Here is a 278,695-nt window from a genome sequence, read left to right on the forward strand (position 1 = left end):
GCTGAGACAAGAGGATGGCAGGTTCCAGGCCAGCCTCAGCAATTTAGTGAGGCCCTGTTTCCAAATTTAAAAAAAAAAAAAAAAAAAGCTGGGCATAGTGGCACAGGCTTGTAATCCCAGCATTCAGGAGGGTGAGACAGGAGGATCGCGGTTCGGGGACAGCCTCAGCTACTTAGTGAGGCCCTCTGCAACTCAGTGAGACCCTGTTTTCCATTCTTTGTTTTTTGGTGGTACTGGGGGTGGAACCCAGGGGCTTTCTACCTCCGGGCTATACTCCCAGACCTTTTTTATATTTTATTTGGAAACAGGGTCTCACTAAGTTGCTGAGAGCCTCACTAAGTAGCTGAGGCTGGCTTTGAACCTGTGCAATCCTCCTGTCTCAGCCTCCCAAGTGCTGGGATTACAAGCATGCACCACCACACCTGGCTTGAGACCCTGTTTCAAAATAAAGAATTAAAAATAGGCTGGGGGGTATAGATTGGAGGTAGAATGCCCCTGGGTTCCATCCCCAGTACCACAAAAATAATTAATTAGTTGTTAATTAATTAATCAATTTAAAAAAATAGCCAGGTGTGGTGGTGCACACTTGTAATCCCAGCATTTGGGAGGCTGAGACAGTAGGATCTCAGTTCAAGGACAGCCTCAGCTACTACTTGGTGAGGCCCTCTGCAACTCAGTGAGACCCTGTTTCAAAAGAAAGAATAAAAAGTAGGGATGGGGGTGTAGCTCGGAGGTAGAATGTCCCTGGGTTCCATCCCCAGTACCACAAATAAATTAATACATAAATAAATTAATTAATTAAATAGAGCTGAGGGTGTAACTCAGACGTATAATGTCTCTGGTTTCAATCCCCTATGCCACAAAAAATAGAATTGAATAAATACATAAAAAGTAAATAGGGCTGGGAGTGTAGCTTAGGGATAGAATGCCCTTGGGTTCAATCCCCTGTGCCACAAAAATCCAAACAAAACAACAACAACAAAATTCTCAGCCGCTATTTTCCATTCTTCCAGCAAACATTTGCTGGCTGCCAGCGCGACTCTCTGAGCTCAGGGAGCCCCCGGTGCTGCGGGAGAGGGTGGTGTGAATGACATGCTGGCGGTGGTCTTGAGAGCCCGGCCCTCCGTGCCCGCCCGCTGTCCCTGCGGGATTTACCTGGAGAAAGAGTGGGTGCAACCTGGAGCCTTCCAGGGAGGGAGGACCCTGTGTGGGGCTGGGGGTAGCACAGCCTCGTGAGAGGGGGAGGAGAGTGTGGCCGGTGCGGGCGGGCCCAGGGGCCTCCAGCAGGTTGGTATGAGAACCCGTCCGTGTCGCTCTGCAGAGGGAACGCTTGGCCAGGGTGCGGGAGGATTGGCAGCCGGGCCTGACACTTTGTGTTTACAAATGAAGATCCGATCCTGCAGCAGCTTGAAGGACCCAGAGGGTTGTTTTAATATGCTTTTATTGATGGGCGTGGTGACACACGCTCCTGTAATCACAGGTTCACCGCCAGCCTCAGCCACTTAGAAAGGCCGTCTACAACTTAGACCCTGTTTCATAATAAAAAGTAAAATAGGGCTGGGGGTGCAGTTTAGAAGTAGGACGCCCCTGGGTTCGGTCCCTAGTACCCCCCATATACATATATACTGTTATTGGCGCCTGTAGCCTCAGCGTAACGCAGTTCTGAGCGGTGGGGCGTACACGCACACAGCGCTCGGTGAGCTCAACCCCGGCCTCCCCTCGCTCCCCCGTTCCCAGGACTTGGTATTGAGGTTGGACTGACGATTTGGGATATGTGCCTAGCATCAACGAAAATGTTTCTCTCATTAATTCTCCCTCCCGACCCCTTTCCCTGGACCACTGCACTGGCGTTCTCCTCCATCTAAAGCCCCTCTCCATCCCGATGACTCCTTTGTCTCCACGTATGAGAGAAAACGCCGGCCCTTCGCTCTGTCACTGGCTAATCACACTTAGCATACGTTCTCCAGGCCCTTCCATTTTCCTGCAAATGACCTAGGCTTGTTCTTTACTGCTAGGTAGAATTCCACTGTGTGTATCTCACAGTCTCGTGATCCATCCATCCGGGGATGGACACCTAGGCTGGTTCCACGACTCGGCTACTGTGAACTGTGCTGCTGTAAACATGGGTATGCGTGTATCCCTAATACCCTACTTCAATTCCTTTGGGAAGATCCCCAGGAGTGGTATAGCTGGATCATACGGTGGTTCCAGTCCCAGTTCTATGAGGAGCCTCCACACTGATCTTTCTAGGAGGATTAATAAGCTCATACCGTCTTTGCCTTTGTGTGTGTGTAGTACCGGGGATGGAACCCAGGGACATTTCGCCTCTGAGTTACGCCACACCCATACACACACCTGATTTTATTTTTTACTTTGAAATAGGGTCTCACTAAATTGTGGAGGGGCTCACAAAGTTGCTAAGGCGGGCTGCGAACCAGCGACCCTTCTGTCTCAGCCTCCCAAGCACTGGGGTAACACTGCCCGGCTTGTTGTCTTTGTGCGTGCGTGTGCGTGTGCGTGTGCGTGTGCGTGTGCGTGTGCGTGTGCGTGTGCGCGCGTGTGTGTGTGTGAAGGATCTTCCCAGGAGGGTGGTGTAGGGTGAGCTGGAGAGAGGAGACGGAGGCGAGCGGGCAGCTTCTGAGTTATCCCAGCGTTTAGATGAGGCGTGAGACCCTGGGGAGTGCGCCAGGGCTGGACATCAGGTGGATGCAATGTGGGGTGAGTGGGGGGAGGCGTCTAGGGACCCCAGCCTCCATTCCACCTGTGTCTCTATCCCCAGTTCGCAGGCGGACACCCTGAGCCGGGACGTGTGGCTGTACAGGGCGGGCGGGGAGCCCGGGAGGTGGAGCCTGAGGAGCTGAGCTGCAGGTGCCGCGGCTCCGCCAGGTGCACAGGCCGGGGGAGCGCTGGGCCTCCACGTGCAGCCCTTCCAAGAAGGTGAGGATTTAGGCGTCCCCAGCAAGCAAGCAAGACTTGGGCCCGCAGGTGTGCTGAGAGTAACAGTGACCGAGGGAATTAGACGATGTGGCTGAGTCCAGACGCCAAGTATGGTGAGTTCTAAACCTCCCTCCCCTTTTTTTCGTGTGTGTGTGTGTGTGTGTGTGTGTGTGTGTGTTACTGGAGTTTGAACCCAGGGGCATTCTACCTCTGAGCCACACTCCCAGCCCTCCTGTATGTTTTATTTTGAAACAAAGTCTTGCTAGGTTGCTGAGAGGCCCTCAAGTTTCTGAGGCTGGTAACAAATCTGCAATCCTCCTGTCTCAGCCTCCCAAGCACAGGGATTCCAGGTGTGCACCTTTTTTTTTTTTTTTTTTTTGGTGGTACTGGGGATGGAACCCAGGGGTCTTCTACCTCCGGGCTACACTCCCAGACCTATTTTATATTTTATTTGGAAACAGGGTATCATAAGCCAGCTTGGCTGGCTTCGAACCTGTGCAATCCTCCTGTCTCAGCCTCCCAAGTGGGGATTACAAGCGTGTGCCACCACGCCTGGCATCACCTTTCCCTTCTTATATCAAAGTTTTGTTTTGATCAAAGTTATACAGAGAGAGAGAGAGAGAGAGAGAGAGAGAGAGAGAGAGAGTCATGAAGTTCCATACATTCTATAAGACATTACAAAAAAAAGATATTCCCTACCCACACCCCCCACTTTTAACTCTGAGCTGACTTAGGGCTCGTTTATCCTCCCTATCTCTAAAGGAGTGCTTATGTTCCTGTTCTTAGCTCCCAGATTAGAAACCTTTTCTACCCTGGAAGATGAGCAACGTTGCCCTTTTACCCGTGTCCTCCGCCACACTTCCTCTGTCCTTATCTTCCAGCGACACTTTCGTATCAACATTTGGGTTTCCTTTCCAGGCTGTGGAGGCCCTTCCATCCTGGCAGCCAGGAGGATGCTGTGATTTCTTTGTCTTTCCTAACCAACATTTTGTTTTCCAGGAAGTCCTTCAAAATCTGGGCATTTTGTTTTACTTCTCTCCAAATGTTTAAACTGGTTTATGTCAAAGGACCCCCCCGGGGCCCTCCGTCTTCTCTCCTTGCCTTTGAGGCCGCTGTGCACCCGCCTCCCTGGAGTTCTCCAGTGACCCCGGTGACCCTGAGGTGTGGGCAGGGTCCCAGGTGTGACGCGACGTCCTGTGACTACGCTCCATACACCGCAAAACGGCCGCTGCCGCTGTGATTAAGGTTACCAGCCAATTGACCTGTATTTATTTTGTGGCACTGGGGATTGATCCCAGGTGATTCTACCTCTGAGCTATACCCCCAGCCCTATTTTATTTTTTATTTTGAAACAAGGCCTGACTAAGTATCCAAGGCTGACCCTCGAACCTAGATCCTCCTGTCTCAGCCTCCCAAGTACTGGGATTCCAGGCGTGCGTCACGGTGCCGGCTTGGTTGGTCTCGAGGTAAAGTTTTTCCACAGGAGCTCCTTCTGAGTTGCGAGTTTTTCTCTGAGCAGTGATAGAAGTCAGTGATTCGGAGCGTGATTCGGAGAGTGAGGGGTGGGCATGAGGCGGGGCGGAAGTGGCCTTAGGAGAGGGGTTTGAGGAAGGCCCCTCGAGCTGTTGTCCATCTTGCCTCCATCTTGGCCATCAAAGACCCCAGGCAGGGACCCAGCCACACCTGACCCCCGGCTTCTGGCTCAGATAAATGGACGATGGTTTCTTTGGTGGGTGAGAAGAGGTTGTTTTCAGTTTTTCTATGTGGTACTGGGGGTTGAACCCAGGAGCATTCTACCTTCCAGCTACATACACAACCTAACCTTATTTTTTCAATTATTTTTAATTTGGAAACAGGGTCTTGCTAAAATTGCTGAGAGCCTTGTTAAGTTGCTGGGGCTGGCTCTGAACCTGTGCTCCTCCTGTCTCAGTCTCTCAAGTACTGGGATTACACGCCTGGCATGTTTTAGCTTTTGACCTTCAGGTTTTATGTGTGTATGCATGGTATCAGGAATTAAATCCAGGGCACGGTACTCTACCACTGAGTTGCCTCCCCAGCCCTTTTTATTTCATTTATTTGTGTGTGTGTGTGATGGGGTACTGGGGATTGAGTTCAGAGGCATTCTATCTCCAATCTAAACCCCTGTGCGTTCTTAGAATCTCCTCTTAGTCCCAGTGTTCTGGAATTTCACCGTGAGGAAATGGACCCCTTGGGGTGGGCCTCTCCACCCTGGCGTGACCTAGGTACACACCTGGACCTGGGCTCCCTGCCAGGGCACTGCCAGGACTCGCGCAGCCCCTTGCCCAGGTCTGTCCCCTGAGGGCGGGGCAGGCCCCCAGTGGCGTTCCCTATGCTCACGGGGCAGCTCTGAAGGGCTCTTTGTGGGAGAAGGAGGTGGAGCGGTGTGTGGTGGGCGCCTCCTGCATGCACAGGTCAGGATCCCTCATGACGTGGGGCTGGGGAGCGGGTGCGGGGCCGCAGCTCTCACCCCCCCCCCGTTCTGCAGTGGAACCCCAGGAGCGCGGGCCTTCTGGGTGAGAGCCCGGCCTTCGGGTGACTATGAAAGCCCATTTGTGGAGGCAGGAGGCTGGAACTCATTGCATTTGATCGTTTGTTAGATTCATTAATAACTTGAAAAACATTAGGACGCAACGCATTGGCCACTATTTCTACTCCCACCCCATCCTCTGATATCACTGGGTGCTTGTCCTCTGCTCTGAAGTGCAGCCCCGGCTGCACTGTGCTTTTTTTTTTTTTTTTTTTTTTTTTTTTCCGGTACTGGGGATGGAACCCAGGGGCCTTCTACCTCTGGGCTACACTCCCAGACCTATTTTATATTTTATTTGGAAACAGGGTCTCCTAAGCCAGAGAGGCTGGCTTTGAACCTATGCAATCCTCCTGTCTCCGCCTCCCAAGCGCGGGGCTTACAAGCGTGCCCACCACGCCTGACTATTCTTTATTTTGAAACAGGGACTCACTGAATTGCAAAGGGCCTCACTAAGTAACTGAGGCTGTCCTGGAACCCGGATCCTCCTGTCTCACAAGCGTGCACCCCAAAGCCAGGCTTGGTGCTGACTTCTCTGCTGCACCCTCCTCTGTCCTTTCCTGGGGGGCTCTGGTGGATTAGTTACAAGTTTGGCTTCCTACTGAGTCCTCCATCTTCTTAGCATCCTCTTCCTATTGTTTTGTTGTTGTTTGTTTTAACTACAAACTTTCCATTTGGAATTATCCACTTCTGCTATTATAGCTTTGTGTGTGTGTGTGTGTGGTAGCAGGGTTTGAACCCAGGGATGTTCTACCACTAAACTGTACTCCCAGCATTTTTTTTTTTTTGAAACAGGACTTTGATAAGTTGCAGAGCTTCACCTCGAATTTATAACTGTCTTGTCTCATCCTCCCAAGTACTGGGATTAGAGGTGCACACCACCATGCCTCCATCCACTGTTCTTTTTTTTTTTGTTCTTTTTTTTTTTTTTTCAGTACTGGGGTTGAAACCCTGGGGCATTCTACCTTTGAGCTACACCCCAGCCCTACTGTCTATTCTTTTTTTTTTTTTTTTGTCTATTCTTTATTTTGAAACAGAGTCTCACTGAATTGCAAAGAGCCTCACTAAGTAGCTGCGGCCGGCCATGAACCGTGATCCTCCTGTCTCAGCCTCCTGAATGCTGGGATTACAAGCGTGCGCCACCACGCCTGGCTCGCCACTGTATCTTCAATTTCCAATAGTACTTTCAAGAGCCAGACGTGGTGGCGCACGCTTGTAATCCCAGTACTTGGGAGGCTGAGACAGGAGGATTGCACAGGTTCAAAGACAGCCTCAGCTACTTAGTGAGGCTCTCAGCAACTTAGTTTCCAAATAAATATAAAATAGGTCTGGGAGCATAGCCCAGAGGCAGAAAGCCCCTGGGATCCATCCCCAGTGCCAGTAAAAGTACTTTCAAGCTGGGTGTGGCACACACCTGTAATCTCACTACTTGGGAGGCTGAGACAGAAGGATAAGAGGTTCAAGGACAGCCTCAGCAAGTAGTGAGACTCTCTGGAAAACAAAAATAAAATAGGGCTGGGGGTGTAGTTTATAGGTTGAATGCTTCTGTGTTCAATCCCCCGTAACACACACACGCACACATGCACACATGCACACATGCACACACACACACACACACACACACACACACACACACACGAGACTGAGCAGATCAAGAGTTTGAGGTCAGCCTTAGTAACTTTGCAAAACCTTGTCTCAAAAGGGTGGAAGAGGGCTAGAGATGTAACTCAGTGGTAGCCCTCCCCTCGGTGCCTCCAGAAAGAAAAAACAAAGCAATATCTTGTTCTTATTTAACAAGCTATTTTATCTTCTCAAGCATGGTCTGTATTCCATGTTACTTTTTTTATTTTCTTGTTTGCTCGATGCAAGAATATAATGAGATCTTTTCTGTCAAAGGAATAGCTTGACTTCAGCTCCACTTTGTAAAACCGCCATGTTATAAAGTTAGCATTTCAAATCACAAGTGCCAACCCCTCCCTGGCACCCCTCTAGCCAATCACGGGAAGACCACCCACCAATGGGAGCGCAGCACGGGAGCCGCGTGCAAAATAAAGGGCCTCGCAGTCGTCCCTGCATGCCTGTCTTACTGGTGATAGGATCCCTTTTTGCAAAAAGTTAAAATCACTGCGCTGAGCCACTTTCAAACATGTGTCTCTCCTACAACACCATGGAAATTTATTTCCAACAATTTGGTGGACCATATGGTAATCAAAGCATGACCAGAGAGCCATAGGGACCTCTCTCTGGGGGTCAGAGTTTGAGTAACCCCCCAAGAAAAAGGGGGGGTTCAGATGCTGATGAAAACATACAAAACCAAGGAACCAAGATGGTGAGGGCACAAAACACATCCAGACAGAAGGGAGGTTAAGTCTCTCCTGGAAACAGACATGCAAGGTACCTACAATAATAAGGTTAAGGGCAAAATTCCTTCCGATAGTCCTTTGATCCTAATCTTACAATATTGGGGAGATAATCTGCAGATTCAGGGAAAAAAGGAAGGATGATTAAATGTTGATTCATCTGGACCCAGGAACCCATATTAGAACCAGCCATCTTTAGTTTGGGCCAGATGAAGATTGCGTATTTATCAATTCTAGATAAATTTATTTTTATCAGTTATAGATAAATGAGCACTCATAATTTAAAAGCAACAAAATGGATCCAGATACCTTTTAGTTCATGTGACTCATAAATCTTTAACACATCGAGGCTAGGTATTTAGGATGGTGTCGCCTGCTCCTGTGTGGCGTTGAAGGTGTAGTGTCCATCGCGGGATCCGTGTGGGATTGATGACTTAAAGGCTGTTATAAGCCGGGCGCTCGGGAGGCTGAGACAGGAGGATCACACAGGTTTGAAGCCAGCCTCAGCTACTTAGGCTTTGAGCAACTTAGTGAGACCCTGTTTCCAAATAAATTATAAAAATAGGGCTGGGGGTGTAGCCGGGAGGTAGAACACCCCTGGGTTCCATCCCCAGCACTGCCAAAAAAAAAAAAAAAAAAAAGCATTATAAATGGATTTTAGGGAAGCCAAAAAAGTCCTTAAATGGCCGGGCGTGATGGCACACGCTTGTAATCCCCGCGCTTGGGAGGCTGAGACAGGAGGATCGCACGGGTTCAAAGCCAGCCTCAGCTACTTAGTGAGGCTCTCAGCAACTTAGTGAGACCCTGTTTCAAAATAAAGTATAAAATAGGGATAGGAGTATAGTTTGGAGGTAGAAAAGCCCCTGGTTCCACTCTCAGTACCAAAAAAAAAAAAAAAAAAAAACCTCCTGAAATCAAAAGTAACTCAGCAAGGCAGTTTACTTCTTTACAGAAGGAGGCAAGGGCTACATTAAAACCAGGACGACCACGCACTGGGCGGCGGTCGCTCAGCCTCATTCCCTGATCAAAGGCCCCTGTGCGGTTTCCCGTCGGCTGGAGTATGATTTTTACAATCTAATATGGTTGGCTAGTTTTCACTGCGTAGATTTTACAAAAAGGAAAACGTGAGACCAATACATATAACACGTGTACAAAAGTTACCGAAAGGAGTCCCTAAGCTGCAGTTATAGGACGGAAGCCTGCCAGCTTCTGTATGCTCTCATAACTTCCATACAAAAGACTGCTTTTCAGCTGGGCGTGTGGCGCACACTTGTAATCCCCGCGCTTGGGAGGCTGAGACAGGAGGATCGCACGGGTTCGAAGCCAGCCTCAGCTACTTAGTGAGGCTCTCAGCAACTTAGTGAGGCCCTGTTTCCAAATATAAAATAGGTCGGGGGTGTAGCCTGGAGGTAGAGGCCCCTGAGTTCCATCCCCAGGACCACCCCCCCCTAAAAAAAAGAAAGAAAAGATTGCTTTGCTTTCTTACAATTTTACAATTTCCCTCCTTTATTTATTTATTTATTTATTTATTTATTTTATTTTGATGGTACTGGGGGTGGAAGGCAGCAGCTTTCTACCTCCAGGCTACACTCCCAGACCTATTTTTAATATTTTATATGGAAACAGGGTCTCACTAAGTTGCTGAGAGCCTCACTCAGTAGCTGAGGCTGGCTTCGAACCTGCGCCATCCTCCTGTCTCAGCCTCCCAAGCGCGGGGATTCCAAGCGTGGCCACCACGCCCGGCCTCTATACACTTCTTTTCTTTGAATTTTGTCAACATGAACTGACTTTCATGACCTGAGTCTGTAAGTAGAAGGAGGTTACATTGTAGAGGGCGGAAGCAGTTTGACAATGGCTGTTTCTTTAAGTCTTTGTTCACTGGTATTGAAAAATTGCTCTGGTATTACCTTTCAATAAAATGTGAAAGGCAAGCCGGGCGTGGTGGTGCACGCTTGTAATCCCAGCATCAGGAGGCAGAGTCCAGAGGATCATGGGTCGCGGACAGCCTCAGCTACTTAGTCCCTTTGCAACTCAGTGAGACCCTGTTTCAAAACTAAAAAGACTAAAAACTAGGGCCGGGGGTGTAGCTCAGAGGTGCAATGCCCCTGAGTTCCATCCCCGGTACTGGGGGGAAAAAAAGTAAAACAGGCAGTCAGAGTCTGGGTGCTGCGCAGGCACTCAGGCGGGGAGAGGTGAGGGCTTAACTATTCTATTCCAGACCCTCTCTCTCCGCCCTTTGTCCTAATATTAACCCACAGTACGAATGGAAAGGCAGTTCAAGCCTTTAGTCTTAGAAGTGCAAAGAGACAAAGCCCTCAGATCACAGTGACTACCTGGAGAGGGCAAGGGCCTTCTGCCTTGCGCTCAGAGCTGACACACAGCCACACTGGCTGTGATTGGTGCCTCTGTTTCCCCCCTCGTCTTTGGGACCTAGTCTTGCTATGGGAAGGGCAAGCTCTGTGTGTTATTTCAAAGCACCCATAGCTGATGAGCGACCCATACAACCCAATACGACAGAGGTAGAAAGGAGGTGGGTTAACATCCCTGCACTTAGTAAGTGTGCTGCCCAGAGACACGGAGGTACCACCTGCCTGGGAAATCAGTTACTAGCCTGTTGCCTTGGCAATGCTGGTAAGGACATAGCAATAAGAAAAGTGTTTTAGAGCTGGGGTTGGAGAGGGGAGCAGAGTTCCAGTGGGGTCTCCAGTGTGTCTTCCAGCCACACTGCTTCCCTTCTCTATTTGCCGCTGACTGTACCGAAGATTGTTGAACTGCAACCAAGCCGTCTTAGTTTTAATTTCCCGATTCAATTTATCTATTTGAATGGAGGAAAAGAGCCCTGAGCACGGTTTCAGTTGTAACATTTGGACCAATCCTGTGTAGAGGGGGCTGTACAGCACCCCACCAACGCCATCGCTCCAATGACAGAAGGGGGATCAGGGCAGATGGCACGTTTTCCTTTCATTTACTGAATTTGTTCCATTAGATTAGTGAAGGGATCATCTATTCTAGTTTTGTTTTCTTTCTTTTTTTTTTTTTTTTTTTTGCAGTACTAGGGATGGAACCCAGGGGCATTCTACCTCTGAGCTACACCCCCAGCCCTATTTTTTATTTTTTATTTTGAAACAGGGTCTCACTGAGTTGCAGAGGGTCTCACTAAGTAGCTGAGGCTGTCCGCGAACCGCGATCCTCCCGTCTCAGCCTCCCGAATGCTGGGATGATGAGCGTGCCCACCACGCCCAGGTTATTCCTGAATTTTGAGCAGGTTGATTCCCAGTGTTGTTAATCCTTATAGAACTAATCTATTTCCCCATGTCATCTGGCTGATAGCATCTAACTGTTTAGTATTTCTCTTATAGCATCCCAAGTATAGTTCACAAATTTCTACTGATGGTAATATAATTAATCCACTTTACATTTTAGAAACAACACAACATATAATTTAGCATATTGACTCCTATAGCCTTGTGCATTTCCACTAATAATTTTCTTATTGTAAGGGCCATCCACAACCTTCTGTCTTTTGTTTTTACATGTCTGGCAGGGCCATCTGTAAATCAAGTATCTTATTTTCCCTTCAGGTGTCCGGTGGTCCTGGACCTGCAAAGCCTCAAAAGGACAAGTTCAGCTGTATAGCATCTGATAAGAATGCTGTTGGAGAGAGGTTTGAGCATCAGTGACATATATTTTTGTGAGTCTAAGTACAAATGTACAATTTTAAATTATAATGTAATTATGTGAGGGTCTTTTTTCTTTTTCTTTTTTTTTTTTTTGGTGATACTGGGGTTCCTGGAAACCCTTCTACCACCGGGCTACACTCCCAGACCTATTTTTAAAATATTTTTTTATTTGGAAACAGGGTCTCCTAAGCCAGCACGGCTGGCTTCGAACCTGCGCGATCCTCCTGTCTCCGCCTCCCAAGTGCGGGGATGACAAGCGTGTGCCACCACGCCCGACATATGTGAGGGTCTTTTAAATGACTCCATGAGTATGGCTCTTTCTTTATATCCCAGAATAGCACACTTGTGTTTGGTTATACTTTCCTGTTGGATGTTTAAAACCAACTAAGAACCACTATGTGTTTTTTTGTTTTTGTTTTTGTTTTTGTTTTTGTTTTTTTTTGTGGTACTGGGGTGGAACCCGAGGCTTTCTACCTCCGGGCTATACTCCCAGACCTATTTTATATTTTATTTGGAAACAGGGTCTCACTAAGTTGCTGAGAGCCTCACTAAGTAGCTGAGGCTGGCTTTGAACCTGCGCGATCCTCCTGTCTCAGCCTCCCAAGCGCGGGGATTACAAGCGTGCGCCACCACGCCCGGCCTAAGAACCACTATGTTAAGCTAACATTTTTATAAAATTATTTTGCTGTTTAGGTCAGTCAAGATGCCTTGGGGTGACCGGGCGTGGTGGCGCACGCTTGTAACCCTAGCATTTGGGAGGCTGAGACAGGACGATCCAGCTTCGATGACAGCCTCAGCTACTTAGTGAGGCCCTTTGCAACTCAGTGAGACCCTGTTTCAAAACAAAAAATAAAAATAGGGCTGGGGGTGTAGCTCGGAGATAGAATGGCCCTGGGTTCCATCCCCAGTACTGCAAAAAAAAAAAAAAATAACTTGGGCTTTGGGAGTTACTTTCTTAGGAACTTGATGAGGCTTTTCCTCTCCTAGTTGTGCCATCGGCCAGGACGAGTCATAGTCGTGCTGACCCATTAGCTTCCCTTGAAGCAGAGGGGACATTCCCTCTCTAATGGTCTGCATTTTTGCACAGTACGTGCTTGGGGCTCCCAGTCACCGGGGCTTTTGTGATCTCTCTGTTTCAAGAAGTCAGATGACGTACCAGAGTTGCAAAGCCCCTTTCTGAGTTCCCCTCTTCCACGGGGTCCTATATGATCTTGGAGGGCAGGGGCCAAAATATTGGCTGTTCATTCTGAGCTGTTTTATTTCCTGATTGGTCTGTAAGACTCAGCTGTTGAGTGCCCAGCAGGCTAGTTTCACCAGTCCCTTTTAGTGGGTAGGAGTCAACATTATAGCCTCTCCGTTTTCCAGGTAATGGCTATTGTGACCTTGCAGAGAAAGCTGAGTGTGGTGGTGCACACTTGTAATCCCAACATTTGGGAGGCCGAGACAGACAGCTCCGGCTACTTAGTGAGACCCTACTCATCTCAGCAAGAACCTGTTTGAAAATAAAGAATAAAAAACAGGGCAGGGGGTGTGTCTCAGAGGTAGAATGCCCCTGGGTTCCTCCCCAGTACTGCAAAAAAAAAAAAAAAATGTTTAGAATACTCTGTTAGAAGTTATATATCTGTAATGTTAACGGACAACAATTACAAAGTTAAACAAGGAAAATACAAAAGTATTAGGGACAAAACAAATACAGTTTTATAATAGTTCTAATAATATTTGATGATTAAAATCTCCATTTAAGTTTGACTTGTTTATATATGCATATATATTAAAACCCAATTTTATTATTACATTTTTAATAGTAAAACCAATTTTTTGCAGTACTGGGATAGAACCCAGGGGCAGTCTATCTCCAAGCTACACCCCTTCCCTATTTTTTATTCTTTATTTTGAAACAGGGTCTCACTGAGTTGCAGAGGGCCTCACTAAGCAGCTGAGGCTGGCTGCGAACCGTGATCTTCTTTTCTTATCCACCCAAATATTGGGATTATAAGAATGCACCACCATGCCTGGCTCAAAACCAACTTTTAATCTGAGTGGCATGGTTTGGAATGCCAAATGTTTGCACAACTCTAATTATCTTTGCTTAAATAAAATGGTCATAATATAATTTAGGGGCACACAATTATAAACCTTAAAAAGTTTATCAATATTAATAATTTTTTGTTTAGAGTATATCAAATTGGTAAACTGTCCTCTTAAGCTTTACATTTCAGAATACTCTTCCCCCCCCACCAGGGGCATTCTACCTCCAAGCAACACCCCCAGCCCTATTTTTTGTTCTTTTTCTTTGTTTGTTTTGAAACCAAGTCTCACTGAGTTGCGAAGGGCCTCGCTAAGTAGCTGAGGATGGTTGCAAACCGTGATCCTCCTGTCTCAGCCTCCCAAATGCTGGGATTTTAAGTGTGTGTTACGATGCCCGGCTAGAATACGCTTAAGAAACACAAAATGCTTAACTTACAAAGAAGTCAGTAACAACATCACAGCCACATAGAGTTAACGTTACATATATCTTAACCTTTATTATTGTAGTGAAATTTAGAATCTACTGCTCAGTAAGATAATTATAATTATAGCTCCATGTAGGCTAACAGCATTGACAAAAAAATCAAAGATTGTTCTAGACATTTATAAATTTAAAGAACACTATTAATGATCAGAAATAGGCTTATAATTTTGTGGACAGTTGTATCTCTCTTATATAATAGTGAAACATTTATTAAGTCAGACAGATGTAAACCACATCTTAAGTGGCCGATTTTTTTAAATGGCACTAAACATATAGATGACAAAGTTTCAATAACTTCATTAACCATTTTATATGATTGAGGTTTAGATATAATCCACATTGCATAAAGAGACCACTTATTGGTTAACTTACATGTATATAAAACCCACATATCTAACTTTTTTTTTTTTTTTGCGGGTCTGGGAATGGAACCCAGGGGTATTGAAACTCTGAGCAACACCCCCTGCCCCATTTTTTATTCTTTATTTTGAAACAGGGTCTCACTAAATTGCGGAGGGCCTCACTCAGTAGCTGAGGCTGTCCGTGAACCATGATCCTCCTGTCTCAGCCTCCCAAATGCTGGGATTACAAGCCTGCACCACCACACCCAGCTAATAAATCTAACTTTATAAGTGCTTATGAAACATTTAGATAAACCTCAGATACACAGCATATTTAGCCGTCAGATGCATATATATCTGTAGTCATAGTTAGTTAGGGTGCCAAATAGACTATTGCAACCCAGAGTAATAGTAGTTCATTTAGCCTGGGTTACATTTAACAAGCTGTAAAATATAGAAACCTAAACACTGATTATGCAAAGATGCAGCTTGCTAAGTAATCAAAGGTCTAACGATGACAGTAGACACATGCAATTACCTTGATAAGCATGAAAAATCTTTGTTTAAGCTAGTTCTTAGTAAATTGCTACCTAAAGGGTAAAAAAAAAAAAACCCTACTGCCTTAAAGAAAACACAGGAAATTGCCTTAATAAAATGCCTAAAAAATTGTTTTTGCTTTCTAGGCTAGTTTTTGTAAAAATTTACCAAGGACAGATCCATATCTTAAGAAAACCTAGATTCAGTGCATTAAATGTGACTCTTAGAAAGCTCTTCAAATAATATCTCTTAATTATAACCAATCTTATTACATATACAAAATTTCTTTTATAAGTCTTATAGTTTATAAATCATTTGCAACTTCCTCAAACCTTCTGCAACTTGCTTAAGCCTCTGATTTTTGTTCTCACCTTTCTTTCCCACTACGGGATAATTCAGTCATTTAGAACAAAAAATTGCTGTACAAAATCCTTTCCCACTTAAAAGCATTTTTTTCTTCCTCTTGACCCTTTTTCATTAAAATACTTTCTTATGCTAGTAAATATCTCACTTTATACTTTATATGTTGGGTTTCATTTTTATTTAACTTTTTAATGCATTTAAAACAATCCTCATAGAAATATTTTTTATTTGGATTAAGTACTTTGTGTTCTTCATAGGTATTTTATTAGAACACAGCTTAATCTAAACCATCAGGAAAGGTAGTCATCACACACATTCCCCTTTTTACACACTTTGGGCCCTTGACTTTCATTTTAACTATGACTGAGCCTGTGGAATGTAGCAGACTCAGTACAGTTGTGGGATTGCCCCAAGCCAGTAGGCATTGCCACTGTGCCTCCTTATAGCATCTTGGAGCCCCAACACGTGTGTGTGTGTGTGTGTGTGTGTGTGTGTGTGTGTGTGTGACTGTTTTTGAAGCCAGAGTCATTTTACCATTGAGCTAAACCACCAGCCTGGTTTTCTGTTTTGGAAACAGGATCTCACTAAGATGAGGAGGGCCCCATTAAGTCGTCAAGGCTGGCTTTGAACCTGCAGTCCTCCTGTCCCAGCCTCCCAAATACTGGGATTACAAGCGTGCGCCACCACACCCAGATTCCCAGCACCTTCTTGGTCTCTGCTTTATCCTCCATATTTTGGTAGCCCATGCATATCATAGTGACCGTAGAGTCCTTGCGGGGCCCGGTGCCTGGCGGCCTGTGTGGACGCACCCAGTTGTGCCTGAACTCTAGTGATCGCCCTCTGGGAGGATGTGGCCCAGCTGGCCTCCTCCACAGCCCCCTGGGTCCCTGCGGCCCCAGAGTGGGCTCCACTTCACCCAGTGACCTCCTCCTCCTTGGAGGGCTCAGCAGGTGGGTCTGATTCTCAGCTGCACCATCCACAGCATCAACCATGGCCTTTGTCTCTATTATTGGACTTCCATTCAGCCACTGTATTACGTTTAACAATATCGTTGCTCTGGGCCCCAGTTTTACACATGCCTTCCTGGCCAAACTGCAAATCTAGAAAGTGTCTCTGCTTTATTTTTTGCTCCTGAAATTCAGTGTAAAGTCCACTGAATGTGGACATCAGTGTCCAGCGTGCAGTTTGAATCCTTCGCTGTCTTGAATCCTTCTGCCCAGTTAATCAGACCATCCTTATAAACCAATACGGTCTTAACTGGCTAACCTGGAAAAAATAACTCTAATAACATTTTTTATTTTTGCTTTACCAAACTTAGATAAGCTTATTTGTTAAAGATGTATAAGTCATGTGAATTAAAGGTATTGGATTTTTTTATTTTATAAGTACTAATTTATCTATAATATAATCCTCATCTGGCCTGAATTACTGTGTGTGTGTGTGTGTGTGTGTGTGTGTGTGTGTGTGTGTGGTATTGGGGATTGAATCCAGAGGTATTCTCCCTCTGAGGTACACTCCCAGCCCGATTTTATTTTTTATTTGCAAACAAGAGATCCACGAGGTTGCTGAGAGCCTCAGTAAGTTGCCAAGGCTGGCTTTGAACCTGCAATCCTCCTGCATCCATCTCCCAAGTACTGGGATTACAAGCCTGTGCCACCATGCCTGGCTCTGGTCTGAACTCCTGCCAAAAGACAGCAAGTAGAAATATGGGCTCATGGGTCCAGATGAAACAATGATATTTAATCATACTTTGTTTCTTTTTGCCCTGAATCCATGGATTACTCCCCCCCCCCCCCGATATTTAAGCCTTAGCCCAGGGGCTCTCTGAGGGAATCTTATCCTCAATTTTCTTTTTCGATCAGAACTTTGCCTACTTTGCTTCTTCTGCTTTCCGGGTACCTGGCTGACTGTGTAAGGGTCCGCCCTCTTATCGGAGGTCTCTCACCCTCTCCTGACACACCTCATTCGTCACTGGCCATCTCATTCACGCTCACACAGCCTCTGGCATGGCCAGAGAAATACTTTGCCACCTCCAGGGTCTTTCTTACCTCGGCGTACACATGACGTTACGTTGTGGCTGCCGCGCGGTGTGCTCAGGCCTGTAGCTGTGTTGCCGAGAGTCTCGTAGGGCCAGGTCTTAGCCAGTTGGGGACCTGCCAAGTTGCCCCAGCACTCGGGCTACAACAAGCAGTAGCATGTGTCTCCCCTGGATGGGGGGCTCACGGTGCTAACCCAACCGGCAGGGATCCCAGATGAGCCCCCAATTGTTAGAAACGGATTTAGGGGAGCCACAAATAAGCATGAACTCAAAAGGAACTTGACAAGGACATTTACTTCTGTACAGGAAGAGCCACCCTAAAGCGGTGCGGCCAGCACACTGGGCAGGCAGTCCACCCAGCCTCTTCTCCCTGACACAAGGCCATCGCTCCGGTCCCCACTGACTCTGATAGGAAAGACTGCTTTCTTTTCTTACACATGCTAGCCAGTTCGGATTGTATTATTGTTTCTGCTTAATGTTAAAGGCGCAGTGTCCCTTGTTAGGCTCCGTGTGAAAATAATGACTTAAAGGATTAACTATGCTTGTTTGATACCTTGGCTTATAAGGATAATCTGGTTAAATGGGCACAGAAAATCTCACAACAGCAAAGTATCCAAACTGCATTAGGAATATAAATGGCTGCATTCAGCAAATTGTACACTGAATTATGAGAGCAAAGAGCAAAGCAGAGGGACTTTACACATTTATATTTTGGCCAGAAAAGTATCTATACCTGGGGCCAGAGAGAGGTGGTGTGTGAAATAAAGGGAGACGGACGAAGGAAGGTTGAATATCTTGATTAGGAACAAAGAAAGAATTGCAATTAGGGCAGTTAAATATTTTTCCATAAAATAGATAGTGATTTTAAAGGAAGGCACCAGGTTCTTTCCTCGTGGCGATGGGCTAAGCAACGGTCAAAGCGGAATCGGGCCCAGCAGCAGCTAATGGGGGCATTTCTACGTCTCCCGCTGCTTTAGGGTGTTCACGCAGCTTAATACTTGGCGAACATTCAGTACCGAGTGAGAATTCCAATATGGTAGACTGTGTTAAGTCCACCATATTGAAATTTTCAACATGAGATCATTTTAAAGTCAGGCTTTTGGTAAAAATTTACAAAAACTAGCCTAGAGAACAACACTTGGGCATTTTTGTTAAGATAATTTCCTGCCGGGTGTGGTGTGCACACTTGTAATCCAACATTGGGAAGCTGAGACAGGAAGATAACGGTTTATGGTCAGCCTCAGCTACTTAGTGAGGCCCTTTGCAACTCAGTGAGACCCTGTTTCAGTATAAAGAATAAAAAAATAGGGCGAGGGGTGTAGCTCAGAGGTACAATGCCCCTGGGTTCCATTCCCGCTACTACAAAAAATAAAGAATAAAAAATAGGGCTGGGGGTGAAGCTCGGAGATAGGATGCCCTGGATTTAATCCCCAGTACTGTAAAATTTTTTCTATGTTTTATTTATTTATTTATTTATTTATTTTTGTGGTACTGGGGTTCCTGGAAGCCCTTCTACCTCCAGGCTACACTCCCAGACCTATTTTAACATTTTTATTTGGAAACAGGGTCTCCTAAGCCAGCGCACGCGGCTGGCTTCGAACCTGCGCGATCCTCCTGTCTCTGCCTCCCAAGCGCAGGGATTACAAGCATGCGCCACCACGCCCGGCAAAAGACAAAATCTTTTAAGCTAGCTCTTCGTAAACGGCTCTCCAGTCTCTTGTCTGCTGTCATGGCTAGGCCTTTGGTTACCTAGCAAATTGCATCTTAGCAGAGTCAGGATTGAATGTCTGTCATTTTCATGCAGTTAAATGATCACTTTATAGCTCAAGAAGTTACAGGGTGGGGGATCTTACAACATTGGCCTTCTTTCTTGTTTTCTTTTTCTTTTTTTTTGAGACTGGGGATTGAGCCCAGGGCATTCTATTTTTGAGCCGTGTGTGTGTGTGTGTGTGTGTGTGTGTGTGTGTGTGTGTACACGCACTAGTGTGCATGTGGTACTGGGGATTGAACTCAGGGACATTCTACCTCTGAGCTATACCCCTAGACCTATTTTTTTTTAACTTGGAAATAGAGTCTCACTAAGTTGCAGAGGGCCTCACTAAGTAGCTGAGGCTGGCCATGAACCCGTGATCCTTCCATCTCAGCCTCCCAAATATGGCATCACCACACCCAGCTTCCCCCAACACTATTTATTTATTTATTTATTTATTTATTTATTTATTTATTGGTGTAACTGGGGTTCCTGGAAGCCCTTGTACCTCTGGGCTACACTCCCAGACCTATTTTATACTTTTTTTATTTTTGGAAACAGGGTCTCTTAAACCAGCACGGCTGGCTTTGAACATGCGCGATATTCCAGTCTCCGCCTCCCAAGCGCAGGGATTACAAGCGTGCGCCACCACGCCCGGCCTCCCAACCCTTTTTAATTTTTTATTTTGAAAACAGGATCTCACTAAGTTACTGAGGGTCTCACTAAATTGCTGCCGCTGGCCTCAAACAGTGAGCCTCCTATCTCAGCCTCTTGAGTACAGAGATTACAAGCCTGTACCATCACACTCAGCTAGTGGACACGTTTCCATTTCTCTGGGGTATGTGGCTAGGAGAACTTGGGGTCACACTGTTTAGCTGTTCGAGGAGCTGCTAGACTGTTCTCCACAGCAGCAGCAGCGCCGTCCTAGACCCCGCCGGCAGTGCGCAAGGCTCTCAGTTTCTCCAGGTCCCCGCACCTGTTCTTACCTCTGTTTTACCGTAGCTGCCTTGGGGCGTGGAGGGGCGCCTTCCTGTAGTGCCGACCCGCATTTCCCTGATGGCTCTGAGCATTCGCTGCCTGGTGCATACCCTCTTGGAGAAAGGTCTATTTAGAGCCTTTGCTCAGTTTTTAAATATTATTATTATTATTATTATTATTACTATTATTATTATTATTATTTGGTGGTACTGGGGTTCCTGGAAGCCCTTCTACCTGCGGGCTACACTCCCAGACCTATTTTATATTTTTATTTGGAAACAGGGTCTCTTAAGCCAGCGCGGCTGGCTTCGAACCTGCGCGCTCCTCCTGTCTGCGCCTCCTGAGCGCGGGGATGACACTCACCGCGCCCGGCTCAGTTTTTAAGTTTTGAATATACACATGTGTGTATATTTTTCCGTGTGCATGTGTTGGACTCAGGGCCTCGTGCCGTTAGACAGCTGCTCTACCGCTGAGCAATGCCCGAGCCTCAAAATTAAGTTGATTTATAAAAATATGTGAAAGTACATATTGTTATGTCGATATTTATTTATTGTGTGTGTGTGTGTGGTGCTGGTTCTGGGGGTTACACTCAATGGCATTCTACCTCACAGCTCCATCCTCAGCCCCCCCTTTTTTGCAGTACAAGAGCATTCTACCTCCGAGCTACACCCCCAGCCCTATTTTTTAGTCTTACTTATTTATTTACTTATTTACTTACTTTCTTATTTGGCGGTACTGGGGATGGAACCCAGGGGCATTGCACCTCCAAGCTACACTGCCAGCCCTATTTTTTAGTCTCTATATTTTTTTGAAACAGGGTCTCACTGGGTTGCAGAGGGCCTCGCTAACTAGCTGAGGCTGTCCATGAACCACGATCCTCGAGTCTCCGCCTCCCAAATGCTGGAATTGTAAGCATGCACCGCCACCTCTGCCCCCCCTTTTGAAACAGGGTCTCACTTGGTTGCTGAGAACCTCACTAAGTTGCTGAGGCTGGCCTTGAACCTGCAATCCTCCTGTCTCAGCCTCCCAAGTACTGGGACTTGGTGGCGGACGCTTGTAATTCGAGTACTCTGGAGGCTGAGACAGGAGGATCAGGGTTCATGGCTAGCCTCAGCTACTTAGTGAGGCCCTCAATAATAAAGAATAAAATAGGGCTGGGGTGTAGCTTGGAGGTAGAATTCCCTGGGTTCCATCCCCAGTACCACAAGAAAGAAAGAAAGAAAGAAAGAAAGAAAGAAAGAAAGAAAGAAAGAAAGAAAGAAAGAAAGAAAGAAAGAAAGAAAGAGAGAAAGGAGAGAGTGGAAGGAAAGAAGGAAGGAAGGAGAGAGAAAAAGAAAAGGAGGAAGATCGTGGATGCAGTGGCCGCACCTGTCACCCCAGTACTTAGAAAGCGGGGTCAGGAGAATCTCGGATTCGAGGACGGCCTCCACAGTTTGGCCTCAGGAACTTGGGTGAAACCCTGTTTCAAAATAAAAAATAAAATAAGGTTGGAGATTCCGTTGGTGGAATGCCCCGAACTCAATTCCTGGTGCCAAGAAAAGGGAGGGAAGGAGGGAGGAAGAGAGAGGATGGAGGCGCCTCTCAGTCCCATCTATTTGAGGCTGAGGTAAGAGAGTCACAAGTTCAAAGCCAGCCTGGGCACACAGTGAGAGCCTGGCATAAAGAGTCATGCTCAGACCAAGTCAATTACGGAGAGAAAACCCATCAAAACGCAGTTAATGTATGCGAAGGCACACGAAAAGTGTCGTAGAGAGCGTAGAATACTTGTTTTTGTTTTGCTTATAATCTAGGAGAAAAGGGAAACAGACATTAAAAATTATTTTTTTCAGCTGGGCAAAGTGATACCCATAATCCCAGTACCTGGGAGGCTGAGACAAGAGGACTGGAGGCTAGAGGCCACCCTGGGCGACTTAACGAGACCCTGTCTCAAAATAAAAAATAAAGCCGGGCATGGTGGTGCACGCTTGTATTCCCAGCATTTGGGAGGCTGAGACAGGAGGATCGTGGTTCGCGGACAGCCTCAACTATTTACTAATGCCCTTTGCAACTCAGTGAGACCCTGTTTCAAAACAAAGAATAAAAAGTAAAGCCGGGCATGGTGCCCCACACTTGTAATCCCTGCGCTTGGGAGGCTGAGACAGGAGGATTGCACAGGTTCGAAGCCAGCCTCAGCTATGTAGTGAGGCTCTCAGCAACTTAGTGAGACCCTGTTTCCAAATAAAATATAAAATAGGTCTGGGAGTATAGCCCGGAGGTAGAAAGCCTCTGGGTTCCACCCCCAGTACCACCAAAAAAATAATAATAATAAAAAAATTTTAAATTAAAAAATTAAAAAATAGGGCAGGGGGTGAAGCTCAGAGGTAGAATGCCCCTGGGTTCCATCCCCAGTACCGCAAAATTAATTAATTAACTAATTAATTAATAAAAAATAAAAAGGGTTGAGGCTTCAGCTCAGTAATAGAATGCCCCTGGGTTTACTCCCAGTACCACTGAACAAACAAAGAAACAAAGAAACAAATATGTAAATAAATAAAAATCCGTTGCAGTGATGACACCGGCCTCTCCTCGCTCTCATCTAGAGCCGTCCTTCCCTCCCGGCCTCCCCAGGCCTTTGGTCTTCTACGCGGGCTCAGCGGGTCGGACCCAGGCGGCCCACCCGCCCGGCACCGTATCAACAACCGGCTGGACTGCCCGGGCCGGGCCAGGAGAAGCTCCTGGACGGCGCCCCCGGCTTTCCTGAGCCCCCGCCAGCTCCCTGGGTTGGGCCTTCCCTAGAGGGGGCCCTCCATTCCTCCATCCCTCGGGGCCTGGGCCAGCTTGACCAGCTTGTCCGCAGGGAGCCTCCGACCCCAACACACCTGGGGAATCAAAACCAGGGGCTTTCTGCCTCCGAGTTATACCCTTTTTATTTTAATATTTTTTATTTTGAAACAGGGTCTCACTGTGTAGCTGAGGCTGGCCTCAAATCTGCGATCGTCCTGTCTCAGCCTCCCAGGGACCCGCCACGCCTGCTCATCATCCGAAGCCTCATCAGGTGTACACTTGAGAGGCCGGAGAGCGCTCACAGCGTGGTGCCGCTGCCCCCACTGGCCCTCGGAGCGTCTTTCTCATTCTGAACTGAAACTGTCATTTCCTGGTCCCAGGTAACCACTCTTGCACTGGGTGTCTGCGAACCGGGCTGCTTGGCGGCTCCGGGGGCCTTGTTTCCGCGGGCCGTCCACCCTCCATCCTTCCTCCTGGTCATTCCCCTGAGCCCCCATGCCGTGCGGGTTGCACTTCTTGTCTGGCCTGCGTGCTGTTCTCTGGCGAGGCATCCCACCGGCCGAGCGGTGCTGGTGGGCGCCTCTGGCCGGGGCGGCTGCCCGGCCTTCCCGAGTCTCCCACCGGCTCCCCCTCTTACTCCCGTTTGCTCGATACACACTGTCTAAGGGTGTGAAGGGGCATCTCGTGGATACGATGTACAGTTCCCTCGTGATAAGGGATATTAAGCATCTTTTCATGTACTTAAAGCCTATTTGTGTGTCTTCCTTAGATAAATAAACATACAAGTCCTTTGGTGATTTTTTTCTGCTTGGGATTGAGTCCAGAGCACTGTACCATTGAGTCACATCTCCAGCTCCCCCCTTTTGGTACCTGGGGATTGAACCCAGAAACATTCTGCCTCTGAGCTGTACCCCCAGCCCATTTTGTGTTTCATTTTGAAGCAGGGCCTACGTGGCTGAGGCTGCCTGTGAACCTGCAATTTTCTTGTCACAGCCGCCCATATACTAGGATTACAGGCATGCGCCACCACACCAGCCTTTTTTTCTTTTTTCTTTTAAAGCAAGGTCTCACTAAGCTGCTCAGGCTGGCCTCAAACCTGTGAGCCTCCACTCTCAGCCTCCAAGTAGTGGAATTTCAAGCTGGGCCACCATTCCTGACAAGTTTTGCTTTTTCATTGGAGTGTTTCATTCACTGATGCATGTGTATGTGTGAGTATAAACCCAGGGGCATTCTAACTTCAAGTCCCATCTCCAGCCCTATTTTCTTTTCTTTATTTGGAAACAGGGTCTCGCTAAATTGCAGAGGGCCTCACTAAGTAGCTGGGGCTGGCCGCGAACCTCCATCCTCCCGTCTCAGCCTCCCGGGCGCTGGGATGACCAGCTCGTGCCACCACGCCCGGCTTGACATCATCGTTTCTGTGGTTTGATTTGGCTTTACCCCGCACCCTGCTTTCTGTTGTGGGCTCTTTTTGTTCGAGCGTTCCTTCTCTCCTGCCCTCTTTTGAATGAATCGCATATTTTTAGCTAGACCTCTATGCAAAATGTCTTTAGCCATCTCTAGGAGGGACTCCGATGTCCGTCCTCAATTCTCCCCGGTCCACTCACGTTGGTGTTCGCCGCCCCTGAGACCCAGGGGCCCTGGGACCACGCGGGCCGTCTCCCGCCCGCCCTCCCCGCCGCGCCTGCCACGCCGCGACACCCACGTGCGCGGTGACCTCGCGGTGCAGCGCCCCAACTTGTGTTTTGACCCGTTTTGTCCCATTGTCCCACATGTGGAATGTCTATAAAAACGTAAATATAATACACAACCAGTGGGCAAGAATAAGAATATAATTGGTGGGCAGGTAGCACATGCCTCTAATCACAGACTTCGGAGGCTGAGACAAGAGCTCTGCGGGTGGAGGCCAGCCTCGCCCTCAGCAACTTAGTGACACCTGTTTCAAAATAAAAAATAAAAAGGGCTGGGGGGCCAGGGATGCTGGTGCACACTTTTTTCTTTTTTTCTTCTTCTCTTTTTTGGTGGTGCTGAGGGTGGAACCCAGGGGCTTTCTACCTCCGGGCTATACTCCCAGACCTACTTTATATTTTATTTGGAAACGGTCTCACTAAGTTGCTGAGAGCCTCACTAAGTAGCTGAGGCTGACCTCCAACCTGTGATCCTCCTGTCTCAGCCTCCAGGTATTGGGGGTACAAATATGAATCACCACACCCAGATCCTTTAGCCTTTCTTTCTTTCCTTCTTTCTTTCTTTCTTTCTTTTTTCTTTTTTCTTTTATTCGGTACTGGGAATGGAACCCAGGGGCATTCTACCTCTGAGCTACCCCCAGCCCTATTTTTAATTCTCTATTTTGAAACGGTCTCTCTAAGTTGCAGAGGGCCTCACCAAGTAGCTGATGCTGGCTGCGAATCTGCGATCCTCCTGTCTCAGACTCCCGAGTACTGGGATGACAAGCATGTGCACCCATTTCTGTAACAAAGGTTTGCTGGCAATGGCATCTCTTAATTTTCTCTGAAAATGTCCATGTTTCACCTTAAGTGTTCTCTGGACATAGCGTTTGGGGTGGACGTCCGAGCTGGACCAGCCCCGTCTTGGCCTCGGCCTCCGCCCTTCCTCCGAGTCCACATTAGTCAGCCCCTGGCGCCTGCTTCCTGCCGCCTGCATTTCTTCATTTGCTTTCAGTCTCTTCCTCCAGTTTGGGGTTGTCCGAGCTCCTTAAATCCATAAGTAATGGCACCAAATTCGGAGAAACTCCATCTCCTATTTCTCCAAGCACCATTTCTCCCGCTGCCCACCCCTGCTCTCCATCAGGAACGGCCACCGCGCCAGCCCCTGGACATCGCCTGCCACCCTGCCGGCTCTCCTGCCCTCGGAGCCTCGGACATGTTGTCCTGTGTTCAGGCCAACTGACCTTTCCTTCTGCAGTGTCAATCTGCAGTCACACCCTGCCAATGAGCATTGTATTGGAGACGATATGATTTTATTTTTTTGGTGGTCCTGGGGTGGAACCCAGAGGCTTTCTACCTCCGGGCTATACTCCCAGACCTGTTTTATATTTTATTTGGAAACAGGGTCTCACTCAGTTGCTGAGAGCCTCACTAAGTAGCTGAGGCTGGCTTCGAACCCATGCGATCCTCCTGTCTCAGCCTCCCAAGCGCGGGGATGACAAGCGTGCCCACCACGCCCGGCTTGGGGCCAGAGGTCCTAAATCCAGGTGTCAGCAGGCCAGGCTGCCTCTGAACCTGGAGGGAGAGTGTCCCTCTCCCAGCCCTGCGCCGCTGCCCGGCTCCTCCATCTCTCCTGTCTCCAGCATCCTTCCCCCTTTCTCTTGTCCTTGGATTCAAGGACCACCTGGGTAACTCCAGGTTCTCTCATCTGAAGATCCTTAATCACATCTGGACAGGTGGGCATTCCAAATGCAGTGTCCTCTGCCAGAGGCCTGATGTGGCCGTCTCGCCGGGCGCTGTCTTGGGCCTTGCTCAGACGGCAAATGCAGCCGTCGTCCTGATGGACTTGCCCGTCATGGCCGACCCGGCCTCCTGCCCTTTCTGTGTTGGTGTTCCTGAGGAATACCGCTTCGTAGGCTTCTCGTCGTATCTGTGGTTTTGGTGTGGAGTGATGCGGCCCTCACAAAACGGCACAGTGGTGCTCCCCGCACAGTGGTGCTCCCCGCTCTTCTGTCCTCTGGGAAACCGTGTGAACAAATCCTCTTACTAATTTCTCCTTAAATGTTTGGCTGAATTCATAAGTGGGACCACCTGGCCTGAAGCTTGTGTGCTCGGCGGTTTTAAATTACAAATGTAATGTCTTTTTAGAATAGATACAGAAAGAGCCCGGCGTGGTGGCGCACGCTTGTAATCCCAGTACTTGGGAGGCTGAGACGGGAGGATCGCGGGTTCGCGGCCAGCCTCAGCTACTTAGTGAGGCCCTCTGCAACTCAGTGAGACCCGGTTTCAAAATAAGGGGTAAATATAAGGCTGAAAATGTAGCTCGGGGTAGAATGCCCCTGGGTTCCTTCCCCAGTACCACACAAAAAATAAATAAATAAATAAATAAAATAAAATGAGAAGAAGAGGCATAGAAATTAAATCAGTTTCCTTTTGTATGAGTTTGATGGTTGATATCAAAGAATTTCTCTATTTCATCTAAGTTTTTGGATTTGTTAGCAGGAGGTAGTTCTCAATACTCTCTTCTTATCTCTCCCAGGGAGCTATGTGTGGTGTTCCCTGTTCAATTCCTGATATTGGAAAATGTTATCTCTTTTCCTAGAAGTTTATCAATTTTATTGACATTTGCCAAGGACCCGCTTTGTCATCATTGATTTTTTTCTGTTGCTTTCCCCTTTTTTCCTCCATTGACTTCTACTCTCAGGCTTATTTTATTTTCTCCCTTCTGTTTATTTTACTATCAATTTGTTCTTTTCTTTCTAGCTTCTAAACTTACACCACTGACTTGAGACTTTTTTTCCTTTTTAAAATATAATCGCTTCATGCTAAAAATGTGTTGTGAGTGCTGCTGTAGGTGCAGCCCACACATCTGGATATAACATGGAATTGTTTTCATTCAGTACAAAGTATTTCCAACATCACTTGTTGTTTCTTTGAGTAATAGGTTTTTTAGAATTGTATAATTGAATTTCCAAACATTTGGATGTTTCCAGATACCTTTCTATATATTTCTAGTTTCTATTATAGTCAAATATATATATATATATATATATATTTATACATATTTATACATATAATTATATATACTCCTTTACTCTCATGTATGTGTGTGTGTGTGTGTGTGTGTGTGTGTATATATATATATATATATATATATATATATATATAATTTTGACTTTTTTTTTGTGGTACTGGGGTTCCTGGAAGCCCTTCTACCTCCGGGCTACACTCTCAGACCTATTTTTACATTTTTATTTGGAAACGGGGTCTCCTAAGCCAGCGTGCGCGGCTGGCTTCGAACCTGCGCGATCCTCCTGTCTCTGCCTCCCAAGCGCGGGGATTACAAGCGTGCGCCACCACGCCCGGCTATAATTTTGACTTTTTAAATGTGGTACTGAGGATTTAATCCAGGGACATTATTTCTCTGAGCTACACCCCCAGACCTTTTTATTTTATACTTTAAAAAAGGGTCCTTGAAGCTGGGCATGGTGGCGCAGGCTCGTAATCCGAGCATTTGGGAGACTGAGACCGGAGGCCCGGGGTTCGCAGTCGGCCCGGTGTTTTTCATTTCGGGTTCATTGATACTTTTTCTCCTGTGTACTCATGCATGCTAAGCAAGCGCTCCACCCCTCTGCTACATCCCTGCCCATTTTTGCTTCACATGTTTTTGAAGGTTTTTTTGGGGGGAGGGTTGTTGTTGTTCCTGGGGATTGAGCACAGGGCCATTCTACCTCTGAGCTACACCCCCAGCCCTAGTTTTTATTCTTTATTTTGAAACAGGGTCTCACTGAGTTGCAAAGGGCCTAAGTAGCTGAGGCTGTCCTTGAACTGCGATCCTCCTGTTTCAGCCTCCCAAATGCTGGGGTTACAAGCCTGTGCCACCACACCTGGCTGTATATTATTATTATTGTTGTGGTTGTAGTAGTGGTAGTACTGGGGATTGAATCCAGGGGCATTCTACCTCTGAGCTACACCCCCAGCCCTATTTTTTTATTCTTTATTTTGAAACCGGGTCTCACTGAGTTGCAAAGGGCCTCACTAAGTAGCTGAGGCTGTCTGCAAACCGCGATCCTCCTGTCTCAGCCTCCCGAATGCTGGGATGACAAGTGTGCGCCACCACACCTGGCTAAATTAGGCAATTTTTTAAAATGACTTAATATATACTTTAACTTATGACCTTAGAAACATCTGATTCAGGAGTTAAAAATTCTATCCCATAAGAGAAAAAAATCAAATAGAGTAAGAACAGAGAAACAGAATGCTTGTCTTCGAGGTGAGCTCTGCTGAATAGTCAAGGGACAATTATACTTTATCTAATACAAACCACTCCCACAAATGAAAAAAAACACGGAGAGCAACTCACATAGTTTTATGAGACAAGCATAATTTCAGCAGAGGAAATTACAAAGCCAATCTCATTTATGAAGCTAGAGGCAAAATTCCTAAATAAATATTATCAAATCAACTCTAGCAATATATTAAAACCGATAGCAACAGAAAAACAAACTCACAATCAAATTAAGATCAGGTCAGGTTTATCCTGGGAATGAACATTTAACACTAGAAGCCTCCCAGGATGCTTCACGGCATTGACAGCCAAGGAAAAAACAGATAACTTGTTTCAAGTTCGGGAAAACTGTTTCAGCAAGTTCAAACTTTCTCAGTCAATTAAAAAAAAAAAACTCAGTAAACAAAAACCAGGACACTTCTTAGCCTGAGAAAGTGTGTCCAGATGAAGACCTGGGTTAGTATGTTGCAGTCTGACCCCTAAGCTTTCCTCTCCAGCTTCACTGTATGCTGTGTGCAGGTGTGGTGCCTGTCTGGGTACTCCAGCCTTGCTGGGGATGGAACCCAACTCTGGGCCTTTGGAGCAAGCCTCGACCCCCGAGCTGTACCCCAGCCCTTACCTCGCCTTTCCCCCTTCAGTCTGCTGCAACTCCAACCTTCCAGTTGCTCAAACTAAAATTTGGGATGATCCCGCTCTGTTTCACTAGCTCCACTTTGGGTTCATCAGGAAATCTGATTGGCCCTAATGTCAAAGCACAGCCAGAAGCCAGCCAGATGCGGTGGGTGGCGCAGATCTGTAATCCCAGTACTTGGGAGGCAGAGACAGGAGGATTGCAGGTTGGAGGCCAGCCTCAGGAATTTACTGAGTCTCTTAGCAACCTAGAGAGAACCTGTTTTAAAACAAAAAAAAAATAAATAAATAAAAAGGCTGGGTTGCAGCTCAGAATCCAACCGCATCTCCCCATCTGCTCTGTCCCCTGGTCCAGGCCACTACCACCTGGATATTGTGGAATTCCTGGAATTCGTGCAGGTCTCCCATTAGGAAGGTCCAGTAGCCTCTAGTGCATCCACAGAGCTGTGCGTTTATTTCAAAACCAAGCTTAGAGCATTTTCATCACTCAGAAAGGAACCCTGCCCGCGAACACTTACACTCGGTCCACCCATGCTGCTACCACGGAGCCGCTACTAATGCACTTCCTCTGTCTCTCCGTCTGGTACTGGGGTTCCTGGAAGCCCTTCTGCCTCCGGGCTACATTCTCAGACCTATTTTATTTTTTTATTTGGAAACAGGGTCTCTTAAGCCAGCATGGCTGGCTTCGAACCTGCGCGATCCTCCTGTCTCCACCTGCCAAGCGGAGGGATTACAAGCGTGCCCACCACGCCCGGCTGTATTCCTTTTTCTTATTGAATAATATTCCATTGTCTGGATACATCACATTGTATTCGTTGTCACCAGTTGGTGAACATTTGTGGGTTGTTACACACACACACACACACATACACACACACACACACACACACACACACACACACACACACACACACTTTTTAGCTCCCACAAATGCTACTATAACGTTCAGGAACACATTCTGTGAGACACGCGTCTTCATTTACCGCAGGTCTCTATGAGCCGCAGCCGTGCCGCGTAGAGCAGGGCTAGCCTCCTGAATGGCCGCCAGGCTGTCCTCACCGGCCGGCGGCCTCACGTTCCCAGGCAGCCACATTAGGGGCGCCACATCCCCGCCGCATGGCATCATCTGCCCCTGAGTACGCCCAAGCCTGCGGCTGATCCGCGACATCCGGCATCTTTTCACGCACCTATTGGACAGCGTTCGTGCTCTTTGGAGAACCATCTGTTCAGACTCTGTCCATTTTTAATTAGGCGATTGGTCTTTTTTTTTTTTTTCCGGTACTGAGGATTGAACCCGGGGGTGTTCTACCTCTGAGCTACACCCCAGACCTATTGTCTATTCTTTATTTTGAAACAGGGTCTCACTGAGTTGCAAAGGGCCTCACTAAGTAGCTGAGGCTGTCCTCGCACCATGATCCTCCTTTCTCAGCCTCCTGAATGCTGGGATGACAAGCGTGGCTGCCGCCCGGCTCCTCAGACTCTAAGAGACTCACACATGAATATTAATTGCAGCCTTTCTTGTCATAGGAAAGAAAAGGAACCTAACTGTCCCTTAGAAGGAAAATAGACACAATGTAGTTTGTTCCTGGGATAGAATACTATCTAGTAGTTAAAAGGATTAAGTAGACGGCACCATTACCCACTGGGAAGCATAATATCAAAAACACAAGCCTGGAGCCCGGCGTGGTGGCGTCGTACGCTTGTCATCCCAGCATTTGGGAGCCTGAGACAGGAGGACTGAAGGTTCGCAGACAGCCTCAGTAAGTGAGGCCCTTTGCAACTCAGTGAGACACTGTTTCAAAATAGAGAATTAAAAAATAGGGCTGGGGGTGGAGCTCGGAGGTAGAATGCCCCTGGGTTCCAACCCAAGTACTGAAAATAAATAAATAAAAATTAAAAATAAATAAATAAATAAATAAATAAAACCACAGCACAGGAGAAGTTATGTGGAGAGATCGGGACCCTTGCGCACTGTGGGTGGGAAGGTGAAATGGTGTGCTGTTCTGGAGAACAGTATGGTAGCTCCTCGAAGACTTGAAAATAGAATCCCCCGAGGCAGAAACGATTCCACTGGTGGGTATGGACCCACCTGGAAGAGGTGTATCTGGACAGCCGTGTTTATCACAGCATCCTTCACAACCCCGTGTCCTTGGCGGGCAGGTGGGTCAGCCAATTGTGGCGCACCTTACAGCGGCTCTTCTCCAGCCTTACGGAGGAGCTGCCCACCGTGCTGCCTGGAGGGGAGTGTGGTTTCCAGAAGCTGGCATGGGGGACGTGGGATTGTTGTTTGAACACTTCTGGAAGAGGCTGGGGTGCAACTGGGTAGCAGAGCACGTGCCTGGTACACGCAAGGCCTGGGCTCCGTCCCCAGCACCGCACGCAGAAAGTTCTGGGGATGGGTGGTGGTGAGCACTGCACAACACGGAGTGTGCTTAACGCCACAGAACTGTACACCTAAGAATGGGCGCTTTCAGAAGCCCCAGTTCTTGGGAGGCTGAAAGGAGGATTGCAGGTTTGCGACCCACCTCAGAGATCTAATGAGGCCCTCTGCAACTTAGTGAGACCCTGTTTCTGAAGAAATAGCCAGGTGTGGTGGCTCACATCTGTAACCACAGTACTTGGGAGGCTGAGAACAGAAAGATTGCAGGTTCAAGGCCAGCCTCAGCAACTTAGGGAGACCCTGTTTCAAAGTAAAAATAGATATATAAAGGCTGAGGGTCAAGTTCAGAGATAGAATTTCCTGGGTTCACTCTCCAGTAAACAAACAAACAAAAAACCTGAGCCAGGTGTGGGGCACATGCTTATAATCCCAGTACCTGGGAGGCTGAGACAGAAGAACTGCGGGTTCAAAGCCAGCCTCAACAGTTTAGTGAGACCTGTAGCAACTTGGAGAGACCCTGTTTTAAAATAAAAAAAGACTGGTGTTTTAGTTCAGAGGTAGGATATAGAATGCCCCTGGACTCCCAAGACCACAGTGGGGGAAAAACAGGAAAGAAATCTGAAGCTGAGTTGGCAAAACGTTAATATTATTTAACCCTAGTAATGTATACATGAACATCTGTGTATTATTATTTTGTGTGGGGGTACTGAGGATTGAGCTCAGAAGCATTCTACCTCTGAACTACAACCCTACCCCCCTTTTTTTTCTTTTGAAAAAAGAGGATCTCACTAAGTTGCAGAGGGCCTCACTGAGTGTTGAGGCTGGCCGGGAACCCGCGAGCCTCCTATCTCAGCCTCCCACATACTGGGATTACAGGCGTGTGCCGCCACGCCCAGCTTTGTGTCGTATTTTTGTAAGTTGCTTGACTTTTTCATGAATAAAAAATGAAAATAAAAGCAGTGTTGCGGAGCTGGGAAAGTGCATCAGGAGATAGAGGGCCAGACCTGGAGGCTGGGCTGGTGTGGAAGAGGACGGGGCCAGGTTAGAGCTACAGCTGGACGCACCCAGGGGAAGGGGCTGAGGAAGACCAACTGGGGAGAGGTGATGGGCGGCTGCAGTGAGTGCCCCCTGCCCGGAGAGGCAGGGGAAGTAAGGAGAGCTGTGCTCCACCCGTGGGGAGCACTCTTCCCCACCCCCTCCCCCCACACACACACCAGGGAGCTCCTGGGATGTGGGCCTCCCAGGACGCTCAGCCCCTCCTGGCTCACCAGGACTCCATGTTTGGGGAGTCATTATTTTGTACCGTTCTTTTTTCTTGCCTCGTTCGGGTGTGGCCGGCGTGTTCCTCTCTCCCACTGTTCTGCACTGCTTGAAGGCAAAGTCCAAATGTATTGTTATCTTTTAATCTAAGCCTAGAAAGGGACAATAAAGACCAAACTGCACAAAGTCCCAGGTCTTTTTTTTTCTTTTCTTCCTTCTTTTTTTATTCTTTTTTTCTTTTTTCTATATAATACTAGGCATTGGACCCAGGGGCATTCTATCACTGAGTTATACCCCCAGCCCTACTTATTTTTTAAAATTTATTTATTTATTTTGTGGTACTGGGGATGGAACCCAGGGGCATTCTACCTCCGAGCTACGCTCCCCCTAATTTGTTATCCTTTATTTTGAAACAGGGTCTCACTGAGTTGCAGAGGGCCTCACTAAGTAGCTGAGGCTGTTCTCAAACTGCAGTCCTCTGTCTCAACCTCCCAAATGCTGGGATTACAAGCGTGCGCCACCACGCCCGGCTATTCTTGTTTTTTTTTTTTTTTAATTCTGAGACAAGATCTCACTGAATTTCCCAGGCTGGCTTCCAGCTTGAGGCCCTCCTGCTTCGGCCTCCTTAGTCATTGGGACTGGAGGCATGCGCCACTGGGATCAGCAAAACTCCAGGTCTTTTTTATATTTATGTGTTTGTACTGGGATTGAACCCAGTGGCATTCTACCTCTGACCCACACACATCCCCTTTTAATTTTTGTTTTGAAACAGGATCTTGCTAGTTTGCTAAAAGTCTAGGTTGTTGAGGCTGATCTCAAACCTGTGATTCTCTTTTCTCAGCCTCCCAAGTCCTGGGATTACAGGTGTGCGCCACCACGCCTGGCAAAATTCCATGTCTTAAAAAGGTTTCCAAGGCCCCTGATGGCCTGCACTCCACTTCAGAACTAACCCCACCCTTTCTGATGGAGGTTTTAGGTCCAGACCTCATACAACCATCTTCCTGAGGAGGGAGAAAGGGCATGATTTGGCAACATGGAGAAAGTATCACCAAGAAACAGCAATGCCGGGCATGGTGGGCTTCATAGGCGTGTGACCCGCGAAGTGGCACAGCGTCCAGAACTCGGAAGACCCTCTTGTGTGGCATTCAGTCTGATATTGCTGTCTTGAAACTCCTAATTCATTCATTCACCCCCACCTCTCTTTGTGGTACTGGGGATTGAACCCCCAGTAGCATTCTACCTCTAAGCTACACCCCCCTCAGCCCTGTTTTTTATTATTTATTTAGAAAAAGGGTCTCACTAAGTTGTGGAGGCCTGACAAGTTGCTGAGGCTGGGCGGCAAACCTGCGATCCTTCTGTCTCAGCCTCCCAAGTACTGAGATTACAAGCATGCACCACCACGCCCGGCTCATACTTTTTCTTTTTTAGTGGTACTGAGGAAAAATGAGCCCAGGGGTATTCTACCTCTGAGCCACACATCTAGCCCTTTTTATTTTATTTTATTTTGCAGTACTGGAGTTTAAACCTGGAGTCATTTTACATCTTAGCTATACCCCCAGCCCTATTTTTATTCTTTATTTTAACTTTTTTTGTGTGGTACTGGAGGTAGAACTCAGGGGCTTTTTTTCTACCTCCAGGCTATACTCCCAGACCTATTTATTTATTTATTTATTTATTTATTTATTTATTTATTTATTTTGGTGGTACTGGTGTTCCTGGAAGCCCTTCTATCTCCGGGCTACACTCCCAGACCTATTTTATATTTTATTTGGAAACAGGGTCTCTTAAACCAGTGAGGCTGGCTCCGAACTAGCACGATCCTCCTGTCTCCGCCTCCCAAGTGCGGGGATTACAAGCATGCGCCACCACGCCCGGCCCCAGACCTATTTTATACTTTATTTGGAAACACGATCTCACTAAGTTGCTGAGAGCCTCACTAAGTAGCTGAGGCTGGCTTCGAACTTGTGCAATCCTCCTGTCTCAGCCTCCCAAATTCTGGGATTACAAGTGTATGCCACCACGCACGGCTTTAATTATTTTCAAACAGGGACTCACTAAGTTGCAGAGGGCCTCACTAAGAAGCGGCGGCTGGCTGTAAATCTGTGATTCTGTCTCAGCTTCCCAAGTACTGGGATTACAAGTATGCACTACCATGCCCAGCTCTAGCCCTATTTTATTTTTAATTTGAAACGGTCTCATTAAGTTGTGGAGGGCCTCGCTATGTTGCTGAGGCTGAACCTGCAATCCTCCTGTCCCAGTGTCCCAAATACGGGGATGATAGGTATGTGTGTCTATGTCCCGCTCAAATTCCTAATACTTTCTGATAAGAGTCTGCGCATTTTCAATTGCAATGCCCCCCCAGCATGTAGCTGGTGCTGCGTCCAGGTGTCCAGCTCAGACAACTGATGGAAACCAGGAACATTCCCTGGGATGAGACAAATGAGAAAAGAGCTATGGGGGTGTGTGTGGCCTCTGTAGGGTTGGGGTCTGGGGCCAGAAGCTGCCGGATAGGTAGCTGGTGCTCAGAAGAAAAGTCCCTCCCTTCCTCGTTGCCTTTCTTTGCAGCTCAACCTGCGTGTGAATCTCTCTCCATTTTCTTTCTGTCAGTCGTTCCCAGCCCAGAGCCAGGACGTCCCAATGATATCAGCTCCACTCCCTGACCCCTCCTCCAGGCTCCCGCAGGCAGATCTTGTTACTCAAAAGAATCCTCGCCCTTCTCTGCTCTGCTCTAGTGCTCGCTTCCGTCTTTCCAGACTGACTTTGAGCTTTATTGAGATATAATTTGCAGCCCATGCACTTCACCCATTGACGTGTAGATGTCAATGGCTTTTAGTGTATCCAGAGTTGCACCACCACCACCACAGTGATCTCGGAACATTCTGATCGCCACCATCTTCATCACAGAGAAGCCACCTCCTATAGCCATCATCTACCGTCACCCCAACCCTTGTACCACTAAGCCACGCTGTCTAAGTAAGGTCGCCCGTTTTAGGCATTTCAGGTGAATGGAATCCTACAATAGGCGGCCTTTGTGTCTGGCTTCGTTCTCTGAGTATGACGACTCGGAGTCCATCGTGGTGTAGCATGGATATTCTTGTTCATGATAATACTATTGCACTGTGTGCATAGACATTAGGCTTGCCCACTCACTGGCTGTGACTGGTGGATTCAAATAGGCTTTTCTCAGGAAATCTTTTCTGATCTATTTCTTCTTCTCTCTTCTATGGGCCCCTCCCCACCGCCTTCTCTTAGCTTCTGAGCCTTCTGTGAACGGATTCCTTGGTCTTTCTTTCTTTCTTTCTTTCTTTCTTTCTTTCTTTCTTTCTTTCTTTCTTTGTGGTACCGGGGATGAAACCTGCTATACCCCCTGCCCTATTTTTTATACTTTATTTTGAAACAGGGTCTCACTAAGTTGCAGAGGGCCTCGCTAAGTAGCTGAGGCTGTCTGTGAACCGCGATCCTCCCATCTCGGCCTCCCAAATGCTGGATGACAAGCGTGCGCCACCATGCCCGGCTTCCTTGGTCATTTCCTACTGGAGAGGGTGAGATTGGTGGAGGAGCAGGGGCCTTAGTGTGTACCCCACCGAAGCCTGTTGGTGGCTGGCGACTTGTCGTCCTCTGGGCCTTATTTCCTCATCCTGCAGGCCCATGGGAAGAGCTCTCATGTGGAGGTGTGGCCACGGCCTGGGGCATCCATGGGGGTGCGCAGCTCAGACAGGCAGCACCACATCTCCTTCTTCCCTGTCCCCTCATACTGTCTAAGTGCCAGTTTCTCTGATGAGACTCAGACTGGAGCCAGAAGAAACAGTAAGAAAGAAAAAGCAGGTATCAGGAAGGCCCAGAGGAACTGATCCAAAAGACAGGGTGAGAACACTGAGCAGAAGAACAGCTGAGGAGCAGGTTGTGTTTTGGGGCCGCGCAGGGAGAAACCAGCGGGAGGCTGAAGATCCGCGACTCCGGCCGGGCCCTGCCAAGTCCACTCCGAGTCACGGGGATCGGGTCTCCCGGTTCCCTCCTGTGTACGAGGCTGTGCGAGTCTGCACCACAGCTGCCCACCAGTCTGGGAGTCAGAACTCCCCTGCACCCTGCTGTGGAGCGGAGGGCCAGGAGCTGGGGGGCTTCTCCCCCGCCCTCAAGGCAGGCCCTGGCTAAGGCCTCGGTGGCAGGACACCACCTCCACTCCATGGGGCGTGGCCTGGCCTCTGCTGGAAGCCCCCACGCTGCTCCTCACTCATTCACCCAACGTACACACCTACTTGCTCCTGGACACTGAGACTGAGCCTTCAGTGGACGCCGCAGGCACACTGGGATGCAGCCCGCTGCCGCCCCGGGTGGCCGTGTGACTCCGTCCACTCCCCGCCTTCCCTACGCCATGCACTGTGGCTCTTCTGCTTGCTGCTTGAAGTCCTTGAACACTGTGCATAGGGATTTCTTTATGCTCCGCCCTGGGGGTTAGCACAGAGGCGATGCCCTCAGGAGATTCTCAAGAGAGCGTTGATGAATAAATAAAATCATGAACGGACAGGGAGGAAAAGTGGTGTCAGATGCCGTCTTGGGGAGCTTGCCCAGAAGTGATGTTGGGGCCCCCAAATGGAGACGGCGACATCTGAACCGGGAGGATGAGTGCGAGCTGACCAGGACATGTTGTCAGCACAGGGAATCACATTTGCAAAAGCAGCCCAGCTACCTGGTGATGGAGTGGGCTGGGAGGCTGCTGTGACCTTGGCCCTGAACCGTGCCAGGGCCAGGCCCAGGGGCACGGGCAGCAAGTTCTGAGCAGTGTGAACAGACCACAGCAGAAACATCACTGCATCTTGAGAGTCGCTGTACACAGGCTTCTCAGTGTGTATATTCACGTATAAAGTGTTCTAACAGACTCCATATATGTTCTTAGCGTTTTCCTCTTCTGTAGAGGAGCCCTTTGTTTTAAAATAGCCCCCTCTTTTTTCAGGAAGTTAGCTCCGGTGCTTCGTGGGGAGGGACAGAAGCTCAAGGAACACTTAAGTGGCCACCCTAGCCTCGCGGCAGGACGATGTGGCAGGACGATGTGGGAGGGCACCGGGGCGTCGGGTGGAGACAGGAGCCATTTCTCCAGGTAAAGGGCCTGGGGAGGCCTGGCTGCCTGGTGGGCGAAGAGACACGAAGGCGCCTGCCCACATCACGGTTTTCTGCATTGGAAAACAGGGTGCTGGTGAAACCTTTAAAGGACTTGGGGTGAGTCTGGCAAGTGTTGAGGGGCAGATGCCACTGAGACGGGAACACCTTAGCGTGTATGCCCATGCCCTTGGCAGGGGCAAGGCTGCGGGTTTCTGGAGCCCCCCACGAGTGAGGGCACCTGCGGCGGGACAGGCGGTGGCTCGCCACGCGGAGCCGCCCGGGAGGTCGTGGCCTCGGCCCTTAGGCGAGGGTCCTTCTGGCGGGGGGGGGGGGGGGACAGAGCTCCGTTTCCTCCTCCTAGGCATCGGTGTGGGCCCCGGGCCCGCCGCCAGGACCCCCGTGTCCCCCTCACTTTACTGTGTGCGGGGAGAGAGCTCGGGCCCGCCCTGTCACTTCCTCGGCCGGTGACCTCGGAGAGGTGGCTCTGCCCCCTCTTGCCTCAGTTTCCCCATCCCTGACAGGGGGCTGGGGTCTTCCGGGGCCGCCCCGAGGGTCGCGGGCGGGGCCTCGCCGCGCGCCGGCCCCCGCCGGCCCGCCCGCCCGGCCCGCCCCGCTCGGCCGCCCGAGCGCGCTCGGCTCCTTCCGGCGGCGGCGCAGGTGGAGGGGGCGGGGCGTGCGTGGTGACGCCGCGGGGGGTGACGCACGGCGTGCCCCGCCCCCTCCCCCTCCCCGCCCGGGCTCTGGAAAGAGAAGAAAAAAAACTTTCTTTTTTTTTTAATTGAGGAATCAACAGCCGCCATCTTGTCGCGGACCCGACCGGGGCTTCGAGCGCGATCCCCTCGGCCGCGCCGCTCCCGGGGCCCGCGCCGCCCGCGCAGCCCGCTCCGCCGGCCTCGGCGCCCGCCCGGCCTCGGCGCCCGCCCGCCCGCGGCCTCGCCCGGCCTCGGGGCCCGCGGCGGCGGCGGGGGCGGCGGCCCGGCGCGCATTGTTGTGCCTCCCGGCGGCCCGGCGGCGGCGGCCCGGCGCGGCGGCGGCGGCGCGGCGGCTCGGCATGGCGGCGGGCGCCGCCTGAGCGGCCCGGGCGCCTCGCGGCCTGCGGGCGGGCGGCGGCGGCGGGCCGCAGGCGGCGGCGGCGGGCATGCGGGGCCCGCGGCGCGGGGCCGGGGCGGGCGCGGAGCCGGGGGCGCTGTAGCCGCGGCCGGGCCGCCTCCCCCACCGCCGGCCGCCCCCGCCCGGCCGGGCCGCGGCGAAGATGGCCGAGAACTTGCTGGACGGACCGCCCAACCCCAAGCGGGCCAAACTCAGCTCGCCCGGCTTCTCGGCGAATGACAGCACAGGTGAGGCGGCTGTCAGCGCGCCGGCGCCGGGAAGTTTCTTGGGAGGCGCGGGCGGGGGGCGGCGGGCCGCGGGGCGCCCCCGCTCCGAGCGTCTCCCCGACCCCAAACTTCCCCGGCGAGGTGTCACCGGAGGACGGAGGCGCGCTTCGTGTGCCTACGTAACTTTAAAAGAAAGTTAAGGTGGCAGGTCTTTGCAGAAGTCCATCTGGACGCCAGGCTCCCCGTGAGCTCGCGGGAACTTTTACGGCGTCGGAGTACAAAAAAAAAAAAAAAAAAAAAAAAAAAAAAAGATGTGGAGGAATGCGGGGATTCCAATTTTCCCCGAAACGTAGCCGGATACAGACCGAGTCGTCTTTTTCTTCCTCCTTCTTAGATAGCTTCCCGGCAAACTTTCTAAGGTAATCCTATCGAGTGCCCCCAAGTTTTCTGTTCATTCAGTGATTGTGAGTCCTTCTGGACCGGGCGCCGATGACGTTACTAAGTAGTTGTATTTCCTCTTTTAAGCTCTCCTTTCCAGTAGAAACTTGTGTGGCTCCGCGAACATCGCCATCCCTGTGTAGCTAGCGTCTCTCCGCCACAGCTTCGTAGTAGCGGCATCCGAAAATCAATTTCTGATGAATGGGTCCAAATTGAATTACATCGCTGCCTTCAGATTCCTGCTAGACACAGACACAGCTGTTCAACTCGTGGAACTATTTCTGTGACTGACCACTAGTGTACTCAAAAATCTATTTCCACTGTTGAAACAAAACTTGAATTTTGTGGCTTCGGTTTGAATACAGATTCCCGGAGCCAGTTAGGAAAAGCTGCATCTGCATGCTATAGTAGCTAATATAGATGTGCGAGAAATGATTTTTCTATAAAAAGTTAGTTTAAAGCTGGGTGTGGTGGCACACGCCAGTAATCCCAGGACTTCGGAGGCTGAGACAGGAGGATGGCAGGTTTCAGGCCAGCCTCAGAAATATAGTGAGACCCTGTTTCAAAATTAAAAAAAAAAAAAAAAAAATAGGGCTGGGAATATAGCTCAGAGGTAGGACACCCCTGAGGTCAATCCCCAGTGCCATCTCTCAAAGAAATTTAGTTCTAAAGAAATGGTTGTCTAGTTGAATTAAAATTTGCTCAGCCGTGGGAAGGAGTAAATGGTTATCAGGTATATAAAAAGTCACTAATAATGCTTTTTAACTGATTAAAAAGCCTCACATTCATTTTGTAAAATAAACTTTTTGAGGTGAGAAATGTGGAGATAACAGTAGGCTAAATATCTTTCTGCAAAACAGACCTCCTTCGCTTCATTTGTCTTGTCTTGGAGTGAAAGGTCTTAATCATGACGGGCATACCAGGCAAGTTCGGCTTTGAGGCTTGTTCTCTGGAAATGGTAACTTTAAAATATTTAACAAAGAGGCTTATCTTCTGTATATGTATATACATCCAGCTGTTTCCAAGATGGCCCAAAGATGACCTTTTGTTAGTGTCTATAACTCGATGGTTTGATATTCACTTAACATACGCCACATCAGAGCTGATCAGAAAGGACTTTCCGCCCTTAACCGTTTTCTCCCCTTCTCCCGGTTTGACCCTCAGAAGGCACTTGGGGGCACTTTTTCTTTTCCAGATATGGAGGGGGAAAAAAAGTGTTTAACGGAGCTCATTTAAATAATCCAAAGACTAAAATGACGATCATATTTGAGCCCTTGGTTACACGTGAACCACTGCACATCATGGAAGGGCGTGTGAGTGGGGGCCACTGTGGAAGGGGTCATTATCAAGCACATTAAACAAGGTGAAGCCCTGTCTGGGGTAACTACTAGTGTAAGCCGTCAGGTAATGAGATGGACAGAGATCTTAGCATGTATATCAAGTAAATAAATGGCTGAAGTCTTTATATTAAATACTTTCAAAGGAGTGAAGGCATCCGCTTAGTTAGGACAGAGACCTAAGAGTGATAACGTTCTTGAGGGTCCCGACCTGATTTTTAGTGCGAGGACGTGTCTCAGGTTTCTGGGAGAAAATGAAGCCAGGTAGAGCAAGGATGTGTCTTGCGCTCCCATCGCGTTTTTTAGAGCAGAGAGCTGAAGGGTCGGAAGGCGAGGGAGGCGGCACCCTTGGACGCGCCGCCCTGAGGGGGCATGACTGGGGCCAGGCCTCTGAAGCCATGGGTGTCCCCTGCGTGCGTCTGTGGGGTGCCAGTGGGCCGAGGAGAGGCGCCCCGACGTTGGGGAGCCTCCCAGGGAGAGTTCTGCCCTGAGGTTCTCTAAAGACCACGCAGCATCGGAGTGGCAAATGTCATTGCCACTGGTGACAGACCGTAGTCACCACCGAAGGCTGGGAGGACACGCAGAGGCTGGGGAGAGGGAATGAGCCCGAGGGGGCGAGGCGGCCCGCAGTGTGAGCCACTAAGGCAGCTCTTGAGTGGGGCAGGGTTTGGTTATCAGGTGTTGATGAAGTAGCGTTTTCTTGTTTGAGTCTTGTTTGAGTCGAAGCCTTACTTTCCCACATGTAGTCTTCCTTTTCTTGGCACCTTTATAAAAAGTGGGAACTTTGTTGCCAGTGTATAGCTAGTTGTATGTTTTGGAAACTTCTTTAATAGATCCAGATTAAAATGCATACTAGTGTCTTTCAGAAGCAGGGTCCATGATGGAGTAGTGTGGGAGAAATAAATATCGAGGCAAGTAGTAGAATTTTTTGGTCAACTTTATTGTGGCAAAATTTGTTCATGACAATAGACTATTTTAAAAGTTTTGAAATTTGTTTTTTGAAAATTGAACATAGGTATATTTTATTCTGTGCTATATATAGGCCACCCTAAGAAGTTATGACTATGTCTTATAATGTGAATGCCTTTAAAAATTATTTTACTTTATTTTATTTATTTATTTATTTGTGTGGTACTGAGGGTGGAAGCCAGGGCCATTGATGGAACCCAGGGGCATTCTACCTATGAGCCACACCCCCAGCCCTAGTTTTTATTCTTTATTTTGAAACAGGGTCTCACTGAGTTGCAGAGGACCTCACTAAGTACCCGAGGCTGGCCGCGAAACTGCGATCCTCCTGTCTCAGCCTCCCGAATGCTGGTATTACAAACTTGTGCTACCACGCCCAGCTAATGTAATTTTTTAAGAGACAGGATCTCATTATGTTGCCTGGACCTGGGCTCAAGCTCAGCCTCCTAAGTAGCCGGGACTGCACTATTCCCAAGCATGAATATCTTAAGTGCAAAAGACAAGTGTATTTTTTTTTTTTTTTTTATTGGTGGTACTGGGGTTTCTGGAAGCCCTTCTACCTCTGGGCTACACTCCCAGACCTATTTTATATTTTTATTTGGAAACAGGGTCTCCTAAACCAACGCACGCGGCTGGCTTCGAACCTGCGCGATCCTCCTGTCTCTGCCTCCCAAGCACGGGGATTACAAGTGTGCGCCACCACGCCCGGCTGACAAGTGTATTTTTTAATTTGTTTTTTGTGGTAAACGGGGATTGAACCCAGAGACATTCTACCTCTGAGCTGCACCCCCAGGCTGATTTTTTTTTAATTTCTCAGAAACAAGGTCTTGCTAGGTTGCTGAGAGCCTCACTAAGTTGCTGAGGTTGGCTTTGAACCTGCCATTTCCCCTGTTTTATCCTCTCAAGTACCTGCAACAAGTGTATTTAAAGAAAGTTTGTAGCAGGGTGTGGTGGTCCTGGCTTGTAATCTCAGTACTTAGGAGGCTGAGACAGGAGGATCACAGTTTTCCTGGCCAGCCTCAGCTACTTAGTGAGGCTCTTCACAACTTAGACCTTGTTTCAAAATAAAGAATAAATCCGGGCGTGGTGGTGCACACTTGTAATCCCAGCATTTGGGAGGCTGAGACCGGAGGATCGCGGTTCGCGGACAGCCTCAGCTACTTAGGGAGGCCCTTTGCAACTCAGTGAGACCCCGTTTCAAAATAAAGAATAAAAAAAAAAAAAATAGGGCAGGGGGTGTAGCTCGGAGGTCGAATGCCCCTGGGTTCCATTCCCAGACCCGCAAAAATAAAATAAAGAAAGAATAAAAATTAGGGCTAGGGGTGTAGCTTGGAGATAGAATGCCCCTGGTTTTAATCCTCAGTACAGCAGAAGATAAATAAATAATAACATCTATGCTGTATATGTTTGCCAACCAGTATATCTTTTGTTTTTTGGTCCTGGGGATTAGATCCAGGGGTATTTTACCTCAGAGTTACACACTCAGACCTTCTTATTTTTTATTTTTGAAACAGGGTCTTGTTGTGTTGCTGAGGCTGGCCTTGAACCTACGATCCTCCCACCTCAGTCTTATAAGTACTGGGGTTCCAGATGTGTGCTGCCCCACCCTGCTCTAACAAAATATCTTTTTGTGTGTGTGTGTGTCTGTGGTGGTACTAGGGATTAAGCGTATGGACATTTTGCCTCTGAGCTATACCTCTAGCCCTATTTTATTTCTAGTTTTGAAACAGGGTCTCACTAAATTGTTGAGGGCCTCACTAAGTTGCTGAGGTTGGCTGCAAACCTGTGATCTGATCATCTGTCTCAGCCTCCCAAGTCCTGGGACAAGAGGTGTGCATCGCTGCACCCAGCTGACCATGTATCTCTTAAAACCAAATGGCAGTCTTGGTCTCCTGGAGCACTAGGTATGCGAATGCTTTCCTCAGTGTTACCGCAGGTCATCCCCACATCCTTGGGGAGGAAAGAGAAGGCACTGTTCCTGCTGTTCCCACCTGACTTGAGCGAGGTGATCTGCCTAGGGTAACGGAACGGGAACCAGAGCCTGGACGGTTAGTATAAGGGATATGCATAGTTAGTTGTTTTGTAACTCTTCATCTGTAAGCATTGAATTTGCTTGAATCACAGACCCAAGAGACTGTGATACTCGACCAATTTCAGTAGCTGTCACTCCAGCCATTAATTAAAGCCCAGGTGTGGTGCCCATTCCCATGGTCCCAGTTCAGGGGAGGCTGAGACAGGAGGATTGTAGCTTTGAGTCTAGCACACAGTCACTTAGACCCTGTTTCAAATAAAATAGAGCTGGGGGTGTAGTTTAGAGGTAGACTGCCCCTGGGTTTGTGTGTGTGTGTGTGTGTGTGTGTGTGTGTGTGTGTGGTAGTGGGGGTGGAACCCGGGGCTTTTCTACCTCTGGGCTATACTCCCACACCTATTTTATACTTTATTTTGAAACAGGGTCTCACTGAGTTGCGGAGGGTCTCACTAAATAGCTGAGGCTGGCTTCAAACCTGTGCAATCCTCCTGTCTCAGCCTTCCAAGCGCGGGGATTACAAGTGTGCGTCACCACGCCCGGCTGCTCCTGGGTTTAATTTGCAGTTTCTCTCTCCCCCTCATACACACAGACACACACCTGCAATCCTGGCCACTAAGGAGGTTGAGGCGGGAAGGGCTGCCGAGCGTGGTGGCGCACGCTTGTAATCCTTGTGCTTGGGAGGTGGAGACAGGAGGATCGAGTGGATTCGTAGCCAGCTTCAGCTGGCTTAAGAGACCCTGTTTCTAAATAAAAATATAGAATAGGTCTGGGAGTGTAGCCTGGAGATAGAAGGCACCTTGGTTCCATCCCCAGTACCACCAAAAAAAAAAAAGAAAAGTAAGTACAGGGCCGGCTGGGTGTGGTGGTTTACACTTGTGATGGTAGAACGTGGGAGGCTGAGACGGGGAGCCAGTTCGTGGACAGCCTGGACTATCTAGTGAGGCCTTCTGCAACTCAGTGAAACCTTGTTTCAAAGTAATAAAAAAAATGGGCCAGGTGTGGTGGTGGTGTACGCTTGTAATCCCAGCATTTGGCAGGCTGAGACAGGAGGATTGCGTAGACAGCTACATTTTTTTTTTTTTTGGTAGTACTGGGGATGGAACCCAGGGGCCTTCTACCTCCGGGCTACACTCCCAGACCTATTTTATATTTTATTTGGAAACAGGGTCTCTTAAGGCAGCTGAGGCTGGCTTCGAACCTGCACGATCCTACTGTCTCAGCCTCCCAAGCGCGGGGATTACAAGTTTGTGCTACCACGCCCGGCAGCCTCAGCTACTTAGTGAGGCCCTTTGCAACTCAGTGAGACCCTGTTTCTAAAGAATAAAAAATAATAGGGCTGGGGGTATAGCTTGGAGATAGAATGCTCCTGGGTTTCATCTCCAGTACTGCAAAAAAAAAAAAAAAAAAAAGGAAAGTTCAGGATCAGCTTGGGCAGCTTCTGGAAACCTAAAGGTCGAGTCTCAATTAACAAGGGCTGGGAATGTCACTCTGTGATAGAGCGCTTGACCCGTGTGTGAGGCACTGGGTTCAATCCCAGCATTGCAAAGTAAAAGGAATAAGGCACTGTGGCGAAAGTTTATAAGTGAGCGGTTAGGGGGAAGCAGGGCGTGTTCTTTCTACCTGGGGCGGGGTAGGACGCCCTCTTCCCTTGGGTTTGGGGTTATCCTCAGTTAAGCCGTGTAGTCTCATTCCTCTTTACTACAGCGGATGACTGAGAATGGCTGGGTTACTTTTACCTCCTCACTAAGTCCTGGATAAATAAGAAGTTAGGATTTTCGTAGACTTTTAGGGCCAGGACTTTCTGTGACGTTGCTTTGCATAAATGAAGGGACATTGAATAACCAGGTGAGGAGGAGACTGCGCCCCCCCTGGGAGCTCCTCTGGGGTGACAGGCTCGCAGGAGCCGTGCTGAGGGTGTACCAGAAGCACCTCAGGAGTTTAACATTGGGGTGGGTCTGCAGCGCCTAAACGTGACTGGCAGGACTGACAGAGGGAGCAAGGCTCGATCCTGCACAGCAGTTCAGATTGCTCGCTCGGGTTTTTACCCCTAAGATCCTCAGTTGGAATGGTGTCTCACAGCACACCTACTTGGGGGCTCCCCAAGTGCTGACTTTGTATTTTTACTCTATGTTTTGAGAACAACAGAGTTGAAAATGGTTTGGCCAAAGCCAGGGGTGGTGGCGCACGCTTGTAATCTCAGCATTTGGGATGTTGAGACAGGAGGATCACGGTTCGCGGCCATCCTTAGCTACTTAGTGAGGCCCTCTGCAACTCAGCAACCCTGTTTTACAAAGTAAAGAATAAAAAAAAAAAAAAAATTTGGGCTGGGGTATAGCTCAGAGGTAGAATGCCCCTGGGTTCCATCCCCAGTACCGCAAAAAGAAAATGGTTTGGCCAAAAGATGCCTTACTTTGTTAAAATGGAGCGTACCTTATTGTGAGTTAACCTTGCCAGTTTAGTTTTTGGGGTTACATTAGCAAACGCACCACCTCTTCACTTTACTCAAACCAGTATTTGGAGTGTATTTTAAGAAACTAGAGGGCATGCTAAGAGGGGTTTCTCTAAGAAAGGCCTCTGCCCCAGTGAGGCTGGTCCGAGCCAAGGTGTCACGGAGCCTCCGGGAGCCCTGAGAGGGGCTGGGGTCTGCACCCTTCTCAAGCCTCGTTAGCACCAGAACCCCTTTCTATGAAACACGTGGGTCAGCATGCTTGTTTTCTAAAGGGCCAGAGAGTATACATTTTCAGCCTTGCGGGCCACCTGGTTTATTCTTGCGACTATTTTGCACTGCCATTTTGGCGAGAAAGCAGCCGTAGACAGTGTGTAAATGGAGGGCACGGCCATGTCCCTGTCAACCTACAAACTGGCATCTGGAGCATTTGGCCCACAAGCCACAGTTAGTGAACCTGATGTGAAGTGGGGCTTACCTCTGCCTACTGGGTGGGAGCCCCATCGGCACGGGCGCAGCGTGAGTTTCCTCAGCCCCTCCTGGGTCTTCCTGGACAGTGTCCAGGAGAGTCAGCCCCAGCGGCAGGGCAAGAGGAGCCTCACCTTCAGTCTTTTGTTTCTCTGTAACAGATCTGTGGACTTTATTTATTTATTTTTATTTTTTATTTTTATTTTTTGTGGTACTGGGGATGGAACCCAGGGGCTTTTCTATCTTCAGGCTGTACTCCCAGACCTATTTTATACTTTATTTTGAAACAGGGTCTCACTAAGTAGCTGAGGCTGGCTTCGAACCTGTGTGATCCTCCTGTCTCAGCCTCCCTAGCTCTGGAGTTCAAGCGTGCGCCACCACGCCCGGTGCTGGACTTTAACATCAGATAAGTCACAAAAACCATTCGACTTGCTGGGTTCTTTTTTTCTGCCGGCCATCTTTTGCTGACCCGGTGGCCCCCACAGAATCCTCAGCCCCTTCCCTGTGCAGCCGGGCGCCCTGTCAGAGCTGGTAAAGCCTTTGCACGCGTCGGCCCCAGCATGTCTGTGGGATGGCGCTCTCTGTCCTCAGGATGCTCGCGGCTCTCTCTAAGCTTGAGCTGCTTACCGGTGCTCTTGGGTCTCTTTCCCTCTCATCCTGAGCCCCCTGTGCAGTGCCGTCACCCAGGGACCAGCCTGGCTGGCCTGGAATGCGCAGGCCTGAGTGTAATTGGGGCAGTTTACATCAGCTCCCGAGCCTCAGTTTCCTCATCAGAAACGCAGGCACTGACAGTTCTCATATCAGAGCAGCTGAGGGTAGGCTGGGTGGCGCCTGCACGGGTCTGATCTGGAGAAACTCCCAGAGAACGGGAGATGGATCTGGAGTTCCAGGCAGAGTGGATGTGCCTTGCCATCGCAGGACCTCCTGAGGTCCAGTCTTACGGGCCGAGACCTGTTTGTCAGAAGTTGTGGAAACCTTGAGTGCGTCCGCAGAGGTGCATGTGTGGTGCAGACCCTTACAGATACACAGCCAGAAACTCTGAAATCAGGGCTATTGATTTTGCCTCCATTTTCAATTGTATTTTTAAAAATGGGAACATGGTGGCCATGGAATTTTAAAATTACAAAAACTTAAGTTGTGTATATATCCTGGAAATTCCTGATAATTTTGAAGCATATTTTATGGGCTATTTAAGCACCAAATGAATATGCAAGTCTGTTCCTTACTGTGCACTTCAGCTTGAGATGCCTGATAGGCGGTAGTATCCAGAGGATTCTGGTAGGTGCCTTTCAGCAGCTTAGGACTGCATTAAAGACTAAGAGGCACAACTTGAGAAAAAATGGAACGGGCAGCCGGAGTAGGGCTGCGTCTGTTCCTGCTCCTTCCTGGATGCCCGTGTGCAGACGCCTGGGGCCTGGAGTAGCTTGGTGCAGCCTCGCGGTTGGGTGAGCTGGCCTGTCTCCTGGGGTGGAACCAGCACCCTGGCCACCCTTTCCCATTCAGTCTTTTTATTGGGGGGGGCACTGGAGCTCGAACCCAGAGGCTTCCAACCTCTGACTCGGCCTCCCAGTTTTGGGGATTACAGGCAAGCAAGCGCCATCACGCCTTAAACTTAGTTTTCAGAAAAGTTCTCACATTGATTCAGAAATGTAAGCCATGGTACCAGTGCCCCCAGGCACTGGCTTCCGCCTAGTCCGCTTCTCTGGGGCGTCCTGAAAGAGGGCCGCGGGCCCTGCAGGAGCTCTGGGGACGGAGGGGTGTGTAGAACACCTGGAAGCAAGCGAAGTGCCCGCCCTTCACAGTTCTACACAACATAGAGAATGACTGTTGAAAAGCCACCGTCAGGGTGTTTTCTGGTTCTGAACTTAGGAAGCAAGGCTATGTTTTGAGCTCTGTGTCCAAAAGTTGAATTTCTTTTAAACTTACCCTAAGAAAGACTTGGCTATCAATCCCATGTGACGCCGTCCCCTGTGTTTCACTCCATTAATCAAAAGAATGTTCAGTTGAACATCTCTAAGAACAGTGAAACCTCCTGGTGAAAGAACTTGCTCTTGAGTCTGACTCTCCCTCCCAGCTCTAGTGTGCTGCCTGCTCTTCTTTGGGACTCTCTTAACTTGCCAGTCTTCATGATATACCTGCACCTTATTGTGTACAGTAGGAATCTCTTCTCTTCTCTTCTCTTCTCTTCTCTTCTCTTCTCTTCTCTTGGTACTGGGAATTGAACCCAGAGGTATTCTACCTTAGAGCTACACCCCCAGCCTGATTTTACTTGGAAACAGGGTCTTGCTAGGTTGATGAGAGTCTCACTACTTGCTGAGGCTGTCTTTGAACCTGCCATCCTCCTGTTTCAACCTCCCAAGTACAGGCATACACCACCACGCTCAGCCTTAGTTAAAATTTCTTGAAACTGCCCTTCATTTTTTGAGCAGTTGCAGAAAATGAACTGCTCAATGGGCTGTACAGTTCTGTTGCAATGCAGATTCTCTTTGGGGGTGTGGACCCAGGGGCATGCACATCCAGACCGCACTCTGCCCCTTTTGTTATCTTTGACACTAGATCTTAAGTTGCTAAGGCTGACTTCAAACCTGCAGTCCTCCTGTCTCAACTTCCCAAGTGTTGGGATTACAGGCATGTGCCCACAGGTTCGTGTGTGTGTATGTGTGTGTGTGTGTGTGTGTGTGTGTGTGTGTGTGAGAGAGAGAGAGAGAGCGAGAGCGAGAGAGAGAGCGAGAGAGAGAGAGGAAGAAAGAAACAGAGGATTGAACCCAGGGGCATTCTACTTCAGAGCTATACACCCAGCGCTATTTTTTATACTTTATTTTGAATCAGTCTTACTAATTTGCAGAGGGCTCACTAAGTAGCTGAGGCTGGCCGTGAACCATGAGCCACTATCCTCCTGTCTCAGCCTCCCAAGTACTGGGATTACAAGTGTGTCACCTCGCCTGGCTCAGCAGGTTCCTTTTGGAATACAAAGCTTCTCCTTAGCTAGGCATGGTGGTGCACACTTGTAATCCCAGCATTTGGGAGGCTGAGACAGGAAGATTGTGGTTTGCGGACAACCTCCGCTACTTAGTGAGGCCCTTTGCAACTCAGTGAGACCCTGTTTAAAAATAAATAATAAATAAATAAATAAATAAATGAAAGAATGGGGCTGGAGGCTCAGAGGTAGAATGCCCCTGGGTTCCATCCCCAGTACTGCAAGGGGGAGCTTTTCCTCCTCCTAACTAGTTTGGATCTTTTTTTTTTTTTTTTTTTTTTTTTTAATCAAAACTGCACCGCCAGCCCAGTGTGCCACACAGTTATACTCCCAATACTTGGGAGACCGATACAGGAGGTTCACAAGTTTGCTGCCAGCCTCAGTTACTTAGGCCCCGTGCAACTTAGTAAGACGCTGTTTCAAAATTAAAAATAAAATAGGCTCAGGGTGTATTTTTGTAGAATGCCCCTGGGTTCAATCCTCAGTACCGGGGGGAAAAACCAAAACACCCTGCCCCACCTATACGTATTTTAACTTTATGGTTAAATGCCCAGTGAAATATCAATAAAGATAAGCTTCCTCTTTATAATAACCTGTGAAAAAGGTATGTAAAACATTTGGATAAGCTGGGCGTGGTGGCGCACACTTATAATCCCAGTGCTCAGGAGGCTGAGACAGGAGGGTCGCACAGGTTTGCAGCCAGCCTCAGCTACTTAGTGAGGCCCTGTTTCCAAATAAAGTATGAAATAGGTCTGGGAGTATAGCCCGGAGGTAGAAAAGCCCCTGGGTTCCACCCCAGTACTACCAAAATAAATAAATAAGTAAGTAAGTAAGTAAGTAAGTAAGTAAATAAAACATTTGGATTAGAGTAAGTTTTGGCTTTTTTTTTTTTAAACAAATTGTATGGTGTGTATAGAAATCTAATAATTAGGGTTTGCTTTGACAATTATGGACTGTAAGCACTTGACCCAATTCCTTTGGATTAAAATATTTTGAGTATTTGTCACCTGATTAAAAGTAGAACCTTCTAAACATGACTCAGAGTTGAAGGAAATGTCAGAGCTTTTTATACTGGAAGCCAGCAGCGTGGTACTCTGGAGGGAGCCCTGGCTTCGCTCAGAATGGACACAGAAACCCAGCTTCCAGCTCCGTTGCTCTGTGACTGGGGCCAGAGGCTGCACATTTTAGCTTGGGGACAAAGAGTGCATGCGTGTGTGCGTGTGCGTGTGTGTGTGTGTGTGTGTGTGTGTGTGTGAGAGAGAGAGAGAGAGGGAGGGAGAGAGGGAGGGAAAGGGAGAGAGATCTAAATCTAGATCTAAAAGGGACTTTTATTCTTTCCACTTCTCACCGATGGTTGTGTGCATGTGGGGCTACTGTGGTGCCTGCCAGCCAGTTGAAGCAGCCATTATTATTGTTTACTTACCTGGGAAAATACCAGACATCACCTGCTTCTTAGCCAGTGAGGACTGGGATGATGTAGACCAGGACCTGACCCAGAATCAGACTCGTGGGAGCTTCTCCCTGAAGCAGCGAACGGGAAGCTGCTGCCCTGCCTGTGTAGCTGTTAGCTTCCCGCAGCAGGTCTAGAACAGTTCCAGTTTCCAGTTTGCAGAAGAATGGAAAGCTGAGATTCTGCAGGGTTAGTGCCGCGAGCCTGGAGTCCTTGGGATGCTGAGACAGGAGGATCATAGATTGATTCATGGCAGGCTTCGGCAATTTAGTGAGACCCCATTTTAAAATAAAAAATAAGCCAGGTGCGGTGGCGCACGCTTATAATCCCAGCATGGGGGGCTGGGACAGGAGGATGGCGGGTCGCGGCCGGCCTCAGTTACTTAGCGAGGCCCTCCGCAACTCAGTGAGACCCTGTGTGTGGCATGGCCCGGCAGTCCCCAGCGCTCACCCATTCTGTGTCCTTCAGACTGCGCCGTTGTCTGGCCTGGAGGGCTGGGTGCTTCAGGGTAGCTGGGCAGGGAGATGTGGTGAGGAAGGGCCGGCGGCTCACTGCAGGGTGAGCGGGAGGCAGGCTGGCCATCTGGAGCTGAGCTGAGGTGCCGCGAGCTGTGAGTGTCAGACGAGGGGGTGCAGAATCTCCTGGAAGAACAGAAAAGCTTTAAAATATTGATCGTGCCCACAGTAATTGGGGGGAGTGTGTGTGATTTGTTTTCCAGAAGTCTAGATCGGATTTTGCCAATGTGTGTTTTCTCCATCCCAGCTCAGATCTGCAGAGTTGACGACTACCTTCCCTTCCCCCAGCCTCACTTTTGGAAAGGAAAGGACCCTGTGAAAACAGTGTAAGAATCAGAACTAGTGTTCTGACGCTTGTCATCCCAGCACTCCGGAGGCTGAGACAGAAGGCTGGTTCGCGGACAGCCTCGGCTACTTAGGCCCTTTGCAACGCAGTGAGACCTGTTTCAAATGCCCCTGGGTTCTAAATCCCCCCAGAAAAAGAATTAGTGTTCTTATTGAAGATGTGAAAATTTTGTACAAATAGGGAGAATTCTCTTTAAAAAGTTATTTAACAGATACTCTATTCATATGGTTCAAAATTCCAAAAAGTGAAAAATAATTGTTTAAGAGCCTTCCCTCCTGCGTGTTTCTGGAGCCGCCCAGCACTTCCCACAGCAGCTGGCTCCAGCTACTTCCCGGGTCTTGCTCTGGACGTGAGCTGCGGCTGCTCAAGCAGCGCCTGCGCGTTCTCTTTCCCAAAGCTGCTCGCTTCGTGTGATGTCCACGCTAAGTGCAACTTGGGCTGGTACTAATGCTAGAAAAGTAGGCTTCATTCCGAGTCTTCTTATTTTAGTGGTAAAGTGTTTTGGTGTTATACTTTGATAAATAAAGATTTTTGTGTTTTCACTATACTGTATAGGTTATAAATAGAAAGAATTAAATTGTGAGGGGAGCACTGGGATTGAACCCAAAAGTATTCTGAGCTACATCCCTCAGACTTTTTTATTTTTTTATTTTTTGTTTTGAAACAGGGTGTCACTAAGTAGTTGAGTGCTTACATAAATAGTTGAGGCTTGTCCTCGAACCTGTAAAACTCCAGCCTCAGCCTCCCAAGTACTGGGATTGCAGGCATGTGCCACTATGCCTGGCAAGACTTGAATTTTATTTTATTTTTTTTGCAGTACTGGGGATGGAACCCAGGGACATTCTACCTCTGAGTAACATCCCCAGCTTTAATTTTTTATTTTTTATTTTTGAAACAGGGTCTCACTGAGTTACAAAGGGTCTCACTAAGTAGCTAAAGCTGTCCGCAAACCATGGTCCTCTGGTCACCGCTTCCTGAATGCTGGGATTATAAGCGTGCGCCACCATGCCTACCGAGAATTGAAAATTTAAAAAAAATCAGTTTCATGTCATTTTAAGTATTAGGGATTTTGTTATTGATAACAAGATGGATGTCTTGCAACCAATTCACGCCAAGGGTGTGTTTATAGTTTCTCAATTCCTAAAAGATTCCTAAAATTCCTGGCTTTTATTACTTATTAGCTATTATACAAATATCTTAGAGCTTAACGATGACACCAAGCAGATAGAGTAAAAATCACTTTCTTGCTTGGTAGACTTTGTAAAAACATTCACATTTACTTTAGAACTTTACATTCATGTAGTTTAACTTTGAGACTGTTAGATGCTGAAGGTGAACCCAGATGTCCTGCAAAAAAAAGAAAGGGTTAAGTTAGCGAGGCTCTGCCTGAAGAGTAGTTGTGGGGCGAGAGAGGCGTGGGCACTGCAGAGGGCAGGGATGTTTGACAGTCATTAAATAAAAAGTTAGGTGGAACGCTGGGCCTGGTGGCGCACGCTGGGAATCCCCGGGCTTGGGAGGCTGAGACAGGAGGATCGCACGGGTTCGAGGCCAGCCTCAGCTACTTAGTGAGGCTTTCAGCAACTTAGTGAGACCCTGTTTCCAAATAAAATATTAAATAGGTCTGGGAGTATAGCCCGGAGGTAGAAAGCCTCTGGGTTCCACCCCCAGGACCACCAAGAAAAAAAAAGGTAGAGAACAGAGATGGTAATTAGACTCTTTTTAGGGGTAAAAAGGAAATCAAATCTCTGGAAATTGCTCTAAGGGAATTGAAGAACTGGGGCCAGGCGGTAGTGCGCACCTGTGCAATCCTGCTTCAGCCTTGGGGTTACGGTTGTGCTCCACCATACCTGGCTTGGCGTTGGATTTCAAAAGAATAAAACATGTAGAAGAACATAGAATGAAAGGTAAAGAGGCCAGGATCCCCAGCGCCTCAGTTTAGCTGTGATGTGTGTGTGTGTGTGGCTGGCATTGAACCCAGGAGCATTTTGAAACTGAGCTAAACCCCAGCCCGTTTTGCCTGTTTGTTTTCAGACAGTCTTGCTGAGTTGCCGGGGCTCTCCTGGAGCCGGGGCTCCTCCGCGGTCGGCCTGCCGAGTGCCGGGGTTACAGATGGACATGTTAAAAGAGAGCGCTCTGAGCGGCACCGGCACGTCTGTGAGGGTTTGTGGCTAGAGGAACCTGTGGCCCGGTGACGGCAGAGTTCAGCTAATCGCTGCGGCAAAGCTCTCGCATCACACGCAGGAATTACCAGAACAAAGTGTGGCTTACCAAGAGATGCCGCTGGAGACACGGGGATGTGCTCCGCCTACCCTGGCGTCTGCTCTTCACTTCTGTCATCTGCTCTAGGATTCTCTCTTTTCCTTGGTTTCCGAAGGGTACTGGGAATTGAACCCAGGGGTGCTCCACCACTAGATACATCCGCAGCCCTTTTTTTTATTTTGACAGGATATGGTCAAATTAACTCAGACTTGGGATCCTCCCACTGTAGCCACCTGGGCAATTCCTTACAGCTAATTAAGATTTCTTTGAGTATTATTTCTGGGAGTGAGAAGCATTGTGCTACGACTTTGGGTATAAAATTTTACATGTATATTTTCATATTATTTTAGGAACGAAGAAACCCCATCTTTAAAATGCTTTTTTGTCCTAGCTGGGCATGGTGGGGCACGCTTGTAATCCCAGTACTTGGGAGGCTGAGACAGGAGGATCGCAGGTTTGAGAAGCGCCTCAGCAAGTAGTGAGCGACTCCAATATAGTGAAGCCCTGTTTCAAAATAAGAATAAAATAGGGTTGGGGTATAGCTCAGAGGTAGAATGCCCCTGGGTTCATCCCCAGTACCAAAACAAAAGCTTTCTTTTTCAGCCTTTTAAGTACATGTTAATGTCAAAAATATTTTGAGCTTAGATCGAACACATTTCAGATTTTATCCTCAAACTGCAAACACTCCAGCTGTAAAGGGGAGTGCCTGGAACTACTCCAGATGTTATCACGGGGTGCTGAAGCCAGTCACCTGGGCCTGGATACCCCAGTCTCATTTACTGTTTACTGGCTGACTAGTGACACAGGTTGTGGGAAGCCCCCGGCCCCTCACCTGTCTCACCAGGTCACACGGGGTAGTCAGTGGGTAGTCTCTTGCAGGGCCGATCTGTGTGGAGTAGACACTGTTGTCACCTCTTCAGTCCCGCAACCCTTGCTGCCTTTCCCTTTGCACGGAGCTGGCACATCGCACATCGTACACATGGCTGGGCTCCCAGGTGCAGCGAGGGGAGCGCCTCCGGCATCCTTTAGGCTGTCTAGGACCCACCGTAGGAGCTGTGCCGTTGTCGACTAGTCTTCTCAAGCTGCCAGGCGTCTGGGTTATTTCCAGTCTTGTCCTTGCAGTAATGAATAGCCCCGTGTAGAGACTTGCAGGTCTGTAGAAGAGATTCCTGGAAATGAGATTACTGGTGAAAGGCATGTGCATTTATAATTTTAGTTCCATCACATTTTCCTCCAAAGGCTTGCATGTTGGTTAAGTCTTAAAATCCTAAAAGTTGCTCCGCTTAAACATTCCTGAATGTTTTATGTATTTTCTTCATTAACACAGTCTAATAATTCACATTCAGGTTTTCTACAGCTAGTGATTCTTCGTCATTTTGCTCCTCTCAATCTGATTTATCTATCCTTTTCCCCCTGTGGTGCTAGGGATTGAACTCCCTCCCCGGGTATTCTACCTCTGAGCCACACCCCCAGTCTTTTTATTTTTTATGTTGAAACAGGGTCTTGCTAGGTTGCTGAGAATCTGGCTGGGCTGCCGAGGCTGGCCTTGAACCTGTGTTCTCCTTTCTAGCATCCCAGTACTGGGAGACTTCTCTTTAGTGGGGTACTCTTGGACTTACTGCATTGATGTCTGTTTTGGGCTCTCACTTATCCCACCCGTGTCCGTACAGTAGCACCCAAGTTTGCGTTCGTGTTGAGTGCGCTCTTTGCCTCTTCTCCTGACTTCAGCTGGGTAGCCTGCATGGACTGCTGTGCGGCCAGGGAGCCTGGAGGCCGGCACCTGGGGTCTGGGGCTGGTGTCTGCAGGGTTGGGTCCTGGGTCGGCCCCACTGTCCTTCCTCCAGCACCCTTCTTGCCAAGACAGTCCGCAGGGTGGCCAGGCAGCATGCAGCGCCTCCGTGGGGTCCCAGCACACAGCAGTGAGCCCCACGCTGCCCCAGACAATTGCGGTAGTGTGCGGGGCTTCTAGGTCGCTCACTGATCTGGTGGTGGCTGCCGCTGCGACAGCCGCCTTCCCTTTCACCCTGTACTGCGAAGGCTTCTGCTCCAGCCTTCAGGGCTGAGGGCGCCGTGTGCTGAGGAAATTGGCCATCCTCAGGCTCGACTGTCGACCGCACTTCCCTTGTGACTTCTGCAGGTGCACAGCGAAGCAGGGGGCTGGCTGCGTTTCCACGACCGGATGGCTTAGGGTCCAGACAGAACTGTTAGGCAGCTCTGTCTTGGGGCCTTTAAGTGGAAGGTCAGTGGTAAACTTTGAGCAAAGCACGATTTCCTGATACCCCATGCCAAGTAGCCCTGCCATGCGTGTGAGAATGGACAAATCGATCGCTAAGACTTTGACAGTAAGTTATCACATGGAGTACCTTTTCCAAGACAGATTATTCTTCAGAATTGTTTCCAATTTTGGTAAGCTTTGTAGGTATTTTCCCTGACTTACATTAAAGTTCCTAAAGTTCTGTAGTTTTATTTCAGTGAGTTCATCTTAATACCATAGCTTGGTTTCCTTCTACTCAACTTCAATCTAGTTCATGCAGTTTAAATATATGTTTATTTATTTTCTAGGCAGATTTCTATGTAAGAGTCCCTCTGAGCTGGGCTCGGTGCTGGATGTCTGTAATCCCAGTTCTTGGGAGGCTGAGACAGGTTCATGGCCAGCCTCAACAACCTAGTAAGACCCTGTTTCAGAACAGAAATTAAGTGGGGATGGTGGTATAGCCTGGAGGTACAGTTCCCTGAGTTCAGTCCCTACCACCAAAAAAAGAGGCCTCCTAGATGGATCCTTCCATAAAATGAATATATGTCCCATAACAGTACATGGGCTTAATAAATTAAATTAGCTTATAGCCCTTCTATTTATACTATAAACAGAGCCCTTCTATTTATACTCTACCAGGTGCTAGGATTTGGGCTTTATTATTTTTCTGTCATATGCTGTGCTTTGATGAACTCACACACTGTGTGTGTGTGTGTGTGTGTGTGTGTGTGTGTGTGTGTGTATTGGGAATTGAACCTTGGGAATTTTACCTTTGAGCTACATCCTCAGGTGTATTTACTCACTTTTGAAACAGGATCTCACTAAGTTTGCTGAGGGCCTCGCTAAGTTGCTAAGGCTGGCCTTGAACCGACTGTCCTCCTTCCTCAGTCTCAAGTACTGGGGATTACAGGCGTGTGCCATGCTGAACAGTGTTTGAATGGACCTTAACAGTGATCTTCCCCAAGAAGCCCATTCCTTATTAGAGCACTTAGTGTGTCCAGTCCACATGTCTGCGTAGTGGGGTCCTTCCCGCGGTTACATTCGCACCGTCTGGAGGAATGCTGAGATCTTGGAGGGCTTTGGCCTGGCAGGCCGCGCTGGTGAAACGGCCAGTTTGTGTGTGGCTGCTTGGTTTGCTGTCTCCCACCCCTGCCTGTTCAGGGTCTTCTTTCCTCTTTTCTCAGCGTCCTTTACTTCAAAGTCTGCTCTGGGCTGCCTGTTACTTGATGTCTTCTGCTTGGCTGTGAAATACATGTGTATGTTACTAAATTAGGTTTGTGACTTGGTATCAATGGGTTGTTTTCCTCAGACTGTAATTCTTTGGAGAGACAGATTGTGTGTGTGTGTGTGTGTTACTGGGGAGTACATTCTGGGGGTGTTCTACCTCTGAGCCACACCTGTAGCTCTTGATATTTTTTACTTTGAAGTGGAATCTTGTGCCGGGCATGGTGGCGCACAATTGTAATCCCAGCATTTGGGAGGCTGAGGCTGGAGGATCGAGGTTCGTGGACCTCCGCAACTTAGTGAGACCCGGTTTCAAAATTCAAAATAAAGAATAAAAAATAGGGCAGGGGGTGCAGCTCAGAGGTCAAATGCCCCTGGGTTCCATCCCCAGACCCGCAGGTAAAAAAGATAAAAAAGAAAAAAGAAATGGAATCTTGCTAAGCTGCTGGTGTGCTGACCTCAAACTTGTCAGCCTCCAGTCTCCGCCTCCCAAGTACTGAGAACATAGGTGTGCATCCCTGCACCCAGCCTGGGGAGGCTGGCTTAAATAAGCCCAGTCAGACCTTCACAGAGGGGATGGCCTTGCTTCCCTGCAGGGAGGGGTGGCGAGGAGGCCACCGCCCCGCCCCGCCGAATCTCCATTGGATGAGGGATTCAATGGGAGGAGGGGCAAGACTTCTGCTCATATCAGATCCCGGTACAGGATGCAGTAAAACCTCATTATTCTATACTAATTAGAGGGTGGAGTGTGCATAAAAGAAGCCTGAATTACAAGACTTTAGAGTTTGCTTTAATTATTTCTTAATAGTCATTATAAAAGAAGTTAGATGTCTTGGGAACTTGTTTAATTGCCTGCATACAACTTATTTATAATGGCATACATGCTAATCAGACAGTTCTCTCTCTTGTATTTTCACTTTCCATTTTTGGAGCGTTAGTCTATTATATATTTGTATATAATCCCTAAGAATTTTCAAGGCCAGGTTAGCTTTAATTCTACCAAAGTTGCACAGGTCGTCAGGTGTACCATGGAGATGGGTGGCTGCTAAGCACCGTCCCCGACTGGGCGTGGGAGCCAGGCCCTTGCCGGCGTGGCGCCGCCTGCTCGCTCAGGTCTCCGCTGCCTTGGGGGTGACGGTGACCGCCGTCACCGAGCCCTTCTCCACCGCCGCGAGCCCTGCACACCTGCAGGCGGGTGCTGTCCCGCTGGCTTTCTGCTTTCTGGTGGGGAAGTGCGTGCAATCGGCGGGTGGTGGTAGTTGGCAGTTCCGATCTGAACCTGACCTGTGGTGCTCATGGCCCAGAGGCACTTCCTGTGTGGTGTCCGATTGGTATTGCCCCAGTGAGCGCACCGGCAGAGCCAGAATGGTCTCCAGGTTTTCTAAGAATACTTGCCTGTGGAGTATCTACCCTCTGTCTTCAGCGTGCCTTGCCCTTGTTAGAGCCAGCTTTTTTTTTTAATCTCAGCTTTTATTGTCAAGCTTTTCTTTTATTTATTTATTTATTTATTTATTTATTTATTTATTTATTTATTTATTTTGCGGGTCTGGGGATGGAACCCGGGAGCGTTTGACCTCTGAGCTACACTCCCTGCCCTGTTTTTTATTCTTTATTTGAAACAGAGTCTCACTGAGTTGCAGAGAGCCTCACTAAATAGCTGAGGCTGTCCGCGAACCGCGATCCTCTGGTCTCAGCCTCCCGAATGCTGAGATTACAAGCATGCGCCACCACGCCCGGCTTATTGTCAAGCTTTTAAATTGACAAGTAAAAATTTTTAATTTTATTATATACAGCAGAATGGCATGAAATATATGTATATATTTTAAATATATGTATTTCAAACCATATATATTTCAAATCATTCTATCTATCTATCTATCCTAGAGCCAGGCATGGTGGCACACACCTATAATCCCCAGTACCTGGGAGGCTAAGACAGGAGTATCACGGGTTTGTGGCCAGTCTTAGTGACATAGCATGATTCTCAGCAACGTAGCAAGACCCTGTTTTCAAACAAAAAAATTAAAAAAGGGCTGGGGAAGCTGGATGTGGTAGCGCATACTTGTAATCCCAGCACTAGGGAGGCTGAGACCTGGAGGATCGCAGTTCGCAGACAGCCTCAGCTACTTAGTGAGGCCCTCTGCAACTCAGTGAGACCCGGTTTCAAAATAAAAGAATAAAAATTAGGGCAGGGGGTGTAGCTCGGAGGTCGAATGCCCTTGAGTTCCATCTCCAGACCTGTTAAAAAAAGGGGGGGGGCTGGGGATGTATGGTAGATGCCCAGAGTTCCATCCACAGTACCATGGGGGGAGGGCAGGGGGGAGAGAAAAGAAATATGTATTCTCTAGAGAGTGGCTAAGTCTAGCTAATGAATGTGTATGTTATTTCACATATGTCCAGTTGTGACTTAGGAATTAAATTCTTTTTGTAATTTTTCCCAAGGTGGCTAAATAAAAGTGTTCAGTTTTGAAAGACTTTAGAGCAGCAAACCAAAGCCCTCTGCAAAGCTCTAGAGAAGGCAGACCTATTCTCACAAGGAACAGGGATGCTAGAGAGAAGTAAGTAGCGGTGGGGAGAGAAGCTGCTCATGGGAAGGGCTCACATGCTTGGAACTAGAGAAGTGTGAACGTGTAACAACAGCATCCATACTAACCCACAGCCAGGAGTGATGGCGGCGCACGCTTGTGATCCCAGAACTCGGGGCTCACACAGGAGGACTGCAGGTTCCAGACCAGCCTCTGCAGTTTAGCAAGACTGTTTCAAAATGAAAAGAAAAAGCTTGGCGTAGTGGCACACACTTGTGATCTCAGGACTAGGAAGACTGAGACAGGAAGGATCGCAGGTTTGTGGCCAGCCTCGGCTACTTAGTGAGGCCCTCTGCAACTGAGTGAGACCCTGTTTCAGAATAATAAAAAATAGGGCTGGGGGTGTAGCTCAGAGGTAGAAAGCCCCTGGGTTCCACTCCCAGTGCCACAAAGGAATGAAAGAAAGAAAAAAGCAAGCACGCACGCAAGCAAAGCCTGGCCTGGTGGCACAGGCCTGTGATTCTAGTACTTAGGAGGCTAAGGGAGGAGGACAGCAGGTTCGAGGATGGCTGTAGCAACTGGTGAGACTCTCTCATCTACAGTTTATTTCTCACACTCGGGTTTTTTCCTTTTGACCCAGGGGTGCTCTACCACTGAGCTGCACCCCTGGCCCTTGTTTATTTTATTTTGTGACAGGATCTGGCTGGGTCATTGGGATCCTCCTGTCTTAGCCTCCCAAGTACTGGGATCACAGGCGCGCATCACCGTGCCTGCCCTCCACTACCATTTCTTACCCAGGTTCAGTGTCTGTCACCCTTAGGATCAAGGTTCATTGATGCTGAGGTGTAGCCAGAGAGTGAACTATCCTAGCTAGACCAGTCCCTAGAAGAGAAAGAGTGTAAAGAGAACACTGTACTATTTCAAGAGAAGTCCTTGTTTTGTTTTCAGAAGGTAGTAATGTTAAGATTACCACTGTGTATCATTGACTAGCCAGGCCCCTTGTTAAAGCTGACATTGTGTGTCTCCTCTGCAAACTGGGATTTCACAGGTGTTTGCTGAGTGTCCGATACATACTGAGCACTTTATGCCAGGTGCTGGGCAGCAGTGGCGAGCCAGGCACAGGACCCTGCGTTCATGAGCCTGTGCGAGCTGTCACGTGAAGTAGACACTATGATTTTAATTCACACAGTATGTCTGTAGAGTACAAGAGTTCATACTTCTGGCCAGCAGAAAATAGGAAATGGTTTGTGCATGTTTTAATAGAAAAGCCAGCTCTATCAATATAGAAAATTGGGTGTTCCAAATGTAATTCAAAGGAAAGAATAAGGTCTTAAGACAGACTTTGAGAAAACCTGAAGCAAGGTGTGTTTTGTGGATGATTTGCTTGGCTGATGCATTTAAAACTTTACAAACATAATTTTTTAAAATACTATTGGCTGGATGGGCATGGTGGCACACACTTGTAACCCAGTACTTTGGAGGCTGAGACAGGAGGATCGCAAGTTTGTGGCCACTTCAGCTACTTGGTGAGGCCCTCTGCAATGTAGTGAGACCCTGTTTCAATATAAAGAATAAAAAATAGGGCTGAGGTGTAGCTCGGAGATCAAATGCCCTAGGGCTCCATCTCTAGTACTGCAAAAAAAAAAAAAAAAAAGAAAGTTATTGGCTGGACAGAATGATCGAGCCACTTCCCTGTGGTCTTGTTGCTTTGAGACGGAGTTTCATGATGTGGCCCAGGCTGACCTCGAGCTCCTGGACTCCAGCGAACCCCCCTCTCGCTTGAGCCTCTGAAGGCGTGTGCCACCGCGCCCGGCTCATCCTGGTGTTCCCTTCTGTAAGATGAGGAGCGTTTTCTCCAAGGAACTTGTTTAAGGTGAACACCGCAATCTGACCATGGTACATAAGAGTGGGCGCAGCTCCTGCAGGGTCGGTCTGGCTTGCCCTCTCAGCATGGTCACCACCTGAGCGGGGCCTCTGTATGGGCTGCTGGTGTGGGTTTCTCGACTAGTAGCAAAATGTCCATCAGTAGCCTTGCTTGGTCATGACTTTCTGTCCTGAATAAAGCCTTACGTTTCCCTTCTTTCTCATTGAGCTTCCCCAGACTGGCACGTGTGCGACAGAGCGCGGAGAGCTGCTGCCTCTGTTTTCTTTCGTATCAGCTTATGGGAGGGTGGGCTCCAGGTTGGTGGCCAGAAAGCCCCAGAAGAGAGTATTCTTGTACCAAGTCATGGGGTGTGCCAGGCAGTGCTCGGTACTTAGTGTGGGGCTGGGAAGCCTCCTGCTAGGGCAGGGGCCCTGATCTCGCGCAGCCTTCCCTTTGAGTCCACAGGGCCTGGTGATTGGCAGAGGGGGCTGCCTGGAGTTGGAAGTGGAAGCTCTCATGGAATCTCAGCGTCGCCGTCTCAGCCTGTGTTGGGGCGCTGGTGTGCCAAAGTGCAGCCAGGCTCTGTCACCGCGTCCTGCCTGCCTTCTTCACTCTCCTTTGTCAGGTTGTTGGCTTTTTGCAGTACTGGGGACGGAACGCAGGGGGCGTTCTACCTCCGAGCTACACCCCTGGCCCTAGTTTTCTTCTTACTTTGAAACGGGGTCTTGCTGAGTTGCAGAAGACCTCACTGAGTAGCTGAGACTGGCCTCCTGTCTCAGCCTCCCAAGCACTGGGATTACAAGTGTGCGCCACCACGCCCGGCTTCCTTTGTCGGTTTTTTTGAACTAGAGAATAGGGAAAGTGCTAAAAAGGATCATACACAGCCTGTCTCTGTCTACCTGCATGCATGCGTGTCTCTGCCTCTCTGTACTGGAAATTGAGTCTAGGGGCAGTTCTGCCTCTGTGATACACCCTACTTTTTAGTTTTTATTTTGAAGTGGGATCTCACTAATTTACCACCACTGACCTCAAACCTGCAATCTTTCTCAGCCTCCCAAGAACAGGGATTATAGGCGTGGCCATTAGGTTTGGTCTTGTCCTGTCTTTAGAAAAAAAAAAGAAAAGAAAAGAAAAAGGAAAAAACTACACCTAGTATATTTGGTATATGTGTTTGAATTGCTGAATAAGGATGTAAGAATTAACTTTCATTGTGCCTAAACATCTATTAGTTATCTTTGGACTGAAATAGTGACCAAGATGGACAAAATGCGACAGACCAATCAAAACCAAGCACTCACCTGGAAAAGAGCCCCGCCCCCAACTATAAACACTGCCTGTCAGTTTGTCCGGGCCTAGAATAGCACAAATGAAAATGGCAGCTCTGACAATGGGGTGGGGGTGGAGGGAGTACTTTTTTTTTTTTTTCTGTACTGGGGATGGAACCCAGGGCATCCTACCTCCGAGCTGCACCCCAGCCCTATTTCTTATTCTTTTTTTTTTTTTTTTTTTTTTTGGTGGTACTGGGGTTCCTGGAAGCCCTTCTACCTCTGGGCTACACTCCCAGACCTATTATTTTAACATTTTTATTTGGAAACAGGGTCTCCTAAGCCAGCGCGCGGCTGGCTTCGAACCTGCGTGATCCTCCTGTCTCTGCCTCCCAAGCGCGGGGATTACAAGCGTGCGCCACCACGCCCGGCACTTATTCATTATTTTTGAAACAGAGTCTCCCTAAGTTGCAGAGGGGCTCACTAAGTAGCTGAGGCTGGCTGTGAATCTGCAGTCCTCCTGTCTCAGCCTCCCAAGCACTGGGATTAGAAATGTGAGCCACCACGCCTGGCAGGAGGGGGACCTTTGAAGTAAGGACTTAGGTTTTAGTGAAAAGGTTCTGTAGGATATTATGAAATAACCAGCATAGATGGCGCAGGATGCCTTAGTCGTGTGACACTGGAATATTCCATTTGCTTCACAGATGAAGAGATTAGGCAGTTAGCCGGGGACACGGCCAGTTGTGAAGCTAGCATCTGAGCTCCTGTGCTGAGCTTTTGTACTGCTCACTGAGCCAGGGACCCTGGCATGACCCCGTGAATCTGTCTGCTGTTCTCTCGCCCTGCTCCTGGGAGGAGAACTCGGGACACGAAAGAGCCTGTCACGAAACTTTAGGTTTAAAATGATTGGCGTGTATTTGCTGCTTGTGGTTTACACAGTCTTGGCATGGTCTCTTCATCCCCACCCTACGCAGATAGGAAGGAAAGTGGTCTTTATCACAGTGTTCTGCTTTCTCAGTTGCTAAGGCTGACTTCAAACCTGTGATCCTCCTGCCTCCGCCTCCCAACTCCCAGGATTATAGATGTGTACCCCCGTGCCTGGCTGGAGAGGGGTTTTGTGTTTGTTTTTGTGGTACTGAGGATTGAATCCAGGAGCATTCTACCTCTGAGCCATACCATTAGTCCTATTTTCTATTCTTTATTGTGAAACCGGATGTCACTAAGTTGCTGAGGCTGGCCACGAATCTGTGATCTTCCTGTCTCAGCCTCCCAAGTACTGGGATGACAAGCCTGCCCCACTGCACCTGGCACTGAAGAAGTTTTTTTTTTTTTAAACTTTGTTTTATGTCATTTGTATAGGGAGACCTTAGTTAATTTTCAAACTAAGAACAACGTAGCAACGTAAAGGCTGTGGGTTGACCGCAGAAGTGGGGCAGTCTTTCTGTGCTCTCTCATGGCTCTCTGCTCCACCCAGGATCGTTCAGAATGACAGGTCCTGTGATCCTGAAGAGGCACCCAGACGAGGCACCAACAACTGGCTCCTGTTCTTAAGAAATGTCGGTTATGGAACACAGAGTCTGAGGAGCCTTCCTGGATTGAATGGGATGACGGACCTGACAGCTGAAACGCTTGGCAATCCAGAGTTGGGCTTCGAATGGAAGATGAGTGGGACAGAGGGCAGTGTTGGGACCTCCATGGGGTTTTAGTAAGGGCAGTACGTGCAGTATACACTCAGTGCTCTACCTCCTGAGCTTGACCGGTGCGCTGCGATTGTGTGAAGGAGGGTGAATACGCAGTTCAGAGGAGGCAAGCGTTCTGCTCTTGCAGCTTGTTCTTAGGGGCTCTGCAGAACCTGTGTGTGTGTCTGCGTGGCAAGCAGTACCTCATTCCTTGTAATAAGGCGGGTAGAAAGAGGTGTGTTAGAGGTGGCTTCCTAGGCAGATAGTACAGAGAGCTTTGGGGGCTGCAAAGAGGGACGTCAGTTCTGCAAGGATGGCCTGAAGAAAGCCTGCACTGTCCCTGTGTTTATCTGCCCAGGGCTGGGGTGGGATTTTCTAGACCAGTAAAACACCCAGAAGAAAGGTTACCGATGTGAGCACGTAACGGCTCGCTGTGCTGGTGGCTGGACAGTAGGTGCCCGCTAGGCCCCGTTCGGATGGTGCGCCGTCTGCTCAGGACTCTGAACTTCATCTCCAGCCATGCTGATATATCAGGATGCGTTCAGCTGCGATTATTTTAAACTCCAGCGAAAATGATTTCAACCATACGAGTATTTAAAAATGCTCATGTAATAGGAAGGGTCCAGGGCTGGATAACTCAGGAGCTCAGATGTCACTAACTTGAGTGTTGGCCTTTTGTGGTGCGTCCAGTCCTTAGTGTGAGAGTGGTGGCAGATTCTTCCTGGTTACAGGATTGTCAACACAGGCCTTTGAGGAAATATGGGGAGAAAAGGGAGATTTCTTTCTGAGCCTCTCTTCCTCTTAGGAAAGAAAACATTTTGTTTATGGTTTTATCTTCCTTTGGGATGATTGTCTGTTTCTGTGCTGTGTCTGTTTATACTCAGGAATTGATGTCCTTATCATTTTGTATGATTGATATTTTGTAGATAATACAGATAACTTTTGTTATCTGTATTATCTCTTTTGTTTTTGTGTATGTGGTACTACGGATTGAACCTGGGAGCATTCTACCTCTGAGCTACACCTCCAGCTCTATTTTTATTTTTTATTTTGAAATAGGGCCTCGCTAAATTGCCAAGGCTGGTCTTGGACCTGTGATCCTCCTGTACTTAGCCTCTTGAATACTAGGATTACAGGTAGTGTGCCACCATGCTCAACATCTTATGTTATTTTTAACTTTTTAGTGTCTGTAAGTGTCTTTATTATATTTGGTAGCTTCATCACTAATTGAGAAATCACTTTTTGGGGGGGGTCTGGGGTTGGAACCCAGGGGCATTCTATCTTTGAGCTACAACCCTAGCCCTATTTTTTATTCTTTATTATTTTTTTTCTTTTCTTTTGTTTTTTTTTTTTTTTACATTGCTGGAGATTGAACCTGGGTTTCATGTATGCAAAGCAAGAATGCTACCACTTAGTTTTACCTTCAGTCACCAGAATTGAGGTTTTTGAGGTTTTTTTTTGTAACGGTACAGGAAATTGAATCCAGGGACATTCTACGTCTGAGCTACAATCCCAGCCCTTTTTAAATTTTATTATTTGGAAACAGGTTGCGGACAGACTTACTAAACTACTGAGGCTGGCTTCAAGCCTGAGATCCTCCTGTCTCAGCTTCCCAAGTACTGGGATTACAAGTGTTGTGCCACCATGCCTGGCTCCAGAATTTAGTTCTGATGTAGAGGGAGAAGCAGAATTTCTGAAGTAAGATAAACTATGAGGGAAGGAACTGGACGTGGTGGTGCACGCTTGTAATCTCAGTACTTGGGAGGCTGAGAAACATGTTTCTTTCGGGGCGTACTGAGGCTTGGACACAGGAATAGTCTATCTCTGAAATAGACACCGCAGCCCTTTTTAGTTTTTATTTGGGAAGAAGGTATTGATAAGGTGCTGTATCCAAGCTTTATTCTTTATTTTAAAACAGGGTCTCACTGCGTTGCAAAGGGCACACTTGTAATCCCAGTACTTGGGAGGCTGAGACAAGAGGATTGCAGTTCACAGACAGCCTCAGCTACTTAGTGAGGCCCTCTGCAACTTAGTGAGACCTTGTTTCAAAATAAAGAATACAAAATAGGCTTGGGGGTGTAGCTCAGAGGTAGAACACCGCTGGGTTCTAGTCCTAGTACCACACACACAAAGTTGAGCTTTCATTTCCTGAAATTGCTGTTAATCCGACATAATATCCATTTACTTTTTTTGTACACACACATTCTTTTCGGGGGACTAGAAATTGAACCCAGGGGCATTCTACCTTTGAGCTATACTGCCAGCCCTTTATATGTTTTGTTTTGAAACAGGATCATGCTAGGTTGCTGAGGCTGTCCTCAAACCTGCAGTCCTCCTGTCTAAGCTTCTCAAATACTGGAATTACAGGTATACACAACCATGAATGGCCTTCTACCTATTTCTTCTTCTTCTGGTTAAACCGAGGAACATTTTATCTTCCAGCCCTTTTTTGAACAGGGTCTCACTAATTTGCTGGGGGTATTGATAAGTTGCTGAGGCTGGGTTCAAACCTATGATCTTCCTGTCTCAGCCTCCCAAGTATTGGGATTACGGGTGTGCACCACCATTCTTCATGTACATTCTCTGTGTGTGTGTGTGTGTGTGTGTGTGTGTGTGTGTGTTACTGGAGATTGAACCCAGGGGAATTCTACCATTCTACCTCTGAGCTATACCCCAGCCCTATATTTTATTCTTTTTTTTTTTTTTTTTTGGTGCTACTGGGAGTGGAACCCAGAGGCTTTCTACCTCTGGGCTATACTCCCGGACCTATTTTATATTTTATTTGGAAACAGGGTCTCACTAAGTTGCTGAGGCTGGCTTCAAACCTGTGCAATCCTCCTGTCTCAGCCTCCCAAGCACTGGGATTACAAGCGTGTGTCACCACGCCCAACTTATTCTTTATTTTGAAACAGGGTCTCACTAAATTGCAGAGGGCCTCACAAGTAGCCGAGGCTGTTCTTGAACCTGCACGCCTCCTGTCTCAGCAGCCAAATACTGGTATTACAAGCAAGTGCCAGGATGCCCAGCTTCATGTTAAAAGCTTTTTTTGTGTGTGTGGGGGGACACTTGATATTGAACTCAGGGCCGTTCTACCTCTGAGCTACATTCCCAGCCCCATTTTATTTTGAAGCAGGGGTCTCACTAAGTTCAGGAGGTCTTCACTAAATTGCAGAGGCTGGCTGCAAACCTGCCATCTTCCTGTCTTAGAATCCCAAGTACTAGCCGGGCGTGGTGGCGCACGCTTGTAATCCCCACGCTTGGTAGGCGGAGACAGGAGGATTGTGCTGGTTCGGAGCCAGCCTTGCTGGCTTAAGAGACTCTGTTTCCACATAAAAATGTTAAAAAATAGGTCTGAGAGTGTAGCCCGTGGGAGTGTAGCCTGGAGGTAGAAGGGCTTCCAGGAACCCCAGTACCACCAAAAAAAAAAAAAAAAAAAGAATCCCAAGTACTAGGATTGCAAGCGTGTGCCACCACACTCAGCTCTTAAAAGTGTTTTAACAGCCAGGCATGGTGGTGCACGCTTGCAGTCCCAGTACTTGGGAGGCTGAGACTGGAGGATCACAGTTCAAGGACAGCCTCAGCTACTTGTGAGGCCCTCTGCAACTTAGTGAGACCCTGTTTCAAAATAAAGAATAAAAAATAGGGCTGGGGGTGTAGCTCGGATGTCAAATGCCCCTGGGTCCCATCCCCAGACCCTCAAAAAAAAAAAAAAGCGCGTTTTAACATTTTAATCTCGTGAGTCTGGACCTCCTGTTGCTGCCCTTTAATTTGTGTGTCTGCGTTCTCTCTCACACCACACTGTTGCAGAATGTGATGAAATCTAGGAAGACTGGCCCTTTCATCTTTAACATTTCTTATTTCAAAACCTGGAAAATTTTTTTCTGGTTTAGTTTTCCCGAATGAAGTTTCAAGTCATTTTGACATTAGTCTTAAGACGTGCTAGTGTTCTGTGCATAGTAACAGATGACAGTTGGAGAGATATTATGGCTTCTTCTTTTCTCATTTCCATTTCTGTTTAATTTCTAGATTTTGGATCATTGTTTGACTTGGAAAATGATCTTCCTGACGAGTTGATCCCCAATGGAGGAGAATTAGGCCTTTTAAACAGTGGGAACCTTGTTCCAGATGCTGCTTCCAAACATAAACAACTGTCGGAGCTTCTTCGAGGAGGCAGCGGCTCTAGCATCAACCCAGGAATAGGAAATGTGGGCGCCAGCAGCCCTGTGCAGCAGGGCCTGGGCCAGGCGCAGGGGCAGCCGAACAGCACGAACCTGGCCAGCCTGGGTGCCATGGGCAAGAGCCCTCTGCACCAGGGAGACTCGTCAGCCCCCACGCTGCCCAAACAGGCAGCCAGCACCTCTGGGCCCGCCCCCGCGGCTTCCCAAGCTCTGAATCCTCAAGCACAAAAGCAAGTAGGGCTGGTGACCAGCAGCCCGGCCACGTCGCAGACCGGACCTGGGATCTGCATGAATGCGAGCTTCACCCAGACCCACCCAGGCCTCCTCAACAGCAGCTCCGGCCACGGCTTGATGAGCCAGGCCCAGCCAGGGCAGGCGCAGGTCATGAACGGGTCTCTCGGGGCCGCTGGCAGAGGAAGGGGAGCTGGAATGCCGTACCCTGCTCCGGCCATGCAGGGAGCCGCAGGCAGCGTGCTGGCCGAGACCCTAACGCAGGTTTCCCCGCAAATGGCTGGCCACACCGGGCTGAACACGGCGCAGGCAGGAGGCATGACCAAGGTAAGTGCGCTCAGGTGCTTAAGTGCTCCCTGCCTAACCGGGGCTCTTCCCTCCACGCACCGTCGTACCGTGGGACACGCAGCCCTTCCTGACCCGCCTGTCAGGCTTTGCCTTTGCCGCTTATACGTGGAAGAGATACCTTTGTCATCTGGAGCCCTTCCTTGCGAGATAAAGATCTGCCCCATGTCTTTAAAATGAGAACTCTTAAAGAAGCCACCAGAGTAGCCTGCAGGTCAGGCAGTTGGCAAATACCAGGGAATGCCTTTGAGCCAGTTGCCAGTTTTCAACCTCTGAGGAAAATGTGTAGAAACAGCTGCAGATTGAAAGAGGCAGCTTCTGTTGAGAATCAGCTTGTTTTGCATCAGCGGATCTGGTAAAAGATGCTTTTCTACCTCACTGTACCTAAACGATGAAGGCCTTTATACCGCCTGGGAATGGTTTACTCTCATGGTCTCTGCTTCATTCCTGAAGAAGCTGTGTTCCAGGGCCTTAGCTACTTGCCATTGTTGCCAGAGAAGAGGTCGGGCAGAGCCGGGCAAGCACGCGTGGGCCTGCGGGTCCAGTGGAAGCACACAGCAGTGGTTCTCAAAGTGGTTCCTAGACCAGTAGCATCAGCCTTACCTGGGGCTTGTTGGAAAGGTAAACCGACTGACTTGGAAACTGGGAATGGGGCCCAGCACTCTGAGCTTTGAGAAGTCTCCAAGTAGCCGTGTGTGGTGGTGCACACCTGTGATCCCAATACTTGGGAGGCTGTGACAGACAGGAGAATCACAGGTTCAAGGCCAGCCATAGCAACTTAGACCCTGTTTCGAAGTAAAAAATAAAATAATGTCTGGGGATGTAGCTCAGAGGAAGAACGCCTCTGGGTTCAACCCCCAATGCAACCAAAGAAAAAAACGAAGCCTCCAAGTGTTTCTGAGGCCCGGCAAGGCAGAGAGTTCTGCCCGGGAAAGGCCAGGGCTGGGGTTGCCTCGCAGCTGCTGTCTAGAGCAGGATCTGAACTTGCAGAAGAGGGAAGGCAAGTGCCAAGCTAGATGCGAGACGTCTGGGAAGATGGAGGCTGGCAGGGGGAGCAGTGCAGAGGAGGAGACGCGGGCTGATTGCCACCGGAGTGACGAGCCCCGCAGAAGCCCTGGCCAGAGGCTTCGAAGGGGCACCACAGGCACCTGTTTTCAGTGCAGGCCGGCAAATTCCAGAACAGAACAGAGTTTGTGCTATTCTTGGATTTTATTAGTCCTAAAAAGGGGAAGGGAGAAATGAGAGTAGGACTCGGTTTCCTCACACGGCTGGGTCCGAGGCTGTGACTTGGGTAAGGAGGTGATGCCCACGTTCAGATGGCATTGGTTTCTTTTGAAACGTTAGTAGAGGGGAATGTAAACTTAAATGTTAGTTGTACCTGACATTTGAAGAAGGTCTGGGTGTGACTGTGCCTTTTGGAGTTGGATTGAGATTTCTCACTATTGTGTAGATTGGTATCTGTGCCCTCCCGATTCACTCTACTCCACACTACCTGGTTAAAAAAACCTTTTATTTTGGAGGATTTAAATCACATACAGAAGAAGACATAATAGCATAATGCAGTGATTCTTTTTTTTTTTTTTTTTTTTGTCCCAGGATTCCTGAATGGTCTTATAAATTACTGAGGATCCCAAAGAGGTTTCTTTATAATCAGTATTCGTGGAGAATTTTAAAATACAAGCCCATATTCTTGTGTGTGTGTGTGGGGGGGGTATTGGGGATTGAATTCAGGGCCATTCTATCTCAACTATACCCCCAGCCCTGTTTTTTAATTTTGAAACAAGATCTTGCTAAGTTGCTGAGGCTGGCCTCGAACCTGTGATCCTCCTGTCTCAGACCCACAGTTACGGGAATACAGACATGCACCACCATGCCCGGCTAATATATTCCTTTTTAAAATACAAAATGGAACCAAACTGCCCTTGTTATTTTTCAGTGTGTATATTTGATTTCGTTTTGGTTTTTTGATACTGGAAATTGGACCCAGGGGCATTCTCTCTCTGAATTACACCCCCAGTCTTTTATTTTTAATTTTGAAACAAGGCCTCACTAAATTGCTGAAGCTGGCCTTAAACCTGTGATCCTCGTGTCTCAGCCTCCCAAGTACTGAGATCACCTTGTTTTACTTGACAGTACACCTTAGATGCCTTTCCAGGTTGGGGCACACAGATTTTTCTTTTCTTTGCCACTGATAGCAAAGTATTCCATTATATGACGAACCGTAATTTATTTGCCTAGCCCTCTGATGCCGTGCAGTTGAACTGTCCTCAGCGCTGCATGAGCACATCTTTCCATAGGCATGTCCACATGTGTCATGGGATAGATCCTGAGGACTGAAATGATTGGGTTAAAGACTTGGCTAAAAGTTTTGTTTTTAGCAAGTAAGCCTGCACTGGGCATGGTGGCACATGCCTGTAATCCCAGTACTTGGGAGGCTGAGACAGGTGGATTGCAAGCTCAAAACCAGCCTCAGCAACTAAGCGAGGCCCTCCGAAATTCATTGAGGCCCCGTTTCAAACTTACAAAAAAAAATAAATAAAGTAACAGTGCATATGATTTAATAGCACTTTCTCCAAAACAGCACTAAGAGAATTGAAAAAGTGAATCTCTCTTAATAATAGCTTGGTTCTCCCAAGCTATTTATTTCCTATCTATCCTGTCAGAGAGGATATCCTGTCTGTACACGTGCGTGTACCTCCCCTGAACATAAAGAGTAGTACTATAGCATGACATCTGTCTGTGAGTCCACTCACCACTTAACAAGCTGGAAGCCTTTCAGGTTTCAGACAGCTGTCAGTCATTCCTAGGTCATTCTTAGCTCCTGATTGGGTATATTTTAACTTATTGGCCACGTACCCAGTGGGCTAGACATTTAGACTTTCCCAGTGTTTTACTGTTCTCACAGTGTTGTTTCACATGTGTACATACATCCTTGTACTGCTGAGTCACTACTGGATACATTCTTGGAAATAGAATTTTTGTATTAAAGGATACTGGTATTTTAAATAAAAACAGCCATTAAGAAATACTCTCCAAAAATATTGTGCACATCATACCGAGAGTGAGTAGTCCCTGTCTGAACCCTGCCAGCACTGGGTGTTGCTGGGTGTCAGTATTTTTACATCTGTTTGGTAAGTTGTCTTTATTAGAATGCCGTTTCATAAGCTCATGGATATTTGGGTTTTGCTAATCGCTCACATTCTTTGCCCATTTTTCTATTGGATTGTTTCCCATTGTATTCTTATTGGTTTATATTCTTAATATTATTTGCATGTTAAAGGTTTAAATATCTTTTTTTTTTTTTTGCATTTGCCAAGTCTGTTTACCAGGAAAATTAGTCACATAGGTTTACAATATGATAATACTGCTTTTATTAATTATATGTTTTATTTTTATGGAAACAAATGTATCCATTTTTTTCTCTTTTGATTTTTAGGTTTTATATTATGTTCAAAAATCCTTTCCCAATTCTAAAATTACAGATGTTCTCTTGGGCTAGGTGCGTGGACTGTGCCTGCAGTCCCAGCCACAGCCACTGAGGCAAGAGGATTGTTTGAGCCCAGAAGTCCAACACTGGCCTGGTTAACATAGCAGGACACTGCCGAAGAGCGGGGTATAACTCGGTGGCAGAGTGTGTTCTTAGCAAATGTGAGGCCCTGGATTCAATAACAAGCACCAAAGAAGAAAATTCTAAAAAAGACAAATATTCTCTTGTATTCTTCTCCTGAGTCCTTGAATCGTTTTAGTGGTACTGAGGATTGAACCCAGGGGCATTCTACCTCCAAACTACAACCTACATCCCCAGCCCTACTTTTTATTTTTATTTATTTATTTATTTTATTATTTTTTCGGTACTGTCGATGGAACCCAGGGACATTGTACCTCCAAGCTGCACCCCCAGCCCTATTATTTTAGTCTTTATACTTTTGAAACCGGCTCACTGAGTTGCAAAGTGCCCCGCTAAGTAGCTGAGGCTGTGTGCAAACCAAGATCCTTTGGTCTCTGCTTCCCGAATGTGTGCCACCACGCCAGCATCTTTATTATTATTATTTATTTATTTTTGGCAGGTCTGGGGATGGAATCCAGGGGCATTTGACATCCGAGCTACACTCCCTGTCCTATTTTTTATTCTTTATTTTGAAACAGGCTTTCACTAAGTTGCGGAGGGCCTCAGTAAGTAGCTGAGGTTGTCCGCGAACTGCGACCCTCTGGTCTCAGCCTCCTGAATGCTGGAATTACGAGTGTGTGCCACCATGCCCGGCTATTATTGTTATTATTATTATTACTATTTTTTTTTTAAATTTTGGAACCCTGGGGCATTCTACCTCTGATCTATACCTCTAGCCCTATTTTATATTCTTTGATTTGAAACAGGGTCTCTTAAGTTGCAGAAGACGTGACTGAGACGCTGAGGCTGTCCTTGAACCATGATCCTTCTGTCTCAGCCTCAATGGGATTACAAGCATGCACCACCGTGCCTGGCTTTATTCTTTATTTTGAAATAAGGTCTCGCTAAGTTATAGAGGGCCTCACTAAGTAGCTGAGGCTGGCTGGAAACCTGGGATCTTCCTGTCTCAGCCTCCCAAGTACTGGGATTACAAGTGTGCGCCACCACATTCTTGAATCTTTAACTTGATTAATTTTGATGATAGCAATTCAGCTATTTTCCCCAAGTCATAGTCACCCCTGTACAGTTTATTTGGATTTTGATAACCTGTCTTGGAATATGCCATTTTTTATATAATTTATTCACTTTTCAGATACACAGGGTTTGGGTTTAATTCTGGACTCTTTTTAATTTTATAATGTTTGCTTGTTCTGTGCCAGAAGCTTACTGTCTTCTCTGTACAGTGAATTTTAGTACCTGATGGGGTGCTAGTTATTTCAGATGTGTGGTTCTCATCCCTGCCTCAGCCACTTAGGCCCTTTGCAATGACTGTGTTTCAAAAATCAAAAATCAATGCCGGGCGTGGTGGCGCACGCTTGTAATCCCCGCGCTTGGGAGGCAGAAACAGGAGGATCGCGCAGGTTTGAAGCCAGCCCCGCGCGCTGGCTTAGGAGACCCTGTTTCCAAATAAAAATGTAAAAATAGGTCTGGGAGTGTAGCCCGGAGGTAGAAGGGCTTCCAGGAACCCCAGTACCACCAAAAAAAAAAAAAAAAAAAAAAAAAATCAAAAATCAAATAGTACTTGGAGGTGTTGCTCAGAGGTAGGATGTTCCTGGGTTCAACCTCCAGTACCACACACACACACACACACACACACACACACACAAGAATTACCTGATGAGTTTTTAAAAATGTGTTACCTGAATCCCACTGCAGACCATTGAAGTTAGAATCTCTTGGTATGGCAAGTACATTAATAATTTATAGTTTCTCACATGATTTTCATAGCATGCAGGGATTAGAGCCGCTATTTTAGATATACTTTCCGACTTTTAAAAATCTTAAAAGCAGACTCCCCCCAAATAAAAGTAAATATTTAAGAAAAAAACCTTGAGATTTGGTTGGGATTGTGTTGAGTCTTTTTATAAATCATTTTAGGAGAAACGTGACATTTTAATGGTTCCGTGGCTTCCTCAGTCTTTTAATCCTGTACACAGAAGTTATGTCCCTCCCTTTATGGAATCTGATGTTGCTGAGAAGCATAGTAGGTTTTCTTGGACTAGGGCATGATTTCCCGAGCCTGTTGGTTTACCGTGCCATCCTTTTCTGGGAGAAATTACTTGGTGTTCCCCTGAGTGTGTCCACTGCTCCCTTGTTTTTATTTTGTGTCCCCAGTTGCAGCTAAGGCTGCGTCCCTCCTGGCGGGCTGTCCCTGCTTTGAGAATCTCTGGTCTAGGTGTATACCTTTCTAGTTTATATCTGGATGCAGTAAGGGTTGCTCTTGTTATTGGAATGAATTGTATTTTTTACTGTTTTGATGTTGTGTGAAAGATGTCGATGTGTCTGTGTCACTGGTAGTCTGGCTGTATGGATTCTCTTACTCATGCTAATACTTTCTTGGGTGCTTCTCTTGGGTTTTTGAACTAGACTACTGATATTTTGTCTTTTCCTTGCCAATATTTTTACCAGTGTTTATGCTTCTAGGCACTCTGTCTTGTTTCTGGCTTACTTGGAGATGTAGCTAGAGTTTTATTAAGTATAATGTGAATTTTAGTTTGCAGTCAGTGGTAGATATCTTTTTTAACTACGGGCATAGTCTATTTCACATTTATTAGATATTAGATTTTTTATTACATTTCTTTCTGACACGTGTGACAGTTACCTTGGAATTTTTGTTTTTATTGTATTACTCCAGGTTTCCTCGTGTCAAATTGAAAGTTAATGCATTATTGGATTTTGTGTTTCATTTAAAAATGTTGTTTCTCACTAATCAGCAGTGAGATGGGCCTACTTGTGCTGTTATTTTTCCACCATGTTGTGGGGCCTGGTCCAGCAGTTTAGAAATCTTTCACATTTGTTCTCTGGAGAGTTACGGATGTCCCTGGATTCCATCCCCAGTACGGCAGGCAGGCAGGCAGGCAGGCAGGCAGGACAGGTCTGGGGGTAGCTCAGAGATAGAATGCCCAGATGCTACCAGACACTACCTAGCATTGGCATCATCTTCTTGAAGAATCACGAAGCGTCATCTGTACAGCTGCGTGTGCCTGAGCTCTTTGTGTGTGTGTGGCACTGGGAATTGAGCCCCAGGCCTTCTACCTCTGAGCGTCACCCCCAGCTGGATTGTTTTATTCTTTATTTTGAAATAAGGTCTTACTGCTTCAGAGGGCCTCCCAAGTTGCTGGGGTTGGCCACAAACCTGCGGTCCTCCTGTCTCAGCCTCCCAGTACCGGGAACACCAGTGTGTGCCCCCACTCCGGGCCTGAAGCTTTTTTGTTTTGTTTCATTGCCCTTCTTATCTGAGGAAATTGAGCCTTACCCACCTCCTCTGAGGGCAGTGCATTAAGTTTCCTTGACTTCTGGATCTCTTGAGTTATCTTATAAATATCTATTGATCTGCCCCTTCCTGTAGGGGGGGTACTAGGGATTGAATCTGAACATTCCACCTCTGAGCTACACCCCCAGCCCTATTTTATTTTTATTTTGAAAGAGGGTCTCACTGAGTTGCGGAGGGCCTCACTGAGTAGCGGAGGCTGGCTGTGGACCCATGAACCTCCTGTTTCAGCCTCCTGAGTACTAGGATTACAGGTGTGCATCACCATGCCTGGCTTGACTATAAGTATTTAGAAAATCTAAATTTACTTTGGTTTTGAGAAAAGCTAAAAAATGTATCTTGTTTAGTCTCGATTTTTTTTTTTTTTAAACAGGGGAAGTAGGGACATTGTGCTTTTGCAGCCCGTGTTGCAGGTTAAGAAGTGGATGCTGAATAACTTGGTGATCACACGGGCGTGAGAGGCAGCACTCCCTTTCAGCCGCACAGTCAGCTGCAGGGCCTCTCGGTCGCTAACCTTGCAGCCTACTCTTGGGGTGGTTTCACAGTTTATTTTGTGGTGCTAGATATTGAACCAAGGGGCGTTCTACCTCGCAGCAATTCCCAGACCTATTTTATTTTGAAACAGGGTCTCTGCCAGGATGAGTAGCACAGCCCTTGTAATCTCAGTACTTGGGAGGCTGAAATAGGAGGATTGTAGGTTCAAGGCCAGCCACAGCAACCTAGCAAGACCCTGTTTCAAAACAAAATTTTTTTTTAAATGGAGGAAGGAGAGGGACTTAGCTCAGAGGTAGAATACCCCTGGATTCAGTCCCAAATACCAAAACAAACAAACAAACAAACAAATAAATAAGGAAAGGGGCAATAAGTAACAAACCGAAACCTGAGATCATGCTGTTTCAGCTTCCCAAGTGCTGGAATTACAAGTGTGTGCCAGCATTCCCTGCTTGGTGTGTGTGTTTTAAGGTAGCATGTTCTAATTTTCTACTAAAAATAACCCTAATACTTAGCCTGCAGACGGAAAGCAAAAAAGATTTCTTAAGGAAGGATGCCAGGTATGGAGGTACACACCTTTAATCTCAGTACTTGGGAGGCTGAGATATGAGGATCACAGGTTTGAGGTCAGCCTCAGCAATTTAGCAATATCCTGTTTCAAAATGAATATTCAGAAAGGGCTGAAGGTATAGCCTGAATATAAAATGCTCTGGATTCAATCCCCAGGAGAAAAAAATAAAAAATAGTAGAGTCAAGTTAGCTGTTAAAGGAGTGACTAGTCTTTCTTCCCCCCCTTCTTTTTTTTTTGAGTGTGTGTGTGTGTGCGCGCACACGTGTTACTGGAGATTGGTTCTTCTATCATTTTTTTTTTTCTGGGGATGGGGATGGAACCCAGAGGCATTCAAGCTCTGAGCTACACCCCCTGTCCTATTTTTTTATTTTTATTTTTATTTTTTTGGTACTGGGGTTCCTGGAAGCCCTTCTACCTCTGGGTTACACTCCCAGACCTATCTTTACATTTTTATTTGGAAACAGGGTCTCCTAAGCCAGCGCGCGGCTGGCTTCGAACCTGCGCGGTCCTCCTGTCTCCACCTCCCAGGCGCCGGGATGACAAGCGTGCCCACCACGCCCGGCCTTGGATCCTCTACCATTGAACTACACCCACAATCCTTTTTTATATTTATTTATTGATTGATTGATTCTGGAAATTGATCCCAGGGGCATTCTACCTCTGAGCTACTCCCCCAGCCCTATTTTATTTTTATTTTTAAGACAGGGTCTCACTGAGTTGGTGAGTCTCACTACTTGCTGAGGCTGTCCTCAGACCTGCTCTTCTCCTGTCTCTGCCTCCCAGATTCTGGGATTACAGGCGTGCGCCACCATACCTGGCATCTTTTTTATTTCTTATTTTGAAATAGGGTTTTACTAAGTGCCTACACCGGCTTAAAACCTATGATCTTCCTGTCATAGCCTCTGAAGCACTAGGCAGGGGTGTACCTTAGAGCCTGTCTCCACCTTCTCTATTTTGGACAATTGAGAATTTCTAATATCTCCTATTAGAAAAAAATGATACTGTTTATCATTTTAAAGTAAATAAGTAAATAAGTAAAATAAATAAGTAAAATAAAGTAAAATAAATAAGTAAATAAGTAAAAATAGGCCTGGGGGTGTAGCTCGGAGATCAAATGCCCCTGGGTTAAATCCCTAGTACCCCAAAAAAAAGTTCACAATAAGTCCAAAATGTTTTTTTAAGGGTCCTGGAGTACAGCTGAGGTATAGAATGCCCCCGGGTTCAATCCATAGTACCCCCCCCCCCACAAAAACAAAGCAAGTTCACAATGGGAATGGTCTACAGCATTAAACTACACAATGTAGTGAATAATGTGGAGGTATACAGGTCTGCAAGCAGCTTTCTGGTTGACATGTTGCACGGTCTCATACTGTCTTGGTAACCTTAGCATGACAGCAATGGGAATGACCCTAGCCGTCCTTTACACAATGGTTCCTGATGTGCCACGCTGCCTATAATCACCCATGAATTGTCTTTTTTTCTTTTTGCTGCATTGCAGTTACACGCCATAGAGTCAGACTGCTAAAACATACACGCACACAAACATTTGTTGTGTGCTTTCCTCCCTGCTCCCAGGTTTACTTATTTTTAAAACCTTTTAATTAAATGAGATTGTGTTTGCACCCTCAGTGCACTGACTCTCAGCTAGTGCTCCATACACTGAGCGGCGGTGGCGGCGGCGGCGGCGGCCCGCATGGCCTTGCCACAGGCTCGGTGACAGCCCAGGCCCTGGGTCAGCCGCCTCTGTTCCTGTGCAGGCTCTACCAATTATTACCTGTGGGAAATTACTTAGCCTGTCGGAGTCGTGATTTTTGCATTTTAGATGAGGATAATAATAGTGCCTATCTTTGAGAATTGTCATGTCAATTACAAGGGAATTATAGTACTATCGCTCTTAAGAACTGCCGTGCTGGTCAAGTTTATGTAAAGTTCGGCCCCGGGCCTAGTTTTTATGAAGCCTTTGGAAGAGGGTGAGCAGTGCTGCTGTGCGGGGAAAGGATCTTGAGAGCCACAAATGTGTGAAGTGAACATGAGGCTGCTGTTTTTTTTTCTTTTTTCTTCCAGAGAACATTTTCTAATCATAAAAATAGTTGATGTTTATTTTGCAAAATTTGAAAGCACAAGCCGTGCATGGTGGTGCACGCTTGTGATCCCGGTACTTGGGAGGCTGAGAGGATCATGAGTTCGCGGCCTAAAAAATAGGGCTGGGAGTGTAGCTCAGAGGTAGAAAGGCCCGGGGTTCAATCTTCAGTACTGGGGGGAAAAAACGAACACAGGCACTTCTAGGAAAGGAAACATTGGTGACAGTTCCATCACTATTTGATCTTTTCCCTGCCAGTCTTTTATCTATAATTATGTATCTTTTCAAAGTATAAGTTGCAGTCAGTACTAGTTTTCAGTTAACTTTGTAGCAGATTATTTTCTCTAACACAACCTGAATGGATATTTTGCATAATACCAACAGTGACTTGCTTGATAACTCTCCCTTGACTACCTTAAAAACTAATACTTGAGCCAGGCCTGGTGGCGCACACTTGTAATCCCTCTTTCCAAATAAAATATGATAGGTCTGGGAGTGTACCCTGGAGGTAGAGAGTGACCTGTGTTCCATCCCCAGTAAACACACACACACACACACACACACACACACACACACACACACACACGTTGCTGTGCACACACTTGTAATCCCAGTACTTAAGCCTAGACAGGAAAATAGCTGTCTGCAACGTAGATCCTTATTTCAAAAATTAAAAAATAAAAATAAGGCTGGGTGTGGTGGCGCATGCTTATAATCCCTGTGCTTGGGAGACAGGAGGATCCCACAGGTTCGAAGCCAGCCTCTCCTCAGCTACTTAGATTCTCAGCAACTTAGAGAGAACCTGTTTCCAAATAAAATATAAAACAGGTCTGGGAGTATAGCCCGGGGGTAGAAAGCCTCTGGGTTCTACCCCCAGTACTGCCAAAAAAAAGAATAAGGCCGGAATATAGCTCAGAGGTAGAATGCCTCTGGGTTCAATCCCCAGTACTGTTACAGAGCCGCGAGTATTCTTTCAGTTCTTGTTTGCTGAAAGAATGGTTTCATCCAGAGGACGCCGTTAGGAATCCACGAGAAACTTTATTGGGTAAATCCCACAGGGGGATCCAGGACTGAATAAAGGCACCAAGAAGAAAGAGGAAGAGGAGCATCCCAGGGGGCAGAGAGTGAGCCTCTGCCGTATGGTGGGCTTTTAAAACTCCCAGAAAGCCTCGCCTTTTTACATCTGTTAATTTTGGGTTTCACACCGCAGCCTAGCGCAGCTGTGCAGGATTGTATGTGTGGAAACCCTAAAGCTGCGATGGATAGGCGGAGGGTGACCACAGCTGGGCGGGGCCTGGCTGTCCTTTGGGGCAGGCTTTCCTTTGTCCCTTTTTCTCTCTCTACCCTGTCCTGTTTTCCATCTACCTACCTAACATTGCACCCCTTGAGAACGAGAGGCCCTGAAATCACTTAGGGGACATAGGTGAAGGTCCATCTTCTGTAGACACTTGGCTTCCGGCTCTTGCTGTCTGCCAGGGCAGGGCATGTTGGGACGGGAGAAGCTCTCCCGGGAGGCAGGTTGGCCCCAGAGTCCCCGAGAGTGGTCAGTGTTCACCATAGAGAAAGGGCTGACAGTCTAGCCTAAGTTTTGTTTGAAATTTGATAGCTTGGAGCAGGGAAGAAACAAACTTAGCAGGTCTAGGAGATGAGACGAAAGGTGAGAGTGTTGTGGCTAATGGCCCCCATGAGGAAGAGCTGAGAGCCAGGACTGTGTTTTTGACATCATCCTGGGAAGCTTGCACCCTCAGGTTGGATGACCTTTTTGTTTAGTGTCAAATCGTTTTTGCACATGACCTGGTTTATTAACATAAAAGCAGCATTTGTCTGAAGTGTAGTGTGTATTTTCCCTTTGGCCACTGTAATCAAGTCTAATGTTCATAGCCAACAGGCATGGGCCTCGGAGGAGTTAGCAGCTTATAGTATCTTTTGAGCTACTTGTGTTATAGATAGAGGCATGTTTAGTTAAAGAGGATCTGCTTGTCTGTTTGTCTTTTGGAAAGGAACCAGAGGTCTTCTGTGGTGTACAGGTATGGTGTGAGTCATTTGGGGGAATATAATTCCAGAGCTAGATCCTGAGTGGTGGATCCAGCTGGCATTTCCAGGCACATCGATGGCTGTAGGAATGGACAAAAGAACAGGAAAGTGGGGCCAGTTGGTTACCTGACTGGTTGTTAGGAGAGGTTTTAATTAGCCCCATGGACCCTGGCTGGTAGAGAGGTTTGGTTGAGCCCCTAGGGGAAGAGAGAACCACTTGCCCAAACTTTTAGAGAGCTTGTTGGTATTGACCAATGGCCATTACATACTGGGTAAGTGTAACCTGTTCCTCATCTAGGAAGAGAGATCTCACCAGAGAAAAGGTTAATCACATAAAGATTCATAAGGGCTGTTTTTTGTTTTGTTTTGTGGTATTGGGGATTGAACCCAGGAACATTCTATCTCCGAGCTACACTCCCAGCCCTATTTTTTATTCTTTATTGTGAAATAGGGTCTCACTAAGTTGTAGAGGGCCTCACTAAGCATTGGAGGATGTCTGTGAACCTTCAGTCCTCCTGTCTGTCTCCCCAAGTATTGGGATTACAAGGGTGTGCTGTTAGTGGAGCTTTTACCTGCAAGAGTGCCAGAGGAAGTACCTTTTTCCATGGTAAGTCTGTTTTCCTGACAGAACTATTTGAGATGTAGTTTTTCTGAGGATTGAGGCCTCCTGGAAAAGTGTAGATAATATTTTATTTCCCCAGGGCATTAGCTATTTCTTGGGACAAATGGATAAGAGACGAAAGATGGCCCATTTCGCCGGGCGTGGTGGCGCACGCTTGTAATCCCCGCGCTTGGGAGGCGGAGACAGGAGGATTGCGCAGGTTCGAAGCCAGCCGCGCTGGCGTAAGAGACCCTGTTTCAAAAATATAAAATAGGTCTGGGAGTGTAGCCCGGAGGTAGAAGGGCTTCCAGGAACCCCAGTACCACACACACACACACAAAAAAAAGATGGCCCATTTCACTTTGAAGGAAGACGGGAAGTCCAAATCTGGGGATGATTTCTTAGAGAAAAGCCTTAGCCACTTTAGTGGCCTTTTCTGTCCTTGTAGGGAATGCTTCTAGCCAGCTTTTGAAACTATCCACAGATATTTGAATCCCGGACAGGGGGATAGTTGAGTGATATCTACCTGCCAATCTTCCCCTGGGTATGTTCCATGTCTGTGCCAGTGCTATCAAGGGAGGTGGCCTTACTCCTTGTGAATCATTATGGCACAGGTCTCAAGCCTGAGTGACTCTCTCTAAAGTCTTATATAGCCCCTTTCCAGTAAATAGCCTTTTGCTAAGGAGAGAAAATCTCTCCAAGGTGACAGGAGTCAAGTAGGCTCCTTAGAACTTTCCACTATATTGCATGTGGGAGATGGATGGTGGCACCCAGTCAGAGCCATTTCAGCTGCCTCTCAGACATATTCCTGTTCTTGGACCAAGATATTTCCTCAGGGGTTGTAGGTGAGGAAATATGTGCCAGGGGGTATGGAAGAAATTAAGGACAGTTCCTTGCTGACCTGGTCACTCTGACCTCACTGGCTCCTTTCTGATGCCCTTTGCTGTGAGCTGCAACTTGGGCGGTATTGCCTTAAGAAGTCCTAGGATCTGAGGGCCATACTTGATTGGGCTATTTTGGGAGGTCAGATAGCTTCTTTCTCTCCAGACAGCAGCATGGATATGAAGTACCAAGGTGTACTTGGAGTCTGTGAAAATGGTTGCACACTTGTCTTTACTTTAAGGGCCTGGGTTAAAGCTGTTATCTCTACCAGTTGTGCAGGGGTTCCTGGTGGGAGAGGTGTAGCTGCAGTGATTTCTGATATAGGTACTATCACATAGCCAGCTTTTCTGACTCCTCCATCCACAAAAGAACTGCCATTTGTAAACCAGACAAGGTCAAGATCCTCTAAAGGCTGACCTCTGAGGTCCTCTCTACTGGCATGAGAGAGGCTTAGGACTTTCTCACAGGGTGTTGAGAGTGTGTGAAGTCCCCGTCTCGAGGAGGGAGCAGGCTGGCTAGATTTAAGAGGTTTACCTGTGCAAGGTTACACCTGGGTTTTCTAACAATAGGGACGGTATGTTAAGTGATCTGCTTTTGGTCAGTCAGGAAGTTCAAGTTCCAGAAGAGAAGCCACCTTTGGGGGTATGTACCTCAAGGGATGTTCCTCATTTCACCTTAAGGCCTCTTCCACTAAGAGTGCCATTGCTGCTACAGCACGTAGGCAGCTAGGCCCTCCCTGAGTCAAGGGATCTAGTCTTTTGGGTAAGTACCCTTTAGGATATTTGGTTGGTCCTGGGCATTGGGTCAGTACTTCCAGGGAAGTTCCTTTTTGTTTTGTTGCGTGTAGTTGAAAGGGCTTATCCATCTGAGATAGGCCAAGGGCTAGGACTTGGAGGAATGGTTGAGTATAATAAAGGCCTTTTCCTGTTCTTTTCCCCTTGTTACGGATCCCATTTTATCTCCTCCATAAAGGTTTAGCTATTTTTTCCTATCCTGATACTCATAGTGTACAGTAGCCTGTGCGCCCAAACAAGAGCTGTTGGCATGTGGTTGGTGGGGTAGCTGTTGGATGGCTATACTCGGCCCTTCTTCCAGGTATTGTTATTATTCCCAGAAAAGTGACCTTTTGTTGTATGAGTTGGGCCTTGAATTTTGAGGCTTTATATCTTCTCTTTCTGCCAGAAAATGTAAGGTTTGTATGGCATGCTTTTCTGCCGGTTCTTGGGTTGGGGAGCAGATGAGGTCATTTACAAACTGTAGGAGTAAACTTTTATCCAGAGGAAGTTTGTCTTAAGTCCCTAGCTAAGGCTTGTCCAAACAAATGGGGTCTGTCTCAAAATCCCTGGGGGTAATCCTGGGACAGTCTTCTGTTCAGGTCAATTGTTTTGTCTTTCCTCCATTTTCTGCCCACTGAAAAGCAAACATTCGGTGATTAGGGGGTTAAGGAAATGCAGGGGGGAAAAAAGATCTTTGCCATCTAGAACTGAAAACCATTGAGGATTAGGCAGAATTTTTCCCAGAAGCACACAGGATTTGGCATAACTGGGTGGATGGGAACCACTGCCTCATTAATTGTCCTCAATTCTGAACCGGCCTGTTTCTCCATTTGCCTTTTTAACTGCCAAAATTTGATGTCACATGAGGAGTTATAGGGCCCTAGGAGCCCATGTTTTAGGAACTTTGAGATCAGTGGCAGGAGGCAGACGAGGACCTCTGCCTTTAGAGGGTACTGTTTGTGGCAGGGGAAGTGTGAGCCTAACTTCCATAGGATAGCTGTTTTTGTATACCCCAGGATCCCCACATCCCAGACTCAGGAATCTATAGGGACTTCTTTTTGATATTTTGAGTTTAGGTCCTGGGATATGTCAGCTGTTAAGGCCAGGACAAGTTAGGGGGCTTCTTCGGAAACAGTAGAGGGTCAGATATGCCCTCATCTTTTAAGCAAGTCCCTTAGTAAAAGGATTGAACGCTTGACCATAACCAGGAAGGAATGGTCGAATAAGTATCCTTCCCAAAGGCAGCAAAGGGGAGGTGTAAAGCACTTGGTCGTGGGCATTTCAGCAGCTCCCATCACCTGTCAAGAACTGAGAATAAGTCTCCCAGCATAAGAGGTCAGGCCTGGATAGGAGGCTCCTGTGTCAGGAGAAAACAAACGGTCCTGCCTGCCACATCTGGTGTGACCCCGGCTCTCTTCCACGTGTGCAGTGACTTGGCCTGGACTCGACTGGAGCTGAGAGCCCCTCAATCTGTGGCCACCATCCAGGGGGCATCACCCAGGGCCCTTCAGCCCTCAGGGCAGTCCATCCTCCAGTGGCCCTTTGACACATTGTAGACATGACTTAGAGGAGGCTCTTCCCGATGGAGACAGGCTCACTTCTAGTGCCCTGGCTCTGCACAGACGGCATTTGCCCTCAGGGAATCTGCGGGGGGCATTGCTGGAATGTAGCAGTCAACCTTGCAAGGCTGCCAGTCATGGGATTGCCTTTCTTTTTTCTCTCTCTCTTTTTTTTTTTTTTTTGGTGGTACTGGGGTTCCTGGAAGCCCTTCTATCTCCGGGCTACACTCCCAGACCTATTTTTACATTATTTGGAAACAGGGTCTCCTAAGCCAGCGCGCGCGGCTAGCTTCGCGATCCTCCTGTCTCTGCCTCCCAAGCGCGGGGATTACAAGCGTGCGCCACCACGCCCGGCCTTTTTTCTCCTTTTTAAGGGCCTTTTCTTCTTCTTCTTGATCTCTGTTATAGTAAACAGAGGAAGCTGTTAGTGAAAGTCCCAGACCCCAGAGCTAGCTTTTGTACTTTTCCCTAATGTCTGGAGCTAAGTGATGCGCTTATCCTTGAGAATGAGCTCTCCTTCCAAAGATCCTGGGTCCACGGAATGTGTTGGATAGGAGCCTCTCAGAGCCGCTCAGTGGAAGCAGGGGCTTCTCATTAGGTTCCCGATCTATGTTGGCTAACAGCAGAATCAATGGACTTGACCCCGCTGTCCCTTAATCCTTCTGAAAGGCAAGCAAGAAAGTGATCTCTTGCCCATATTCTAAGGCTTTCATTATAATCCCATTTAGGCTCTATGGTGGGCACAGCTTTTGCTCTGATAGGATGTTTGGAGTTTGTTTATTTAATTTTGTTTTTGTGGTACTGGAGATGGAACCCATAGGCATTCTACTGCTGAGCTATATCTCCAGCCCTATTTTTTTATTCTTTATTTTGAAACAGGTCCTAACAAAGTTGTGGAGGGCCTCACTAACTAGCTGAAGCTGGCTATGAACCTGAGATTCCCCAGTCTCAGCCTCCCAAGTGCTGGGAGCACAACTGTGCACCACCACACCCGGTCTATTTGGAGTTTATTAAGTGCATATCATCCCAGATTCCTTTGCAGCCTCGGTAACCTTTTGTTTTTCCGACTCTGATAGGGTCTTTCCTAGAATGATGTTTATGTCTTTCCAGGTTAAATCAGAAGCCTGGACTAGGGGCTGGAAGGCTTCTATATGTCATTCTGGGCCATCAGAAATTTTTCTGAGATCTTACTAATTTGCTTTAGATCTTTTAAAGAGAAGGGAGCTCGCATCTGTGTGGGTTCGAATTCTCCACCCAATTCTTGTAAGAGACATACCCTAGATGGCAGTGGGGGTGACCCTGGATATGGGGGGCCAGGTCTTGGAGTGGTACTGAAGGGTAGGGTGCTCTAGAGGCTTCTGGGTAGTTTGAACCTTTGGAGGGTGCTGAGGAATGGGCCAGTTTCTCTGAGGGAGCCTCCAGACCAGAGAGATCCTCCCATTTGGGGACAGCCTTTTCCCATAAGATCATAAGTTTGCATCCTCAACAAAGGTCTTGCTGTTGCCGGGCGTGGTGGCGCACGCTTGTAATCCCTGCGCTTGGGAGGCAGAGACAGGAGGATCGCGCAGGTTCGAAGCCAGCCGCGTGCGCTGGCTTAGGAGACCCTGTTTCCAAATAAAAATGTAAAAATAGGTCTGAGAGTGTAGCCTGGAGGTAGAAGGGCTTCCAGGAACCCCAGTACCACACACACACACAAAAAAGTCTTGCTGTTTTCTTAAAGCAAAGAAGGGTTGGATATAAGTGACGTCTCCCCACTTTCCTTCCCTTTGGCAGAAGAGATCTAGCCATAATAACATGTGGAAGTTTAGGTTCTCACTTAGGGATCATGCTTTTTGGTTATCTAATGGATATTGGGCCAAACAGTATTACAGGCAATCCTTTTTAAAGTTTCAGAATTAAACCTCTCCCAGTTCGGCAGGTATCGATATCCAATTTCCCTTCTAAAAGAAGACAGACACTTAAGGGGGGAATCCCCCTCTTCCCAAGTTAACCCTTTTGTCCCTAAGACTCTCAGGGCATCCCCTTTGGAGTCCAACCCCAGGGCTGGTGGTTACAGCCTTGCCGTATCCTGAAGACCTGCTTTCTGTGTCTTAAGTTTTCCCTTGCCCTAGGAGGAGGCAAACATTTGTTAAACCTTTTAATTTTTTCAAGAAGTGTTTATTTTAATTGAACTTATCTAATTTAGATAAATTATTTATAGGTTACCTCTGAAATCCAAGATACCAGATGAGCAATACTAACATTTAAGCAATTTTCCTATCAAAGAATATCAAAGAATACTCCCCAAAGAAACGAGTATTGCAGTTTAAGATACCTGACAGCGGCCAAGGGAGCCTGAGCCACCTAGGCGAGAGTGTGCATATGTTAGTGGCTTAGGATGGCTTCTTTGTGTGCGTGTGCTTCTAGGGTGACCCCAGGGGCACTCTGCTTCCCAGGCTGCACCTCAGCCCTGTACAAACAGGGTCTCCCTGTGTTGCGGAGAGTAGCTGAGGTGGCTGTGAACCTGCAGCCCTCCTGTCTCCGCCTCCCAAGTGCTGGGATTACAAGTGTGCGCCACCATGCCTGGCTATGTTTATAATTTAAAGCCACTTATTTGTTATGAGTCTAAATGACATGATTCCTTGATTTATGAGCACTCATGTATAAGCCAGTTTGGTATCCTGTAGACAATATAGAGAACATAGTAAGCAGTACCCCTGTACACAGATATATGTAAAAATAAATAGAAAACTAAATTTTATAGCTTTTATCTTCCAGGTATTGGACCCTACAGGCGGGAGATAAATGCTCTCAGTAGAGTAGCTGCCAAATGTAGAGCTTCCAGACACCAAAGCACACCTGTTACAGATTTGACCATATGGTACAGACCTGGGGAAAACCCGTGCAGTTGGGGTGCTTGGGGCAGAGTCAGCAGTCACGGCGCCAGCCAGTTGACTTTAAGTGGCCACTTTGTCTCCCACGGCAGGCGAGTCCACACCAAACACTCTCGTTATCTCCCCTTTGAGGTTTCCAAAAAGGGGCGATCTGTTTCTGAATCCAGGATAAAGCGGGGAAGTAACCTCAGTAAGGACAACAGAAGAGGGGAAAACCCACAAGAGGACAGAAAGCCTCTGAGTGGATAAAACAAGATAAATCAGACTTAACCAAGCACACAAGACCAGGTGAATGGTTAGAAGAAATTGCCATGAGCTCAGAAGCAAAAGGCAGATCTACTCTAGGGCCGGGGTTAAGGCAGGATGGCAGGTCCAAGCCCATCACATGTGTGTGAGAGCGTGGAGGGCTGCTAGGGGTGGAAGGACCCCTCCACGTGATGGTGGATGGCTGCAAACAGCTGCCTCGCAGCTCTGCAAGTAAGCCCTTACCAGTGCTCCTCCAGCGAGGCTGGACTGCAAGTCCCTAAGGGGTAAAGCACACACCCCGGCAAGCCCGCCTGCCTTTGTCTAAGAGCCAGAGCACAGTTTTAAGGCTGGTTATTAGTTTTCTCTTAGATCTGGGTTTAGCCTGGATAAAAGTACCCCTTTCCGGATAAGAACAACATACTTCATGATTTTTGATAGTTTTCCTATAACAGCATTGCACAACTTTGTATATAAAATTGTACATTGATTAGAAACCCAATTTTTGACAACTTGTTTCGCCTTTAGCAAAGATCCCTGAGCAAACCCATCCTGTCTATATTATCTTAGATTTTAGGAAGCCAAGAGTATTTTAAATCACTTACTGTATCTTACATTACCCAATTTAATTTTAACAGCTATAAGTTACCCCTGAGAGCAAAACATTAGACAAAAACATCATATTTTAAATCACTTTTTCCTGTAAAAGGCAATTTGAAAACTAAGGACCTTATTGGTTAGTTATCTAGGGTGAAAAACATTTTATTAGACATTTAAAGACCATGTGGCCCAAAATCATTTAAAAATGGCGCTGCTGTCCTTGTGGAGATAGGTTTAAAATGGCATCAAGGGGGCAGGGAAAGGACGCTTCCCTTCCATTCGGATCGCTTCCCTGGATACCAAAAAGGCAGTGGGCCATGCTCAGTGGACTCGGCCTGGAACTCCATAATAGCATGGGGGCGCTGAACTCTGCCCTGCGTTCCGCCTGGTGCAGTGGGTGTGAGAGCAGGGAGCAGCCGAGAAGTGTGAGGGGTATGGGGACAAGGAGCCTTTGCCACATGGTGGGCTTTTGACCCACCGCCCAGAAAGCCACCCCTTGTCATATCTATTAATTTTGCAGTGTGCACCGCAGCCCTCCCAGCTGCGCAGGATTGTGTTCTGTGGGAAACCTAAAGCTGGGCTGGAGTAGGCTGAAGGTCTGACCTTGCTGGGCGGGGCCTGCCTTTCCTTTTGGGAAGGCTTTCCTTTGTCCCTTTTTCTCTCGGCCCTGTCTTACTTTCTGTCTTAGGACCTCACCCCCCCCCCCCACACACACACAAACACACATAAGACTAGTAAGAAAAAGCAGTCAACCATCTTTCTTATTTTATCACCTAACGGTCAACTCTGAGGATCTGGAATTAAAGACATACCTATATTAATTTTTAAAATATTTTATTGTAACTGAGTGTGATGGTGCGTGCTTAGTAATCACAGTTCTTGGGAGGCTGAGACAGGAGGATTGCAGATTCAAAGCCAGCCTCAGCAACTGAGTGAAACCCTGTTTCCAAATAAACTATAAAATAGGCCAGGGAGTGTAGTTCAGAGATAGAAAGCCCTGGGTTCCATCACCAGTACCATAAAAAATATATATATAATACTTTTGGAGTTTGTTTATTTATTTATTTATTTATTTATTTATTTATTTATTTATTTATTTATTTTCAGTACTGGGGATGAAACCCAGGGGCATTCTACCTCCGAGCTACACCCCAGCCCTATTTTTTATTCTTTATTTTGAAACCAGGTCTCACTGAGTTGACAGCTGAGGCTCTCTGCGAACTGTAATCCTCTAGTTTCAGCCTCCCGAATGCTAGGATTACAAGCATGTGCCACCATGCCTGGCTGGAGTTATAATTTTATAATTTACATAGAGTGAAATGAACAGATCTTGCGTTTGTCAAACCCGTATGACCATGTAATCTCTTCTGTTGGGATGGGTGTTGTCCACCTGTAATCCTAGTATTTGACAGGCTGAGACCGGAGGATCGCAGAGTCCAGCCAGCTCAGCAATTTAGCAAGGCTCTCAGTGAGACCCTGTTTCCAAGTAAGAAAATAAAATTAGGCAGGGAGTGTATTTTGGAGGTAGAATGCCTCTGGATTCAAATTCAGTCCTTCATCACACACACACACACACACACACACACACACACACACACACACACACGATGCAGGGCATTTCTCTTACTTAGAAACTTCCTCTGTACCTTCCCTTTCCCTGTCCTCCCATGCCAACCCCAGTCAGTCATGGAGGGCTTTCACGGGATTAGTTTTGCCTGTGCTTAAGGTGTATGTTGTTGTTGTTGTTGTTGTTGTTTGTTTGTTTTGGTGGTACTGGGAGTGGAACCCAGAGGCTTCCTACCTCTGGGCTATACTCCTAGACCTATTTTTTATATTTTATTTGGAAACAGGGCCTCACTAAGTATCTGAGGCTGGCTTCAAACCTGTGTGATCCTCCTGTCTCAGCCTCCCAAGCGCGGGGATTACGAGTGTGCGCCACCACGCCTGGTAAGCGGCATGATTTTAGGACTCCTTTTGTCCATATACTTTTTAAAATGTATTCATGCTGTTGCATAAATTAGTGGGTTTTTTTGTTGCTTTCTGTTTTTTGCTGGATAGTATTTTATTGTATGACTATACCACAGTTTGCTTATTATTGATAGAATTGAGGATGATTTCCAGTTCAGAGCTGTTATAAATAAAGCCTTTTAGTCTACAAGCATTTTGTAGAAGTTTTTGTGTGGATGCACACGTTTTCATTTCCTTTGTGTGATAACTGGGAATGGAATTGACTGGGAAGGTCCACCCTTCACTCATGGCTGCAGCCTACGAATGGCAGAATGGCATCATACTTCTGAGCTTCGCCCACAGGCCTTTTTTTTTTTTTTTTTTTTAATTCATTCTTTAGCCAGGCGTGGGGCTCACGCTTGTCATCCCTGCGCTTGGGAGGTGGAGACAGGAGGATCACACAGGTTCGAAGCCAGCCGCGCTGGCTTAAAAGACCCTGTTTCCAAATAAAATAGAAAAAATAGGTCTGGGAGTGTAGCCAGAGGTAGAAGGGTTCCATTCCCAGTACCACCCCCCTCCAAAAAAAGATTCTTTATTTTGAAACAGGTTCTCACTAAGTTGTGGAGGTGCTGGCCGTGAACTGTGATCCTCCTGTCTTAGCCTCCCAAGTATTGGGATTATAAGCGTGGACCACCACGCCCAGCTAGGGTTTTGTATTTCTAAAGGGCTGTTTATTTTATTTATTATTTATTTATTTATTTATTTATTTATTTATTTAAGGTACTGGGGATGGAACCCATGGGTGTTGTACCTCTGAGTGACACCCTCAGCCCTATTTCTTATTCTTTATTTTGTTTCAAAAGAGCTTCACTAAGTAGCTGAGGCTGGCTTCAAACCTGTGCGATCCTCCTGTTTCAGCCTCCCAAATGCTGGGATTACAAGCATGCACCACCATGCTTGGCTCTCTAAAGGATTGTTTAAAGGAAGAAAAATCTGGAATTGAAACAATTGGTTGCCTGTAAAAACTGAAATAATTTACTAATGGCCCTTTCTTGAAAAAATAAATCTGCTTGTTTCTATTCTAGTCTGTTCCATTGATCTACCTATGTAGTTTAGTGTTTTTTTTAAACACTTGTAAAGGTTTTATTTTTTATTTAATTTGTATTGTCTTTGTGCTGGGGTTAAGCCCCTGGCATCGCCCTGAGCCGCACCCCAGCCCTTTTCATTCTCTGCATTGCCTAGGCTCTCCTCCAGCCTGCGGTCCTCTCGCCTCAGCCTCCCAAGTGCAAAACTACAGGTGTGTCACTGCACCTGGCTAAAAATTTTATTTATTTAATTTTGTGGTAGTGGGTACTGAACGAGACAAGTTCTACCTCTGAGCTACACCCCCAGCCCTTTTGATTATTATTATTTTTTTAAACAGGGTCTCGCTAGGATGCCAAGAGTCTCTAAATTGCTGAGGCTGGGCTAGAATCTGTGATCTTTCTGTCTCAGCCTCCCAAGCCTTGGGATGACAGGTGTGTGTCACTATGCCTGGTTTAAAGATTTTATTCTCCTCCCCGGCCCCCAGGGGTTTCAGCTTTATAGTAAAGTTAAGCGGAAAGCGTAGTGATTTCAGATATACTTCCTCCCCCTCCCCTGCATGTCTTCCCTTCATTGGCAACACTGTCCACCGAGAATTATTCGTTACAATTGGTGAGTCCACTTTGACATCAGAATCATCCAAAGTCCATAGTTACTTGTAGAGTTCACTCTTGAGCGGTGTCACATGTCCACCATTGCAGTAGCCTACAGAATGACTTGGCTGCCCCACAGAGCCTGTTTCACCTGTTCATCCCACCTCCCCCCAGACCTCTGGTCAGCCCACGACCATTTACGGTCACTTGCTGTCTTCACAGTTGCTGGGTCCCACCATGTGCGAGGCATCATTTCTGTCCTTTTCTGATTTCTCATACTTAGTAACATGTGTTGGAGGCCTCCTGACTCCATGGCATTTATCCTGTACCTACTCAGACATCCCAGTGTTGGCAGTTGTAAGAAAGTTGCTATAAATATCCTTGTGCAGTCTTTTGCGTGGACAGAAGTTTTGGGTTCCTTTGTACAGATACCAGTGAGCACAGTTGCTGGATCATATGGTAAGAGTGTGTTTAGTCTTACACGAAGCTGCAAAACTTCTTCCAAAAGATCTGCAGCAGTTCACATTCCCAGCAGCAGTGGCCGAGAGTCCCGTTGCTCTCCAGTCTTGCCAGCGTTTGGCGTGCCAGCTCAGGTTCTGACTGGGCATCTGTGGTGTAGCCGTTGACGACGTGCCGCTTGTTTCGTAAACTTACTTGCCATCTGGATGTATCTTTGGCTGGCTGCCTGTTTAGGTCACTGACCCATTACGAATCAGATTACTTGCTTTCTTATTGTTGAGTTTTAGGAGTGTGTGTGTGTGTGCGCGCGCACGTGTGTGTGTGTGTGTGTGTGTGTGTGTGTGTGTGTGTGTGTGTGTTACAGTACTAGGGATTGAATCCGGGGAGTTCTACCTTCCAGTTGCATTTCCAGTCTTTTTTTTTTTTTAACAGGGTCTGCTTAGGTTGACCAGTCTCCCTGCTTGCTGGGCTGTCCGCACACCTGCCGTCCTGCTGTCTCAGCCTCCCCAGTACTGGGATTGCAGGCATATGTCACCATGCCCAGCTTGTTTGTGTATTTTAGATAACAGATCTTTATCAGATATATTTCTTGTTTCACATTTTCTCCTAGTCTCTGGCTTGTCTTATTCTCTTGAAGTAGTTTTTCAAAGGGCAGAAGTATTTAACTGTAATAAAGTCAGCTCCAGAGCCCGCCACAGTGGCGCACACTTGTAATTCCAGCATTTTGGAGGCTGAGACAGAATTGTAAATAATGCTGTTCGTGGACAGCATTATTATTATTATTATTATTATTATTATTATTAGTAGTAGTAGTAGTAGTAGTACTGGGGATGAAACCCAAGGGCAACCTACTCTGAGCTACACCTACAGCCCTATTTTTTATTTTTTATTATTATTTATTTATTTATTGTGCAGATCTGGGGATGGAACCCAGGGGCATTCTACCCCCCGACCTATACTCCCAGCCCTATTTTTTACTCTTTATTTTGAAACAGGTCTCACTGAGTTGCAAAGGGCCTCACTAAGTAGCCGAGGCTGGCCGAGAACTGCAATCCTCCCATCTCAGCCTCCCAAATGCTGGGATCAGAAGCATGCGCCACCACGCCAACTAAGTCCAGCTTAATTATCCATGTACTTTACCTTTTCTTCTCACTTCCTTCTCTGCTGAATTTCTGGGTTGTTTGTTTGTTTTTGTTTTTGTTTTTGTGGTGGTACTGAGATTCCTGGAAACCCTTCTACCTCCGGGCTACACTCCCAGACCTATTTTTATATTTTTATTTGGAAACAGGGTCTCTTAAGCCAGCGCGGCTGGCTTCGAAGCTGTGCGATCCTCCTGTCTCCGCCTCCCAAGCGCCACGCCCGGCTCAATTTCTGTATTTTTGGATCATTACTTGATTTGTTAGTGGCTAGTGTAGTGAAATGTAATTGATTTTTCTGTGGGTGTTTCCCCCTTCCCCAGACTGCAGATTGAACCTGGGGTGCAGAACACTGAGCTACATCCCCAGTCCTTTTTATTCTTTATTTTGAAATGGTCTGAGTTGCTGAGGCAGGCCTAGAACCGTCTCGGCCTCCTCCTATCCAGGATTACAGACATGTGCCACCACTGCCTGGTGGGTTTTCTGTGTTAATACTGTACCCTGTGACCGTGTTAATAAGCTCCCTTATTAGTTCTTTGAATCTGTATGCACTTTACTTAATTTTCTCTCTTTATTGCCCAGCTGAGAGCCTCCAGTACTATATTTAATAAAAACAGTGTATTTTCATGTGTGTGTGTGCGCGCGTGTGTGTATGTGTGTGTAGGGGGTACTGAGGATTGAACCCAGGGTCATTCTACACCTGAGCCACACCCCCTTGTTATTTTTGGTTTTGAAACGGGGTCTTGCTACATTGCTGAGGCTGGCCGCAAACCTCTGGTCTTCCTGGGCCTGGCGTCACAGGTGTGCGCCGCATATTCAGCTCCTGTGCTAAACCATTCAGTCTTTTACTTTCAAGTCTAGCGTTAGCTGTGGGCTTAGATGCCCTTCATTAAGTTGAGCACATCCCCTTCTGTTCCTAGTCTGCCGTCTTGATCATAAATTGTTACTTTGTCATGGTTTTCCTTCATGAGATACTAGTAAGGGCCTTCGTTTTTTCTCCTTTATGTTAATGTTTTCCTCATTTCTTTTTATTAGTGTTCTTTATTTCTTAATGTTGAAGTGGCAAATGAGGTCTTTCTGAATGCTGAACCAACCTTGCATTCTTGGCATAATCCTCCTGGACTTGGAATCATTCTCATATATTTCTAGATCTGGTTTATTAACATATTTAGGATTTGTTGTCTCTCCGTCTGTATTCAGTGGGGATATCAGTCTCTAATTTTCTTTTCTTGTAATGCTCTTGTTTGGTGTTGGTAATAAGATATACTAGCTTTGTCAATTACTTGGAGATCATTCCCTCTCCCTTTTCTGAGTTTATCTAAATTACTATTCTTTATGTCTTAATATTTGGTAAAATTCACTGATAAAGCCCTCTGCGTTTGAAGTTTTCCTCTTTAATAGATATTAAGCCAATTAAATTTTGTACTCTTGTGTTACTTTTGGTAATTCATATTTTTACAAAGTTTATCATTTTATCTAAGTTCTTGTATTGATTTGGCATGAAGGTACTCTTTGTGTGTGTGTGTGTGTGTGTGTGTGTGTGTGTGTTAGTGGGGATGGAACCCAGGGACATTCTCCCTCCGAGCAACACCCCCAGCCCTATTTTTTTTTTTTTAGTCTTTTTAGTTTTGAAACAGGGTCTCACTGAGTTACTAAAGACCTTGCTAAGTAGCTGAGGCTGTCCTTGATCCTCGGGTCTCTGCTTCCCGGATGCTGGGATGACAAGCGTGCGCCACCATGCCTGGAGCCTATGCCCGGCTTTTTGTTTGTTTTCTGTCTTCCTTCCTTCCTTCCTTCCTTCCTTCCTTCCTTCCTTCCTTCCTTCCTTCCTTCCTTCCTTCTTTCCTCTTTGTGGTAGTAGGGACTGAACCCAGGAGCATTCTACCTCAGCCACACCTCAGCCCTGCCTTATTTTTTTTTTTTGGAACATGATATCACTAAGTTGCTGAGGGGCCGGCTGAGTTGTCGGGGCCGGCTGCAAACCCGTGATCCTCCTGTCTCCGCCTCCCTGGGACTAGGACTACAGTTCTGTGTCACCACGTCCAGCTCTGGCTTTCTTCTGCTTATTTTGGGTTTTCTGTGCTCTTTGTAGCTTCTTAGGGTAAAGGTGTGGATATTGATTTTGGGCTTTTACCAGCATTAACATTTGAACAATAGCTAGAGCTATTTAATCCATTTTGTTGTCCATACTTAAGTTCCTTATGATCTCATCGACATTAAAAAAGATTTTCCCTAAATACTGCTACAGCTGCATCTCGTAAGCGCTTATGTATTTTGTTTATATTATCGCTTAGTTCAGAATACCATTTCACTCCTAATTTCTTTGATCCTGGTTTATGTTGAAGTATGTTGTTTTAATTTTTAGTCATTTGGCAATTTTGCTTGTTTGTTTGGTGGTACTGGGGTTCTGGGGTTCCTGGAAGCCCTTCTACCTCCGGGTTACACTCCCAGACCTATTTTTTATTTGCAAACAGGGTCTCCTAGCCAGCGCGGCTGGCTTCGAACCTGCGCGCTCCTCCCGTCTCCTCCTCCCAAGCGCGGGGATCACAAGCGTGCCCACCACGCCCGGCGTCATTTGGCAATTTTGCAAACATTAGTCTGTCACTGATTTGTAATTCCGTTCTGTCCAGAGGACATGTTCTGTATGATTTTTGCCTTTCATGTTTGTTGTGATTTGTTTTCTGGCCCAGCAAATGGCTTTCTTGGTGAGTAGACAGAGCTTGATGAACACGCTCAGTGTGTGTTTAAAAGACCATTTATCCTATGGTTGTGGGCCCAGCGTTTTGTGAATGTTAGAGTAACTTGGCTGGTTGTGTTCAAATCCTTACCTTTTTTTCCTATTTTGTTGGTTTCTGAGAGAGAAGTATTCAAATTTCCTATTAGAGATTTCTCAATTTTTTTCCTTTTAGTAAAAAACGAAGTCCCTCTTTGGTGTGTTGGAAGCTCTTTTTTATAGACGCGTGCTGGGTGGCTGTATTTGCCTGGTGAGTCGAGCCTGTTATCATTGCGAATGTGCCTTGTTGGTTGCTAGTACTCCTGGTCCCGAGGTCTCCTTCCCATATGAACGTAGCCACTCCTACCGTCTGTGATCAGCGCTCAGCGTGTATGTGTTTACTCTTCTGATTTGCGTCTTTGTGTCTGAGGTATAGCATTGCAGATAGGTCTTGCTTTTAGTTTATTCTGACAATCTGAGCCTTTAATTGGAGTGGTTATTTATATGTGTGTGTGCTGGGGGTGGGGGTACTGGGGATTACACCCAGGAGCATTACTACCTCCGAGCTGCGCTCCCAGCCTTTTTTTTTTTTTTTTTGCGGGTCTGGGGATAGAACTCAGGGGCATTTGACCTCCAAGCTACACCCCCTGCCCTATTTTTTATTCTTTATTTTGAAACCGGGTCTCATTGAGTTGCAGAGGGCCTCACTAAGTAGCTGAGGCTGTCCGCGAACCGTGATCCTCCAGGTCTCAGCCTCCCGAATGCTGGGATTACAAGCGTGCGCCACCATGCCCGGCTCACTCCCAGCCTTCCCCCCCCCCCAGGAATTTTTATTTTTATTTATTTATTTATTTTTATTTTTATATTTTTTAAACAATTTTTTATTGAACATAAATAGTATACATTTACACTATATTTGGTGCCCTCTCCCCCCCACCCCCGTTTTCTCTTCCCCCCTCCCACCAATGGTTGTCCAGGTTAACCATGTCTTATTCATAATTTTACACATGTTCAGGTATAGACCCTCATTAATCAAGATCAGCCTTTCTCCTCTCCTATCTTTCCATTAAAACTTAGCTAGTATTTCCCTTCTAATATCTGGAGTCCCACTGGTATCCTTTGTGTTTTCTAGTTTGGGCATATTAGAGGAAACATGTGTATCTTCTCCTTCTGTGCTTGGCTGATCTCACTTAACATGATGCTCTCCAGGGCTTTCCATCTTCTTGCAAATGATATAATTTTGTTCTTCTTTATGGCTGAATAGAATTTCATTGTGTGTATTTCCCACAGTTTTGCTATCCATTCATCTGTTGATGGTGATCTGGGTTGGTTCCATATTTTGGCTATTACAAATTGTGCTGCTATGAACATAGGTATGCATATGTTGCTGTATTTCTCTGAATTCAACCCCTTTGGAAAGATACCCAGGAGTGGTAGAGCTGGATCATATGGTGGATCTATTCCCACCTTTCTTAGGAATCTCCACACAGATCTCCATAGTGGCTGAACTAGTTTGCATTCCCACCAACAGTGTAAAAGAGTTCCTCTTTCCCCACATCCTCGCCAGCATTTGTTGTTGTTTGATTTCTTTATGCTTGCTACTCTGACTGGGGTTAGATGGAATCTCAGTGTAGTTTTGATTTGCATCTCCCTGATGGCCAGTGATGAAGAACATCTTTTCATGTATCTATTGGCCCTTTGTATCTGTTCTTTTGTGAAGTGTCTATTTAGTTCATTTGCCCATTTCTTGATTGGGTTGTTTGTTTTGCTAGTGTAGAGTCTTTTGAACTCTTTGTATACTCTGGATATTAGCCCCCTATCAGAATGGTGGCTGGTAAAGATCCTTTCCCATTCTGTAGGCTTCCTCTTTAGGTTATTGATAGTTTCCTTTGATGAGAAGAAACTTTTTAGTTTGATGTTATCCCACTTGTTTATTCTTGCTTTAATTTCCTGAGCTTTGGAGGTTTTGTTGAGAAAGTTACTGCCTGTGCCAATATGTTTTAGGGTTGAACCTATGTTCTCCTCTACTAACTTCACAGTCTCAGGTCTAATTTCTAAGTCTTTGATCCATCTTGAGTTGATTCCTGTGTTAGGTGAGATATAGGGGTTTAGATTCATCTTTTTACAAATGGTTAGCCAGTTCTCCCAGCACCACTTGTTGAAAAGGCTGTCTTTTCTCCAGCGTATGTGTTTGGCCCCTTTGTCAAAGATTAATTGACTAAAGATGTGTGGGTTTGTTTCTGTATCTTCTATTCTAATCCACTGGTCAGTATATCTGTTTTTGTGCCAGTACCATGCTGTTTTTACTACTATTGCTCTATAGTATAGTTTGAAGTCTGGGATTGTAATGCCTCCTGCGTGTTTCTTGTTATTGAGAATTGTTTTGGCTATTCTAGGTCTTTTCTTTCTCCATATGAAGTTCATGATTGATTTTTCTAGGTCTCTGAAGAATATCACTGGTATTTTAATGGGAATTGCATTGAACCTATAGATCAGTTTTGGCAGAATGGCCATTTTGATGATATTTATTCTGCCTATCCATGAGCACGGGAGATCTTTCCATTTTCCAAGGTCGTCTTCTATTTCTTTCTTTAATGTTTTATAGTTTTTGTTGTAGAGGTCTTTTACATCTTGGGTTAGGTTTATTCCTAGGTATTTTATTGGTTTTGAGGTTATAGTGAATGGAATTGTTGTTCTTGTTTCTTTCATTGTGGATTCGTTGTTGGCATAAAGAAAGGCCAGTGATTTCTTTAGGTTGATTTTGTAACCTGCGACTTTGCTGAATTTGTCAATCAGCTCCAGAAGTCTTTTGGTTGAGTTCTGTGGGTCTTCCAGATAAAGGATCATGTCATCTGCGAATAAGGATAATTTTACTTCCTCTCTTCCTATGTGGATTCCTTTGATTTCCTTCTCTTGTCTGATTGCTGCAGCAAGAGTCTCAAGGACTATATTGAAAAGGAGTGGTGATAGTGGGCATCCTTGTCTTGTTCCTGACTGTAGCGGAAATTCTTGCAGTTTTTCCCCATTCAATATAATGTTGGCTTTGGGTTTGCAGTATATTGCCTTGATGATGTTGAAGTACTTTCCTTCTATCTCAATTTTTTTCAGTGTTTTTAACATAAATGGGTGTTGGATTTTGTCGAATGCTTTTTCAGCATCTATTGCTATGATGATGTGGTTTTTGTTCTTGGTTCTATTTATGTGGTGAATAACATGTATTGATTTGCGTATGTTGAACCAGCCTTGTTTTTCTGGGATGAAACCGACTTGGTCATGGTGTATTATTCTCTTGATATAGTTTTGAATGCATATAGCTAGTATTTTGTTTAGAATTTTTGCATCTATGTTCATTAAGGATATTGGTCTGTAATTTTCCTTTCTTGAGGTATCTTTATTTGGTTTGGGGATTAATGTGATACTGGCCTCATAGAAGGAATTTGGAAGAGTTCCATCTCTTTCAATTTCCCGGGACATATTATGAAGTATTGGTATTAGTTGTTCACTGAAGGTTTTGTAGAATTCAGCTGGGAACCCATCTGGGCCTGGGCTTTTCTTTGGTGGAAGAATTTTTATTGCCATTTCTATTTCTTTGGTTGTTATTGGTTGGTTTAGGCTTGCTGTGTCCTCTTGGTTGAGTGTAGGAAGGTTAACTGTGCTTAGAAATCTGTCAATTTTATCCAGGTTTTCAAATCTATTGGAGTATAAATTTTTAAAGTAGTTTCTGATAATATTTTGAATTTCTTCACTATCTGTGGTGATATTTCCTTTTTCATTTCTAATTTTGATAATTTGAGTTGATTCTCTTTTTCTTTTGGTTAGGTTGGCCAGGGGATTATCAATTCTATTAATCTTTTCAAAGAACCAACTTTTTGTTTTATTGATTCTTTGAATTGTTTTTTTTTTTTGTTCTCTATTTCATTTATTTCTGCTCTAATTTTGATGATTTCTTGTCTTCTGCTGGCTTTGGGAATAGACTGTTGCAGAATTTCTAGATCCTTGAGTTGTGTCATCAGGTTCTTTACTTGGTGGTTCTCCGTCCTTTTTATGTGGGCACTGAATGCAATAAACTTTCCTCTTAGTACTGCCTTCATGGTGTCCCATAGGTTTTGGTAGGTTGTGTCTCTGTTTTCGTTTGTTTCCATAAATTTCTTTTATTTCTTCCCTAACTTCTGCTCTTACCCATTCGTCATTCAATAGTGTATCATTCATTCTCCATGAATTTGAATACTTTCTTTCGAGTTTCCTGTTGTTGATTTCTACTTTTATTCCATTGTGGTCTGAAAAGATGCAAGGAATTATATTACATTTTTTAAATTTGCTGCTATTTTCTTTGTGTCCCAGGATGTCGTCTATTTTGGAGAAGGTTCCTTGGGCTACTGAGAAGAATGTATATTCTGTAGTTCCTGGTTGAAATAATCTGGAAATGTCTATTAGGTCCATTTGGTTTATGGTTTCCTTTAGTTCTAAAGCGTCTTTACTCATCTTTTGCCTTGAAGATCGATCCAGTGGTGTGGGAGGCGTATTAAAGTCTCCCAGAATTATTGTATTTGGGTCTACTTGGGATCTTATGTCCAGAAGGGTTTGTTTTACAAATGTGGTTGCACCCATATTTGGGGCATAAATATTTACTATCATTATATCTTCTTGGTGTATTGTTCCTTTTAATAAAAGGAAGTGCCCTGATTTGTCTCTTTTGATGTGTTTTAGTTTAAAGTCTGTTTTGTTGGATATCAGGGTTGCTACCCCTGCTCTTTTTTGGTCACTGGTGGCATGGTATATCTTTTTCCATCCTTTCACGTTCAGCCTGTGCACTCCCACCCTTTTTATTTTTTAGTTTGAAACAAGATCTCACTAGGTTGCTGAAATTCTCGCTGTGTTGCTGAGGCTGTGAAGCCTGCGATCCTGTCTGTCTCACTGGGATTCCAGGCATGCACCACCAGGCCTGCTTTGTTTACCTTTAATGTTGGCAGTCATTGGATTTAGGTTCTCATCTTGTTCATTTTCTGTTTTAAAAATAGAAGCCCAGGAGTGCTTTATCACTGAGCCGCACCCCAGACTCTTTAGACAGTGCTCCCTGAGTTGTCCAGGCTGGCCCTGCCCGGGCTGTCCTCCTGCCTCGGTTTCCCAGGTGGCCATGAGTACAGGCAGGTGCCACCCTGCCTGACTCCTGCCCTTTTTTGAAAGCTTTCGTAACATCTCTGCCTATTTTATTTGCACGCTTTTGTTTGTTGAAGTATAAAATTCCTGGGTGTGGGTCCCGTTTTCCTACTTCTGTGGAAGATGCTCAGAAGTGTTTGGCCATGTCGTGGACATTGTGGAAACGCGGTGGATGTTGTCTGCTGTTAGTGAGTTTCGTTCTGAAGGAAGCTAATGCTTTTGGGTCAGCGTGATCTTCGGGCTGTTCTTGAGCTTCCCTAGGGCCAGCCTTGTAGAGCCCTCTTCTGCAGCAAGGCTTTGAGGCTGTGGCTGATCAGAACGCCCTGTCTCCGTTGTCGTCCGCGCCACCTCTGGAGTCTCCGGGCTTGCCGTGTTTACTGGCCGCATCCTGGGGCTGCGGTGTGCTGGCGGGCGGCTGTGTGTGTGTGCGGGCGCCTGTGTTGGTGGTGTGGATGGATGTCAGGACGCATAGAGGCTGCCTCGTGGTGACTGAATAGCTCACACGTAAGAGTTACTTCTGTCACTTGCTGAACCGACCGGGGATAAGCTCAGCATAGCAACCTGGGAAATGCTGTGCTTAACGTTTGCAATGGGAATGCCTCCAAAGCTAACTTCAGGGACTGGCTTTTCCCAAATGTTTGCTACATTTACTGTAGACAGCAATTTACTGTCCATCTGTCACCAAGTTAAAACACTTACTGTCGATTACTATGTAATATTTTTGGCATTTTTCAAATATATACATATATATGTGTGCAGGAGCAGGAAACTTCAGCATAGTCCTGTGAACAAGGATAACAGTGACTGTATTTGCTTTGCCTGAGGGGCGGCAGGAGGAAGAGCAGGCGAGGACCTGCCCGTGGACCGGCCGTGTGTGGCTGCCGTGTGGACACGATCTCCTGTCATCACACATTTAACAGTCCTGTGAGGTGGTGCCAGGCCTACTTTACACAAGGAATAAAATTTTCTGTGCCATTTTTTCTTACCATTCCAGGAGATGACTCAAGATTATACATGATAAAAAGTGACAAACTTTTACCTAAAATCCACCTATGATTGACAAAACCTGTTTTTTTTTTTTTACTTTTTTTTTTTTTTCAGTACTAGAGATTGAACCCAGGGGCATTCTACCTCTGAGCTGTACCTCCAGCCCTACGTTTTGCTCTTCATTTTGAAACGGGGTCTCACTAAGTTGCAGAGTGAGCGTGTACCTGCACGCCTGGCTTGCTGTGCCATTTTTTGTGTGATTAACAGGGAAATGTGTAGCACCTGACTTTCTGTACGTGGAGCAAGTTCCTCCATATACCAGACTTATGGAACAGGCGCCCTGGGAAGCGAGCTGCCTTCCCGGAGTGTCCCGCTGTGCGAGAGGGCTTACTGCCTGCGCTGTCCCAGAGGCCCAGCCCTGTCCGCCCTGCTCTGCCTGCTGGCTGATGGGGCTGTGGCTCCGCTGAAGTGTCATCCCGCCAGAGAGGGCTGCAAGCCCCACAAGAAAGTGGGCTTTTCTGGTGAAGGCTAGCATAATTCTAATCTGTCTTATCCACAGTTCTACAAAGTAATCTTGCCTCTCAAACACCTCACTTACGTCATTGTGGTAAAGAAAGGTTTGGTTGTAACTATCTGGTTTTTAAATTTTTTCAAAACACAGAAAAACAGAATAATTTAACCAATACCTGTGTTTCCATTAGAGTTAATGCCTGCTGATATTTACCAAATTTTTCATAGTGTTTTTCATATTTGCCCAAAGGCATTCTAACTCCAAGCTATATCCTCAGCCCCATTTTACTTTTTATTTTAAAACTGGGTCTCACTAGGTTGCTGAGAGTCTCACTAAACTTCCGGCTGGTCTTCACCCACCATCCTCCTGAGGTCTTGGCCTCCTGGGATTACAGGTGTGCACCACCACCCCTGCTGCCATTTCTCTTCATTTGTAATGCTACTGAGGATTGAACCCAGGGGCATTCTGCCTTGGAGTATACCTGCAGCCCTATTTGTAAATTTTAAATTTAGAAACGGGACTCACTAAGTTGCCCAGGGCCTCAGGTGCTGAGGCTGGCCTCAAACCTGTGACTCCCCTGTCTCAGTTTTCCAAGTAAGAGGATTTTCTTAAAGAAGACTTTCCTTTTAAAAACGGTTTCAGATTTACGGAAAAATTGAAAGACCGTGTAGGCCTGATATTTTCTTCCCACCCACAGATGCCCAGTTTCTCCTGTTAACGCCTCCTGTTACTCTGGTGCATATGGTACAGTTACGGAGCCGCCACGGACGCGTGTCATTACTGATGTCCGCACTTGAGTCGGGTTTTCTCGGTTTCTCCCCTCATGCCCTCCTGTTTGGGGGCCTATCCAGGACGTCATGTTCAGCACATTTCCCTGGGCTCCTCCCCTGTGGTCTTTTCTGACTCTCCTTGGTTTCTTGATGTCCTTGACAGTTTTGAGGAGAGCTGCTCGAGGTATATATAGGATGCCTGTCTTTGGGAATTTGTTTCTTTTTCCTGTGGTAAGACGGGGGTCCTGGGCATTTGCAGGAAGGTCACAGAGGGCAGGTGCCACTTTGATCGCGGCGGTCAAGGGCACACCATCAACAGGAGTCGTGCAGGTGGAGTTGCCGGCTTGCCCAGCTGCGGTCGTGGCTGGCAGCTCTCTCCACTGCCCCTCTGTTACTCGTTCCCCTTTGGAAGGAGTTGCTGTGTGTAGCACGTACGTAAGGGTGGAAGGGTTATTATGCTCTACCTCCTTTAAGGTCGAACATCTACATGTTATTTGGAATTCTGTATGGGAGGACTTTTCATAATTTTAAAATCAAACTTGGCAGATTAAAAATAGAAAAATATATGATACATGGTCTTGCTTGTATAAAAACTTGGTATTTTTAAAGTCAGTGCGTGTAGAGTTGGCTCGTTTCATATGCCTTTGTGAGATCTAATTTTGTTGTTGTGGGCTTCACGCACACTAAACAAGTGCTGGGCCACTGAGCTGTGTCCTCCAGCCCCTGACAGTGTTTCTATCGGTCTCCTCTCTTGCTTCATCTTACTTTTGAAAACTTTGCCTCTTATAAGAATTTCAAATAGTGTGTGGGGGTGAATCTCAGCAACTAGAGATTTTGTTTTAGCAATTAAAAAAAAACATACAAATTGGTCTTCCCCCAGGCATCTTTGAACATCTCTGATTCGCTTGTTAGGGTTTGTGTTCTGCCTGTGTAAAGATTAAATTTTCATTTTAGCTGTGGGCAGAGGGTGAGTCTCCTTCCTGAGTGTTCCGAGACGAGCATCCAGATTGCTTCAGGCCAGCACGTGATCGGGCAAAGAATTAAGTGCTGGTGCCATTTTCTTGTCAGGAAATACAAATATTTATCAGTCGATGGTAACCTTAGGACCATACGTCTGTGTCTACACATCTCTGCATATTATTATATATTTTAGGGCAAGAGTGGCACTTTGGTTTGTGGCATTCCAGAACCGGCACATGCGTGGTCTGCAGTAAAGTAATTGCAGTAGCTGTGATTTTCCAAGTGGAAGCCTCATGTGCTGATAATGATCCGCCTTATTCCGTGTTTTCCTGCCAAGTAATGAAGAATGAACTGGAAAACAGGCCATCTTCATCCTTCCTCGAACAAGGCGAGAGGCAGTTCCGGGATGAAGTCCCCAAGCACTGGCTTTCTCCTTGCGGCAGGGAGCATGTGCGCGTGTCTGCTCTCACACTGTGGACGGGCTCTTCATGTCAGAGAGCCCTGCCTGGTGTTAGACATGGTTTGTGCTCTATTTTTGGAGAGAGATCTTTAAGCCACCTCAAGATTGCACAGTGCTCTGTGGTTTTTTGGAGTCTCTTCCTACGTGCGAGCGCATTGAGGTTAGCAGCGGGAAGTCAGGGTGGCCTGTGTGCATGGTGAACTGCAGCGTCTCAGCTGTGAGCTGCTGTCCTGAGCTGGCACAGGGGTCAGGAGACCCAGGGGAGTTGCAGGGCCCCCCCAAAAACCCAGAAACATAAATATCTGTTGGAGGGCTGTCGGGAACAGAAGTGCTGGCTGCACGGGGGCTCGGGCTGGTGTGCGGCTACAGGCCCATGGCGTCCCTGAGCCAAGGTGAGCGGAGGAGGAGAGCAGTGGGGAGGGAGACTCCTGGACCCGCTCCTCAGAATGTACTGCAGCGACCTCGTCCTGTATTGGTGTGAACACACTAACCAGCTCCTTCCAGTCCATTTTAAGTAACATCTTAGACCTATCAGTGGACCCTTAGCCAGGTGGCCACTCTGTGGTACTGTTGTTGACATTTAGATAATTTGAGTAGCGATACGGGGGTGTGTGTGTGTGTGTTACTGTGGGTTAAAATCAGGGACATTCTGCCTCACCCCCCACCCTCAGTGCCCATGGTACTGGGGATTGAACCCAGAGGAATTTTATTTTTTATTTTGAAATGGGATCTTGCCAAGTTACTGGGGGACTTGCTGAACTGCTTAGGCTAGTCAAATCTGCAGACTGAAGCTGTGATCTTCCTGTCTTAGCCACTGGGATTACATACGTGTGCCGCCATGCCTGGTGACATTCTTCCCCTGAGCTATACCCGAGCCCTGTATTTTATTTTTTATTTTGAAACACGGTCTCACTAAGCTGGGCGTGGTGGCGCACGCTTGTAATCCCCGCGCTTGGGAGGCTGAGACAGGAGGATCGCGCAGGTTCGAAGCCAGCCGCACGCGCTGGCTTAGGAGACCCTGTTTCCAAAAATGAAAATGTAAAAATAGGTCTGGGAGTGTAGCCCGGAGGTAGAAGGGCTTCCAGGAACCCCAGTACCACCAAAATAAATAAATAAATAAATAAATAAATAAATAAATAAATAAATAAATAAGAAACGGTCTCACTAAGTTGCAGAGGACCTCATTAAGTTGCCGGGCTGGCTGTGAACCTGCGATTCTCCTGTCTCAGCCTCCCAAATGCTAGGGTTACAGGGGTGTGCCACCACGCCCAGTTTAGGGATAGATTTGAAACCGCAAGAATGCTGCATATCAGGCCCCTTCCTTAGCTGCCTGCTGTGTTTTCATGTGTGCCCGCAGTAGCACTGCAGTTGAACATTGTGACCTAGCCCTGTGACCTCTTGATTGTCTTGTTGGCCTGGAACGAACCCTTCTCTCCCCTTAAAATCCATTCTCAGTCATGTGGTCCTGCCAGTTGACAACATGGCTGAGCTTTTTTTTCCTTTTCTTCTTCTTCTTTTTTTTTTTTTTTTTTGTTGTTGTTCGTTTTGTTTTTCTTTTTGTGGCTTGTGTCTCTTACCTTGGGCTTGGGAGAACTTGGCCCCAAGTGTTACCAACCTCCACCACCTCATGGTCCCTCCCTCCTAGAAGATGCCTAATAGACATGCTTTCCTGGTTGATCGGCTTTGTATATTGCCACGGCTTTTTCAACATCCATTGGCTCAAAGACAGCACTTACCCTAGAGGCAGGGGGCGGTGTGAAAGCTCTTCGTGGCTCCTTGCCAGAGCATCAGTGAGATACTTTCCAGTAATAACTGTACCTTGCTGTCTGAAGTTGGGAGCTAAGCATCTCAGGTAAATCCTCATCCAGTCTATTGCTTGTTACTTTCTGAAGCTCAGGTATCAGATAGAGTGCAGTAAAGCGGCATCCAGAGAGTTCAGAGAGCAGGGATAATTATACCTTTGTTGTACCCAGAGCGACGGTGCGATTGGAGGCAGTGAGCCTAAGCTGTTGGAGCAACACACAGCTTTTCGTGTCTCGTGCTCGTTTCTGTTCCTGCCCTCCTAGTCTTCTGGTGGTAGAAGTCCGCTATCAGGCTGGTGTTAGAAGTTTGATAGCGGTGGCCAAACCGCATTCATTCAGACTCTGCTGGCCACGTGTATAATACATTAGAGCAAAGCATGACAGTTTCTAGCCATATTATAATCAGGGTGGATTTTACCTAAATTACCACCTAGGCGTAATCTCGATGACAGGGATAGTCATTTTGAGGTGCACAGTGTATTTGGGTCTGACGACAGCTTCGATTCATATTTGAAGTGCTCTGTGCAGCCGACAGCGGCCAGCGCTTTGTCATTTGGGCAGGCAGGACCTTTGAATGGAAAATGACTTTTTTTCGTTTTTTTCTTTTGCGAGTCTGGGGATGGAACCCAGGGGAATTCAACCTCCAAGCTACACCCCCTGTCCTATTTTTTTATTCTTTTTATTTTGGAACAGGGTCTCAATGAATTGCAAAGGGCCTCACTAAGTAGCTGAGGCTGTCTGCGAACCGTGATCCTCCAGTCTCAGCCCAAATGCTGGGATTACAGGCATGCACCACCACGCCTGGCTGGAAACTACTTTTGAAAGTCATTTTCTAAGCCGGGCGTGGTGGCGCACGCTTGTAATCCCCGCACTTGGAAGGCGGAGATAGGAGGATAGCACAGGTTCGAAGCCAGCTATGCTGGCTTTAGAGACCGTTTCCAAAAATAAAATAGGTCTGGGAGTGTAACCCGAAGGTAGGACTTCCAGGAACCCCAGTTACCCCCCCCACACACACACACACGTCATTTTCTAGCCTGGCGTGGAGGCGCACGCCTGTAATCCCAGCATTTGGGAGACTGAGACCGGAGGATCGCGGTTCGCAGACAGCCTCAGGTTCGCACAGGTTCGAAGCCAGCCTCAGCTATTTACTGAGCCTCTCAGCAACTTAGTGAGACCCTGTTTCCAAATAAAGTATAAAGAAGCCAGGTGTGGTGGCGCACGCTTGTAATCCCAGGATTTGGGAGGCTGAGACCGGAGGATTGTGGTTCGTGGACAGCCTCAGCTACTTAGTGATGCCCTCTGCAACTCAGTGAGACCCAGTTTCAAAATAAAGAATAAAAAATAAGGCAGGGGCTGTAGCTCAGAGGTAGAATGGCCCTGGGTTCCATCCCAAGACCCGCAAAAAAAAAAAAGTAAAATAAGATAAAATAAACAAATAAAATATAAAATAGGGCTAGAAGTATAGCCTGGAGGTAGAAAAGGCCCTGGGTTCTACCCCCAGTACCAGGAAGGAAGGAAGGAAGGAAGGAAGGAAGGAAGGAAGGAAGGAAGGAAATAAAGAGGGGAGGGAAGCTGGGCATGGCGGAAGGAAGGAAAGATGGGTAGGTATAATAAAGAGGGGAGGGAAGCTGGGCATGGCAGTGCACACTTATAATCCCAGTACTTGGGAAGCTGAGACAGGAGGATCTCAGTTGAGGTCAGCCTCAGCTACTTAATGCGGTCCTTTGCAACTTAGTGAGACTCTGTTTTAAAATAAAGAATGATGAGCCTGGCGTGGTGGCGCACATTTGTAATCCCAGCGCTTGGGAGGCTGAGACAAGAGGATCGCACAGGTTCGAAGCCAGCCTCAGCTATTTAGTGATAGAAGATAGAAAAGCCCCTGGGTTCCACCCCAGTACCCCCCCACACACACACACACATGTAGTTTCCTGCACCATGCAGAGGAGGCTTCCAGTTTGGTGGGGTGAGGGCAGCTTGTTCTGTCAGCCATCTTCCTTCAAACTTTCATGCTCTGGATTCCCACATAACCTGTACTCACGTTACTTTGTTTCTTTAGGCCTCCTTTCCTCTGTCCTTCCTGTCATTTATACCAGCGAGCTGGCTTGTCAGTTCCTGAAGGAAGGTGCTTTTGTGCACTGCTAAGATTTCTGTGCAGGGATTTGGGGTCTATGCTTGTTACTGTTCATCTAGTGACCTAGGAAAAGCTCTCTCTGCCTCACTGTGCTGTACCTGGGCTTCCGTGTGGATTAAGTCAGTCTTTACAGATTCACTGCTCTTCCTCTTCTCTCCAGCTTTTGGTGGTAGTGCTGGGAATCGAATCCATGGCCTCATGTATTCCAGGCAAGAATTCTACTACTTGTCAGAAGAAAATTTCTATGTTGTTGTTAAAAAAAAAAAAAAAGACATGCCAGGTGTAGTGGCATGCGCTGTAATCCCCGATCTTGGGAGGAGCTTGGGAGGCGGAGACAGGAGGACCACGCAGGTCTGGGAATGGAGCCCCAAGGTAGAAGGATTCCATCCCCAGTACCCCCCCCCACACACACACACGACACATATTTGAAAGCAGCTTGGCAAGGCAAGTTTTACTTTTTGCAAAAAGAGATTCTGCTACCAGTGAGTCGGGTGTGCAGGAACTTCGTGGCAGAAAAGTGTTGGGCACTTTATTTTCAGTGGGAGGCTTCTGTGCTGTGCTCCTATTGGTGGGAACAGAGCCTCACAATCTTTATGCCATTGGCTGAGGAGACGCTGGGGGAGGGTGGCATGATTTCCAGGAAATGCTATCTTTACAAAAATACAAGCATCGAAAGGTTACACAGTGGCAGGTTTACAAAATGAAGCCCAAACCAAGCTATTCCTTTGATAGAAAATATCTAATTTATATTCTCACTATTCCCACCCCCTTTTTAAATATACTACTACTCTTTTCTTCAAATTCCATTGGTATCAGACAAACTAAACTGTTATGTGAGATTATCGTTGTTAATTTTGGATAAATTGCTATGTACTAGATGTCAACCACTAAGCCAAGCATGGGAAGGAGGGATGGGGAGGGAACCACATCATTTTATAGGTTTAGTTTTGGGGATTAAACCCAGAAAAATTCTACCTCCAAGCTATGCCCCCACCTCTACTTTTTATTCTTTATTTTGAAACAGGGTCTCACTAAGTTGTGGAGACCTCACTAAGTAGCTGAGGATGGTCCTCCTGTGTCGGCCTCCCAAGTCCAGGTGCGCCACCGCGCCTGGCTCATGGTCTGCTGAACTTGGTCTTAGCGTCTCTTGAAGCACAGGCAGCAGCCCCTTCCCCAGTGGCCCTCCGTTTTGCAGAGTGCATGCTGATGGCTTCCAGTCTCTGGGGCCTTCGGGGTCCCCTCTTTTGCGAGGTGAGGTGACTCCCTGAGTCGCAGGAGCTGTGGTGAGGTCTCCCCTGAGTCCAGCTTAACCTGGGAAGGCTAGCGTCAAATGTCGGCTGTTCTCTTTTTAGTTCTTTTACTTTCTGATTGTCCTCCAAGTTTTCAAGCACCGAGGTCAGTTTCAGCAGTCCTTTTTATGATTTAGGGGTCATTATTATAGCCTATTTTCTAGGTAATGGCTAGCAAACATTGTTTATATACTAAAAATGCAAAATGAAACTATTAGAGACAAGACATATCCAGTTTGTATAATAAGTCTGATAATATTTGTTGACATACATTTTCATTTGGGAGCGGGCGTGGTAGCGCATGCTTGTAATCTCAGTACTTGGGAGGCTGCAACGGAGGATTCGCAGATTTGAAGCCAGCCTCTACAGCTTAGCAAGGCAACTCAGTGAGGCCCTGTTTCCAAATAAATAAAATTGGGCTGGGGTTTAGCTCAGAGGTAGAATGCCTCTGGGTTCAATCTCCAGTGCCACAAAATAAATAAATTTCCATTTGAATTTGACTATATCCTTAGTGCTCAGTCTTCAGTCAGAGTGGCATAGTTTGAGATGGTAAGATTTCAAGCACCTCTTAATATCTTTGCCTAATAATGGTCATAATATGATTTAGGAAGACAAAAATATAAACCTGGAAAAGGCTATCGCTATTAACAGTCTTTGTTTAGAGGATACCTGCTTGGTAAAGTATTCTCTTAAACTCTGCATTTCAGAGGATATTTGGGAAACACAAATATATTTAACTTACAAAGAAGCCAGTAAAAATTAATATTACAATTATACCAAAGTTCAAATATATGAACTTAGCATTTACTTTTGGAGTAAAATTCAGAATCCATAGCTCAGTAAGATAACTGTAATTACAAGTACGTGTCAGTAAACTGCATTGACAAAAGTGAAAAAAATAGCTCTAGACCTTTTATAAGTTTAAGGAACTGTATTAATCCAAATAGGTTCATTATCTGATGAGCAATTACATTATTTATGCAGTAATATAACATGAAATTTCTTTAGTCAAAACGAACAGATATAAACCAGGTTTTAAATGATGGAGACTTTTGAATAGTACTAAACATATAATTGGTATAAGTTTATTAAACCGGGCATGATGGCACATGCTTGTGATTTCAGTATTTGGGAGGCTGAGACAGGAGGATTGCAGGTTCAAAGCCAGCCTCGGCAATTTAGCGAGGCTCTCAGCAACCTAGTGAGACCCTGTTTCCAAATAAGAAATAAAATCAGGCTGGGGGTGTAGCTTAGAGATAGAATGTCTCTGGGTTCAGTCTCCCACTGCCCCCCTCCAAAAAAACCCACTTTTATTAGCCATTTTATACTGTTACAGTTCAGATACAATGCACGCTGCACAAAGGGGTCACTCACTGGTTACCCTGCATCTACATCAAATCTGTATGTCTAACTTTATAAGATGTATGTGCTGAAATGCGGTTTACTAAGTACCCCCCAAAGCCTGATAAACACATAAAACCCTTTCTCTTAAACAAGTTCTTCATATATGTCACTAAGAGCAAAAAGCTTTATTGTTTTAAATATGAAGAACATAGGAAAACAGGCGTGATGGCATGCACTTGTGATCCCCGTGCTTGGGAGGCTGAGACAGGAGGATCGCAGTTTTGAAGTCAGCCTCCGCAACTTAGTGAGGCTCTCAGCAACTTAATGAGACCCTGTTTCCAAATAAAAAATAAAATAAGTCTGGGGGTGTAGCTGGGATGCAGGAGGCCTCCGAGTTCCATTCCCAGTATCGCCCCCCCCCAAAAAAAAACATAGGAAATTATCCTCATTTTTAAAAAAGCTCTTGCTCTCTAGGCTACTTTTTACAAACTTTTACCAAGAGCAGATTAATGTCTTAAAAAACCATAATTGTTCTAAGCATAAAAATCAATGCATTAAATGTGACCAAGAAAACTTTAATAATTTTATCTCTTACAAATCATGTGTAATTCCCTTAAGCCCTCCTTGTGCCAATAAATACCTCCTTTTATTTATTGACTTTTCTTACATTTCAGACAATCCTTATGGAAATCTTTTAGCTTAGACAAAATACTTTCAGTAAGAATGCTTAATTAATTAATTTTATTCTTTTTTTTTTTTTTTTTTTGGTAGTACTGGGGTGGAACCCAGGGGCTTTCTACCTCCGGGCTATCCTCCCAGACCTTTTTTATACTTTATTTGGAAACAGGGTCTCACTAGGTTGCTGAGAGCCTCACTGAGTAGCTGAGGCTGGTTTCGAGCCTGTGCGATCCTCCTGTCTCAGCCTCCCGAGCGCGGGACTTACAGGCTCACCCACGCTTTCTAAAAGTTCTCTGGGCAAGGATGCAGAGGGAACCCTGGGAGGTTCTCACTAGGGTCCTATGGCGAGCATGGCCTGGGTGAGATCTCTCAGGGCCAGGCAGGCTCCGGACACAAATCGTCACTCACGGCAAGGAGCCGGGTCTCCCAGGAGCACAGGCCTCACATGAATCAAGAACTTCGTATGTTCCAAAAAAGTCATCAGATTTTTAGGATCGGAAGGAACTTTAAGGTTAACCTAGTGCTTATCTAAATGCTGCTGTTTTGCACATGGCAAAAACTAGGGCTTAGAGGGCCCCTAAGTTTGTCCCCCATCACCTGGCTGGTCAGAAGAATGATTAAATAAAAAGTCTCTCTAAGCCGGTCATGGTGGTACATGCTTGTGATCCCAGAACCTGAGAGGCTGAGACAGGGAGATCGTAGATTCAAGGCCAAGCCAGAGCAACTTAGCAAGGCCCTCTGAAACATGCGAGACCCTATTTCCAAATAAGAGATAAAATCGGGTTGGGGGTATAGCTCAGAGGTAGAATACCTCTGAGTTCAAGCCTCAGTGCTCACACACACACACACACACACACACACACACACACACACACACACAATCCCTCCAGAGCTGGGCATGGTGGTGCACATTTGTAATCCCAATACTTTGGAGGCTGAGACCGGATGATTGAGGTTCATGGCCAGCTTCAGCAAATTAGACCCTGTTTCAAAAATAAAATAAAATAGGGCTGGGGGTGTAGCTCAAAGGTAGACTGCCCCTGGGTTCCATCCCCAGCAATACACACACACACACGTCTCCCTACTGCTCTCTGCCCTGTGTTTTTGCTTGCGGGTTGATAGGCGGTACCCTAAAGAGCCTGTATCTCCAGAGGCCCTGGCCTACACGAGAGTACCACCTCGAAGAAGATCCCAGCTCCACTCTTAGGTTCTGAGTCCCAGGCCTGAATACCACTGCTCAAGGCAGCCTGCTCATAGCTTCTTGAATGGAGACGTACCAATCCAAGTGACACGTGATGAGTGTACTCACCTTCCTGTAGGGTCTGTGGGTCCGGGCAGGTGTGCACGCCTGGGCTGCACGCTCGCGTGGGAGGTGGCTGCGCCCGGGTGTGCACTGCACTGCCACCGGCCGCCTGTTCCGCTTCCTGTCCGTCCACCAAGTTGAGGCCCTGGAAGGGTTCCAGGAGCAAGCGGGTGATAGCAGACGACTGAATCCAGCCATGTCTTCCCACGAAGGCTGCTTCTCTTGGCTTTCTTCCAGAAATGACGGGCTGCCGAGGGAGAATGGGTTTGGCTTTCGCTCTCCGAGCGATCTGGCCGTCGATTCAGTTCTGGTTCTTCATGGAACTGAAAAGAATGGCTATTTCTGGCTCTTCGATTATTTGCAAATTTCTGTTCCTTGGATACTGAACTGTTTTGTTTTTATGCAGTTTGTAAGAATTTGTAGTTGTTAAGTGTGTGCTAGAATGTGGAGAAGGAAGGTTCAAACCCCAGCCGGCAGGCGCGCCCGGCCCGGCCATGTTGGGCATGGTGGTCGCTGTGCCCGGGCCCTCTCGGGAGCAGGAGGCGCATCAGCTCTCCTTCAGTTTGTCTACATTTTGGGTTAAATTTCAGCCCGGGCCTAATAGATCAGGGTATTTTGATTGTGTTGCTTACTTTGTGGCTTATTTTAAGTTTAAAGTCGGACAGTTTGAATTTTTTTTTAAAACTGGAAAGCAAACGAGTGAAAACAGGAAATGTTTGTGATTTATGAGGACCGTTTGAAAATAATGGCTGCTTCAGAGTATGTCCACAGGAGTGACTGGAAGGTGGGCTTTGCCAGGCAGGCCTGGTGGTACGTGCTTGTGATCCCAGTATGTGGGGGGCCGAGACAGGAGGGTCTCAAGTTTGAGGTCAGTGCACGGTGACTTAGTAAGACCCTGCTTCAATGTAAGAATTAAGTGCTGGGCGTCACGGCACACGCTTGTAATCCCAGACAGGAGAGCAGGTTCGTTGACGGCCTCACCTACTTACTGAGGTATTCTGCAACTCAGACCCTGATTCCAAATAGAGGGGAAGGATTGGGGGCTGGCTGGGAGGTAGAATGCCCCTAGGTTCAATCCCAGTACCACAAAAATAACAAAATAGGGTTATTGCAAAAAAAAAAGTTGCTTTTATTACAAGTGTTTCTCTGTTCCTCAGAGCATGTCTCTGGGTGGAGCACCAGCGACCCCGGCGGCCCTCTGCTGCCAGTCTGTGTGTGCACCTTCCCTACCCTCACACGTTGTTTGAAGTCTGTTCTTTCATCTCATTCTCCTCCAAATGTACTTAGGAAAGAAACTACACTGGTGTAAAGCGACCCCTCCCAAAGCCTCAGCCTGTGCCAGCAGTGAGGGCGGCGGCACAGGGGCCTCATCCTGACCACCCCGGCAGAGCGCTCCAGCCATGTCGGTGTGATGGGACCGCGGCGTGGGGCGGCGCGGGGCGGAGAGCGAGTTGCCCACGCTGTCAAGACTGGATAACTAACCCCGGAGTCCGCGTACTAGACCACAGAGGCTGCGCCTCTGAGTGCAGACCCGCGGCTGTGGTCCAGGAGCACGTCCCCCACTCATTCTCACCGGTATGCTCGAGACACCTTCTACCCAGGGGAGGCCACAGCCTTGTGGTACAAGGTCTCCGCTCGAGCTGCGGCTTGGGAGTGGGTTCAGCCTGATTTAATGCTGCTGAGCTTCCTAGGCGAGCCTTCCCTTCTTGATGAAGTGGGTGGGTTGAACCCTAAGCAGAGGCCCCCAGTGAGCTTACTGCCACAGGCCACAGGTCACAGGTCACGTTTCCTTCCTATAAGCTTTCTGACGAGAAAGGCCTCACTCCTCCCAGCACTCTGCAGTGCAGTGGGTTTTAAGTGCGATCAAAGTGTGAGGAAAACCAAAGAAGTCGGCTTTTCAGAAACAGGATTAGCCGGGCATGGTGGCGCACGCTTGTAATTCCCAGGCTTGGGAGGCTGAGACAGGAGGATCGCACGGGTTCAAAGCCAGCCTCAGCTACTTAGCGAGGCTCTCAGCAACTTAGTGAGACCCTGTTTCCAAATAAAGTATAAAAAAGGTCTGGGAGTATAGCACGGAGGTAGAAAGCCCCTGGGTTCCAACCCCAGTACCACCAAAAAAAAAAAAAAAAAAACAGGATTAGAGGCAGTGCGGTGGCACGCACTTGTAATCCTAGTATGTGGGAGGCTAAGACAGGAGGATCGCAGGTTCTCAGCCAGCCTCAGGTACTTTAGTGAAGCCCTCCACAACTTAGTGAGAATTAAAATAAAAAGGAGCCGGGTATGGTGGCGCACGCATGTAATCCCAGCATTTGGGAGGCTAAGACCGGAGGATCGCAGTTCACAGATAGCCTCAGCTACTTAGTGAGGCCCTCCACAACTCAGTGAAACCCTGTTTCAAATAAAGAATAATAAAAAAAAATGGGCAGGGGGTATAGGTCAGAGGTCAAGTGCCTCTGGGTTCCATCCCCAGACCCGCAAAAAAAAAAAAAAAAAAAGGCTGGGGGTGTGGCTTGGAGGTAGAAAGCCCCTGGGTCCCATCCTGGCATGGTGGCGCATGCTTGTAATCCCCGCGCTTGGGAGGCTGAGACCGGAGGATCCCACAGGTTCGAAGCCAGCCTCAGCTACTTAGTGAGGCTCTCAGCAACTTAGTGAGACCCTGTTTCCAAATAAAATATAAAATAGGTCTGGGAGTATAGCCCGGAGGTAGAAAGCCCCTGGGTTCCACCCCCAGTACCACCAAAAAAAAAAAAAAAAAAAATCCAAAGCACAGCACGTGACTAGAGTTCTCGTTGAGACTGCATCAGGCGCGGCGTTCTTTGTCACTGAGGGTGCTCGGGCCGCGCAGGCACTCGTGTCCGCCGGGGCTCCCTTTCCTCTGCTCACACCGTGCGTCCCGGCGGCGCCTGGCCGTGACCCACCCTTCTCAGGAGCGTGTTTCAGGTGGCCGTGCAGAGGCGCCGGCCGGAGGCGCTCCGTGTCCCGGAGCGGTTTTCATGCGTGGCTGTGTCCCTGCAAAGAGCAGGCCACGAGCAAGGCGCCCGCACATCCCCTGCGCTGTGAGATAAGGGAGAGCTCGCTCTTCCCTGAGCATTTGGGGGAGTTTGTTTCCTTAAGGACAGGGGATCTTAGGACGCCTCCTTTGGAAGCTATTGGAGCACCTGATAATGTGCTTTTCCATGAAAAACGCACACACACACACACAGTTCTGAGAAGGCGCCACCGCCCCAACTCCTCGCCTGCGCACGCCGGCGACCTGGGCCGGTGCCGCCCTTCTCTTGTTGCAGCGACGTCCGGGCTGCTGTGCTGGGAGAGGGGCCGCTGCGCAGCCCCACCGCGGAGCGCCATCCTACCCAGGCCTGGTGTGGCCCCGTAGAGGCCTGCTCTGGGGGAGGTGCCACCCTCATGATACGCCTGCGCCCTGCGGTTGGCCGCCTCCTCAACGTCCTCCTTGTTTTGTTGATACTGGGGATTAAACCTATCTCCAAGCTACATCCCCAGCCCTGTTTTATTTTTATTTGGAAACAGGGTCTTGCTAGGTTGATGAGAGTCTCACTGGTTGCTGAGGCTGGCCTCAAACCTGTGATCCTCCTGTCTCAGCCTCCCAGGTACAGAAATTACTGGCATGTACCACCTCGCCCAGCTGTGGTGCCTCCTTTTCTGTGTCTGCACTGTTCTTCCCTAGCCCCCTAGTTGGTCCCTCGATTTCTGTTCACATCCTTTCTTAGAGACTGGACCTATCTTGGTGACTTATGCAGGGGAGTGAGCAGGAGGGCTTGTGCTCCTGTTTTGTGCGGAGGAGACTCTTTCTGCCCAGAGTTTGTTATTGCTAGTTTGATCGCTGTTGTATAGTTACAAGTAAAAATTCTATTTGTCCCCACACTGAAGCAAATAGAGGCTGTTTGTAGCCAGCAGGGACTGCTGAGGCCGAGGGGTCGGTGTTTCAGAGCCAGGTGGGGTTCTGGGCTAGGGCATGATGGGCCTGGCCGGGAGGTGTGGCGCAGAGGAGCAGGCGGCTGCAGTTGAACACAGACCCCGTGGCCGCGGAGCCAGCCCCAGTGTATCCTTGTTCCGCTCGGCTTACAGCATGGGCAGGGCCCGTCCAGCCCCACTCTTGCCTGGGGCTCTCGGAAGCCTAGAAGATAACTAAGGGCGCGCTCACCCGTGCACTCCACGCCACGCTGGCCCTGGGTGCCGTGGGTCCCGTGACTCCCGGCGGTGACCGCCCACCCGCAGGCTCCCGTGGTCGGCCTGCTCAGTGAGTGTCTTGGAGTGTACTTTGCTCGGTTCTTCCCGGTGCTGAGCGCACTCCGTGCTGGGGCTACAGAGGAGACGGATGTGTGAGGAAGGTGAGGCTTTCCATCCTGCCTTTGTGCCCCGAGGGCCCAGGGTGGGTTCTCCTGAGCGTGTTGTTGAACGGCTGGCGTGCTTTGCTTCCCGAGTCTGTGACCGTGTCCGTAGAGTAGCACAGTGTCCTCTTGCCTCCGCCGAGCTGGTGGCTGCCGCTTGCCTTCAGGACAGAGGCTCAGGGCCTGAGTGCTCTTGCCGATGGCTGGGCGCTCCTCCAGAGCTGGCTGCAGGTGTCCTTGTGTCGGCAGGAAAGGCGAGTGCAGGCCTGGCCCGGGCAGCAGGGCCCTGTCCTCAGCCCCCGCTTCAGCCGCCCCAGGGCCACGAGCGGCGCAGGTGTGCCAGGCGGGCTCTCCTCTGCTGTGCTCTTCCCTACACGCAGGAGCTGCCGTTTATGTGTTTATTCTCAATGAAGAGCGAGCAGGTAAGCAGGTTCTTGAGTGACGGGTGGATGTATTTGGTCACAACGCTTTTTCATAGGAAAGCCTGGTAGAGCCATAAGGCGACGTTTAATGGATTTCATTGTGGGAGAGCTTTTTTTTGGGGGGTTACTATGATTAGATTTCTGAGATTGAACTAAATGCCTGTGCTGGCTATGATGATGCATGCTGTAATCCCAGTACTTGGGAGGCTGAGACATGGTCACAGGTTTGAGGCCAGCCTCAGCAACCTAGTGAGACCCTTTTCTAAAAAAGGGAGGGGAGAGCGGCCGTAGTAGTGCACACTTGTAATCCTGAGAGACTGAAACGGGAGGATGACAGGTTCAAAGCCAGCCATGACAACTGAGCAAGACCCTCCGCGACTTAGTGAGACCCTGTTTCCAAATAAGCAATAAAATTGGTCTGGGGGTTTAACTCAGAGGTAGAAAGCCTCTGGGTTCAATCCCCAGTGCCACCAAAAAGAGAGGAGGGAGTGAGCATGGGGACGCACTCCTGTACTCCCGGTGCCTGGGAGGCTGAGACAGGAGGGTCGCAAGTTGGAGGTCAGCCTCAGCAATTGAGTGAGACTCTGTTTTCAAATAAAAAATAAAACAGGCTGGGGGTATAGCCTGGAGGTAGAAGATGCCTGTGTTCCATCCCCAGTACCACCAAGAAGGAGAAAAGAGCACACTCTAACATGTCTGGGCTATGGGTGGTGAGTGCTCTAGGTTTTAATGTGTCATAGTGTAAATTTCATCATTGCTGAGCAGTTCCTTTTTCTGTTCTATTTTTTAAACTTTACTGGAAAGATTGCCTCAGAGATTCTCTAGCAGCCTTAGACCAAGTCCCGATAAACTTCAGATGAAAACAAAGCCAAGTTTACTAATCATTGTGGTACTGGGGATTGAGCTAAGGGGCGCTCTGCAGCCCTTTTTATTTTTCCATTTTGACAAGGGTGTTGCTGAGGCGTCTGGCTGAGTGGGCCACTTGCTAAGTGACCTTACCCTGGTGAGCCGACTGCTCCAGCCTCCCACGTCACCGGGATTACTGGCATGCGCCCCTTTGCCCAGCCGAAGTAGGTTTTTATTAATGGAGTTAAACATTTTATTTTACTATTTCATTTTGAGCACATGCTAGACTTGGGGACCACAGCTGTTCAGTTGGGTCAACTGAGAATTGATACAGAATAGAAGTTGAGAAATCTAGAATGTAGAAGCGAAGATCGTGGCTGAGCCGGGGAGAAAAGCCCTGCCGGGGGGGCGTGGGGGGGCAGGCACAGGCCGGGCTATCTGGAGCATCTCCGTAGCCTTCAGTCTTAGCAGTAGCCTTTGGAACCACTTGCTCCGTTAGTGATCTGTGAACACTGGTAATGAGCCTTTATCACTGAAGATGCCGGTTTCACAAGGCCTCAGCCACTTCCCCATCATTGGCTCAAGTGAGCGTTTCAGGGGTTCTTCCTCCTACGTATGATGGTGTTATAACTGGTCTTCCCTGTTTTTTGGTTTCAGATGGGAATGACTGGTAATACAAGTCCATTTGGACAACCCTTTAGTCAAACTGGAGGGCAGCAGCTGGGAGCCACTGGAGTGAACCCCCAGTTATCCAGCAAACAGAGCATGGTCAATAGTTTGCCTACCTTCCCTACGGACATCAAGAATACTTCAGTCACCAACGTGCCAAATATGGTAAGTGGCCCCTGGCTCTCCGTGCTGTGGGCGCTCTGGCCTGTGGATTTTCTGGGGCTCACAGTGGTAATCTGTAACTGGCAGTGTGTCCTGGAGTGATAGGGAGGTAGCCCATATCTCTTAGGAGTTGTGCTCTGAGTAGCTTCGTATTCTGTGATGAGCTAGCAGCCGGAGGAAAAGGCGACAAAGATCGAGCCACTTCTCCCCGACTCCCCGTGTTGCGGAGAGGATTCGTGTACGTGAAGCTTCACTTTTCTCGCCAGGATCGGCCAGGCTGGCCTTTCTTGCCCTTGCTGTTTGTTTAGTGGGTTGTCAATGGAAGCCCATTGGTTTGTGTTCCAGTCAGATGAGAGTCATCTGCCTTCTGAGGACTGCGTTGTTTTGATGAACCGGTCTTATGTCTGACTTGGTAGATGATTTCACCTCTTCTCATTCTCCGTGAGAGTTCTTATCTATAAAGTAGAAGCTGTCCATGAACCCCCAACCTACTGAGCCACGATATTAATGGAAAGAGCTCTCTTTGTATCACAACGTCGGATCTCAGTTAATTCAGAACACCAAGGGGCCTGCCTTCTTTGGCCCTCCTCACTGTGCAGACCTCAGCTGCCCGGTGTCCGATGGGCTCTTGGTCATCAGCCGAACCCCGCACGGCCGGCTTGCTCCTTCCGGGGCCTGTTAGCTGCAGCTGTGCCTTCTGAGCGGTCACCCACACGTTTCTCTAGTAGCAGCTTGGAAAGTCTCGGAAGAAAGGCAGATTATGTTCAAGAAAGATGGCGTTCCCTTTATTTTGTTGACACTGGGCTTTGACCCCGAGGTGCTCCACACAGGACCTGCATCCCCAACCCTTCCATTTCATTTCAAGACAGCGTCTCACCACGTTGTCCAGGCTGGGGACTCTCGATCCTCATGCCTCAACCTTCGGAATCAGGCGTGTGCCACTGTGCTCAGCCTGTCTTTTGGTGTTTTAAAACTTTATCATGAGCCGGGTGTGGTGGCGCACGCTTGTAATCCCCACGCTTGGGAGGCTGAGACAGGAGGATCGCACAGGTTCGTAGCCAGCCGCTCTGGCTTAAGAGACCCTGTTTTCAAAATATAAAAAAAATAGGTCTGGGAGTGTAGCCCAGAGGTAGAAGGGCTTCCAGGAACCCCAGTACCACCAAATAAAAAACAAAAAACAACCAAAAAACCCCACCAAGCTACTACAGCCCTCTCCCCTTTGTCCCTTCTGATCGTCCTCCTACCTTCCTTATCTGCCACGCTTTTTCAGTAGCTCTTGGTTGCCAGGGTTGTCCTGATTCTGACAGCTTCGCCCCAGTACCCTTGGTTTGGTCTGGGCTTCTGGGAGCAGCTCTGGCCTGCGGGGAGCTGGGGTGGCACCCGCTTTGCCTGGAGGGCACAGGGGAGGGAGGCTAAGGCGCCAGGTTCCCCGAGCGGCGTCTCCCAGCGTTGTTTCTGATACGTTTCCGTGTGTGGAGATGTGTGTATGTACTGGGGACTGAGCCCAGGGGATTCTGTGTCTGAGCTACACCCCCAGCCCTTTCCATTTTTTAACTTGTTTATTCTAGGTCTTGCTAAATTGCAGAGGCGGCCTCAAATCTAAGATCTTCCTGTTGCAGCCTCCCAGGCACTGGGCTCACAGGCGCGCACCACAGAGCCAGGTTACGGGTGTGCTGCTTTTTCCTTTATTTTAAGAAAAACTTAAACTCCATCGCAGCATCCTCGCCGTTCTTCAGCTCGTAGTGCAGGGTTCGTCGGGTGCTGCTTATTCCAGCTGGTCATGAGTGCGGGCTTGCGGTTTCTCTTGATCGTGTGTGAGAATTTGAAGTGGACGTTTTGGACAAGGCCCGGGCAGCTGCGGCTCAGCGTCTGTACGCAGAAGTGTTAGGCAGGCCGGCCGGCGAGGGTGCAGGCTTGTTTTCTGGTCTGGCTGGGCAGAGCCATGGCGGCATCAGGGCAGGCCTGGGCCGCCGCGGGCCCTGACGCTCTGTCTGTGGTTGTGTGCCTCCGTGGTCCCTGGGCTCACCCAGGCCTCACAGGAGAAAGGTGAGGAGTCTCTGGTCTCTTAGGTCATTCTTGGTGAAACCTCAGGTGTTTTTTGCTTGGTTGCCCAGTTTATGGCAACGAATGCCCTGCCAGGCTTTGCAGGCAGGTGACAACTGGATGACCTGTGGTCCATCCCCTTACGTTGGGCCCGCAGTGGCAAGCGAGCCCTGCTGACTGATACAAAGGAAAGCCCAGGAGCCGCTGTCCATAGACGCCGTGGCCTGCGGGTCCTCGGGTGCTAGGCAGCCTCCGCCCAGCTCCGCCGCACCGGGACCTGTCTGTGGGAGGTTTCCTCTCCCTCCTTCCTGGCGGTGCTCGCTGAGCGGGGGCTGCAGGATGGCCGCGCTGTCCTCGTCCTGTCCTGTCCTTGGCCTCGGTCATGGTGGGTCCCTGGAGCAGATGTGAAGCTCACCACTGTCACACCGAGCACCTTCGCCCTCAGTGCGGACCTGGAAGCTGCGGCTTGTTTAGGGTTCGGCTCACCCGCTGCCTCGGCCAGGTGCTGGCGCAGTGCTTCTGAGATGACCAGCCGCACCGGCATGCTGAGATCACTGACACCGAGATCGCTGGCCGGGGGAGGTGGGATGCAGGCCGCCCTCTGTCCTTGTTGGTAATCTGTGTATATTTACCAGTTTCCCTCCATTTCTGCAGTCCTACTGCCTCTGCCTGTATCTTGAAGACTGCTGAGAAAACTTGTATACAGAGCCTTCAAAGATTAACCTTTGGTCTAAACTTTTTTTGTGTGTGTGGTGGATACTGGAGGTTGAATCCAGGAGCATTCTACCTCTGAGTTTATTTATATTATTTATATTTATTTATATTTCAAAATCGCATTTCGTTAAGTTTCTGAGGCTGGCCTTGAACCTGTGATTCTCCTGTCTCAGTCTCCCAAGTGCAGGTGTATGCCCCTATACCTGGCTTGGTGTAAAATTCTTAGCAGTAACTAAGTATCTTTTTCCTGTTTAGATTTATCCCCATTTATTTGGGCAGTAAGTATCATCTAGGAAACATAGGCTAAGCACAAAATATAATATGCCACTTGCTTCAAATAACAGGAAATTACAGATTGAAAAAAACTAGCCAGTACTATGATTTCAGGCATCCCTGTATCTTGTAAGTACATTTGACCCTCTGTATTCTGCATCTGTGGATTCAACCAACCTCAGATATAGTGTGTGTGTGTGTGTGTGTGTGTGTATATGTGTGTGTGTGTGTGTGTGTGTGTGTGTGTGTGTGTGTGTGTGGTATTGGGGATGGAACCCGGGGCATTCTACCTCCAAGCAACCCCAGCCCTGTTTTTTAGTCTTTTTAGTTTTTGAATCAGGGTCTCACTGAATTGCACAGAGCCTCACCAAGTAGCTGAGGCCGTCTGCGACCATGGTCCTCCTGTCTCCTGTCTCCGTGGTGTGCCACCACGCCCGGCCAGGTGTAAGTTTTTTTTTTAATTGTGTTTGTATATAACATGTACAGATTATTTTGTCATTCTCTAAACAATATGGTATACAACCATCTCTTTTATTTTTTGTACTGGAGATTGAACCCAGGGGCATTCTATATCTGAGTCACACACCCCCCCCCCAGTGCTTTTTATTAATTTTTGTTTTGAAACAGGTCTCACTAGGTTGCAGTCTTCCTGTCTCAGCCTCCCAAGTACTAGGATTATAGGTGTAGGCCACCAGGCCTGGCAACAACTCTTTATAATAGTGTTTTCTTTGTGTTAGGTATTGTAAGTAATCTAGAAATGGTTTAGATAGGAGGATGTGCATGGCTTACACGTGCATGCACCCCTTGAGCGTGTGTAGATGTAGACATTCACCAAGTCCTGGAACCAAAGCCCTGAGGGCCACCACTCAGTCAAGATCACTTAACTTTCTTTCTAAGATAGGTCTCCACTTTCCAACAGTGTCCTTTCTAGGGTGTGCTTAGGATAGCCCATTTTCACCTCTGTGAAAGCATAATTATCCCCACAGATGCCGAGCACCTTGGCTTCACGTGAATAGAGGTGGTTGGAAAGTTCTTCAAGGCCAAGCGAGGTGTGCCGTGTACTAACACCCAGCAGCTCAGCTGCTCCTGCCTGTCAGCGCCAGAGGGGCGGTGACCAGGTGCTTTGGAGAATTGAAGTGACTGTTAGAACTCAGTGGACAGTGAGCTCGGCAAGCCTGGGTGAGGCGCCGTGGCCAGCAGTGACACACAACAGCAGTGAACACACAGCAGTGACACACAGCAGTGAACACACAGCAGTGACACACAGCAGTGACACACAGCAGTGACACATAGCAGTGACACACACAGCAGTGCTTCGTGTCGAAGCAGCGCGCACAGTCGGGCTTTTCAGAGCGGCTCATCCTAACTTTCTAGCTCACTTTCCCCACGGTCACCTGAATGACCCTGAGTCTTAAGTCACCAATAAACAATTAGTGCAGTGACCAGTAGTCAAGTTCTCAAAAAGCTGCTGTAGTAACTATTGTAGAAAAGGGCTTCTTAAGTTCTTTAGTAAATTGACCGTTCTTAGGCCAGGCCGTTAGGTGGGTGGCCGTGCCTTTTATGACCTCCGCTCACTTTAGCCTGCTGAGTGGCTTGGCCCATCACAGTGCATCAGCACTTCCTGCTACAGCTCTTGGGGTGCCATCAGGTCGTCCCGCTCGCCGAGGCAGACCCGCGCCCAGTTCCACCTGAGCCCCTCGTCTCAGCCCCACTGGCCTCGGCCTGCTGGCCAGAGCCACTTGTTTGCCTCTTTAAAATCGCAGCTTTTTTTAACCTGGAAAATTACTTAGAAATCATGCAGGTTGAGCCTGCTCATTTTAAGTTATTTCTCTATAGAATTGAGATCTTTAATTCTGAGATAATCCTTTTTTAAAATTTATTATTATTATTTTTTTTAATTATTATTATTTTTTTTGGTGGTACTGGGGTTCCTGGAAACCCTTCTGTCTCCGGGCCACACTCCTAGACCTATTTTTATACTTTTTATTTGGAAACAGGGTCTCTTAAGCCAGCGTGGCTGGCTTCGAACCTGCGCAATCCTCCTGTCTATGCCTCCCAAGTGCGGGGATTACAAGTGTGCGCCACCACGCCTGGCGATAATCCTATTTTTTTTAAATCAATAAACATAAAGCATAAAATGGAAACACCAGAACCATTTTCCCATTGGTGTGAGCCGCTCTGCTCTTTCCCTTCCCACTGTCCTCGTGGCCTCGTTGGGGGTGCCTTCCTCCCGTGGGATGTGTTCCCCTGAGGAGCGTTCCTCTGTCCTGGAACTTTGGAGCTTTGTGCCCGGCCCGCACAAGGTCTTCCAGGGGCCAGGACAAGTGGTCCTGCAAGCTGCCCCTGCCCGCCCCGTGTGGGCTTTGGGCCGTTTTCTGACCCTCAGTGGGGGTCGCAGAGGCTCACATTCCCAGGTGTGGTCGGGTGGGGTGTCCAAGGGCCTGGCTCTGGTTCTGTGGGATGTGGAGGGCCGGGCCGGCTGTGATTCAAGGCCGGGCTGTGCGCGCACACGTGCCCCTCTTACTGTTTGGAAGTCTTTCTGAAGGCATCATAGTGTATACTTGGCACTTACTGAAAAATGAGAATTAATGTCCACTTTTATACACACTGTTTTTGCATATCTGATTATGTTCTTAGGATAGACTATAGGGCATCTGGGGGAAAATGGAGTAGGGGCAGACTACCCCAGACCTATGTAATACTAAGAATCCTAATAAAAATACATATTAAAACCCTTCTCGAAGTCCAGCACGGTGGTGCATGCTAGCAATCTCAGTACTTAGGAGGCTGAGACAGGAAGATCACCGGTTTAAAACTAGCCTCGGCAACTAGTGAGACCCTGTTTCAAAATAAAAAATAAAAGCTAAGCCAGGCGTGGTGGCACACCCTTATAATCCCAGCACTTGGGAGGCTGAGACAGGAGGATTGCACAGGTTCAAAGCCAGCCTCAGCTACTGAGTGAGGCTCTCCGCAACTTAGAGAGACCCTGTTTCCAAATAAAGTATAAAATAGGTCTGGAAGTATAGCTCGGAGGTAGAAAAGCCCCTGGGATCCACCCCCAGTACCACAAATTTAAAAAATAAATAAATAAAAATAAAAGCTAAGCGTTGTAATCTCTGTACTTGGAAGGCCTGAGACAGGATCGCACAATCACAGACAGCCTCAGCTACTTAGTTAGGTCTCTGCATCTTAGTGAGACCCTGTTTTAAAGTAAAGAATAAAAGTCAGGCATGGTGGCACACACTTGTAATCCCAGCATTCAGGAGTCTGAGACCGGAGGATCATGGTTCAAGGACAGCTTCAGCTACTTAGTGAGGCTCTTTGCAACTTAGTGAGACCCTGTTTCAAAATAAAGAATAAGCCGGGCGTGGTGGTGCATGCTTGTAATCCCCGCGCTTGGGAGGCGGAGACAGGAGGATCGCGCTGGTTCGGAGCCAGCCTCGCTGGCTTAAGAGACCCTGTTTCCAAATAAAAAATATAAAAAAAATAGGTCTGGGAGTGTAGCCCGGAGGTAGAAGGGCTTCCAGGAACCTCAGTACCACCAAAAAAAAAGAATAAAAAATAGGGCTGGGGGTGTAGCTCGAGGTAGAATGCCCCTGGGTGCCATCCCTAGCATAAATAAGTAAATAAATAAATAGTACTAGGGTGTAAAATAGTGCTAGGGTGTAGCTCAAAGGTAAAATGCCCCTGGGTTCAGTCTCTAGTACCAATAAATAAATATCTTAGAAATTAGGCACAAAGGAGTAACTATGGTTTGCCCTTTATTTTTGGCAGTACTGAGGATGGAACTCGGGGGCATTCTACCTCCAAGCTACACCCCCAGCCCTATTTTTTATTCTCTTTAGTTTTGAAACAGGATCTCACTGAGTTGCAAAGGGCCTCGCTGCTAAGTAGCTGAGGCTGTCCACGAACAGCGATCCTCTGGTGTCTGCCTCCTGAATGTTGGGATTACAAGTGTGCACCACCACACCCGCTTATAGTTTGTGATGTACAGTCGGGACTGCTGAGTCGTGGTGACACGTGACACGTGCAGAGAGCCTGTGGCCAGGGGAGTGAAGGAGACCCAGCTGGCTCACGCACAGTCATCCTGTGCTTTAGAACATTCAAGCCAGTGTGACCCCCACGCTACACTCACTTCTTCCTTCCACACTTATGAAGTTGAGGTGAGCCGACTCTCATTCAAGAAACGTATTGCACAGGGGGCGGTGATGCACACCTGATTTCCCAGTGACTCAGGAGGCTGAAGCAGGAGGCTCACAATTTTAAGGCCAGCCTGGACAACTTAGCGAGACCTTGTCTCAGAATACAGAATAAAGAAAAGCTGGGGTATGCAGCTCAGTGGGAGAGTGCCCCTAGGCTCAAGGGTTCAACCTCCAGTAACACACACACACACACACACGAAAGAAAGAAAGAAAGAAAGAAAGAAAGAAAGAAAGAAAGAAAGAAAGAAAGAAAGAAAGAAAGAAAGAATTAGGTACTGCATGTATTTCAAGTCTTTGCATGGATACCATCATCGATTCCAGCAAGGGCGACGTACAGGTCATTGGCATCATACCATCCTCCCTAAGCATATCCTTGGGTAGGAAAAAATAATACCTTCTACTTTGCTTTCACTTCTTTGATCACTAGTGAGAACAAAGCGCTGTGCTTCGAGACACAGGCACTTCCTGTTGAGCTGCGTGGCTCCTGTCCTTTGCCAGCTTCTCTCTTAGGTTCTCTTGGGCCCTTTAGGAAGTGGGCTCAGTGCTGAGTCGCAGGCGCGGAGAGGCCCCGGTGGGTCCTCTGTACTTGAGTGCGCGCCCACCTCCTCCGGGCACCGGGGCTGTCCCGAGCGAGCCCCTCCCTGGGACGTGCAGGTCCTGACGCAGCACCGTTTGCTGAGCCTGGAACTCAAGAGCCTGGCACAGGGTCCTGGGGAAGTGAAGATGGGCCGAGAGGAAGAAATAACGCTCCCGTTTTCGTTTGTGTTATCTTCTATTCATTTCAGCTTCTTTCTGGATTGTTGGTGTTGTTTACCGTGATGCTGGGGATCCGCCAGGCCCCTGCACTGCTACCACCGAGCTGCAGCCCAGCCCGAGAGGGCTGGCGTACGCAGTCCGGTGTTGGCTTTCTCCTTGTGGGCCTGGGCTTTGTTGCATAAGGATCGGCCAGGGCCTTTTTTCCTCTTAAATATTTTATTTTATTTTCACTGTTAAGGTATATTTGGTTAAATTGGAAAATTCTGTAAAACACCAATCTAAAAATAAGAAAGCATCCTTCTTGGAACTTCAGCAAATAGAAATGCCTGTGGTGCTTTGGCAGGCGTGTTTCTGGAAAGAAGGAAGGACCAGCCAGGACCTGCATTTTAAAAGTTTTACTGAGCCGGGGTGGTGGCACACGCTTGTAATCCCCACGCTTGGGAGGCAGAGACAGGAGGATCGCGCTGGTTCCAAGCCAGCCTTGCTGGCTTAAGAGACCCTGTTTCCAAATAAAAATATAAAAAGTAGGTCTGGGGGTATAGCCCGGAAGTAGAAGAGTTTCCAGGAACCCCAGTACCACCAAAAAAAAAAAAAAAAAAAAAGTTTTACTGAGCCGTGTGTGGTGGCGCACGCTTGTAATCCCTGCACTTGGGAGGCAGAGACAGGAGGATCGCGCAGATTTGAAGCCAGCCGCGCTGGCATAAGAGACCCTGTTTCCAAATTTTAAAATATATATAAAATAGGTCTGGGAGTGTAGCCCAGAGGTAGAAGGGTTTCCAGGAACCCCAGTACCTTAAAAAAAAAAAAAAGTTTTACTGATTGGGCTGGCGGTGCAGCTCAGTGGTGGAGCACTTACATAGCCTGCAGGGCCTGTGAGTCAACCCAGCAACAACAGAGAGAGAGAGAGAGAAGCGCTCTACTGGTGATGGTTGGGTGCTTCTCATGGCTGAGACCTTTACCACCTTTTCATTTCAAGATACTCATCTCGGTTACCTTCCTGGACCTTTGCAGTTTTATTTTTTATATTCTTTATTGTTTGTTACTGATTCTTCTTACTTCATTTTCCAAGAATTTTCCCCCAAGTGGAATGTTTTTCAGTTATAAAAATAGTAGATGCCTATAAAACATTTACACAATACAGAATTTTAAAAAAGTAAAAATGTGAAAGCGCCTTCCCCTGCAGTACAGCCAACAGATAATTTTACTGAGGTTTTTCTAAAAATAGGTATAAAGTCAATAAAGAAAAATGGAATGACTTCATAGGAATGGTCTAAAACCTTCTTTTTTTAACTTAATATATTTAAAATAGATTCTCATTAGAGCTTAAACTTTTTCCTGTTTGTCCCAAGAATACTTGCCTACAGCTGCAGCATTTCCCTGACATAACCTGTGGATAGCAGAATTTTACCACACACAAAAAATCATTATCTACCATAGACATTTCTGTAACTTTAACATTCAAAGCCAGCTATGGTGGCGCACGCCGAAGCACACTACCGAGACAGGAGGTTCACGGGTTTGAGGAAGGGCCCAGCAGTGCAGCAGGACTTTCGGCAGCCTCGTGAGACTTCTTCAGGACAAAACATTAAAAGGGCTGGGCTACAGCTCAGAGATAGGATGCTCCTGGTTTCAGGGTGTGTGTGTGTGTGTGTGTGTGTGTGTGTGTGTGTGTGTGTGTGTGTGTGTGTGTGACATGGTTAGAGACAAGTTCTGTTTAGAAATAGCTTCAAGAACAGTTTTTCTATTTTATTTTCATATATAAAACTCAGATTTGCTTGGTTCAGCTTTAAAGAGCATGTTTATATAAAATTAAATGGAAGTGGCAGGGAAGTTTCACATTTTCTTTCTAAGAGGGAGGGGGTTTAAAGATAACGCTGGAGCCAGACATGGTGGCCCACGCCTGTAATCCCAGTACTTGGGAGCTTAGACAGGAAGAGATCTCAGGTTCAAGGACAGCTTCGGCATGTAATGGGATTCTCAACCTAGCAAGATGCTGTTTAAAATAAAATAGGCTGGGGCTGTAGCCCTGTGCCTCTGGGATCAATCCCCAGAACACACGCGCGCGCGCGCACACACACACACACACACACACACACCATTGTTATTAGGTGTTGCCTTAACAGTTATTTCTCCAGGTTTATGATCCCAGTACTTGGGAGGCTGAGACAGGAGACCCACAGGTGCAGACTGGAAGCCGCCCAGGGTAATACGGTAATTTAATGAGATCCAAACATAGGGCTGGAGGTACTCGGAGGTAGAATGCCCCGGGTTCCATCCCGAGTACTGAAAGCAAAACTTTTAAATACATAAAATCGGGCTGAGGACGTAGCTCAATCCCAGCAACATGAAACAAGCAAGGGACTAAATCCTCTTGGACATCTAAAGGGGTAGAACTTGGGTCTCTCGGCACGTGTGGTCAGGGCGACCCCGGCGGTCTCCCAGCAGCGGCGCGGCGTGCCCGCCGCCTCCTTGCTCAGCGCCTCCCTGCTGGGCATAAGCGCTGTCTCCTGTGGCTTGTGTTTCCCTAATGGCCACTGTGTAACACCGTGTGTTCATTAACCACTTTGTGTATCTTCTTTGGAGAAATATCTTGTTGAAATTTTTGCCCATTTGTTTATTTGTTATTTTGCCGTACTAGGGATTGAACCCAGGGGCATTTTACCTCCGAGCTACACCCCCCCCCAGCCCTCTTTTTATATTTTATTTGGAAACGGTCTCATTAAGTTGCAGGCGTCCTCACTAAGTAGCTGAGGCTGGCCACAAACCTGAGATCTTCCTGTCTCAGCCTCCCAAATACTGGGATTACAAGCTTGCACCACAACGCCCGGCTTTAGAGTGTATTTTAGAATCTAGTAAAATAGGTTCTCTTTTATTCTCACTGTTTTCTAATTTTTCTTGGCTATTGAAAAAACAAAATTGTATAAAATGTGTGGATTACAGCTGGGCCTGGTGGCACGGCCTTCCAATCCCAGTACTTGAGAGGGTGAGGCAGGAGGATCGCAACTCTGGGGCTAGCATGCAGTAACTTAGACTATTTCAAAATAAAAAGGGTTGAGGTTTAGGTCAGAGGTAGAGTGCCCTGGGGTTCCTTCCCAGTACCCGCCACCCACTCACCCACACACTAGGTGGATTACTTTTTTTTTTTTTTTTTTTTTTGGTACTGGGGATGGAACCCTGGGGCCTTCTACCTGAGCTACACCCCCAGCCCTATTTTTTATTCTTTATTTTGAAACCGGGTCCCACTGACTTGCAGAGGGCCTCACTAAGTGGCTGAGGTTGTCCACGAACTGCGATCCTCCTGTTTCAGCCTCCCGAATGCTGGGATGTCAAGCATGCACCCCCACGCCCGGCTTCTAGGTGGATTGCTTCTGAGGAACTCACAGCATGAAGTTGTGCTCTGTGCTTTGAAGAGAAGGCCCTGTCGGTGCTCTTTCTGTGCTCTTGGCCGCCTCAGCAGTGGGGCCTGGGCAGGGACGTTGGGGGTCTGAAGGATGTCACATGCGGCCCCTCTAGCGTTTGGCTCATTGAACACCAGCCTGGTGCCCCGTACCTGTAAGAGCCCCGGGCAGGTGTATGGAGGGCCTGCGGGAGAGGCAGGTGCAGGGCTGTGGGACCGGGCTCATGTTCAGCCTCACCTCCAGGTGACTTTTAGCATGTGTGCTGTGTCCTCTAGCAAACAGCTAAATAATATCGCGTTGTTAGCTCATCATTTGATTTCCAACTGTTGACATATACTCAGGTATAATGCACAAGATGCTCTTAGAACATATCCCAGCTGGGCGTGATGGCGCATGCATGTATGTAATCCTAGTACTTGGGAGGCGGAGACAGGAGGATCACAGGTTCGCAGCCAGCCTCTGCAACTTAGTGAGACCTTGTTTGAAAATAAAGAATAAAAATAGAGCTGGGGGTGTAGCTCAGAGATAGAATGCCCCTGGGTTCAATCCCCAGTTCTGCAAACAAACAGACAAACAAAAAACATCCCAGATAGGCATGGTAGCTCATGTCTGTAATTGCAGTACTTGGGAGGCTAAGACAGGAGGATCGCAGGCTCATGGCCAGCCTTAGCAATTTAGTGAGACTGTTTCAAAAGAAAAAGGAAGAAAAAAAAAGGCAGTAAGTTATCATTTAGTTGTAGGGCTAGAATTTTTGCCTAAGTTTTGTTTTTTCTTTTTGTGTACAGTATATAGTGAGGCTCTCAGCAACTTAGTGAGACCCTGTTTCAAAAATAAAATATAAAATAGGGCTGGGAGTATAGCCCAGAGGTAAAAAGCCTCTGGGTTCCACCCCAGTACCACAAAAAAAAAAAAAAAAAAAACCACGGTGAGAGAGCTGGGTGTGGTGGTACATGCTTGTCATCCCCGCGCTTGGGAGGTGGAGACAGGAGGATGGCGCAGGTTCAAAGCCAGCCGTGCTGGCTTAAGAGACCTGTTTCCAAATAAAAAAGTATTTAAAAAAAATAGGCCTGGGAATGTAGCCCGGAGGTAGAAGGGCTTCCAGGAACCCCAGTACCCCCCCCCCAAAAAAAAAAAACACAAGGGTGAGAGCTGGGCATGGTGGCACATACTTGTAACCCCCGTGCTTGAGAGGCTGAGACAGGAGGACCACAGGTTTGCAGCCAGCCCCGGCTACTTACTGAGGGCCCCTGCAACTTAATGAGACCCTGTTTCCAAATAAAATATAAAGGGAGGGCTGGGAGTATAGCTCAGCGGTAAAATGCCCCTGGGTTCAGCCCCCAGTTCTGAAGAAAAGGAAGGAAGGAAGGAAGGAAGGGAGTAAGGAAGGAAGGAAGGAAGAGGGGGCAAGGAGAGCTTCTGGGCCTCCTCAGCTAGCCGGTTTTCATGAGCACGGAGGGGAGGGGACAGTAGATGAAGAACTCTGTAGACACTGGGCAGATTAAGGCGGGGGCCTCAAGTGGGCCTGGCCGTGCAGACCAGCTGGAGGGCGGATTGTGGGCAACTAGACGAATCAGAATTTGACTGGCTTATTAGATCAGCTGCTCACTTTCTGAGGTGTGATTATGGAATTCTTTCCCCTTCTCTTTTGTGCATGTTTGAAATTTTCATAAGTGTAAAAGAGAGTGTAACAAGGCCATGTATCTCACTGTTTCTTCCACATCTCAATTTCCATTGACTTCCAGTCAGACTGAATCCATGGCGATCAGCTAGCTGGTGGTCGAAGAGATGTTTAGCATTGATGCTAAAGGCCAGCAGCCATGTGGTCGTGGCTGTTTATTAGAGATTTTTATTTTAAAATAAAAAAATAAAAGAATGGGGAGAGGGAAGGGCTCTGGTTTGTGCCACGTTGGGATAAGTGAGCCAGTTAAGTGAGCCTGGGCTTCTCTGGTGAGAAGGGCAGGACCTGGAGGCACACACACGCCTGCAGTACATGCATGCATACAGTACACACATGCATGCATGCATGCATGCATACATACATACATACATTCGTGTGTTTGCAAGACGTATGGCTGTATTGATTATGGTGTGTAGTATAGGTATCTACATAGAGAAAAAGATTAGAAGAAACACAGCTCTTAACACTTCAGTAATGATCTCCTGGATGTGGGGGTTTTAATTATTATTATATTATTTAATTATTATATATTTAATTATTATATTTCCTCAGTAGTTCTCTGTCTTTTCATATTTCCTGCTGTGTCAGTCAGCCTGTTCTTACTGTGACAGATACTGAGGTAAACAGCTTTGAGGAAGGAAGGTTTGTTTTGGCCTGTGGCTCCTGAGGCCTCAGTCCACGGTGGGGGGCATGGCCCGCCGAGGCGAGGCGGAGGTGGTGGTGGGGCCCGGGGAGCTGGTGGTCCCGCCGTGGGGTTAGCATCTCCTAAGTGCCCACCTCCAAATATTGCTGCACACACGCGTCCTTGGGGGACGCGCCTACAGTGTCCCTTTATTTCATAACGGGAAAAGGCAAACACAGGGAGGCTCTCTCGCGGGGACCTGCCTCCGTTAGACGTTTGCTTTTGCTCCAGGCCGTCTTCGGGCTCCCAGGAGTCGTGCTTCTTCACGAAGCCAGCTGGCTTTCCGACACGCTTGCTCTCTGAGTTCTCATAAAGGTAAGACCAAGGCAGAAAACTCCGGCTTTTAAAAGAGGTTCAATTCAGTAGAAATATTTTTAGTTTTTTCTAATCGCAGATATATCTTTTTGATTCTTATATAAAAAAGCCAGAGTGGTTTTGTATTTGGGGAAGGGTAATGAGTGTCGTGGACTCAAGCGGGGAGCATCTAAAATCCCGGGCTGTGGGTTCTCTTGCTGCGCATTAGGAACACTGGATTTCTGTTACTCATGTTTCTATAGTATGTTTGTCTGGAGAGTTGTGATAGTTTGTCAGGAATACCACCCTGCAGGTCACTCTTCCCATTTTCCTTGCAGTTGAGGTATGCTTGGTCTGGCTGTTTGTTTGAGGTGGGTGAAGGCAAGCATACTGTTTCTGTATTTTTTGAAATAAATACTTTTGAAAAAATTTGTTGGCATGTCGGAGTGAACATTCTAATGCTTTAATCTTAAACTATTTCTTAAGAGAAAGCGTTGAAATACCCAGGGTGGTTGTCAGATTGGGTGTTGCATTACTGTTCTGGAAGAGGCAGCGACCACTGAAATAAAACTGCAGAATGTTGTCCTTCTGGGCACCGGTCGTGAAATCCAAACGTTGCACCACAGGAAGACAAAACAAAACCAGGAGGCAGAGGCGGTGCGGCTCTTTGCTGCTCCAGTTGTTTGCAGTGCGTGGCCGCTCGTTGTGCCTGCCGCCGTTTTCATTGGCTGAACCGTATGAAATCCCAGTGCCTGGCCGCTTGGCCCCGCAGCGGCTTCCTGGGTTCCAGCCGCAGTCGTGTGCAGCCCTCCCAGCGGTGTGCACAGCGCAGTGAGTTGGGTTTGATGGCCACAGTCCAGGGCGTGTGTCATTTTCTTGTTTGGATGACAGAATTGAAACCAGGTTTTTCGTCTGAGTCGGGTTGATTTGGATGCTTCTGGGTCCTCCAAAGTTAAAGAGAAAACACATTTCCTCTCGGTGGCCCGTGTCACCTGACCGCGTTCACATTTGCTTGTGAAACAATGAACACGAAAGTCTGGAACTCTAAAGGCTTAATAAATGTTTGTATTATTCTGTTTTGTTCTAGTCTCAAATGCAAACTTCAGTGGGCATTGTACCCACACAAGCAATTGCAACAGGCCCCACTGCGGACCCCGAAAAGCGCAAGCTGATACAGCAGCAGCTGGTTCTACTGCTACACGCCCACAAATGTCAGCGACGGGAACAGGCTAACGGAGAGGTGCGGGCCTGCTCTCTCCCGCACTGCCGCACCATGAAGAATGTGTTGAACCACATGACGCATTGCCAGGCGGGGAAGGCCTGCCAAGGTGAGTGCGCGGTCAGGGTGGACTTGCCTGTCGTGTGTGTCTCCAGCGGCTCTCTTGGCCGGAAGGCTTCTGCGGCCGAGGCGCCGGCCTCCTTTGCTTAGCCTGGAACAGGTTGCCCTCGCATACCCCAGGCCCAGCCGCCCAGCCGCTCCCGGGAGGGCTCGCCTGCTGAGGGCAGGGCGGTTTGGGTTTTGGTTACTCGTGAACCTCTCCTGCTGGAGGCTAGGCCCAGAGTCTGTTCTTTTCTCCTTCCTTTCACGGAAGACTCGTGTCACTTCTTGAGTAATCCTTGTTGTAAACGTCTAGCTGTTTCTTTGGGGCAGCCGCCGGAGCACACGCGCAGGCAGGCACACACCCTTCCCCGCCCCTCAGCATCTGTCTTGCGTTGTTTCAAGGACTCGGACCAGCAGTGGCTCCCTGGCTCGCTCCTCCACCCCACATCTTGAGGCTACTCCGGTGACGGCCAGGTTGTCCTGGGCGACCGGCAGTGACACGGGAGCTGGGCACCGTGTCATCCCTAGGGGATGGTGAATCGGGCACATCCGGTGCCCCGTGCCCCTCTTTACCAGGCACCTCAGTTCCACTGAAGGAAGCGTGTCCTGCCGACAGCTGTACTTCCCTCTGATCTTTGTCGAGCTCTTCCCTTCTCTTCCTACTCGCTCACGAACCGTAGGGAAAGTCGCTCCCGGCCTCCCTCTCCACAGGGACATTGGTGAGCGCGCAGGGCCAGCAGCCCTTATCGTGAGGGAAACGCAGAGGGGGTAAGGTTGGGCTAGAAGAAGCCGAGAGTAACCAGGGCCAGCTTCCTCCCAAGCACTTCTCAGAGCCCCGAGGGCCCCTTGGAGTCTCCAGAGTCTTTGCTTCTCTAGCTGTGTCTCTTCCACTCTATATTGAGATGGTTTCATCTTTAGACATAATTTGACACTTTTATTTTAAGTGGTGACCTTACAGAACTCTATTTGTTCTACGTTCACTGAGTTGGTTAGTGTTTTAGGCGGAAGAGTTTTTGTTTCGTGGGCTGAACCTGAATCACCCATCATTCATAACATTGCTTCTGTGGGAAGTTTTTGTTTGGAATTCTCAGTCAACTTACAAACTTTGGAGAACAGCCTGTTTGTAAGTTGAAGACTGCCTATACAGCGATATGGTTACACTTGTTACCATTTTCTTATGGAATCTGGCATTATAATTTAGGTGTAATTGAAAGTGTGACGATTTGGATAGAAAAATAACATCTCGTTGTTTTTCTGGTCATAGTTGCCCATTGTGCATCTTCACGACAAATCATCTCTCATTGGAAGAACTGCACACGACATGACTGTCCTGTTTGCCTCCCTTTGAAAAATGCCAGTGACAAGCGAAACCAACAAAGTAAGTGAGCGCTGAGCACGGGGCAGAGAGCTCGGAGAGGTCAGAGGCCGCTTCTCAGGAGGGCTCGAGAGCCAGGGAGTGGGCAGGGTGAGGTAGGCGGACAGGCCCGAGTGCAGAGCAGCTCGCAGGGCGGACGGCCGCCCCGCCCGGGTGCCGGAAGGGCAGCGCAGCAGGGTGGCTTCCATCAAGCAGCTCCTGTGAAGACTTGCTGTTTGCCGAGACACTGAGCGTGAGGGTTTGAGTGCCGCCGCCAGGGGAGGTGGAAGGCGCGCTTCTTTTGCAGTCGGACCCCCTACTCCCGCAGTCAGCACCAAGGCCCTGGCAGGCAGTAGGGGCGGCGGAAGGCCCGTGTAGACCCTTGTGCGCCTTCTTCCTCCTCCTCGGAGGTGTGCTTTCCAGGCCTGCTTACGTAACGGACAGCTCATCCGGCTTCGGACTGAGCGTCTCTGGCCCAACACCGGCGGTCCTGCTCATTCCCGTCGTCCCGTCATCTTGCGAGTCTTGTGTGTCCCGTAGCACAGTCGGCTCCCTGCTCTCCCAGTTCTTCGGAGGCCTGCGTGTGGCCCCCAGAGCCCCACTGTCATAGGCATCAGAGCGATAAGGAGGAACGTCTCTTCCCGTTTTTAAGTCCTTCTCCTACCATTTCAGAGGGGAACTGGTCTTTGGACAGCTGGGCAGCGCCCTTGGCCACACGCCCCGGGGCTGGAGCCCCACCGCAGCCTCATAGCACAGTGCTCGTCTTGGCTTCCTCCTGTCGCTCGTGCGTCAGTCCTCCTCCCTGAGTGTTCCGGCCGTGTGTTCCTCGCTTGCCGTCGTCTTCCCTGGGCCCTGCTGCCTAGGAGCACGGTGGCCGCTTTCCAGCCGTCTGAGTGGCGCAGGGGGAGCACTCTGTCCGACAGCACTGGACACCACCAGTGATGCTCGCGTGGCTTCCTCGGGGGGCTGAGAGCCGACGCCACATGGCACACTTGAGGGAAAGCAGGGCGTCCGTCACGCCGAGAGATCCCGGGGAGCTGGGCCCCTTATCCTCCTTCCCTGCAGAGGAGCCATGATAAGTTTCTTTGAAAAGTCTCTTTCCTGACTCAGTTCAATTATTCTTTGATTGACCAAAATTTGAATTTTTAATAGACAGTTTTCCTGGACATCTCTTATATAAAGTGAAGTTCCAGGATCCTGGGTCTCTTAGAACCAGACATTTGAGAAAGTAGATCTAGTAGAACACAGTCTGTTTTTCTTTCAAGTTACTGTAAAATGTTTTTTAGTTAGTATATCGTGATGGGCTGAGTTTCTGATGCTTTAGGACCCAGGTCCGTACTGGGCTCTTTAGGTGTCCACGTACTCACTGGTGAGCTGGTAGCTGTAGAATATTAATTCCATGAACAGCAGGCTGGAGTTTCATTCTTGACATTGGACTTCGGGGCGTGATGTTTCTGGGTTCTTCTGTGTGCAGTATATACTGCCATGACAATTGTACACTTCTGTGGTTTTCCTTTTTCAGGAATACTTACGTGGTTTCTGTTCTGTAAAAAAAAGAATAAGAAACACGTGTGGTCTGTTTCTCTTAACATCCTTATAACTGCCCGATGCTGTGAGTATCGATTCAGTTAATCCGCTCTCGAGTGGTCACCACAGCCTTCCCGCTATCAGAACGTGAGGTTACTCGTGCGAGTTTATAACACCAACTCACAGGGAAGGCTAGGTGAGCTCTGCTGAAGGTGGTTTTTCACAAACACTTTCAGTTTTTGTTTTTGAATTCTAAATGCTTCTTACATTAGGTTCCAGCGTTGATGGTGTCCTTTGACACAGTGTCCTCACGGGGGCTTCTAAAGACGCAGGAGCCCACTGAGGCCAGCCTGTGTGCCTGCTGTCTGGGCGGCGTGGCCCAGGGTGGGCCTGGTCAGTGCACTCCTCCGTGCTCGGCGCTCGTCCACTCTCAGAGAGCCTTACTGGGGTCACCTGTAAGGTAACCCAAGTTCTTCACAGTGAAACCCAGACCACTGGTTAGCTTTTTGGCCTTTGTTGACAGTCTGATTTTTCTTTGTTTTCTAGGACTTTTTTCTTTACTTATTGTGAGTTACCATCTATTATAGACACATTTTCATTGAACAATTAGGACTTTTTCAGTGTCAGCCCAGGCATCTGACCTGCGGTAAATTCTGTGTGGACACGTGCTCGAGTTCCCTGCCAGGACCCCGTGCCTCATGGTGAGGCGCTTGCTCTTCACTGTGTCGTCCTCGTCAACTGAGCAGGTGACCCCAGGCTGCTTAAGCCAGGTGTGGTGGGCACGCTTGTCATCCCCACGCTTAGGAGGCAGAGACAGGAGGATCGCACAGGTCTGAAGCCAGCCAGCCAGGCTGGCTTAAGAGACCCTGTTTCCAAAAATTAAAAAGTATAAAATAGGTCTGGGAGTGTAGCCCGGAGGTAGAAGGGCTTCAAGGAACCTCAGTACCACCAAAAAAGAAAGAAAGAAAGAAAGAAAGAAAGAAAGAAAGAAAGAAAGAAAGAAAGAAAGAAAGAAAAGATTTAAACCAGGTGTGGGTGCCAGGCGTGGTGGCGCACGCTTGTAATCCCCGCGCTTGGGAGGCAGAGACAGGAGGATCGTGCAGGTTCGAAGCCAGCCATGCGCGCTGGTTTAGGAGACCCTGTTTTCAAATAAAAATGTAAAAATAGGTCTGGGAGTGTAGCCCGGAGGTAGAAGGGCTTCCCGGAACCCCAATACCACAAAAATAAATAAATAAACAAACAAACAAACCGGGTGTGGTGGTGCACGCTTGTAATCCCAGCACTTAGGAGGCTGAGACAGGAGGATCTGGGTTTACGGACAGCCTCAGCTAGTTAGACCCTCCGCAACTCAGTGAGACCCTGTTTCAAAATAAAGAATAAAAAATAGGGCTGGGGGTTGTAGCTGGAAGGTAAAATGCTCCTGGGTTCCATCTCCAGAACCGCAAAAAAAAAAAAAAAAAAAAAAGAGGAGATTTAGCTGGGAATGGTAGTCCACGCCTGTAATCCCAATACCTGGGAGGCTGAGACAGAAGGATCACAGGTTCAAAGCCAGCCTCCGCAACTTGATGAGGCTCTCAGCAATTTATTGAGACCCTGTTTCCAAATTAAAAAAAAAAAAGTAAAAAGCAGAACTGAGAATATAACTTGGAGGTCGAATGCCCCTGGGTTCTATCCCCAGCACCACACATGTACACAAAAAGTAGAAATTTGGCCCCATCTCAGGCTTCCTATATTAGAATTCACGTTTTTAACAAATTCCTAGGTGCTTGGTATGTAAGCACACTACACTCTGAGATGAGCCGGTCAGGATGCTGTTGCCAGTGTGTAGAGGGCAGAGCTCTCTGGGGGGGACCCGGCGGTTCCCAACCCTGACCCTCACAAGGCTGTCAGACCAGTGCTTCATGCTCAGCCCAGACCTGGGCCGACAGTGCAAGCCTTCCACTGTTCCCAGCAGCAGACCCCCCGCCTGTTGCTCCGGTGTCTCCCTCCATCGCCTCGGCCCTCACTGCTTGGCCTAGCTGTTCCATTGTTAGGCACCTCTGGTTGTTTGAGGAGCCTACCTTTGTTATATTCAGTCAGAGTATACCTCTTCAAAGCCCGTCCTCATCCCTGCCTGCCTGGAGCCCAGCGGCCCCTGCCCCATTGGAGAGCCCTGCGTAGCCCCCAGACCCCTCCTCGCTAGACCGTCATGGGGCTGGAGATCTGGAACCTGACTAGTGCTACAGGAGCTGTGGCTCGCGGCCCCTCGCTCCAGCAGCAGCCCTGGCTGTGGGTGTCTGTCCTTGGCCTTCTGCCCTTCTTTGTCTCTTGGCTTCCAAGGAGAGCCTTCTGTTGAGGGGCTGCGTGGTGGGGGATGGGTCTTGAATTTGGGCAGTGCCTGGCCACCCAACCATTTCTCTCATTGTTGTGCCCTGCTCTGGGTGAAGGGAGAGGCTGTGACCCAGAGCTATGTCCCGGTCTGCACAGTGCCCGCGAGCCGTTGCGGTGGTGCCTGCAGCTCGGCAGAGGTGTCTGCAGGTCTGAGCAGATTCTGGCAGGACCTTTCCCAAAGAATCCCAAGGAGCGAGTCGAGTGGCTGCCTTGTCTGTTCTGTGACGTGTCTCCCACCATCCTGACAAAGTGCTGGAATTTGATTTTTGTGTTGTCATTGAATTTCCAAAATTGAGTCCAGTTTTATTACAAATGATTGGGAGCTGAAGTTTTCGGGTTAATTGAATGCTTAGAGTTAGCAACATATGCTATACAGGGAACTTTTTAGTAAAACAATCTTTGTATTCACTGGGGAAGAACTGCCACGTCCATACATGAAGAATGGCGTGAAGTTCCAGAAAGTGCCCACTGTAAACATAGCCTTTTATTTCATAGGCCATGGGCGCCTGCTTTAGCTACAACAGAAGGGGAATGGGAGCCAGAGGAGGTTGGGATGTTTTAAAGAGGCCATGACAGTGTGCGGATGTAGGCATGCCACCGGACACGCCGGGCCCATCCACCCAGCATGAGGACACCGTGGGTGTGACACAGTACCCTAAAGATTGATGGGCTCCGGAAAGAAAAAGATATAAAGAGGGGGTGAGCGCCAGGAATCGGGAGCTCGATGAACGTGGAAGCCCTCCTCCCGGGGTTGTCCTCAGTGCTCGGCTCAGTGTCCGGGAGAGGAGCCAGCTGAGTGCCACGTGGACCCCCCTCCAGGGACAGAGGGGCAGGCAAGATGAGCCGGCTCCTCTGCTCGGGGCTGAGGCCACCTTGGACCTGTGTTAGGTGGTGATTCAACCATTCAGCTGCTTCTCCCAGCGAAGTCCAAGCTCAGGAAGTACCTGGCACTGTATCCAGCGCCCGGCAGAACGCCCTTTGAGTCCTGAGACGGGGCGCACCAGTGAGTGTGAGCCCAAAGATAGGTGGCGCCCAGTGGGCAGGACAGGAGCGCTGGGAGCCTTCAGAGGAACATCGTCCACGGAAGCCCACCCCTCCCCGGGCTGCGTGCCGTCTTATCTCGTGGCGTCATTGGGACCTCACATTGGACCGTGCATGTGTGTCGGGCTTCTGTCAGTTGCTGCTTAATTGTTAGAAATGCCAAGTTCTGCCTGGCGTGGTGGCGCACGCTTGTAATCCCTGCGCTTGGGAGGCAAAGACAGGAGGATCGGGCAGGTTCCAAATAAAATATAAAAATTAGGTCTGGGAGTGTAGCCCGGAGGTAGAAGGGTTCCGTCCCCAGTACCACAAAAAAAAAAAAAAAAAAAAAAAGAAATGCCAAGTTCTAAATGTATATTTGTCTTCTGATACATGTTTACGATAAATGCTTGTAACACAAACAAGATACAGCAGGGGTGTTGCAGCTTCCAGGGGAGGCCTCTGTGGAGGGGCCCGGGTTAGAACTGGCATTCCCCCCAAGGGGCGCTTCCGCCAGGCGGGCGCTGCATTCGGGGAAGTCGTGGATGAAAGAAGAAGCTACTAGGAGAAGCATTAACACCGCTGTGGCTCATCACCTAGGCAGGGGACACGGATTCTTTGTTTCTTTACATTCCTGCGCATAATTCCCACCGAGTGGAAATGCACGTAGGTCTGGTCTTACACCACCGGGCGAGGACGCGCAGGTGACCCAGGGCCGAGGCGGGGCGCAGTGTGGAGGTGGTGTACTGAGCGCCAGGGAGACCCTGCGTTCCATCCCTAGCGCTCTACCTGCAGAAGTAAACTAAGCTACGGTTTGGGGGTCACTAAGGATTGAACCCAAGGGCATTCTACCTCCTAACTACATCTCCAACTCTTGCTACTTTATTTTGAAACAGTCCCTCACTACGTTGCTGAGGCTGACCTTGAACCCGTGACCCTTCTGTCTCAGCCTCCCAAATACTGGATTATGTAGGCGTGTGCCGCCAAGTGGTCATGGTCATAGTTTTTGTTGTTGTTGGTGTTGGTGGTGGGGTTTGGGGTTTTTTTTTGTTTGTTTGTTTGTTTGGCTGTACTAGAGATTGAACCCAAGGGCATTCTACTTCTGAGTTATACACCAGCCTTATTATTTTTTTATATCTTTATTTTGAAACAGGATCTCACTGTGTTGCGGAAGCCTTAGTAAGTAGCTGAGGCTGTTCACAAACCTGAGATCTTCCTGCCTCAGCTTCCCAAGTACTAGGATTACAAGTATATAATATAGGTGCGCCACTATACCCGACTTTGTGGTTCTTTTTAAAAACGTAACATGTCAGCTAGGCATAGTGGTACACATGTATAATCCTAGTTACTCAGGAGGGGAAGGCAGAAAGATGGCATATTGGAGGCTAGCCTGGACAGCTTATTGAGACCTTGTTTCAAAATAAAATGAAAAAGACTAGAGGTATAGCTTAGTAGTGAGCACTTGGCTGGCTGACATAAGGCCCCGGGTTCAATCCCAAGATCCACCACCACCACCATCACCCTTAAAGAAAATAGCATGTTGATTTCAGAAGTATGATAGAAGCACATGCTTTTAATCCCAGCATTCGGGAGGCTGAGACAGGAGGATCATGGTTTGCGGCCAGCCTCAGCTACTTAGTGAGGCCCTCCGCAACTCAGTGAGACCCTGTTTCAAAATAAAGAATAAAATATTGAGGTTGGGCCAGGCGTGGTGGCGCATGCTTGTAATCCCCGTGCTTGGGAGGCGGAGATGGGAGGATCACGAAGGCTCGAAGCCAGCCGCGCTGGCCCAAGTGACCCTGTTTCCAAATAAAAACAATATATAAAATAGGTCTGGGAGTAGAGCCCACAGGTAGAAGGGCTTCCAGGAACTCCAGTACCACCAAAATATATAGGTTTGGGGGTGCAGCTTGGAGGTAGAATGCCCCTGGGTTCCATCCCCAGTGCTGCAAATTAAAAAAAAATACGATAGTTACGCATTTAAAGTTTCAGGGAATATTAACTGTTAACAAAACACGTTTAAAGGTATTGTATATGTTTCATCTACACACTTATCATAAGGTGTATCTTGGGAATTGCTTTTCATTTGTAATAATGAGGTGCTTGGTGTGTGTAATTGTGTCTAATGAGCGTTAATGAGTTTGAGATCTGAATATCCTTATTAGAAAAGTTAATAGTATGGAATGGGTAATTACCAAGATTTTTTTTACACATTTTGGTTTAATTAAGTTGCTCTGATAGATATTTTGAGTTGTTTATTATACTTGTACCGATGGTTGAATATAAGGATATTCTGTTACACATAATGGTCTGAATTTGGAAGAAAGCCCTGTGAGACTGTTTTTATTATATGTTGAAAATCACACTATAGTATCAGCTCTGTAAATTGCTTCCCCCTCTTCCCCGTACTAGGGGTTAAAACTCAGGGGCGTTTACCGCTAAGCCACATGTCCAGCCTTTTACTCTGAGATCGGCTCTCGATGGGTTGCCAAGGCCAGCCCCAGATTCGGATCTCCCTGCCTCGGCTTCCCAGGTAGCTGGGTTGCAGGAGCGTGCCACTGTGCCTGACTTGGCTGGTGTTTTCAACTTGATCATAAAGTTTGCCAAAGTTACAAAAGAATAGGAATATTCCGGGCATGGGCTGGGGTGTAGCTCAGTGGTAAGGTGCCTGCAGGGCCACCTAGGGCCTTGGGTCCCCAACACATCAGAAAACAAACACGTAAGCAAGGGTGACTTATGTATGGCGGGACATAGACTTCTGCCATACAGTGAGTACTCACCAGTCGGGCATTGGGCAGGACGAGTGGGTTCGACTTGAAATGAGCACGGAAATGGAAGTGCGGGGTCTCCTCGCAGCCATCGGGGCGTTCCTCGGAATGCAGCTCCCATGTTGGCGCCAGTGCCTCCATGGGCCCCAGCAGGGGGTGGGCGCAGCGCGGCTGCTCTGCACGGCGCTCCTTGCCAGATCCCGGGTCCCAGGCTTCGAGGGCATGCCCAGGCAGGGTGTTCCTCTTGGCCCTGGCCCTGGCGCTCAGCAGGCCAGCCCGTCGTGCGCGCACTTCTTGATGAGCTTCAGATAGGAGGGGCCATCGTGATGCGTCCTGCACAGGAACCCCCAGAGAGGCTGGCGTGGGTGCTGTCGCCACACAAGTACAGTTCAGGGAATTCCTTCTGTTATTTGGAAGGTCACCGCCGAGATTTCTTAGTGAGAACTGACTGGCTAGGATCGCAGCTCAGTGGTAGGGCACTTGCCTAGCATGTGTGAGGGCCTGGCTTCCACCCTGTGCGCCACGCACACACTGCCCCCGCGGATGCCCAATGTCGCCTCTCCTCACCCCTCCCCTCGGGAGCAGAGGGGTGGCGGGAAGGCTACTGTTCACCTCAGAGGGAGCTGCAGAGCCCACCACCCGGCCTATTTCTTCTTCTTTTTTTTTTTTTTTTTTTTTTTTTTTTTTTTTGCGGGTCTGGGGATGGAACCCAGGGGCATTCGACCTCCGAGCTACACCCCCTGCCCTATTTTTTTTTTTTTTTATTCTTTATTTTGAAACCGGGTCTCACTGAGTTGCAGAGGGCCTCACTAAGTAGCTGAGGCTGTCCGCAAACCGCGATCCTCCAGGTCTCAGCCTCCCGAATGCTGGGGTGACAAGTGCGCGCCCCACGCCCGGCCCCGGCCTGCTTCCTGTCATTCACCTGCCTCTCTCTGGACCCGACTGCCTAGGGATCCAGATTCAGTACATAGAGCGCTAGCGGAGGGGTCCCTGGGGCCAGCCAGGGCCTCGCGCTCGGCCGGCACGCACGCACCACTGGCTTCATCACGGCTGCTAGGACGTGTTACGTGATCGCTTGGACTGGTCTGATCTGTTGCTTTCCAAGAAGCAGCAAGGATCTTCCTTGGGCTTTCGCCCTCCACTGCTACCAGGCAGTAGAAGAGAACAGGAGTCTTTCTTCCCGCACACCTCCTTTCTCCATAGCTTTGCTTTAATGCTTTATGACATACACGCCTCATCCTTTGATAAGTTCGTATTTGCTTCCTGGTAGTTTTAAATCATTTGTGGCTTATCCCTTTTACTTACCTTTTTTGCCTGTCTCTTTGTTGTTCTAGCCATCCTGGGTACTCCAGCTAGTGGAATTCAAAACACGATTGGTTCTGTTGGCACAGGGCAACAGAACGCCACTTCTTTAAGTAACCCAAACCCCATAGACCCCAGCTCCATGCAGCGGGCCTACGCTGCCCTTGGACTCCCCTACATGAACCAGCCCCAGACGCAGCTGCAGCCTCAGGCTCCTGGCCAGCAACCAGCACAGCCTCCAGCCCACCAGCAGATGAGGACTCTCAACCCCTTGGGTAGGTGAAGGAGCTCAAGAATTTCTCTGTCCAATCGCAGCGAATAGAGGATGGCGCTCGCTGGACCCCAGGGCTGTCATCAGCTTCGGTGCTTGAAATAGCCTAAGGAAAGCTGAGGTCTGCTGTGGAAAGCTGACCGCGCTTGTGAGAGGAGCGGCGTTTGCAGGGATCGGTGTCTGCTGCTTGCTGTGCTGCTGCTGACATGTGTTGTAAAGGCCATGCCAAGCGGCTCCGAACGCAGAGTGTCACACGGTAGAATTCCAGTGGGCCGCTTGAGTAGACTCGAGTCGGCCCCTTGTTTGATGAAGAGCTGGTAGGTGTCTGTCACTGCTGGCACATCTTGGTCACGGAGGTAGCCAATCTGGACCAGGGGCCAGTCCGCAACAGGAGTCCCAGAAAGTCTGCTGTCACAGGCTCTGGCGGCTGCTTCCTCTTACCACCTGCGCCATCGGGGCCCGCCTTTGGTCACCGGCTCACGCATCAGCAGAGTTTTTTTGTTTTTGTTTTTGCCATTTCTGCATATAGTTTCCCGGCTATTTTTCTCTAGAAGGCCTCGCTTCCTCACCCCCAGGCTGGTACAGCTTGAGCGGTGCTGTCTGTGAAGCATGGCTGGGGGCTGCTCTTGTTCTCCTCCCAGTAGAGCAAGATTGGAGACTCAGATGACTCTCTGAACATGACAGAATCATCTCAGATGTTGCTTTTTGTGTGAATGTGGCCCTGGGAATTGAACCCAGGGGATTCTGCGTCTGAGCTACCGCACCCCACCCCAGCCCTATTTTGTTTTTTATTTTGAAACAGGGTCTCATTCGGTTGTTGAGGCTGGCAGGAACCTGTGATCCTCCTGTCTCAGCCTTCCAAAGTTTAAATTACAGTGGTTTGTCACCACTTCCAGCTTAATTCGCTTTTTAAAATGTTACTCATTCCTATGAGTATTTGTTTTATTTTGTTTTTATTTTTTATTTATTTATTTTTTTTGGTGGTATTGGGGGTGGAACCCAGGTCCATTCTACCTCCAAGGAACACCCCTATTCCTATTTTTTATTCTTTATTTTTGAAACAGTGTCTCACTAAGTTGTGGAGAGTCTCACTAAGTAGCTGAGGCTGGCTGTGAACTTGCAGTCTTCCTGTCTCAGCCTCCCAAGTACTGGGATTATAAGTGTGTGCCACCACGCCCAGTTTATATGATGCTCTTTAATCCTCAGATACAGTATTGGCCAGGAGACTGGGTTGAAGACCTTAAGAACCCAATTTCTATTCTGATTCTATTCCTGTTAGTGGTATAATTTGGGACAGTACTATGAACCTTTCTCTGATTTTCAACTTTTTCTTTAACATGAAATTTGAAAACAAATTGGCCTTCTTATTTTTCTCTTGTACTTTAATTTATTTTGGCAGTACTGGGATTGAACCCACGGGCACTGTACCACTGAGCTACATTCCTAGCCCTTTTTATTTTGAGACTGTGTCTTGATAAGTTGTCCAAGCTGGCCTCGAACTTATGATCCTCTTGCCTCAAACTCCTGATAGCCAGGATTACAGGGATGCACCACTGCACCCAACTTCCTATACTTGATTTTTGTGATTTTATTTTCTGATCCCCCCCCCCAAAAAAAAAGACAGTATACAGCAGGTCATCTGGGCTCGGGTATGACCTTAATGAAGCAGAATCAAAGTTGGATACTGCAATGGGTCCTTTATAACTTGACCCACAGGTGGAGAGTATGTTTAAGCTACCTAGCCTCCAGAACATGTGTTATCTGGTTTATAGAGTAGAAAGACACCATTAGTTAACTTTGCACAGGTTGGTCGTCATTACTGAAAACGTACCTTTAGGGCTCCTGTGTACTGTTTGTTACTGTAACTCATAAGAACTCATCGTTTATTTCTGTGGTGACTTGTTGAAGCATGTATTATAATCTTGGGACTAATTGATTTCTTTTCTCTTTGTCTGTAAAGGAAATAACCCAATGAACATTCCAGCAGGAGGAATAACCACAGATCAGCAGCCACCAAACTTGATTTCAGAATCAGCTCTTCCAACGTCCCTGGGGGCTACCAAGTAAGATGCAGGCTTGACTTGGCTCCTAACTGAGGGGCGGGTGGGCTCGAGCGTGGACAAGATCACAAAAAGTTCGGGTCTTTTTCAGCATGTGGCAGAGAAGATTATTTAAGGGGACAGTAAGGGGCAAATGCCATTCTTCTTTTTATTTATTATTTAATTTTTTTGTGGCAGGGGGGATGGAACCCAGGGGTATTCTACCTCTGAGCTATATCCCCAGCCCTATATTTTGTTATTTTTATTTTTTATTTTCTGAAGTACTGGGAATAGAACCTAGGAGCATTCTACCTCTGAGCTATATCCCCAGCCCTATTTTGTATTCTTTATCTTGAAACAGTCTCACTGAGTTGCAAAGGGCTTCACTAAGTAGCTGAGGCTGTCTGTGAGCCATGATCCTCCTGTCTCAGCCTCCCAAAGCTGAGTTAAAGTGTGAGCCCCATGCCCGGCTCCCAGCCCTATATTTTGAAATAGGGTCTCACTAAATTGTGGAGGCCCTCACTAAGAAGCCAAGGCTGGCCACAAGCCTGAGATGCTGCTATCTCAGCCTCCCAAGTATCGGGATTACAAGTATGCACCACCATGCGCAGTTTCACTTAAACTTTTTAAGTCACTTTTTTATCTTTTTTTTTTTTTTTTTTTTAAATGTGGGTCTGGGGCTGGAACCCAGAGGCATACTACCTCTGAGCTACACCCCCAGCCCTATTTTTTATTCTTTATTTTGAAACAAGTTCTCACTAAGTTGCGGAGGGCCTCACTAAGTAGTAGCGGAGGCTGTCCGCGAACCTGCGATCCTCCTGTCTCGGCCTCCCAAGTGCTGGGCTTACAAGTGTGCGCCACGCGCCTGGGCTTAAGTCACTTTTTACTGAGACGGAATGCGGTCGAGTCACCTTAGTGCCTGGATAAAGTGTCCTCTCCCCCAGCTCACTGATGAGTGACGGCTCCAACTCTGGCAGCATCGGGAGCCTCGGCACGATCCCTGCGGCAGCACCTCCTTCCAGCACTGGTGTTCGGAAAAGCTGGCACGAGCACGTCACTCAGGACCTGCGGAGCCATCTCGTGCATAAACTGTACGTACCGCCTCCATCCGCTGCTCACATCTCGAGCTGAGGGCGATGCTACAGGGTGACAGTTTCGTAGCTGCCCAGTCTTATTCTTCATTTGACCGTTGGCCCCAGGTGACAGTACCCGGGACTTGCAGAGGGCCACGCGCTCCATTTCGGAAGCCGCCTGCAGTTCTAGGAGCACTCTGGGCAGACTGGGTTCTCAGCCTCTGGGCAGTGGGCAGAAGCATCGAGAGCAGAATTAGCTCAGGGGCTCCATCTTATTGGTGACTTGGAACTGTGGTTGTGGAGACCTCTGGGAATTGGGGGACTGGGGCTCAGTGAGTTCACATATATGCCATAACTAGGTAACACACGGAAAGTTAACACTTAACTTTCTTTTCTTTTTTTATTTTTTCCTTTTATGTATATGTGTGGTACTGAGGATTGAACCCCGGGGCATTCTACCTCTAAGCCACACCCCCAGCCTTTATGCAGAGAGAGGGTGTGTGTGTGTGTGTTATTGGGGGTGGAACCTAGGGGCATTCTACCTCTGAGCTACATTCTCCAGCCATATATTTTATTCTTTATTTTGAATCAGGGTCTCACTAAATTGCAGAGGGCCTCACTAAGTAGCTGAGGTTGTCCTCAAACCTGCAATCCTCCTGTCTCGGCCTCCCAACTGCCCTTTATATTTTTGAAACAGGGTTGCTCACTAAGTTGCTGAAGGTGGCCTTGAGCCTGCAATACTCCTGTCTCAGCCTCCTAGTTACTGGGATTACAAGTATGTAGGACCACACCAGGCTCAACAGTTAACTTTCTAAAGAAAGTTATCTTAAGTCAAAGGTGTGAGGTTAATCAGCTAGATTCCTTTTGAGGTTTCTTCCCTTATTTTGATTTTTTTTTTGGTACTGGGAGTGGAACCCAGGGGCTTTTCTACCTCCGGGCTGTCCTCCCAGACCTATTTTATACTTTGTTTGGAAACAGGGTCTCACTAAGTTGCTGAGAGCCTCACTAAGTAGCTGAGGCTGGCTTCGAACCTGTGCGATCCTCCTGTCTCAGCCTCCCAAGCGCGGGGATTACAAGTGTGCGCCACCACACCCGTCCTTTTTTTGTTCTTCATAGTTTAAAAATTAGCCAGGCGCGGGAGGCTGAGACAGGAGAGGATCGTGGTCCGCAGTCAGCCTTAGCTACTTAGTGAAGCCCTTTGCAACTCAGTGAGACCCTGTTTCAAAATAAAGAAAAAAAAATAGGGCTGGGGATGTCGCTCAGAGGTAGAATGCTCCTGGTCTCCATCCCAAGTACTGCAAAAAAAATAAAAAATAAATAAAAAGGGCTGTGGGTATAGCTCAGTGATAGAATGCCCCTGGATTCGGTTCCTTCCTAGCAACCACAGATAAGTAGACAGCACTGGGGATATAGCTCAGTGGTAAAGCTTCCCTGGGTTTGACCCCACTATCCCCAAGGGGGGAAGGAAAGTAGGTTGATTGGTGTGTTGTCCTTTCAGCGTCCAAGCCATCTTCCCAACCCCTGACCCTGCAGCCCTGAAGGATCGCCGCATGGAGAACCTAGTCGCCTACGCCAAGAAAGTAGAGGGGGACATGTATGAATCCGCCAACAGCCGGGTAGGTCACAAGGTAGCGGCCAAGCCTGCACGGCGCCTGTGGCGGGAGAAGTGCATCTGTCTGGTTGTTACCCAGAGCGCGGACCTGTGTGGTCCAGTGGACTCCTCGCCCAGCCAGGGAGACGTCCAGCCAGGCAGGAGGTTCTTGCATGGCCCTCTTGATAGCGAAAAGCATTACTGTTCCGGTGGAGGGCAAGGGACGCGTCGACTGCAGTGTATTCCTGGAACATCCTTTCCTTAGTGCAAGTTCTTTATAACGCCGGTGTTGTATCATTGCCAGAGTCGGTGGCTCCTGAGAAGAGGCTTCGTAGCGCAGTGACATGTAACAGCAGTTCGCATTTGCTGTTTAATGAGACCAATAAAATCACTCAAATTTAGCGAGCATTTGGTCCTTTGGTTTATCAGACACGTTGAATGTGTACCTTTGGCAGTGCACTTAAAAATTGGGCTGGGGTGTAGCTCAGACGTACTGCACCTGCTTAGCATGTGCAGACGCCTGCGTTTGAGCCTCAGCACCAAAACAGAAAGCAGATCATTTGTGTTTTACAGTTTTAGCTTCTTAATATTGAATGTTACTCTTTTTCAGGATGAATACTATCACTTACTAGCAGAGAAAATCTATAAGATACAAAAAGAACTAGAAGAAAAACGGAGGTCACGTTTGCATAAGCAAGGCATCTTGGGTAACCAGCCAGCTTTACCAGCCCCTGGGGCTCAGCCCCCCGTAATCCCAGCGGCCCAGTCTGTGAGGCCTCCAAGTAAGAACTGCCTTTGCCCAGGTGCTCGGGTGTCCTTCTGTGTTGAGTGTATTTCTTTTTTTTTTGTTTCCTTTTTTTTTCTTTTTGGAGGTACTGGGGATGGAACCCAGGGACATTCTACCTCCGAGCTATACTCCCAGCTCTATTTTTTATTCTTTATTTTGAAACAGGGTCTCCTTAAGTTGCAGAGGGCCTCACTAAGTAGCTGAGGCTGGCCGCACATCTGCGATCCTCTTGTCTCAGCCTCCCAAGTGCTGGGATGACAAGCGTGCGCCCCACACCCGGCCTGGGGTGTATTTCTGAGACTGTAGGACAGTCGTCTCCAGCAGCCTGTGCTCGGGAGCTGGGTGTGCAGCTGCGGGCTCTTGCGGGAAGGTGCTCTAACAGGCACGCTGGTGTGCAAATCAAGTGCTTCCTGATCCCTTGACCATTTGCCCTCAGGTTCGAATCCTCTGTAGTTATTTTTAAATCAAGTGTTACTTTACGTAACTAGTGCATTTGTGTGTGTTTTCTTGCTGTTGTAGATGGGCCCCTGTCCTTGCCAGTGAATCGCATGCAGGTTTCTCAAGGTATTTACCTGTTTGTCGTAGCATATGAGTTTAACTCGCAATGGCACCATCTTTCGGGGTTCCTTTTCCTTTTCCTTTGTTTGTCTTTGACTTTTCCTCCCTCTTGTCATTCCTGTGTGCTGATGGGGAGAACTCAGTCCTAGAGGAACCTGTTGTATTTGGAGACTATAGAAAAGATTTCCAAAGAGATCAAAAGTAGGATCTAAGCAGGGCATGGTGGCGCACACCTATAAATTCAGTACTTAGGAGGCCGACACAGGAGGACTAAAGGCTTGAAGTTAGCCTCAGCAACTTAACGAGACTTGGAGCAACCTAGTAAGACCCTGTTTCAAAATAAATATATAAAAAGGACTGGAGGTGTAGCTTGGAAGTAGAAAGCCCCTGATGAGTTCAATCCCCAGTACCATTACAAAAAAAAAAAGTAGGATCTAGAACTTTTCTAATGAGCAGAGGGCTGACTGAGCATCACTCGTGGGGATAAGAAGTGATGAAGATGGAGGAGGAGGCATTCCCAAGTGCTCAGGAGTGGGCGGGCCAGTCCTGGGATGGCTGGTGCCTGTGGGATGAGGAGTGGCTGTAGTTGACCACTCCAGGAGGTGGACTTAAGATGGGCTGGGGGTGTCAGCGTCAGGAGGCCTTGTGCGCAATCCACACCAGACGTGAAGGAGTGTCTAAGCAGTCTTTAAAGACTCTCAAGTCTAAATTTATGTTCTTTTTGTGTAAGGAGTCCAGGTCCAGGGGCCTCTGGAAAGGCTTTCTGTTCTTGGCACACTGAGACCTAAGAAACGATGCCATTTCTCAGGCTGTGAGATGACGGGGTGGCATTGTCTACAGCCTGTAGAAAGAGGCTTTGCTGCGGGGTGCAGACGTTGGGAGAGAAGAGGTCCTTCAGAGTTGTGCTCTTCTTCCCGCATCCTCAGCCAGACGTGGCAGACTCACCGGGGCTGGTTTGGGTGGGCTAGAATTGAGGGGCGGGAGACATGGAAAACAGCTTTAGGAGAGTGGCTGGTGGTGAGTCGCAGGTTATTGGAAGAGACTTTCAGGTACGCACATTTGCCAGTACCTCTAGGTCTGTGTGAATACGGATTTCTTTAGGTGCTGTTGCTTAGTACCTGCATATCTTTTTCTCTTATTTAGTTAGTGAAATTTTCAAGGGTGAATTTTTTGCCATACGCTCCCTTAGAAGCCCTCCTGGGCTGCAGTGGCCCTTGATTGTTTGAGGGGCCTTTCTGGGTAGTGGCTGAAGGTAATGTGAGGGACAGAGGTGTTTGGCCCTCTCACAGCTGCAACGGTGCAGCGGCCTCCAGGAGCCCCTCTGGGATTCTCTTAGGTCCCGGTGTTGTGGGGAAGACTCAGCACAACCGGCCTTTATTTAGAGCTCACGATTGGGCACTTTTGTTGGAAGTTAGGAAGAGCAGCCCCTGCGGTCCGGAGGCCCTCCTGGCTAGTGAAGTGTCATCAGTGGTGTGGGCTTGTGCGAGCTCTCTGAGGTCGGGGCCGAGAACCGCTGGCGCACGCTTACAAACTCACAGAAGTGTTTGAGCCTTGGCATGGATTCTAACAGTAAATGTAAACTGGCCAAGGGGCTTGACCAAGCTTGGGGTGGCAGGAGCCAGCTGCTCCAGGCCAGGTTAGACAAGGGCGCCTGCCGTGTAGAAGGGGTGTCGCCAGCCTCCTCTCTTCACCTGCTTTGTTGCTGGGGCGCTCCGTGCACACCAGCTCTGCTTTGGGCCTTCCTCGCTCTCTCCCACGCCCGCCCTCGCCCTGGGACGCCCCTCTCCCTGGGAGTGGGAAGTCTGTAGCCACCCTCTGGCTAGCGGGGTGAGTTCCTCTTTCTTGTCTGGCTTGCATGTGTTTTTATCTCATTCTCTTGGAGTTTACTTGACAAGCTGTAACTGTGTTCTCGTGAGTGCTTTTCCTAATGAGCCATTGTGGGCACCTTTACAGGGATGAATTCATTTAACCCACTGTCCTTGGGAAGTGTCCAGTTGTCACAAGCACCCATGGGTCCTCGCGCGGCCTCCCCCATGAACCACTCTGTCCAGATGAGCAGCATGGCCTCGGTCCCTGGGGTAAGTGCTGCTTCCCTGGGCGGATGTCTCCTCAGGGACGTTCTCCCAGCAGGGAATTCCAGGTGTCATCTGGGAGAACTGTGGGGCATGGCCCTTTGAGTTTGGGTTTTGCATGATTTCTTTATCTTTCTTTCTTCTTTTTTTTGCAGTACTGGGGATGGAACCCAGGGGCATTCTACCTCCAAGCTATACCCCTACCCCTATTTTTAAGTCTTTTCATTTTATTTTATTTTATTTATTTTTGCGGTACTGGTGATGGAACTCAGGGGCATTCTACCTCTGAGTTACACCCTCAGCCCTATTTTTATTCTTTATTTTGAAACAGGGTCTCACTGAGTTGCAGAGGGCCTCACGAAGTAGCTGAGGTTGTCCTTGAACTGTGATCCTTCGGGCCCATCCTCCCAAATGATGGGATTTCAAGCATTCATCACCACACCTGGCTCTTTTTATTTTTTGAAACAGGGTCTCACTGAGTTGCAAAGGGCCTTGCTAAGTAGCTGAGGCTGTCCACGAACTGCGATCCTCTGGTCTCTGCCTCCCGAATGCTGGGATTATAAGTGTGCGCCACCACGCTCAGCTCTTTCTTTCTTTTTTAAAAAAGTCTTTATTGCCACACTGAGGATTATTGGGCTGTCACTTTTATTGGAATCACCAATCTGCAGGCGTGGTGGCTTTGTGAGGAGGAAGGCTTTGCCCTCAGATACATGGGCAGGCAGAGCTGGTCAGCATCTGCTGGCTTGAGCTTGGTCTCCCGAGGCGGCTTTCTAAACACATCATAGAACTAGGAAAAGGCGTGTTTGCACTTTGGGTACGCGCATTTGGAGGCCACTTGAGGAGGAGTTAAGTGCCTGGCAGCTGAGGAGTCTCAGCGCACGGTGGCCAGGCGGGGCCACGCTTGCTCCCCTCTGCCTTGTGGCTTGGGTCCCCGAGGCGCGGTCCATCATGAAGTCTCCTGACTGCACTGAGCCCCTCTCCGCTTCCTGTCCCCAGATGGCCATTTCTCCTTCCCGGATGCCTCAGCCGCCAAACGTGATGGCCACGCACACCAGCAGCATGGTGGCCCAGGCCCCCGCGCAGAGTCAGTTCCTGCCACAGAGCCAGTTCCCCTCCTCCAGCGGGGCCATGAACGTGAGCAGCGTGGGCATGGGGCAGCCCGCGGCCCAGGCCGGCGCGGCCCAGGTACGTCACCACGGCCCCTGCGCACGGGAGCGAGGCTGCACCCACATCTTCTACCAGTGTCATTACTTTCCCTACTTCCTCCTGCTGTGAAATTTACTTGGGATTCCTCTTGTCTTTTCTAGGTAAACTTTATCCAAAATGTAGAATGGATTGTGATTTTTTGCTTTACGTGTTTTAAGTTTTAATCTTGGGTTTGGAGTTAGTGTTTTCTTGACTTTATTTATTTGTGGTTTTTAAAATCAAAATTTAATTTTTGAAAGTCAGGAGGCTGAAACCGGAGGATCGCTGTTCATGGACAGCCTCAGCTACTTAGTGAGGCCCTCCGCAACTCAGTGAGACCCGGTTTCAAAATAAAGAATAAAAAATAGGGCAGGGGGTGTAGCTCGGAGGTCAAATGACCCTGGATTCCATCCGCAGACACGCAAAAAAACAAAAAACAAAAAAACATTTTTTTTTTAAATTTTTGATGCTGAGAGGCATTAAGACATTTATTTGTTCATTTATTTACACTAATGAGAATTGAACCTAGGGGAGTCTACTTCTGAGCTATATTTCCTAGCCCTATTTGTTATTTTGAAACATGGTCTCACTAACTTGCCCAGTATTGCCTGGAACCTGTGATCCTCTTCTCAGCCTCCTAAGTATTGGGATTACAAGAGTGTACAACTGCACCCAGCTGTCATAGGATTTTATAAAAAGACTGAAACAGCCGGGCGTGGTGGGCACGCTTGTAACCCCCATGCTTGGGAGGCAGAGACAGGAGGATCGCGCAGGTTCGAAGCCAGCCGCGCTGCCTGTTTCCAAATAAAAACATAAAATAGGTCTGGGAGTGTAACCCGGAGGTAGAAGGGTTTCCAGGAACCCCAGTACCACAGGGGGAAAAAAAAGGCTGAAACAGGAAGATCATAGGTTCAAGGACAGCCTCGGCAGTGTAGCAAGACTTTCAGCAGCCTCGAAAGACCCTGCCCTGTTTCAACATTTAAAAACATATGTATATAAATAAAGCATATTCAAGTATATATTTTAAGTTCTATATCTAAATATATAAAATATTATATAAATAAATATAAAGGGCTAGCATCTAACTTAGATGTAGAATGAGCCTGAATTCAATCCCTAAAACCACCCGAAAAAGAAAAAAAAAAAGAATAAATTCAAGCCAGGTACAATGGTACAGGCCTATAATGCCAGTGCTTGGGAGATAGGAAAATCACAAGTTTGAGACTGGCTTCTGCAACTCAGTGAGGCCCTGTTTTAAAATGAAAAGTGCTGCCGGGTGTGGTGGCGTACATTTGTAATCCCAGTACTTGGGGAAGTTGAGACAGGATCGCTGGTTCGCAGCCAGACTCAGCTACTTAATGAGGCCCTCTGCAACTTTGTGAGACCCTGTTCCAAAATAAGGAATCAGAAATAGTCCTGAGGGTGTAGCTCTGAGGTAGAATGCCCCTGGGTTCAATCCCCAATACTGCCCCCCACCCCCCGCCGCCCCCCCCCAAAAAAAAAAAAAAAAAACAGGCACGGTGGCATGCCTGTAATTCCAGTGCTTGGGAGGCTGAGGCAGAAGGATTGTAGGTTCTAGATCAGGTTCAGCAACTTAGGCTCTCTACAACTTAGATGCCATTTTAAAATAAAAATAAAAAAGCCAGGCTGGGATACAGCTGAGAAGGCATTTAGTCTTACTGATTTCATTTGTGTGCCCTGCCTTCAGCAGGCATGTCAGGCTAACAGTCATTGGAGAGCTTGCTTCTTTATTTGAATGTGTGCTTTCTAGTTACTGGGGATTAAACCCGGGGAGCATTCTACCCCCTCCCTTTTTATTTACTGTTTTGAAACAAGGTCTCTAGGTTGCTGAATATCACTACCTAGCTGAGGCTTCCTCGAATCTGTGAGTCTCCTGTCTCAGCCTCCTAGGTTCTGGGATTACAGGCATGCACCATCATGCCTAGCTGGAGTAGATCTCTTCTTTGCTGAACATATTTTTAACTATTCAACTAAAGTTGAAGATATCTATTTTCTATTTATTTTAATGCTTTCTTTTTTTCTCTTTTGTTAACTATAGGACATCAGATTGTTGCTTAAAATGGGCCAAGTCAGCCAGGCATGGTGGTGCAAGCTTGCAATCCCAGCATTTGGGAGGTGGAGACCAGGGGATTGTGGTTCATGGAAAGCCTTAGCTACTTAGTGAGGCCCTTCGCAATTCAGTGAGACCCTGTTTCTAAAAAATAAAAAGACTAAAAAATAGGACCAGGGGTGTAGCTCGGAGGTAGAATGCCTCTGGGTTCCATTTCTAGTACTGGCAAAAAATATATATATCCTGGCCTAGTCTTCCCAAAAGATAAAATTAATATTTTTAACTTGTGTGTGTGTGTGTGTGTGTGTGTGTGTGTGTGTGTGTGTGTGTGTATGGTACTGTGAATGGAATCCAAGGGTGCTACCATTGAGCTATGCCCTCAGCCACCCCCCCTTTTTTGGTAGAACTGGGGATTGAACCTAGAACATTCTACCTCCAAGTTACACCCCAGCCAATATATATATATATATATATATATATATATATATATATATATATATATATATATATATTTTTTTTTTTTTTTTTTTTTTTTTATGGTCTCACTAAGTTGTGGAGGGCCTCGCTAAATTGCTGAGGCTGGCCATGAACTTGGGATTCTCCTGTCTCAGCCTCCCAGGTGTTCAGATTATAGATGTGTGCTACGATACTCGCCCCCTTAATTTAATTTTTTCTTTTGAGACAGGCTTTCCTGAACCTTGCCATCCTCCTCCCTCACCCTCCCAAGTAGCTGGGATTATAGGCGTGCACCCCCAAGCCTGGCTCATGGCTTTTTATTCTCCTTGTGGTGCTGGGGATTAAACCCAGTGGTGTTCTACCTCTGAACTAAACCCTTTGATATATATATAATTTATATTACCTACAGCTCCCCCCCCCCTTTTTTCTTTTTTGCGATACTGGGGATTGATTTTACCTCTGTACTACACCTCCAGCCCTATTTTTTATTCTTTATTTTGAACCAGGGTCCAGAACTTTTTTTTAAATGGCTAAATAGTAAATCTTTTCAGCTTTCTGTACCACAGTCTTAGCTTTAATTACCGAGCTCGGCTGTTACAGCAGAAGCAGCTGTAGATAGCACATAGTGAATGCGTGTGTTGTGTTCTGAGAAAACTTTATTTACAAGAACAAGTAGCTAGATGCACTCGTCCCACGAGCCGACCTCTACTCCGGAACAGTGGCTCGGGTTCACGCTTTGAAGACCCACAGAGAGCTGTAGAGTGCCGTCTCCCCAGTGGTGACCCACTGCGCTGAAGTGTGTCCATGTTTCAAGAACACACTTTTTTAAAAAAAAAAAAAAAAAGAGAGAAACAGCTTTTCTCACCATGGTAGGTGGATCCCTCGGAGCATGAATCTAATAAGCTGAGTTATTACTACATGCACGTTTATGCCAGAAATACAAATCCAAGGATGAGAAACATTGGTCGTGCTAGCGTTTTTGACAAAGAAATGCACATTACTATAAATGGACAGCGTGGTGAATTTTTAGAACACCCCTATGAAACTAGCAGGCCTCATTAAGAAAACCACCATTAAATTTTCATACATTGAATTCTTCAAGTCTCTGGTCACATTTTCAAGCGGAAGAGACGGTGTTCATGTATTTTGTCCATTTCTTTTAGGGCCAGGCACCTGGTGCTGCTATTACGAACCCTCTGAACATGCTGGGGCCCCAGGCCAGCCAGCTGCAGTGCCCCCCGGTGACACAGTCGCCACTGCACCCGACGCCGCCCCCTGCCTCCACAGCTGCCGGCATGCCCTCCCTCCAGCACCCGACGCCGCCCGGGATGACGCCTCCCCAGCCAGCAGCCCCTACCCAGCCGTCTACGCCCGCCTCGTCTTCCGGGCAGACCCCCACCCCGACACCAGGCTCGGTGCCCAGTGCTGCCCAAACTCAGAGCACACCCACAGTCCAGGCAGCAGCGCAGGCCCAGGTGACCCCACAGCCTCAAACCCCAGCCCAGCCCCCATCGGTGGCCACCCCTCAGTCATCGCAGCAGCAGCCGACGCCTGTGCACGCCCAGCCTCCCAGCACCCCGGTGAGCCTCTGCCGGGGAGACTTGGAAGACAACTTCCCCAGCTGCCTCACCACCTCGGTTTTCCGTACCCCGACAGAGCCGTAACACGCCGTGTTTTGTTTCCAGCACTGGCCCCAAAGGCCGTGTGTGGCAAGATGTCGCTTACGATTATTTCCCTACTTAAAGGAGTTGGCAGAAGTCCCTGCTCATGGAGATAGAGTTCCAGACCATAGACCTTTTAAGCTATGCCTGCACTGAGCATGCTCCGCATCCTCTGACCTAGGCTAACATCTTCCGAGGTGTAGTAGTTCTTTTGCAGGTGTTTTGTGGATTTGGTAAATGTGTCATGTTCTTAATGGTATGTCCTTTTACCTGGCCAGTCCACCTTTTCAGACTAGAGAAGGCTTTTCTTTTTCATAATGAAATAGCAGAGCTAGGTTTGTACACCTAGGGCTCAGACCCGCCTGCCCCTCCGCGGAGGAGGAGGCCTGCTGCGGCCCGGCCTGCCAGCGGCGCCCAGCCAAGGGCCCTCCAGGATGGGCTGCGGTGACCCCGGGCCTCAGGCTCCGTCCGGCTCCCAAGCTCACATGGAGATCTTTTACACACGTAAATACACGCTCTTATCGGTGTGCGACAGTCTCACATCATAATGTAAATCGTGTTGATGGTGAGTTTTATGCACACAGCACTCGGTCGTCCCTCACCCCGCCGCCCAGTATTCTTAGGGAAGATACCAGTGTATTAAATGACAAAACTAATCAATCCAACAACTCTCAAAATGAAGACATTTCTCTTTCTTCATAGGGACATCTGCTTATTCTTACCCTACGCTTTTGCCTCTAAAAGACATGGTTTGGTTTGGTTTTGCGGTTCTGGGGATGGAACCCAAGGCCTTGCAGATGCGCAGCTGATTACCACTGCAGCTGCATCGCAGTTCCGAACCAGACCTCTCTCGTTTTATGTTAGCTCTTGTTTACATAAGACTTCATTGGGCAAAGCTTGAAAATGTATTCACGTGGGCCGTGGTTGCTGGGGATCAAACGTAGCCTCAGACGGGCCACGTGTGTGCTCTGCCACTGTGCTGCCCTGAGCCCGGGCTTGAAAACGGAGAATGCTTTGAGCAGTTCCTTCTGAGTGTCCCACCCTTCACTGCCCTGCCCTTAACAAGGCCTTGCCACATTCTGTTTTCACGGAGGGGCTTGGTTCCCCTCTCTTCCTAACTACTGAGGTTTTTATAAATTCAGCCTTTTACCCTGGAGGGTGAACTTTATTGAAGGCAGTGGTAAAGCAGAAGGTTCTCTGACTTAGGTAGAAAACTTGGAGTAAACTTTTGTGGGAGGAGTTTGGGGTTCTGTTTGTTTGGAGTATTGGGAACTGAACGCAGAGGCACTCTGCCACTGAGCTACATCCCCACCCAGTCCTTTTTCGAAATTTTGAGACAGGGTCTCACTGCGTCGCTGAGGTTGGCCTCAAACTTGTGATCCTCTTGCCACAGCCTCCTGAAGAGCTAGGATTCCATGCATGGGCCACCAATCACTTTATATCAGAATTGAGAAAGCCCTGTTCCTCCGTTTCTACGTTCCTGCCACCCTCTCCTTGTGTTTCTGATTGATGGTGATTTCTCAAGCTCCCTGAGATAGCTCCTGCCCCTCGTTCCCTCAGTAGGTCCCTGGGTAGGTTAATACTGAGGTCATGTAGACAAGAAGCGAGGGATTGGATGAGCGACAGACTTGAAGGCCATTCGTACTGTCTGCTTTATAAAGGCGGTGCTTTGGTTTCTTTACAGCTCTCCCAGGCAGCAGCCAGCATTGATAACAGGGTGCCCACCCCTTCCTCCGTGGCCAGTGCTGAAGCCAGTTCCCAGCAGCCAGGACCTGAAGTGCCTGTGCTGGAGATCAAGGCGGAGGTCCAGACCGAGGATACCGAGCCTGAGCCTGGCGAGCCCAAAGGAGAGCCGCGTCCTGAGGTGGGCGCTGTTCCTGAGGAGTGAATCCGTGCTGCTTGCTGATGCTCTGCCCGGGGCCTTCCTTGGGGATGGCCTTCCATGGATGTCCCTGGATATGGGGAGCTGGTTTGTCCTGTGGCTCTGTTAGTGCGTGTGGTACTGGGAAAGGAACAAGGGCCTTACGTATGCTGCACAAGTGCTCTACCACTGAGCGCATTCCCGGCCCTGGATTTGGGGTTTTGATTTTGGTACGAGGGATTGAACCCAGTGGCATTCTACCTCTGAGCTACACCTCTGGCATGTGTGTGTGTGTGTGTGTGTGTGTGTGGTACTGGGTTGGAACCCAGGGGCATTCTACCTCCAAGCTTCACCCCAGCCCTGTTTTTTTTTTTTTTTTTTTTTTCTTTTTTTCTTTTTGTGTGTGGTGGTGGTGGGGGTCTGAGGATGGAACCCAGGGGCCTTCAACCTCCAAGCTTCACCCCAGCCCTGTTTTTTTTTTTTTCTTTTTGTGTGTGTGGGGGGGTCTGAGGATGGAACCCAGGGGCATTCGACCTCCGAGCTACACCCCCTGCCCTATTTTTTTTTTTTTTTTTTAATTTGAAACAGGGTCTCACTGAGTTGTGGAGGGCCTCGCTAAATAGCTGAGGCTGTCCACGAACCGCTATCCTCTGGTCTGAGCCTCCCGAATGCTAGTATTACAAGCATGTACCACCATGCCTGTCTTTATTTTTTATTAATTAATTTATTTATTTTGCAGTACTGGGAATGGAACCCAGGGGCATTCTACCTCTGAGTGACACCCCCAGCCCTATTTTTTCTTCTTTATTTTGAAACAGGGTCTCACTGAGTTGCAAAGAACCTCACTAAGTAGCTTAGGCTGACTTCGAACCTGCACGATCATCCTGTCTCAGCCTCCCAAATGCTGGGATTACAAGTGTATGCCACCATGCCTGGCTTTTTTGTTTGTTTGTTTGTTGGTTGGTTGGTGGTACTGAGGATGGAACCCAGGGGCCTTCTACCTCCGGGCTACACTCCCAGACCTATTTTATCTTTTTTTTATTTGGAAACAGGGTCTCTTAAGCCAGCGCAGCTGGCTTTGAACCTGCGCGATCCTCCTGTCTCAGCCTCCCAAGTGCAGAGATTACAAGCGTGCACCACCACGCCCGACTTTTATTTTGTATTTTGAAACAGGGTCTCACTAAGTTGCTGAGACTGGCCTTGAACCTATCCTCCTGTCTCAGCCTCCCAGTCTTTGAGATTGCAGGCATAAAACACCATACCTGGCTTGGATTTTGTTTTAATCTGTTTGAATGTGGGTTCAAAAGGATATTGCCAGGGGTGGTGGTGCACACAGGAGGATCGCAGGTTCGAGGACAGCTTCAGCAATAGCGAAAATCTCATCAATCCAGCAAGAATGAGTTTCAGAATAAAAATATTATAGGGCTGGAGGTATAGCTCAGAGGTAGAATGCCCCTGAATTCAATCCACAGTGCCACTCCAAAAAAGAGAGAGAGAGATTGGCTATTCACTTTAAAATATGAACTATGGGTTTATTTTTACTTTGCCAGAAATTGAAGAGCACTGGCATATATTTTAAATTTTTAAATTGTCCAGCCACCTTTTCACTGATGTTCCTCGTTCATTTTTATTTCTGCAGAAGGGTGGGTTCATTTACTAATCACCTGTGGCACAAGGTGACAGTTGGTGGCCTGTGAGCGAGGTCCAGCCTGTTGGTACATCTTGCTTGGCATACACAGTATTTTAAAAATCGGGAAATTGCACGTAAACTCTAGAATTCTGACTTTTCCTGAAAACTAAAAAACTGTCAGCATTGTACTTAACATCCCTGTGCCCCAACAATTAGGCTGTGAGCTTCTTGGTGGCCTCTAGATGAGACATAGGCTGTCCAGCTAGCCAGAGTTATAATGGCTGCTTGCTGTCCCACGCCACAGCTTCTGCCTCTGAGCAAACTCTTCCAATCCCTGCTCAGTCTTCAGAAATACTCTAAACTCAAAATAGCTGTATACAAAAATACGGAGAACTCAAAGTACTTTCACATCGAAGTTTAAACGAGGGCTGCAGTGGCACTATTGCCGTGGCTCAGCCACTGGCCCTCGTTGCTCCCCCTGGGGTGAGAAGGGATGGCGCCCTGGGCGGGAGCCTCCCCAAGCCCGCATGCCTGCGCACCCCTGCAAGGGCCTGAAGACTCAGCTGCTGTCCTGGTGGTTTTCCAGATGATGGAGGAGGACGTACAAGGGTCTTCCCAAGTTAAAGAAGAAGCAGACACAGCGGAGCAGAAGTCAGAACCCATGGAAGTGGACGAGAAGAAGTCTGAGGTGAAGGCGGAGGCGAAGGAGGAGGAGGAGAGCAGCGCCAGCGGTGCGGCCTCCCAGTCAGCGTCGCCATCGCAGCCACGCAAAAAAAGTAGGTTGCATGCCCTTGACCAGCTGCGCTGCGCTCCCGTGCCGAGGAGGGGCAGCGCCCCCCCCCCCCCCCCCCCCCCGTCTCTCTTACCTGCCGATCCCCAAGTTCATCGCTTAGAGCCCATGAGAACAGCTGGGCCCCAGCCCTGAAAACCCACAGGGTTTATGACACAAACGTGAGGCCGCCTGCAGCCGGGGCAGCGCAGAGCCGTCCCCTGGGTTGCGTCGTCACAGGCCGGTGGTGGTCAGGGTTGAAAATGCTTTGGGCCCTTGGGCGGGCTTAGGAGAATGGGCTGTGCGGGGTGGTGCAAAGCAGCAGGATGGTTGAGTAGGCCGGGCACTGGAGGTGGGCTCCGCTGCTCCAGTGAGGGCCTGCACACCCAGTGGCAGCGGAGGGAGCCTGCCGAGCCCTAGCAGCCCCACGCAGCAGGGTGGAAAGGTGGGGTTACGGAGCTTTGCATTCCGAGATGTGCGAGGCGAGAAAGCCAGGCGGTGGAAGTTGAATGCAGTCCTCCTGAGATGGGTCCACAGCCAGGAGGTAACAAGGGGTCAGAACATTGTCAAAGGGCCCTTAGCCACGGGAGGTGGGGCTTGAAAGTTCAGGGTTGCAGGCGGTGGGTTGAGAGACTGCAAAGAAGTGTCAGGAGGTGAGACCATGCAGCTTCAAAGATGAAAGGGACCCTGGAAATCATAAAGGGAGGCAGGCCCCACCCCTCCAAAGTGAGGGCCCTAGAGAGTTTTTGATTGTGTGAATTGATTATCTAGCACTATTTATTCTGTTAGAAAGTAAAACTGAAAGCCAGGCGTAGTGGCGCACACTCGTAATCCCCGCACTTGGAAGGCGGAGATAGGAGGATCACGCAGGTTCGAAGCCAGCTGTGCTGGCGTAAGAGACCTATTTCAAAAATATAAAAGAGTGTAGCCCGGAGGTAGAAGGGCTTCCAGGAACCCCAGTACCACCAAAAGAAAGAAAGAAAGAAAGAAAGAAAGAAAGAAAGAAAGAAAGAAAGAAAGGAAGGAAGGAAGGAAGGAAGGAAGGAAGGAAGGAAGGAAGGAAGGAAGGAAGGAAGACTGAAAACATTTAAAAAATTAATTCAGCCATGCATGGTGGCGCACACTTGTAATCCCAGCATTTGGGAGGCTGAAACAGGAGGATCACAGTTCACAGACAGCCTCAGCTACTTAGTGAGGCCCTCTGCAACTCAGTGAGACCTTGTTTCAAAATAAAAAAAAAATAGGGCTGGGGGCCAGGGGCCGGGTGTGGTGGTGCACGCTTCTGATCCCAGCATTTGGGAGGCTGAGAGCGGAGGATCAGGGTTCACGGACGGCCTCAGCTGCTTAGTGAGAGAAAGTGGCTGCTACAAACCGGAACTCAGTCACCAGAATCCGTCACTACTGCGAGCTTTGCGTGTCCACAAAGAAAAGCAGCGGCTCTGTCCCTTGGCCCGCGCTGGCGGCAGGCTGCCTCCGACGCGCTGTGCGGGCATGAGTCCCGAGTGTTGGCCCCTCCTGTTGGTCCCCAGAGTGAGGGCATGTGTCAGGAGTTGAGACTGAGTAAGAGCGCGGGCTTTACTGCCTCACCCACGACTCTCTTGGGTGGCTGGGGTTTTTTCCTGTAAGGACAGCGGCCAGAGAATGTGACAAGTTTTTGTGTTTAGTGCCTTTGGCCTTTTCCTTGGGCTTTCTCTCCCTGTTTTTAGTTTTGTTGTTTTCCCCTTGCTGTTAGTGATTTCGTCCACCCGTGCCTTCCATTCACCTGTGCAGATGTCAGCACGGGGCGTTTTAGTCTTCGGGAGTCGCTCTGATCTCGGGCCCTCGCAGGACCGAGGGCAGTGCTGGACCCAGCCTGCGCGGCGCGCTCATGCCTGCTGTGGCGGCCCTCGCCACGGGTGGCTCTCGTCTTCTTGAAGTGTGGCGGGCGGCCAGGAAGCTGGATCTCCCGTGTAGTGCGGCTCACTGGAGTCGCAGTGGTCCCCAGCTGGTGATGACCACAGGAGGCAGCTGCCCACGACCCACACTTGAGAGCTGCCGCGTGGTGCGCCGTCCTGCTCGAGGAGGAGCGGGCTGGCTCGCTCCTGCTCAGCAGCTAGCAGAACAGAACCTGCTGCAGTACCTATTTGGCCTTTAAACGAGTGTCCTGTTTTATTTCTTGATTGATTTTTTAGAACTAGGGATTAAACGCAGGGACAATCCAGCTCTGAGCTACACTCCTAGCCCTCTTTTTGTTTTTTGTTTTTGTTTTTTTTTTACTTTTTTTGTGGTACTGGAGGTGGAACCCAGGGGCTTTTCTACCTCCGGGCTATACTCCCAGACCTATTTTATATTTTATTTGGAAACAGGGTCTCACTAAGTTGCTGAGAGCCTCACTGAGTAGTTGAGGCTGGCCTCGAACCTGTGCAATCCTCCTGTCTCAGCCTCCCAAGTGCGGGGATTACAAGCGTGCGCCACCATGCCCGGCCTAGCCCTCTTTGTGTGTGTGTGTGGTTGTGTGTGCTGGGGATTGAATCCAGGGGATTTATACCTTCCACCTATATCTCCAGCCTTTTTTATTTTTTATTTTCAGATAGGGTTTGGTTGTGTTGCTGAGACTTTTAACTTTTTTAAATAGGGTCTTGCTGAATTGATGAGGTTGGCTTTAAACCTTCAATCCTCCTGTCTCAGCCTCCTAAGTACTGGGGTTACAGGTATCTAGCACCGCACCTGGCTTAAATAGTTTTGTTTTTGTTTTTGTTTGGTGGGTCTGGGGGTGGAACCCCAGGGACATTGGATCTCTGAGCTACATCCCCTGCCCTTTTTTTTTTTTTTTTTTTTTTTTGGTGGTACTGGGGTTCCTGGAAGCCCTTCTAACCTCCGGGCTACACTCCCAGCAAGGCTGGCTTCATACCTGCGCGATCCTCCTGTCTCCACCTCCCAAGCGTGGGGATTACAAGCCTGCACCACCATGCCCAGCCCCTGCCCTGTTTTTTATTCTTTATTTTGAAACAGGGTCTCACTAAGCTGCGGAGAGCCTAAGTAGCTGAGGTTGTCCGAACTGTGATCCTCTGGTCTCAGCCTCCCGAATGCTGGGATTACAAGTGTGCGCCACCACACCCGGCTCTTAAATAGTTATTTAATGAGTGATCAACCAGAGCAGGAACCATGTAAGGCCGTTATCACCCCCCCCAACCCCCGCCCTCAGTACTGGGGCCACGTGGTAATCAAATGCTGTACGACTGAACTGTCCCCAGCCCCTTTTATTTAATTTTTCATACTAGGAATAGAAGCCAGAAGCATTTTATCCCCAAACTATTCCTCCAGTCCTTTTTATTTTTTAAATAGTCTAAGTTGCTTAGGCTGACCTTGAGCCTGGTCCTCCTATCTCATCCTCCCAGGTGTTGAGATTACAGGCATGTGCCACCATGGCCTGTTCCCCAGCTCTTATAAAATCTTTGTTTTGTACAGGGTCAGGCTGAGTTGCTGAAGCTGTCCTTGAGACCATATCAGGCTCCAAAGTAGCTGGGGTTGTAGGCATGTGCCACCGCCCAGCAAGGCCGCCCCGCTTTCAGCCAGCCCTGGGGAGGGGGCATGGCCTTGAGTGAGGGGCAGCACACTCGCTGGCCACGGAACCTGAGCTCCGTGTGGTGTGTGTAGTGCACAAGCCACAGGTGACACACAGAGCAGAATGGGACTGTGCCGCAAAGTCTTATGCTGGGCCCACCGCGCACAGCCGCGACTGCGCTGGGGTCTGCCTGCTCCTCGGGCCTGCACCACCGAGAGGAGGGGGCTTGGACACCTAGTAGGTCCCTGGCTCTGGAGGGAATCAACTCTGGGAAACTTGTTGGCGCTGCTCTTTCCGTTTCTAGAGTGAGGGCGTTGAGTTCGGTTTTACTTTTATCCTTACTTTCACCTGATGGAAATTAGGTGGTGCCTTCTAGAATTCGGCAACTTAGACCCCCTTCAGGAAAATGATAAGCCCCTGTTCCTGATGCATGCCACTACCTAACTAGAGGTGTAAATGTTTACGGTAATATTTAAATGTTTATAGAGCCGGGAGTGGTGGCGCACACTTGTCATCCCAACATTCAGGAGGCTGAGACATTGAGAATCATGGTTCTGGGACAGCCTCAGCTACTTAGTGAGGCCCTTTGCAGCTCAGTGAGACCCTGTTTCAAAATAGACCAAGCCGGGCGTGGAAGCGGACGCTTGTAATCCCCACGCTTGGGAGGCGGAGACAGGAGGATCACGCAAGTTCAAAGCCAGCCACGCTGGCTTAAGACACCCTGTTTCCAAATAAAAAAATATAAAATAGGTCTGGGAGTGTAGCCCGGAGGTAGAAGGTTCCATCCCTAGTACCACCAAAAAAAAAGAATAAAAATAGGGTTGGTGGTGTAGTTCGGAGGTACAGTGCCCTTGGGTTCATCCCCAGTACTGAAAAAAAAATTAAATGTTTATAGTATTTTAATCTGATTTTAAAATAACAGTTTTCTATATAGCATAGAAATATTCAAGATACAGAAAACACAAAAAATCCTCTCACCTTATAATCTATTTCATCAGAACTCCTTTCACCCAGTTCCCTTTGGTCATTTTTCTCTGCAAAAGAGTGTCTGTGCCAAATGGGCCACCACGCTCGCTGGTAACTCACCTGCTCGCACCGTGCAGACCCACGGGGCGAGCCGAGGACGTGCCGTTCAGAGTGTCTGACAGTCAGCGCTTACGCGCGGTGACGACAGGACGTGTAGAAGAAAGGCAGCAGCGCAGGGTGGAGCAGTGCACGTTGGCAAATGTGGGAGAGAACAGTGCATGTTTTACAACTTAATTATTTTGTATTTTTAAAAGGAGATTGTAATACATGACCATTTGTTTTAGGTAGTCTTAAGTTTAATTCCGCCAAGGATAGAAAAGTGTCATCAGGGCTTATTAAGGTCCCTTTTAGTGAAATGGCTTCACTTACTCCCAGTTTGGTCAGTGAAACAGATCTGGGCGCAAGCTTCATTTTCTATTCCAGCAAATCCTCAGGCTGGAAACCCTTTCGTTGAAGAAGCATGCTGCTCGCTGTTGTGTTTTCCCACCACCGGATTGCAACTTTTTTTTTTTTTTTTAACGGTACTGGGGATTGAACCCAGGGACAGTCTACTTCTGAGCTATACCCCTAGCCCTATTTTTTATTCTTTATTGTGAGACCCTGTTTCAAAAATCAAAAGACTAAAAAAATAGGGCTGGGGTTAGAGCTCAGAGGTATAGTGCCCCTGGGTTCCATCCTCAGTACCATTTAAAAAAAAAAATGCTACTGTATTTTCAGAAGCTCTAGCTGGGTGTGGTGGTGCACACTTGTAATGTCAGTACTCGGGATGGACAGGAGGATTGCAGGCCAGCCTCAGCAACCTAGTGAGGCCCTGTTTCAAACTAAAGACTAAAAATAGGGCTGGGGAGATAGCTTGAAGGTAGAAAGCCCCTGGAATCCCCAGTACCATTAAAAAATAAATAAATAAAGGAAGCAGCTCTGAATTATGAATTCTTAGGATGATTAATGAGAAGCCCCTTGGAAGGGTGATGGATGGGAGGTAAAAGCTGCCCCGGCTTCCAGTTTAAATAATGTCTGAGGGCCAGACGTGGTGGCACACACTGTAATCCCAGCATATGGGAGGCTGAAACAGGACCATCGCGGTTCACAGACAGCCTCGGCTACTTAGTGAGGCCCTTTGCAACTTAGTGAGACCCTATTTCAAAATAAAGGATAAAAAATAAGGCTGGGGGTGTAGCTTGGAGGTAGAATGCCCCTGGGTCCCATCCCCAGTACTGCAAAAATAAATAAAACCTGAGGGATCTGAGTGCCTCTTATATGATGCCTCTTCCTGGTGTTTTCTCTCTGCAGTCTTCAAACCTGAGGAACTTCGTCAGGCTCTTATGCCGACCCTAGAAGCACTCTATCGACAGGACCCGGAGTCCTTACCTTTTCGGCAGCCTGTAGATCCTCAGCTCCTAGGAATTCCAGTAAGTTGATACATACAAGGAATGTTACAGCCTTCGACATCCATGGCTTTATCTCTTACACTTGGGTAAAATATCCTTCTTGCTTTGAAGACTTTTCTCCTAATAGAAAAAACTGTTGTCTTTCAACAGTTAATCTGTGGAAATGTTCATTGCATTAGGTTTCTCTTGTCCGTGGAATTCCACATCTGTGGGATGAAGCCGTGAGGAGAGGCAAGCTTGTGTAAGGGCCCTGCCCACATACTTGCTCGCTGCACACCCCCAAGACCTCACTTTGTATTTGCAGCAGTTTTTAAGCTTTGCCTAAAAGAAATTGGTGAAGCCGGATATGGCGACACAACACCTGAAATCATAATACTTTGAAGGCTGAGACAGGAGGATTGTAGATTCAAGGCCAGCCTCAGTACCTTAGCAAGACCCTGTTTCTAAATAAAAAATTGAAGAGGCTGGGGATGTAGCTGGGCTTAATGTTTAGGACGAGAAAGAAACAAAAAGGGGAGGGGGGGAGGACGGGGGCAGGGGGTGGGGCCGGTGGTGGAGCCTGCGTGAGTGAGCGCCTAGGTCCCATCCCCAGCGCCTCAAGACAGAGAATTGGAGAATAATAGTTAGGAAGGACAAAAGGCCTTCTTTGCTGTCCCTGGGAGTCTTTCGAAGGCCAGGAGGACCCAGTGGGCTCAGGTGAACAGTAGTCACAAGGTTTCGTAGAACTGCGTTTCGTTTGCTAGGACCAAGGTAAATCTTAAGAGTGCGCGTTGTTCATCATTTTAATTCAGTGAATTAAAATTCTTATTTATTTATTTTGGTATTGAGGATGGAACCCAGAGGCTTTCTACCTCTAGGCTGTACTCCCAGACTTATTTTATATTTTGTTTGTAAATAGGGTCTCACTAAGTTACTGAGAGCCTCGCTAAGTAGCTGAGGCTGGCTTCGAACCTACGTGATCCTCTTGTCTCAGCCTCCCAAGTACTGGGATTACAGATGTGCAACATCACGCCTAGCTAACTAACTATTTTTATTTTTTTATTTTTTATATTTATTTAGGTATTTAGGTATTTATGTATTTATTTATTTTTGCTGTACTGGGGATGGAACCCAGGAGTATTTGACTGCCAAGCTATACCCAAAGCCCTATTTTTTATTCTTTATTTTGAAACAGGGTCTCACTAAGTTGTGGAAGGCCTCACTAATTAGCTGAGGCTGGCCGTGAACCTGTCATTTTCCTGTTTCAGCCTCCCAAGTACTGGAATTATAAGTGTGAGCCACTATATCTGGCTCTAAATTTTTTTATTAAATAATATCTTTTAGCCGGGCATGGTGGCACGCGCTTGTAAAATCCCAAGATTTTAGCCGGGCGTGGTGGCGCACGCTTGTAATCCCTGCGCTTGGGAGGCAGAGACAGGAGGATCGCGCAGGTTTGAAGCCAGCCACGCTGGCTTAGGAGATCCTGTTTCCAAATAAAAATGTAAAAATAGGTCTGGGAGTGTAGCCCGGAGGTAGAAGGGCTTCCAGGAACCCCAGTACCACCAAAAATATATATATATATATCAAGATTTTAGAGGCTAAGACTGGAGGATTGCGGTTCGCAGACAGTCTAAGCTATTTAGTGAGGCTCTTTGCAACTCAGTGAAACCCTGTTTCAAAATAAAGAATAAAAAATAGGGCTGGGGGTGTTAGCTCAGAGGTAGAATGCCTCTGGGTTCCATCCACAGACCTGCAAAAAAAAAAAACATCTTTTATGCTGGGCATGGTGGCTCATGCCTGTAATCCCAATACTTGGGAGGATGAAACAGGAGGATCTCAGGTTTGAGGCAGCCACAGCAAGTAGTGAGACTCTCACCAAGCCAGAAGACCCTGTTTCCAAATAAGAAATAAAATCAGGCTGGGGTATAGCTCAAAAATAGAGTGCCTCTGGGTTCAATTTCTACTACCACAAATAAATAAAAATATCTTTCGTTTAAAGCTGGGCACGGTGATACATACATGCCTGTCATCCCAGTACTTGGGAGGCTGAGACAGATGATCACGGGTTCAAGGCTAGCCTCAGTATCTTGGCAAGACCCTATTTTGAAATAAAAAGGGTCTGAGGGAACTGGGTGTGGTGAAGCACACTTGTAATCCCAGCATTCGGGAGGCTGAGACAGGAGGATCACAGTTCTCAGACAGCCTCAGCAACTTAGTGAGGTCTTCTGCAACTTAGTGAGACCCTGTTTCAAAATAAAGAATAAAAAATAGGGCTGAGGGTGTAGCTTGGAGGTCGAATGCCCCTGGGTTCCATCCCCAGCACCACAAAAAAGGGGGAATATGAGGGAGCTGGGCGTGGTGGAGCACACTTACAATCCCAGCACTTGGGAGGCTGAGACAGCACGATCACATTTCACAGGCAGCCTCGGCTACTTAGTGAGGCCCTCTGCAACTCAGTGAGACCCTGTTTCAAAATAAAGAATAAAAAATAGGGCTGAGGGTGTAGCTTGGAGGTAGAATGCCCCTGGGTTCCATCCTCAGTACTGCAAAAAAAAAGGGGGGGGTCTGAAAGAGGGGTCACTCAGAAGTAGAACATTCCTGGGTTCAACCTCCAGTATCAAAAAGAATAAAATTAAAATATCTTTTATTAAACAATCCTTTTACCATTGCTTTTTCTACTTTGTCTTTGAAATAATTTGATAAAAATTGAACATATCGATGCATTTTTCTTGCCTCAGATCAGAGAAGCATTAAGTTATTTTCAATTCCCATTTCTTACTACTGGGGATGGAAGTGTTCGGGTACCATTTTTATTGTATTTTAAGATGAAGCTGGCAGATTACAGATGACACTTAAAATTCGAAGACTGCGCTAGACTGAGACCATTTTGTGTTCAAGGATTACTTTGACATCGTGAAGAGCCCCATGGACCTCTCCACCATCAAGCGGAAGCTGGACACAGGGCAGTACCAGGAGCCTTGGCAGTACGTGGACGATGTCTGGCTCATGTTCAACAACGCCTGGCTCTACAACCGTAAGACATCCCGGGTCTACAAGTTCTGCAGCAAACTCGCAGAGGTCTTCGAGCAAGAGATTGACCCCGTCATGCAGTCCCTCGGGTACTGCTGTGGGCGCAAGGTACAGTCTCAGATCTTCTGAAAAGTAAACTTTCCTGGTTAATCCAGCCAAGAGGGCATCGCGTTAAACTGAGATGGGGCACTTGACAGTCAGACCACACGCGTGCACTGGGAGGTTCGCAGGTGCAGCCTGGTCCTCTGTTGCGCACACGCGCTGCTGCGGGGCTGTCAGGGCCGGAGCTCGGGGCCTTGCTGCGGAGCCTGGGGGTAAGCCTCTCTGGCTGCCCTTTGTTCGTTTTACCTGCCTCGTCTTGCTTGTCTCTTCGAGGCAGAGCTACCCTAATCCTGTTGCATTTAATTCAGAAATATCTTGGAAAAATTACCTAATATCCTAACATAACTTACTAGTGACAGCTAACTCTTCATAGTAGACTAAGCTATTTCAGGAGGGTGAGTGGACTGTATCCTTAGTGTTTTCTCTTTGTTTTTGCAGTATGAGTTTTCCCCGCAAACTCTGTGCTGCTATGGGAAGCAGCTGTGTACCATTCCTCGGGATGCAGCCTACTACAGCTATCAGAATAGGTAAGCATCAGCAGTCCCCGCGCGCCAGGCAGAGGCCGGCCTCGGGGCAAGGCGAGCTCACCTGGTTGTAGCCTGCATGCGTTATTTCTTTCCTGGAGTTCCAGTGAAAAGTGCCTCAATTTCAGTGTCTCTTGGTCACGCAGACAGGCCCATGGGCTTCCAATTTTACAGCATATTGTATAGTGTAAGACTTTAATCTCAAAACCACTGGCCACACTACTTTGGGTTAGGTAGCCTCAGCAACTTAGACCCTGTTTGAAAATAAAAGATGTCTGGGGTGTAGCTCAGAGGTAGGACGTCTCGGGTCCATCCAGAGGGAGGGAGGGAAGGAAGGGTGGGTAACACTGTAAGAGAGGCGGAAGCTGGAAGTAACTCTTGATAAATGCTCAAATGCCTTTTTCAAGATACTTAGTTAAAAATTGTCAGCAACTGGAGCCTTTATGAGACGAAGAGAGAGCTTTGCATCTATTTCTTTGACTTAAGTTCAAGTATTAAATGTCAGTTTTAGAGTTTGGTGTTTTGATTATTTTGCTCTTTGGGGGCCAAAGTAATTTCACGTATTCTAATAGTTCAAAAAAGAGGGTTTAGCTGGGCATGGTGGCACACGCCTATGATCCCAGTACTTGGGAGTCTGAGATGGGAAGGTCGCAAGTTCCAGGCCAGCCCTCTGTTACGTAGAACCTATTTTGAAACAAAACAAAACACGGATCTTATATGTAGCTCAGAGGTAGAATGCCCCTGAGTTCAACCCCCAGTAAAAATAAATAAGAAGGATTTTGTCATTTGTTCAAAGGTGCACACATGGGCCTGACAAATTTGGAATTTTGAGATTATTTTTCTTCCAGTTATTTTTTAAGAGAATATAATCATGTTTAAAATAATAACTTGCAAAAATAAAAGATTACAACTAAATAATAATAATAATAACTCGCATCCTATATATTAAAAAATAAATATTAGCCGGGGCGCTTAGGAGGCGGAGACAGGAGGATCGCGCAGGTTCGAAGCCAGCCACGCTGGCTTAAGAGACCCTGCTTCCAAATAAGAAGTATAAAATATGTCTGGGAGTGTAGCCCGGAGGTAGAAGGGCTTCCAGGAACCCCAGTACCACTATATATATATATATATATATGCTGAGCATGGTAGTGCATGCCTGTAATCCCAGTACTTGGGAAGCTGAGACAGGAAGATCACAGGTTCACAGCCAGCCACAGCAACTTATGCCTTCTGCAACTTAGTGAGACCCTGTTTCAAAATAAGAAATAAAAGAGGACTGGGTAGCTCAGAGGTAGAATGCACACACACAAGATCTGTTGACACAAAAATGTCTCGAGAGACTCCCTCCTGTGCCTTGCTGGCCCAGCAACAGAGCCGTCCTGGAAGTGCAGGATGTACCAATGTCCTGCGAGAGCAGGTTAACACTCAGGGTTTAATTTCTGCCTGACCATCACCTTTTATCAATAAAAGTGTTTTTGAGGCAAACTTTAAAATGATGCCATGGCCCCTTCATAATGGAGTCCCTCCCTAATAAGCAGCTCTGGCCCTGCATTTACAGTTTTAGCCCCGTGACCCTCAGCACACCCCACAGTATATCAAAGTAACCTCATCCGAGACACAGGAGCAACAGCATCCTACCCAACAGCCACGCCGTCCACTCTCATTCTGTGTGTGAGTGAAATCGAAGGCTGTTGATGGGGCAAGCAAAATAAGTCACGGTGTCTTAGGAGAACAGGTTAACAGGAACTACACCTGCTCACGAAAAATGCTGCCCCTGTTCCTTTGTTAGGCAGCATGGTTTTGATCTAAAAGGAAAAGTGGAGTACGTTTGAGGCCTTTTCATTGTTAGTTTTACTGCTATTGGGTCTTTGGGGACCCTACAGTTGCTGACTTGCACAGATTTTGGCCACAATGTTGAAAGGAATTAAAGTTAAATATGATTGATAGGAGCCGGGCATGGTGGCACGTGCCTGCAATCCCACTCCTTGGGAGACTGAATAAAGAAATAAAATAAAGAAATAAAAATAAAATAAAGAAATAAAATAAGGCTGGGGGTGTTGTAGCTCAGAGAATATCCCCAAGTTCGGATAGATACATTGGCTGCTTGATTGATTATAGACAGGAAGGAAGGACCTGGGCTACTGCTGATCTCAGAGAAGACTGTCAGTGGAATGCAAACAGGACGGTCAGCAATGTTCCAAAATGTCCGATTTTATTTCTACATAGAACTTAGCTTTTACTAAACAAAAGTGATATACTTTTCTTGAGTGGAAATGCATGCAAAGGCGTGTCCACTGAATGCTACCTTGCAAGAGCGTGGCGAGCCTCCGTGCTCTCTGGACACTGCTCGAGCCCATTAGCCTACAGTGGCCCAGTCCTGTGGTGAACTTTCTCCCTGCTTGCATTTTGGTCTCAACTCTGAGTATTTCTGAACACTATAGTGTTCTTACCAATATTTGTTTATGTCACTTACACTAAATTATTTGGACCCTTAGAACAACAGAAGTTTTATTGAAACAAGTGAAACCCTAATGTATGATCGAGTGTGCGGTTACATTTTCACTTGTTCTCGTGCTTTGAAAATTTGGAAGTAATTCATGTTGGGAAAACTGTTACGGCTTTTCCAGTAATTATCTGTAGATAATATAGAAGTTATCTATAGATGTCCCAGCTACTCATATGTATTGACTGGATTCTTAGAACAATCTGCATTTGAAAACTTACTCCACATACTAAACGGCTCCTTATGAACAGTGTGGCTGCTCCGCAGCCTCCGCGGCCGGGCGGGCAGCCATTGGGCTACCCCAACTTTCTTCTTCGCAATTCCATACTCATCAAGCCGCTTCCTTCGCATGAGGCAGTGTTATCTAGGCTTTTCTGGTTGAAAAGTGAGTTTCTGAACCTTCATCTCCAGGGAGAGTAGACTTTGGGCTGGATAGGGGGTAGAGGCATTCTGGCGTTGACGTCGGCCACCCATGGACAGGTCATCTCAGTCTTCTCCTCTCCAGACCCCACCCGCTACCCTCTTAGCCAGGAACAGGCTGGTTCTGCAGTTCCTCCGGCAGTGCCGGGACAGACGCAGGAGTCCGTTTGCACGCTGTTCCTTCCACTCCTGGCCCTGAGCTTCTCCAGGCTGGGCATTGGCCACACGTAGGGAGCTCAGGGTCCCCCGGCCTCTCCAGGCCTGCACTTCCACCACAGTGCTTCGTTCTGCCTCAGTTTCCCCCCTTGGGACATGGCGGGCTCGTGGCTCTCATTTCCTGGATGTGGCTGGGCTCCAGTGCCCTACTTGGCTAAGAGCAAGGACTTGCCCAGGATGTTAAAGCCCCTGAGAGCCCCTTGGGATTGGGTGGTGATGCCATTTCAAACTGCCCAGCACCCTCTTCTCAGCGGCCCGCAGTGCTCCGTCTGGGTGACGAATGGAGCGCTTAATTCTAAGCTCAGTTGTTTTTAAAGAGAAATAGTGGGCATGGTGGGGATGTTTTGCATTGTTTTCACTGCCACTAAATCAGTTTGAAGTTTATTTAATTGTTTCTTGTCAGTGATGGCCATGCCCGCCTCCATGTAGAAATTGTTTTTAATATATGATCCTAAGAGTCCATTAGAATATTTACGAAATCGCGATGACTGGAATAATGCTGTAGTTTGTTCGTGTGTGTGTGATTGTGTGTGTGTGAGTGTGTGTGTGTGTGTGTGTGTGTGTGTGTGTGTGAGAGAGAGAGAGAGAGAGAGAGAAATATATGTGAAAACAATGTTAACCTATCTGCTCCTCCTCACTGGGTGTAAATCTTGGCAGGATGTATTGAGTTGCTCCAAAATTAAGTAGCCCTTGCAAGAAACTATTATTGGCTGGGCACGGTGCCGCGTGCCTGTGATCCCAAGAACTTGGAGGCTGAGGCATGAGAACCTCAAGTTTGAGTTCAGTCTGTGCACGTTAGCAAGACCTTATCTCAAAATAAAAACTAAAGAGGGCTAAGGATATAGCTCAGTGGTAGAGCACCCCTCGGTTCCATCCCCGATGCTGCAAAAAAAGAGGGAGAGAGAGAAAGTACTGTAACCCAGCCGTGACCCGCAGTGAACCTGCCCTGCTCCTCATCAACCCAGTGTGGAAACTGGGATGCCCTCAGACGCGCATGCGCCGGAGTTTCATGCTTTACATTTGCTGACCACGTGGGTTAGTGAATTGCAGCCGGGCGGAGCTTGATGTGTCTGATTCAGACCGGAGCGGGGCTGCTGGGCCCACGGCCTGGAGCTGAGCGCGCCCCACTCCGCGCTGGCCCGGGTCTCGTCGTGGCGTCCTCAGTCCTAACCCTCCTGCATCCCGTCCGCGGGGCATTGAGCCCTGAACCCCGCTCGCTGCCTCGCCGCTCCGTGCCCGCTGCTTTGCTTGCGCTTCACCTCCACACGGCTTGTGTATTTTACGGTATTCTCGTGTGCTCATCTTGTTGTAGGCAGCATCCGCCTGCGTTTTTGTTGATTTCTCATTCATGTTCTTTCCAAACATTTAATAGTTTGTATTTTAATCGTTCTTGATAGCTTGAGCCCAGGCTCTGTGTTATTAGCGTATAAGAAATTGGGGTGATGGATAATTTCTCGAATGCAGATTGTGCCTTAAAGATTAATTTCTCAATTTGCTTAACTTGGGTTGCCACCAAGTACGAACAGCCATTCGCCAAGAATTTGGGATCGATGAATAATTGGTCCCCATGCCAAAACTTTAAACCAGAGCTTAGAACTGAATCTTAAAAGTCCTTAAGATTGTTCATGGATTTACATATATTGTATTTATACAATATATCGTAATTTTTCTCCATATATTCTATTAATAAATGGCTGGAAAGTCTTTGACCCCGACCGCATTTCTGTTAAATGTTTGTCCAGAAAATGGATTTGGTTTCATTTGTATTGTAACACAATTAACTGAGTGATTAACTTGAGAAAAATAACAGGAAAAAATTCAAACCAGTCCTGGGTGCTTGACATTAACACACATTTAAGGATCTGGCTTAACATCAGAAATGAAACCTCTGAGCTGCCGACAAGCATAAATTTTCCATTTTGAAAAATAAAGCTCTTTCAGTTTAAATTGCTTTTATAAGGCTTTTTGTCAGAGTGTTCAAAGTAAATTCTCCATCTGAAGCCCTGGCGTTGTATTTGATTTTAAAACAAAATTCGGATTCCTCAATTCGGACTCCGTGCAAGCCCGGTATTAGCCGCTTGAGAGCGCGCGCGTCTCGGGGCCGCCGAGCCGTCCTCAGCGATGACGGCCTGTGCCGTGTGCGATGAGACCGAATGCTAACCGATGCTTTGCCTTGGCTTTCTGCTCTGTGTTGTCTGGTGTGTGTGTCTTACTCTGTCTGTGCGTCTGTCCCACCCTCTCTCTAACCCTGCCCCTCCCGGCCCTTCCATTGTCCTCACTGACCCATCAATCAACCAACAACGCCCCCTCGTCGTGGTGCTCTGCCCGCTCTGGTTGGTGGCCCGTTGCTTGGGTGGCTGTGTGTTATGATGGACCAGTTCACCCAAGTATGGCCTTCTTGCTGACAGGTATCATTTCTGTGAGAAGTGTTTCACAGAGATCCAGGGCGAGAATGTGACCCTGGGTGACGACCCTTCGCAACCTCAGACGTAAGTACCTCCTCGTCCTGCTTCCCCTGCCTTGGTTAAAAGGGAAGCCAGAGCGTGTCGTTTCCACTCTTGTGTAGCGTGGGTTCTCATCACGTGAACTGTGCCTGTATTTCATGTAAACGTGTCTACACGCAGTCACGGACGTAAAGACGCTCCTGTACTGGCCCAGCAGCAGCGCCGGCTCTGCATTCCGGCTGTAGCTTGGTGATCTCTCCGGAACAGGATAGCCCTCTCTCTTCTTAACTGTCTGAGCTGGGCACGATGGCACGCACCTGAGGCCCAGCTACTTGGGAGTTTGAGAACACCCTGGGCAGCACAGCAAGACCCTGTCAGAGAACAGAAAAGGAAAGAAAGGGAAAGGAAGTCCCCATTTGGGGAAGTTGTACATTTTCAGTTTCACTTAAGAACCCAGGTATCCCTGTTCACAGAAATGGCAGTGGCAAGTTGGCTCCAGGGACTACAGAGGCTGAGGCAGGAGGACCGCAGGGTAGAGGCCAGCAGGGCCACTGAGCGAGACCCGGCAGGGGCTCTCTCACTCAGTGGTAGAGTGCTCCCAGGTTCCATCCCCATATCTGCAGAAACAACAAGAAGAAAAGAAGTGGCCGTAGCATAAAGGGAGCTCTGTGTGCGCCCTCCATTTCTGCTGACCCCCTCCTCCCGGCCATGAGCGCCTGTGGACTAGGGAGACTAGCACTCCTCGTCCTCGTTTCTGGTCTAAGCAGAACTGTCTCCGAGTGGAAGAGTAGCCAGATAGGCCCGCGAAAGGGGAGCCTGCGCATTGGCTGCCCAGCTCGTTCTGCGCTTGAAACCCTCGGGGCCTTCGGCCAGCGCGCCTGCCCTAGCCGCCAGCTTCGCGGCTCTCTTCTCCCAACTGGGTTCCCAGACTTCCCTGCTTCTGGCCAAGTTAGCAAGAAGGTTCTGCTGGAGAAGCAGCTTGCGGTGGTGCAGACGCGTCCATGCAGCTCAGACCACAGACACGCCACCATGGCGGAAGCTCTCCATGTTTGATTTATCACTGCTTCCCTGTGATCTTAATTATTTGGTCTAACTGTAGGGTAATAGCTGGGTTGTGGGGAGGGAATGGGGAAAGACCGACTGGTGAGTGTAAGACAGTGAGACGGGAGCGAGGCGCGCCGGCCTGGTGGCGCAGTGACTGCTGTAAGGAGCAGTTGTGTCCTGTACATTCCAGAGCTAAAAGAAAGGTTTCGGGAAGCCTTCACCACAGATAAATGGTAATTTTTTTGAGGAAATAAATATGTTTGACCTGATTTAAACATTGCTTAATGTATCCCTGTATCAAATACTTGGTTGCCAGAGGTGGTAACACACAAGTGGAATCCCAAAGACCAACTGAGGAGGCTGAGACAGGAGGATCACAACTTAGTTTAGACCCTGTCTCAAAAACAATTTTTTTTAAAAGGCTGGAGGTATAGCTCAGTGTTTTCCAAGCATGGGGGGGGGCACTACCCAATACCACCCCCCTTAAAAAATTACATGGTACCTCATTAATACATACAACTTTTATGTTTATGTGTACCTGTTAAAAATAAAATAATACACAATAATCAGGTTGTATAATTCTTTGAAGAAGAAAGTAATTCACATTTACAGTGACCTTGACAAAAAGGGAGGAGAAACCCAAGGGCCCAGGTTTTCAGAGTAAAAGTATCCCCGGTAGATGCTGGCTTCACTGCACTAAGGAAATGGGTTTAGGGTGGTGGTGGTGGTGGTGTCAGTTGGAACCCGTAACCGTTCACCTATACATTTGACTGACTTAATGGGCCTGAATCTCAACACAGTTTGGCTGTCCTTTATGAAAACTAGCCTTAATGGAATCTTGGAGTAAATCTGCTAGTAGTTTGAGGGAAATACTCCAAGAAAGAAAATCTGTGGAAAATAAATGATAGCGGAATATATGGAAAGATAAAGGATTGTACTTTCTGGGAAATTAAGTTTTATCTTCATTATATCTAGAGATTTCAGATGACTATCATTTATTATTTGAAGAACTAGGTATTCAGTATTCCAAAGACCCAATAGTTAATACTCCAAAGAGAAATATTAGTTGATTAACATTTTTCTTATTTTCTCTTTTCTCTTATGTAACAAGGACTATTTCCAAGGATCAATTTGAAAAGAAGAAAAATGATACCTTAGACCCTGAACCGTGAGTCTATAGCCACTTCTTTTTACTTCAAACTGTGGTTTCAGATCAAGAAAGTTACTCCTTATGATTTGGTTATGGGACAAGACATTAAAAATACATTGTCCTGAATGGGGTTTCTTGTGTGGATTTATCTTTTAGATATGTTTTTTTTAACACAAACAGGATGTTTCTGTAATATGTTCTCCAGTTACTGAATCTTAACCATGATAACATTAGATGAATGTTTCAGTTTCATCAGAACCTCTGGTCATTGGTGTCTAAGAAACCATGCCAAGGCCAGGAGTAATCCCAGTACTTGGGAGACAGAGACAGGAGGATGGCGGCTCTCGGACAGCCTTAGTGAGGCCCTCCGCCACTCAGTGAGACCCGGTTTCCAAAACAGAGAATAGAAAATAGGGCTGGGGAGTAGCTCGGAGGTACAGTGCCCCTGGGTTCCACCCCCAGTACTGCAATAAAGGAAACCAAGACAGCTGGTCATCCCAGTAACTCTGAAGACTGAGACAGAAACTTTGGGAGGCTGACATCAGCCTGGACAGCTTAGCAAGATCCTGACTAGAAAAAAAAATATTATTTCAAAGGCTGGGGTTATAGCTCAGTGGTAAAAGTGCCCCTAGATTCAGTCCCCAGTACCACCAAAAATAAAAGAAGAAACTCTTTAGTGTGCTTCTTCAGAGACCATGGGCAAAACTACGTGGTAGAGAATTGCTAGCATTCTTCCAAGGGAAGTTTCAGAAAGAAACCCTAAGGAGCCACTCTCTAAAAGTGAGCACCGTAGTCAGGTGTGGTGGCACGTGCTTGTCATCTCAGCACATGGAGGCTGAAAACGGAGGATCGCAGGTTCACAGCCAGCTGCAGCCACATAGTGAGGCCCTCCACAACTTAGACCTGTTTCAAAATAAAGAATTAAAAAATAAGGCTGAGAGTGTAGCTGGGAGGGAGAATGTCCCTGAGTTTTTAAGTAACGTGAATGTTAATGTTCTTTTTACTGACTTTGGTAATGAGAATGCTGCCTTTGATGAATTTGCTTTGTGATAGCTTCTCTAAAGAGACTTCAGAGCCGGGCGTGGTGGCCTCGCTTGTCATCCAGCATTTGAGAGGCTGAGATGGGGGAGGGTTGCAGTTCCGGACAGCTCCAGCTACTTAGTGAGGCCCTTTGCAACTCAGACCCTCTTTCAAAATAAAGGATAAAAGCCAGACATGGTGGCGCACGCTTGTAATTCCTGCGCTTGGGAGGCTGAGACAGGAGGATCGCACAGGCCCGAAGCCAGCTTCAGCTACTTAGTGAGGCTCTCAGCAACTTAGTGAGACCGTTTCCAAATAAAATAAAAAATAGGTCTGGAAGTATAGCCCAGAGGTAGAAAGCCCCTGGGTTCCACCCCCAGTACCACCAATAAATAAATAAATAAATAAATAAATAAATAAATAAATAAATATATATATATTAAAAAATTAGGGTTTGGATGTATAGCTCAGGTAGAATGCCCCTGGGTTCTAGCCCCAGTGCCACAATAAATAAACAAATAAATAAATAAATAAATGACTTCAGCCTGTAATCTCAGTACTTGAGAGGCTGAGACAGGAGGATCACAGGTTCGTGGCCAGCCTCAGCAACTTAGTGAGATCCTGTTTCAAAATTAAAAATACAAAATAGGGCCAAGGGTATAGCTTAGGGGTAGAATGCCCCTGCCTTTAATCCCTAGTACCAAAAGAAAAAAAGGCTTCATAGTACCTCCAGGTGTGGTAGCCACCCTTCAGTCAGGTGTGCACAGAATCCTGAGAGGCCCCTCAGAGCTGGGGTACTGATGGGCGCCCGTGTGGGGCTGCTTCGGGACCTCAGTGTGGCCTGGGGCATGTCCTGGGCCGAGAGGCAGGCCTTTCTCTCCTTTGGCTCCTGGCTTCCCTGCTCCAGGGAGTTCAGCTGCTCTGATGGAAGACAGGCTTCCTGTGGAGACCACATTTGAGAACCTGCCCTCACCGTGGGGCGGGTTGCTCAGTCCTACGCCCTGGTACCCAGGGGTGGGACATTAGCAGGGCGGTGGTGGTGAGATGCCGGCACATTCAGAGACTTCCCCAGGCACCGCCCATGCCTGTAATGACCACTGGATTTTTCCTAATTCCCCACCTCCCTTTCCCACCATGTCCTCCTGTGCAGGGTTTTCTGGTTCCCTCACAATCTATATTCACTTTCCAATTTTAAATATAAATTCATATACTAGATTCTAGGCAGTGGGATATGTTGGTGAGTAGAGAGGGCTCCTCCTCTGAGTTATTTGTGTCTGAGCAACTCTCTATAACGTGAGTTATAGTGCAGGTGACCTGGGGCTGTGAAAGTGGTCCCAGAGGTGAGGCCCTCGCTGAGCGGTGTGGCCGCCAGGGTTAGGACCAGATTCCTGGAAAAGGCGAAACCTGTGTGGAAGCAGGTGCTGGGGGGAGGGGCGGAACATTCTAGACACAAAGGAACAAAAGAACACAGGAGGTTCAGCAAAGAGCCGGTCACCCGGAGTCGTGGGTGTGCCTGGCCTGGAAGGGAAGGCCCACCTGGGCAGGGCCCTGGATGAAGGACTTTATGCTGCATGTGCCGGGGAGATTTTGAAGAACGGCACTGGTTTCTGGTATAGAATCGTTACCTGAATCTGGGAGATGAATTGACCAGAAAATACTTTGATCTTTAATAGCGGAGCTCATTAGGAGACTTCAGACAGGACCCAGGCAAGAAGTGGAGGCTGGAACCGAATCAGGAGCTTTTGGAGGTGGAAAAGCCACGCCGTGGGGCTTCGGGGAGCAGCCGTGTGGCCCATAGTAATGGGGGGATTCAGAAGTGCTTACCACAGGTCCCGAGCACGTGGCCTGTTTGTCTATTCCCACTTCCGGCGTGAAGTGGAGCCCTGCCGCCAGCCCGCTTGGGTGGGCTCACTTGCTGAGATGGCAGGCAGCGCTGGCAGGGTGGGGTGAGCCGGTGCGGGAGGAGGGGCGCAGGCCCAGGGCGGCCACGTGCGTGCAGCGAGGCTGTGGGCAGGTGGCAGAGTATTAGTGCCCCACTGCTTGGCGGTGTTGTGCGTGTGCCCCAAAGAACAGGCTGTGTTAGGGTGGGCGGCAGCTGAAGGCCCGCACAGCATGGAGGGGTAAGGGCTCTGGAGCAGGGCACCTTCCGGAAGAGTAAGCCACAGTCCTCCTCAGGTCCTGAGTCTCCCAGGGATGTGGCGATGTCTGAGCCCTGGGCGCTCGGTGTTCAGGATCTGGGGGTGGCAGGGCCTAGTTGAGCATGGCTGTGGCTCCGCAGAACACTGGGAACGACTTGGAGGAACGGCAGGGCCAGCCTCCTATGCCACTGCATATTCAGATGAAGTTGGTCAGCTTGCCAGGCGTGAGCTTCCTGCCTCCTGTGCCTCGGGCCCAGCGGCTGCTCTCACCTGGCCACTTCCCTGTGTGATCCTAACAGACCTAAGAGCAAGTGTTGCCCAGAGTTGTGGCTGCATCTGTAGCCCCAGCGCTTGGTAGGCTGAGACAGGAGCATCGCAGGTGTGAAGCCCCCCTTAGAAACTTAACAAGGGCATCGCCAGCCTCGCAAGTGCTGGAGCTGGAGCTGGGAGGTAGAATGCCTCTGGGTTCAAACTCCAGTACGAAAAAGAAAAGAGCCAGGCGTGGTGGCGCATACTTATAATCCCAGCATTTGGGAGGCTGAGACAGGAGGATCGCGGTTTGAGGGCAGCCTCGGCTCCTAATAAGTGAGGCCCTTTGCAATTCAGTGAGACCCTGTTTCCAAATAAAGATTAAAAAATAGGGCTGGAGGTATATAGCACGGAGGTAGAATGCCCCTGGGTTTCATCCTGAGTGTCACAAGAGAGAGAGAGAGAGAGAGAGAGAGAGAGAGAGAGAGAGAGAGAGAGAGAAAGAGAGAGAGAAAAGACATATTAGCCAGGCACTGTGATAACATACCTGTAATCTCAGCACCTGGGAGGCTGAGACAGGAGGCTTGTAGGTTCAAGGCCAGTGTGTAGAGATCTAGCAAAACCTTGTTTTAAAATAAAAAATAAAATAGGGTCGGGGTGTAGGGTCGGGGTGTAGCTCAGAGATAGAATATCCTTGGGTTCAATCCTCAATGCCACCAAAAAAGAGAGAGAATTTCTGGTTGCAAAGGGAACATGGGAGAAAGGACTGAAGCCCTGCGTTGACAGGGAGAAAACCGTCCTGCGGGAGGCCACAGGGACGCCATTGTAGAACACACGGGCTGGCCGTGGTGGGCACACTGGTGATCCCAGCATTCAGGAGGCCGAGACAGGAGGATCGTGGTTCGCGGACAGCCTCAGCTACTTAGTGAGGCCTTTATAACTCAGTGAGACCCTGTTTCAAAATAAAGGATAAGCCGGGCACACGTTTGTAATCCCCGCGCTCGGGAGGCCGAGACAGGAGGATCGCACAGGTTTGAAGCCAGCCTCAGCTACTTGAGTTAGGCTCTCAGCAACTTAGTGAGACCCTGTTTCCAAATAAAGTATAAAATAGGTGTGGGAGTGTAGCCTGGAGGTTGAAAAGCCCCTGGGTTCCACCCCCAGTACCTCACACACACACACACACAAAAAAAAAAAACCACAAAGAATAAAAAATAGTGCTGAGGGGCATAGCTGGGAGGTAGAATGCCCCTGGGTTCCATCTCCAGTACCGAAAAACAAACAAAAAAGAACCCAGCTGGACCAGTCCACAAACACACAGAGTAAGTCAGAGCGCAGGACTGTGTGTACACGGGGGTCCTCCTGACACTGCATCTTTGGGGCTGGTGTGCAACTGTGCTATTTCTTTATCTCCCAGTTTCGTTGACTGCAAGGACTGTGGCCGGAAGATGCATCAGATTTGCGTTCTGCACTATGACATCATTTGGCCTTCGGGGTGAGTGATTTCCTGTGGGGGGGGGCTGCTGTGGCCCTGTGTTCATTGTTGTCAGCAAGGACTCAGTAACAGGGGAACGGCAGTCGGTTCTAAGTTTGTCACCAGTGTGCGCCTGCCTTAGGAGTTGTAGAATCAAAGCGTCTGCCTCTTCACTCTGCAGTGATGTGACTTCAGCTGCCAGCAGCGGATTTGAATGCTGTATCTCGTCGGTTTGGCAACATACGCCGTTGAATATAATCTGATCACGCCCATTATTTGTTTTGCAGCTTCGTGTGTGACAACTGCTTGAAGAAAACTGGCAGACCTCGAAAAGAAAACAAATTCAGTGCTAAGAGTAAGTTAGTAGAAAAGCTCTGTTTAGCCGGGCGTGGTGGCGCACGCTTGTAATCCCAGCATCCGGGAGGCTGAGACCGGAGGATCGCGGTTTGCGGACAGCCTCAGCTACTTAGTGAGGCCCTCTGCAACTCAGTGAGACCCTGTTTCAAAATAAAGAATTAAAAAAAATTGGGCAGGGGGAGTAGCTCGGAGGCCAAATGTTCCTGGGTTCCATCCCCAAACCCGCAAAAAAAAGAAAAAAGAAAAGCTCTGTTTCTTGGACTGGAGATTTTAGAACTTGTTAAGACTTTCCTGACCTTCCTTTGGTACCCCTCAACATGTGGTTTTATTTGTTGGTTTTCTGTTGGTTGTTTATTGGTTTCTTTGTTCTTTTTTATTTACTGGGGATTGAACCCAGAGGCAGTGTACCTCTAAGATACCCCAGCCCTATGTTATTTTTTTATTTGGAAACAAGGCCTTGCTAAGTTGATATGAGCCTCACTGAGTTGCTGAAGCTGGTTTCGAACCTACAGTCTTCCTGTCTCAGGCCCCCAAGTACTGTGATTATTGGTATATGCCACCAAGCTGGGTATGATGTGGTTTTTAAGCTAAATTGTCAAAGATTTTCATCTGACAGTTGTTTTCTAATACTTTGTGTTTTTCTTTTCTTATACTTAAATCCTAGCCGGGCATGGTGGTACACATCTGTAACCCCAGTACTTGGGAGGCTGAGACAGGATTACAGGTTCACAGCCAGCAACTTAGTGAGGCCCTTTTGAAAATAATGAAATAGGGCTGAGGGTATAGCTCAGAGGTAGAAGGCTCCTGGGTTAAATCCCCAGTCTCACAAATAAAATAGATCTTTTTGTATTTTTATACAAGTATCATTTGGCTTAATCCTTATATGAAAGCCAGTTTTTATGACAAGTCTATGTTTTCAGTGAAAATGTAGAAAGCTTAGACAGTGAACTTCATAAATTCTAAGAGATTTGTCAGTAGATCATGAGTGTGTGCACACGTGCGTGTATACACCAGATTCAGTGCCTTTTTTTTTCTTTTTTTCTTTTTTTTGCTTGAGTCTGGGGTTGGAACGCAGAGGCGTTCAGCCTCTGAGCTACACCCCCTGCCCTATTTTGTATTCTTTATTTTGAAACAGGGTCTCACTAAATGCAGAGGGCCTCACTAAGTAGCTGAGGCTGCCCACGAACTGCGATCCACTGGTCTCAACCTCCCGAATGCTGGGATGACAAGTGTGCGCCACCACGCCGGCGGGATTAAGTGCTTTTTGAGTCCCTGTCTGCTGTGGGTCTGAACTAGAAGCCACCTCACTGGGTAACAAAACTTAGAGCTAGGCATGCTGGTGCATACCTTTAATCCCAGTACTTGGGAGACTCTGGCGAGAATGGCACGTCCAAAGCCAGCCTCAGCAACTCAGCGAGGCCTTTCACAGCTTAGTGAGACCCTGATTCAGCTGGGGTGTAGCTCTGAGGCAGAGTAGCCCTGGGTGCCATCCCCACTAACACACCAGCTCAGCAGCAGTGGGAAAAGCCCGAGGGGCCTCCGCAGGAGCGGCAGCACATCCTGCAAGTCCCTTTGCTGCAGCCCTACTGAGAACTGCATGTAGATGCACAGAGGGGCGCTGTGCGTCAGCGTATAGAATAGAGTTTGCTGAGCTGGGCCTGTTCGTTCACCCGTAGAATCCTAGTACTTGAGAGGTGAGACAGGAGGATCACGTGTTCGAGGCCAGCCGCAGCAACTCAGCAAGGTCCCTTTGCATCTTAGCAAGACCCTGTTTCAAAACAATAAAATATAATTGGGGTGGAGCTCAGTAGAATGTCTCTAGTTTCCACATCCAGCACCAAAAAGGTAAAAGAAGGAACCTGGCCAGCTCAGTGATGCGCACCTGTGATCCCAGTACTTGGGAGGCTAAGACAGGAGTATTGCAGGCCCGAGGGTAGCTCATGGTAACTTGGAAAGACCTGGTTTCATATAAAAAAGAGCTGGGGAAGACAGGCCTCCTCATCGGGTGGAAGGCTAGGGGCAGCGCTGGGTACTGACCCACACCTGCCCTGCCTCCCTCTCAGTGATGGGGTGCTCCCAAAGCACAGAGGCTTGGCCAGTGGTCCCTGGATTGTGCGGGGCCTGGCCACTGAGTGTGCCCACACCATCCCTTCCCCGTTGCTCGGCCATGATCCCCTTCCCTGGTAGAGTTACTAAAGTGTGCTTCTGGGGCCGGAAGCAGCCCAGCTGGTGAGGCCGCGGAGACTGTTGGGAGGCCGGTCAGCCACACAGCAGCCTTCCGCCCAGCAGAACTCCAGGGCCGGGACAGGCCGTGGCACACAGGCTGGGGTTTCCCAGAGGCTGGGGTGGAAGAAAGAGGGGCAGGGAAGGCCCCGCCTGACTCCTGGTCCTGGCTCCGTACAGCCTATCTTCTCAGTCCTGAGGACGTTTGGGCCATCTCTGACTCTTGTGGTGCTTTGTGTTAGAAAAAGACGCAAACCTCTCGACAAGTGGATAGCCGTCAGGCTCGGCGCGCAGACCGCGGTCCACCGACCCTGGGAAGCAGGCACAGCACAGATGAGCCCTTCCCGGCGGGCGGGCGGGCAGGCCGGCGGTGTCGGCCCTCAGTGCCGTGGAGCTGGGGAGAGGTGGGCCGTCCAGCCTTCTCACTGCTCCTTCTGGGCTTGTAGGGTTGCAGACCACGCGGTTGGGAAACCACTTGGAAGACCGAGTGAACAAGTTTCTGCGGCGCCAGAATCACCCTGAAGCCGGGGAGGTTTTTGTCAGAGTGGTGGCCAGCTCGGACAAGACCGTGGAGGTCAAGCCGGGAATGAAGTCACGGTTGGTGTGCTCTTCCCCAAACGCGGCGGAGCAGTCCCCTCGCCTGCGTGGCCAGGCCTCTCCCTGCCAGACCTTTGAGCACCATGGTGTGCCGAGGCGGCCAGCATGTGCAGCCAGCCCTCCCCACATCCCGGGTCCAGCAAGCAGGGTCAGGAAGAACGGAACCACAGCTCGGGCGCTCGGGCCGTGGCGGCCACGCTGAGCCTGGCTCTCCTGCATTCACCCGGCTGAGAGCAAAAGTACCTTGTAGACGGTGACGTCTGCCAACACCAGACTTTGGCTTTCCTTGTAGGTTTGTGGATTCTGGCGAAATGTCTGAATCTTTTCCTTACCGAACCAAAGCGCTCTTTGCTTTTGAGGAAATTGACGGAGTGGACGTGTGCTTTTTTGGAATGCACGTTCAGGAATACGGCTCCGACTGCCCCCCGCCAAACACAAGGTAGCCTTCCATCTCTCTTCTCAGCGTATGTCATTCACGTGTTGTGTGCATTGGGTGCAAACAGACCAAGGCGCAGGTGTCTCAGAGGCCCCTGTGTGCTTTGGTACTGGATTAAAATAAATTAAGGCTAGATGGGCGTGGTGGGCACGCTCGTAATCCCCGCGTTTGGGAGGCAGAGACAGGAGGATCATGCAGGTTCGAAGCCAGCCACGCTGGCTTAGGAGACCCTGTTTCCAAATAGAAATATAAAAAATAGGTGTCTGGGAGTGTAGCCCAGAGATAGAAGGGTTTCCAGGAACCCCAGTGCCAACAAAAACTAAAAATAAAAATAAATTAAGCTTCAGTTAGCTAACCAATCAGTTGGTCTTATTTTCCTCTAAACTAGTGGGAAGTGGGTGGAGGTCTTGATGACCGTGGCACACGTTTGGTGTGAGTTTTCATGGGCCCTCGTTTGCTGGTGTCTCTGTCTTAACAAGGCAGGTCACCCTGGGAACCAGGCCCAGGCACAGCTGGATGCACCTGTTCAGGTGAAGTGTCTGTAACCTGGTTAGCATGGGCTCTGTCTGGGGGTCTGGATGTGACCATTATAACTGCTATCGAAACAAATCCTGTCGCCGGGCATGGTGGCGCATGCTTGTAATCCCCACACTTGGGAGGCGGAGACAGGAGGATCGCACAGAATTGAAGCCAGCTGGGCTGGCTTAAGAGACCCTTTTCCAAATAAAAATATATAAATAAAATAGGTCTGGGAGTGTAGCCCGGAGGTAGAAGGGCTTCCAGGAACCCCAGTACCACCAAAACAAAAAAACAAAAACAAAGCCTGTCAAGCCAGGCGTGGTGGCGCACGCTTGTAATCCTGCGCTTGGGAGGCTGAGACAGGAGGATCGCGCAGGTTTGAAGTCAGCCTCAGCTACTGAGTGAGGCTCTCAGCAACTTAGTGAGACCCTGTTTCCAAATAAAGTATAAAATAGGTCTGGGAGTGTAGCCCAGAGGTAGAAAGCCTCTGGGTTCCACCTCCAGTACCACCAAAAAAAAAAAAGAAGCCTGTGCAGGTGCAGTGGTGTATAGCTGCAGCCCAGCGCCTGGGGATGCTGAGGCAGGAGGTTCACAAGTTTGAGGCTGGCCTAAGCAACTTAGCACGATCAGTCTCAAATTTTTAAAAAGTTTTAAAGTTTTAAAAGTTTTAGAGGCCAATTAAGCGTTAGAGCACTCCCTATCATCCACAAAGCCCTAGGTTCCATCCTGATGCCTCAAAACAAAGAGCATCCAGAGGTTGGTTTGGAAGCTGGTATCTGCTTTCAAGCTTGAGAGACGCTCTGAGTTTAAATTGTATCCCCGCAGGCGTGTGTATATCTCTTACCTGGACAGTATTCATTTCTTCCGGCCCCGATGCCTCCGGACAGCCGTTTACCACGAGATCCTTATTGGATACCTAGAATATGTGAAGAAATTGGGGTGAGTTTGGATTAAATGATTCAGAACCGATGAGAACTTCACTTTTCTGTATAGGTCTATTTTGTGAAGTAATCAGGGTTTCTTCCACTGAGATTGTATGTTTATTTCTAACACTGGAGTCCACTCAGGAGTCTCCCGGGCCTCCTTTCCACGGCGCGGCAGCCACGCCCGCCTGACTCTGCGGGTGGGCGCAGAGCGAGCGCTTCACCTGCCTTGGCTGGCTTCTCCCTCTTCCCGCTTTATCCAGGCATCGTTGATGTATGTCGGAATCTTCCTGTTTCTGCTTTACGAGCCAGGAGTGCTCAGTGACTTTCCTGAACAACAGTACAACCCTGCCCGTGGGTCCTTTGCCGAGCCTTTGCACCCCTTTTGATTCCTGCACCCTGTGCGCTGACCGCTGCGCCTCCTCTGCACCAGGCCCTGCTCCTCTAGCCCCTGGCCCCAGCCATTGGTCTTCTCTGGTGTTTTCTAGGAGCACCCGGCAGTGCCTGTCTCTTGTGCCTCACCTCTTCTGACTTTGCTTTTATATTCCAGATCTACCACGTTCCTTTCCCAAACTTGAAAGGGCTGGTGGTTTTTGATCAAAACAGAATGAATGCAAGTCATCTGACATTAACCTTTAGAGGCTCAGCTGAACTGCTTTCTCAAACCTGCGGGAGCGCACGGCTGCAAGGTGCAGCCATCGGGGGCACGGCCCCTGCTCTGACCAGCCGCCAGGGCCCCAAGCACATGCACCCCGGCCAGGGAAGGGTAGGGCCAGGGCCGCTGCCGCAGCGACAGCTTCCTCATCCGTCTCTCCCCCAGCACACTGGCTTGGAACCTAAGTGTGTTACAGTTTCTGACATAAGAATTGGGGTGATTTGTTTTTCTTTCTCCCTTGCCTTGGTTCCTGGCGCTCAGCTGTATCGGGCACGGCCTCGCTGACCCCTGTGTGTGTGTTCTTCAGGTATGTGACGGGGCACATCTGGGCCTGCCCCCCAAGTGAAGGCGATGACTACATCTTTCATTGCCACCCCCCTGACCAGAAGATCCCCAAACCAAAGCGGCTGCAGGAGTGGTACAAGAAGATGCTGGACAAGGCGTTCGCTGAGCGGATCATTCATGACTACAAGGTACCCAGTGCTTAAAGGCAGCGGCGGCGGCGGCCGCGGCTGACAAAACGCGTGCCTGCCGGGCCTCAGGCCGCCTCACCACGCATCTGCTCCTTTCCAGGACATCTTCAAGCAAGCCACTGAAGACAGGCTCACGAGTGCCAAGGAGTTGCCCTATTTTGAGGGTGATTTCTGGCCCAACGTGTTGGAAGAAAGCATTAAGGAGCTAGAGCAAGAGGAGGAGGAGAGGAAGAAAGAGGAGAGCACTGCGGCCAGCGAGGCCCCCGAGGTGCCGGCCCGCCCGCCCTCCCCTCCCTGGCAGGGCGCGCTGGGGTGGCGCGCGGTGGAGGGCCTGCCTGCCTGCCTGCAGTGTGTGCAGGGGCTTCCTGGGGGAGGAGAGGGGAAGCCTTGTTGTCGGTGGCAGGAAGGCAAAAGCTGCTTGGCTCAGGCAGCTCCCCCTTGGTGTGGCTTTCTGGCTCCACCTGTTCAGTATTCCGGTCCCTGTTGTACCAGGCAGTGTGGTGTGAACTAAGCAGGACTCCATCCTGCCCCAGTAGGAGGAGTGGGAAGGGCCTGGGCAGCGTCGTAGCGCCGAGATGGTGGGGCTCTGCGGAGAACAGAGCTGGAGGCGAAGAGCAGAGCCCAGGCCTGGCGCCTGGGAGAGGGGGCCTGGGGGCAGGCAGGGAGCCGCGTGCCGGGCTGGTGTCTGGGGGGGCCCTGAGAGCCAGATCCCCCCACAGAAGATGCCGAGGGAGACCCTGGGGCAGGCGTGCGATGGCGGGGCTCGTCCAGCTGGAGCCGCAGGTGTGGATGCACATTCAGCACAGTGCGGGGAGCAACAGTCCCAGGGCGTGGGACGAGCGTGGTGAGGGATGAGACAGACCACGGATGAAGGAGGCGCGTGGGGCCGAGCCCGCAGTCTTGCGGCTGCCGCTGCCGCAGGGTGACCCTGGTCAGTCTCAGTTACAGCCGGCCCTGTGGTGCCCAGCTCTGACGGTGACCTGAGTGCCTGTGCGGCCAGGCCCCGGGCGGTGGGCAGCATCGGCCTACCGAGGGTGGGAGGCGGCTTACTTCAGGATGGGAGGCTGTGCCACCGCCCCAGAGTCAGGGTAGCCCTGCCGCTGTGGAAGGTGGTTTCAGGCTGGAGGGCAACAAAGCTGCCCAGCGGACCCGGTAGACGAGGGCTTCAGCCAGTGGTAGCGTGTTGGCGGGTAGAGTCCCGTCCTGTTTGTGTCCAGTTTAGACATGGTGGGTGGCAGTTGACTTCTTGGGGACCCAGGTTAATCTCAGTATGGCCAGCATTGGAGTGGAATGCTGCTTCGCCACGAAAGGGCAGGTTCTGAAGTCCACGGAAGTGGAGAAATGCTTGCGAGAATTGTTAAGTGGGGAAAAACAGGATGTATCTTCCTTAGTGTTACCCCAACTTTGGGAAAGAGAAATCATACAGAGATAAATTTGCAGAGTAGTAAAGCTCTGAGGCTGAGGGGGTACTCTGGATGATCACCCCCAAAAAATGTTGTGCAGTACTTGGAATGGACCCCAGGGGCCTTCTACCTCTGAGCTACACCCCAGCCTGATTTCTTATTCTTTATTTTGAAACAGTCTTACTAGGTTGTGGAGGGCCTCACTAAATAGCTCTTGTTTTTAAAATTGACTGTATTTTTTAAATTTTGTATGGTGAAACCTTTCTGTCATAGTTTCTTTTTTTCTCTTTTCTTTTTTGCGGATCTGGGGATGAAATCCAGGGGCATTTACCTCTGAGCTACACCCCATAAGTTACAGAGGCCCTCACTAAGTAGCTGAGGCTGTCCACGAACCGCGATTCTCTGGTCTCAGCTTCCCGAATGCTGGGGTTATAAGCGTCCGCCACCACGCCTGGCTTTCATAGTTTCTTAAAAATTGTCTTCATGAGCCAGGCATGGTGGCGCACACTTGTAATACCAGTACTTGGGAGGATGAGACAGGAGAATCTGGGCTCATGACCAGCCTCAGCTACTTAGTGAGGCCCGCCGCAATTTAGTGAGACCTTGTTCCAAAATAAAGAATAAAAAATAGGGCTGAGGGTATAGCTTGGAGGTAGAATGCCCCTGGGTGTAATCTCCAGCACCAAAAACAAAATTAAAAAACAAAATAGGGCTGGGGCTATAGCTCAGAGGTAGAATGCCCTGGGTTCAATCCCCAGTACTATAAAGAAAAAAAGAAAACTTCATATTTAATAGAACAGTTTTAGGACATACAGAAAAATAGACCAGACTGCGCCAGAATACTCCAGTTCCCAAATTCTCCTGCTCCTAGCATCTTTTTTTGTGGTGTGGTTGTTGCAGTTAATAAGCCAATATTGTTTTTGTGTGTTCTAGTTTTGGTACTGGGGATGGAACCCAGGAACAGCCCTGTTTTATTTTTAGATTGAAACAGGGTCTCACTAGGTTGATGAATATCACTGTTGCTGAGGCTGTCCTCAAACCTGCGATCCTCCTGTCTCAGCCTCCCAATCGGCCAGGCGTGGTGATTGCCTCGGTCTTTACCTCACCGCCCTTTTATGTCCAAGGTCCCATCCCAGGCTCTGGTGACATTTAGTCCCGTCTCCTCAGGCTCCTCTCAGCACCAGCAGTGTCTCCGGCTCCTAGTTTTCCTGGAGTGCAGGCAGATCCTCTGCCTGCCCCCAGAAGCTGTCTCTCTTGTCTCATGAATGAAGGCCCTGGGCCGGAGCGGTGGCTCCTAGGTTGAGCATGGGCCCGACGCACACACGGTTCGCTGGGCCACATCTGGGTGGCGTTTCCACCTGGAACTCTAAACACACGACTGCTGAATTCTTCCCAGAGAGGAAGCCGCTGAGCTGAAGAGTGCGAGCCTCCTGGGCCGCAGCCTGCTCCCTGAGGTGCCGCGCGTGGGCCGGCGGGCCAGCCGCTGAGAGCGGCCCCAGGTGCCCCGCCCGCCCCTGCGGCCTCGTGGGCCCCGCTGGTGCCGCTTCTCCCCGCCCGCTCCTCCCTTGGGTCTTTCGCAGGCAACTCTCACTGGGCGCTCCAGCCCTTCTCGAGGCTCCTGGGTGCCGCGGGGCAGAACTGTAGCGACGGGGCAGAGGGAAGCTCGCACACTCCTGCTCGATAGATAAGAACTGGCATCTGCCAGGCCGCGTGGCCGGGCCTGGCCAGGGCGAGGCTCCCTGCATCCCCGGCCTGGGAGCCGGTGGCCTGTCTGACGGCTGTGTGTGTGGTTGCAGGGCAGTCAGGGCGACAGCAAGAACGCCAAGAAGAAGAACAACAAGAAGACCAACAAGAACAAGAGCAGCATCAGCCGCGCCAACAAGAAGAAGCCCAGCATGCCCAACGTGTCCAGCGACCTGTCCCAGAAGCTCTACGCCACCATGGAGAAGCACAAGGAGGTAGCGGCGGGCCCCAGGGCAGCCCTCGGCCCGCCACGAGGCGGCTGGCTCCGCGGCCTCCGCGCTGCGGGAGCGGCCGGTGCGCCCGGAGGCTAACGCGGCTCCTCCCTGCAGGTCTTCTTTGTGATCCACCTGCACGCTGGGCCCGTCATCAACACCCTGCCCCCCATCGTGGACCCCGACCCCCTGCTCAGCTGCGACCTCATGGACGGGCGCGACGCCTTCCTCACCCTGGCCAGAGACAAGCACTGGGAGTTCTCCTCCCTGCGCCGCTCCAAGTGGTCCACGCTGTGCATGCTGGTGGAGCTGCACACGCAGGGCCAGGACCGCTTCGTCTACACCTGCAACGAGTGCAAGCACCACGTGGAGACGCGCTGGCACTGCACCGTGTGCGAGGTGGGCCCCGCGCCCCGCGTGCTCCTCCTGCCCGCCGCCCCGAGGCGGAGCCGCCCGCCAGGCGGGGGCCTGCTGCCTTCCACGTGCTTCGCTGGCTCCCCACTCTGCGCCCGGCATCGCCACGGCCTGGTGCGCAGGCGGCCTGGTCTTGGCAGGCTCTCATGGAGAGCCCGGGGGTGCAGGGAGACTCCTGGCCTGCTCCTTCCCTCGCTCCTGCAGGACCCTCTGCAGAGCTCTGGGCTGCGCTCTGGGATGGCACAGCCACCCTGCCGCTCGTGGGTCAGGCCCTGCGGCGGCCTCTGATGCCTGGTCTACAGATGCTCACACAGCCCACGCTCCCCGCTCATCCCTCGCCCCCACGGGGGTTTGCAGTCACTGTCGCCTGGTGGGTTGCCTCGATCTGTGTGTTGCCAGTGGGCTCTGGTCAGGGTCAGTGCTTTCCTGGCCCTTCTTTTTTTGGGGGGGTGGTACTGGGGGTGGAACCCAGGGGCTTTTCTACCTCTGGGCTACTATACTCCTAGACCTGTTTTATACTTTATTTCGAAACACGGTCTCATTAAGTTGCTGAAAGCCTCACTAAGAAGCTGAGGCTGGCTTCGAACCTGTGCAATCCTCCTGTCTCAGCCTCCCAAGTGCTAGGATTACAAGCGTGCATCACCACGCCTGGCTACTCTTTATTTTTTAAAAAGACTCTCACACCCGCGCTTGGGAGGCAGAAACAGGAGGATCGCGCAGGTTCGAAGCCAGCCCCGTGCGCTGGCTTAGGAGACCCTGTTTCCAAATAAAAATGTAAAAAATAGGTCTGGGAGTGTAGCCCGGAGGTAGAAGGGCTTCCAGGAACCCCAGTACCACCAAAATAAATAAATAAATAAAATAAAAAAAATAAAAAAAAATTTAAAAAAAAATAAAAAGACTCTCACCGACTTGCAAAGGCTGTGGAACCCAGGGGCTTTCTACCTCTGGGCCACCCTCCCAGACCTATTTTATACTTTATTTTGAAACAGGGTCTCTGCTGGGTATGGTGGCGCACACTTGTAATCCCAGCATTCAGGAGGCTAAGACCAGAGGATCGTGGTTTGCAGATAGCCTCAGCTACTTAGGCCCTCTGCAACTCAGTGAGACCCTGTTTCAAAATAAAGAATAAAAAATAGGGCAGGGGCTGTAGCTTGGAGGTCGAATGCCCCCGAGTTCCATCCCCAAACCTGCAAACAAACAAACAAAACCCAGAAAAACAAGGTCTCACTAAGTAGCTGAGGCTGTCCTCGAACTACGATTCTCCTGTCTCAGCCTCCCCAGTGCTGGGATTACAAGCGTGCACCACCATGCCTGGCTCTGGGCCCTTCTTTCTTTGCCCACCTTTAAGTGCCTTCGTTTTTCATCCTCCTCCAGCCCCCTCTGCCTTCTATTTTTCTAGTCCTGAGGTTTTCATGTCCTTTCTGTGGGCAATTCTTAGACCTGTCCGAGGGCCACGTTCTGCAGCTTCTCTGCGTCTCAGCTGCTTGACTTCACTGCTGAAGATCCCTTTGGTGCGCTGCGGCTCGCTCAGGCCTGTGTCCTGGGAGAGAGGTCCCCGGCCTCTGGTGGAGCTTGGAGGAAATGGCCCCGCATCCCTAGAGCAGGAGGGATGGCGCAGGGCCTGACGCTTTTGCCTTAGCAGCGGAGGCAGGCCAGCGGGGTGGGCGGCCTCTGCTCAGGAGCCTGGGGCTGACTCGAGCGGGGCACCTCCGAGCCCGTGGTGGGGGCGGGCGGCGGCCGGTGGTCTCATGCCAGGAGCTGTGCTGATGCTGGCCTGTCCCTGTCCTTGTCTACAGGACTACGACCTCTGCATCAATTGCTACAACACGAAGAGCCACACTCACAAGATGGTGAAGTGGGGCCTGGGCCTGGACGACGAGGGCAGCAGCCAGGGCGAGCCCCAGTCCAAGAGCCCCCAGGAGTCTCGGCGCCTGAGCATCCAGCGCTGCATCCAGTCGCTGGTCCACGCCTGCCAGTGCCGCAACGCCAACTGCTCTCTGCCCTCCTGCCAGAAGATGAAGCGGGTGGTGCAGCACACCAAGGGCTGCAAGCGCAAGACCAACGGCGGCTGCCCCGTGTGCAAGCAGCTCATCGCCCTCTGCTGCTACCACGCCAAGCACTGCCAAGAAAACAAATGCCCCGTGCCCTTCTGCCTCAACATCAAACACAAGCTCCGCCAGCAGCAGATCCAGCACCGCCTGCAGCAGGCCCAGCTCATGCGCCGGCGGATGGCCACCATGAACACCCGCAACGTGCCTCAGCAGAGTTTGCCTTCTCCTACCTCAGCACCGCCCGGGACTCCCACGCAGCAGCCCAGCACGCCCCAGACGCCGCAGCCCCCCACCCAGCCCCAGCCCTCGCCTGTGAGCATGTCACCAGCCGGCTTCCCCGCCGTGGCCCGGACTCAGCCCCCCACAACGGTGTCTGCCGGGAAGCCCACCAACCAAGTGCAGGCCCCGCCGCCCCCTGCCCAGCCCCCACCTGCGGCGGTGGAGGCCGCCCGGCAGATCGAGCGGGAGGCCCAGCAGCAGCAGCACTTGTACCGGGTGAACATCAACAACGGCGTGCCCCCGGGACGCGCGGGCATGGGGACCCCGGGGAGCCAGATGGCGCCCGTGGGCCTCGGCGTGCCCCGACCCAGCCAGGTCAGTGGTCCAGTCATGTCCAGCATGCCGCCGGGGCAGTGGCAACAGGCCCCCATGCCCCAGCAGCAGCCGATGCCAGGCATGCCTAGGCCTGTGATGTCCATGCAGGCCCAGGCAGCTGTGGCCGGGCCTCGGATGCCCAGCGTGCAGCCACCCAGGAGCATTTCGCCCAGCGCCCTGCAGGACCTGCTACGGACCCTGAAGTCACCCAGTTCCCCTCAGCAGCAGCAGCAGGTGCTGAACATCCTCAAGTCAAACCCGCAGCTAATGGCAGCTTTCATCAAACAGCGCACAGCCAAGTATGTGGCCAGTCAGCCTGGCATGCAGCCTCAGCCCGGACTCCAGTCCCAGCCCAGCATGCAGCCCCAGCCCGGCATGCACCAGCAGCCCAGCCTGCAGAACCTGCAGAGCGCAATGCAGGCCGGGGTGCCGCGGCCTGGCGTGCCTCCACAGCAGCAGGCCATGGGAGGCCTCAACCCCCAGGGCCAGGCCCTGAACATCATGAACCCGGGACACAACCCCAACATGGCGAGTATGAACCCGCAGTACCGAGAGATGCTCAGAAGACAGCTGCTGCAGCAGCAGCAGCAACAGCAGCAGCAGCAGCAGCAACAGCAGCAGCAACAGCAGCAGCAACAGCAGCAAGGCGGTGCCAGCATGGCCGGAGGCATGGCCGGGCACGGCCAGTTTCAGCAGCCACAAGGACCCGGAGGCTACGCCCCTGCCATGCAGCAGCAGCGCATGCAGCAGCATCTCCCCCTCCAGGGCAGCTCCATGGGCCAGATGGCTGCTCAGATGGGGCAACTCGGCCAGATGGGGCAGCCTGGGCTCGGGGCAGACAGCACCCCAAACATCCAGCAGGCCCTGCAGCAGCGGATTCTGCAGCAGCAGCAGATGAAGCAGCAGATCGGGTCCCCTGGCCAACCGAACCCCATGAGCCCCCAGCAGCACATGCTCTCAGGACAGCCGCAGGCCTCGCATCTCCCCGGCCAGCAGATTGCCACATCCCTTAGTAACCAGGTGCGGTCTCCAGCCCCCGTCCAGTCTCCGCGGCCCCAGTCCCAGCCTCCACATTCCAGCCCGTCACCACGGATACAGCCCCAGCCTTCACCACACCATGTCTCGCCCCAGACTGGTTCCCCCCACCCCGGACTCGCAGTCACCATGGCCAGCTCCATGGATCAGGGACACCTGGGGAACCCCGAACAGAGTGCAATGCTCCCCCAGCTCAATACTCCCAGCAGGAGCGCACTGTCCAGTGAACTGGCCCTGGTCGGTGACACCACGGGAGACACGCTAGAAAAGTTTGTGGAGGGTTTGTAGCATTATGAGAGCATCACTTTTTTTTTTCCCCTTTCATGTTCTTGGACCTTTTGTACTGAAAATCCAGGCGTCTAGGCCTTTTTTATTCCTAGATGGAACTGCGACTTCCAAGCCATGGAAGGGTGGATTGATGTTTAAAGAAACAATACAAAGAATATATTTTTTGTTAAAAACCAGTTGATTTAAATATCTGGTCTCTCTCTCTCTCTTTTTTTTTTTTCCGTTTTGTTTTTGTTTTGGGGGGAGGGGGGTAGTTTGGATTCTTTTTTGTCATTGCTGATGGCTCATACCTTTTTTTAATGGGAAAAACAAGTTCATTATATTCATATTTTTTATTTGTATTTTCAAGACTTTAAACATTTATGTTTAAAAGTGAGAAGAAAAAATAATATTCAGAAACTGGTTCCTGAAATAATGCATCTTATAATGTATCCCGATAACTGATGTTGCGGGAAGATTTTTTTCTATAGTGAACTCTGTGGGCGTCTCCAAGTATTACCCCTGGACGATAGGAGTTGACTCCGCGTGCACACACGTACACACCCACACATCTATCTATACATGCTGGCGTACGCCAAACTCTTGTCTTGCAGATGTAGAAATTGTTGCTTTGTTTCTCTGATAAAACTGGTTTTAGACAAAAATAGGGATGATCACTCTCTTAGACCATGCTAATGTTAATAGAGAAGAAGCATTCTTTTCTTTCTTCTATGTGAAACTTGAAATGAGGAAAAGCAATTCTAGTGTAAATCATGCAAGCGCTATAATTACTATAAATAAGAAAAATTCAAGAAGATTCAATCACTGTATAGAATGGTAAAGTACCAACTCATTTCTTATATCATATTGTTAAATAAACTGTGTGCAACAGACAAAAAGGGTGGTCCTTCTTGAATTCCTGTACATGGTATTAACACTTAGTGTCGGGGCTTTTGTTATGAAAATGCTGTTTTCCACATTGTATTTGGACTATGCATGTGTTTTTTCCCATTGTATATAAAGTATCGCTTAAAATTGATATAAATTACTGAAGTTTTTAACATGTATTCTGTTCTTTAAGATCCCTGTAAGAATGTTTAAGGGTTTTATTTATTTATATATATTTTTGGAGTCTGTTCTTTGTAAGACATGGTTCTGATTGTTCGCTCGGCGTGGAGAGGCTGGCTGCGTCCCGCGGGGGCTTCCTTCCCAGAGGCGGGCGGCGCGGCCTTAACTCTCTGCTCACAGGTGAATCGCGCCCTGCCGAGGCGCACCGATGGCTCTCAACTAGCACTTTGCTTCCACCCACTTGCCCTGTCCTCCCGTGGCAGCCAGCCGCCCTGTGGGGAGGCTTCCTGCCCCTTTTTCAGGCAGCTCCCCCCTTTCTATACTCAAATCTCAAAATCAATACGAAGGGTGCTCCAGGGGCTCGAGGCGATGCCCCCACCCGCCAAAGTCCTGCTTACAGTTGGGAGGCTTCTTGCATCCGCCTGTGTGTGGCCTCGGTGGGAAACCACGCAGGTCAGGTGGCACCAGGCCCCCAGGATCCAGCTGCGGGTACCCTTACTGAGCAGGTGACAAGCTCATGCGTACTGTAAACACATCAAAGAGAGGGACGGGGGAATTGAGGTTAGCCCCAAGTCTGCCGCCCCCCACCCAGGGAACTTTTTTTCTTTTTTGTCTTCCAACCAAAGGGTGGTCTAGGTGAGGGGGCTGGGGTGTAGGGTTTGTGATGTTGACTTTTGAAATTATGGCCCAAATGATTCTTTTAATGGCTCTCATATTCACAGAAATATTTTCAAGATATGTGATACTTGATTTGGGAATCTAAATTTGAAGATTTCAAAGAAATTGGAAAGGTGCAATGTAGTTTTAGCAGTTCTGAATCTTGGTTATAGTAATGTGGCGTAATGAATCAGGTAAGGCTAAAGGCACCATCTAAGACCCCTGGCCAACCCCATCTCCATCCTACCCCAAGAGAGCAAAGCCATGCCCTTCACGGAGAGCTGCCGTCCTTCCTCAGCTGCTGGGTCCCTGCACACTCGCCATCCTCTTCAGCACCCCTCCTCCATGGGGGGCGCCCCGTGTTCAAACAGGAAGCGGACCCGGAGCCCCGGAGGATCTGCTCCAAGCCCTCGCTCGGAAGGCGGTGCTCTCCAACGTGCAGCTTTTAACGGGGCAGTGGGGTTATCTTTTTCAGGTTAGCCTGGAATTCAAAACTCTATGTACCAACCTCAGCCTCCGGAGCCGGCTTCCGATGCAACTGTCCTGAGCACCTGAAACGCCCAAGGGTGCAGCCAAGGGTGTGGGCTGGGGGTGCTGACCCCGCGCTCGTCCTAAGAAAACTTGTGTAAGAGCTGGAGAACCCAGACGCTGTGTCTCATGCTGTATACTTAAGAAGAGAAGAAAAAAGTCCTATATTTGTGATCAAAAAGAGGGAACTTGAAATGTGCTGGTGTTTATAATAAAAGCTGGTAAAACTGCTTGGATTTGAAGATGGTTCCCATTGGCTAATGATCCTTAGCGGTAGCTCAGCAGCTAGTCACTGAAAGTCTGAAGATGCTCTGTTGAATTTGTCTCAACTGAGTATATTTGATGCTGTCTTTGAAATTTTAGCCTTTAAGATCCGGAGTAGAACAAGATGTCTCTGTAAAGTGTGCTTTTCTGAAGCGTTTGCTTCTCCTGAGCTGTGGGGGTGGAGACACGTAATTTGGTATTTCTTTCTGTGGTTCGAGACAGGGTCTCACTAAATTGCCCATGAGTCCTCCTGCCTTAGCCTCCCTACACACAACTTAGGTGTGAAGTGAAACCAAAGATTTCACTTGAATTTGAATATGGTTTTAGCACTGCATGGCAAAGTAAGCTATTTCAAAACAAACCCCGTCATTAGGACAGTGACTGCACAGTGGTGGCCACTATGCTGCCAGGGAAACACCTGGACAGAGGACGCTGCGCTGGGAACTGGAGCCACAGCTTCAGTGCAGCAAACGTGTAGGGAAGAAAGTCTCCACCTGGGACGCAGAGACGCATGGCGGCCTCTTGGGGGAAGGAGTTCATTCCACAGGCATTGATCTTGTAAAGTTTCATTGTGCATAAAAGTCAAAAGTGAGGAAACAGGTCAATTATAAGATGTTAAAGAAACAGGAGAGCCGAGTGTGGTGGCACACACCTGTAATCCCAGGGCTTGGGAGGCTGAAACAGGAGGGTCACGGGTTCAAAGCCAGCCTCAGCTTTAGCAAGACCCCTTTTTCAAAGTGAGAAGGGAGTTGGGCATGGTAGGGCACACCCGTAGTCCCAGTATTTGGGAGGCTGAGGCAAGAGGTCACAGGTTCAAGGCCAGCCTCCCCGGCTGAGTGAGGTTCTCCATAATTTTGAGACCTGTTTCCAAATAAAAATAAAATTGGGCTGGAGGTATAGATTAAGGCAGAATGCCCCTGGGTTCAATCCCTAACACCATTAAAAAAGAAAAAAAGAAAAGCGCTGGAGGAGTGTAGTTTGAAAGCAGAATGCCCCTGGGTTTGATCTCCAGGGTCACACCCAAACCAGTTGGGCTTCAAGGAATATCGATGAGGGTGCTCTGCAGTGGATCTGAGTTTCCTAAATAGTGCTCTCAACAAGCTGACAGCTTTTTAGAGAGGGTTTATTAGGCATATTATTGGCTAGTGCAATGTTCACTAAACAAATTCAAAGGAAACTGATGGCTGTAAAACACCATCAAGCTGTGGTGGTGCATGCTTGTAATCCCAGGCTGGAGAGGAGACGCAGCTACTTAGGCCCTCCACAATTTAGCGAGACAGTGTTTAAAATTAGAAATAGGGCTGGGGGTGTAGTTCAGAGGTAGAATGTCCCTGAGTTCAGTTCTCAGTACCAAAAAATAAAACATCTAAATTAAGAAAGCATTAGCCAGCCGGGTGTGGTAGTGCACGCTTGTAATCCCCGCGCTTTGGAGGCAGAAATGGGAAAATCATGCAGGTTCAAAGCCAGCCTCGCTGACTTAAAACCCTGTTTCCAAATAAAAAATATATAAAAAATAGGTCTGGGAGTGTAGCCCAGAGGTGGAAGGGTTTTCAGGAACCCCAGCACCACCAAAAAATAATAATAATAATAAAAGCATTAGCCAACTAGGCATGGGGGCGCACGCTTGTAATCTCAGCATTCAGGAGGCTGAGACTTAGGATCACGGTTCATGGACAGCCTCAGCTACTTAGGCACTCCGCAATTTAGACCCTGTTTCAAAATAAAGAATAAAAAATATGGCAGGGGGTGTAGCTTGGAGGTCGAATGTCCCTGGGTTCCATCCCTAGACACACACACACACACACACACACACACACACACACACACACAAAGGCAATAAAAACCATTGACCAGCGGGGTGTGGAGGCACACACTTGTAGTCCCAGCATTTGGGAGGCCGAGACCGGAGGAGCCTCAGCTACTTAGTGAGGCCTTTCGCAACTCAGACCTATTTCAAAATAAAGAATAAAAAACAGGTATGGGGTCAGAGGCAGAATGCCCCTTGGGTTCCATCCTTAGTACCACAAAGAAAGAAAGAAAAAAAAAAAAAGGCATAGGAGTTCATGCCTATAATCCCAGTACTTGGGACTGAGACAGTAGGATCACAGGTTCAAGACCAGCCTTAGCAACTTTAGTAAGACTGTTTCAAAAACAAAGTTAAATCGTGCTGGAGATGTATGTCAAGAGAGAGAGTGCATCTGGGTTCAATCCCCAGTACCACGGGAGGGAAAGTGCTGGTATAGGACTGTAATCCCAACACTGGGGGCTGAGGCTGGAGGGCTGCAGGCTTGAGGCCAGCGGCACCTGATAACTTAGTAAAACCCTCTTTCAAGAAGAAAAAGCCTTAGCAGGGGACATGTAGCCCACGACTGAGTGCTTGCGAGCACAGGCGGCACTGGTGTTCTGAACGTGTTTGGGGGATCAGGAAGAGACAACTCCTAAGCGTGGGCCTGAGGTCGAGGGGTGGAGAACCATCCTGATGGTGCTGCCGCCGTGAGGAGCTTGGGCCCCGCGCCACGACTGCGGCCTCAAATCTGCTCTCCTCACTTTGTCCAAGTGAGGAGAACGCGTTCCAGTAGGAGACAGTGCTGTCTAGCTAGGTTCGCTCCTTGGCTCTGGCTGGGAAGCAGGTAGGCGACCTGGTCAGGGCCTAGAGCGCTGGGGGCTCATCCCAGCTCCAGCTCCTGCGGCCCTCCTGCATCCTCATCCTAAGGCCCCCCTGGGACCGGGAGAATCGGGAGAACCACCACGCAGGGTAAGCCTGCAGGCAGGTACACAGGAAGTGGTGAGTGTGTTCAAAGGCCTCGTTCGGAACCAGCCTACCTTCATCGGTCCCCGCTGGTTAACTCGCAGCGGAGAAGAAAATGCCGACCCTACCGATGGTCAACCTGGTGTCCACAGTGTCAGCGCCTGGTGTCGGTGGCCCTAGTCCATCCCTGCCCGATGTCTGTGAGAGGGTTTTATACTCTGGTCTTACAGCCCATGGCCCTGGGCTCATACAAGAAGCCTCTTAGAAACTGAGTTTTTCAGCAACTGTGAGAGCCAGGTGTGGTGGCACACACTTGTAATCCCAGTACTTGGGAGGCTGAGATGAGAGGATTGCAGGTTGGAGACCAGCCTCAGCAACTTAAGATTCGCAGCAACCCTGGTCAAAAAAAAAAAAAGCAAGCCAGGCGTGGTGGCGCACGCCTGTAACCCCAGCACTCTGGAGGCTGAGACCGGAGGATTACGGTTCGCGGACAGCCTCAGCTACTTAGTGAGGCTCTTTGCAACCAGGACTGGAGCATAGTGGGGGACCTTGGAGCCTTGTGACACATTAGATGCGAGAGGGGTTTTGTTGTTTGTTTTGTACTAGGGATTGAGCTCGGGGCATTCTACCTCTGGGCTATATACTAATTCTGTTTTGAAACAGGGCCTTGCTAAATTGATGAGGTTCTCATTAAGTGCTGAGGCTGGCCTCAAACCTGCAATCCTCCTGTCTCAGCCTCCCAAGTACTAGGCTCCCATACCTGGTGGTATATGAGTTTTGGTTTCGTGTCAGGGAGCGGCTAGAAGCCAAGAGAGCTGGGCCTGGTTGGTTGGTCTGGATCCTGGTAGACGTTTATCCTGCGTGGAGCCTGGGTCCTCCCTGTCTTGGCTCCCAAGCTTAACTGAATCTTCCTTTTCCCTCCCTTTGCTAAATATCACTTTCCCTTTCTGAAATTAAAGGTCTCCCAAGCCAAAGTATCTCCTTTGAAAAAAATAAATAAAAGATTTCCTAAGCCGGGCGTGGTGGCGCACGCTTGTAATCTCCACACTTGGGAGGCAGAGACAGGAGGATCGCACAGGTTTGTAGCCAGTCTCGCTGGTTTAAGAGACCCTGTTTCTAAATAAAAATATAAAAATAGGTCTGGGAGTGTAGCCCTGAGGTAGAAGGGCTTCCAGGAACCCCAGTACCCCCCAAAAAAAAAAATTTCCTAAATGCTGTGAAAAAGGAAATAAGCCAGATGTGGTAGTATACACCTGTAACCCCAGTACTACCAGTATTTGGGGGGGGGGGGCTGAGACAGGAGGATCGCAGGTTCAAGGATTGCCTCAGCAAGTAGCAAGACCCTCAAGCAACCTAGTAAGACACTGTTTCTAAATAAAAATAAAGTCGAGCTGGGGGTGTAGGTCAGAGGTAGAATGCCTCTGGATTCAATTCCCAGTATAGTAAATAAATAAATAGAATGAGACATGACACTGACACCTAATTCTCCTGGCATTAGCTGGGACAGTGTGCTGATAGGGAGGGAACCCAGGCAGGGGCTGTGATGCAGGAACTGTGGGCTGAGGCAGGAAGGAGTCTGGAACTGATTCTCAGAGTTTGGGGGTGAACACTGAGGACAAGATGGCTGCGTGGCGTGGGGGTCTGGCAAGAGTGGGGGCTGGGGGCCAGTTTGACGGCTGCGAGGTGGGAAGACTGGGTTCCTCTATCCAAAAGTGCCCACAATAGCCGGGTGTGGTGGCGCACGCTTGTAATCCCAGCATTTGGGAGGCTGAGACAGGGGGATCACTGCTTTGAGGGAGCCTCCGCTACTTAGTGAGACCCTCTGCAATTTAGTGTGACCCTGTTTCAAAATAAAGAATAAAAATAAAATAGGGCTGGAGTGTAACTTGGAGGTAGAAAGCCCCTGGCTTCCATTCCCAGTACCGCAAACCAAAAAGAAGTGCCCTCCCGCTTTGCATTCCTTAGTTGCTTAAGGACGGAAACTGGGGGCCACCCTTGACACTGTCCACCTGGAGGCATTCTCCTGACACCCCAACTCCACCCAGGACCCACAGGTGCTCTGACCCGGGTCCTTCACTTCTTCGTGGCGTGGCCGTTCGGTCGGGCTCTGCCGTGTGAGGCCGGGGATCCGAGCCGGGCCTGGCGCCGTGCAGACGCGCCAGGCACTCGGCGCGGCGACGAGGTCCCGCGCTGACTTCGCCACCCGGCTAGCTCCAGCCGCGAACTCGCGCGCTTCGGCCGCGGTGTCGGCTACCGGTCCGTGCGGGGGTGCAGACGGGTGGCGTCCAAGAGCGCCTCCGGCCGCCCTCTAGATCTGAGCCTCGTGCGCGGGGGCCGACTTCCAGGGCCTACGCCGCGCGACACTGCGGCTCCCCGCCTCCCCCGGGCCGCGCGGGGTCCGCCCTCGACCGCGCGCCCAAGGTCGCGGAGGGCCAGCCCGCGCCCGCCGCGCCCAGACGGCCCCGCGCGTGACGTCACGCCGCCCGAGCCCCGCCCCGCCGGCGCACGTCGCCCCTGACGTCACCGCCGCGCGCCGCCCGAGCCCCGCCCCGCCCGCCGGCGCCGGAGACAGCGCGGCGCGGCGGCGTCACGTCGCGCCCGCCCTGACGTCACCGCCGCGCGCCGCCCGAGCCCCGCCCGCCGGCGCGCGCCGCTCCGGACGGCGACATGGCGCGCGAGCTGCGGGCGCTGCTGCTGTGGGGCCGCCGCCTGCGGCTTCCGCTGAGGGCCCCGGCCCGGGCGGCCGCCCCGGGAGGTGAGGGCGGCGGCAGCGGGGACCCGGCGGGCTGCCCTGACCCGGGGGGCGCGGGGCCGAGGGCGGTGGAGCGGGGGCGCAGCGAGCGGCTCGCGGCTCGGGTCGCCGGCCCAGGGAGCGGGCCTGCGGGAGCGGGCGGCCCGGGCTATGCACCACGCGCCCGGGCCAGGACTTGGTGGAGTCCGCGCAGGGTGGACTTGCTCCGCGCTGGAAAGTGACCGAGGCAGGTGTTTCGTGTTCCACTCAGTTAAACACACATCAATTTACATATACGTGTATTTTTTTGAGGGGGGTCTGGGGATAGAACCCAGAGGCATTCGACCTCCGAGCTACATCCCCTGCTCTCTTTTTTTATTTTTATTCTCACTAAGTACCTGAGGCTGTCCGCGAACCGTGATCTTTCTGTCTTAGCCCCTGAATGCTGGGATTACAAGCGTGCGCTACCAGCCTGGCTTGTAATACTTTTTTTTTTTTTTTTTGGTGATGGTACTAGGGGTGGAACCCAGCTGCTTTCTACCTCCAGGCTACACTCCAGACCCATTTTATATTTTATTTGGAAACAAGGTCTCACTAAATCGCTTAGAGCCTCACTAAGTAGCGGAGGCTAGCTTCGAACCTGCGAGACTCCTCTAAATGCTAAGATTACAAGTGTGCGCTATCACGCCCGGCTACATGTATTACTTAATTACGTTCAAGAACTTGAATCAGATATGCATTGTTTCTATTTATTTTTTTGTTTTGTTTTTTGCAGTACTGGGGATGGAATCCAAGGTCATTCTACCTCCGAGCCCCACACCCAGCCCTATTTTTTGTTCTTTATTTTGAAACGGGGTCTCACTGAGTTGCAAAGTGCCTCACTAAGTAGCTGAGGCTGTCTGCAAACCATGATTCTCCTGTTTCAGCCTCGCGAATGCTGGGATTACAAGGGTGCGCCACAACGGCCAGCTCCATGGTGCTCATTTTTAACGCTCCTAGAATTTCCTTCCTTCCTTCCTTCCTTCCTTCCTTCCTTCCTTCCTTCCTTCCTTCCTTCCTTCCTTCCCCTGGTACTGAGGATGGAACTCCAGGGCATTCGACCTCCAAGCTCTACTGCCAACCTTATTTTTTATTCTTTACTTTGAAACAAGGTGTCACTAAGTTGCAGAGAGACTCACCAAGTAGCTGAGGCTATCCACAAACTCACAATCTTCCTGTCTCACTTCCCAAGTACTGGGATTACTAGAGTGCGCCACCACACGCATCTTCTAGAAATTCTTACACATCTTTTCATGTCAGTATACAGTGGCTTTCCAATGGCTACAATAACAGTATTATGTTATAACGTATCCTTCCACTTAACGTATCCTTTCACTTAATATTGTTCTGTTAGACACCGTAAAGATTATTTCAGGTTATTTTATTACAATGAAGCATAGAATAAGTACTTAAATCATTATGCTCACATGTAGTATTTATTATTTTCTAGTACTGGGGATAGAACCTAGAGGCATTCTACTTTGGAGCTGCATCCCCAGCCCAATTTTTTAATTCTTTATTTTGAAACAGCGTCTCATTCCCCACACTTGGGAGGCTGAGACAGGAGGATCGCACAGGTTCGAAGCCAGCCTCAGCTACTTAGGCTCTCAGCAACTTAGTGAGACCCTGTTTCCAAATAAAATATAAAAAAGGTCTGGGAGTATAGCCCAGAGGTAGAAGGCCTCTAGGTTCCACCCCAGTACCACCAAAAAAAAAAAAAAAAAAACTGTCTCACTGACTTCAAGGGCCTCACTAAGTAGTAGCTGAAGCTGTCCACACAGGTGCGGAATGCTGGGATTACAAGCATGCGCCACCACACCCGGCTAAGCCTCACAATTTTTTAAATGATAGCTGATATTGCCAAAGTGCAGCCCAAACCTCACTTTATCAATCTATATTTCTGTAGCAGGCATTGAAATGGCATATTCCATAGTATCTGCTCTAAGGCTGGATACTATGTCTTTTTGAAATTGGTCTTCTAGTGGCTGGGAGTGTGGCACAGTGGTACAGCCTGTGTGGATAACTTAGAGGTGGAGGCCCTGGGTTCAGTCCCCAGCACCACAAAAGAAAACCAAAAACCCAGCCTTCTATAAAAGACTCTTGTTAGATTTATATTTGCATGTATACTGGTAAGAATGTTTTCACTTGTTTAATATTTTCTATGAATTTTCTCTATCATGGTGTGTGTGTGTGTGTGTGTGTGTGTGTGTGTGTGTGTGTGTGTTACTGAGGATTGAATCCAGGGCTTTATACCTCTGAGGTATACTCCTAGTCATTTTTATTTTTTTATTGGGAAGTAGGTCTTGCTAGGTTGCTGAGAATCTTACATTTCTGAGGCTGTTCTTGAACCTTCAGTCCTCCTCTTTCAGCCTCCCAAGTACTGAGTTTACAAGTGTGCACCACACAAGCAATAACAATACTTTTTTTTTTTTTTTTTTTTGTACTGGAGATGGAACCCAGGGGGTTTTCTACCTCTGGGCTATACTCCCAGACCTATTTTATATTTCATTTGGAAACAGGGCCTCACTAATTTGCTGAGAGCCTCACTAAGTAGCTGAGGCTGGCTTCAAATCCCTGCAATCCTCCTGTCTCAGTCTCCCAAGTATTGGGATTACAAGTCTGCGTCACCACTCCTGGCTAATAACAATATTTTTTTTTTTTTTTTTTTTTTTTGGTGATGGTACTAGGGATAGAACCCAGCTGCTTTCTACCTTCGGGCTACACTCCCAGACCTATTTTATACTTTATTTAGAAACAGGGTCTCACTAAGTTGCTGAGAGCCTCACTGAGTAACAGGCTGGCTTCGAACCTGTGTGATCCTCCTGTCTCAGCCTCCCAAGCATGGGGATTACAAGCGTGCACCACCATGCCCGGCTCTAATAACAATACTTTTAAGAACAAAGTAGAAAGGTACACATCTTTCTACCTTGTCCAGATGTGTAAGGTTGGTGATATATTGCCCTAAAAAACTCAAGACACATTACTGCTTTAGTTCACCTACCAGCAGTCGACACTTGGGAAGTGAATTTTCCATGACATTAAACTTTTTCCGGTACTGGGAATGGAATCCAGGGGCATTCTACCTTCAAGCTACACCCCCAGCCCTATTTTTTATTCTTAATTTTGAAGCAGGGTCTCACTGAGCTGCAAAGGGCCTCACTACATAGCTGAGGCTGTCCACGAACCGTGATCCTACCACAATCCTTCAGTCCCAACCTCCCAAATGCTGGGACTACAAACATGTGCCACCACCCACCACACCCAGCTCATGACACTCACTTTTTTTTTTTTTTTTTTTTTGTGGTACTGGGGTTTCTGGAAGCCCTTCTACCTCCGGGCTACACTCCCAGACCTATTTTTATTTGGAAACGGGGTCTCCTAAGCCAGCGCGCGGCTGGCTTCAAACCTGCGCGATCCTCCTGTTTCTGCCTCCCAAGCTCGGGGATTACAAGCGTGCGCCACCACGCCCGGCCATGACACTCACTTTAAAGTTAAACATTTCATAGCCGGGCGTGGTGGCGCACACTTGTAATCCCCGTGCTTGGGAGGCTGAGACAGGAGTATGGCGCAGGTTCGAAGCCAGCCTCAGCTACCTAGTGAGGCTCTCAGCAACTTAGTGAGACCCTGTTTCCAAAAATAGGTCAGGGAGTATAGCCCGGAGGTAGAAAGCCTCTGGGTTCCACCCCCAGTACCACAAATAAGTAAATAAATAAATAAAGTTAGACATTTCATTTAAACCATAGGATTAGAAGTCTTTTCAGAGCCGGGCACATACTTGTAATCCCAGTACTTGGGAAACTGAGATGGGAAGATTGCAGGTTTGCAGCCAGCCTCGGCTACTTAAACCTTCCTCAATTTAGTGAGACCCTGTTTCAAAATAAAAACTAAGGTTGGGGGTATAGCTCAGAGTAGAATGCCCCTGGGTTAGGTCTCCAGTATCACACACACACACAGAAGCCATCTTCTAGAAGATTCGTTGTTAGACCTGACTGAGCCGGTCATTCCCAGCATCATGATCAATGTCAGTCCCGTGTTCAGCTGTAATGAACGCAGAGGCCCCACCAGGCCATGGAGAGTAAAGAATCTTTTTTTTTTGGGGGGGGGGTGTACTGGGGATGGGACCCAGGGGATTCTACAGTGGAGCTATATCCCAGCCCTATTTTTTATTCTTCATTTGAAACAATGTCTCGCTGAGTTTCAAAGGTTCTCACTAAGTAGCTGAGGCTGTAGCAAACCACAATCCATCTGTCTCGGCCTCCCGAATGCTGGGATGACAAGCGTGCTCACCACGTCCAGTTTGAGATTAAAGACTCTTCAATCTGTAAAATGCCCCCACACCACAGCTGCATCTTGAGAAGGAGGATTGTTGACCTTCCTGTTGCTTTAACCTACCAAGCCTCTCTGGAGTTGAATTCACTTCTCCCTCCCCAGACTTCACATGTGGGTTGGGAAAGCAGGTTAAATTGGTGTTGGTAGTTGTTTGGGGGAGCCCCCCCCCCCAGATTGTTTGAAAGCAACCTCAGGGCCTCGCAGAGCTAGGCAAGCTCCCTCCGCTGCGCTGCACCCCAGCCTTGTTTGTGTCAGACTCAAGTGCAGACTGTGGATTCTGAGTATGGACACAAGTAGCTTTCTGTGACGCGTAGAGTGTGGGGTTCGTGTCCTACATTTTGACTATTGAGCGGTGCCTTTCCCTCCTTGTTTTGTTTCTTCCCTTTGTGATCAGGGAGGTAATGTTACCTGATAATAGGTGTCAGCATATTAGAACAGGCTGTGACCCTTGGTACGGTTAAGAGACAGTGAAGGTGCTACAGAGCCTCGGGGCAACACCGTGCTTCCCGTGGGCAGAGACGGAGAGCTCTCCATCCAGAGCAGGGGTGCACTCCACGTGCTCACAGCTCCAGGAACACAGCGCAGGCCGGGCGTGGCGGCGCAGTTTGTAAGACTGAGACAGGAGGGTCGCAGGTTCACGGCCAGCCTTGGGCCCTCCACAGCTCGGTGAGGTCGTTTCAAACTAAAAACTAGAATAGGGGTGAGGGTGTCGCTCAGAGGCAGAACACCCCTGGGTTCTGTCCCCAGCACCAAAAACAGCCTTGCTATGCATGTGTTCTGTCACTTGGGTTTCAGTTTGCTTTGCTTTGGTTTTGATATAGGTGGGGTTTTTTTTGTTTTTGTTTTTGTTTAATACTGGAGGCTGAACCCAGAGGCATGTCACCTCCTATTTTTTTTTTTAGTTTTAGACAGCATCTCCCTAAGTTGCTGAGTTTGGCCTCAAACCTGTAATCCTCCTGGCTCAGCTTTCCAACTACTGGGCTGGCTTAGAACTACTGGGCTCAAGTGTTCCCTCCGTCTCAAGTGCTGGAACTACTGGTCTATACCACTGTGCCTGGAGGTCCATTTTATTTTATTTTATTTTTTATTTTATTTTATTTTTTTTTTGCAGGTTTGTAGCTGGAACCCAGAGGCATTTGACCTCCGAGCTACACCCCCTGCCTAATTTTTTATTCTTTATTTTGAAACAGGGTCTCACTGAGTTGCAGAGGGCCTCACTAAGTAGCTGAGGCTGTCTGCGAACCATGATCCTCCAGTCTCAGCCTCCCAAATGCTGGGATTACAAGCATGCGCCACCACGCCCGACATTTTATTTTTAAAAAAAGATAGCTGGGCACCATGGTACACAAGTGCAACCTTTCCCAGCACTCGGAAGCCTGAGGCGGGATTGCAGGTTTGAGACCAGTCTAGGCAAATTAGTGAGAACCTAGCCGGGCGTGTTTAACAGTACTTTGAGCCTTTTGGTTTTGCTTTTATAGCCCATCTGGAATCTGTTTTAATTCAGTAAGCAAAGAAGTTAATTTTGATGCTATAACTTTGTATGAACATGCTTCCATACTAAGAGTACATCCTCACTTTTTTTACTGTTTGCTTGGCTATTTACAAACATTTGTTTTTCCATGTGAACTTCGGAACTAGAGTAACTGTTTTTAAATTCCATGTGAGCTTTAACGAGGGTCATGTTAAATGCACAAACTGTAGTTCACTGGTAGAACACCTGCTTGTTAACATGCGCCAGGCCCGGGTTTGGGCCGTGGCACCACACGCACGTGAGAATTGGCACCCACTTACTCTGCTCTTCAGGGCCTTCTGCCGCATCCTTTTGCAAGTGTGTTTAGGTCTCTAGTGGGTTTTTTTTTTGTTTTTTGTTTTTTTTGGCGGTACTGGGGATGGAACCCAGGGGCACTGTACCTTCGAGCTACACCCCAAACCCTGTTTTTAAATATTTATTTATTTATTTTATATATTTTGCAGTACTGGGGATGAAACCCAGGGGCATCTTACCTCCAAGCTACACCCCCAACCCTATTTTTTTTTCTTTATTTTGAAACAGGTCTCACTGAGTTGCAAAGGGCCTCACTAAGTAGCTGAGGCTGTCCACAAACTTGGATCCTCCTGTCTCGGCCTCCCGAATGCTGGGATGACAAGCGTGCCCACCACGCCTAGCTTCTTTTTAGCTAGATCCAGGGCATTCTACCTCCTATACTACAGCCTTTTTTTTTAGATACTGGGGGTTGAATCCAGGGACATTCTACCTCTGAGCTACACCTCTATTTTTTCTTCTTTATATTGAAACAGTCATACTAAGTTGCAGAGGCTGGCCGCAAATCTGTGATCCTCCTGGCTCAGCTTCCCAAGTACTGTGATTACAAACCCGTGTCGCCATGCGCAGCTTTCCAGCCCTTTTAAAAAATATATTTTGTAGCTGAATGTGGTGGCGCATGCTTGTAATGCTAGTACTTGGGAGGCTGAGACAAGAGGATCCAGGTTTGTGCCCAGCTTCAGCTACTTAAGCTCTCCAACTTAATGAGACCCTGTTTCAAAATAAAGAATAAGCCAGGCGTGGTGGCGCACGCTTGTAATCCCAGCACTTGGGAGGCTGAGACAGGAGGACGCACAGATTCGAAGCCAACCTCAGCTACTTAGTGAGGCTCTCTTGCAGGGGCGCTCCCGTCTAGCATGTCTGGGCATGTGAACAGGTTAGGAAGTGCCCTCCAGGAGGGAGTGCAGGGTGGAGCCTCCATTATGGCCACCACCGGGGACATCACCCCTGGAGGAAGAGGCAGGACTCAGCGGCTGGAGAGCCACTCTGGAGCCTTCTGCACTGACATGGTTGTGGTCAGGAAATACGTCCTCCAAGACCTTTGAAATGAGGTGGAACTGGGAGGTGGCGCAGGAAGATGATCACGTAGAAATTGAGGAGTTGCTCTCTAGCCAGGTGACGGGTGGGCAGGAAGGCTGTCGATTTGTGCTGTGCTGGCCGAGGGGCTGGGCGGAGCAGGAGGGACCACAGCGTTGCTGTGTGCAGACCCCACGAGGGCGGCCTGGGTGGTTGTGGGTGGCGTGGTGCAGGCAAGCTGGAGTGGGGCTGTCTTGAGTGCTTGTGGAGCCGGGCGACCGCCGACAGCCCGCACTCTGGGGCCTGGTCTTGCCCTGGACAGTTCTGTCAGCCTCTCACTGATGTCCCTGTGCTGTCTCGTGTGTCCTGGGGTCAGAGTGCTGGCGCAGTCCTTGAGTCCAAATCCAGTCCTGTCTGTCTTGGGGTCTGGCCATCTCTGCTCCTTCCTGGCTTCCACGTGCTGCAGGGATTACAGCAGAGGTGGGAAGCCCTGCAGCCCCCGTGTGTGGACTTGGTGCTGGACCAGGCAGGTGATGAGACCCTTCCTCCTACAGCGTGGTACAGAACCGGGACTCCCACACCCAGCCTGCTGTAGACTGAAATTGTTATTTGCTATCAGAAAAAATTCCCTAGTGTTTAAACTGCATAGCATAAACAATGTAGTTAGACCAGAGAATTATCAGATACTTGTAATGTGGAAATTGAGTATTTTCTTTCTTTCTTTTTTGTGGTACTGGGGATGGAATCCAGAGGCACTCTACCTCAGAGCTACACCCTTGCCTATTTTTTATTCTTTATTTTGAAACAGGGTCTCATTGAGTTGCAAAGGGCCTCTCTAAGTAGCTGAGGCTGCCTGCGAACTGAGATCCTCCTGTCTCAGCCTCCCAAATGCTGGGATTACAAGCGTGTGCCACCACACCTGGCTGGAAATTGAGTATTTTCTCTTTTTTAAAAAATTTTTGGTGGTACTGGGGATGGAACCCAGGGGCCTTCTACCTCCAGGCTACACTCCCAGACCTATTATATTTTTATTTGGAAACGGGGTCTCTTAAACCAGCTGAGGCTGACTTCAAACCTATGTGATCCTCCTGTCTCAGCCTAGAGAAAAGGCAAGTGTTTCTGCCTTGTGGGAACGTGGACATGGTGTGTTGGTTGTCCTGCTGCGGATGTCTGGGCCTCCTGTGCCACTCCTTTCCATCTGCTCAGATCCGCAAGCGAGAGCAGCTGCTGGCAGGCGGGTGCTTGCAGCTAGGTGTGGATGCCACAGGCGGCTGGCTCGCTGACCGCCTGCTTGCCCTTGAAACCTCAAGCATCCACTGAGCAACTCTGGTGCACCGGCCCCGGACTGGTGCATGGAGGCAGCTGGCGTTCGTCCTTCTAACGAGCGCTATGTAAAGGCTAAGGATGGGTCCAGGGACAGCACCAGGTGGCCATGTCCATGCCAGCGATTTCCAGCCACACCAGGCTGTGCAGGGAGTTACTGCAGGCAGGCGTTGGGACCCTCCCTGGCTGCATGGTGAAATGGATAGCAGCCTTTGTTCAGTAAAACCCACTGACTTGACATTTGACCTGTGAGAGGGAATGTTACCAAAACCACGCTGGGGCGGCAGCTATATTGTGTTGGGGAGCGGTGCTGGAGGGTTAGACCCAGGGGATTCTGCTTCTGTCTACCCAGCTCTGTCTTTTTAAGAATTTTGTGAAGGGTCTCCCGAAGTTACCGCCCACTGGCCTTGGACCTGGTTCCTCCCTCAGCCTCCCAAGTTCTGGGATCACAGGCACAAGCCGTGCTGGTTCTATTTAGTCACTTGCCTTCCTCTTGGAGGAACAGCCTTGACTTAGAGAAATCCACAGTAGTTCCTTCTAGACAGACAAGACAGACAAATGAGGATCTTCTGCCTCCAAACGTTACTTCTCATCCTTCGGCATTTGTCTTTTCAGGAATGCCAGTTCTGTGTCCCCAGAGGAGCCCAGTCCAGTTGTGGAGCCCCAGGCAAGGCCTGGCCTCCAGCGTCCACGCCAGCCAGCCGTACAGCACACAGGCCGCCGAGGACAAGGAGGAGCCCCTGCACTCCATCATCCACAGCACGGAGGCCGTGCAGGGTACTGTGTGCAGCTTGCTGGGGCAGGGAGGTGCTCTTGGTTCCCTGCAGCCTTCAAAGCAGACATGTTTGAGGTGGAGGTGATTAACAGCTGCCTACAAACTTGCTCTGGGAACTTTCCCCAGGCTAGCCTCCATTTCCTTCCCAACAAAGAACGGGTTTGTCCTGATGTCTTGCGCCCTCTGCTGGCCACCCAGGAGTGTGCCATGTGGCAATCCAAGGCACATCTGCGAGTCCTCATGGAGGCTGGGCAGAAGCTGAGTATCTGCCCAGCTTATACAGGTCTGAATTCCCAAGTATAGACGGGAGTCACGAGAGCCCAGCCCCAAGGTTGCCATTTTTGGCTTTTAAGAGAGATGACGCCAGGCGTGATGGTGCACGCTTGTAATCCCAGCATTCGGGAGGCTGAGACCGGAGGATAGCAGTTCGCGGACAGCCTCAGCTACTTAGTGAGGCCCTCTGCAACTCAGTGAGACCCAGCTTCAAAATAAAGAATAAAATATAGGGCAGGGGGCATAGCTCGGAGGTCTAATGCCCCTGGGTTCCAGACCCGCAAAAAAAAAAAAAAAAAAGAACAGATGTACCAGCAAAGTGGAGCCACTGGCTGTGTCTGTGATTCATTACCAGGTTCTGTCTCCAAACACGAGTTCCAGGCAGAGACAAAAAAGCTTTTGGACATTGTGGCCCGCTCCCTGTACTCAGAAAAAGAGGTAGGTGCCCATCCACAGCTCCCAGGGCTCTCAGCATCCTTCTGGCAAAACCGCTTGCTTCAGCACTGCTGGGGGAGGCCAGGTCGTGTATTATCTGCGAAATGCATTAGACTGTGGACAGGCTCAGGTCTTAATCTATCAACAAGAGTAGTTTTACCAAACTCTGTTTCAGTTCAGGGATAAGTGTATCCAGATGATTCTTTGGCCAGATCAACTCTGAGAGTAAGTTGATAATTTTTAAATCCCCCAAGTGTTGGCATGTGGCTCTGCTGAGGTCCATCCGTGGCACTGTCAGTGTGCCCTGAGGCCGCAGTGTTTGCTCACGTCCTGGCCTGCTGTGACCACGTGCAGGTCCAGTCAGGGACTCAGCTGGAGGAGGGAGACTCCAGCCCCATGTGGGGCAGTAGGGAGGCAAGGAAAGCGGGGTATTAAGAGTTAGAGGGGCTTTCAGGGAGCATGCCCAGGTCTCTCTGTCAGCCCGCCCATCCTCTGTCCCCTGTGGTGACAGCGCACTCTGGAATGAGAGCTCCATGTGCGGCTGAGGTGCTTTTCGTGGCGATCCCGAGAGAGGCTGTGGCCCCTGGCCCCTGGCCCTCTTTTCTCCAGAAGATGGGGGTTCTGGTGTTTGACGAGCCACCAGATGAAATAAACACTGAATCTCCCTTCATGGAGCAGAAGGGAAAGATTCTCAGGGGGTATTTGGTCAGCCCTGAACAAGAATTGGAAAAGAAAGGGCCCAAGTGTAATGGGAGAGGTGAATGCACGGTCAGGCCTGGCTGGTAATCCTGAAAGGGTCAGCAGGAGCAGCCAGCTGCAGAAGGCTGTTCTGGGAGGAGCCACTGCCGGCGTCTGTGCCTGCCACGGGGCTGATGTGTGTGCTGGGGTGCCGTGTTCGTAGCAGGTCTCCAGCTCCCCGCGGTTGCAGACAGCGGCTCAGCTCCCTCAGGGCAGCGCCCTTCAGCCCCTTCCTCTCGCTCTACCCGTAGGTGTTCATACGGGAGCTCATCTCCAACGCCAGTGATGCCTTGGAAAAGCTGCGCCATAAGTGGGTGTCTGACGGCCAGGCGCTGCCGGAAATGGAGATCCACCTGCAGACAGACACCGAGAAAGGCACCCTCACCATCCAGGTACCTGCCTCGCGGCCAGGCGCAGCCGCGTCCCGCCCACGGAGGGCCTGCGGCCTGTAGGGAGCCTGCCTGCTTCTAGTCATGCCTGGTGTCCTGCGACATACACCGCCTCCTGTTCTGAGGCCTCTGCCTTTATTTACTGTAAACTGGAGCTTGCCCATCTTGGGAAATTTGCAGAATACAAGAGGCATAACCAGGCGTGGTGGCGCACACCGTAATCCCAGTACTTGGGAGGCTGAGACAGGAAGATCTCAGGTTTGAACAGTCTCAGCAAGTAATGAGACTCTCATCAACCTAGTGAGACCCTGTTTCCAAATGAAGAATAAAAAATAAGGCTGGAGGTGTAGCTCAGAGGCAGAATGCCCCGGGTTCACCCCCAGCACCGCAAAACGACAACAAGAGGCACAGAAGAAGAGAATGTAAAATGCCGGTCTGTGGTTTGCCTTATTATTTGTTGCAGTCTAAGTGGTAACACACACATACACACACACACACGCACTGGGGACTGAGCCCAGGGGTATTCTACCTCTGAGCTACCCCACCCCTATTTTATTTTCATTTTGAAACAGTATCTTACTAAATTGGTGAGGTTGGCCTTGAACCTGCAGATCTTCCTATCTCAGCCTCTCAAGTATTGATAGTTTAGGTATGTGCCACCATGCCCATATGAAGTGTATATTTTGAAGAGCAAAAGATGTTTTTTGTTGCTGGGTGTGGTGGCTCACGCTTATAATCCCAGCATTCAGGAGGCTGAGACAGGAGGATCCGGTTCACAGACAGCCTCAGCTACTTAGTGAGGTCCTCTGAAACTTAATGAGATCCTGTTTCAAAATAAAGAATAAAAAATAGGGCTGGGGGTGTAGCTTGGAGGTAGAATGTCCCTGGGTTCCATCCCCAGTACTGGAAAAAAAAAAAAAATATATATATATATGTGTGTGTGTGTGTGTGTGTGTGTGTGTGTGTGTGTGTGTGTGTGTATGTATATCCAGGACTACAAAAAAGAAAACAAAAAACAAAATTGTGTGTGTGTGTGTGTGTGTGTGTGTGTGTTACTAGGGATGGAACCCAGGGGCATTCTACCTCCGAGCTACACCCCCAGCCCTATTTTTTTATTATTATTCTTTTGTGTGTGTGTGTGTGGTACTGGGAATGGGAACGGAACCCAGGGACAGTCTACCTCTGAGCAACATCCCCAGCACTATTTTTTTATTCTTTATTTTGAAATAGGGTCTCACTGAATTGCAGAGGGCCTCACTAAGTAGCTGAGGCTGGATTTGAACCTGCGTAATTCTCCTATCTCAGCCTCCCAAATGCTGGGATTACAAGCATGCGCCACCACACCCAGCTTATTTTTATTCTGAAATAGGGTCTCACTAAAGTGGGTCTTACTAAGTAGCTGAGGCTGGCCATGAATCTGGATCTTCTTGTCTCAGCCTCCCAAGTACTGGGATTACAAGATTACAAGCCTGAGTCACTATACTAGGCTCTATTTTTTTTTTTAACAGTCTTGCTAAGTTGCTGACAGCCTCACTAAGTTGCCAAGGTTGGCCAAGAACCTGTGATCCTTCTGTCTCAGCCTCTTCCAATTACTAGGATTACAAACATGTGCCACTATACCTGTAGCTCCTAATTGCCTCTTTTAGGGCCCTGATCCCACTCATAAAGGAGAGCCCATGACCTGCCTCTTGGCACTGTCGCTGGGGCTCAGCACAGGGGCCAGGTAAGGCGCTGCCTGGGAAGGCGGCGGCTCGCCACCCATGCAGGCTGCACTGCAGGGGCCACTCTTCACGCTCACCTGCAGGCGTGCACTCACATCGGGCTCTCATCTGGGTCAGGAGGGCCGCTGAAGGGGACACTCAGAGCCAGGCAGAGGGAGTAGGCAGGCTCCGTCTCTGCTGTAGTGCTTCCCTCCAAGCTGCTGACTTGGTTTCCTCCTCGTGGGGCTGGTTTTCTTTGCTGATTGGTTCTTTTTGGTGCGAGGAATGGAACCCAGGCCCTCCTGCCTGCTAAGCACGTGTCCAACTACAGAGTGCCCCCAGTGCTCAGGCCTGTTCTCATCTTGGTCCTCCTACCACATCCTGTGTTCTCAATGACCCAGGCTGAACGACTGGGCTTGGGCTTTCGTGGTGAGTCCACATGGGGATCTTTCCTGACCCCATCTGGCCAGCATCGCTGAGGCCATCTGTGCCCCAGGGGCTGTGCATGGACTTAGTGTCTGTCTTCTTAGGATACTGGCATCGGGATGACACAAGAGGAGCTGGTGTCCAACCTGGGCACGATTGCAAGGTCAGGGTCGAAGGTAAGCGGGGCACGAGGCCATGGGTGGGCGCCGTGGGCACCTACATCGGCAGTTCACCTAGGCATCACGGTGCTATCACTTTGCCCGGTTGCGGGTTCAAAGCCTGGCTGATCCAGGGTGCATTCTACCTCCTGAACATTTCCTGCATCTTCACGCACTGTACCCTGAGCTGCGTGGGCCTGGCACTTCATTCAGCTGAGCTAAGCTGCGGCCACAGCATCCGTGTGGGCCGCACTGTCTCCGCAAGCAGAGGGTGAGCGTCATTGAGCACAGACCCTCCCACATCGATAGCCGCGCGCGTCTCCAGCAGGCTGCTCTACCTCTGTGGCTTGGGTCTTTAATTTTTTTTTCTCCCCCCCCCCCCTATGAGTCTGGGGATGGAACCCAGAGGCATTTGACCTCCGAGCTACACCCCCTGCCCAATTTTTTTCATTCTTTATTTTGAAACAGGGTCTCACTGAGTTGCAAAGGGCCTCACTAAGTAGCTGAGGCTGTCCGCAAACCGTGATCCTCCGGCCTCAGCCTCCCGAATGTTGGGATTACAAGCGTGCGCCACCACACCCAGCGGGTCTTTAATTTGATTTTGTTTTTTTGTCATACTGGGGACTGAACCCAGAGACATTCTACCTCTGAGCTACTTCTAGCCCTATTTTATTCCTTATCTATTACTCCCTCTGCACTAAAGTCGCAGAGGGAGGGCCTCATTAAGTTGCTGAGGCTGACTCAAACCTGTGATCATCCTGTCTCAGCCTCCCAAGTGCTAAGATTACAAGCATGGACGCCACGCTTGGCTCCGCTGTGGCTTAGTTTTTTATGTATAACCTGAGGAGGGGTTCTCATTGTGGTTGTACTAGCGGAACCTACACAGAAGTCCCGCAATTTGGCTCCTGGCACAGAAGGCAGGGGCCTCGCTCTGACTGCCTTTGCCTCCCTAGGCCTTTCTGGAAGCTCTGCAGAGCCAAGCGGAAGCCAGCAGCAAGATCATTGGCCAGTTTGGAGTGGGTTTCTACTCAGCCTTCATGGTGGCCGACAGAGTCGAGGTCTACTCCCGCTCAGCGGCCTCCGGAAGTCCAGGCTATCAGTGGCTCTCAGACGGGTGAGTGAGGAGTGAGCCCACCTCACCCAGGGACTCTCCCTGTCCCCAGAGACACTTGGAGATCACCACTGAGGCCAGAGAAACTTTGCCGAGGAAACGCAAGTGGGCTCCTCCAGGCTCTAGATGTGAAGTGGCCCGCATGGCTGTCCCCAGCCTGTGCTCTGGGTGCCGCGCCCTCCAACACTTGCCTTCTCCGGCACACTCCCTTGAGGCAGCGCCTGGCAAGGCCATTAGGCTGCTGTTCCAAAGGAGCTGGAGGCCATAGTCAAAGAGAATCGTGACAGCCATTTAAGCATTTTTGTTAGATGGCCCCAAAACTTCTTTGCAGGACTCTGCGTTTGTCAACTGGCTGCCTGGCCCGAGCATAGCTTGCCTCCCCCTCAGTTTAGAAGCAGCGCTCGGTAGGAAATTGGCCGAGGTGTCAGCAAGCCCCGCCAGCGCTCCCCTCTTTCTATGCTTCTGATGGCATCTGCTTTTTAAGGCCCCTGGCCTATGCCAGAGTTGAGGAGCGACGTGGGTCAGCCTCTGTCCCCAGGCACCGGAGCTGCTGGGAGCTGGCCCCGCCGGGTCCTGGGCCTGCTTTTGGTCACACAGGGCCCTGAGGGAGGCAGGCTTCACCCTGCACCGCAGCAGGATAGCAGCGGGCCTGGTCCTTGGCATCCATTCTGTGGCCTGAGGGGGCCAACTGGGATCAAGGAGGGCGAGTCGGGTGTCCCTTGCCTCCTCCTGGCGTGGACACTGCCCGTGACAGCCCCAGGAGAGTGCCTGGACTTGCCTACGGCCCTTGGCAAATACCTGGAACCGACTGCTCTTCTTTTGTTTCTTAGCTCTGGAGTGTTTGAAATCGCTGAAGCTTCGGGAGTTAGAACTGGGACTAAAATAGTTATCCACCTCAAGTCGGACTGCAGAGAGTTTGCCAGCGAGGCCCGAGTCCGAGGTGCGCGGGGCCTGGGCATTCTTGGCTCCGGGCCTGGTGGCCAGGGTGAGGGTGAGGGTGGGCCTGAGGCCTGAGACAGGCTGTGCTGTGGGGCTTGAGGGTGCCGCTCACAGACAGAAGGGGTGCGCAGCCTTGGTCTTATGTTCCTGGCGGGCTTGGAGGTTCTGACCCGCTGTGGGATCCCAGGCCTTCCTACCTGCCTGCTGGAGCCTTCTAAGCCAGGCATCCCCAGCCTCTGCTGGCCCTTTCTTTTTGAAAGCTGAGGGAAGCACCAGGCACTTCTGGGGTGCATGTTGCCCCATGGTCTCCAGTGGACCAGGCCAAGGAGGACTGCTGCTCCTCAAGATTCTGCGACCTGGCAGGGAGGACAGGCCCTCCCCGCAGGCCCCTGCTCTCCTTGGTGGTTTCTGGATGACTTCTGTCTCCATACCGTCTCTCTCCTGCAGATGTGGTGACCAAGTACAGTAACTTTGTCAGCTTCCCCCTCTACCTTAATGGAAGGCGGATTAATACCTTGCAGGTGAGGCCCTGAGCTGCCACAGGGTTTGATGGGCCTGGGGACCAACGCTCACACCCCAAGGACAAAGGGCAAGGTGACAGGGGCACAGACCCCACAGTCACAGCACGAGGGGTTTGTGGAGAGACGAGGTCTGGTGGAGTGGACAGGGCTCACTGAGGGGTAATTCACACACCACACCATTCACTCCTCTGGGGCACCGTTGGGTTCGATGGCACCACCTCCACAGCAGTGTTAGGACGTCCCACCACAGGAGAAGCAGCCCTGTCCCGGGTGGCACTCCTTCCATGTCCCTCCTGCCCCACTCTGCTTTGGATTTCTGCGCTTCGGCCATTTCACTTAAATAGACTCACATAACACATCGCCTCTCGTGTCCAGTTTCTTTTGCTGGTCTTGATGTCTTCGAGGTTTGGCCACGCTGCAGTGTATCAGTGCTTCCTTCTTTTTCGTGGCTGAGTGCTAATCTGTCAGATGGTGGACCACAGTCTGCTCACTGGCCCACCCACTGGGTGAGAGGGTGTTGACTCTCACTGTCACTCCAGCCTCCGGCCGACCCTTCCTGAATGCTGTCCTGGGAAGGGACACTTGTGCTTTTTTTTTTTTTTTTTTTTTTTTTTTTCAATACTGAGGATGAAACCTAGGGGCATTCTACCTCCGAGCTACACTCTCAATCCTATTTTTTAGTCTTTATTTTTTGACACAGGGTCTCACTAAGCTGCAAGGCCTCACTAAGTAGCTAAGGCTGTCTGTGCCCCTCAATCCTCCAGTCTGTCTCCTGGATTCTGGGATTACGAGCGTGCACCACCAGCCCGGCATCTCCCCTGGTTCTTCCTGAGTGACGGAGGGTGGAGATGGACTTGGGAGGGGACCTGCCTGTCTGCCGCAGGCTGTCCAGGGCACACACACCTGGGGAGCCGTGTCTCAAGCGTGACGTCCACCCCCCTGTGGGCCCTGTCTCCAGGCCATCTGGATGACAGACCCCAAGGACGTCAGCGAGTCGCAGCATGAGGAGTTCTACCGCTACGTCGCTCAGGCTCACGACAAGCCCCGCTATACGCTGCACTACAAGACGGACGCGCCGCTCAACATCCGGAGCCTCTTCTACGTGCCAGAGATGGTGAGGCACCCTGCGGCCACAGGGTCCGACACCGGGCTGCTGCCGGGCTGCTTGGTGCACACCCGCTGCACCACTCACTGGGCGGGACTAGAGCGATGGGAAGTAGGGGCCTTGGGTGGGGAGCACAGATCTCAGCCCCACAGACTGCGTGTCTCCTAGCGCAGGCCTGGGAACCTGCGAGGGTCCCAGCTGCCCGTTTGCCCTCAGCCGTTCTGGCTGTGAGCCTGGGCTGGGAGCTGCCCTCAAGATGCTCCGGAAAGGGCCTGGTGGCTATGGTCACCCTAGGCTCAGGTGCCGTGTGTATGCTCTGCAGTGAAGAGGTGGCTGCTCGACCTGCCCTCCCAGCTGCACCCGCCTGGCATCTATGTAGAAAGAGCTGTGCCGGCTTGTGCTGCTCCCAGTGAGGTGACTGCGGCCTTGCTGGCCCCTCTGGGCCAGAGCCACCCTGAGTGGGACCTAGTGCTGGTGCAGCGAGGGCCTGCGCCAGTTACTCTCTTGCCACGCCCCCCCTCCTGGCCTCCAGGAGGCCCTTCCCATGAGGTCTTCTTGGCCACACAGTCCCCAAGTGACCACTGACCCTGCTGCCGTGGCGAAGGACCCTACAGCAGCATGCAGGCACTACTGAGGCCGGGTCTCCAGGAGCCCATGGGACCTGAGAGATGGCGTCCATGTCTTTCTACAAGTCAAGACACGAATGTGGATTTGATTTTTTTCCCCAACCACCTAAAAATATAAAAATTGAGCTGGGCATGATGCCACACACCTGTAACCCCAGAACATGGGCGGCTGAGACAAGAAGAATGTAGGCTTATGGCCAGCCTCTGCAATTCTCTGATATCCTCAGCAACTTAGTGAGACCGTTTCAAAATAAAAATAAAATAGGGCTGGTGTGTAGCTTAGAGGCAGAATGCCCTGGGCTCAACCCTAGTACCAGTATATATGTGCCACTCAGATAGGCAACAAGCTGGATTTGGCCTGGAGGCTGCTTTGCTGGCCCGACCCATAGTGAGCTTTGGCTCTGTTTTCAGGGACATGCACGTCTTTCTCATTTCACATCCTCTAAAGGGGTGTTTGGGGAGCACAGCAGCTGTCCAGAGAAGCCACCCTGTTACTGCAGGGCCCCGCCATAGGTGTTCTGGGGCACCCTCCCTGGACTGGGGCTTCAGGCGGAGCAGGCAGGGCTGGGCTTTGGGGGCCGCAGGAGCTCCCTGCTCTGGCCTTCCTCGTCAGGGTTTTTTGCCCAGCAGCCTTGGGAAGGGCTGGCTCGGGGCTCTGCTCCCTGTTGCCAGAGGTGGATTGCTGCCACAGCCACCAGCCTTGTCTTTTCATCCCCAGAAGCCATCCATGTTTGACGTGAGCAGGGAGCTGGGCTGCAGTGTGGCGCTGTACAGCCGCAAGGTCCTCATCCAGACCAAGGCCACAGACATCCTGCCCAAGTGGCTGCGCTTCATTCGAGGTACATGGCCCGCAGCCCTGCTGTGCTACGTGTCAGGAGTGAGTGGTGTCTGCACAGTGTGCTGCTGGCCGCTCGCATGCCCTTTGCTGGGTGTGGCTCGGCACGATGTCTCCTTGGGCAGCAGCTGGGGAAAGCAGCTTGGAGCCTCTGGGAAGCTTTGCAGCCTCGGTGATAGTTGTGGTTGGTTTGGGGGCAGTGAGGTTTATGTGTGAGCTGTTGTTGAGCTTGAGATGATAGTTGAGTATAGAACTTAGCAGCTGACCTTCCTGTCATCTTAGCACCAAGGTGCATAGTAGCCATAATGCAGTTAGGGGTTTTTTTAAGGTCAAATCCATGTTTGCCGAGCGTCCAGGACTTCTGAAGGTGCAGACACTGCCCCAGAACAGGCAGTCTGTCCTCAGATGCACGTCACCCAGGTCTGTCTGCACCCACCTTGGAGACAAGCGGCACAGGAGGCAGCCCTGTCGTCCTGCTCCCCTCTGGCCATGTGTGACTCACGTAGGCCAGGCCGTGGGACGGCGAGCTAAGGACATGGAGGCCTCACCACCTGTTCCCTCAGGTGTGGTGGACAGCGAGGACATCCCCCTGAACCTGAGCCGGGAGCTGCTGCAGGAGAGTGCGCTCATCCGGTGAGCCGGGCCAGGCGGGCTCTGGGTGTGGGCCTTGGGGCTCTTGAGGGACTTGGGCTGTGGTTCCCAAGAATTTGGGACTGGCTGGTCACCACCCAGGTTGAGTCAAGGAAGCAGAGGGGCTGTAAGGCCAGAGGGGGTGAGATGGGCGTCTGGTTGGTTGTTCTGGAGGCTGGCTCTGACAGCGGCCCTGTGGCAGGCCAAGCTGTGCAGAGGCGGCGGGTCAGCTCAGGATTCTCCATCCCCATCTCTACTTTGCCTGCTCTGATTCCCAGCTCTCCAAATCATCTTTTTCTTTTTTTCTTTTCTTTTTTTCCCCCCAGTACTGGAGATGTAACCCAGGGACATTCTACCTCCAAGCTACAACCCCAGCCCTATTTTTTATTCTTTATTTTGAAACTGGGTCTCACTGCATTGCAAACGGACTCGCTAAGTAGCTGAGGCTGTCCTTGAACTGCAGTCCTCCTGTCTCAGCCTCCCAAATGCTGGAATCACAAGTGTGCAGCACCACGCCTGGCTTCATCTTTTTCAAAATTGAACTTCCTGGCTTTTTTTTTTTTCTTGGTGAACTAATACTCCCTGAAGGAGGTACCGCTCACTCAACCCTTACCTAGAGATGGCTGCTATGTATGTTCTAGGATGTGGTAAATTGACAGCCAGGTGGGCCAGATTTTAGAGCTAGTGTGTGCAAGAACCAAGTTGGTGGTGCACATCTGTAATCCCAGATACTTGGGAAATTTGGTTACTGACGCTGAGAGTCCCCCTCAGTTCTGCAGGCCTATGTGGGCTCACGGCACGCAGCCCTTCTCATCCCTGCCCGCGAACTCCCTGCCCTTGCTCTAGGGAGCCCTGGCTCTCCCATAGAAGATCTCCTTTGGAAGCCGAGATCTGGGAGCTGGGTACCCGTGCTGTGTGACGTCGCTGCCCCAGCCTCCTGGTAGTTAGGAGTGGGAATGTGTTTGTGCTCCTGCACGCCTTCATCTGTAGGTATCTCTTACTCTACTGAGTTCACACCAGTACTCCCCATACTAAGCCACCCCCACTGGGACGGCTGGGTCTCTTCACATTGGAAACACCCTCTGTCGGTGAGAAAGCCCCCTCTTGTTATTACCCTGCTGATCTTTTGACCCGTCTCCCTCCGTGTGAGCAGTCTGCATAGCCACTGCCCTCCCTGTGGGGCCCTGTCCCCAGGCCTTGACACTGCACACAGGCCCCTGCGGGGACACTCCACGGTGCTTCTCCATCCTGGGTCCCTGTAGCCCTTGACCGGGGAGGGGCCCACCCTGCCTCTGTGCTATGGCAGAAGGATGTGTGGTGCAGGACAGAGTGGAGGAGGAAAAGCTTAGCTGGGTTTTAGACATTGTTCCTCTGCCCTGGATTGTTAAGGAAGTAATGTTGCTATTTTACTTTCATAAAGGATAGGCTTAAGAGACCGTGCTTCCAAATAATATAAAAATAGGTTTGGGAGTGTAGCTTGGAGGTAGAAAAGGGCTTCCAGGAACCCCAGTACGACCAAAGTAATAATAATAGCTGGGCGTGGTGGCGCACGCTTGTAATCCCCGCGCTTGGGAGGCAGAGACAGGAGGATCGCGCTGGCTTAGAGACCCTGTTTACACATTAAAAAAAAAGTTTAAAAATAGGTCTGGAAGTGTAGCCTGTGGGAGTGTATCCCGGAGGTAGAAGGGCTTCCAGGAACCACCAAAAATAAATAAATAAATAAATAAAGTAATAATAATAATGATAATAAAGAATAGGCAAAATATTACAAAGGAGCCAGACATGGCACATGCACACAGTCCCAGTACTTAGGAAACCAAGAGGGCAGATGGCGTGTTTGAGGCCACCATCAGCAATTTGATGAGCTCCTCAGCAACTTGACAAGGACCTGTTTCAAAAAATAAAAAGCTGGGCGTGGCGGGCACACTTGTCATCCCAGCATTCGGGAGGCTGAGAGAGGAGGATGCGGGTTCGCGGACAGCCTCAGCTACATAGTGAGGCCTTGTGTAACTCGGTGAGACCCTGTTTCAAAATAAATGATTAAAAAAAAAATAGGGTGGGGTGCAGCTCAGAGGTAGAATGCCCCTGGGTTCCATCCCCAGTGCCACAAAAAAAAAAAAAGAAAAAAAGAGGGCTGGGTTCAATCCCCAGTACCCCCCAAAAATTTTTTTTACAAAGGAAATATGCTCCTGATTCACAAAATCCCAGTTTTGAAAGTTACAGAGCCAACCAGGCATGGTAGAGCATGCTTGGAATCCTAGCATTCGGGAGGCTGAGACCAGAGGATTATGGTTCGCAGACAGCCTCAGCTACTTAATGAGGCCCTCTGCAACTTAGTGAGACCCTGTCTCAAAATAAAGAATTAAAAAAATAGGGCAGGGAGTGTAGGTTGTAGGTCAAATGCCCCTGGGTTCCATCCCCAGACCTGCAAAAAAAAGAAAGTTACAGAGCCAGGCACGGGGCACACACTTGTCAGTACTCAGCTACTTAGTGATGTCCTCTGCAACTTAGTAAGACCCTGTTTCCATATAAAGAGTAAAAAATAGGGCTGGAGTATAGAATGTGCCTGGGTTCCATCCCCAGTACCCCACCACACACACACACACACACACACACACACACAATTACAGAGCACATATAGCATACTCAGTGTAAATTTACACTGTGTAACACATATCTAGCATGTACAGTTTGGGTCCTGTTCTGAACAGGTATGCACAGACAGACACAGCATACACACTGTCTTATAACTTGCCTGCACTGGAATCTTTCTGGCTTTCCTCTGGCGCTTCCTCGGTGCTAGGATTGTGGGATTGCTTTGTGCTGCGTATTTTGTGTGTGTTGTCTCCATGTCTGTGCAGTTCCTGCAGCTGGGCAGCAGGACGGGTACACGGGTCCTCTTGGGGTCCTCTCGAGGTGGAGCTCTCGCTCTGCCTGCAGGGGCGCTGCGCTCCTGCACACCTCCCTCCCTCCTTGCAGTCCTTCAGCTGGGCCTCAGGTGCCGCTCCCGTGTCTTTGTGGGGGCTGAACATTGCTCTGAGTGCTCTTCACAGAAGCTCTTGTTTATGGTAAGTGGCTTCTCTTCCATAGGAAGCTCCGGGACGTTTTACAGCAGCGGCTGATAAAGTTCTTTGCTGACCAGAGCAAGAAGGACGCTGAGAAATATGCAAAGTTTTTTGAAGATTACGGCTTGTTCCTGAGGGAGGGCATCGTGACCACCGCGGAGCAGGACGTCAAGGTCAGGCTGGCTTTCCAGGCCTTCCCGGCCACACTTGGGCCCGTGGACAGCAGATCAAGCTGCGGGGCCTCTGCGAGTAGTCGCAGCCGGCCCAGCTCGTCCCACGGGCACCGAGCTCTCCTCTGCAGAGCTGAGCCTCTTCTCCCTGGCGCTGGCGGGGCTGGGGAGGTAGACGCACTCCTTCTCAGAGGATATGGGGATGAGGGGGCCCACAGGAATACAAAGCAAGCCCAGGTGAGTCCCTGGGTGGGGGAGCGCAGTGGTGTCCAGCCAGGGCCGCTCATTGTCAGGCTGGCAGAAGCCAGCCCCTTAGCACTGCCACCAGGCTGTTAGTCGCTAGAAATTACATGTTTATTTTTTATTGAGATAAAATCCATAAAATCCTTGCATACATAATATCCATACATGTCACCCTCTCTACGTGCCCAGCTCAGTTGTGTTGGCCACATCCGTGGCTGTGTACACTGCAGTGCTGTCTGGTTCCAGAACATCCTTCCCATGAGCAGCTCTTGGCTGTCCCAGCCCTGGCGCCTGCCCTGGAGCCAGGGAGTGGCAACACTGGGGTCCTGGACGGGGCCACAGCAACGGGTGGGTGGTGCTGGAGGAAGCCCCGCTCTTCTCTGGGCCCGGCCGCCCCTCGATCCTTCGCCCAGGCCCATTGTGACGTCCGCCCTGGACAGAGCTAGTCCCCTGGCCCCCGGCTGTGGGGGAGCTGGTGACCGGGGAACAGGCTCTGCCCTGGAGACAGTCCTCTGAGGTCCTCTTTAGGTGGAGGCTCATGCCCAGAGTGAGGCCTGTCAGACTCCCTAGGTGTCCTCAGCCCCCCAGTGCCAGTCAGGGAGTGCAGGCCTTAGAAGGCCCGAGCTAGAGCTGGAGCTGGAGCTGGCAGTGACCTGGCGTGTCTGTCTGCAGGAGGACATCGCAAAGCTGCTACGGTACGAATCCTCGGCGCTGCCCGCGGGACAGTTGACCAGCTTGTCGGACTATGCCAGCCGCATGCAGCCTGGCACCCGCAACATCTACTACCTGTGCACCCCCAGCCGGCACCTGGCTGAGCATTCGCCATACTACGAGGCCATGAAACAGAAAAACACAGAGGTGTGTGGGTGGACTATGGCTGCCAGCGGCATCCCCAGGGCAGGCTGAAGGAGGCCGGAGGCCATGCCACAGCTGCCGTGCAGCTCTGCTTCTCACCAGGGGTAATGGGGTGGTCCAGCCAGGTCCAGCACACCTGTAGCCAGGCAGCCAGGGCCCGCTGAGCCTCCGGGGACCTGTCCTCCGGTATCTCGTCTTCCGCAGGCCTGATAAGGATTCCGGTGTGTTCCCAGGTCCTCTTCTGCTACGAGCAGTTTGATGAGCTGACCCTGCTGCACCTCCGGGAGTTTGACAAGAAGAAGCTAATCTCTGTGGAGACAGACATCGTGGTTGACCACTACAAGGAGGAGAAGCTGGAGGACGCGTCTCCCGGTGGGCTCCCTCTCCCCTCCGGGCAGGGGAGCTGGGTGGCCAGGGATGGCCACTCTACTGCAGGGCCTTGTCAAACTCGCCCGCGTTCTCACTTGGGTCTGGGGACCAGTCCATGAAAGAAGCTGCTGAGGGCATCTTAATGATCATGGGAAGCGCCGAGGCCCCGGGGCCTGCCAGGCTCCTCAGTAACAGGCTCCCTAAGAGAATCAACATTGGCTTTTTTTTTCTTTTCTTCCTTTTTACATTTCTCTTTGAGACAGGAGCTTGCTAAAGTTGCCCCAGACTGACCTTGAACTTGTGGTCCTCCTGCACAACTACCTGGGTACTGAGAGTGCCTCACCATGCTTGTGTAGAATTTTGTTCAGGGGGTTGGTTGTTTTGGGGTGGTATTAGGGTATTACACTCCCAGTCTTTTTTATTCTTTTTCTTTTTCTTTTTTATGGTACTGGGGTGGAATCCAGGGGCTTTCTACCTCCGGGCTACACTCCCAGACCTATTTTATTTTATTTATTTTTTTATTTATTTTTTCTTTTTGGTGGTACTGGGGTGGAACCCAGAGGCTTTCTACCTCCGGGCTATACTCCCAGACCTTTCTTTTTTTATTATTTTATTTTATTTGGAAACAGGGTCTCACTAAGTTGCTGAAAGCCTCACTAAGCAGCTGAGGCTGGCTTCGAACCCATGTGATCCTCCTGTCTCAGCCTCCCAAACACAGGGTTTACAAGCGTGCGCCACCACACCCGGCTCCCAGACCTATTTTATACTTTATTTGAAAACAAGGTCTCACTAAGTTGCTGAGAGCCTCACTCAGTAGCTGAGGCTGGCTTCGAACCTGTGCGATCCTCCTGTCTCAGCCTCCCAAGCGCGGGGATTACAGCATGTGCCACCACGCCCTACATATTCTTTATTTTGAAACAGTCTCACCAAGTTGCAGAGGGCCTCACTAAGTACCTGAGGCTGGCTATGAATTGTGATCCTACTGTCTCAGCCTCCCAAATACTGCCAGGGTCTTTGTTGTTTGTGGTACTGGGGATTGAGCTCTTGGCATTCTACCCCCAAGCTCTACCCGCAGCCTTATTTTTATTTTGAAGTAGGGCCTCTGTAGGCTGACAAGAGTCTCACTACTTGCTAGGCTGTCTCAGACCTGCAATGGTCCTATCTCAGCTACCACAATGCCTGGCTTGTTCTTTTGTTTGTGTGTGTGGTACTAGGGATTGAGCCCAGGGGTATTATACTTCCTAGCAGCACCCCCAGCCCTATTTTGTATTTTCTATTTTTGAAACAGGGTCTCACTGAGTTGCAAAGGGCCTCACTAAGTAGCTGAGACTGGCTGTGAGCGCGCTGATTCTCCTGTCTCGGCCTCCCAAGTACTGGGATTACAGGTGTGCACTACCACGCCGGGCTCCAGCTATGTTTTTTTTTGGGGGGGTGATACTGGGGATTGAACCCATTGGCATTCTACCATTCAGCTATACCGCCACCTGACATACGTGTGTGTTTGTGTGTGTGTATTTTACTGGGAATGAAACGCAGACGCATTCTGCCTCTGAGCTACACCTCTAGCCCTTTTTTTATTATTTTGTTTTTAAACAGGGTCTCAGTAAGTTGCTGAGGATTGTCACGAACTTGGCATCCTCCTATCTCAGCCTCCCAAGTACTGAGATTACAAGTGTGCGTCACCATGCCAGGCTATGATTTTTATTTATTTATTTTTATTTTTATTTATTTATTTTTGTGGTACTAGGGTTCCTGGAAGCCCTTCTACCTCCAGGCTATACTCCCAGACCTATTTATTTATTTTTTTATTTTTTATTTGGAAACAGGGTCTCTTAAGCAGCATGGCTGGCTTTGAACCTGCGCGATTCTCCTGTCTCTGCCTCCCAGGTGCGGGGATTACAAGTGTGCGCCATCACGCCCGGCTACGATTTTATTTTTTATGTTGAAACATGGTTGCTAAGATGTCAAGGCTAATCTCGTGGTCCTCCTGTCTCATGTTCTTCCAAGTATTGGGATTTCAAGTGTGCATCACTATGCCTGACTTTGTATAAAATTTTTTCTAGAGGCCGGTCATGGTGGCGCACACTTATAATCCCAGTGCTTGGGAAGCTGAGACAAGAAGATTGCACAGGTTCGAAGCCAGCCTCAGCTACTTAGTGATGCTCTCAGCAACTTACACCCTATTTCCAAATAAAGTATAAAATAGGTCTAAGAGTATAGCCCAGAGGTAGAAAAACCCCTGGGTTCCACCCCCAATACCACAAAATTTTTAAAAATTTTCTAAACCCCTTAAAACATTATCCAAGCCAGACGTGGTGGCACATGTTTACAATCTCAGTACTTGGGAGGCTGAGACAGGAGAATCTGCAGGTTCTTGGCCAGCCTCAGCTACTTAGTGAGGCCCTCCACAACTTAGACCCTTTTTCAAAAGAAAGGATAAAAATCAGGCTAGAGGTATAACTCAGGTAGAGCGCTCCTGGATTCAATCTTCAGTACCACAAAAAAAGGTCCTCCACAGAGCCTGGGGTATACCTCAGTGGTAGAGCCCTTGCGTGGCACTGGTGGGCTTTGGGTTAATGCTCTAGCACTGCCCTGCGGCTTGGGCCTCTGAAAGCATCCTCTGGAGGCTTTCGCTGTAGGCAGGCTGCATTTCCGGGGCTGGGGACAGCGGCCCTGCACTTGCTCATGCCCTCTACTCTGCAGCCAGCGAGCGCCTGTCTGAGAAGGAGACGGAAGAGCTGATGGCCTGGATGAGGAACGCGCTGGGGTCTCGCGTTGCTGCTGTGAAGGTGAGGTCTTCCTGGGGTGAGCGTTCACCGGGCAGCGCCCTGTTCCTGCACACACCCGGGTGATGTCCCTGCTTCTCCTGAGCAGCTGTTTAACTCGGAGATGCTGCTAGGCAGGGCTGCAGGGCTTGCTCCTGGCCCCAGGCATTGGGAACAAGGAAGGTGAGGAGCAGCCAGCGCCGGTGATCAGTTAAAAGCAGAGGGTCCCTGTAGGAGCTGCCACGCTAAGCAGGGGTTCCACAGAAAGGATGGGTGTGCCGCCTCGTCCAAGGGGAGCCGCTGTTGTCACTGGGTGGGCTTCGACAGTAGAACCTGCTGGTCTGGCTCAGCTCTAAAAAGGCAACAGGCAGAGAAGAGGCATCCTGCGCAGGGCCCTGCTCAGGGCTGACCGCAGGAGTGCCCCGAGGGAGCTGCAGGAGCAGAACGGCCTTCCCAGCGGGTGTCTGGAACCAGCTGTGAGGTGGGCCTTGGTGGCCGCGCCTGCTGCGGTAGCGTGTGCCACGTCCCTGCTCATAAAGGCCGGTCCTGACACCCCTGGGTGACTGTTGTCCCCATTCTGTGATGAGGAATAGGGTCAGAGCTGGGCGTCAGTCAGCGTGTAAGTCAGAACTCGGACCCTTAGCCCCAGCGGCCAGGCCAGACCCGCTCCAGGTGAGGCAGCCAGCACCTTCCCCGGGAAGTGTCTGATGGTGGCAGGAAGTGAGAGAACAGCTCAGAAGAAATAACGAGGAAAGGCCTTAGATCTCCTGGGCCAGTGCTGGGGCCCAGGGACAGCACTGACTTGGCGGCCCCTGAAGGACCACAGTGGGCAGCCACAACAGGAATGCCTCGGGTTGGGGTGCTAGGCCCCGGTAGCTTTGTGGAAGGGCACAGGTCTCCTCTCTTTCGCCCTGCCACTGCTGTAGTGGGTGGCAGGACTGGGGAGCAGGCTGGCCCAGGGCTGCGAGGGCCCCTGTCCCTGAGGCCCTGTTACCCAGGCCCTTTGCCACTGGGCCCTCAGCCCCACCTGGCTCTGCCTGCAGGTGACACTCCGCCTGGACACCCACCCCGCCATGGTGACCGTGCTAGAGATGGGGGCCGCCCGGCACTTCCTGCGCATGCAGCAGCTGGCCAAGACACAGGAGGAGCGCGCTCAGCTTCTGCAGCCCACGCTGGAAATCAACCCCAGGTGAGGCCGGGTGTGCTGCCTGTGTGGTAGAAGGGATAAGGGACGACGTGCGTAACGCTGCGTGCTGCAGTGGACAGCTGCCTATAAGAACGGGGTCTGTACTGGCCAGCTTCCCATCACTGTGACAAAAATACCAGAGGAAATCAGCGGAAAAAGTCTTCAAAGAGCCGGGCGTGGCGACACATGCTTGTAATCCCACCATTTGGGAAGCTGAGACAGGAGGATTGCGCAAGTTCAAAATCAGCCTCAGCTACTTATGAGGTCCTTTGCAACTCCATGAGACCCTGTTTCAAAATAAAGAATTAGCCGGGCGTGGTGGCACACACTTGCAATCCCCGCGCTTAGGAGGCAGAGACAGGAGGATCTCGCAGGTTCAAAGCCAGCCTCGCTGGCTTAAGAGACCCTGTTTCCAAATAAAAATATAAAAATAGGTCTGGAAGTGTAGCCCAGAGGTAGAAGGGTTTCCAGGAACCTCAGTACCACCAAAAAAAAATTTTTTTTTTTGAAGGGCTGGAGGTGTCACTCCAAGGTAGAATGCCCCTGGGTTCCATCCCCAGAACCACCAAAAAAAAAAAGGCTCTGTCCCGTGAGAAGCAGAGCTGTTTCCCTCAAAGCAGCAAGGCAGCAGAGGGACAGGAGTTCCTGGGTCCCAGTGTCCCCGCAGGTGCTCATCTCCGGTGACCACGTCCCTCTGCCAGGCCCCACCTCCTCCCAACAGCACCACACACTGGGACCCAGCCCTTTAGCATGTGAGCTTTTGGGGGCCATCGAAGACCCAAACCAGGTGGCCCATACCTATAATCCCAGTGCCTGGGAGGCAGAAAGGAGGATTGTAGGTTCAAGGACAGGCCCTACTTGAAATAATAATAAGGGCTAGGGAAGTAGCTCCGAGGTAGAACAACTCTTGACTATATTCTCCAATACTGAACAGACAAAATAACCCTACAGGCCCCATGTAATTAAACTGTATTGGGTTTAACTTTATCTATATGAGGTTTAAACAGTCAGTCATGCTAGTTCGAGATCCCCTCCCACTCAAGTTTCTCCCACTGGAACTCCCTCTCTCCTCAGAGGTTAGCTGCGGTCCTGACCTGTGCAAGTCCTTCCCTCCCTTTGCTCCGTGGTGTAGCCACCTGTGTGTGCCTTGCCCTTTTGATGGCACCCAGGGGCATTCTGCCTCCGAGCTACACCCCCAGACCTATATTTTTATTCTTTATATTTTGAAACCGGGTCTCACTGAGTTGCGGAGGGCCTCACTAAGTAGCTGAGGCTGCCCGCGAACCGTGATCCTCCCGTCTCAGCCTCCCCGAATGCTGGGATGACAAGCGTGTGCCACCACACCCGGCGCTATTCTTTATTTTGAAACAGGGTCTCACTAAGGTTCAGAGGACTTCACTAAGTAGTTGAGGCTGACTGTGAGCCTGCGGTCCTCCTGTCTCAGCCTCTCAAGTACTGGGATGACAAGCGTGCGCCACCACGCTCGGCCCTCCGGGTTGGTTTATAACCTGATCGTATTTAGTCCGCCGGGCGCGTGGGAGAGGTTCAGTTTCCTATCCCATAAGTGTCTTTGCCTCTCTGGGCCAGGTAGCCTTGTCTGCTATCAGTACACCACATGTGCGTGTCTGTTCTGCGCACGTGCCAGTCCTGGGGGCCTTGGCACTCGTCTCCCCACAGGTGTTCATACTCACAGGTGAGGCCCGCCCCTCAGTTTTTCAACTATATCTTATTTAGTACTAGGAGCTGAACTTAGGGTACCCTAGGCTCATTACCAACCTCATTCTACCACTGACCTATTTAATGAAATAGGATCTCATTAAGCTTACTGAGGCTGACCTCAGGCCTGCAATCCTCCCATCTCAGCCTCCTAAGTACTGAGACTAGAGGAGTGTGCCGCCACCCCTGGCTGAAATGCTCTTTTAATGTGAAGGAACCATATTAAGTTGTGGGTTAATTTAGGAAATCCCATTTCTGCTTGCAGCTTCCCGGACAAAGCTGCATTTTGCACCTTCCTGCTGTTTCTATGGATTTTGGCCACCTCCTACATCTTCTGATACTAAATCCTCAGGTGTTTCTCTTGGGCTTCTGGTCATCTGCAGCTCATTCTTGTACGCCTTGTCCTTTCGTTGGCCCTGGTCTGTTGCCCTCTCGGGTGTCCGGTACCCTGGTCCTGAGCGGTCATGGCGCAGGCCTGGCTGGCAGCCGGGCTCACCGCTTGCTTTCCCATCGCAGGCACACACTGATCAGGAGGCTCAGTGAGCTGAGGGAGCAGGAGCCTGAGCTGGCCCAGCTGCTGGTGGACCAGGTAAGCAGGGTGTGGGGTGGCGCCTGGCGCCGCAGAGGTAGAAAGCTGCGTTCCTGTCTGCGTTTTGGGTCCCTGCCCTTCCACGAACACGGTTCCCACGCTGCCTTTCAGATCTATGAGAACGCCATGATAGCAGCCGGGCTGGTCGATGACCCCAGGCCCATGGTGGGCCGCCTGAACGATCTTCTCGTCAAGGCCCTAGAGCGGCGCTGAGAGCCAGGCCAGGGTGCAGCCAGGTTCAGGACGCAGCCCCAAGGACTGGACCCCCAGAGGAGACCCCCAACATGAGAGCTTTATTAACCCCAATTAAAAGGTATTTCTTCATCTACGTGCTTGGCCGTTGTCTAGGCTCTGAGAAAGTGGAGTGCTGTGTGACACACCCAGCAAAGCCGCTTCTGGGCGCTTCCTCGGCAGGACAGGAGGTGGGCACGGATGCTGCAGGCTCCGGAGCGGCCAGCCACGCTCTCCTTGGATGGCCACGGCCCACGGGGAGGGCGTAGGTCATACTGCTGCTGTGGGGAGGGCCCCAGTGCAGGAGCCATGTGGGCCAGCTCGCCCAAGCCCTGCACTGAGCCTGCATCGCCTGGACAACACCATGCGGTTACGGTGTCTGCATGCGGTTACGGATGTCTAGCCGAGCCCTTTGCCGCTCCCATGCCCACACCGCGTGGGCAGTGGGTGTGTGCGGAGGTAGGAGCTGGAGGCTGAAGCCAGCTGCATGCAGCAGGCAGGGCCCGTCGAAGCCAGACCACACGGTGCCCTGTGGCCCAGGACCTTCCCGCCACCCCAGACCCTGCCTTCCTGGCTCGCCCGCCGTCAGCAGCCCAGCCAGGCGGCGCTGTGCTCGCGCTGTGGACCTCATTCAGCGTGAGGACTGCAGAGCCCAGCAGCAGGAGCCTGCCTGCTGTGACGGGCTGCGCCTCGTGTTGAGGCTCCCGGGACCCTGAGTAACACGCCTGGGTCGTTTCTTTTTGGAATCTTCAGCCTTCCCATGTATGTTAATTTCTTTGGCTGCTATAAGAAATTACCACAAATTCAGTAGCTTAAGACAATAGAAATTGATCCTTTGAGCCAGGTGTGGTGGCGCATGCTTGTAATCTCAGTACTTGGGAGGATCACAAGTTCACGGCCAGCCTCGGCTACATAGTGAGGCCCTTTGCAACTCAGTGAGACCCTGTTTCAAAATAAAGAATAAAAGCCAGGTGTGGTGGCGCACACTTGTAATCCCAGCATTGGGAGGCTGAGACAGGAGGATCGCGGTTCCCAGACAGCCTCAGCTACTTAGTGAGGCCCTTTCCAACTCAGTGAGACCCTCTTTCAAAATAAAATAAGGCTGGAAGTGTAGCTCAGAGGTAGAATGCCCCCTGGGTTCCATCCCTAGTACTGCAAAGGGGGGGAATGGGGTGTAGCACCAAGGTAAAATGACCCTGAGTTTTCCCTAGTACCACCAAAAACCCAAAACAGAACAACGACAACACCATAATTCCCATGAGTATATAGGTTTACTTGTGGAATGTCATCTCTATTCTGCAGATCTGTTTTCTGTCCTTCTGCCAGTACTGTGCAGTCTCATTTACTGTAGTGTGGCAGTGTCTGTGTGTGGTGGTACGGGGGATGGAACCCAGGGGCATTATACCTCCAAGCTACGCCAGCAGCCTTATTTTTTAGTTTTTTAAGTAGGCTCTCACTGAGTTGCAAAGGGCTTCACTAAGTAGCTGAGACTGTCCGTGAACCCAAGTTGCGCCACCATGCCCAGCCTTCATTTCCAGTTGGAGAAAATAATCCCTACCTATCCCAGCCCTGGCCACGGGTTAAAAACATCCTATTTGGGAGCATGCCAGTCATTAGCAAGCCAGCTCCTCCCTTCATCTGGCCAAGCCATTACTTCCTTTGCCCTACCTAAACCATCCAACAACCAGGAAACGAGACCACGCCTGCAGCCCAGAGCCCCCGGAATTGTTTGTTTGTTTGTTTTTGGTGGTCCTGGGGATGGAACCCAGGGGCCTTCTACCTCCGGCCTACACTCCCAGACCTATTTTATGTTTTATTTGGAAACAGGGTCTCTTAAGCCATCTGAGGCTGGCTTCCAACCTGCGCGATCCTCCTGTCTCCGCCTCCCAAGCGCGGGGATTATAAGCAAGGGGATTACAAGCCCAAGCAAGGGATGACAAGCGCGGGGATGACAAGTGTGCGCCGCCACGCCCGGCTCCTCTGGAATGATTTAAATCAGCCAATCCTAAAATGTTCGCTGCACACTGACTTGCCTTCCTTGCAGAAACCCCATCAAAGCCCACAGCTCCCTCGCGTTGGCTTTACCCTTCTTCCTGGCCAAGCCTGACGCTTCCTGAGGGCCCACACTGCAGTAGCTGAGACCGCAAAGTACTGGCAGAAGGACAGACAGTAGATCTGTAGAATAGAAATGACATTCCCTCTTGGGAAATGGAGCAATACGTGTTCTTTTGCAGACAAGTGGCTTTATTAGGAAAAGCCAAGATTACGTAGGACTTAAGAGCTGGCACTGGGGCCCTTCTCGCCCTCGATGGGGACGCTCCAACACTTGACTTTTCACTGCATCCTGAGTGGCTGCCCGTCATCTTCTCCAGCTTGGCTACCTTGGGAGCCTGGCATCTCACTTTCCCAGCGCAGTCCAGGGAACCAGAGATTTTTGCCTCTAAGCATTCAGTTAGCCAGAGTGGCCAGGGCCTCCACCCGGCACTGGGCCAGGCTAGCCGCGTCCTCCAGCGGTGAGCCTGCCAGGAGCACGGCTTGATCTTCCAGGGCAGTGCCCCGCCATGGGGCTCCGGGGGCCTTAATCTGGCGGCCTTCTCCTGGCCGGTCATTTGAGGATGTGCAGAACCACAGCCCAGCTACCGCCACCACAAAGGCGGAGTCGGGAAAGAAGCAGGGCGTGCGCGTCCTCATGGCCTGGTGTGCACAGGTCACTACTCAGTTTTCTTTCCATGGCACTGGTTTCTCCGTGTTATTCAGTCACCTCTATAAACGAAAAGCCCTATAAACAAATGTTACAGGATCATGAGTATCCCCTTGGTTCTTGTCCCCCAAAAGATTTCCCTGGAGGATGACGTCAGGAAGCCATGAAAAACTTTACTGAGTAAATTCCACAGGAGAGTCAGGGGTGGAGTAAAGGAGGGAAGGGACAGAGAGAAGAGGAGCGTCTCCTCCTGGTGGGCTTTTAAAACTCCAGAAAGAGCCGGGCGTGGTGGCACTGGCTTTTAATCCCAGTACTTGGGAGGCTGAGACAGGAGGATCACACAGGTTCAAAGCCAGCCTCAGCTACTTAAGACTCTCAGCAACTTCATGAGACCTTCTTTCCAAATAAAATAGAAAATAGGGCTGGGAGTCTAGCCTGGTTTTGCAGGTGCAATGTAATAGGGTAGAAGTCTGATCACAACTGAGGGGCCTGTCTTCTTTTCTCTTGGGAAGGCTTTCCCTGGCCTTCCTCCCAACCCCACCCTGTTTTGTTTTTTTTTTTTTTTCAATATTGGAGATAAAACTAAGGTGTGTTTTACCTCCAAGCTGCACTCTTAGCTCTATTTTTTGTTCTTTATTTTAAAATGGTCTAAGTTGCAGAGAGCCTCCCTAAGTAGCTGAGACTGGCCTCGAACTTGCAATCCTCCTGTCTTGGCCTCCAAATGTTGGGATTACAAGCGTGCACCACCACGCCCAGCTCGCCGAGTTTTTTTCTAACTACATAACACAAATAGACAACTACTCCATCCCAGCTTCTATGCTGCCTGTGTTCTATTTAGCATATCCAATTGAAAAAATACTGCAAACTAAGGTTTCCAGAACCAGAGAGCAAGTAATACCTCCTGACTCCTTTATGCAGAAAGACCTCTTCGAAGTTCTGTACCATTTGAAACTCAACATTCAGCAGCATGGCTGAAGATGTAGGTCGGGGGTGGAAAGTATGTGTTTAACCCATACGGAGCCCTGTTTGATCTTCAGCTATGCTGAGCCCCTGGGCATTCTGCCTCTAAGCTACACCCTCAGCCCTGTTTTTTAGTCTTTATTTTGAAAGTTGCAGAGCGCCTAAGCATCTGAAGCTGTCTGTGAACCGCGATCCTCCTGTCTTAGCTTCCTGAATGCTGGGATTACAAGCGTGTGCCACCATGCCCAGCTCGCAAAAATAAATTTAAAAAAAATTAAGAGCTGGGCGTGGTGGCGCGTGCCTGTAAGCCCTTCTGTTCAGAGGCCTCCAGCTTCAGCAATTTAGCAAGGCTCTCAGCAGTTCAGCAACACCCTGCTTCAGGTGAAAAAAAAGGAGGGGGCTGGGGAGTGGCTTGGAGGTAGAATGTCCTTGGGTTCCGCCTTGGGGGAGATGTTAGTGGGTGGTGGGAGTTAATTGTGGGGATGGGGTAAGCGACACAGGGATGGAGTCTGAGGAGAACGTCAGCTCGTCCGCTATTGGCGAGTGTAGCCCTTGTAAGAAAATACTGGGATGAGGTCAAGTAATAGTTATGCAGAGAGAGGGAAAAGGGAGGCACCTGTTACGGGAACATTTGAAGGAGGAACAGAAAAGCATTCTGCAGCCCGTGGACAGGGCCGTGACAGCCTGCAACAGTCTGGGCAAAAGGTTCCCACCAAAGTTGTGACAGGCAGGGTGGGTCAAGCTTGAGATTAGGAAGAAGGGTCAGCATTATTTATTTATTTTGGTGGTACTGGGGTTCCTGGAAGCCCTTCTGCCTCCGGGCTACACTCCCAAACCCATTTTTATATTTTTATTTGGAAACAGGGTCTCTTAAGTCAGCGCGGCTGGCTTCAAACCTGTGCGATCCTCTTGTCTGCCTCCCAAGTGCGGGGATTACAAGCGCGCCCATTTTGTTAGTTTCAATCCCTAGTACTACAAGTAAAATAAAAATAGATGGGCGTGGTGGCGCGCTTGTAATCCCAATACTTGGGAGGCTGAGACAGGAGAATCCCTGCTTCGTGGTCGGCCTCAGCTACTCAATGAGGCCTTCTGCAACTTAGTAAGACCCTGTTTCAAATAAAGAAGAAAAACAGGGCTGGGGTCGTAGCTTGGCGGTAGAGTGCCTCGGGTTCCATCTCCAGTGCCGCAAATTGATTAAATAAAATAAAAATAAACATCAGCGTGGTGGCTCACAGCTCTCATCTCGGTACCTGGGAAGTTGAGACAAGAGGATCATGGGTTCAACAATGTAGCAAAACTCAGCAACCTATCAAGACCCTGTTCAAACACAAAAACGAAATTGGGTGTGGCGGTGCACGCACTGTAATCCTGGTACCTGGGAGGGTCGCAAATTAGAGGCCAGCCTCAGCGACTTAGCAAGACACTGCTTGGAATTAAAGAAGAAAAAAACATTAAAACAAAATGGGGCTCAGCAGGAGAATGCTCCTGGGTTCAATCCCAGAACCAAAACGAAATCCTTCAGTGGCGCCCGACGACCTCGGCTTGAAGCTGCAACCCTACCGACTTAAGACCTCCGCCGGCACGGGGCGGCCTGCAGCCTGCCCCGCGGTGCCCAGGGTCCGCCCACACTGACCCCGACCCTGGCTGGGCCCTGAGAGGGCTCCTCCCCGCGCGGCCTCGCGCACCCCGGAAGTGCCCGCCGCCGCAGAGGAAGACGGGAAGGCGGCCGCCGCCGGGCCGAGCGCGGCGCCTGCGCACTGGCCGCTCTGCGCGGGCGGGGCGGGCTGCGCATGCGCGGGCGCGAGGCGCGCCGTTGAGGAGCTGCCGCGGCGGCGCCGGAGGTAGGAGGGGGCGGGCTCCGGGGCTGGGCGGCGGCTCCCCGCGGCTCACCCTCCCGGCCGCGCTTCCTCGCCGCCCGCTCTCTGCCGCGGCTGGGGCGCTCGGGGGAGGCGCGCAGGGGGCCGCGGCGGCCATCCGCGCCCCCGGCTCTCGCCCTGGCCGGCCGGCGCCTCCCCGGTGCGACCCCGGCCCGGCCCGAGGCGGCGGCCTGGGTGGAGCGCCTGCGAGCGGTGCGCCGTGTGCGGCTCCGCGGCGGCAGTGCGGGGTTGTCCGCCGCCCGCGGTCCCCAGCTCACAGGCCGTGTGCGCCGCCCCTGTGAGCCGCCCTCCGCGGACCCCTCCCTTCTCTGCCACTCTCCCTCTACTCCGATTATGTCAGACTCCTTGCAGCTCGTGAATTCGGGAAATCGTTGTGGAGCGCTTATTACAAGTCAAAAACACAAAGCAAAACAGATAATGCGGAGCCGGGCGTGGTGGTACACGCTTGCAACCCCAGCATTCGGGAGGCTGAGACCGGAGGATCGTGGACAGCCTCAGCTACTTAGTGAGGTCCTCTGCAACTCAGTGAGACCCTGTTTCAAAATAAAGAATAAAAAATAGGGCTGGGGGTGTAGCTCGGAGGTTGAATACTCCTGGGTTCCATCCTCAGAGCTGCAAAAAAAAAAAAAAAAAAACCAGATTAAGTTGGTCCACTCCCAAAGCCGGGCGTGGTGGCACACGCTTGTAACCCCAGCATTCGGGAGGCTGAGAAAGGAGGATCTCAGTTCGCAGACAGCCTCAGATACTTAGGCCCTCCACAACTCAGTGAGACCTTGCTTCAAAATAATGAATAAAAAATAGGGCAGGGGTGTGCCTTGGAGGTCAAATGCACCCGGGTTCCATCCCCGGATCTGCAAAAAAAAAAAAAAAAAAATGAAAGCATAGGGCCTGGGCTTGACCTCTGTCTTGCCACTTCAAAAGCTGTGTGACTTGAGCCAGTTCTTATTTCTGCTAATGCCTAGCAATAGATTTGGTTGTGTGGGATTGTAAGGATTAAATGAGTTAAAGACTTGAAAAGCTATTGGGACAGCATCTGATACACAGTAAAACATTCAAGAAGTGTCGTGCTTTACATATGATTATAACTTGCATATGATTATAACTTGTGGTAAATGCCATTGTGAAGCCTGCCGTGATTCCAACGTTCGAGAGACTGAGACCGGAGGATCGTGGTTCGCGGCCAACCTCTGCTACTTAGGCCCTTTGCAACTCAGCGAGACCGTTTCAAAGTAAAGACTAAGAAATAGGGCTGAGGGTGTACCTTGGAGATAGAATGCCCTGGGTTCCATCCTAGTACCACACACAAAAAATGTCATTGTAAAAACCATGTGTCATAATAAGAGAGTAGAGGGTTGGAGAGGGTCCCCCACCTCGTAAAGGATTAGATACGCTTCTCTAAGAAGGTAACCTGGAAAATGAGACTGAGCTAGCTATACCAAGCTGATTCTAGCTAGTTCTGGGAAAGTAAATGATTAATCCAATTATTTGGGCAGTAGAAATTGCATTACTGTATTTGAAAGACTTTGCCATCAGATTTGGGGGGCCATACCAAGCTGTGTGGCAGAGTAAAAATGGCCAGCATTTGTGTATAGGCGGTGATCGAGTCGCCTGCCTTTGGAGAGCTCTTACAGGCCGAGAGAACAGAAAAGTGGCCTTTTCTCTCCTCCTGAGTGTTCATTGGCACATTTTTCCTTCTTATTTCTCTTGTATTGCAGCATTTGCTGATAGAGCCCCTGTGGCTGGGGTTCTTAGGCCTGTGGTAGATTTGCTGGATTCGGGTATCACCCTGTTTTTGTAGTGACTCCCCTTTGTGGGGTTGGTTCTCCAGATTTCAGTAAAAACAACATTCTCCCAAGATGCACATATTTTTGTGTCCATAGAAGAATACGCATTGGTAAATTTCTAGATACCCCTCCTCGATGCGTTGTGACGTCCTGTAGGACAGTGGTGCCGTGTTAACCAGGCTGTACTGAGCACTGGACAGAAGATTGTTCTGAAGCCTTTTCCCGTCCTCGGCATGCTCTCGGGCCTCCCTGGAAGAAACGGTGTGAAGTGATGGTATCTGTTTATTACAGTAGATGCTCTTGACTTTCCGCAGGTCTGAGATTGAACCAACCCAGGTGCTTTACCATCGTGGAGGTCTTGGAGAATCATCGAGCACCAGGTTCAGCTGTGCCCGTCTCAGAGGCCACCGCTGGACAGCAAAGCATCCTCTCCTTCGTGAACCTCGTCGGAGGGAGGATTTAAACATGCCCAGGCCCAGCTTCGCGAAAGATACTTGAATCATTGCCGAGAGCAGCACAGTACTCTCGGCTCAGCTTTGCACCTCCGAACAGCTGAGCGAGAAGCAGAGGGACCCGAGCGTGTGCGGACGTGTGAGCGCAGCGCGCTGCGCCTGCGCAGGTGCACCTCGGCTGTCGCCATGCCCCCAGCCCAGCCCTTGCGCCCCTGAGGGCCGTAGAGCTGGCCAGATGATGGATGAGTCCGACGATGATTTTAAAGAACTCTGTGCCAGCTTCTTTCAAAGAGTAAAGAAGGCTGGAAGCAAGCAGGCCTCAGGAGGAAGGCAGACACACAAGGCCTCCAGCAGCACTCAGATCAGAAACAAATTGAAAAAGGCCCAGCAGTCCACTGCCAAGAGCAGAACCCTTCAGGACCCCGCAGAGAAGAAACCTCCATCGGGTGGCCGGGCCCCGAGGACTAAAAAGCAAGGGGCCGCCAAGTCCTGGGAAAGCGAGCCAGCTGTCCCCGCGAGTGGGGAGGGAGGCGTGCCAGCTCCTGCTCCAGGCCTGCCTGTGCTCCAGGAAAGAGCACAGGGCATCCAGACAGGTAAGCAGGCAGGAACCACGGCCAGACCCTCCCAGAAGGACCCAGGAAGGGAAGCGTGCTGCCTCGGACCACTCGTGCTGCGGGCTGTGTTCTGCATCGCAGCTACGGCTGAGCTTCCCTGAGCATAGACCTCAAGTCTGCAGACTCAGCCAGCCTCGGGTGGAAAACAGTTGTGCAGAAAGCTGCTCATAGTGAGCAGCTCCAGAGCCCAGCACTTGGGAGGCAGAGAAGAGGATCACAGGTTCCCAGCCAGCCTCAGCAAGGCAAAGCCCTCCACAGCTTAGTGAGACCTTGCTTCAAAATAAAAATAAGATGGGGCGGGGTGGGGGCTAAACTCGGGGGAGAGTGCCCCTGGGTTCAATTCCCAGCACCACAAATACATAACAAATAAAGTACACTGGAGGATATGCATAGGTTATATGCAAATAGTAAACTATTTTATGTGCGAGCTCAAACATCTGCAGAGTTTTATATTTGTAGAGGGTCCTGGAACCATTTCCCCAAAGGGACCCCTGTACCCAATCTGCTGCTTAGTATAAAAGCAGCTGTAAGCAATATGGAAATGAATCAGTGTGGCTGTGTGCCAGTAAAACTTTCTTTAGCCGGGTGTGGTGATGCACGCTTGTAATCCCAGCATTTGAGAGGCTACAACAGGACTGTGGTTCAAGGGCAGCCTCAGCTACCTTAGTGAGGACCTCTGCAACTCAGTGAGACCCTGTTTCAAAATAAAGAATAAAAAATAGGGCTGGGGGTGCCAGACGTGGTGGCACACACTTGTAATCTCAGCACTTGGGAGGCTGAGACAGGAGGATCGCACGGGTTCAAAGCCAGCCTCAGCTACTGAGTGAGGCTCTCAGCAACTTAGTGAGACCCTGTTTCCAAATAAAGTAAAAAATAGGTCTGGTAGTATAGCCTGGAGGTAGAAAATGGCTGGGGGGTGGTGCTCAGAAATAGAATGCCTCTGGGTTCAATTGAAGCTAGCCCTATATTTTTTATTTTTATTTATTTTTATCAATTTTTGTGTATGTGATCCCAGAGAGTGAACCCAGGGGCAGTCTACCACTAAGCTACATCCCCAGGCCTTTTTTATTTTTCGTTTTGAAACAATGTCTCACTAGGTTGCTGAGAGTCTTAAGTAGCTAAGGCTGGTCTTGAACCTGTGATCCTTAGCCTTAGCCTCCCAACCACTGGGATTACAGGCCTGCACTACCACACATGACATATTCATTATTATTACTATTAGTAATAGTAGTTTGTGTGTGTGTGTGTGTGTGTGTGTGTGTGTGTGTGTGTGTTACTGGAGTGTTCGACCTCTAAGCAATACACCAAGCCTTTTTTTTTTTTTTAATTTGAAATGGGATCTCACTAAGTTGCCAAGGCTGCCTTGAACATGTGAGCCTGTCTCACCCCCCAGGATTGGCATTATAGATGTGTGCCACCACGCCCAGCTTTATTTACTATTTTGAAGCAGAGTCTCACTAAATTGCTGAGTCTGGCCTCGAAGCTGTGATCCTCCTCTCTGCCTCCCAAGTACTGGATTACAGGTGTGCACTGCCATACCCAGCTTGGAGCCCTAGGCTCCTGCCTTCAAATGTCTACATTACGTAGTTGGCAGGGGATACACAAACATGCAAGCAGTGTTGCTGCTGTTTTTATTTCTTGAATTCATTCCAGCGTGGATAAATTGGAAAGGGCCTGCCAATTTGGTTAGGCTACTGAGGAGGAGGAGGTGCCGTGAGTTTGAATCCCAGGAACACCTCTAGGTCCGTCCTTCCTTTCCTCCAAAGACCTTTTCTTCTTCTTCTTCTTTTATTTCCTTATTTGTGTGTTGAAAGCTGCCTTTCTGCTCTGCTGCCCTTGGCACACTGAGCCATATGCTTAGCAGACATCCTTCATGCAGAACTGAAAACCAGCCTTGCTTATATAATGCACCACGAGCTCCTTGGGCTTCAGAGTTCTGTTTCTAAATTTTCCTCACCTTCACTTCCTGATCTTTTTGTGTGTGTGGTAGTGCCGAAGGAACCCAGAGACTTTGGCCTCCGAGCTCCACCCCCAGCCCTAGTTTTTATTCTTTATTTTGAAACAGGGTCTCACTGAGTTGCAGAGGGCCTCACTGAGTAGCTGAGGCCGTCCGCGAACCGTGATCCTCCAGTCTCAGCCTCCCGAATGCTGGGATTAAAAGTGTGCGCCACCACGCCCAGCAAAATTCACCTTTTTTTTTTTTTTTTTGGTGGTACTGGGGATGGAACCCAGGGGCTTTCTACCTCCAGGCTACACTCCCAGACCTATTTTAGATTTTATTTGGAAACAGGGTCTCACTAAGTTGCTGAGAGCCTCACTCAGTAGCTGAGGCTGGCTCTGAACCTGTGCGATCCTGTTTCAGCCTCCCAGGTTTGGCGGTTACAAGCATCACCACCAGCCCGGCTTCAAATTCGCCTCGTACAGTAGATGGTCCAGTGGTTGCGGCGTGCTCAGAGTTGTGCCACCGCCCTACTCCTGTCTTTAGGACGTTTTTGTCATGCCCAAAATAGACTCCGGGCGCTGCCAGTTATTCCTCACTCCTCCTTTCCAGATACTTGGGTTGTTTTGTTTTGTTTTTGTGGTTCTGGGAAAGGAGCCCAGGGGCTTTCTACTCCGGGCTACACTCCCAGACCTACTTTATACTTTATTTGGAAACAGGGTCTCACTAAGTTGAGAGCCTAAGTAGCTGAGGCTGGCTTCGAACCTGTGCAGTCCTCCTGTCTCAGCCTCCCAAGCACAGGGACTGCAAGTACGCACCAGGATGTCTGGCTGACTTGCTTATTTATTTATTCATTTATTTTGCGGTACTGGGAATTGAATTCAGGGGCATCCTATCACCTCCGAGCTATATACCCCCAGCCCGATTTCTTATTCTTTATTTTGAAACAAGGCCTCACTAACTTGCATAGGGCCTCACTAAGTAGCTGAGGCTGTCTTTGAACCGCAGTCCTCCTGTCTCAGCCTCCCAAATGCTGGTACAAGTGTGCGCCACCACGCCCGGCTCTCTCCAGATATTTATGTCTATGTTGCCACAAACAGTAACATTGCCAACAGGCCCTATTCCACTTGCAAGTCTAACCTAGACTGGTTGGTAAGGACCCTGGGAAAGTCGGGTCTAACACGAATGTGGTGGGAAAGTCTCTTCTCCTCCAGCTAGAACAGATGCTGTGACTACTGCTCCCGATGGTGACTCCCAGCCGCCCCCGTCCTGTGCGACGACTGCCCCGCCGAGCCCCTCCAAGCCCCGCGCGGCCCACCTGGTCCTCCAGCGGATGCAGCGGTTCAAGAGGGCGGACCCCGAGCGGCTGAGACATGCTGCTGAAGAGTGCTCCCCCACGGCCACGGCCTCGCTGGAAGAAAGCACGCCGAAGAGCCCCCGGGCGGAGATGGTGGGGACCGGTAGGCCGTCTGTCGTCGAGAGGTCTGCTGGCGGGAGGCGGGCGGGGCCAGTGTTCTCTGCATTTCACCCTCGGGATCTAGCCAGAGTGAGGCCCTTGGTCATTTCTCACTTGGCTTCCTTGGCAAGGTACCCTTTCCTCTCCTTCAAAATTTGATGTGTGTGTGTGAGTGTTACCAGGGATGGAACCCGGGACACTCTACCACTGAGCTGTACTTCTAGCTCTGTTTGGGTTCTTATTTTTTATTTTTACTAATATTTCTTTAGTACTAGGGACAGAACCCAGGGGCATACTGCCAAGAAACATCCCCAGCCCTATTTTTATTCTTTATTTTGAAACAGGGCCTCACTGAGTTTCAGAGGGCCTCACTAAGTAGCTGAGGGTGGCCACGAACTGCGATCCTCCTCTCTCAGCCCCCCGAATGCTGGGATCACAAGCGTGCGCCACCACACCTGGCTTTGTTTTTCATTTTGAAACACAGTCTCCAACCTATGCTCCTCCTGTCTCAGCCTCCCAAGTACTGGGATTACAGGTGTGTGCCAACACGGTGGCCTCAAGGATCTCTCTCATAGTTACACACTGTAGATTGCTATAGCTCTGTAGTCTCGTAACATTAGATTCGAGAACAGTCCTGTCCTCGTCCTCCTCCTCTTCTTTTGTGGCACTGGAAATTGAACCCAGCGACATTCCACCTCTGAGCTACACCACAGCCCTATTTTTTATTCTTTATTTTGAAACGGGGTCTCACTGAGTTGCAGAGGGCCTCACTAAGTAGCTGAGGCTGTCCGCGAACCGTGATCCTCCAGTCTCAGCCTCCCAAGCACTGAGATTACAAGTGTGTGCCACCATGCCCCACAGATTTCCAACGTCGTAAATTTGCTTGATTATTTCTTCACGGCGTCATTTAACTCTTTCCTGTATGCTTGTATTATGAATACACGATTAGCATCAGGGATCTGACTGACTCCTTCCTTTAGAGTCCTATTGTAGGTACACTACAAGTAAATCAAGTCCGACTGGCTCCAGGTTAGATAGTTTGCTGTGTTACTTGTTTATTGTACTGGCAATTGAACCCAGAGGCATTCTATCTGCAAGCTACACCTCCAGCCCTATTTTCCTTTTTATTTGGAAACAGAGTCACTAAGTTGCTGAGAGCCTCACTGCATTGCTGAGGCTGGCCTCAGACCTCAGGTCCTCCCGTCTCGGGCCTCCTGACCCTGTGTACTGGGATTATGGCGTGCATACCACGCCCAGCTGCTCTGTGGTTTGTATGGCATCGCCACAAGCGCCACGTAACGTCAGGCAGTCCTTCTGCCCTCCTAAACAATACGCCTCTCAACTCTGACAGACACATGCAAAAGGAAGAGAAAAGGCAGGCACCGTCACGAGGGAGCACAGCCGGTGAGCGTGCAGCCCCGCAGCGCTACAGGTGCGAGCCAGAGGGCGCGGGTCTTGCACCCGGAGGTGCTCGGCGTGAGGGTCTGCCGCGCTGCTGGGCCTGGGGCTCGAGGGGTGGAGCGGCGCCAGAGCCCAAGCTCCCGCCCGACATCCACTCGGGCTTCCTCCACGTAGCCTTTTTCTGGGTGGCTCTGGTGGAACCCAGAGCATTCTGCCTCGGAGCTCCCCCTCAGCCCTGTTTTATGTTTTCTTTTGAAACAGGGCCCACCCTCACGGATCCTGTGTGCTTCTCCACAGGGTGTGGACCCCGGCTCGCGGCCACAGACAGCGACGCTGCGCTGGCCTTGGCCCTGCAGCGGGAGCTTGGAAGGGAAGAAGCGTCCGCGTGTGCCGACCTGGAGGGGCAGGGGCTGTTCTTCTGCCAGATGTGTCAGAAGGACCTCTCCACTATGACCGTGACCCGGAGGGAGCAGCATGTGAACAGGTGGGCGTCCCTCGCCGGCCTATGGGGCTCCTCGGTGCAGCCGCACGCCCTTCGCCCTTTCTTCCTAACTGTATTGCACCTCAGTCACATGGCCTGCTTCACCCATTCAAAGTGCACAGTTCCACCGGGCGTGGCGCCACACACCTGTAATCCCTGTACTTCGGAGGCTGAGACAGGAGGGTTGCAGGTTCAAGGTCAGCTTCAGCGACTTAGTAAGGCTCTCAGCAACTTAGCAAGACATTGTTTCCAAATAAAAATAAAATAGGGAAGCCGGGCCTGGTGGCGCAACGCTTGTAATCCCAGTATTTGGGAGGCTGAGACAGAAGGATAGCAGTTTGCGGCCACCCTCAGCTACTTAGTGAGGCCCTCTGCAACACAGTGAGAGCCTGTTTCAAAATAAAGAATAAAAAATAGGGCTGGGGGTATAGCTCAGAGGTAGAATGCCCCGAGTTCCATCCCCAGTACAACAAAAAATAAAATAGGGCTGGGGGTTTAGCCCAGAGGTAGAAGGCCCCTGGGTTCAATCCCCAGTACCACCAAAAATAAAAATAAAAAACATAAATAAATAAATAAATAATAAGCCGGGTGTGGTGGCACACGCTTGTAATCCCCGCGCTTGGGAGGCTGAGACAGGAGGATCACACAGGTTCGAAGCCGGCCTCAACTACTTAGTAAGGCTCTCAGCAACGTAGTGAGACCGTTTCCAAATTAAAAAAAAAAAAAAAAATAGGTCTGGGAGTATAGCCCAGAGGTAGAAGGCCTCTGGGTTCCACCCCCAGTACCAACAAAATAAATAAATAAATAAACACTAAATAAATAATAAAAGTGCATAATTCCAACTGGTTGGCAATGGTGCACATCTATAATTGAGTTTGTTTGTCTTGCAGTACTAGGGATTGAACGCAGGGACATTCTACCTCCAAGCTACATCCCCAGCCCTATTTTTTATTCTTTTTTTTTTTTTTTTTTTGAAACTGGGGGTTGGACCCAGAGACATTCTACTTCTGAGCTACATCCCAGCCCTTTTTTTTTCTTTCTTTCATTTATTTATTTATTTATTTATTTATTTATTTATTTATTTTGGGTGGTACTGGGGTTCCCGGAAGCCCTTCTACCTCCGGGCTACACTCCCAGACCTATTTTTATCCTTTATCTTGAAACAAGGTTTCACTCAGTTGTGAAGGGCCTAAGTTGCTGAGACAGGCCACAAACCTGCAATCCTCCTGTAGCAGCCTCCCAGTACAAGGATTACAAGCGTGCGCCACCACACCCTGCTAAAACAACTACCAGGAACATGCACTTCATGTTTGACCACCCGTTCTCAGACTTGGGGCGCGCACTGCGGGCGGAGTCGGCCTTGCATCGTCAGGCCGCTGTGTTGTCTGTCCTGGCTTTCTTTGGCCACCTTTGCTAACAGATCCCACCTTCGGTGTCTGAGAGCCGGGCCCCCGCGGAGGGGCCTGGATGTGGGGACGGCTCGGCCCACACGTGCGCGTGTTGACGTGGGTCCGACACGTGTGGTGACGCACGGCTCGGGGCAGGGTGGTTGCCATGCTTACTGTCTCCTGCCAGGTGCCTGGATGAGGCAGAACAGGCCCTGAAGCCTTCCACTCCTCAGATCCCCGAGTGCCCGATCTGTGGCAAACTGTTTCTCACCGCCAAGAGCAGAGTCGGTCACTTGAAGCAGTGCGCGGCCAAGATGGACGTGGGCCCCCAGCTCCTGCTGCAGGCGGTGCGGCTGCAGACCGAGCGGCCCGAGGCAGGCGGCAGCTCTCCAGCGCCCAGGTGAGACGGACAAGAGGAAGGAGCGCCAGCGCATGGTGTCGGGCTTGATTTGTACTTGTCTGAGTGTGTGGTACCCAGGGCAGGCTGCTTTCCAGCTACACCGCCAGCCCTCTTGGTTTTTGTTTGGAAACAGAGTCTCACGAGGTTGCTGAGCCTCTTGTTATGTTGCTGATGCTGTCTTCAAACCTGTGATCCTCCTGTCTCAGCCTCCCAAGTACTAGGATTACAGATGCTGCCACCTTGCCCAACTTGATTTTTCTTTTTTTGTGGTACTGAGAATTGAACCCGGAGGTACTCTACTGCAAGCTACACCCCTAGTCCTATCTTATTATTTGGAAACAGAATCTCACTGGGTTGCTGAGAGCCTCGCTAAATTGCTAAGGCTGGCTTTGAACCTGCCAACCTCCTGTCTCACTCTCCCAAGTACTGGGATTACAAGTGTGCGCCGCCACACACCTTTTGTTTGTGTGTGTGTGGTACTACAGATGAAACTCAGGGACACTCTACCTCTGAGCTACATTCCCAGCCCTATTTTTATCCTTTTATCCTGTGGATGAAACCCAGGGGCTTCCTACTTCAGGGCTACACTCCCAGACCTATTTTATATTTTATTTGAAAACAGGGTCTCACTAAGTTGCTGAGAGCCTAAGTAGCTGAGGCTGGCTTCGGATCTGCATGTCCTGTCTCAGCCTCCCAAGTGCGGGGATTACAAGTGTGCCCACCACGCCTGGCTGATTTGTACTCTTTTTCTTTTTTGCGGGTCTGGGGCTAGAACCCAGGGGCATTCAACCCCTGAGTTACACCCTCTGCCCTATTTTTTATTCTTTATTTTGAAACAGGGTCTCACTAAATAGCAGAGGGCCTCACTAAGGAGCTGAGGCTGTCCGCCAACCACAATTCTTCAGTCTTAGCCTCCCAAATGCTGGGGATTACAGCGTGTGCCACAACGCCCGGCTTTTGATTTGTACTTTTTTTTTTTTTTTTTTTTTTTTTTTTGCGGGTCTGGGGATGGAACCCAGGGACATTTGACCTCCGAGCTACATCCCCTGTCCTATTTTTTATTCTTTATTTGATTTTGGGTTTTTTTTGCGGGTCTGGGGATGGAATCCAGAGGCATTTGACCTCCGAGCTACACCCACTGCGTGTCTGTGCAGAAGACCTTTCGGATGGCCCCGTCCCGGCTTGTCCAGCCCCGGTCCTGCGGTGGCGCCTCGAGCAGCTGGGAACTGGCTGTTCGTTTGCGTCTTCTAGGTCCTGGTGGTGCTGCGTGGTCTCCATCTCAGTGTAGGTTGATTTTCCTACCGTTCCTGTAGATCATTCAGCATACCTCAGACAGCTAGTTAATGGAACCACAGGGCCTTGTTCTGTTTTTAATTTGCATGAATTAATGCTTCGGTTTAAAACAGGAGGGTCCTCTGGCAGCGGGAAACAAGGCCTAGGCGTGCCAAGCGCAGGCGCACTGAGGCAGAGGGTCAGTTCCGCTCCCCGGCCCTGTGGCCGAGGACGCCCGTGCTGGCCCCACCTCTCCGGGGAGTGTGGCGGCGTGGGCCTCAGGTCCTCTAGGTCGGGGACTCCGTTCCTTTGGCAGCTGACGAGAGCAGAGGCACGCCCGGGCCGCGGCTTTCGGTCCCAGCCTCTGCCTTGCACCTGGGCCACCCAGGGTACAGGTGGTCCCCTGCAGGGCCTCTGTCTATACCTAACACATCCCTCTGGCGTGGGTCGGGAGCCTGAGGCCCTGGACTAAGATTGTCTACGCCACCGCTTGCCGCCATGTCAGTGACATTGCAGGGGGCGCTGGACCTCCCCTGGCTCAGGCCACGTCTGCGCAGCCTCTGGCCCTCTCCTTCCTCACATGGCTCTGGGTGGCCCGGGCCCCTTGCGGAGCCCACGGCTACCGTACAGGTTCCAGGGAGCTGGGCTGAGTAGGGGCTTGCTCTGCCTTCCATGGCCGTCCTGGAGAATCGCCAGCCTTCCCGGCTGGACAAGAGCACACGTGCTTGTGAGCCAGCAGCGGCGACAGCTGCGGGGCGGCCGCCTGCGCTCTTGCGGTTGCTACCTCGCCCTCCTGCTTCTCACCTAGCTGCAGTGGGGTGCTCGGGCCAGGCCCCTCCCCGCTCACCCCCCCCCCCCGAGGCGGAGGTGCTGCGCGTGCCGGCCGAAGCCCCGCAGAGGGAAGGGTCCTGTTGGGTCGGTATGGCCAGGACTGCCTTGGGGGCATCTGAAGTGTAGCCAGAATGTGGTGGGAGTCCAAGGAGCCACCTGAGAGCCGGCAAGTATCAACTGTGGCCGGAAGTATGACCACATCCAGGGGTGCCGGCTCCCCTTGTGGCTTCATCCGTCTGCCACCAACCCAGCTGGCAGCCACACAAAGGGCCCGGACCAAGCTAGGCGTGGGGCACACGCTGGTGATCCCAGGTCTTGAGAGGCTAAGAGAGGAGGACCACAGGTTCAAGGCCAGCTTCAGCAATTTAGTGAGATCCTCGGGAACCTAGCGAGACCCTGTCTCAAAATTTAATATAAAATAGGATTGGGGATGTAGCTCCGAGGTAGGATGCCTCTGGGTTCAATCCCTAGTACCATATCAAAAAGAAAGAAAAGAATCCAGACCCTTCTGTGTGTGGCCCTGGTGCTGAGCTCCGGGCCTGGACTCGCGAGCTTGGAGAAGCGGGTGCTCAGGGAGAGCGGAGGTGGCTCTGTGCAGCAGGCGCCTCAGGCCCTCTCCTCACCTCACGTGGGGCAGACCCAGCCCGAGAAGAGCCTCCACTCACCTCTCTCTGTGGCTTCTAGTTTCGTCAGCCAGGCTGGAAGCTTGAAACGGAAAGGAGCTGCCATCAGGGAGCCGCAGAAGAAGCGGAAGGCCAGCAGGCCCGAGGCGCTGTCTGAAGACTTGCTGGTGGCCATGGCTCTGTCCCGATCCGAGATGGAGCAGCGTCCGGCTGGGCCCGCACGCAGCCTGCAAAGTGCTTTTTCTGAGAGGATAAAGCCCGGCACAGGTACGTGTGGCCGGAGCAGGGCCCCAGAGAGAGCGCGCAGATCTGCCATGGCTGAGCGTCCCCCGGCAGCTTCCAGATGAGAGGACAGGTCCACCACGGACTCTGCTGCTTTTGTTTATTTCTAGAGAAGAAAAGTCGCAAGAAGAAACCCCCGCTGTCCCCCCCACGGTTGTTAGTCCAGGACTCCGAGACCACAGATCGACAGATACAGGATCGTGTGGCCCAGCTCCTTTCGGAGGAAGTGGAGCTGTCCAGCACGCCGCCGCTTCCTGCCAGCAGGATTTCCAAGGAATGGGAAGAGGGGGGCTGGCGTCTGCAGCCCCCTGAGGGGAGGCGGAACGTCCTGTGGGACAGCAGTGCCCTGACCGGCGCCTGGACGGTGGAGTCCTTCTACACAGCGAGCCTGGTCCCGCCCCTCGCGCCCCAGCAGCCCACCAAGGTGAGCCCCGCCCCTCAAGGCTTTGAGGAGAGGTGGGCGTTCCGAAATGCAGCCCTGGATACCACAGCTGGTAACAGAAAATCTGAGAGCCAGTAGGAGGAAGCCAAAAGGCTGTCAGCTGTAGCTCATTTCTCTTTGCAACTTCTAAATGGCTCTCCTGGTTGGGAAGGGAGAAGTGATACACACAAGCCTGGTTCCCTCCCCAGTACTGCCAAAAAAAGAAAAGGACACTGATTGCCAGAATTAACTTATTTTTTATTTTTTTATTTATTTTTTTGTGCTGGGGATTGAACCCAGGGACAGTCTACCTCTGAGCCACACCCCTAGCCCAATATTTTTATTCTTTATTTTGAATCAGGGTTTCACTGAGTTGCCGAAGCTAGCCATGAACCTGGATCCTCCTGTCTCACCCTCCCAAGTACTGGGATTACAAGTATGTGGCACCACGTTTAGCTGACTCCCAGAATTTAGTATGTTTCTGGGGAGTTTGTTTACAATGTAGAGTGCTTAGGAGGCGGATACAGGGGAACCTCAGGTTGAAGTTCAGCCTCAGCAACTCAGCGAGGCCCTTGACAACTTATTGAGACCCCGTTTCAAAATTTCAAAATAAAAATATAAAATAGGGCTGGGGGTGTAGCTCGAGGTAGAATGCCTCTGGACCTGCCATCCCCAGGACCAAAAATAAATAGATACATAAAATGTAGAGTGAGGTGGAGCCCAGGCACCTGCATTCAAAATACACGGCCCAAGCCGGGCGTGGTGGCGCACACTTGTAATCCCTGCGCTTGGGAGGCTGAAACAGGAGGATCACGCAGGCTCAAAGCCAGCCTCAGCTACCTAGTGAGGCTCTCAGCAACTTAGTGACACCCTGTTTCCAAATAAAGTATAAAAAAATAGGTCTGGGAGTGTAGCCTGGAGGTAGAAAAGCCCCTGGATTCCACCCCCAGAACCACCAAAAAAATACACAACCCAAGCTCAGAGGTAGAATGCCCCTGAATTCAGTTCCTAGTGCCACAGAACAGACACCCCACATGGCTGTGCGGTGAGTGTGCCTCAGCGGAGCTCACCCTGTGGCCACGTAGGTGGTGTGGGGAGGGCAGCAGCCCTTTCCAGCTCTGACAAACTTCTGCAGCCGCAGATGCCATGGCCAGCTGCCCCCAGATGGGAGCTGTGGCGCGGGGGTCTCCCGCTGCTCCCGAGTGGGGTCCATCGGAACCAGGGCCACACAGCCACTGGCTTCCCCTCCTCACAGGGCCCCAGGCAGGAGCCGCAGCCAGGAGTGCGGCCCACTCTCCATGGCAGCCCCAGGGGCTCATCGCTGTCTGCCAGCCAGAGGGAGCGCCAAGCCCTGCAGGACCTGGTGGAGCTGGCGGAGGAGGGGCTGAGCGCCAGCTTGGGCAGTGCGGCAGGTGAGCGGGGCAGGACGGGAGGGCAGCTTGGGCACGGCACGTGGAGACGCGGCTTAGAGCCAGCCGTGCAGGCACTCGTGTTTGTAAGGCTAAGCAGACACGGGCCTTTTACCTCCCTTTGTGGGATCCGCTTTAGGGGAGACGTCCGTGGGTAACAGGTCCCCAGCCACTGCTGGGTCTGGCTCAGCCGACGGCCAGTGCTGCCAGCTTGGCAGCTGCATTGCCAGGAGATGACGTTCCTTGCCTGTGGACTCCTCTCAGGGTTGGACCTGGTGCCCAGCAGCCTTCCACCGACTGGTTTTGTCTTGCCGCCCCAGGAGAAGCTCCTCGAGAGGGGCGACCACGCCTCGGTAAGGACAGTCTCCCTGGCTCCACTGTCTTGGCCACTCGCGATCGATCGGTGCCCCGGTCTCTGCCTCCCACTCCCCACACGCCTGGACAGCGGTAGAGGAGCACGCAGGGAGCACCAGGCCTCTGCCAGCCTCCTCGGGCATGGCCCCCAAGCTCTGTCCCTTCTGTCTCTGGGGGCGGTGGTTCCCTGAGCTGAGCGGTGGAGCTGCTTTGCCCTGGGCGCCACAAAGACAGCAAACAGCGGCGCCCACTGCGGCGTGCGTGCGCTCGGTTCTCGGTAGTTCCCTTCGTCCTTAGGGGCTCTGTGCGTGGGCGTTGCCTGGCACCAAACGACAGCCCAGGTTCCTCGGCCCTTGATAACATAGAGCATTAGAATTTGGTGTTCCAGCCGGGCATGGTGGCCACACCTGTAGTCCCAGCCGCAGGATCGCATGTTCAAGGCCACCCTGCCAGCTTAGTGAGACCCTGTCTCATAACACAAGGGCTGTGGATGTAGTTTAGCAGTAGAGCACTCCTGAGTTCAATCTCCAGGACTGTAAAAAGAAAAGTTGGGTGTTCCTTAGCGTGGCATCATCCACGAGGACCAGGGGATGATCAGCCCAGCACCTCACCTCCGGGGCTGGCCTGCGCAGCTGGGGAATGGCAGCCCCGAAGGGCTCAGCTCGGGGGGTCTGGGCCATCGCGCGGGCGCTCTGAGGACTGGGTGTGGCCACATTGTGTGCACACGGTCTGAGGCTGGAAGGCTCCAGGAGGCCCTTGTCGTCGTCCCCGTGCTGGTCCCTCCCGTCAGGGTCAGAATACGCTGCAATAGCGAATCTGGAAAAGATGGTGGCGTTGGGCTGTTCTGGCTCACGGAGGGCCTTAGCGTGCCTGCCGCGCAGCCCAAGTGGGTACATTCTGGAGAGGAGAAGGCAGGCCTGGCTCTCAGCCCAGCCAGCGCCCCTCCGTCAGAGGGCCGCGTAGCTCCATTAGAGAAGCAGCAATGGCCAGGTGCCGTGGCGCGTGCCAGTAATTCCCGTACTTGGGAGGCTGAGGCAGGAGGATTGCAGGTTTGAGGTCAGCCTCAGCAACTTAGTGAGGCCCTCAGCAACTTAGACCCTGCTTCAAAGTAAAAATAAAATAGGGTTGGGTGTAGCTCAGAGGTGGAATGCCCCTGGGTTTCGCCCCCAGTGCCAAGAAAGAAGGGCGGGCGGGCGGGTGGGCAGCGATGGAGGGGCAGTGGCTCTCGCTTCCACCCTTGCAGCTCTCTCTCGGGTTGCTGGTTGCTGACTTCAGTGCCATGGTCAACAGCCCACACCTGAGTGACGTCCAGTTCCAGACAGACAGTGGGGAGGTGCTGTATGCCCACAAGTTTGTGCTGTATGCCCGATGCCCACTCCTCATGCAGCACGTGAGTATGAGGCCCCGTCTTGCTCCCCGCCCCAGCGGCTCCTCCTTCCTGCCTGTCCAGTGTGCCTCGTCGCTGGAGAAGAGGGAGACGGGTGGCTCCAGGATTGAGAAATGGCAGGGGTTTTTTTGTTTTGTTTTGTTTGGGGGGTTTTTTTGGTGGTACTGGGGTTCCTGGAAGCCCTTCTACCTCCGGGCTACACTCCCAGACCTATTTTATGTTTTTTTATTTGGAAACAGGGTCTCCTAAGCCAGCGCGCGCGGCTGGCTTCGAACCTGCGCGATCCTCCTGTCTCCGCCTCCTGAGCGCGGGGATGACAAGCGTGCGCCACCACGCCCAGCAGTGGCAGGGTTTTTTATCCCGCCAAGTGAAAGCCGTCCACGTTCCTCCCAGAACTGTTTCTTCTTTCCTCCGTTTGTGTTGTTCGGCAGTCTCACTGTCCGTCGCTACGATTGGTTGCTGCTGGCGTGTTCTGACTTGCAGAACTCCAGTGAACTGCTCTGAGAAAGCGCGAGTCCGGGGAAGCTAGCCAGCTCTTGGGACATCTTTCCATAATAGGACTTTGAAAACAAGAGGCGTGCGGCCTAACCTGCAGAATTCATAACCGTGCCCATGTTTTTCCTGGGTTGTGGGGCTTCCCTTGAGACTCACGGATATCCCAGAGCTTCTGCTCGCTCCAAATTGTGTCTGTCTGAACAATGAGCCTTCTAGGCTGGGTGTGGGGGTGCACACCTGTAATCCCAGGACTTGGGAGGCCAGACGGGGATCGCAGGTTCAAGGTCAGCCTCAGAAAGTAGTGAGGCTCTCAACCTAGCAAGACCCTGTTTCAAAGCAAAAAATAGGCGGGGGGGGGGGGTGTAGCTGGGAGGTGGAGTGCCCGAGGGTTCGGTCCCTGGTACAACAGAAGACAAGCCATCATGTTTTGTTTTGCCCTCAGGTAAACCTCGAGGGCTTCTCTGCCGTAGAGGACGGGGATCTGACCCAGCGCGTCCTGCTGAGCGACGTGAGCGCCGAGGCTGCCTGCGCGTTCCTGCGCCACCTCTATGCAGCGGACCCGGGTCCGGGGCTGTCTCCACGCCTGCTCCCTCAGCTCAGCTCCCTGGCCCTCAGGTGGGGTTCTCCCGTGGCCTTTGAGAGGGTGGCGAGGACTGGCAGGTCCATAGCCCAGAGGCTCAGGCGAGGCATCAAAGCCTTGAGTCCAAGTCTGTGACCAGTGACGGCCCCGTGGTGACCTAAGTTGGCCAGACACTTATTGGGGTGTCCAGTGCTGGGTGGAGGACCCTGTGGGGCCCCAAGCAATGGTAAGAGGTGGCTGGCAGCCTCAGCTCCCCGTGACACAGCTCCTCCATCGTCCCCTGCCAGAGCTGACAGCAGCCTCCTGGCCCATGGGGTGGGAGGAGCTTGGGGCTCGGCCTCTTCCCTCCCGCTGTGTCGCCCCGCAGGTGCTCGGGAGGGCCTTCGGGCCTGCTGACTGGAAGAAGGCTTGAGGCCTTGCCGGGCAGCGTGTGCTCCTGAGATCTCAGCCACCGCCCAGCAGCCTTCACATCTACAGCCCGGGCGCTGGCGGGGCAAGAGAGGTGGGGGGCTTCCACGCAGGCGCCCACAGGCCCTCCCACAGGGCGGGCTGACAGCACTTCCTGTTGCAGGTTTGGTGTGAGTGACCTCGTCCACCTGTGTGACCGGGTGCCCGCCGGGGTGGACGCCGAGGGCGAGCCGCAGGAAGGCGGGGACGCGCACTGTGAGAGCCCAGCGGAGAGCTTGCAGGCGCTCTTGAGGTCAGTGTGGGCGGAGCACGAAGAGGAGGCAGAGCCTTCGTGGAAACCCGAGGGCCCCGACGAGGATGGAGACAAAGTGAACGAAGCGGAACTGGAGGAAATCTATGAGTTTGCAGCCACGCAGCGAAAGCTGTTGCAAGAGCAAAGCTCAGCAGACGCGGGCGAGGACGAGGGCGCACCCGGGGGGCCGGGGCCTGCTGCCGGGCCGCTGCTGGCAGTCGTCCTGGGCAACGGAGAACTGGAAAAGGCAGTGCCGCGGGGCCAGTCGGGGCCAGCCCACTGGGATGACGCCAGCCCTTCCCTTCTGCTGCCCCAGGGCCGGCGCTCAGACCCAGCAGGGGAGGCCGGGCGCTGCGGGCCTGGGGTCTCCCCTCTGCACCAGCCTGGGCAGGCCTTTTCCTCAGCTCCAGGAGAAGCCCCTGAGCTGGCCCAGGCAGCAGGCAGTCCTCAGGAGCAGAGCGACGCCGTCGGGGGGCCAGGGGGAGAGAGGACCCACACCTTGTCTCCTCCGCAGCAGGCGCCCCTGCCACAGCCGCGCTGCCTGTTGCAGACCCCCGGTGGCAGGAGCCCCGGCATGTCCCAGCCTCCCTCTCCTCACACAAGTGACGTGTCTCCAGCGATGTCCCCAGGCTCGCCGCCACCTGAGGAGCCTCCAGAGGAGAGGGGTGGCAGCATTCTCGGCCTACTCGCGGGGCTGAGCCACCAACAAGCCAAAGGATGTAGTTCCATGTTGGAGTGCAAAACTCAGGGTGTCCTGATTTCTCCAGAAAAGTCTCCACCCATTGACCTGACCCAGCCACAGCCTAAGCACTCGAGCCCCCCTGCCCAGGGCCTGCCCAGCCGCACCAGCGGAGACGACGAGGTCATCCTGCTGCTGGACTCTGATGAGGAGCTGGAGCTGGAGCTGGAGCGGGCCAGAGCCGCGGCAGCTCCCGACCAGCCCCCGGAAGGAAGGAAAGTTCTGGAGTTCAGCCCCAAGTCTTCCGAGCTGTTCTCCGTCATCGACGTGGATACGGAGCAGGAGTGTTCCCAGAGCCCGGTCAGGAGCGAGGCCGAGCTACAGCCAGAGAGCCGGGGTGCTGCGGGTGGCACAGGGGCGCCCTGGCTGCCCAGTGACCACGACAGCAGCCTCGAGAACAGCACCGCAGATGCCTCGTGGCTGGTCCCTGCCACCCCGTTGGCCCGCGGCAGCCACTCCTCATCACAGACCTGGGTCACCAGCCTCGGGACCAGAGTGCCAGCAGAGAAGGCGGCACAGGAAGCCGCGCACAAGCCCTCGGTGCCGAGGAGTGTGCCCAGGACGTCGTCGCCTGTCAGGCGGAGCTACGGAAGCCCTTCCCATCCCCGCTCCAGGCGCCCAGAGCCCACTTCTCCACGGGCTCTGCAGCCCAAGGCCCGAGGCCTCCCCGACTTTGCCAGCCAGGGCCCAGCACCCTCGCCACCGAGCCTGCACCTGCCTGCCCGGGCCGCAGCAACTGAAGTAGTGGAGGTAGGGGACAGTGAGGACGAGCAGGAGGGGGCCTCCTGCCAGGCAGAGAGCCCCCCAGCGCCAGCCCACAGCGCTTGGCATACCGAGCCTCTCTCGCCCATTCCAATCGACCACGTGAACCTCCAGCAGCCCAGCCCCCTGCTCACCAGCAGTCCCAGCCGTGGGGCCCGGCAGGCTCCCGGAGGCGGTGACTGGTCCTCTCCTGGACTCCCGGGCACCAGCCCCGGGAGCAGCAGGCGGAGCTTCCTGAACCCGGCCCTGTGGGACGACTGGGACGGCGAGGAGCAGAGGCCCCCAGAGACCCCGCCAGCCACCCAGCCACCGAGTGCCCACGAGGGCCAGCCGTCAGACGGGCCCGAGACGCCAGGTGAGTGGCCGGCAGATGGGTGGAGAGTCCTCTCTGGGACTTGGGAGGGAGAGACCTGAAATGAAGACGCGGACAGTTGTGTTCAGCTGACAACTCTGTTCTCTAGGACTAAGTTTTTAGACCCTTACAGCTCTGTTAAAACCATGGCTTCATGAGAAAGAAAACATCAAGTACAATGGGGAGTGATTGATACAGAACATACGTCTTCTGCTCACAAAACACAACTATTAAAGGGAAATTGCCGGAACAGGGAGGAACAAAGCAACCTGGTTAAAGATTATTAACAATGTGATTAAAGCCGGGCGTGGTGGCTCACGCTTGTAATCCCAGCATTGGGGAGGCTGAGAATGGAGGATCGTGGTTCGTGGCCAGCCTCAGCTACTACTTAGTGAGGCCCTCTGCAACTAACTCAGTGAGACCCTGTTTCAAATTAAAGAATAAAAAATAGGGCAGGAGGTGTAGCTTGGAGGTCGAATGCCCCTGGGTTCCATCCCCAGACCCGCAAAAAAAAAAAAAAATGTGATTAAGGGTCAGGCGTGGTGGCACACGCTTGTAATCTCTACCCTGGGGAGGCAGAGACAGAAGGATCGCGCAGGTTCATAGCCAGCCTCGCTGGCTTAAGAGATCCTGTTTCTAAATAAATCTAAAAATAAGTCTACGAGTGTAGCCCGGAGGTAGAAGGGTTCCATCCTCAGTACCACCAAAAAAAAAGTGATTGAGGTCAGTTCTCTCTCTCACCGGTGGGCCGGGGACACGAAATTCCGGAAAGGCCAGGAGTCACCCAGAGTCTTGGAGAGTTTGGCCTTTCGCCAAACCACCTTAACTTTCTCTGAACTTTTCGTTCCTCAGGCTTCGTCCATGTCCTCCGTCAGATGGGGCGGGGGTGGGGACCCCTCTACTGGTCTACCCCTTCCTGGGAGGGAGGAAGGGACCCTGTAGCCAGCCAGTGTTTCCTGAACTTGCCCACATCCCGACCAGTGCTCACCCAGACACATGTTAAGACTCCCAGCTAGGCATGGTGGCGCACACATGTCATCCCAGCACTTGGGAGGCTGAGACCAGAGGATCGCAGGCCTCAGCTACTTAGTGAGGCTTCTGCAACTCAGTGAGACCTGGTTTCAAAGTAAAGAATAGAAAATAGGGTTGGGAGTGTAGCTCAGAGGTAGGATGTCCCTGGGTTCCAGCTCTAGTACCAAGATAAATAAAAGTGAGCTAGGGATGTATCTGGGGTATAGCGGGTACTTGTCACGGCCGAGGCTCCGGGCTGCACCCCAGCACCAGCGTGCACACGAGCTAACGGGGATGCTAGCAGGTGTCGCGCGGCTGCTAGCCCCCAGGCTTCCTCGCCTAAAGGTCGGGCGTCCAGCTCAGGCACTCCCTGAGACTCAAGCCAGTGCTCCCACCAGGTGGGGACAGGAAGGGCTGCGTGGCCCGGTGCTCCCGCTGCTGAGGGCCTCAGCTGCTGCAGACACGTGGCCGCGTGGGGGCTGGGTGACCCAGAACTTGCAATTCTTTCTGTGCCTGGCGGCCTGCGAGACCCCTCAAGCCTAAGGGCCATCGAGACAGACCTGCTGTCTAACCCAAGCCGGAAGAGCCAGTGATCACCAGAGGGGTGGGGGTGAAGTCGCAAGGCCCTGGTTTGCCCCATTTCTCTCTAAGATACTAGTGTTTTAAGCCAGGCGTGGGGTCACGCGGCCTGGCTCCGGGCTCCGCCTGAGGCCCAGGAGTGGCTGTCTTGCGCTCCTGTGTCTGAGCGCTCGCCCGCGCTGCATCTTGTGGTCCCTGGTGGGGCACGTGGGGCTCCGCCTTGCGCCGTGGACGGCGCTGCTCGGGACGTTCTCGTGCGAGTGTTCTCGTTCCTGTGTACTTGCTTAGAGTAGAGTGGCTGGGCCGCAGGATGGCGTGCCTTATGAGGGGCACCATGTCTCAGCTTGCTCAGAAGGCGGCCGTGCTGTGCATTTTCTGAAGCCACGATGTTCGTGGTTATCCCATGCTGGCTGTGGGTTGAGCTGCTCACCGGGCCGCAGCCCTGGACGAGGCCTCGGTGCGCGTGGGCTGCTCTGCGGTGGAAAGACGCGCTCCAAGCACTGCAGGGTGTGAGCTGGGCGCGGCGGGGCAGCCTGTGAGCCCCGTGCTTGGAAGGCTGAGACGGGGACGCGGCCCAAAGCCCTCAGCAGCAGCGCAGTGAGGCCGTTTCAAGATGAAGTGGGGCTGGAGTGTAGTTCGGAGACAGATCACTGCTGGGTCCGATCCTCAGTGCCGTGGTCCTCCTGGTGACCGTGTAGGACCAGAAGCGAGAGCAAATCCACAGCTCTCAGGCTGAGGTGTGTGCTTCTTCTGTTTTACCCAGAATGTGCCAATCGGAAGAAGGACTTACCCCCAAAAGTGCCCATAACGCCAATGCCGAGGTACTCCATCATGGAGACGCCGGTGCTGAAGAGAGAGCTGGACAGGTTGGTGGCATCCTCGGCGCTCCCCTGCGGCCCTCCCTCTGCTGGTTACCAGGCCAGCAGCCGGCCTGGGCCTGGGAGGAAGGCGCGAGGGCTCCCCGCGTGGGCGCTGGGGCGGGTGAGCTGCCTGGCTTCCCTGCGCGCCACCCCCAGCTTACCTGGGGCCCCAAGAAGCAACAAAGACTCCTTCAGGCTACTCAGGAGGCGGCAGGTGCCACGTTCCACACCGACGCGCATAGGGCCCTGCCATGCACTCTAAAATGACTTCACTTAGCCGGGCCTGGTGGGCACGCCTGTGATCCCAGTACTGAGGCTGAGACAGGAGGATCGCAGGCTTGAGACAGCCTCTGCAACTCAGTAAGACCCTGTGTAAGAATAGAATAGGGCTGGGGTGTCGCTTGGAGGTAGAATGCCCCTGGGCTCCATCCGCAGTACTGTGTGTACACATGCGTGCGCATGTGTGTACATGCGTGTACGCATGCACGTGCGCGCACACTTGCCCCGTGCTGACACTTCTTGTCAGCGTGGGCACGGAGAAGTTGCTGCTTCCGCGATTGTGCAGGACACCGCTGGAACATCCCTTCTGGAAGGCTCTTTGGTATAAGCTTAGTGGGCACATAAGACGGACGCTAGCCTCAGAGTGCTCATGAAGGTCAGGCGTCCTGCCCTTCGACCCACAAAAGTGGAAACGAGTTGTGGAGTATCAAGAGAAAGGCGCTTTTTTTTTTTTTTTTTTTTTCCAGCACTGGGGATGGAACCCAGGAGCATTCTACCTCTGAGCTACACCCAGCCCTATTATTTTATTCTTTTATTTTGAAACAGGGTCTCACTGAGTTGCAAAGAGCCCACTAAGTAGCCGAGGCTGTGCTCCACCATGATCCTCCGGTCTCAGCCTCCCAGGTACTGGGATTACAAGCGTGCGCACCACGCCGGGCCAGGAAGATACTGCTCACACCTGCTGGTGTGCGCTCTCTGCTCGGCTTGGAAGTAGCATGGCGCGTGGACAGGCTGCGCTCTGAGCCTGAGTTCGCTGTTTCCCTTTCAGGTTTGGAGTCCGCCCTCTGCCCAAACGCCAGATGGTTTTGAAACTGAAGGAGATCTTCCAGTACACTCACCAGACCCTGGAGTCCGACTCTGAGGACGAGATGCTGTCCTCGCAAGTGCCCCTGGAGCCGCCTGGCAGCCAGGCTCTCGGCGCCGATGCTCCCAAGCCTTCCAGGGCAGGAGGCCACCCCCAGCTCGAGGCCACCATGGGTCCCGGGACCCAAAGGTGCAAGGGAGCCACGAAGACCAGGGGCCCCCGGCGGGGAAAGCAGCAGCCAGGGGAAGGCCTCCAGTGCCCAGGCAAGTCGCCCGCCACAGAGACGCCCCCGGGCCCTGCCGGCGACACCCAGCCCTCGGCCTCCCAGGACTCCGTGGCCACCTCTGTGGACAGCAGCGACAGCTCCGTTAGCTCACAGAGGTAATCAGTGGCCTCCGCCCAGGGCTGGGCGTGGCTTGGGCAGCGCAGTGGCCCAAGCTCAGAGGCCAGCTACCCGCAGGGTGCCCACAGCCCCCAGCAGGCCTCAGGACCCCATCTCTGCCCACACCCCTGGACTCCCAGCATGGGGACCCCCCCTCAAGCTAGCCTACTGCAAAGCCCAGGGTCAGGGGGCCCGTGGGGAGGCCGTCCGTGCCCCGTGCAGGCTCCCCAGGCCCCGGGCACACCATCCCTCTCTGGGCCCGGCCTTGGGCGGACACACAGGCGTTGCAGAATGGCGTCTGTTCTTTCAGCTCCTCCTCCTGTGAGTTTGGAGCCGCCCTGGAGGCTGCGGGCGAAGGCGAGGAGGACGAGGAGGGGATCAGCGCATCGCAGGCGGCCGTGCAGGCGATGGGCGTGGAGGAGGCCGTGCGGAACTACATCCGCTCCCAGCCGGCCCTGTACCGCCAGGTGCTCACCTACCGGCCCCTGGAGCTGGCGCAGCTGCAGGCCCAGCTGAGGCAGGGCGGCGTCCGCATGGCCGCAGCCAGGCTGCTGGACGTGCTGGACGCCCACTGTGTCACCTTCACCACCGCTGCTGCCCGGAAAGAGAGGCTCACACAGAAGGGGCGACGGCGGCGCAAGGGCCCCAAGAAAGGGGAGAAAGGGGAGTGGGACTGACGGCCCAGCCCTTCTCTCCCCACCCCGCCGAGGTGCTGGAACCTGTCAGTGCCCAGCCAGGCCCCGCCTGTGTACCTCGGGTGGCCAGGGCAAGGCCTAATTCCACCATCTGCCACTCCATCTCCACTGGGCCGGGCTCAGCGGCCCCGCCCTGCCCAGACACTCGCCATGGTCAGCGCAGCCTCTGAGCTGACCGAGTGGTCCACGTGCTGAAGGGGCCCAGGAGCGGCGCCGCGCGGCCCGGGGCCCAAGGAGGACGGCCGCCCCCATCCTGCGGAGGCCCCCGTCTGTTTGAAATGCAGCACAGTTGGTTTTAAATGATGTGCAATAAAAACACAAAGTCTAACTACCTAAAGGCTGTGCTCCTGGAAGGCCGGGGGCGCAGGCCGCGCGCCCGCCACCCTTGTGCCTTCTCCGGGGAGCCAGGCTGCTTCCTGCCGTTTCTCTGTTGCTGTCCCCACGAGGGCAGCCCTGCTCACGGCGAGGCCGGCCAGAGCCACCATGCCTGGGGGTCTCCCAAGCGCGGCTCCCTGGGAGAGCTGCCCTGCCCAGCACGAGCTGTTGGGGCAGCGAGACGGCACCGGACAGGAGACGGGCGCTTTGGCCCGGCGGGGTTTGCAGGTGGGTCCTGTGCTTTGCGGGCCTTCCCTGGGGAGAAGCTGGAACCCTCACCCTCTGGTGGGTTAAGAACGTGCCGCCAGCCCTGTAAGGAGAAAGGTTCCGAATAGTTACAAGGCCGCACTGGGCCTGGAGGAGGCCGGCCGCCAGCTCTGAGCCCGCCCTGGGCGGGGGCTCCCTGGGCCCAGACCCTGCGTGCAAAGCAACATTTCCTGAGTGGCCGCGAACAGAACCATGCTGGTGTCCAGGGAGAGCCCCTCGGCCCTTCCACAGGACCAGACAGGACCAGTGCTGCAGAGTCGGGCCCAGAGGAAACGGCAGCTGGGCATGGTGAAGTACACTTACAGTCCCCGCACAAGAGGATTGCAGGTTGGAGGCCAGCCTCAGGAACTTAGTGAGGCCTCTGCAACTTAGTGAGACCTTGTTTCAAAATATAACAATGAAATGGGGCTTGGTGGTGTGGTGAGGCAGCTTGTAATCCCAGCGCCTGGCAGGCTGAGACAGGAGGATTGCACAGGTTCAAAGCCAGCTTCAGTTACTTAGTGGGACCCCGTTTCCAAATAAAGTATAAAATTAGTTTTGGGAGTAAACCCCGGAGGTAGAAAAGCCCCTGGGTTCCACCCCCAGTACCACAAAAAAAGTGGCGGGGGGCTTGGGATATAGCTCAGGTCCAGCCCCTGGGTTCAATCCCTAGTACCACCAGAGAGAGGGGAGGGAGGGAGGGACCTGCCAAGTGGCCGTGCTGAGCTGTGGCTGGAGAGGCAGGTGGGCCAAGGCACGAGGAGCTCCCTCCCATGGCCCCCTCCGGACAGCGCGGGAGCAGGAGGCCCCGGATAGCACCGCGCCAGTGCGACCGAGGGGCCTGCCCGCTTCCTGGGCCCGGCCCTGTGCGCAGCCTGAGCCGCTCCACTGAGCGTGAGCAGCCAGCGTGGATGGGAGGCTGCCCAGGCGAGGGTGAGCCCACTCTGGCTGAGCCCCACAGACCGGCCCCCAAGAGCCAGGGAGCAGCTGAAGAGCCAGGTGCAGGCCAGCCTGCTTAGGCTGAGGGGCGGGCCTGCGAGGTGGGGGAGTCGCCCTGGGGGGCCTCGGGGCTCCCTTGGAGGAGGCTGCTTGCTTTTTTTTCTTTTTTCTTTTTTGCAGTACTAGGGATGGAACCCAGGGGCATTCTACCTCTGAGCTACACCCCAGCCCTATTTGGTCTGAGTTGCAGAGGACCTCACTAAGTAACTGAGGCTGTCCGTGAACTGCCATCCTCCTGTCTCAGCCTCCAAATGCTGGGATTACAAGCGTGCACCACCACGCCACACCTGGCTGCGCTTTTTTTTTTTTTTTTTTTTTTCTGAGTTACACCCTCAGCCCTATTTTATCGTTTACTTTGAAAGGGTCTTAGTTGCAGAGATCTCATGTTGGACTGTGTCATGGCCACCACTGAGGCTGCCTCCTCGCCCAGCATGGTCCCGGGAACCCTGGCGAGGAGAGCCTCTGGCCTCTGTCACATGACAGCCTGCGGGCCCTGTGGTTTCCAGCATCCTGTGGGCTGGCTTCAGGCACCTTCTCTTGCACCCACAGCCCAGGCTGAGGCATGGTCCTGTGCCTGCCCGAGCCCCCTCCAGCTCGCCAGGGGCCACCACCCTGCCTCCCAGCACCCACCAGCTTGTCCCTGGGGCCAGGGAGCACTGAAGGAAAGGAGAGGAGTGAGGCGGCCTCTGCGGTGGCTGGCTCAGATGTCCCCATCACGTGGGACACCAGCAAATGACAACAGGCAGGCGCGCCCTCCGCCTGCCCAGATGCCTCTGCGTCTCCGCGCCGAGGAAACCCACCCCGAGGCTGCCCGTCCCCCGCGGTGCGGTGCGGTGCGGTGCTGGGGGTGACGGCCTGAGGTCTGCCTTCGGGAGGGGAGTGCGCCCTCCTGCCAGGCCTCCTGTCCAGGACGCAGGGACCTGCCTCGCAGCTGGCTGGGGTGCAGCGGGGTCAGAAGGCACCTGCAGTATGGGGAAAGCCTCGCCGGAGCAGGGCGCGCACCTGGGAGTGGAAGGCCATGCGCCCAGGGCATCCTGTGCCCAGGGCACCCTGCACCCCGGCACGGCCCCAGGGCCCCACCTGTCGGCGGCCTGTCTGCCTTTCGAGGAGTGGGTAACATGGGTCAGCTTTGCACTGCCCCATTTGTGCTCAGTGCCAGAATATGGACACCGCCATCGCGCCCCTCTTAGACTTCTGGGGCCAGAGGGGCGAGGCCGGGCAAACTTGGCTCATCGACTTGCCGGCAAGGCTGTTGGCTTTTAAAATCAGACAGGAAGGAAGGTGGAGGTGGCGGCACAGGAAGAGGTGAGCCCGGTGCAGTGACAGCCGTGGCTTGCTGGGGACTGCAGGAGGTGGGGCTTTGCCTGGGCCCCGTGTGCACAGGGCACGAGCTCCTGATCCCCCAAACCAGCCTTCCCCAGCCCTGGACAGAGCCCAAGCACCCAGGGCATCCCCTCAGCTGGAGCAGGCTGACCTCAGGGCAGGGTGACGGGGCCCCGGGACCCTCGCTCTTGGCACCCCTGGAGCAGCAACAAGGCCTGGGAGGTAAGTAGAGTCCTGACCACCTCAGTGGGGGGCAGAGGACGGAGGGGCAAGCTGGCAGGAAGGATGGCGAGGTTTGTTTTTTTAGTACTGGGGATGGAACCCAGGGCATTCTACCTCTGAGCTACACCCCAGCCCTTTTCATTTTTTATTTTGTGACAGGGTCTTGCTAAGAAGCCCAGATGGGCCTCAAACTTAGGATCCTCCTGCCTCAGCCTCCTCTGCAGCTGGAATTGCAAGGATGCACCACTGTGCCCGGCTAGCACGGCCGCTTTGGAGGCCTGAGCTACTCTGGCCGGGGGAGACTCCAGGAAGCCGTCTCTGGGTGCCAGGAGCTTCTGGGTCTGAAAGGTTCATGGATAGAAACACACAAACATGGACAGCTCCCACTGGCCCTGGGGGCAAGCCCAGCCAGAGAGGAGAGCAGGAGGCAGCTCCCCACCCCCACTGCAGGACCCCAGGCAGCCAACACAGCCCTGTCCCCAGGGTGCGGGGCCAGGCAGGAGGCGCAGGGCCCAGGTCCAGCCCCCAGCTCTGGCTCAGGGTGCAGCCGGGGCCCCTCCCAGCCGCGCCCTTGGGTGAGAGGAGGGGGCCTCGGCATTCTGAGAGCCGGGACCACAGAAGGGCTTCTCAGAAGGCTCCACGGCGGGGCCAGGAGGGAGCTGGCCATTCAGGGGCACTGGCTGTAGGGTCCTCCCCATCAGCCAGGCTCCTGGGCTCACCCTCTGCCATCTGAAGCCGTGGGCTGGGCACCCTTCTTGGGTCCAGGGGTGCTGGCCTCCCCGGGCTGGACTATCCCTTCCTGCTGGGACCCAGGGTCGGTACAGCCAGGTGGGCAGTGGAAACAGTACTTCCTTGGGGACGGCTGACCTCAGCGTCAGGTGGCTGGCTGCGACACTAGGGCCATCTCAGAATCGGGTCAGGAGAGCAGGGAACCCACAGCGCCACAGCTGGGGTCTGGGCCCCAGGGGTGCTGACATGAGGACGCACCTGGTCCCCAAGCTCCAGGCCGGCAGAGAGGAGCCGCCCCAGCAAGGGTCCTGCAGGCCCAGGCCAGGACTGAGGCCAGGAGGGAAGACAAGACTGAACCCCGCTAGTGAGACACAGGGGCCAGGGTGTTCTCAGGGGTGCGGCAGGCGCTGAGGCGCTCAGCTGGGGCGTCTGAGCCACAGCGATGCCAGGGAGGTCGTCAGAGCCACCCTTGCCCGCATGCAAAGCTCTTGGCACCAGGTGGGCATAGTGGTGCATGCTTGTAATCCCAGTATGTGGGAGGCTGAGATAGGAGGATTGCAGATTAGAGGAAAGCCTCGGCAAACAGTCTCTCAGCTGAACTGGTGGTGCACGCGTGTAATCCCAGCATTCCAGAGGCTGAGACAGGAGGATCACAGTTCGCGAACAGCCTCAGCTACTTAGCGAGGCCCTTCACAACTCAGTGAGACCCTGTTTCAAAAATAAAAGACTAAGCCAGGCGTGGTGGTGCACGCTTGTAATCCCAGCATTCGGGAGGCTGAGACAGGAGGATGATGGTTCACAGACAGCCTCAGCTACTTAGTGAGGCCCTTTGCAACTCAGTGAGACCCTGTTTCAAATAAAGAATGAAAAACTGGGCAGGGGGTGTAGCTCAGAGGTAGAATGCCCCTGGGTTCCATCCCCAGTACCACAAAAAAAAAAAAAAAATAGTAAGACTCTCACCAACCTTGAGACCCTGTTTCAAAAATAAACATAAAATAAATGGAGATGGGGGTGTAGCTTGGACATAGAATGCCCTTAGATCCTGTCAGAGCCCACTCGGCTGGTCCGAGGTGGGTCAGCAGCTCTAAGATGGCACCGCGGCTAGGCGCCAGATCACGCGCCTCTCTGCTGGCGATAGCCGCATGCGCAGTGCGACTGATCATGTGTCAGGTGCGTGATCAGTGCCTGCGTTCATCATGTCCATCAATGGAGTAGCCAATGGGAAACTGTATTGTAAGGTCAGGGGGGAGGGCCTTCGGAGTTGTATATATACAGGTGGTTGCGTGTATTCTTGTTCCAGCTGCAGAGGCGTCTCCGTGTCGTTCTCTGAGTCCCTGCGGGTCGGAGTCTTGGGGAACGGTAAGATCCGACCTCCAGTACCAAACATTAAAAATAAGCTCTGGGCACAGGCGCTGGGGTCTGCGAGGCTCCGGGGAGGGTGACATGGCTCCCGCTTTTCCTCGTTCCCGCGGTCTTGCCCTCCCACCACTGCTCAGACCCTCGTGGACTGACGCTGGCCCTCAGCCCCCAGCGGACCTGCAGCCTCCTCCGGCTGCCCTCTGAACGCTGGGCTTGGAGGGGTTGCTGTGGCTTCCCGGGTGCCATTTACGCCGGCGGGCAGGCGGGCCTCTGGTGGCGCCTGTGGCCTGACCTCGCCAGCTCTGAGGTGATTCGGCGCCAGCACAGGCAGCGGGCTGGCCCGGGGGCTCCTGGTCCATCGGCACCGGCTATCTGTCCTCGCTGGACGAGGTGCCCAAGGGCAGCCGGCTTGGGGAGGGGACGACCTCGTCCAAGCAGGGCCTGGGCAGAGGTGCCGATGGACTCCAGCACAGTTGTGAAATTTCAGTTCCAGATAAACAAAAAGCTTCTTAGTACCTCTCAACTATCACCCACCAGTTGCACTAAAATATAAGTATTGTACTAAAAGTTACGCCTTTTATCTAAAATTCAAACTTCATGGATGTCCTGTATTTCAATTTGTTACATCTGGCGACCCTAGGCCTGAGGTTGGCTGGGCAAGGAAGATGTGCATCTGGCCAGTACGGTGGTGCATGCCGGTAATCCTCGGAGGCAGAGACAGGAGGATTGCAAGTTCAAGGCCAGTCTCAGCAGTTTAGTGAGACTGTTTCAAAATAAAGAATAAGCCGGGCGTGGTGGCGCACGCTTGTATCCCTGCACTTGGGAGGTGGAGGCAGGAGGATCACGCAGGTTCAAAGCCAGCCTTAGCTGGCTTAAGAGACCCTGTTTCCAAATAAAATATAAAATAGGTCTGGGAGTGTAGCCCGGAGGTAGAAGGGTTCCATCCCCAGTACCACCAAAAAAAAAAAAAAAAGAATAAAATGGGGCTGGGGTGTTACTCAGAGGTAGAACACCACTGGGTTCAATCCCCAGTACCACAAAACGCCCCAAAACATGTTTCTAGTTGACACGGAATAGTTGTACAAGTTTGTGGAGTACAGTGTGATATTTTGACACATGTACATGATTAATGTTCCTTCTCATTTATTTAGTTAGTTAGTTATACCGTAGTGCTAGAGATTCACTAAGGCCTTGTGGGTTCTGAGCTATAGCCGCAGCCCCCTTGGCACATGTGTTTCTTTTGGGGGTGAAACCCAGGGGCATTCTACCTCGGATCCACACTTCTGGCCCTTTTTTTTTTTTTTTTTTATTCTTTATTTTGAAACAGGGTCTCACTGAGTTGCAGAGGGCCTCACTAAGTAGCTGAGGCCTCCCAAATGCTGGGATGACAAACATGCGCCACCACGCCTGGCTCATTCCCTTTTTTTTCTTTTTTTTTCGTGGTACTAGGGGTGGAACCCAGGGGCTTTCTACCTCCGGGTTATACTCCCAGATCTATTTTATATTTCATTTGGAAACAGGGTCTCACTAAGTTGCAGAGCACCTCACTCAGTAGCTGAGGCTGGCTTCGAACCTGTGCGATCCTCCTGTCTCAGCCTCCCAAGCATGGGGATTACAAATGTATGCCACCACGCCAGGCTCATTCCTAATTTTTTTTTGGGGGGGGTCTGAGGATGGAACCCAGGGGCATTTGACCTCTGAGCTACATCCCCTGCCCTATTTTTTATTCTTTATTTTGAAACTGGGTCTCACTGAGTTGCAGAGGACCTCACTAAGTAGCTGAAGCTGTTCGCGAACTGTGATCCTCCGGTCTCATCCTCCGGAATGCTGGGATTACAAGCATGCGCCAACACACCCGGCTTTCATTCCTAATTTTTAAAGGACGTGCAAACCTGTCGTGAGAGGCGGGATGCCCAGCAGAAGCATCAGGTCAGCAAGGTCACCAGTCCCCGGCTGAGAACCCTTGGCCATGTCTCAGCCTCTCTGACCGCCAGCGTCCTCTTCCATGAAATGGCTGCAGCATAATCTCAGCCTTCGGGAGGCTGAGACAGGAGGATCGTGGTTCGCGGCCTGCCTCAGCTCAGTGAGACTGTTTCAAAATAAAGATTAAAAAATAGGGCTGGGGGCATAGCTCAGAGTTAGAATGCCCCTGGCTTCCATCCCCAGTACTGCAAAAAAAAAAAAGAAAAAGAAAAAAGGCAGCTTGTCATCCCAGCATTCGGGAGGCTGAGACAGGAGGATCGCGGTTCTCAGACAGCCTCAGCCACTTAGGCCCTTTGCACAGTGAGACCCTGTTTCAAAAAGTAAAAAAAGACTAAAAAATAAGGCTGGGTGTGTAGCTCAGAGGTAGAATACACCTGGGTTCCATCCCCAGTACTGAAAAAAAAAAATAGGGTTGGGGTGAAGCTCAGAGGTAGAATGCTCTTGGGTTTAATCCCCAATATCACAAGAAAGAAAAAGAAGAAAGAAGAAAGAGAGAAAGAGGGAAAGAGAGAAAGAGAAGGCAGGAAGGAGGGAGGGAGACGGGGCTTACTAAGGTGTCCACCTTGAACCTGCGATCCTCCTGTCTCAGCCTCCCAAGTACTGGGATTATAGTTGTGAACAACTGCACCTGGCCACACAAGAATCATTTTTTGTTCTCTTCCTCCTTCTTTCTCCTCATTTTCCTCTTCCTTTTCCTCCTTCTTCTTCTGTACTAGAGATTGAATGAAGGGTATTCTATCTCTGAGCTACACCCCAGCCCAATTTTATTTTTATTTTATTGATTGATTGATTGTGGCACTGGGGATTGAACTCAAAGGCATTCTACCTCCAAGCTACACCCCCAGACCGGTTTGTTTCTTGTTTGAAAATGGTCTCACCAAATTGCCGAGGCTGGCTTTGAACCTGCGATCCTCCTGTCTCAGCCTCCCAAGTACTGGCATTACAGGGCTGCACCTGGCGACCCCTCGCTGGTTTCTTTTCTTTTTCTTTTTTTTTTTTTTTTTTAACAAGTCTAGGGATGGAAGCCAGAGGCATTTGACCTTCGAGCTACGCCCCCTGCCGAATTTTTTATTCTTTATTTTGAAACAGGGTCTCACTGAGTTGCGGAAGCTGTCCACGAACCACGATCCTCCAGTCTCAGCCTCCCAAATGCTGGGATTACATGTGTGCGCCACCACACCCGGCTTTTTTTTTTTTTTTTTTTTTTGGTGGTACTGGGGATAGAACCAGGGGCTTTCTACCTCCAGGCTACACTCCCAGACCTATTTTATATTTTATTTGGAAAG

General features: G+C 50.2%; 3 protein-coding genes across 4 annotated transcripts; all 3 read left to right on the top strand.

Moving 5' to 3' along the window:
• Positions 1-39,375: 39,375 nt before the first annotated feature.
• Positions 39,376-201,546, top strand: CREBBP (CREB binding lysine acetyltransferase; the record flags this gene model as incomplete). 2 transcript variants are annotated; one of them, XM_080702425.1, is made up of 31 exons in its annotated part: positions 39,376-39,460; positions 69,508-70,217; positions 121,479-121,655; positions 136,780-137,020; positions 138,278-138,391; positions 147,384-147,626; positions 149,583-149,685; positions 150,606-150,752; positions 152,233-152,350; positions 152,936-153,107; positions 153,632-153,676; positions 155,624-155,748; positions 156,739-156,927; positions 160,618-161,034; positions 162,800-162,979; positions 165,193-165,382; positions 171,236-171,354; positions 174,211-174,450; positions 174,883-174,971; positions 180,516-180,596; positions 182,707-182,763; positions 187,567-187,644; positions 187,911-187,978; positions 190,650-190,800; positions 191,093-191,239; positions 192,581-192,694; positions 193,641-193,806; positions 193,907-194,074; positions 197,006-197,167; positions 197,282-197,563; positions 199,375-201,546. In XM_080702425.1, 31 exons carry the CDS (start codon positions 39,376-39,378, stop codon positions 201,544-201,546), a joined length of 7,350 nt encoding a protein of 2,449 aa, XP_080558551.1. The 2 variants fall into 2 exon arrangements, with proteins under 2 accessions (XP_080558551.1, XP_080558552.1); XM_080702426.1 differs by lacking the exon at positions 138,278-138,391.
• A 7,912-nt stretch (positions 201,547-209,458) lies between these two features.
• TRAP1 (TNF receptor associated protein 1) lies at positions 209,459-239,884 on the top strand (the record flags this gene model as incomplete). Its single annotated transcript, XM_080703270.1, has 18 exons — positions 209,459-209,546; positions 218,668-218,829; positions 219,456-219,538; positions 220,525-220,665; positions 222,893-222,964; positions 223,900-224,060; positions 224,888-224,997; positions 225,444-225,517; positions 226,476-226,631; positions 227,967-228,087; positions 228,647-228,716; positions 231,804-231,951; positions 232,864-233,049; positions 233,280-233,418; positions 236,119-236,204; positions 237,224-237,369; positions 239,599-239,671; positions 239,783-239,884. 18 exons carry the CDS (start codon positions 209,459-209,461, stop codon positions 239,882-239,884), a joined length of 2,118 nt encoding a protein of 705 aa, XP_080559396.1.
• Positions 239,885-247,911: 8,027 nt separating this feature from the next.
• Positions 247,912-270,155, top strand: SLX4 (SLX4 structure-specific endonuclease subunit; the record flags this gene model as incomplete). Its single annotated transcript, XM_080703971.1, has 14 exons — positions 247,912-248,269; positions 251,444-251,689; positions 253,384-253,570; positions 255,143-255,355; positions 258,143-258,348; positions 258,474-258,857; positions 259,870-260,196; positions 260,458-260,546; positions 261,791-261,937; positions 262,872-263,044; positions 263,581-265,565; positions 267,916-268,018; positions 269,061-269,477; positions 269,789-270,155. The coding sequence occupies 14 exons, from the start codon at positions 247,912-247,914 to the stop codon at positions 270,153-270,155; spliced, it is 5,202 nt and encodes a 1,733-aa protein (XP_080560097.1).
• Positions 270,156-278,695: the final 8,540 nt, after the last annotated feature.

Source organism: Muscardinus avellanarius (genome assembly GCF_963383645.1).
Source record: "Muscardinus avellanarius genome assembly, chromosome: 10".
Taxonomy (NCBI): domain Eukaryota; kingdom Metazoa; phylum Chordata; class Mammalia; order Rodentia; family Gliridae; genus Muscardinus; species Muscardinus avellanarius.